Source organism: Falco peregrinus, chromosome 3, assembly GCF_023634155.1.
Source record: "Falco peregrinus isolate bFalPer1 chromosome 3, bFalPer1.pri, whole genome shotgun sequence".
Classification (NCBI taxonomy): domain Eukaryota; kingdom Metazoa; phylum Chordata; class Aves; order Falconiformes; family Falconidae; genus Falco; species Falco peregrinus.
Genome location: NC_073723.1, coordinates 7,590,703 through 7,879,060, shown reverse-complemented (window position 1 = coordinate 7,879,060; position 288,358 = coordinate 7,590,703).

Below are 288,358 nucleotides of genomic sequence, written 5' to 3'. Positions count from 1 at the left end.
AGGAAATGTGCATCTGGAAAATGTATCATTGCATGCCTACTTGATGCTACTGGAAGTATGGGGGCAATTTAAATATTTTTTTGCCTAGTGAGGCTGCATACAGCATCAGTTTACATTATACACAGAAGCTGCTGGAGATTTAAATGTGATTATCTTTCTAAATACATTATCACCTAATTGTCCAAATATACTATTAATTAGGAGTGTTAATGACTGCATTAAGATTTCTATTTTTGATGGAACGTGCTTTCTTTGCTCATAATTTTACATTCTGTCCTGTTAAAAGGATTCAGTCAGAAGAGAGTGAGACAGCTGGCTTGCTTCTGTAAATCATCCTTGCAGGCTGAGCAAGACTCTTCTGCAAGAAGCCTGGTCACCTTGAAGACATTTCTACAGTGCATGGCACCATTGCACATGAGTACAGCCTGAGCATAGCCAACTTACATGGTCTGAAAGGTTTTCTGAGGGACTGGTTGCAGAAAGTAATGCTCAAGAGCAATGTGTGGGAAGCTGTGTGCATCTCACATGAGGAAGCAAGAATATAATATGAGTAGCAATCTTGACTTCTGGAGGAGCAGTGAGCTCTGCAGATACAAGCATTGATATAGAAATTGAGGCAGTCTGGTTGTTGTCTGCATTCTTTATAAATAGATAACTATTAATGAATACTTTGCACTATGAAAAAGACTTAATTTCCCATTTCCCCAAGTCTACATTTAAAAAATATCTTCCCACTATTCTGGCAAGAGGGCAGCAATATATTCGTTTGCCACCAGAGCACCTTCCTTTAAGTGCATGTATTCTTGGCAATAAAACTGCTTAACCTGATAAAACACTATAACATATTAAAAATCACCTAACATAATACAGTAAGGTTTTTGTACTTTAAAGGCTCATTAGTATTTTGGCTTGTTTCAACAATTCTCATTTAAGGAAGAATTTGGGGTTTGCTTTCAGGAAAGAGGATCACTTGCGAGCTAAAGAGAAAGTACTATCACTGTCTCAGAACATTACATATGTTGTTGATATTTTTCCTCACTGAACTAAAGTTATTTTACTGGTATAAAGTCCATTCTAGTGCCTGTTTACAAAAAAGAAAAATCCAGTTTGTTAATGTTGCATGCTGGTCCAAGACAGGAGCAAGGTTCTTCTTGTATGCTCATGAACAGAATTAAGGCTTACAATGGAGTCAAGAGCCAAGGCACTTTATTTGCCCAACAACAGGTTAGCAAATGCAAAGGAGAGAGAGAGAGAGAGAGAGAGAAAGAAAGAAAGGAAGGAAAGAAAGGAGGATAGAATTAAATAGTTCACAGTAATAACTACCACCCCGGAGCTGCAGTGTCCCGACAGACCAATTTATTTCAAAGTCTGGTGGGGGAACATTCCCTCTGATGTTGGTTGGTTCCATTCTTTTATAGGGTTGTCATGAGCTGTTCTGCTTAACTACACCTTCCACCCGGCAGTGGCATGTGTGTCCAATACCTGCCAATGCAATGTGAAGACAAACATCTGCTGTGACGGTGGTGGTTCTCACTGATGCAATCTCTTACACTCAGTTGCAAGTCCTTATTGTATAGCTAATTTTGCTCTTCCCATTTAGTCTTTTCATATACTAAAGGATGATATAACATTTCCAAGAGTGTAAAGCAAATTTTAGACATGGCACCACTTAACATTAATATAAAATATTTTTTCACAGATATAAATTAAAACAGTAGAATTTCTGTACAAAAGGACACTTTTTGTATCACTTAAAATAACTTCAGTGCAGGTTTGCCTGAGAAAACCCTGTTTTTTCTCTCCAACTTGGACCACATGCAAAACAAGTAAGATACAATATTTATTCATAAAATGAAAGTAACTAACAATAGCACTTTGGAAAGGCAGCAGTTGTGTGTGGCAACAAAATGACATTAGATTAATACAGTTAGCTACTTCCATCAAACAGTAATGTAGATCTGACTATACCATCATGAAGATTTTTCATTAGCAAATTTGAAAGGGAAAAATATAATTTCACTTACTGTCCCTGCAAAAATTCATACTTTGATAGACCTTTTGTTATAGAAGTCTATTAACAGTTTTTGCACATGAACAACAACAAAATGGGAAAAAAGAATGTCAAGTATGTTACACAGTTCAGGTAATATTTAAATATACAAACTTAGTTAAATGGAAGAAATAATTTTGTGTTTTAGGAAGTAGATTCAATTATCTATATAATTGTCATATTTTTTACTAAGAATTTCAAATCATGTTTGACTTGGTAAACTGCCTGATTTATCTTTCTGAATCAGGAAGAAACAGCAGTTACTTCTAATAAAGTATCTATAAAACTTATAACTTCAAAAACCTGCAGCCTAGAATAGTCCATGATGTAGGCCAAAACAGACATAGATGGATTTCCCATGTAATTTTTTACAACTTTTGTTCAGGTTTATCAATAACTTACTTTCCCAGAGATTATGCAGTTTTCCATTATCTCTTCACATCATTCTCTTTACAGATGAACCATGTACACCTATTCATGAACACAGAAAACTATTATAAAAATTTACACATGCAACTGTTTCTTAGCTACTGAACTCCTATAGAATCACTTAGCAGGGAAAGGTTTGGCTTGTCCCAGGTATCCCTTTAAGTTGACAAAGAAAGTACTACTTGAAAACTAGCATAAACCACAAATCCAATCCAAATGTGCAAACTTAACTTTTACATTGAATTATGTACTCAAATTTTTTTTTTTTTGCTTTACAATAATACTTAAGTATGACTAATCTGGTGGCATACAGTAGGTATTCCCATCTATCAGCCTGAGATTTTTTCCCCTCAAAAATGAGCTCATGGTCCTAGTAGATATAGATCATAAATTATATTATTCTGTTGCTGTCACAAAAGGATTGGTTTAGGTCAGGTCACTTAAAGAATCACTAAAAAAGAGTTTGAGTGAAATAGGTTTAATATAAATTTGTGGAAATACAACTGCACAATATTTGACAGCAAGGTATGCTCTATGGAGTAAATGCAGAGATAAATCAAATTGAAATCAAGTCAGAATACAGTTGGAAACAGTTTATAAAGACCAAAGGCATAAGCAGGTAAAGGAGATCCTCCCATTGGGTTATGAGGTTTAAAGGGGATCCACCTGCTTTCTAAACTCTCACAGAATTTAGGTGCATCTGGATCTACTCCTAGTCTCAGACTTGGACAACAGATTACATCTAAGGAAACACTAACAGTAAGGGCAAGTCATGAGACTCAGAATAGGCCCCCTTGCTTTCTAAACCCTCATAGAGTTTAGGCATAGCTACATCCAATCTCAGCCTCAGACTTGAATAAGAGTTTGTATCTAAAGTGGACAGACATACAGAGAGCTTGCTCACAATTCAAGATTTTAGCAACAAAAGAAATCAATACAATTGTTCAAATCACAAAATAACTTGTTGCAGCACAAGCAAGCTATCAGGCTGCAACAAGGCTTTACCACCAATCAGATTCTACCGTCCATACTGTTTCTCCTTCCTCCAGGAGCCAGGCCGCACCACCCTGCACCACCCAACCACACAGCTCCTCCACTCCTCGGGGCTATTTCACCACTTAGCAGGAATGAGCTACACCTGCACATCATCCATGTCAATCAACCCACTGCCTTTGAAGCAAGGCCACAGCTGCATATTATTGATGTTAATTAACCCACTGCCTTCATTCCTCTACAATAACCTAAGTACTTCAAGCTTGCAATGCATATCATAATGAAGATATACCTGCTAAAAGTTCCCCTTGAGTCCAGTGAAATACTCATGTTTAATGCCTTTTGCATTTCTCAACAGGTGAAAGGCTGAGACCGAGAAGCAGGGATATCAGCCCAGGCCCCATTGCTGGCTTTCCATGATGCTTCCCCTAGTATTGTAGGCTTGGTGGTTTGTGAGCTCTGAGAGGCATCCTCTCGGGGAGAGAGATGCTGGTCACAGCCCACTGCGGTCCCAGAGAGCTCAAAAGGGTCTCACTTTAGGACTGCTGTTTATAAGGCTGCGAGATTGTTTGCTTTAGTCATCAGTAAATTTCCATCTTGACTGCAACCTGAGTCAGTAATTTTTCAAAAATTCCAAGAACAATGGCATGGTTCCACTCATGTTACCACTTGGGCAGGAGTGTTTGGGGGTTGTCAGAGAAAAAATGGTTGTCTCCCTTCTTGTTCCCTGCTTCAACCAGTCAATGGGAGTGCCAGTATGGACAGTGGTGCCATTCTCTGCCTTAGCCGAGTAAGAGGTACTGGTAAGGTCAAGGGGTGCTTAACTGCCCAACTCATTACACAAGGTGCTGAGGCCTTGTCAGCAACTCCCGGGGTCCTAGAACTAGGTCCTAAACTCCAGTCTCCTAGCCTGGAAAAGGGGGAGAAGCGCACCACGGCAGTTGCTTGTCACTGAGTCAGGTAGAGTGGCTTTTGTGTGAGAAGATACAATACCTGTGACATTTTAAAGTTATGTCAAAGACACTTCAGCACAGATAGGCATTCCTTCTATGTAAGGGTAAATCTAGCACATTTAACATTATTTAAAGCAGAACAAAATAAAATGTTTTCTTTTCCATATCTACCAAGATGTATTGTGATAATTTACGCTCTCATTTGTATTAAAACTCACCTTTACTGTGTTGAAAGGACATTATGAAGCTTTAGCTACTCTTGTATTTTTTCTATTTCCAATTGGTTAAAATGAGAAGTATTTTGTGGGAGTTATCAGTGATGTAATACACACAGGAACTTCTGGAATTGAACCTACATGAATATTTGGAATGAGAAGTAGAAAAGAAGTATCACAAAACTTTGACACCACAAAGCAGAGAAATACAATATAGAATAATGAAGCTGGATTAATTAGTATTGATAATATATAGCTGTGGGTTGGCTTCAGGGGCCGTGGGTTGGTTGATGTAGATAAGGTGCAGGTGTGGCTGGTTCCTGCTAAGTGGTTGAGAGCCAATGAAGAGAGAGCAGCTGAGGAAGAAGCAAAAGGAGAGAGAACACATGCTCTGGATGGGGTGAGGAGAAAGCAGCAGAGGGACTAGCATGAAGGGTGTGTTGGTATGAGATGGTAAAAGACATTGTTACAGTTTGATAGTCTGGAAAGTGCTGTGACACTGTAACTTATCCCGCTTACGCTAGACTTGTCTTATTTTTCATGACCTTGGATTATCTGTCAGGGGGTAGGTCATAATGCATTAGGCATATAAGTAACATTTGGTATTTCTTGCATCATTTTATATTCTTGTTATATGAAAAGCCTACTGATGGTCAAAACACTGATACTGGAAAAACGAATCTCTAGTCTTACTTCCCTCTCATTTTTCTTCTGTTATCATCTTTCACGTCACTGTATTTCCCATTTAAATTCTCTTTTTCCTGCTTTGTTCTCATTTCCAGTTTGTTGGCCCCTAACATATTGATGATGCTGTTGTGAAACTTCAAAATATTTGTAAAGACCAGTTGAAAGGAAAACAGATGTTCAATACCTCACTTATAAACAGACAATTAAGACAGCGTTCAAGATTGTTTCTCTATAATATTTGCCTCTGAGGCGTTTTTTTAATGTTGCAAACACCAGATCAATTATGAGGGTGATGTATCACAAACTCTTATGCAATCATCCACTAAAGATACACTATATTCATCCCAGACAAAATTCATCAAAATGTTTTCTTTGATGAAAACCCTGGAGAAACATCTTGAAGATATCAAAAGGGGAAGAAAATAATACTGAACACCCAAACATGTAAAACGGTTGTGGTGGAAATGCTAATTATGAGAAGTTGTAGAATGCTTGTTTCAGTACCCTAGCCAAACTGCAATTTGAGTGTTATGCCAGCTAAATCCATTGGTCACACAAATGAAAAACATGGCAAATAAAACTTGTTTAGAACTACAGTTTAAAACTTTAAAAGAAAGCATAAACAGATTTCCCCCCCTCTACTTTCAAACTGAACACTGACTTAGCTGCATATTATTGATAATAAGCCTCATCCTTTGACAGTGGAAAATGGCAGATGCTTTAGAAGATGAAACACAGCCCTTCAGCTCAATGTAAACAACACAAAACATAAAAAAAATGGGATTTTTTTCTTTTCTTCCTTGAGATGTAATTAGTGATATTTAGATATGCAATGTTATTGCTATTAAAATAAAACAAAAAAGCTGAAAATCGTACCTTTACTGCCCATACACATTAGGAGACAGACGTTTTTAAAACATACATTCTTCATCAGTTTTGACAAAAGTGGAAGTGACAACCCAAGTTCGTTTATTGTGGGGGGATATCTTACACCTGTGGAACTGCCCAGTCCATCTTAGCTCTTCCTAAACTAAATGGGACTTCTTTATTTGGAAGAACACTTCGTTATATAAGTAAAAAATGACAGCTAGCTGAACTGAGAATTAGAAATTTAGTACTACAAGACTATTTCTATTACTTGGCTGAAGGTGAAGTTATATATCCCTGGACTATATTTTTGTAAAAAACTTTTCTATTTTTCTGCACTCACATATTTTCTTTCATTCTGTACAGAGATAACAGAATTCATAACTCAAATATATACCCCAAAAAGTAGCTAAGAAGAAACCACACACTATTTTTTAAAAATTTTCTTGACATTATATCCACTTTTTTCTCAGCCTGCTTTAAAACCTGATACTAACTCCATTTTGTCATGTTTTTCTTATGTCCTCTGTTTAAAGGAGGGAGGGTAACATGGCTTTAAATTCCTCAAAGTATTTCCCTAGGTGATATTACTTAAAAATAAATGAAACCGTTGGGAATCTTTAGAGGCACAGTTACAAATAGTAGTCCCCATACAGCACAAACAAGCAAAGACAACACAGAAAAGAAACTGCAGACCAAGGGAAAGCCTAATCAAACAGAACTAGTGTCCCGGTTTTAGCTGGGATAGAGTTAATTTTTTTCTTGGTAGCTGGTGCAGTGTGTGTTTGGGACTTGGTATGAGAACAATGTTGATAGGTCACTCATGGTTTTAGTTGTTGCTGGATGATGTTTGTGCTAAATCAAGGACTTTTCAGTTTCTCAGGCCATGCCAGCCAGAGGGCTGGAGGGACATGGGGAAATGGGGAGGGGACGGGACACAGCCAGGAGAGCTGACCCGAACTGGCCAAAGGGATATTCCATACCACTGAACATTATGCTGAGTATATAAACTGGGGGGAGCTGGCTGGGGCAGGCCAATTGCTGCTCGGGGACTGGCTGAGCAGTGATCAGCAACTATATTGTGCACAATTTGGGGGGGAAGGGGGGTATTTGTTTTTCCCTTTGGGTTTTATTCCTCTCTCTTTCTCTCTCCTTTTCACTATTATTATTATATTTTAATTCAATTATTAAATTGTTCTTATCTCAACTCGCAAGCTTTACCTTTTCCCCTGATCTCTCCTCCCCTCCTGCTGTGGGGAAGAGGGAGGGTGAGCGAGCAGCTGTGTGGTTCTTAGTTACTGGCTGGGGTTAAACCATGACAACTAGCTAAGACTGCAGCTTAATTTTCGCAGGCTTTCCCTTTACTCCCTCCCCAGTAACACTAGCTGATGATTCTGTCCTAGCCACATCCCAGATTCTGTGCAGCCACAGCTGTGTGGTGAACCCTTGTCAGCTCACTAATCTGCTTCACCGTGGGGACTTACAGGAGTTGTACTGACATGACCAACCTGCTGATGGGAACAGGCAGTTGTGGTGCATTTGAAACAAAGCTTGTGACTTTATGGCCTAAAAGAATGACCAAATAATACCTATCCTACAATAAGAGGTTAAGTTAGCTGCCTCACAGCAATCTCAACTAAACTTACTGCAACAGACTCACTGACTCTTTGAAAACCTTATTAAAAACTACACACGCACACACAAATGTATGAAACTTACAGAAAAATAGTTCAACAGGACACATTTAGCAAGAAGAACCCAGAACAATGAATTACCAGAAATGAGAAGGAATTGGAGAAGGAGGAGGAAGAACAAAATTACATCTTAACTGTCCCTTTTTACAGCTGTTAGGCATATCTATTAATGGTAAAAAAGTTTCAATGGATTATTTCAGCAAAATTAGGTTCTTAAAAAAAATCAGAAAAAACCCCCAGGGTAGTAGGCAAGCTCTGTTACGGACTGCGACAGAGAAGCTTGCATACCTACTCTCCTTTTGTTGTTTATTATCTAATACATGGCGTATGGCCCTAAGAGAACAACATAGAGTAGGATTTATTAATATTTCCTTTAAAATTTTTATTAAGCAATCATTTAGATTTAAAAAATGATGGAAATGGACATAATGGTCCTTTTTTCCCTTAAGATAACTTATTTTTTTTGTCTTTTAACTCCCACAGGAAAATTTTCTGTTGATTTCAATAGGAATAGAAGTAAGCTACAAATCCATGATGGTACCCTGATTTTAGTCCCTTGGCACCAAACACTGACACAAGGACAAAAAAAAAAATAAATTCTTAAAGCAAGAAAGCATGCAGGAAATTATGTATTCTTTATCTCAACAGTAAACAAAAGTCAATCAAATAGTTTCATACTGCTGTAATCAGCTGAAATGAAAAGAAAAAGTTCAATGTATCAGTAAAAGTAATGCCCCCAAATCAAGTAGCAACACATTGCCTTTATCAAATGACAGGAAAAAATACTCAGTCAGAATATATTGTCCTGAGATATGACATGAACCCATGAGCTACTGCTCATGTTCTCTACCCCTACTGCATCACAGCTGACTGTAATAATTAAAGTCACAACAGAAACAATAGCAAGTGCGGTTATATAGCAGGAGAGTCATGAAGTAAGACAGGTGTTTTCTATTCTAAATCCTATTAAGTTAACACTTTTCCCTGTATGTGTAAATCTAATTTGTTTGTCTTGGGTAGACAGAAAAAAGTTTTATGAGCTACTTTATTTTACTTAATGGTGTAAGGCCTCACATGAGTCAGGTTCCTTCAGTTTTGTGTAGTATCTGAAAGGAGTTAGGTGCTTTAAAATAGCACCTCTAGAAATCCTTAGTTTGAACAGTGAACCACTTAGAGTAAGCAAAAGGAAAACTGTAAGCATAAAGCTGTATCAGCTTGTCTGATGGAGATTTTCTCTGAGGCTTAAGCAACTCTGTCAAGGATTTGGAAGCTTCTTCTATAACAGCTTTTTCAAAGAACTGTGGAAGGCTATTTTCTAGCAAAATACAATTTAGGAAGAAGCATCTGATATCTCAGTAATTAGGAATCTCAAGCAGACATCTTCTAATTTCTCTGCTGAAATGAAGCAATTCAAATCTCCATTCCCTAAAACTGTCTTTCTTAGTAGGTACTTTAGCTTGTCCAAAATGAAATCACTTTCTACCTTTGTTTATAAAGTAGTATAGGAAAAAACATAATTTCCTTGAGTAAGAGGAACAAAGAGAAAGAATGAATTATTTTGTACATATGTATGTGTATCTAACATCCGTATCCCAGAAGTTAACATCCACTCCAAAAAAAAGTGGCTTTTTTCCAGACATAAATGAATTTAAGATTTGCTTTTAATAGTAATAATAATACCAACAACAGCAATAACAACAATAGAAGCACTGGTACCCATACTAGCTCCTCATTTAGTTCCATTTTAAAAGAAAAATCTGCAACTCGCAGCCAGACTGGGTTTCTTAAGTCTTATACTTGTCTGTTAGATCAAGATTCTCTGAAGGTTTACATGAAAAATGCCTAGTTCCTGGATTCTGGGTTAGTCACAAATCAGAAAAAGAGCTGTCCAGTCTTGGCAGTCATGGCTGTATTCATCAGACAAACTTGTTTCCTAAGAGCTTGAAAGTAAATTATGACATTGCATAGTGAGACTGAAAAGAATTCTGAAAAGGGTTACATAATTTTATTTTTGGACTCAAGTGCCTCAGCTCTAATACTTATGTTCTGCTCTTTTTACTTTCATTCTGCTTAGTAAACATCAAGAGTTCAAGAGTCCTATTTTCCCTCATCATGTTCTGTCGTCATTATACTGCAATCCTGTCTTGCAGTCAGAATATCTGAACTGACATGAGTCTTGCCAGATCATTCTTGAAAGAAAACTTCATTTTAAATAAAAAAAATATTTACTTTTCAGGATGGGTTTTATTTTGATTTCTTCTCTGTGCTGAGAATATTAAAAACGCACTTGTTTTTTATTTATTTTCCTCAATAAATGTTCATGCAATCTGCTTTCCTCAAACAGTACTCCTGAGTATTTAAAATCTAATATTAAATTGGAATAGAAAGATACACATCTCCTTTCCTCTGATAAGTACATTTAGCAGCTCTGTAATACCCCTAATTTATTATTTTTTTTACTTTAAAAGTAATATTTTACCGTACAGTATATTTTTGAAGTGTTCTTATGCTGTAGGAGTGACTTATTTTCCTCAGGCACTTAAAGTTACCACTGTAGGCAAAATTATTGGAATTTTTTTTAAGTTTTGCATATTCTACTAATTTTTGAGCACTTGTTTTATCTACCTATATTTAGCCTATATATGCCTGTCATAAACACTTTGAAATGAACTGAAAAACCATGGGATAGTCTCTGCTCTTTGGAAGATCATTAGCCATAGTACATTTTGAACAATTCATAGTTAGAATGGCATGGAGCTGTCAAGATTTGTATTGCTGAAATGTATAAAATGTAGTCCTGTCAAAAACCCCAAAAGTAGCTGTGAAACTTAGTAAGCTAGCTTCCCTGTACAAGTAATTCTAATTTACACAAAATAAACTCTGTGTATTTTAGTTTAAATTTCTGCTGGCTATTGCTTGGGATAACCTTAATTATGTGCAGTGAGTGATAAAACCATCTGAAATTCATGAACATTGAACCTCTTGGCTACAGCACACAATGATTTAATATTTAAGCCATTATGACTGGCAGATAACTCCCAAAACTACATCAGGGAAAGGATTATAATATAATACAATACCAACTACATGAATAAAAGCCTTAAGTCTTTTCCATAGCACTGTACTTCAAATGTTCCTCATAGATGAGATTTTCCATTTTGCTGCTTGGAATCATTATTTTTTCTTTGAATTTTTTTTACAAGAACTGATAGTCATTAATCAGAAACTGGCCAGTAATGATGTACCACTAGCAAGACTCCTTTCTTTGCCTTCAGCAATCCCTCAAGTATCATACTTTTAAAGATTTATGATTCATTATACTTACTTTTCCTATAATAAGATATTTTACCAACATAAATGAAGTAATAATATGCAGACTTTTACATTTTAAGCAGAAATTTGACAGAATTCTCAGTTGTGACACAAATATCCTGTGCATTTCTGCTTTACATACAAAGTCTCTTATTATCTGTGCTACAAAATAATGACTGAAGGTTTGTTGTTTGTTTTTGGTTTGGTTTGGTTTTTTTTTTTTAAATTGAGAATATTGTATCTGGATTAGTCTTTAGATATGAAAACAAGAAGCAACATGGTACAGTGAACTCGTAGGTTTCCTCTGAGATAATAACATTGCTTTTCTTGTTTTGGAATCAAAATCATATCTATCAAAGATGCTCATATGTCAACATAAGCTGTTGTTCAACAACTATAGTTATACTACTAGTGCAAACTGTAAACGACTTTTAAGAAGTTATGACCCACAGAGAATTTACCTAAATCCAAACCTTACCACAAAAAATGTACAACTGTTCAGCTGTAATTTATAACTCTCTAAAATCACACTGCTTTTAGATACAAGACCACAGGAATGACTTGACAGTATGAATTCTGTATCAAATTAATTTTTTAATGCAATTTAATTAAATTACTATCAATTAATATTCATAATATGAGCAAGAACAAATAATATTGAACCATTAACATGACTCAAAAAAGGAATAAAAAGAAGAAAGAAGCATTGTGTAACATTGAGTCATCTCAGATATCCTCTGCATTCAATGAGATAGAATGAACTTTTACAGCTGGAATGTTAATGTACTTTAATATAATAGCATTTTCAATAAATGAAAAAATATTTTCTAAAATAAGGTTTTAGTCTTAGTCTAAATTTATCTCCCCTTTTTCTTCCATGGTATTTGACTATAAAAGCATACAAGAAATCAGATCCAATAAATAATGTATATGGACCAAAATAAAACCCAAATAAATCATATGACAGTATGTGAATTTTTCATTCGTATTCATATAGATAAATTCAATATTCAATGCACTGTAATGTGCCATCTTCAAGTAAATGCTCACAAAGTTCTCAGAGCGTACTGTCTTCCTTCAGTCCACTTGATTAATTCTTCACCATTTTGCTTTATGATGTTCACTTCAAAGAAAAAAAAAAGAGTTTTCTAGTAATATTATCCCTTGGCAACAAAACAAGAATCTCATATAAAATGCAGAGTCATGTCTATAAAACCGCTTATTCCCTATGCCACAGAAAACAATATTCTAGAAATATTTTAGCTTATTGTTGCCATTTGAATTTGTTTGTTTGCACTAAATGACCTTGCTGAGACTTTGCTTACTAATATGAAGAGGCTTATGTAACACTAATGTCATATGTGGAACCAATGCCTAGCTTTGTTCTTATATTGTGATTATATAACTGAACACAATTTAGAGAAAGATTTTATTATGACATGAGATCTGTAACAGCAAATGCTGCATATCCTGTTGGAAAATGTTCTAGTGATGGAAAGCTCCTGCTTCTGTTTTTGTAAAGCTGTAAGACATATAAACAACATCCCAGATCTGCATCTAAAGATCAGTTTTGCCTTTTATTGAATTTTGGATTAGTGATATAATATGGGGCTTAAATAAAAGGGGGTGGGTGGGGTGGGGCGGGGTTGGAACAAATTACTTAATGGCCTGAATTGATTCCTTATATAAGCACAAAAATATGGCAGCAATTTTGACAGACCAGTATGTTGGAGTATTAATGTCAATAGGTAAATCACTGAGTAGAGTACACAGGTGGCAAAAATTATTTTATGTGTTATACAATTTATATTTATAATATGTTTGATATTTTATATCAACAGTGCAGATTATTGTTAAGGTCTATAGTGTTCTTGTGGATACTAACATATGAGGGAAGTAGTGTGCACAAATGTAATACAACACCTAAACCTTTCTTTTTTAAATAAATCAAAAAGAGTTTCTGGCAATTGCTAATATGAAGTCATCATTAACTAGTATATTACAATAATCTGACACTCCTATTGTGTTTGAAGACTTCTTACGTACTTAATAATCCTGATAAACTACAGCTTTTGGTTTACTCTGAAGGGAAGTGTAAGAATTAAGTTGCTGTATCTGATTAACATACTGGTACACAGTAGATTATTTCATGATAAACCAGCAATCATTTCAAATGGAACAAATTTGTAAAATCTTCTTTCCTACAATATCCCAACATTTTTAAAGGTCCATTTCTATTTGGTTAGCTATTTTTATTGTTAAAGACACAGTTTTAAAGGAAAACAAAATTAGAGAGTGAACTTCAGCCAAATCCAATTGAACTAAGAGGAAGAAAAAATATAGTGCTTAAAATTCATGGTCCTTGATTAGGCTTGGAACACAAAATATAACCTTACATTAATGAACCAGGCTTTCAGAACATTCTATTAGATATTAGAAATCTGTTATTTTCTTTTTTATAGATCTGGGCTTATTTAAGGTTTTTATTTTTATTGTTTTGATAAACCAGGCCCAGAGGACATTCAGTTTTAGCAGAAGTAGGGAGATGAGATCATCAGTCTCTGCTCATTGGTAGCGCTAGTGTAATCCATAATATGAAGAATGATATGAATTCCTAACGAAATTGCAAGCACACCTAGTCGTGCACTATTAGTATATACTATTACAAATCAACATCAATTCAATACAAGCACTTTTGAAATTCAAGGGAAAAGTAAAATTACTATAAAAATCAAAGGTACTAATTTAGTAGTTACATGAACATAAAGTTATCTGATGTTAATGTTGTACTGCACGTAAGCTTAGGTTGAACTCTTTGAAAAGTAGATAGACTTTTTCAAATTGTTGCAGTCTTAGTGTAAGTAGTGAGGGGCACATGTAAATATTCAATTATTTCTTGTAGGCATCCAAGTACCTTATTTTACAAGTGAACTAAGGAAGTATAATTAGATCAGTAAATATGGTGTACACTCATCTTTGCAACCTATCACTATCATAATACTGCTCCTGACATACTCATTCCTTACATCAAGCCACAAATGTATTGTAACTTCCGATTTTCTTTTGCATTTTTGTCTGTGTTCCTGTAATATGTTTTCTGAACTTCTATTATCCAACTAGGATATCAGTTTCATTAAATATCAAGTTTTTCTATTTTACCATGGAGTCACTAATGGATTTTGGCTTTTAAATATTACTCTGGAGTTACAGATACTTGGCATATGCATTACCAATATTTTTAACACAAGGACACAAAGACCTAAAAATATATCATTATATTGCATTCTGGAAGAAAATATTTCTCAACTGGGGATGATTTATGATTAATACAAGACATTGTGTCACATCACTGAAAGGTTTTCCCTTTCAAAAAGGGAAATGCAGTTAGGAATTTTATCCACTGATTATAGTTCTGCATTTTGCTATTATTTTTTTTTTTCATGAAGTTGTGTTGGGTTTTTAGCAGTTCTTTTACCACTTTTTGCACCAGCCTGTCTTTTCCTAAAGAAATATTTATGACTAAAACCTGATAATACAAGAAAAATTAATTTTGTGATGACTACAGCTTGATATAACCTCGTTGAACTATACATGGAATTTCTATGCAGTAGTATTTACTCTCTTGTTTTATTGATTTCTTAATTGACTGTCAATTAAAATGTAAGTATAATAATCGGTTTAGTTATTACAGTGAATTTTACTGTGCATGAGACACACTTCACACTTTTGTCCTGATAGTTTAACCTTTACATATAGCATTTCTGCTTATGCAGAGCTTAAAATACATAATGTTATTTATTTAGAAAGTGTTTTATGCATAAAAAAGTTAGATAACCAAGGAGTATATACCCACCTTGACCCTGGATAAAAACAACTAACAAATCCCAGGCAATAAAAAGCATTGAAAAAAATTAAGGATCAAGTACTGTAGAGCAAAAGAATCACTGCAGTAGGTAGTGAATCTCATCACACCATGAGTAACTTGCTACAAGGAGCAGTAAGGAATATTAATCAGTGCAACCCAATTTACTGAAAACTATACAAAATGTCTCTCTTGTATTTGACATATGGCTTGACATGTCACTGGAAAAAAGAAACTTCCTGGTTCGTTGTAATTTATTTTGGTTTTTTTTTTTTTTTAATGTTACTTTATCAAGATTTTCTGAAGCTAAAGGAAAAAGAAAAACTAAATGCAATATTGTGACCATATACTTATCCAAAATGTTATTTTGGAGTTTATTAGACAATCAAATATTTTAACAAAGTATTTTATTGTAGTAAAAAAATAAAAAAAAACCCCAAAACCACCAACAAACCCACCAAATCCATTGTAACGTAAACTATCTTATGGCTCATATACTATTGATAAAAAGGCAGTGGAAATTTTTATTTTAATTATCAATTAAGGATAAGAATCTGTAATGATTTTGTAAGAATTCATTAATTGTATTTGTATCATTTAACAGAAACATAACAGATATGTTAATGAACAATTAAAGTTAAACATGTTCTAATTACAGCTACTGGGACTAACATTCAAGCTAATGAAAAACAATCCGTATACTGTGGAATTTTTCAATTAAAGCTATATAGTTTTTATTTTTTAGACTAACTACAACACAGTAAATTCCTGCATATTTTAATATTAGCCTATATATTATATATGAATGCATTAGAGGTCTGAATCTGATGGGTTATGCTTGTCATTCTTTTAATTTCTTTCATGAGAACTGAAATCTGACAATTTCATGTTCTGCTTCTGGTCACAGCATATGCCTGATTCCTGACCAATCTGGCAGACAATTAGAAGAGTATAAGAACTTTTCATCCTTGCACAGCCTGCTTAAAAGCCATGCATAGTCTGTTTTAAAATCTATGGACTTGTTATAGAATTGACTCTTACACAAAGGGTACACACGATGACCTGATGTAATTATTGCTATACCCTTCCTATAGGATATAGACTCAGAATATTTGAAGTACAAAGTGAACTGAGCACAGCACATACCATATTAACATTGCTAGTAACAGGCCACAGCCTTTGCACTGAGTTTGCAAAACAGGCTTGTCAGGCTTATCTTGTCTCAGCTTGCCCCTCCTAGATCTTTATTTTACTTCACTTAGCTTTAAGAATTTTTTTCCTGATGACAAGATAGCTACTTCTGATTTGGTTTACAATTTGTTTTATTTTTGTTTATTTTCCTATGATATAGCCATACTTTTATACAATAGTAGTAACAAGTACTGATTCTGTGCAGAATGAAGTATATACAACTCTAATATAGTGGCCTTGTGTAAAGGAATACAGCCCTGGTATAACAATGGGGGCCTTGAAAGTTGGAACACAGGGTGCCATGTAAAAGTGCAGGCATAAGGTGCAAAGAACGGGGGCAAAAGCAGGCATTGAAGACCCCAGGGCTATAAAGACTCAACAAATATCCATTAAAGAAAAGCAGACCTAGAGCTAAGACTAACCACTCTTGGGGTAAGGAAGCACAGGTATGTAAAATTTACCATGCACAGTAAATTCAGGTGTAACATGGACCTGCAAAAGTACATTTGCAAATATACAGAAGTGACCCAAACTGAATCCTAGGGTGAGGAAGAAGAAATCACCAGCATCATATCCCTCCTGACAGAGGACTTCAGATCCTGATAACTTGCTATACACGACAATGAAACTGAAACTATCTACCCAAGGATCCAGAAGGGCTGTGGAAGACTGGAAATAGCACCAGAAAGAGAGATGTATAATAGAAGTGTATGTATGTCTATTCTAACTATTATTAGCACTGAAATCTTCTGTAACAGTAGGATTCTTTAATTTCTTTTTTTCTTCTGTCATAATTAAATCTGGGCTAAAAAGAATCGATTATATTGTTGTTTTCTGCTATACCAGCAAAACATTATTGGCTCTACCTATAAAGTGTGTTTCCTTTTGCCCACAAGATTTTGTACATAACAGTCCTAGACCTCTGAAATAGTTACAGCACATTACTGAAGCTCCAGTCTAAATGAACTTTGGAAAACTGAGCCAATCTTTCCAATGCATGTGTTTTCTAAGTTGTATTTAGCTAGTAGCTCCATGTCTTAATGATTATTTTAAAAATGCCTTTCAGGTTTTCCCATCTTTGTTCCACCAGGTAAAAAAGATTTAACAGGGAGGAAGGAAAATGAGTTTACATGAACAGCAGTCACATCCATTTTAGCAGTGGATTACACTGATGAGGATGAAGAATTAACTACTGTGAAGTAAAAGTGAGCATAGGGATAACAAAACCCAGTAACTGCATACCCCAGATTCTTCAGTTGCATTTAAAAACTGAAAATAACTGTTATCCAGGAATTCACAAAACACATAAATACTCATGAATTTGGCCAGATGCACTCATTTTGCTAAAAGCTTTCTCCTATCCATAGTAGTAATATAGCAGGACTTGTATGTGGTGGTGGCAGCATGTTGGGAGGGGGGCTGAATGATACATTATAGTTTATTAGTCTTCTCCTACTGTATTTTTAGTTAATAAATCCTTTTTCCCCCAATCAATTAATTGTTACTTTTGCTGATAGTATAGGCTGTGACTCTTGTTTTTACCTTGATTCATCTCATCCAGAAATTAAAGATGCTAGCCTTAGGGACCAATACACATGGTATTCTCCCACTCTGCCACTTCTAAAATTTAGCTAAGAGCTTTAGGTGCACTACTGCTGCTTTTGCCTTTCCCTCTGGCTTTTTTAATTGCTCTTCCCTCTTGCACTACACAGTGAATAATAACACATGACCTTTTACTTGGTTCCGCTTCTACATTGTGTTTAGTGAAAGTTCTCCCAATTATGCAGACTTCTGCAGACAGATTGCAGTGCTGACATTTCTATGGAATACCATAACTTTTGCAACATTTTTGTTTCCAAAGGGAAAAAAATTAGTTGAGTGAACTTCCCCCCCTCCCTTTTTTGTTTCATAGCACTTTTTGTCATTTTTATCTAGCAAAACCAGAGAGGTATTAATCTGCTAACTTCACAGTACAATATCAAGCATTTTATCAGAAAGATTTGAAGCATATCCAAATTTAAGCTCGCGGACAAGGATACTAATTCAGAGAACTGTCACTTGCTGCTGCAGGCTATGACTTTGTTTGCATGACACCTTCTCTGTATGTTTATTACCATACAGCTAAGTTGTGTTCCAAGCATGAGCAGACATTTTTCCAGTTCATTGATTTCAGAACTGTATTCGAATGAAGATAATCCCTGGACTCTACAGTTTTCCTTTAGAATTTGATTAAATCACAGCACAACAACAATGGACCTGAGAGGAAGCAGTGATGTTAAAATGAAATTCAGTAATATATTTAAATGTTTTATTGTTGTTTTTCTACAATGTCATGTGCCAAAACAACTAAACATGTATCTCAAGGTATCCTTATGTAATATAAGTTTCAAGCAGCAAAAAATACTGAAATTAATGTGACAACAGAAATTATTTTAAGTAAAATGTCAAACAGGCTATTTGAGGTTGTGTTGTGTGAAACAGTAAAAGAAAAAAATAAACCGCATGCAGCAGAAAACTGTGAAGAACAATGAATTTTTGTCCATCCATAAAATATGCATGTCATACAACATAATCATGTGTCCTGGTTTCAGCTGGGATAGAGTTAATTTTTTTCTCAGGAGCTGGTGCAGGGCTGTGCTTTGGCTCTGATGTGAGAACAATGTTGATGGCACACTGATGGTTTTGGTTGTTGCTGGTGATGTTTATACTAAGTCAAGGACCAGTGAGGAGGCTAGAGGGGCACAAGAAATTGGGAAGGGACACAGCCAGGTCAGCTGACCCAAACTAACCAAAGGAATAATCCATAAGACAGGAAGTCTTGCTAAGTTTAAGATTAGGGGAAGTTGGTTGGGGCCTGCTGATCAGGCTTGGGGACTGTGGTGAGCAATTATATTGTGCATAATTTGTTTTATTTTCTCACTTCCCTTTGGATTTTATTCTGATATTTGGATATTATTCCTCTCCTTTTATCCCTTCTTCTCATTATAATTATTAGTATTAGTTTATTTCAATTATTAAATTATCTCAACCCTTGAGTTTTACGTTCCTCCCCCATCCTCCTCTCCATGCCCCTGGGCAGAGGGAGGGGCAGGGGGAGTGAGTGAGCAGCTGCATGGTACTTAGTTACTGGCTGGGGTTAAAGAATGACAACATGTCAAGGAATGCACATTGGTCATACCCATTTCTTTGATGAAACCAGATTGACTTTCTTCAGCACATTTGCAGATCATTCTTTCAATTCTGTCATAACTGAGAAGACAACTACTTAATGACACATTATTGTTTTCTTCTTAATATGAGTCTACATCATACTTAAGAACATATCTATTTGTTTAATATTTCACTAGGTTTCTAGAATAAGGTTCTACCCAACAGTAGCCTCTTAGCGAGATTCAAATCAAAATTACTGGGAAGTATAACCCATAAAGAGCGTGTGTTTCACCAACAATAAGTCATTAATGGCAGAAGGAATTCTATGCTCTTCTCCAGCTGTAAGAGATCAGGTTCATAACCACCTGAGGAACATGAACATGCGTAAGTCTATGGGACCTGATGACATGCATCCCAGAGTCCCAAGGGAACTGGCTGATGTAGCTGCCAAGCCACTTTCCATGATGTCTGAAAAGTCACGGCAGCTAGCTGAAGCCCCCAATGACTGGAAAAGGGGAAACATTGCACCATTTTTAAAAAGGGTGGAAAGGAGGACCCTGGGAACTACTGACCTGTTAGACTCACCCCTGTGCCTGGGAAGACCATGGAACAGATCCTCCTAGAAGCTATGCTGAGGCACATAGAAGACAGGGAGGTGATTTGAGACAGCCAGCACAGCTTCACCAAGGACAAGTCTTGCCTAACCAACCTAGTAGCCTTCTATGATGGATGGAGTGACTACATCAGTGGGCAAAGGAAGACACAGAGGTATCATCTATCTGGACTTCTGTAAGGCCTTCGACACAGTCCCCCAAAACATCCTTCTCTCTCAATTGGAGAGAGATGGATTTTATGGATGGACTCTTTGGTGCTGAAGAAATGGCTGGATGGTCGCATCCAGAGGGTAGTGGTCAATGGCTCGCTGTCCAGATGGAGATCAGTGACAAACGGTGCTCCTCAGGGGTCTGTATTCGGACCACTACTGTTTAAGATCTTCATCAATGACATAGTGGGATTGAGCGCACCCTCAGCAAGTTTGCAGACAGCACAAAGCTGAGCGGTGTGATCCACACACCTGAGGCACAGGATGCCCACCAGAGGACACGGAGAAGCTCCAGAAGTGGGCCCACAGAAACCCATGAATTTCAAAAATGCCAAGTGCAAGGTTCTGCACCTGGGTCATAAAGCATCAAAAGAAGTGTGTCCAGCAGGTTGAGGGAGGTGATTCTCCCCCTCTGCTCTGCTCTGGTGAGACTCTACCTGGAGTACTGCTTCCAGCTCTGGAGTCCTCAGCACAGGAAAGACATGAACCTGTTGGAGTGTGTCCAGGGAAAGAGCACAAAAATGATGGAGCACCTCTCCTATGAAAACAGGTTGAGAGACCTGGGGTTGTTCAGCCTGGAGAAGAGAAGGCTCTGGGGAGACCTTATTGCAGCCTTTTAGTACTTAAAGGGTGCTTATAAGAAAGATTTTTTAGTAGGGCCTCTTCAATTGGTTAGGGGGTAATGGTTTTCAACTAAAGAGGGTAGATTTAGACCAGATATAAGTAAGGATTTTTTTATGATGAGGGTAGTGAAACACTGGAACCAGTTGCCCAGAGAAGTGGTAGATGCCCTATCCCTGGAAATATTCAAGGTCAGGTTGGAGGGAGTCTCTGAGCAACCAGATCTAGCTGAAGATATCCCTGCTCATTGCTGGGGGTTGAACTAGATGACCTTTAAAGGCCCTTCCAACCCAAACTATTCTATAATTCCAATTCTGTGTTTCCTGTTACGGCCACACATTTAACTTAGGATATTGAACAAGGTAATTTCACTTCTCTGTTCTGCAGTTTAATCAACTGCAAATGAAGATGATACTTCATTTTCATATTTACAAGCTGTCCTAGATAATCAACACTTCTAAAACATTGTTGCTTGAATAAAAGTACTAGATAATCATATGTCATCTATGTGATGGAAATATCTCAGATCCAGAGAAAGAAGGAAAAAGTAGAAGTGAGGAAAGAAAAGACTGTTTATAGACATATGAGTGTAACCTGTACTTCTATGGAATTGAAGATTTTTGGCAGACTTCCTCAGGTAATATGCGTGAAATTACCATAGCACTTATTCTAATGTAGCTGAAGCATTACTTATTTTAATTACCGATGGACTTTCTTGTTTAAGGATGAAAGCAAGCATGGTCTTTTGTAAGATCAAGCTCATGAAATTATCTGGAAGAACTAGAATGTATCCCATTCTACTACTCTGTGTAAAGCATTTATCAGAATTCCTCAATATTATTGCACAGTTCATGTTCCCCAACTATCTGATACTGATTCAGTGTCACTTCTGAACACAATGTACCATACTGTACTATTCTGAATGACAAAAAGGTAAGGGCAGAGTGCGTGCCAGTAATAGGTACCTGCAGCTGGATATGTCACTTTCTCAGATCACAGAATTTCCTTAGAAAAGCAGTCCCAGATACAAAAAAAGGCCTTATGATCCTCCTTGTTGGACATCACAGTACCTAATTTTCAGACATCCTACTTCTGTAAGCAAATTCTTAGCATTATGTCTTCAAGAATCTTCTGAATCAGCACTAAAGGATCCTTAAAATTACCATATGAAGGATTAAATCACCTAAAGGGACACTACCATTACCATTTACTGATTTTTGCAGGATTTTTCTGCAGAGGTCATCATCACATGTACCCACTTTACAAAATCCATAACCTAACATCTTCCCTGTGAGATAAAAAATGTTGCATAACTATTAGGGAGAAACACTGAATTTACATAATTAGGGAGAATTACTGAATTTACAGAATGTGTACCTGCTTCATAGTTAGTGTTACAGAAAAGTAAAACAAAAAAGGTCTTACCACTGAATAAGAAGGCTCAAATAAAATCAGTTAGAATGCAACATAAACATATAAATACATGCGATATAGATATATTGCTGCAGTTGAAACATACATATACCACAAATTAGTGAAGCCCAGTGTATTTCACCAATTTTTTTGGCTTGTCAACAACACTGTTTAACAAATGTCTCTTCACCTTCAAGTGTAAAAGGACTACTAACAGAGTCATCAGGGCAAGTATTAACATCCTTAAGAGAAGAAAAATACACTGTATGACCAAATAAAATTTCATTCTGGTTCTGGTTCGTTTTAATCAAAGAGCCACTGAATTTTCAGTTTTAAAAAAAGGCAACTGTGGAAGAATCTACAAAATTAATACAGTTTATTTACCATAATCCAAGATACAGACAACTGTTAGCAGAACAAAATTACATCCCATTGTCTATTGTAAAAAAAACCAAACCCCAAAACCACAATAATAAACGCAGAAAACTGGAGATTTTGTTTTATTAAAACAACCAGGGCATCCCAGGTTGAATCCTTAACTTCCCATGCCCCATAATGCAATAAATGTATAGCTTTGGCCATTAACTCCCATTGTCTTTTACTTTTTCTACAAACTTCATATTGTTTATGCCCTCTAAATGTAGACCACAGTCAATGTATATGACATATTGCATTGTTGTTCTGTCATTGATGTTTTAACAAGTAAGAAACATGTCAGGTAAACCTTTGCAGTTGCTTTTGGATCTGTGTAGCAGAGGTTTAAGGTGTTAGATACAACCAGACATTTTGTTTGGAAATAACCATGGAATTAACTTTGGGACATATTCTTGCTCTACAGCATTAAAACATATGTCATTATTAGAATTCCTTATATAGTAAAACCCATCAGAAGTATATAAAACTTGATTAAAGTTTTGGGACACTGAATCTATATTTCTCAAATACCTCTGGCAAGAATCATTCTGCACATTCCCCAAAATGAAACAGACCATTGAGGCTTAACCCCAGCCAGCAGACAAGCACCACACAGCTGCTCACTCACTCTCCCCACAGTGGGATGGGGAAGAGGATCAGAAGAGTAAAAGTGAGAAAACTCATGGATTGATATAAAGACACTTTAATAGGGAAAGCAAAAGCTGCACATGCAAGCAAAGCAAAACAAGGAATTAATTCACTACTTCCCATGGGCAGGCAGGTGTCAGCCATCTCCCGGAAAGCACGGCTCTGTCACGCATAACAGTTACTTGGGAAGACAAATGCCATAACACCTTCCTTCTTCTTCCCTCAGCTCTTATATACTCAGCACGATGTCATATGGTATGGAATATCCCTTTGGCTAGCTCGGGTCAGCTGTCCTCACTGTGTCCCCTCCCCATTTCCCGTGTCCCTCCAGCCCTCTGGCTGGCAGGGCCCAAGAAACTGAAAAGCCCTTGACTGAGTATAAACATCACCCAGCAACAACCAAAATCATCAGTGTGCCATCAACATTGTTCTCACGCCAAATCCAAAACACAGCACTGCACCAGCTACTAAGAAGAAAATTAACTCTATCCCAGCTGAAAGCAGGACAGAGATATCATATAATTGAGAAATATATCTTATTTTAGCTAGAAACACCAACTTAGAATTTGATTACCATGTTAGAATGCCTGTTGCATTGTCCCATAGAATTAACATTTCTTTTGAAATTAAATGAATGTTAGAGGAAAAAATGCCACAGGACCATTTATTCACCTCACCACCCCTCTCTTTAGCATGATGAGCAGACAGCTAAAGTAATAGATAATTTAAAATATATACATACATTGCAAATATGTGGTGTGGAAGAGAAAGTAGTCCCCTTCTAAAATGTATTTGGTAGTCTATTTCAACCACCTTATTTCAAAGGGCAGTGCTCAGATCCTTTTGGAAATATAGTCTACTGCAAGTTAGTCGTTGATTGCTGAAAATTAAAGCATGCAACCATGTAGTTTCTTTTAAAAAGTCTCAGCTGGAGGATGTGTTAACAATTTATCCACTAAAATTCACAGTAATTTTACAGGGGATCACTTACGTTTCCTCTAAGCTTTGAATTTTCAATCTGCTAGCATTTGTCATAGTGTCAGGCAACTCTTGATTATTGTATGCAAATATTCACTCTCTGTAATATATTTTTAAAGAGTTTTATCTCTTTGTATTGTGTGTGTCATGATAAAACACATTTGAAATGTTACATTCAGGAACCAGCTACACAAGCTGGCCAGGAAGACAGAATCAGTCTTGCTGCACAGGGTCCCTCACTGAGCTTTTCATGGACTGCCACAGCGCCGAGTTCATGGGAAGGGGTTACAAAACTCACCCAGGTGTCACACCCTGATGTAGTTCAACCATGGCAGCACGCATTGCCGTATGGTACTGGGGTGTGTATGCGTGTTTCCTCGCCGCTGCCTACAGGCAATCTTTGATATAATTACATTTCCACCTCTGCCAGTATGTCATTTACTCTCTTTTCATCTGCTTGTTAAGATCTGCTTTTTCTGTTCCACTTCTCATGTCGGATACATGCTCGACTGCTGCTAGCCCTCGGGCTCTCGTGGGGAGCAGGCGAGCCACTGGCATTGCTTTGTGCCAGGAAGGCATGTTAGTGAAAGGAGCTAGGTAGATGGCTGCACACCCTTGAAGGGGCCAAGAAGTGAATCATTCTATGGTTCAAGTAGGATCACCATTTGGATCTGGGGGAAGACAGGGCAACAGGGCTGACCTGACTCCTGTAGGTCCCTGCTCCCTGCTCTTCTGTCCTCACAGGGTCACTGGGTTTGAGGAGAGAAGAGGTGCAGGTCCCCACTGTGCAAGAAAGGAAGGCTCCTGCCTCCTTCTCTTGGGGTCCACTGTGACAGGAACAGGAAAATATTAATTCTCATGTTGTTAACTACTGTGGGGAGTGCTGATCTCCACTCTGCTCTCCCATGGCTCTGTGTAGGTCAACCACTCTCATGTCCATGACCCCAGTTTTAGAAACCACATTTGCTCTGTGAGCTACTGACTCGTCATACAGGGACACAAGGTGGAAGTGAGACTCCAGCCTGCATTCTCTTCTTAAGGGTGTTGGGTCTGACAAGCCACTGCCAGTGCGGAGAGTACCAGTTGCATTCCTGCTGTGTGGCCTGGTGCTCCCCAAAGTGCTGTCTCCACATCAGCAGAAGTTGTGGTGGAAAGCAAAGAAAGGGGAAAGCAACCAGCTGAAAAGGCTCGGGGAGAGGTCACAGGTAACTCTATAACAAATGCTGTCACAATAATTGCATTTAAAACACTTGATCAAAACACAGCTTGATATTTTGGTTGATTTTGTTTCTAGCAGCCAAAAAAAATATTTATATTTATTAAACATTAGTCACCTGAGGACATATGTTTAAGCAGTTACAGAATGTCAATGGAATGACCTTAGTCTTTGTATTAGGGAAAAAAGAAAAAGAAATAGGAACTATGAAATTGCTGAGCTTTTACCACATACATAATTTGAGGAAAGTACCTCAGTACAGAAACCTCACTAATAGAATATAAATCTGTAGTGTACTTTTTTTTTAGTTGGGATTTTTAAGGAATAACAGGTAACAAGCTTGATCTGTATGCATTACTGAGACTGAATCACCACTGGTAGGTAAAAATATAAAAATTATAAAGGAAATAAGGTTGAAAATTTAAAACATGTTTCATGGTGAATCTGAGATACACATATTATATAAGAAATTTAATTGTTATACTAGTTTCATATATTATTTATTGCATTTTTATCAAAATAGTGGGGGGAAAAAAACAAAGCCACCAGCTAATCAAATGCTTGATTAGTAAATGCTTGTTTAGATGATTCACAATAGTAAGTTTTCAGTTGAAGAATAGTATAATTGTAATAGTATAATTGTAATAAAGTTTAGCTCTATGTGGCTATTGAAAGTACTGCACTTTGATTTAAGTTATAACAATTTCTATTACCTTATCTTTCTTCTCAGTTTACGATTCTTCAATTATATCATAATTTACTCCAGGTCTGGATGCTTATTTAGTGACCTTATTATATTTCCTCCTAACATTTAAATAACCAGTTTTTAACTTTTTATTTCTCAATTTCTTATGTCTTACAGACTTTTCCCAATGCAGTGGCTAATGTCAAGTTTGCTTTATGCTCACACTGCATCCCTTGCCTTGTTTTTCTCTTTATTTTCTACAATGGTTGATAAATTCAGAAGGTCAGATTGTCCCAACCATCTTGCAGGTGTAAAGAAAGGTTTACAGAGAATTTTTTCCTTCCCTTACATACAAGGTCCAAGATGCAAACCTCATCTCTGTTACGACAGAGAAACCGTCCTCTTTGGCTGGTGTTGGTTGCATGGGCTCCTTAAAGCCTGGCTATCCCTAAAAATGAAAGGTACTAAGACTGTGGTTTTAAAACATTTACACCCAGCAACACAATCATATGTCTGCTTTAGGGTACTGTCCTGGTTTCAGTTGAGATAAAGTTACTTTTCTTCTTAGTAGCTGGTGCAGTGCTGTGTTTTGGCTCTGATGTGAGAACAACGTTGATAGGACACTCATGGTTTTAGTTGTTGCTGGGTGATGTTTATACTAAATCAAGGACTCTTTGGTTTCTTGGGCCCTGCCAGCGAAAGTGCTGGAGGGGCACGGGAAATAGGGAGGGGACACAGCCAGGGCAGGTGACCTGAATTAGCCAAAGGGATATTCCATACCGTATGACATCATGCTGAGTATATAAGAGCTGAGGGAAGAAGAAGGAAGGGGGTGATGTTCAGTGTTATGGCATTTGTCTTCCCAAGTAACTGTTACACATGACGGAGCCCAGCTTCCCTGGGGATGGCTGAACACCTGCCTGCCCATGGGAAGTGGTGAATGAATCCCATGTTTTGCTTTACTTGCATGCGCAGCTTTTCCTTTCCCTATTAAATTGTTCTTATCTCAACGCCTGAGTTCTACATTCCTTTCTGATTCTCTTCCCCACCCCTCTGGGTGAGGGGGAGTGAGCAAGCAGCTGCTTGGGGCTTGGCTGCCGCCTGGGGTTAAATCATGGCAGGGACTCTCTCATTATAGTGCAATTTTGTCTCAACGTGTGGAAATTTAGTTTACATCAGTCAAAAATTTGCCAGTGTGGCAATAGTTACCAATCCTTATTAGCAATCCCAGTGCAAACCATTTTCTGCTTGTTGCTGTGCATGTGCCACACAGGTGGTCTGCACAGCTGTAGTAAGATCTGGTGTTCTAGACATAATGGAGTCACTGCATGTCATTTCTGGGAAACTTCAGAGGCATTATGTATGTGTTATGTAGTTAAAATGTCTGTATTTCTGCTTGGAACTTTCCAGGTGGAGCTGAAGTTATAATCCCAAATCCCATAATGTGATTAGTTAGCAAATTATTTTCATTTCCCCATTTTTGATTCAAAGTTGTGCACTCCCATGCTGAAGACACAAACGCTACGTCAGTCACAAAATATTATTTTCCTGTGGTATAAGTAGGGAATTCCTACACTGCATCTAGACTCATAAACCCCATCATATTCTAAAAGAAATGCCGTTAATATTTTGCTTTGCGCAATTCCATGGGGTTGCTTTTTCTAAACTTGTTCAGACGATCTAACATAGCATGTGTAACTGGTATAACCTTGCCTTCTCCCTGAGCTAATCTATTCATATTCTTTTTGAGACAGTCTGGTAATAAGCGTACTGTGAAACATGAAGAAAAGGGTAGGTATATAATACCTAAAATTAACTGAGTGCAAATTAATTGAATGCAAAATGCTGAAGACTGCTATTGGTTATTATTGTTAGCAGAACACACTGTCCATAACACAGGTTATTTCCTTGCTATTACTCCCCTTGATCCCATAGTACATCAAAGCCCCCATCATCCTTCAAAACTAGTCACAAACCTTCCTTAGATCAGGGTTTAACAAATACTCCCAATAAGAAGATTTTCCAAGAGAACAGAGAAGTTAAACCAACTTTGATGCCAAATTCCAGGCTGCATACATCCTGTGTACATCTGCAAGTACACCAGGCAGTGCAAATTCAGCAATATCAATCTGATAACAGCAAAATGCTATTTTATAAATCTTATAATATATAAATTGAGAGCAATAAAACTTCCTTCATAGCCAGGGGAAAGTTTCTATTTGTGAAGAGCAACAGAATACTTGTATTTGGTTTGTATGGCAAGGTTTTGGTAATGGGGGAACTAAAGAGGTGGCTTCTGTGAGAAGCTGCTAGAACCTTTCCTCGTGTTCAATGGGGCCAACGCCAGCCCTTTCCCAGATGCTGCTGGTCAAGACAGCTGATCAGCAACAGTGGTAGTACCTCTGGGATAACATTTAAAAATGGGGGTGGAGGGGGCAGGAGCTGCACAAGAGCAATTGCAACAGAGGAGAGAATATGTGAGAGAACTCTGCAGACACCAAGATCAGTGAAGAAGGAGGGGGAGGAGGTGTGCCAGGTGCTGGAGCAGAGATTCCTCTGCAGCCCATGGAAGTTAACAGTGGAGCTGATATCTATCTGCATTCTGGGGAGGGTCCCACACTGGAGCAGGTGAATGCCTGAAGGGGGCTGTGATCTGAGGAAAGCATATGCTGGAGCAGACTTCTGGCAGGACCTGTGGAGAGAGGTGCACATGGAGCAGGTTTGTTGGCAGGACTTGTGACCCTGTGGGAGGAGCCATGCTGGAGCAGTTCATGAAGAACTGCGGCCTGTAGGAAGGACCCATGTTGGAGAAGTTTGTGGAGGACTAACTCCCGTGGTAGGGACCCTACTCTGGAGCAGAGGAAGAGTGTGAAGAGTCCTCCCCTTGAGGAGGAAGGAGTGGCAGAAACAACATGGGATGAACTGACCACAACCTCCATTCCCCATCCCCCTGTGCTACTGGAAGGGAGGAGGTAAAGAAATCAGGAAGAAAGCTGAACCCAAGAAGGGAGGGGTGGGACGAAGGTATTTTAAGGTTTTGTTTCTCATTATCCTAGCCTGATTTGATTGGTAATGAATTAAACTGCTTTCCCCAAGTCAAGTCTGCTTTGCCTGTGACAGTAATTGCTGAGTGATCTCTCCCTGTCCTTATCTGGATCCATAAGCCTTTTGTTATGTTTTCTCTCCCCTGCCCAGCTGAAGAGGGACAGTGATAGAGCAGCTTTGGTGGGTGCCTGGCGCGAAGCCAGTATCAGCCCACCACAGAACTGTAAGTCAGCTATGTAATCGGTACCATTCTCGTTTCCAACATAGTAGGGTTGGCTGGAAATTTTTGAGTGTCACAGGCTGCATTCAGAAAAGGTTTAAATGATTTTGGAGTAGTGAGAGAAGAGTGAGAATACATTATTCATGCTGAACTTCTGATAAGACAGAGGCAGTTGGGGTTCCTGCCAGCCTTCATTGGAGCCTTGGCTCCTAACCCTCACAGATTTCTGGGCTTCCAGCTCACTTCTCATTTGCCTCCATAATGCTGTGCTACAGGACTAGAAACCCTGGGGCTCATGTCTGAGCTGTGAATTCAGTCTGTATTTTCACCCTCATTTTTATTTTTAAACTGTCTTTTTCACTTTTTTTTTGGTTTCTCTTTTGCAGACAATTTTTAAAATCTCATTTTTCTTTCCAAAATGTCACTAAATTATTTCAGATTTCCAAACTGTCTTTCCTGTGACAGATATCCTGGTTTCAAGAAGTTTGGCATCTCAAGTCGTAAGTTTTAATATTCATGATATCTCAGCAATCCCTTCAATAGACACCCAAGTACAAATCTGGGAACCTTTATGTCCATTTTAATTTATAGCATTACTAATTTGACTGGTATATGGCTGTCCCAGCCAGTCACAACAGTTCTGAAGAGGCAGCAAATGTTGGTGACTTATACATTGACTCTGTGCTAAAAGAAAAAAAAAAAAATCTGAAGTCTGTTTTTTAGTATAACTTGTTTTATTTATATTAGGCCTTCTGCAGCATTACGGATAGCTTACACATACACAGATTACGCATCGGGCCCTTCTTTGGGGAATCCTAACCACAATATATCCCTGAAGATATTACATTCAAAATATTGCAAATATTGTTCATCACCAAAGAGGAAGCAGACCTTATATATAAGAAGTAAAATCAAGTCATTATTGTTAAAGGAAAAAAGAAAGACAAGTAGTTCAGTTAAAGTTATAACAAGCACACACTTTAGTTTCTACACTTTTTCTTGGTGTTAATTTCTACTTCCCTTATTGTTCTGGGTGGTCAGTGGTCTTGCTCCAGTGGTGGTAGTGGTTGGGAGCTGCTGGATGAGTTTTCAGCATCTGGAGTCATTCTCCAGAAGGTACGTAATGTTCATGTTGACAGTTTCTTCTTCATCATTACAGAATCCACTTGGGGTCATTTATTTGTTTCCTAACATGCTTTTACACCTTTCTCCCTTGATTTACAGCTCCATGCTATATCCAAATGCCTTTTATGTATATTATCTATAATTTCTTAGTTCTCTTTGTTACCCTTAAGACCAGTTTTGACTAGATACAGGTCTACATTTCTTTAACTGACCACTGAAGAGCTGTTTATTGCTGTGGAGCTCTCCATTGCTGACCCTGTGCCCTGTCTCTTCCCACATCTGTGTTCCTCTGTACTTCATTGTGTGTCTATGCTCAAAGCCTTTGCTATTGTACCAGGTCAGTATTTCTCTATACTTCGTCATTAGTTTAGTCATAAACATGCCATTCTACATAGACTACCTGCTTGTTACAGCTATCTGTATAAAAGTATGGTCGTATCACAAAAAGATAAACAAAAGCAAACCAAATTGCCCTTAGATATCTGGTGAATTAGAAAAAAATTTCACAGCTACACTAAGTAAAACAAAGCTGCAGGAGGTTGAAGAAGACACCTTGATCTTGAGACCTTGCAAATTCCATACAAAGTTTATAGCCAGCTACTAGCAATTGCAATACTGTTCTACTGGGCTACATGGTTACAGCAAGCAGAGAAAACTTTTGCATTCAGAATTAAACCTAATCAGAGTGATTATGACAAAAAAACCCAAACAAAAATGTGTGCCTCTAACCACAGCTTTTTTTAAAAAAAAATCAGAGCCATGAACTATTTATTCAGAAATTTAACAATTTTCACACAGAGTAAAACATCTCATAAGATTTAGAAAATTTTACAAAGGTGTCAGCTACTGTAGGAAATATGATTCCTTCACACAAGCTATTAAGTTTGAGTCTCACCTACTTTTCTTTTTCTGTTTCTATTCAGCCATCTTTTCCACTTTTGTTATTTGACTGTTGTTTCTCTTATTTCTTAAAAAAAAAAATGCTCCTTATAGCAAGCATTGCACTGTACTCAATAAGGTTAAATAAGGAAAGGGAGGATGAAAATAGGCAGGGTAGACCCTAAGGTGGCAATGCTATACGCATAATTAGGACAGTAGGTACCATTTGGTAGACAGCAAGAAAAATGCTGTGACAAAGGACTTCTGCTTGTAAAACACATGCCTTACAAGAAAGACTTGCTTGAAGATTAAATTCATTAATAGTTTTATTAAGAGTCCATACGTTGGCACTCATAGGCCAATTGCTATATTGCTACAGCAGAGAGGTGCATTCCAAAACACAAACCCAGACTCAGTAGCTAGCGAGATACAGCCACTCCAAGCAGCAGCTAAGCAGTTATATTTAACTTCAGTGCTGGGCAGCAAAGAGCATGTTTTTATCTCTAGGCATTTCTTCTCCTTCAATACAGTTAACTTAAGGCACAATGGGTCCTTCCCTGACGAGCTGATGTTATTACAGGGGTTTTTTTTTGCTATAACTCCCATACTCATCTGAGTTCAGGCTTGTAGAAATGCATGACAGGAGACTTACTGGCTTGTTCACAGTTTACCATGTGTTTCCTATGTGACTGATCTTCCATTTAAAAAAAATGTGGCTGTTCACCTTGTCTTCGTAACTGCATTACAAAGCAGAGGCAATCTTCTGGAAGGAGGGATAAAGGGCATGCTCTTTCTCTGGGAACAACCAGATTTATTTCAGTGTACCCTGATCCTGTATTATGTGTCTGAGCTGAGATTCCTGAGATGAACAGGGAAGTTGCAGCCAGCAGGCATCAGAACAAAAGCCATACCTTAGAAGTGGTGAAAGCCCTAAGAATCAAAAGTTTGGTGTGTGTTTTTGTTTGTTTTCAGGGAGCTTGTTGCAACATGGGAAACAACTAACAATGAGTGCAGAAAGGAAGAATCACAGGAATAGTTCTGCTTCTGTGAGGACACAGTGGGCAGAGCAGAAATATTTTTCAAAGCTTTTTATGCTTTACCACAGCAAGTCTGCTGAAAAGGTTGACTTGTAGCGGGTTTTGTATTTGTGTTGTAACAAAACACAATTTAGGAGATTGGAAACTTTTGCTGTGTTTGTATGCTCACTTCAAGCAGTACCTCTTCAAAGATTTTAACTGTCTTGGTATCCTGACTCAAAAAAAAAAACCCCAACCCCCCCCCCAAAAAAACCCCAACAAAGTATTATTTAGTTTTAAAATTATCAGGAAGAAAATTTATCTTTTATATTCACTCTTAATGTGTCCAGTATGCAGATGGCTTTTGCTACCTATTGTCTGTCATTCCATTTTTACACTTGATCTTGTTTAATGCTGTTCTTTCAGTAGTCCCTTTATTATTTTGTGTTTCTTTGCCATTGTATTTTATTTGTTTTCACTTCTCCCTGGCTTTAGATTATTTTTTATTTCAATCTAGTTATTCTTTTTTTATGATAATCTGTTCTGGCTTTTGAAAACTGCATTGTAAATCAACTCTTTTGTTTTCTTTATTTCCTAACATTTTTTTTTAAATTTCAATTATCTCTTGCTTTTGTCATACCAGCATCTATAATTTCATCATTACAGATGAATTTGTTAATATAATCACTATTTAGAGTGATCTGTTGGTTTTCATGGAAATTGCTTCTTTTTAGTTGCAGATAACTATGCCAAATTGTAGTTACATAGACTGAAATTTAATTTGATAAATGTTCCATGTTGTTTCTAGTATGAATGTGTTTTACTATTACTAGTGAGTATGTGGACAGGAAGCGACATGTGATGTATCTCCACAAATACATTTCTGTAGTCTGTAGTCTGTAACATTATAACTAGTAATACAACAAAATTGGCCTGCAACTAATTCATTCTTAAGGAGATCTCTCTGAAGCACGGTTTTGGCAGATCAGAAGTCATATATGTTCTTTGCTGAATTCTTAATAGTCTACTGAAACTGTAAATATTTGTCTAATTCCTAAAACTGAACCATTGCAGTCCATATATGCCTAACAGAGACAAGTTAAGACCTTAGAAGATACCTTTTTAGTAACTTAATTTTTTTGAGGCAAGCCTATGTAACTTACATATGCAGATAGCTGACACATGCCACTTGCAGAATGACTGAGCATTATTCTTTTAAAACCTGCAAGAGCAGAGCAGGACTTACCTAGCAACTTCTGTTTGTAATGCAGCTGGAAGCAAAAGCTGGGAGACTGACAATGTAGAGCTACTTGTATCCTCCTCACTGAGACTATCTTCAGTTATGTATGGAAAAATATATACAGAATGAAAAAACCCCCAAGTTTATGTTTGTTGCAGAGAGGTGAATCAGAACAGAAAACTGATGCAGAATATTTTTATTAATTGAAATTCTTGCAGAACTCCTAAGTTGCGGTAATTTATATACATATCACATCATTAGCAAACCCAAGCCATGAAAAAAGAATTTATTATAAAAAGATTTTAGAGAAATCTACCCTTTTCTTCTTTCTAGCTTACATGAATACTGTGTACCACCTTTGGCTGTGGCTTGTAAGAAGTACAAGTTTATTTTTTTAATCAGTAACCTTTAAATGTTCAAAGGTAGTGTTCTTAGAGACTTAATGAGCTGAGACTGCACAAGTTTTAGTTTGTGAACAAAATATGGAAAGAACCATGAGGGAGCTGAATATAATTGATGGCATTACCATGCCATCAAAGCAAGAATTTGTTCTAGCATGGCACTTGCTGTGATTCATTTGATTATTTTCAAAGATATCAGACTGTAAAATAGAGTGACCAATATACAAACTTACGTGTTGTGCATCTTCATGTACGTCTTGTGTACATATCTACTAACACAAACACAAGAAACACTCTACTAACACAAACACATGAAACACAAACTACTGTATATTTTTATACTCCTTAAAAGATTTATTAAAATGACATCAGGGCAGAGGACATATATAAGCTAAGAATAAAAAGCCATTACAGAGATTATGTGATTAATCCCAAGAACAGGCTGGTAAAGAATTAATTTAATGTAGCGTGGCCAAATTGATGTATAGAAATGCACAACTAATCAATTTCAAAGTTTTATCCTGAGCTGTTGTGACTCCATTGGACAGTGTAAGCATTAGAACAAGCATATTTTATTGGTTTCAGTCCAATGATAGATTTCTTTATCTACCTCCTCTCTTTGTCCTTACCATTATCTTAACCTCATGGCATTCTTTGTGTATTTGAAAACATAAGTGGATATAGAGATTAAAATGATGAGTAGAAGGAAAATATAAGCTTATATGAATTTGTAGAAGGCATTTTAAATTGGGCAAACAGAAGGAGAATTTAATACTAATCTAGCATACTCAGCGTTTACCAGACTCTCTCAGGTTCACTTCTCTGCAACCAATACATTAAAAAGCATTCCTTTTACATAATAGAAGTATTACTGGTTGAACGACTTAAAGACTGCATAAAAGACTATTAAATGGATTTACAAGAATTAAAGGAAAGCCAGACTGCCCTTTAAGCAATATATCTTTTCCTGAATATTTCCAAAACACATTACATAAACTTGAGTTTTTTTTAAAAAATAAATCTTTCTGGTTTGAAAACAAAAGATATAACCACAAAAAAATTAAGGAGGAAAATAGGAGGAAAATAATTTTTTTTATTGAAACTTTCATTTAGGATTCATGTCAACCATGAAAAGGTCAGTCTCAACACAATCATGTAACATTAACTTCTATCAAAAACCTGGATGATTTTATGAAAAAATATTCCACAAAACACACATTGTACATTCAGTTATCTTGTCATCCAAAGAACAAATTTGTTAAAGCCCAAAAAGTTGAAAATAGAAATAGATCTTGTCACAATGAAAAGTTTGCTAGCCACAAAAGTATAAATTCTAGTAAAAAAACCCAAACGAACCAACAAAAAAACAAACCAAAATAAAACCCTAAAACAAACAAACAAAAAAACCCCTGCTCTAATCACAGTATTCAGGACTATTTCATCAGGAAAAAAAAAAAATATGTATAGCATCATTCTATATCATTGCTTATACTTTACAGTATGCAAAGTTTGTGGGATTTTAATTAAATTATCATTTATACCCAAAACAGAATTATCTGTTGAACTTCTACATAATAGATAGTGTTTGGATACCTACCTAAAGTATTTTATACCACATCAGACAATTTGGTTTGTTTTGCAGTAGGATACAATCAACTGAGCTCACACAATTGTTAAGGGGAAGCTGAAAAATGTGGCACTAATGAGTAGATAGAAGGAGGGAGGGACAAATGGATGGAAATAGTATTATTTCTTCCTACTGAGATGATAGCTTCTGGCATTCCGGTTTCAGGGCAGATTTGAGAGCTTTCTGGAATTTAGGATTAGAAAAGTCATAAGGAATTTTGATATCCAGATAGGCCATATGTTTTGGGGTTTTTTTCCTCTTCCCTCTTTGAGGGGTAGAGTTATCCTGCTGTTGAAGAGGAAAACCATTGGGTCATGTGGCTTTCTCCATTTCAGACCCTGCTGTTCTGTTACTACCAACACTGATGACTTTGTGTTGAACAGTAATTTAATTTGCTATTAACTGTGAACGTACCCTTGGAATAGGACTGTAGTATCTCTACTGGGACCAAGGCAGAGTAAATAGGGTGCAATCTCATAAGAATTTACAGCACGACTAGTTCTTTGGATTACTGATTTCCATGAACTTGTTCATAATTATACCTTTATATTAAGAAAATCAGAGAGTAATTATTTTCCCTTAAAAAAAAAAAGACTTTAAATTCTTTAGCTTGTGCTGATTAACTCTGTTATTGATGACTATTTCCCACTTTCTAGTAGGATTTAGAAAACCTGAGATGCTAAGATACAGCTTCTGGGAAAATATTCCTGAATTATGCTGCAATGGAAAAAAAATACAACATTTATTGCAGAATACATGGTATCATTTCAGTCAAAATCCTAATATAATATGAAAACTCACACAAGTAGTTGCATCAAAGTTGTGCTAGAAAAATTAGGCATTTTTGGTTTAGGTGGGAAAACCATTAACACAGTTGTCCTCTGGCTGGAATCAAAGCTGGGAATATGGCTTTCTCCTCTCTCCAGTTATTATATGATCATATATCTTGGAATAGAATTATCCGCAGCCAAGGGTTTTGGAGTTAAAAGGAAAAAGAGGGAAAGAGGTGAAGGTTACTCAGTTTCATCTATGCTCTTTATAGCCCTTGCACTTGTTGAACCACTTCAGGGGAGTATACTGCCCAGTATATTAGTGCCTTAATTACATTATTCCTTTTCAGAAAAATCGAAATGTTACAGCAAGTAATCTTACAGAGAATCCCATAAAAGTAGGAGTTCCTAGAACTGACAGATATAGTGAAAGGAAGACTCTTCTTTTTCCTGAAAAATGTTGCAGTATGTGACAGTATAAATCAACAGACCCCAAAAAAGATTAGTCTATAATATTATGCATCTTTGCTTGAAACAGGACTGAGAATAATGTTTTTGCAATAGCTCTTGATAGACTGTTTCTTACTTCATTCATTACTTATTACAAAACTAACAAGTTATTGCACAAGTTCAGAGTCATGGAAATGGATCAGACATGGTTTTGCTGCAATAGATCTAAAAGGTCATAAGATATTTATTTTACATGGCAATAGGAAAGATCACCCTCAGATATACTGAAGTCTCTCAGGACACAAGAAATTTATATTGCTCTTATTTTTCTCATTTCCTTACTTTCAGTAATTTTTGTCTTTGTAAGTTCTTTTAGGTTGATTTGCTCTATCTTTCATCTAACACTGCTGATGGCAGGGAGAGTGTAAAATGACTGAGTATTAAGGGAAATGTTATAGAATTGTATAGCAGTAGAGCTTAAAAGATACTAGTTTAAGATTCCCTGTGTAAAGCTTGGTTTCTTTCCTCTAGGCAACTCTGTGAGATGAATTATGTACTGTATTGATAGCAATAGTTTTTCTTCTGATGGAAAAAATAGGAATAAACAAATATCTGTATAGATTCACAGCAAAATTCAGAAAGGATAAACAACTAAATAACTAAGGAACACTGACACAAATATTTTACTTTAATGCTATAAAAGGAATAGGAAAACTGCAAGAAAAACAGTGGGGTAGAATAAATTAAAATAAGTTAGGTGCCACAGAGGTACCTTTATGTTTTGTTTAATTTAAACAAAATATGAAACTGTTATGGAAAGATTCTTATGTGATGAGGACCATCTGCTCTTATTTTGTTATATAATGATTTGCATAAAATCTATTAAGTTCGTTGTATTGCATGCTTCAGGAATTTAATAACCCAGAATTATGTATGATATACAGCACATGGCAATGAATTGTAATAAACAGGAATGGTACTTCTAACTGCATGTAGAAAAGAATGTGTGATTTTTAGGAAAATAAAGCTACTGCAACCTATTTTCTGTTGTACTTACTTAGTAATTAATGTGTTGGAATTCCTGTGAGATCACGTTCCACAATTCTATATACTTGACACAAGGGAGCACAAAATGATGCAAGATTTACTTGGTATTTTAATATTGCTATGTTTTTCACATATCTACTGTTCTTAGATGTTTACTAAGCTAATGTGGATTAATTTCTTAATTATGATTTCCATATACAAGGACTGATTCTAGTTTCAGTTATACCCATATAAGCAATGCCCAACTCCTGTGAAAATAACAGCTTTGCTACTGGTATAAAGAAACCATGAGAATAACAACTGCATTAATATGTTACGATAAACTATTCATTTTTGGTAGTACAAGAACGTCTACGACAAGGCTTTCCAGCTTCTGTGCGATAAATTGAAAAATACTGTAGAAAAAATATTTCTATATGAATGTTAGTCATTGCTAAACTTGCTTAGATATTTCCTATTGACACTATCAAACAAAACCACCTCTATACGAAACTGGATAGCTAGTTTCTCCTCTGGTTGTATCGAAGCACCTATGATCCCCATGTCACACATGACCCTGTGGTCAACCAAGGCTACTTCTGAACTTGACTGGGTGCCTTAAACCACTTTGGCTACCAAGATGCAAGCTCCCTGCTTTCTTAAAACTAGACCAGTGGTTGAATTCCAGCCCTCTAGACCAACATTTAAAATCAGAGAATGAGAAAGAAGAGATGAAATGTCAGCAAAAATAAGTTTGGAACATGATTAATTTTTTTTGTTTTGTGTTCAGTTTTGAGCTGTTCATGTGGAAGTCCATCAACCAAATAGCTGATATTCTGCTTTCCAAAGGCAGAGTTAAATTGTTTGCAATTAACACCCCTGGCTACCTTCCCTTATCTCTGTTCCACCTTTTACAGCTCATTAACTAACTGCTGTAGCACAGTTGAGACTCTGGGTCATGCATTAATTTGTATCAGCTGACTTTGGTCTCCCCAGCTGACTGGCATCTTCCCAGCTGAACTGGGGTCTCCTGCAGCTGATATTAGCCTGAGTTTAAGTTATTATACTCTCCCCTAAAATTTGTTCTTGATGCTTTCCCTGTGAAGAGTGCTATGGAGATATAAGTAGCAGTGGTGTATTTGGTTAGTAATTTTCTGCACTGAGGGGAGGCTTGCAGTTTAGTTTTACTCCTTTTGCACTACCACAACAGCATGAAAGAAATTGACTGGGACAAAGAACCTCTTCCAGAATAATTACAGCAGTATCTAGACTAACTGGGTATAGTGCAGTTTTGTAAGTTTAATTTAACAAATCTATATCTAACTGGGTACCTGTTTTGTGTAACTAAATAATGATGGTCTACCTACAGACTCTTTAGCTGCAAAACTGCACGGTGCCTGTGGAGCAACATCTGTAGACTGAACGCAGTCATGTTAGACTTACACCAGACATGAAGTCTGCTTATTAACATATCCCAGTCTTATCCAATACTTCAAGAACTAACAGTATGTACATACCTACACACTGAATATTGCTGGCACTTACAAATATTTTATATTAGAGCTTGGTTTTCTTAAAAAATGTAATAAATTAAAGAATACAAAAGGAAATTTATTGTAATTTATTCAAGTTTATCAAGAATATATATTTTACAATGCTACATCTGAATTTGTATGATCAAGTCTCAGAGAATACTGAATTTCAGAGATTGAAAAAAATATTACTGATATCTTAAGATAAACAATTGCAATATTATACTGTGTAAAAGGTTTGACTTTTATTAAAGAAGTCTCAATCAATGAAAAATGTTTTGGTATTAATTCACTTCATCTTATAGGCCTGTGTACTGGTAGTTTTTACTAGCTGATTTGTAACATAATGTCCTGAGAATATGCGTGTTTTCTTCTTAATAGCTTGTTTCTAGATTTTTTTTTTTTTTGGTTCATTTGCTTTTTTTAACTCTGATTTCCCACTCCACACCTTACCCCCCCCCCCCCCCCCCCCCCCCCCCCCTCCCATGTTGTAATGCCTAGCTTCTTTCACATCTTTTCTTTTGTCTGGAAAACAAGTTTAACACTGGGAAGAAATAAGATTTTTTCTCCCTTAACACTATGTTTGAACATTTGCCTCCTTCAGAACTCTGAAGATTAGCAAACCATGAAAAAAGCTATTCTTTTTCTTAAACTTTCCTCTGCATTAGCTGTGTTAGGCAGCTTTTCACTAGAATAACTAGAAGAGCTGGTGTCCTTTTTCCTTTTCTTTTTCCTTTTCTGTTTCCACTCTTAGTGTTGTGTCTAAACAAGGCCCTTAAAGTATTACTTATAATTCTCAAATGATTGTGTCCACCTCTGCAGGAAAAAAATACGTATGTTTAAATAAAAGCTTTATTCTGAACAGTATTAGAATGTCATGCTCCAGCTATGACCTTAGTACTGCCAAGTGCGACACAGTTTTATTCTATACTTTTCCAAATCTTTCCTGCAGCATTGCTGTTTCAGAAGTCTCCATTTTATATTGATTTCACCTTTGAAGTATAGTGTTTCCCATTTCTTTTCACTGAATGTAGCTTTATTTCCACACAGTATTTCTGAATTCAAATTAGTTTGAACTTGTGTCATTGTTGTCTAATGTGCTTGGCTCCAGCCTCATATAATCTCCAGAAGTGTCTGTTTCAAATTTTTAATATAATCTTCAACTTCAAATATTTATACCTTGCATATTTTCATCAACCATATTTCCGTATTTTATAAGAAAGTCACAAATAACTTTCTCAAAACCTTAAACAATTCACACACAGCTTTGGATTCATACTATTCACAAGATCTTCTGTCAAAAAAAGGAAACAGAAGGTTTATTTCATAGCAATGCAGTGACATCTTCCAGTGCTGGTGACCCCAAACGGTTGGTTTTTTTGCAAAAGATTCAGTGGTATGTAATATGCCTTTGGAGAGACTGGGAGCTATCTTTTTGATGAGAAAATATCACAAAGTAGCTCTGCAATTGTTTCTGATTTTTTTAAATTATTTTTTTACACAAAAAATATGTTGTTCCTCTAAACTAAGAGATTGTGTCGTTTTTGCAACAAAAAGAATGGAAAGGGGAAAATTAATAGCTATGACACAAAGAAATCCAAATGTTCAGAACAATGCAAGCTTGTAACAAAGAACAGAGTAAACAGCAATTGTTGACATAGTATCCTTGGTTTTTTCAGTTCTGGACTGTTCAATTCTCAGAAATATATCCCTTTCTGACCAAAAGCTACAAAAATATGTTCATATGGTAAATAAATACAGTAGCATTTACTTTCTTGAGACAACTGTGTTGTGTTTCATGAAACTGTAATTCATAGTGTGTGGCATACACTATGGATAAGGCACCTTTCATGTCTTTATTAGATACTCTAACTTCTGTGCAATGTTCACAATTTTTTCTTTGACAGAAATGTTATCCAAAGCATGTTGACTTTGGCTAATGGAAATGTTTTACTGGACAATGTGCTTGGTATTACATAAATTCTTTTCCTTTTCCCTATCATTTGAACTACAGAGCAACTGTAGATGAAAATGTGACATTCTTATGAAAATTTAACTTCAGTAACTTAAAACCTTACAGCCAATTAGACACACTCAGACACAAGTTAGCATAATAATACAAAACAGGTAAGCCATACACCAAATTCTTGGTGTTGGAGTGATTTGGGACCAACTCCACAACAGTTCATTAAGTTACTCAGGTGTACAACAGTTTAGTTTAAGATTTTAATACAGTTTTCTGCTTGTTATGAGGATGGAATTTATAACCAGAATGAAAAAAATAATTTTTTTCCTTGGTCTCTGGGGAAAGAAATTTCTGGGTCTTTTTAAAAAAAATCTTACTCTTCTTGGTATATGAATATCCTGTGTTCTGAGAAATTGACAGTAAAGTTCTAACTAATGGGATCATACCTTTTATTTCAGAAAGAGATTGAATCTACACAACCTTCATGATATAACATTGTCACATACAAATCAAATGAAAAAAATAGTTTAGACTGTGGAGACAGGTGTGAGAAGTGCCATGAATTACCAGCATGTAATTAAATTAATATCATATGGTCCAATAGCTGATGTAAGCAATTTTAAAATGAACTTTCTGTACTGTATTAAGAATGACAGAAGTTTGGATCACTGCAGTTAGCGTACTGAGGATGGTTAGAAGCTCCTGGGTTAGTAATAAGTGACTAAAAATCCTTTTTATGGGTGGAATTAAGAGACAGATAAACTAGCTACCGTTGCCTAAATTTGTTATATGTATATAACAACATGTGTAATTACATTTCTGCATGGTGAAAACAATACTTATGCAGCTGAAGCACATTCAGTATTTCATTATATATAACCAGGTTAAAAATTTACAATGAAAAAGCTAGTCTAGCAGTACTTTATTTGTACTTTCAAAATTTTTGCAATTTAAGATAAACTTTTCTCTGTTGAGATCAAACCCCATGACTTAGCTCTCCAGCACCATAATATTTCATATATAGTAAAGGCTTACATACAAAACCAAATTCCAAATTTCTTCCACTGTAAAAGTATGTTAATACTTGCTATATCACTTAAAATAGTCAAACAATATAAATGTGAATATTATAAACAAATAAACACAAAGGCTTAATAGAATATTTGTTTTAAATTTTAATGATTTGCAATAGAAAGGGATATCATATATTTTTGAAACTGTATGGCAACCAATTTAATTGGGATATTTTTTTCTTTATATTGTAGGACATATTTTGTAGTATAAGTTTTAAACACCTTTAAATGTACTGAACAAGCTGCCTCAGAGATTCTACATATATACATATGTAGGTATATATGTGTGCTCCCGTTTTTAGATATAAGTTTGTCCGTTCCTAAACAGATAAGAAAACATCAGTAGTTACATGTACTGTTAAGCTTCCAGTGTTGTTCCAATCCCCCTTTATATTTTAAAACTCAGAAAAATACTAGCAGTGAACATGTACAGCAATTGCCAGTAACATAAAAATTTACACTTCATATGAGACTATGCTCCTTTATTTGAGTAGCATTCTAAATATAAGGAGTTAAAAGGCAACATTAAAAAGGATATTTAATGCAACATGGAAAAGGACAAACTATTATATATGTCCAAGCCTATTTCCTTTTATAAATTAATATCTAGGCTAAGCATAATCATTAGAATGAGACCATAAACTGAAACATACAGAGACTAGTTGAAAATTAGAAAGGCTAAAAGCAAACTTAAAGAGTCATAAACATGGTTGTTTTTTGGAATTACCATGGTTTTTTTTTGTTTCTGGTACCAGTGGATTCCACATATTACCAAGAAGTATAGAAGCTAGTGAAGGAAGATAAAAGATATTACGCTTAATTCTCATGAGTTTTCAGCAGAAGGAAAATATGTGTCTCAAAATTTTTCCTTTTTAGTGCCAAATATGAAAATGTTAGAGGAAATCACAAGAATCTATGTGAGACCAAGATTACAAACATAAAAAAGTCACTGTTCCCAGATTGTAAGCTTCTGCATGTTCATAAGGATAATATAAATGAGTTTTAGCCAAAATGTTGATTCTTCATAAATCAGTTATTATATCAGCTGATTGGAAGGAGTAAATAATAAGCCATATCGGAAGAGAATAAGGCCTTTTGCAGAAGGCTGTGAGAAAATACAAATGTATTCTTTAGTTCTTATTAACTGACTAAGCATATATGTGTTGTCATCTGATTATGCTACTCAGATGCACTACTTGTTTGATTTTTGTTGGAATCTAAGCAAGCAAGACATACTGAAGCATGACAAAGCCAGGTTTGTCTTAGCATAGTTTATACTTTTAAAAGGAGGTCAATTATTCTCTTTATAACAGGTTCTCAATTTTAAAAAAGTATTTGGCATTTCCCTCCTCAGTACCTGGTATTAGTCTACTGCATGAACTCTTCATTTTTTTTGCAACTACTCCCTCTGCCCTGAGCTCTGGGGAGGAAATCTACATTGCAGACTGTGCAATCTTACTGAAAAGCAATGTAGATTAGTGTCAATGAAGTTTCATGCTGTTTCTGCAGTAGTTTTCCTTACCTAGGTTAACTTCATGAAAGATACTTAAGGGAGCTCTTAGGATGCTACACTCTGACTGCTGTCTGTGACAATAATAATGAACCCTGCTCCTGCCCACCCCCCAAAAAAAAGAAAAACAAAAAAACACGAAAGGCAAAAAACCCAACTTGGGATATTCCAGCTTTCCTAAATGGGATACAGTCTCACTTTTCTGTTCTCCCTTATCATCTGCAGTCTCAGAGTTTTGAGTCTTTGATGAGAATCCATAAGAGAAGCAGGACCCCTCATCTGATTATAGACAAGTAGGTCAGGCTGCAAATACTACCTGTTTACAAGCACAAGATAAGGGTTTGATTGCTGGGCAGTGCACGCTACCTGAATATTTATTTCTTACCTGTTCTGAGGAATAAGAGCTTGAAAGTTGCCAAATGCACACTTTATCTCTTGAGCCTATGATTGTAAATTTCATTTTGGTCATTTATTGATAGAAGTACTGGAAGGAACAGTTTATAAACAAGCCGTTCACTTCTATTGTGTTCATGACAGCAAATACTTCCAAGGAAGTATTTATGAAAAGGGAATGCTGAAGCAAAAGCGTGAGTTTACAATTCAACCAGATTATACAACTTCATTTGTTTAGACTGTTAGAAGAAAATATATTTAGCAGTAGTGTGTGATGGAAAGCTTGAAAATGTTAGCAAATAAACGCAAGACAAGGATACCACAATGACTGTCTAAAATGAGTATTTGTACGTGTGCATACAAATATAAAAACAAATACATAGTAAAAAAGATGAAATTTCACTAAATTTTAAATATCTCTTTAAATATGTACAGTTCAAAAAGTTTTGCTATAGGAAAAATCTTCAGAGCAATAATAAAAAGTCACATATTTATAGGGTTAATGTCACATAAGCTGATGAATCATGAATTAACTTCCATAGAGAACAAAGGATACAGTTTATGATCTGAAAACTTCAGTGGGTGTTGGTGCTTAGATTAAATCTGAGTGATCATGCAAACTTCTGGGCAATCCAGGGCCCAGCAGCAGTGAACATCACAATCTGACAGAATAAAATCGAGAGATAAACTTTAAACAAAAAAGAAAATCCTTGTTTATACACGCTTCTGCTTAAGTTTTGGTTCATTGCTCAGCACTTTTTGACAAATTCAACATTTACAGTCCACATGTATTGGAACAAAAGCACTTCATTGATGGAATTCTAAGTGTCTTTTTAAAATGAAGTTTACTTTCATTCCTAACAAAAAGGAGAAAAAAATTAATTATTGCTTCCTTTTAATTGCTAAGTATTTTAATTAAAGGTCATTGGCCAGAGCTTTGAGGGGAAATAATTCAGGTATTATCTCACGTTCTACTCTCTAATGACACTAAAACAAGACAAATTGAGAGGTCTCTATAGGATTTGATCATATGCCCACTACTCTCTCTGGGAGGCTTCTCAATCTTTTAAGAGTTTCATGATGATGACATGTAAATTTGTTATCTCTGGATGTTTAAAGTTGAATGGTTTGAAAGAATCATTCATTCCAAATCCCCAAATCCACATTATATCGGTTTACAAACTGCAGCCTTTTTTTAGATCTCTCCCTGTATCTACAGTTTAGAAAAGCCTTGCTTTGCTTAGTTGCTGCAAGTTGGCTTAATTGGATTCCTGCTCATGTCCTTTTCTTCATCTCTGCTGCCTATTACACAGATTTTTATATGCTCTTCCAATCACAGTAGTATCCAGCTGCTGAAGGTTTCATTACACAAAATATTTTTCTGGTGGTTTATTTGTGTTGGTATGTGCTCCAGAGTATGAACAACAGATAAGGATGCATTCTGAAACAGCTAATTTACTCCCACCCAAGTAGAAAATTAGTTATTTTAATATATAAAGAGTATTACTTGTAACCTTATCTGTTTACTTTCTCACATGTTCTTAATAATTGAATTATACATATATTGTAGAGCTGTTTATATACTCTCCTCCTCTCACAGCTTTTTCTTGAACTAGTATTTTTCTTAATTTGAATGAATATATATTCTCGTTTTATCTGAAGATTAATGATTTTGCTAACAAGTCTGTATTTAAAAGAAAATTCCCAATTTTTAGAAATGTTTACTGAGTAACTTTGTTTTATAAAAAGCCTATGGGATAACGTCCAAGTTGGTTTTCAAAGAACTTTAGGGTTTTTTTCAGCATGTTAAGACACTTACTTTGAAGTGAGATAGTATCCAAGAGCAGAGATGGTAACAAGAGTAAAAATAATATTCAATAGGTTGAGGTGCTAAAAGTTTTGTGGTATTGCTGTCTCATTTATTCATAGTAAATACATATTTTTGGTGCATTAACATGAACTCATCCTGTGATGGAATCGTGGCAGCCAGAGCTTTAAGAAGCAGTATTCTGGACCTTTTCCCTGAAGTGAGCACCCAGAGCACATCAACCATCTGGACCTTAAGAAAGTGCTAATTTGCTCAGAAACTAGAATCATACTTCTTTCAGAGTTCAAAAAGCAGAATAAGACCATCAGAAATAAAAGGGATTTTGAAAGATTTGCCCTGCTCACTGTGTCCTTGAAGGGTGGATACTTTCCTCCAGTTTCATTTTCAATGTCCAGCAATTTTCAGTGGCTTTATTGTGAAGACAAACTCCACAGTGCCCTGTCTAGGTTTCTTAGGAAAATTATTTCCTTTATTTGTCCTTGAGGAGTGGCTTGCTGTCCATATGTGCTGCAGTCTCCTTGCTACTGAGACACTCAAGCTTTTTTGTCTGTCTATCTCACTCTAGAAAGTGTGTCTAGCCTGAGATTCTTCTGTTAGAAGGATGTTGTTATAATTGCAGTAACAAGAACCTGAATGTTTGAAAATATAAAAATTAAAACTGGCCTATAATTGTACTTTATTCTACATCTGCAATTACTTCAGAATCAGCTGTTTCCTCCCCTCTCTCCTTTTGAATTCAATTAAGGTTTTCTTCTATGAGATAATGGCTGCCTGTTCAGTCCTCCTTATGTTGTTGCCAGGGTTGTTAACGGCATGATGCATAAGATAGAAGCAGAAGTAAATACTATTTGTGGTAACAATGTATGAGTGTACATTTCAAAAGGTGAAAGCTATCATGCTCTGATTGAAACACAGCTATCTGCAAAGGTACACTGCTGCCTTTGATCATAATTTTTTAAGCAACATTTTCCCCTTTAGCTAATATTTATTAACATTCCTTCTCTATTATTATTATTTAATTATGTCTGTAAATATGTTTACTTCTGTGAGCTTTAAGCCAGACTTGTGGCAAATGATCAGGAAAAATGTGTATTAGCTGTACAACTTCTGGTGTAAAGAAGCTTTTTGGAATTTTTTTTTTTTTGAAAATTGTATACACTTTAAATGAAAGAGTATTATATTATTGTACCAAGAAGTGAAATAAGGAATTTTTCATTTTTTTGGGTTTTTTTGTTAGATTACTACAGCATTTGTAGAACCATCTTTTCACTAACTTAAAAACAAGCTCAACAGATCATTAAAGAGATCTTTAAAGAGACTAGCATATGTGCCAAGTAGTTAGTAAGAGTAATAAATCTAGTTGTACAGAGATGTGCATTTATGCCAACTACAATAACAAGTAGCCTGAAAGAAAAGAACTCTGTAATCCACGATCACTCAACAAAGGTCAGCCATCACACCAAGGAAGCTGATTGAGGTGGTAATCCCTTGGTTGGTTATCTAGTTGCACAAGTCACCTGTCCTGCTGAAAATCTTGTCCTTGACAGACAGGCCATAGCAAACCTCTACTGAAATTAGTTTTGCATGCCAGATTCTTCTCGGGGGTTATAATTTCTAAACATTATCTAGAAATATTAGGGAAGCTGGAGACCCACACCACTGCAGCATCCCCAAAGTAAGGACTGAAGGCCCCAGGGGGCTGACTTGAGGTCCTGTGCCATAGGTAGGGTGGGGGATGAGAGGGGGTCCTGGCCTGTGGGCAGGGTAGGGGGAGCCCTAGGGACCCTGTAGGCACAGTCAGGTTGGAGATGCCCTCAGGGCTTTGGTATGCAAATTTCTAAGTATACAAATTTTAGATAAGTAGCTCTTGTCACTGGTGGTATGACAGACAGAAAACATGGGACTGCAAAATGAAACCGAAGCATGAAGGCTCCTGAGATGTGGTAAGTCCATTGTTCCTCTGTTTCCTTCTTTCTTGATCATCCTGTCTGGCTTCTCATTCATGTCCTTCTAACAAGCTTCTCCGGATTTTTGAGCTTCTAACAATTCTCCATATGGGAGCATGACTCCATTAAAAAACAATTAGAAATTGATTGTGACGAAGTCAACAGAGTTATTGGTGTTTAAAAATTATTTGAAGTAGGAAGGTTTTCCCTCCTTTGGCATAATGAACTTTAATTTCCCATTTCATGCTCCACATATGGAGCCTGACAGAGAACAAGAAGCTGGAAAATGCTCAGCCTAATGGCTGTTATAGATTGCCCAGGCTCACAACCATGCAAAAATATGCTTAAAACTCCTAACAGTTTCTTGATCCTATCATATGTGTTCTGAGATTTCCATTATTAGAATATTATTTTGTATAAACTAAATGAATAATAATAATAATAAAAGCCTGACATACAGTTATGTTTTGTGGTGGAAATATACCTTGTACATAAAAAAAAAAGTAAACCAAACTGGAATACAGTGCAAATCAATCATAATTTTGTGCAGTTTTTTTAGACAAAAGCTGCTATTATGTATATGGTTAGTAATGTTCTGCAGGTATTTTTACTCATGTCAAAGGAATCTGTGAAGCTCAGGCTAATTTCTTTACATGTCTCTGACATTAGTTCTCTATGGTTTGGAGAACTGCATATTGGTTGCATGCTAAAATGCACCACAGAACATGAAAAAACAAATAAAGAAATATGTAGAATATCTGGTAAGAGACTCTTTTTATGCCCATCACAAACTCTGCTTCATTGGAAACATCTGAGCTGAAAACCCATGATGACTGTGAACCTGGGAAATCTAACATGCAGTTAGCTAGCTAATAGGTGAAACATCTTACCTGCTGGAAGGAACAGAAGCAGAACTTTGTGCTAGACCATTAATTCAGGAGACACTTCTAAATCAGTTTATTACTTTCTGATTTGAATACCACACATGCAGCATTATTTATGATTTGGAAACTGTTACATAATTAGAGACATGATTATCTTTTGTAATTTGAAGATTTTTTTTTGAGTCCTACTGAAAGAATAATTTATTACACGTTAAAATTCATAGCCTCATACATTTCCTTACACTTGTACACTTGCAGGAATGTCACTCTATTATCTGTGAGAAATATCCTCCTCAAATTCATAAATTCTTAACAAAAAAATATATGCCAGACTGTATTCATTGTTTGATTCAAAACTGGGCATCAGTTCCTTTCCCATATTGGAACTGGAATTAATTTGCCAAATTCCCATTCAGATGAATTAGTTCTGCATAGGATATGATAAGATATCACTTAGATTAATGTATCTCCAGCACATTACCCATAATGATGGTCAAATTAATTCATTAAAACTTTGACCACCATTAGAAATAATGTCCTCAAGAAACATTAATCAAGTAGATACTTCATATAATGTTCTGTATAGCATTGAATGTAAATTACGTGAAGTAACTATATGAATTTCAAAACAATAATTGGTTCACATTATTTCTTAACTGAAAGTAATTCAATGTTATGCTATCATCATACTAATATTTTGTTACATAGAGGTGATTTCCTCTTTTACCGCTTATGGGAGGACATACCAAATACATATTGGTGTAGTAAAGCAGATTGTAAAGACCTTTAATATGAATACTTTTAAGGTTCTGGATGAAACCATTTGACCCTTCAGGAAACAAACAGAAAGAGATTTATAAAATGAAGTACAGGTCAATAAACTAATTCAGACCAGCATTAGAAATCAAAATATAACGTACCTCAGTTTGCAATCCTACAAGAAATATAGGATACATAAAATTTAACATCTCTGGATGTGACGTAGTCTGGTGTGGCAGTTACTATTTTCTTATTAACAGCTTTAAACAAATCAATAGAACTTCTTTCTCAAGGATTTTTTTTTTCACTTACTACACCTAAAAAAAATGTTTGAGGAAAACCAAATGGATATCTTTTCTTGTAAACTAAAACTACCTAAAATGGTACATCAGTCCAAAATCCTGTTAAATTTGCTTATGTAATGATGTATGTTCTTTTCACCTTTATCATAATTATGCTTTAGCCAGGAAGGAAAACTTTGATAATTGCCCACCTTTAAAAAGTAAGTTTCATCAAAGCCATTGATCACATCTTTCGTTTGTACTAAAGAAATGTTGACACTTGATATGAAAAGCCCTGTTCTATGACGACTAGAGTTTTGCAACATTTATTTGCATTGTACTTTTACCTACCCATGGGAAGTACTGATATGAAAATTCCAGACTCAAGAGCAACTGAAATCTAGCATCTTTCAAAACAAAGTTTTGTTTAACAGAACAACCATGAGATTTAGGAAACCAGTGCCAAAACTGCAGGAAATATTGCTCTGTCATTCCTCTTTTCTCCTGGGCAGATAGTGTCTTCACATTTACATGAAGGGATTGTAGCATTCATTTTTGCAGTCATCTCACAGCAGTGCTGGGAAGTTAGGAAGTGTGAGTTGCACTTTTTGCATGGTTTTGTAGCTTTCGGCAGCCTGTTAACCCTCTTCGGCTATTCCAATTATGCATGATAAGGCATACAGGGTATTAATCCAATCAGTAAACCCAATTAGCATGAAAGAGAAAAACAATTATTGTTTCTATCACATTCTATTGGACAAAAGCAATAAAAGAAGGACAGAAATAGTTCCCTATTTTATAGATAAGTAAGGTTTCAATAGTCTGCAAAACTGATATTTATCCCATTTAAACCAAGAGACCTACAATGTACTACTATTTTTGGATGGGAATCCAAGTCCTAATAATAATAATAATTTTGATACTTTCACATCATTGTATGATCGCTAAGAGTCAGGTTTTGGAGACACTCTTTTTCCAAAGGTTTTCAAATAAAGCATCCTATCCTCTCATATTCACTCAGTTTTGACAGAAGGATGTTAGGTTCTGAAAACTATCTATTCTATGAGGTCAAAGATGTTATTCTAGAGAAATACAAACCGAACATAGCAAGAAAAAGCTTATTTTTCCAGGAGTATTGAACTAGCAACATGACCCAAATATTAGAAAAGTGTTCATCTAGTATGACACATCCTACATGGAACTTATTTATACTTTTTTCCCAGTTTCAGATTAATCACAGGAAACTATTCAGCCGTTTCATCCTTGCCTTTCAAAGCAAGGTGAAAATTTCAGTTATTTCAACTCAAGTCTATCTTAATTCTTATAAGGTGCATAACCAATTTTTCTGGTCCACGCAGCAACTTTGTTAAACCACAGATCATGTCAGTGCTGCATCAGGTAACTGTCCTGTCCTTCTACTGACAATATGTTATTTTGTGATGAAATACCCTAACAAAGTTTTAAAAATAATTTCTCTGCACAACTTTCTTAAGCAGTTAATCTTCATTCAATAAAAATGGGTGGTAAATTTTTGGAAGAATTCTTTCAGAGGCTTGAGTTAGCCACTAACTATAGTAAATACATATGATTCTAGATTATGATTACTCTGGTGAATCAGATACTTTCTACTCTAAACTTTGACTTGAAAAGGCCTTTATTGAAAATATATTTGCTAATGTGAGGTATTTCTTTTATAAACCAAACACACAATTTAACAGAACAGGACAGCATTTTAAAGCCATTCCATAGTATTACACACATTTATAGACTATTTAAATTCTCAGAGCTATTTTAAAAATTCTGTAGATAATGTATCACTTTTCATTAGCTTCCACTGATAATTTATTCATTTTAATTATGGATTAATAAATTAGTAGTTGAAATTAATAAAAAGCATTAAATTATTTCAAGTTTTTTGGAATGCAATGGAAAGTTTGAAGAATTTAAACTACCATAATTTAGAAGTAAATCTAATCACTGGAGGGTATGGAATTACAGATAAAATTATCTTAATTCAGACGGAAAATGCAACATTTGATGATGAACCTAAGCCTGTATTGATATGTATATAATTGCTGAAATGCTATAACTGGAGTTGTTTTAACATAGTAGAAGTTGTACAAGATGACCTCCAAAGGTCCTTTGCAACCTCAACCGTTCTGTGATTCTGTGGTAATAAACACATTTAAAAACACTGGATGCAAGAAGCACTAGATTTTTTTGTTCAGGTTGTTAATGAGCATCCATGACAGTGGGTTTCACACAGGACAGTGGGAACTAACACTCTCAGTTATACTTTCACCTTTGCTAAACAGTCAATATAGAGTTAATGTTCCAAAAATAATCAACTTTGTCCTAAGCCTGTCCTTTCTGATCAGGAGTGCTAATGAAAAGCATTGTGGAGTGGCATGGAAAGGGAAGGGGATAGGAAAGGTTTTGGAAAACGTTAAGGCCTAAATTTGATTCAGTGTATCCTTTTCAGGTTCTCTTTTCCTTCTGCATATTAGAATGAATAGAGTTTTGAAAGTCACTTCATTAGGTTTTATCACAGGGGCTATCTGCTATCAGCTATTAAAAGGACAATTTCTAGATTAGGTGGTCAGAGATAGTATTGCAATCTATTTGACTAACAAACCTTTTACTCAGAAAAGGAGACAGACATCATCAAACATGCTCTGATGGCTTATTTTGATGTAATATAATTAACCCTATTTATGCAAGACCATAATAAAATTAAAAGTTAAGTAGTAACTACATGTAGTTGACACTCTGGAAAAAGACAAAACATATATTAACTGCTGTAAACAGAGATCAACATGTGTCAAGCTATTTGAAAGTTTCTATTACCAAATAAACTCATATTAAAGACATCATGGAGATATCCTGGACAGAATTCAGGTTACACATTTTCCACTTGAGTGTGCAAAATAACCTAACCACTTCTTTAGCTGTAGAATAAATAGCTGCGTTTCGGGTTTTTGCCATAAAATTCTAGCAATAAATGAATGAATGAAATACATTAAGTTATGTCCCTGTACTAAATTAAATAGTCTCATTATATGTCATGTATAAAAAAATAGACAGTAAATTCTGTGAAAGACTACTTAAACTGCTTTCATTTCTCCCACTACACTTTAATAAGTGTAATAGCCTTCAGTTCTTCCATTTAGACGTAAAGTCAATAGATACATGACCAGCTCTAATGTAATAATTCTGAACAGCACAAACACATATTGCAACCACTGTCTCACAGGGGGACAAATAATTGGAGAACCCTGAAATATGTGTAGACATGACTTTAATTATGTCTTTGATTAAAAGAACTTAATGGAGCTGGCAAAGAATTTCAGTTCTAGTAAGTTTCAAATGTAAGTCCATAACTTTTCATAAGGCCAGCTTTGGCTCTAAGTTGACGCCACAGGCATATAAAAGCATTACTGCACCATCTGTGAGTTACTTCGACATAAACATAGTGAGGAAACCAGAGGTGAATTTCAAAAATCAAACCCTAGTCTGAAGCCTGACTCAAAGAACCTATGATTTTAGTAATTGCCAAGGAAAACATAGACTTGGGCAGATGGTTCTTTTTACTTCTTTCAGGAAACTGCACTGATCTTTTCAGAGAGCTTTGATCTGTGCTACATTCACATTATGATAAGGAGGAGAAACAAGAAAGCTGGATTTCTGCTTGGAATTGAATAAAAAGCTTAGGTGACCTTATATTCCGTTAAAAGTGCAGCAGTCCAGCTTGACTTTAGACTATGAAGCTCATGCATTATAATACAGTTGTAGAATATCTTTTATATGTTGTAGTGTTTTGCTACATTAATTATTTTTTCCTATTCATAGATCTGTATATTTACTTTCCACGAAAGACCAAACAGCAGAAATGTTTTCTGGTGGTTTTTTTGTGTTTTCTTTTTTTTTATTATTTAATCTTTTCCATCTTTTCTGAGCATATCAGGCAGCACCATGTCTGTTTGAGGCTGTTGCAGGTATTAAGCAATTATAATTCTTCAAATGATTAATAAGAATACTATACTTTTTTTGAAATTTCATCATATTGTACAGACCAAAATTAACATCCATATAAAGTGAAAGCTGCAGCTTCAGTAGTTGAGTACCCTAAATTCTATTGTATTGTGTTGTATTGTGTTATACTTTATATGTAATGTTACACGATTTTACGTTATTCTTTTCTTTTCTTTTCTTTTCTTTTCTTTTCTTTTCTTTTCTTTTCTTTTCTTTTCTTTTCTTTTCTTTTCTTTTCTTTTCTTTTCTTTTCTTTTCTTTTCTTCCTTCATGGCCTACTACCAAAACAAACTGTTATTTTTTTGGCCCCTTACATATAAATCAGATTCTTAAGGTGATTGTTATTAACTGTAATGTAACTATAGCTATTTGACAGATACAATAATACATGTATATGCATCTCATTCACACAATACATGAAATATTTTCCCTTAAGACTATGTATTTCCCATATGTTACCCCTGGTTCCAAGTAAAGCTTTTAAGAGAAGAGATATGATATTTTCATGGTTTCCTGATAATTTAAGTCAAAGGTAGCTGAAGACTCCAAAAACATTTGTGATGGGTTGGGAGACAGACAGTAACCACACTGCCTGGAAAGAATATAGCTGGTGAAGGCTGACTTCTTATTTTGATAGGGGTGTGTGACTTATGAATAAGAAGTACTGTTGCATTTTGCTTGACATGAGCAGAAACAGAATAAACCTTCTATATGCAGTAAAAAATTTTTTAGCAAATCTAATCAATCTAATAAAAATAATGAAGTTATCAGCAATCTAGTTGCAATAGCACTAATAATCATACACAAAACTAATATAGAAGAGACATAATAGTAGCCTTAAAATTATTAAACCAGACACTTTACTAACATCTATGTCTTTTCCCAGGTGTTATGCTCACCCCTTGGGCATCTGGGTCCTCAGGTGGACAGTTTCACTCTCCCTCAGAACAGGAGGGTTACAAACTTTCAGCATCCTCAGGGCTTCACTGAGAGGAATCTGATACTCATGGAGGAGTTTTCTTCCTCCTCAGCCTTGGACCCTGTAGTGGATTTGCATGGCAAAGTTTTGGTAGTGGGGCAGTGTCCTGGTTTCAGCTGGGATAGAGTTAATTTTCTTCTTAGTAGTTAGTACAGTGCTGTGCTTTGGCTCTGATGTGAGAACAATGTTGATAGGACACTCATGGTTTTCGTTGTTGCTGGGTGATGTTTATACTAACTAAATCAAGGACTTTTCAGTTTCTTGGGCCCTGCCAGCGAGAGGGCTGGAGGGGCACAGGAAATTGGGAGGGGACACAGTAAGGACAGCTGACCTGAACCAGCCAGAGAGATATTCCATACCATATGACATCATGGTGAGTATATAAACTGGGGGAAGAAGAAGGACAGGGCGAACATTCAGTGTTTGTCTTCCTAAGTAATCGTTACACGTGCTGGAGCCCTGCTTTCCTGGGGATGGCCGAACACCTGCCTGCCCATGGGGAGTGGTGAATGAATTCCTTGTTTTGCTTTGCTTGCGTGTGTGGCTTTTGCTTTACTTATTGTTCTTATCTCAACCCTTGAGTTTTACATTCCTTTCCAATTCTCCTTCCCATCCCTTTGGGTGAAGGAGGAGTTGGTGAGCTGCTGCGTGGTATTTGGTTGCCAGCCAGGGTTAAACTGCAACAGGGGGCTAAAGGCGTAGCTTCTGTGAGAAGATGCCAGAAGCTTCCCCTGTGTCCAGTGGAGCCAATCCCAGCTGGCTTCAAGAGAGACCCACTGCAGGGCAAGACTGAACTAATCGGCAATGGTGGTAGTACCTCTGTGGTAACATACTTAGAAAGGGGTGTGTGTGGAAATCTGCACAAAAACACTGCAGTGGAAGAGAGGAGTGAGAATATGGAACAGCAATAATTCTGCAGACACCAAGGTGAGTGAAGAAGGAGGGGCAGGGGCTGCTTCAGGCACCAGAGCAGAGACTTCCCTACAGCCCATGGTGAAGCCCATGGTGAGGCAGGCTGTGCCCCTGCAGCCCATGGAGGGTAACGGTGGAGCAGATACCCACCTGTAGACTGTGGAGAACCCCATGCTGGAGCAGGTGGATGCCTGAAGGAAGGTGTGACCTGAGGGAAGACCGTGCAGGAGCAGGTTTGCTGGCAGGACTTGTGGACCTGTGGGGGACTGTGGGAAAATCACCTTGAGGGGGGGAATTAGAGAAAATTGAGACCTAATAGAAACATAGTATTAGACAAAGCCTGTTTTAGGGTAAAACACAGCCGTGGCTTTCAGGATGTTTGGCATGCACAGAATCTACATCACCACAGTTCCCTAAGCAACACGTCCTGCCATCTCAGCACATGTTGATAGGAGTGACAGAGAGTGGAGCAGAGTGGAGACACTGAGGCCAGGTTCTGTTGTGCTTCCTGAAGGAACAGGAGCTTGATGGTACCACACAGCTGATAAGATACATAGCAGTTGTTGCATAAAGAATCTATGAGATATCCATGGCTGAGCCAACCATTGTGGTGAAATGACTTTCCTCAGGTGAAATAATCTCATTGTAATATTAGTGCACACCTCCACTGCAATGTTACCTGCCTCCAAGGTACTACTACACCTCACTGGGCACAAGATAACAGTCTGTAACAACAATATGTATGACTAGAGTCACTCAAGCTCCAGATAAATGTGATAGAAATGGACTACTCCTGGACTGAAATAAATCCATGTGGAGGGGAATGTTGTCTAAACTCCCAATTACCCAACTCTGATTCAGTGTTCACAAAGCTAGGTCAAGCTGACTCACTCTAAAGTTGTTATGAGACTTCTAATCGAAGCAGTCAGCCTTGGGGAGGATGAGAAACAAAGAACAGATAGTGAAAAGAACATCATTATCTAAGATACACAGAAATAAACCTTTAAGTGAGGAAAGTTCTAGCTACAAGAGGAAACTGATAAGTTGTTGCAATCCACTGACATCAACAGAAAATGAGTTGAAAATAAGATAATTGCAGTAGTGGGAGATCAACACCTCCAGCTCAAATAGCCCCCCGAAAGAGGGCAAAAGCCCACTTGAGGAGCATGTGTAGTTGGTAGAGAACTTCAGTAGTGTTATCTGAGGATGTGTACTAATTTACGTTAGACGTGAGAAACTTGTAACCAATCCTGTGTATGACGAATGGATATGCAACATACTATAATGTATAAAAAGTGGACAGATGAGGGGAGAAGTGAGGGAAGACTCCATTGTAACTTCTGGGATCAGTTGACTGGCTGAACCTGTCTTTTTCCCCATAGGGATGCCTATTGGGTAAGAACTTTATCTTATGCGTGCTAAATAACTAACACTAGCTGTTGTTAGTGATTATAGTTTGGTTGTATGTAGTTTGGTTGTGTGTCACTTAAAGATTGTTTTTGCAGACAGTCTCTATCACAGGCAATCACAAACCTTAATATTGTCAAGATTTTATATTAATAAAGAGTGTTATTCCGTAAACTGTTAGTGTTAATCCACTGTGGAAGCTACCATTCACCTGCAGCGGCAACACATTCAAATACAGTTGGAAGACCTGCTGAGGGGTCCCCTGATGCTGTTGGCACATTTCCCTGAACAAGTCAGTCAAATTACCTTCCGATGCAGCAGGACTGTTCAGTGAAGGGTCCCCTGTAATGGGGTGCTGGCAGACTGGTCAGGCACAAGGGTCTTGGCTTTCCTGGGGTGCTGATAGACAGATCAAACACTAGGGGTTGAGAAAATCTCCCCTCCTTCCTGCATGTGACAGGGACCCATGCCAAAGCAATCAGTTCCTGAAGGACTGCACCCCGTGGAAGGGACTGATATATGAAGAACTGCAGCCTGTGGGAAGGAATCCTGTTGGAGAAGTTCATGGAGGACTGTCTCCCATATCGGGGGGGCCCATGCTGGAGCAGAGGAAGAGTGTGAGGAGGAAGGAGCGGCAGAAACAAGGTGTGATGAACAAACTGTAACCCCCATTCCTCATTCCCCTGACTGCTTGGCAGGAAGGAGGCATAGAAATGGGGAATTAAGTTAAGCCCGGGAAGAAGGGAGGGGTGGGGTGAAGGTGGTTTTTTTTCTGATTTGAATGGTAATAAATTAAGCTAATTTTCCCCAAGCTGAGTCTGTTTTGCCTGTGACAGTAACTGCTGAGTCATCTCCGCACCCTTATCTTGGCCCATGAGCCTTTCATTATATTTTCTCTCCGCTGTCTCTTTGAGGAAGGAGTGATAGAGTGGCTTTGGTGGGCACCTGGTATTCAGCCATGGTCAAACCTCCACAGGCCCACTTAGGTGTATTTCTGTACATTTCCTCAGCACAGGCTGCACCACTGATGGTATCGCACAGCCTCAGTGTACCCTGTGGAGGCAAGAGCCACCCACTCCCAGGCAGCCAGGGTAGTGCACTGAGCAGACCAGGCCCAGGTCCCAGGCCCTGCACCCCCAGAGCACTGCAGGGCCAGGGGATTTCTGTTAGTGATGGCAACATCTTATTTACTGGGCTACAACATTTTTGTCATGGGATGGTAGGACATAGTGAAAAGATATTCAAACAAATGCTGGATCTCATTTAAAGAAATGCAGTAAATTCTTGACCATGTTGGATACGCATTTTTTCTCTCAGTTGTGAATTTTGAGGAGAAGGAAAGTTGCACAGTCAATAACTGATTCACTGGCAGTCTTGAACTGCCACAGAAACAAACAGTTGCAACTAGTTTTAACAGCCGTTCCTCAAAGACTGACCAAATACAGGAAAGAAATGTTATCCAAATGCTAAAATTACAGTTGCTGTTAATCATAATAAATACACACAGCAGTACAGTACAGAACGAGAATGACCAGTTTTAAAGCCTGTTCCTCTTGAGTTTGGATCTGCATTGGTCAGTTGGTCATAATCAGTGTTTCTAGCCCAAGGACCTCAGATTTCATCCAGATCTTACACTCCCAAGGCTTCTGCTATAATTCTGTTGTAGAGGAATGAGGGCAGTGGGTTGATCAGCATTGATAACATGCAGCTGTGGCCTTGCCGCAAAGGCAGTGGGTTGATTGACATGGATGATGTGCAGGTGTAGCTGGTTCCCACTAAGTAGTTAAGTAGCACTGAGGACTGTGGAAGAGTGGTCAGAAGTAGTGTGGTTTGATTTCTGGGGGAAGGAGCTACAGCATGCACAGTAGGATCTGGTTGATGGTAAAAGCCTTGTTGCAGCCTACTAGTTTGTTCGTGCTGCAACATCATGTGATTATTCATTTGATATTCTTGAGGACATAGATGTTTAATAAGTCTTCCCATATGTAGTTTCCTGACAGCCACAATATGTTTTAGTCCTATGTGGTATAGGTACTGTTACAGGATCATCAGAAAGTTGTTATGTAGTAATGGTAAAAAATACTTATAAATGTACTTCTATCTATATTTAATAGTATCTATTTACTTATAGTAATGTTATGTGTAAAGGTTTGATTTGATTCTTTTCAAATTATAACAGGACTCAGGTAAAGCCACCAGAAACGCTTGAGATAAAGTAAAGCATGGATTGTTTTTACAGTGGTTCTCTCACCTCTGGATGGTGTGGTTTATCAGAAGCGCCACCTGCCTAGTTTGTTGCAAAGTCTGGCAAGGTTTTGAGAGAAACTTGTGAAAACATGATTAATTTAAATCCAGACTATTTTGGAATATGATAATAGCACTTCTTAGAACAGAGTAGATTAAAGAACACTCAAAACAATTCAAAATGACAAAAAAATATTTATTGATAATACTCTAAGACAATCTCATCAACACTGTTGAGTAGCTTTGGTGATTTGCACCTAAATACAATGCAAAGACACTTCAGAATATGTTTAAACATTTGAAGCAGAAAGAGCAAAGACTGATGATCGGAACAAAGGCGTTTCATGTGTTCATATTTCATTTGGGAACAGTAAAGCCAGTACTTGCACAAGAGTTTATTGAGAAATGTTGGACAAGAAAAAGTAAGGACAGGATATGAGAAGAAAGTCTCATATCCATTAGAGTAGTGAGGTTCTAAAACACACCTACAGTGAAAATATGGGAAAACGCAGTGTAATATTTTTTTATAGTGAAATGTATGAATGGAAATATACCTAGGTTTGCTGACCTATGCTCTAATCTTCTAAACTTTGACATAAAAATTTAGGTTTCATCCTGTAATTTTTCAGGCCTAGTTTTAATGCCTGAAATGTTGGCATCTCTGTCTAAGCAAATAATCAGAACTACTTTTTCAGGCAATGAATAAAACCAGGCACTTTCAAAATACATTTAATCTGATTAATTTTAAATGTCTGTGGTATGAATAATGAAACTAAATCTGAAAAGTAGTGCTTGTTCTGTTACTAATCTGTTAATTAAAAAAAAAAGGCCTTTAACATAAGATACATAGCAATAAAATGTTTGCCCTTACATTGCAGTAACAGAGTAATGTCATAAATACAAGGTAAGCTTTAATTGTGTTTCAAGCTGACAGAGAGGCCACTTTTAAAAGGGCTTTTTCAATCAGCATCACATCAAGCTTTTGAGATTCACTTTGTCATTTCATATTTTGTAACCTTCAACATTTCTTTTTTGCTTCTTCTCTGTATGCATTTCTTATTCAAACAAATGCATCACATTAATATTTTCATTATAATGCATATGTATCTTGCAGGAAAGCATGTTTTAATTTGCAAATTATTTGCAAGGAACCTTTTGTAACAAAAACCTGAACAGCCTTTTTAGCAAGAGTTTGTGCAGTTTTCGGTTTTCTTTAAAATTAATATCTAGATGATGAATAACCCGTAAAGCCTTAATATGCACTCTAAATTTTTGGATGTAATGTGTTTTGATTGGTTGACCATCTTCTCTTTTATCCTCAGAGGCTGTAAGAGCTGTGAAAGCAGGGTACATGAGCACCCATTAAAACAGGTCACTGAAAAGGTCAAAGTGGCACTATGCTGTTCGCTTTTTACTACAGTGTTTGTTGAATTAAAAATCTCATTCTTGCAGTAATGGGTATTGCTGGACAAAAAAAAGCACAAGTAACACAATCTAAAAAATTCCAATCCTTATGAGGTACAGTTAGTACAGTTTCAAACAAAAGAAATAACACCGTTACTGACTTAATTTCTTTTTTTATGTTTTTTCTTAAGAAAATCTTATTTGCATTTAAGTAAAATTGATTTACGTTGTAATAACAAAACACAAACATGAAAGAAGTGGTTGCAAAAAGGTTTCTTACAAATATAGAACCTTAAACTTCATAACTGAGTAGTAATTCCATTTTTATATGTTTGGTTAAACAACATTGTGTTTCTAAAACATTCCTGAATATTTGTGTTGATTTACATGTTTTTATGCTTCTGCATACTGAAAGAGTATAGTATGTTTCCCGCCCTTATATAACAAAGATCTAATAAGGCTTTGCTAGCATTTTTCTATTATTTGGACTTTCTACTAGCTATGAGAAAATGTATGTAATAGTAGTAGTATAGGAGAACTCCTGATTCTAGGAAGAGCAGATCTTTCTATACTTAATATTGACTTCTCAAATGGTAGGGAAAGCTCAGTCTTTTTATTCATTTATTTATTTATTTTATTCCTATATGTGCTTCAGTTCCACACAGAGGAAGACAGAATCTACCCCTAAATAATTTTGATGGATTGTCAGCTGACAAAGATGGAACTTAAGTTATCACTATCAGTGGCTCAGGTTTTATATGAAGAATGTTCAGTTCATTCTATTTAGCAGTATTTCAGCTGCAATGTATTTTGTCCTGGCCTGAAGCCAAGAAACATTTAAACGTATGAGCAAGATAATCAGAACATTTCAAAATCTGTCATTTTAGAATCATAATACCTGTGGATTAAACTGACCAGTTTTTTTCTGACCTATAGCAACACTTCACATTATGCTATGAGAACAGAACTGTAGCAACGCTATTTTTTTACTTGCCAAGGTTCTAATGAGACATTAATTTCAGAATATATTTTAGTACGTTTTCAAAAACAGAAGATGAAATGGGAAAAAAATGACATTTGTTGGAGTAAACAGTAAGCTATCACAGAAAAGTGCAATATGCCCAGTTTCAAAGCATGAAAATAGTTTTGTTATGAATAAATAAACAAGCTGTCCTCTTTGCCAGTAGTTCCACTCAGCATCATTAGACAATTATGAAATAACTGCATAAGTAAAAGTGTCAGGCCCTTGGAGTTTTTTGTCTATGAGCATATAGAAAAACAAATCATGCAGAAAAATTGAAAGTGTGAACATTTCTGAATCTCAGCAAGCCTTCAACAACAACAAAAAAAATCAAGTACAAAGCTGAAACCCCATTTCTAATGTTCAATTTTGAGATTGGTGTGGACAGTAATATCATTAATAGTTCACTTCTGGTCTGCTCATGATGGGATGTTATCATGGGGCACAGCCTTGGCCTCTGACATTCCAAGTCAGCTTTCTGAAATGACAGTGCAGTCCCATGTGGAGATATATTAAAGCTTTGTAGAAGATTTTGCTAGAAATAAAAGCTACAGGGTAATTTCCCCTACAAGTAACAGCTGTTTGTCACTCACTGCTTTTGGGCTTAGAATAATTGCCATGCTAACAGATTGCTGATGATTTCTGGAGTTCAGAGGCTATGCAGAAAGAGATGGCCATTACTAGCAAATGTGTAGCCAACAAAGGGAAGAAAAAAGGATTTCAGATTGCACTGTGTACACTGGAATTGTTGCAGTTAGTAACTGGGTATTTTGTACAGATTATTGCTACTCATTGCCGTTCAATATTGTAAAACTGTCTTAGCAAGCAGGAAGGTGTGTTTATTATAGTTTTCTGGAGAGCTGTTGCCTGATGCACAGCCTGATGCACAAAATTTTAACTGCATATCAAGTATTTACTAAAACTTCATATATTATTTAAACTATTACAGGACGTTTGCAACCTGAGAAGCCATTTCACAACTTGCAAAATGGAAGGAAAAACATTGATAAGGTTGAGAAATCACTTTTATTCCAGGTGAGCATGAAAGAAAGCAAGGTAAACTCTCAGCACTAGTGGCCTGTCCAGAGAGCGAGGTGTTCTAAAACAGCCTAGCCTTAGGCTATAGCTTTCACGCTGGCGCTGAGCCTGCTGCAGAAAGACCTGTGTCAGTTCTCTCTCCCACTGCTAACATTAAAGTTTTTGGAGGGCTATTAAAGGGCACCCATGCCAAGTTTTAAGGATTAACGGTGCTGATGGGAAACAGATTTGTTCAAACTCACAGTTCTCTCTAGAGCTGAAGAATAAAAGCTATGAAATGTAAACAAATTATTTAGCTATTAAACAAGCAGCTGCAGGAAGTAACCACAGCACACATTATGGATGATAATCAATAGTGGAATTATTAAAAAATCACAATATGGGTTCACAAGGTGTTGTAGCTCACTGTGAGCCTGTATGTTCTTTCACTTACATGCACTTGCTGTGTTCTATAACGTAGGTCTAGTCTGTAAGTGGTGACACCTAGAGCCCATATAATTAGAACTACTTCCATTTCTGGAATTTTTTTCCTGCCCTCCATCTAATGAAGGTGTCTTCTGTTTCTGTGCAGCTTTCAAACAAGAGCTTACAAATGGCATTGGATATGATCTCATATAGGGTGGTGTGTTAAACCAGAATATTTTGCTTAAACTTCTGTCTCAATAAACATGCCAGAAGCACATGCAAACTGCCACCACAGACAGTCTTCCTAGGTTTCTCACTTACTGTCTGTTCACTGACTTCTCAGTGCATCTATGTCCTTTCCATTTTTTAAGCACATTTCAAACTTTAAGAGGCCAAGACACTCTCAGTTCAGTTTTTAAACTGAAATGCAAGTTACATTTATATTACAAATAATAAAATATAGAGTATAATTTAGGAAACATTGAGAAGTATTTTTGACATCTTGTTTAACTTGTAATTAGCAAATAATTCTCTACTTTTGTTTCAGAGAGCATTACAAGCCAGATCTTTTTGTTTTTTAACTCTACATAGTATTTAATCATTTATTTCAGTGCTCTCAGCTAGTATCAATTAGCTGACTAACTTCAAGTATATTACATTGAATTATATGCTATAAAATCAATAATTAATGTCACTAAACTTATTTAATACCAAGTACAAGAATTCATTATACTTCATCAAAGGCGCTTATTCAGTATGAGTATCGAAGAGCACTGTGAAATAGCCTGAAAGCCCTGCTAGCATTAAGACTCAACCAGTTAAGAACCAACCCAAAGTTGTTATAATTTTTCTACTATCAGGATATTAGAATAACATATCAACAAGCATTTTCCAAATATTAAATAGACTATTAGCATCGGTCTCTGTTTAACTTAATGAAAAAAATCTTTCTATATTAGTAAATTAGAAAGAAGAATCATGTCAAATGTAAAAGAAATAGGGTTCCTGTCAGCAAATGTGTGAGATTTAATGTTTCCTTCCAATTTGTAAGGCTGAATTGTGATTCTGAATCTTATTGATGCAAGAATACAAATCTAAGGTGAAAATGCGGGTAACAGGCAGGCTTTTAGAATGATAATCTAAAAAATGCTGGTAGATTTCCCTATATAAATTTTCCTCCCCAAAATGACTTGTGATTTACTCTCACTGTCTTGTTTGAATTTAAATTTAGATCTTTTTTTCATTTTTGGTTTTATAATTTCCCAGTCTTTTTACTAATTTAATTTCCATGGGTAGGTTAAAGGATTTTTCAAAGCTAGTGAAACTTAGACTGAAATGCAAAGAAAGTTGCAATTAATCATTTTTGCAACAGAATGTCTGTGAAAAGACAAAACTTATAATCATTTATGCTTGCAGATTGACAAAGCATCACCATAGCTGTGATAGGTTCAATCTAACAAAAGAAGTGTAAAATCAGGAGAAGCTGAGATATTTTTTTTTTTCCCAGAAAACAATCCACAAAAAGAGTTGTTTTCGCTGTGAAGCAGAAGGAACAGAAAAAGCCATGTCTTTCCCAAAGAACACACAGCTTGAATGAAATGCAGTTTCTGTCTGAAATCAGATGACAACAGCTACTGTACTGGGATGACCAATCTTACTGAGAAAGAATAATATGTCCAATCTGAAAACACTAAAGAAAAGTATTGCAACATCTTCACCTATGATATGCCTTTTCAACTTTCTCGTCAAATCAACTTGAAAATAAAGCAGAAACAGCTGGAGGGGGGAAGGTTGGGGGGGGGGGGGGGCGGCGGGGGGAGGAATATAAGAAGTAATAAGAGATCATTAAAATCAGTAAAAACCCCAAAAGTCTGGAAACATTCACAGGCAATTCAGAAGCACAAACAGAATTTCAATGAGCCAGCAATGCTTACAGCTTAGTGATTTCACCTATGTCCAATGCTGAGTTTGAATAGTTTTACAGTTCAAGTTGCACCATTTCTAAAGCTTTCACCGAGACTTAAAATATGACTAAGGTAATTTACCTCCCAATATGACATTAAATTTAACAGTTCTTAATGATCACATATAATCCACTTAATTCTGGTGAACTGCAGCAGTGTAAGTGAAAATTGATGGAAGACTGATATAATTATACCCTACTAGTAACCAGATTATTTTAAGAGGCTGTCAAAAAGATTTAAAATGTAAAGATTCTCTAAAGCCATCTTGGAATAGTATTTAATAGGGATCTTTCTTTGTTCAAAGAAAGTTGCATTTTGGGTTGTGGGTTTTTTTTTTTTTGTTTCTTTTCATAGATGAAAGATAAAATTAAATAACCATAAAGAGCTAAATTTTATTAAGTAACAAAGTATTACCTATCTAAACAACATAGACTCATAGAATAGTTTGGGTTGGAAAAGACCTTTGAAGATCACCTAATCCAAGCCCCCAAAAATGAGCAGGGATGTCTTCAAATAGATCTGATTGCTCAGAGCCCACTCCAATGTGACCTTGAATGCTGAGGGATGCGGCGTCTACCACTTGTTTGGGTAACCTGTTCAGTGTTTCAGCACCCTCATAAAAAAAAAAAAATAATCTTATATCTAGTCTGAATCTACCCTCTTTTAGTTTAAAAACATCATCGCTTGTCCTATTCCTAAAGAACCTATTACAATGTTTGTTCCCATTTGATAAGCCTGCTTCTCTTGTCCAGGCTGAACAACGCCACGTCTCTCAGCCTGTTTTCATAGGAGAGGTGCTCCAGCCCTCTGATCATTTTTGTGCTCTTTCCCTGGACACACTCCAACAGGTTCATGTCTTTCCTGTGCTGAGGACTCCAGAGCTGGAAGCAGTACTCCAGGTAGAGTCTCACCAGAGCAGAGCAGAGGGGGAGAATCACCTCCCTCAACCTGCTGGACACACTTCTTTTGATGCTTTATGACCCAGGTGCAGAACCTTGCACTTGGCATTTTTGAAATTCATGGGTTTCTGTGGGCCCACTTCTGGAGCTTCTCCGTGTCCTCTGGTGGGCATCCTGTGCCTCAGGTGTGTGGATCACACCGCTCAGCTTTGTGCTGTCTGCAAACTTGCTGAGGGTGCGCTCAATCCCACTATGTCATTGATGAAGATCTTAAACAGTAGTGGTCCGAATACAGACCCCTGAGGAGCACCGTTTGTCACTGATCTCCATCTGGACAGCGAGCCATTGACCACTACCCTCTGGATGCGACCATCCAGCCATTTCTTCAGCACCAAAGAGTCCATCCATAAAATCCATCTCTCTCCAATTGAGAGAGAAGGATGTTTTGGGGGACTGTGTCGAAGGCCTTACAGAAGTCCAGATAGATGATACCTCTGTGTCTTCCTTTGCCCACTGATGTAGTCACTCCATCCATCATAGAAGGCTACTAGGTTGGTTAGGCAAGACTTGTCCTTGGTGAAGCTGTGCTGGCTGTCTCAAATCACCTCCCTGTCTTCTATGTGCCTCAGCATAGCTTCTAGGAGGATCTGTTCCATGGTCTTCCCAGGCACAGGGGTGAGTCTAACAGGTCAGTAGTTCCCAGGGTCCTCCTTTCCACCCTTTTTAAAAATGGTGCAATGTTTCCCCTTTTCCAGTCATTGGGGGCTTCAGCTAGCTGCCGTGACTTTTCAGACATCATGGAAAGTGGCTTGGCAGCTACATCAGCCAGTTCCCTTGGGACTCTGGGATGCATGTCATCAGGTCCCATAGACTTATGCATGTTCATGTTCCTCAGGTGGACACAAATCTGATCTTCCCTTACACTGGGAGTAACTGTAAGTCCTTGCCTTAAGGTCCATCTACTTGAGAGGTGTGAGAAGAGAGGTTGCTAGGTGAAGACTGAGGCAAAAATAGTTCCTGAGTACCTTAGCCTTCTCCTCATCTGTTATTACCAGTTTGCCAGTCATGTTCATCAGGGGTACACTTCCTTTGACCTACCTTTTCTGGCTGATATCCCTGTAGAAGCCCTTCTTATCGTTCTTTGTGTCCCTTGCCAAGGTCAGCTCCAGCTGCCTCTTGGCTTTCCTGACCCCATCCCTACATGCAACCAGGCAATGTCCGTGTAGTCTTCCCAGCATACTTGTCTCTGCTTCCACTCTGGACCAATATTATTTTAATTCTATTTTGTACAATGTCATGAATGAGGAAAAGAAGAGGAACAGGAAAAGAGAAAGGATACAAATGTGGAAAGAGGAAAAGAATGAAAGGAGAAAGGAAAACTGGGACGTAAAGATTTATACTGTTTAGCTGATTTCTGCAGGACTGTATTTTCCTTGAAATATTAAACTGGAGCTTGGCATTCATTATAGCACAGTGTTACACTTACACATTGGTATATATTGATCTTTTTGTAACTTTTTGTACTGTGTGCAGGTGCCCAGGTGCTCTAAACAGCAGCAGCAGCATTGGAGGAAGCAGTTGTAGCCCCCATGAGGTGGTGCCAGGGCTGCCCCGTGCCGGGCACAGCCGGTCACAGCCGGTTCCAGGCGGCTCCACCGGTCCCAGCGCAGGGCACAGCTGAGCCCCGCAGCCACGGGCGGGCGCCTCGGGGAAAGCCGGGCTGAGAAAGGGCAAAACGGTGCCCGGCAGCCAGGGCTGAGGGCAACGGGGTGAGAAACAGCCCGGCCAGCCCCGAGGGGGGAGCGGGAGGGGGCAGGGGGCTCCGGGCGCCCCCGCACAGACGCCCCCGCGGGCCCGGGGCAGCCCCCGGCGGGCGGGTGGTTCCCTGCGGCCCCTGGGAAGGGCCCAGCCGGAGCAGGTATCCGTTGGAACAAGTGGATATTCCCTGAAGGACTCCAGCCCAAGGGAAGGTTCCACAGTGGAGCAGGGAAAAGTGTGAGGAGCAAGGACTGGCAGAGAGCAGCTGGTATGGACCATCTGCAGCGCCCATTCCCCATCCCCCTGTGCTGCTTGTTAGGGAAGGAGGTGGTAGAAGAGTCAGGAGTGAAGATGAGCCTGGGAAAAAGGGGAAGGGAAGAAGGCTGGTGTTTGTTTCTTAACTTCCTACTCTATTTTTTGTTGATAATACGTTTAATTACTTTTCCCTGAGTTGAGTCTGTTGTGCCCTGAATGGTACCTAGTAAATGATTTCCCTGTCTTTATCTTGGCACATGAGATTTTTATCTTCTTTTCTCCCCCTGTCCTAGCTGAGGAGGCAGAGTGAGAGTGCTGTTGGGTGGGCATCTGGCAGTCAGCCAAGGCACCATGCTTCTTAAAAATAAAGAGTTTATTTACTGTATTGTAAGTATGTGATGAAACATGTTGGAAAAGATTGAATGGCCCAAAACTGCCTTTGTTTTTCATGGTATTTTGGATGGGTGTAAGTAAGGATGTTAGAAAGCAAAATACCTGTACATTTTTTGGTGAGGACTGGTGAAATAAATAGCTAGAAATTTTGGGGGGATTTATTATAACAGATAATAAATGGTCATGAGCTAGAAGACAGCAGTTTTATAAACAGCATAGTGACCCATCTAAGCTTGAGTCGGCTCATATGTCAGGAAGTATTGCATTCAAACAGGGACCTTCTGTACCCAGTAGAGAATAATATATCATGGATTCCAGTATTTTCTAATATTTAATACTTATTTTAAGTGTTGTAACATTGCAGTGCAATGCTACTTACATAAACTTAAAAATCAAGTTTTTAAGCTGGCATTATGTACTTCAACTGTATCAATTATTGGTCACTTCTTTCCTAAAATTAAATCCAGACTGCTGTTCTTCAGAGTACCTCGATTTTCAGTTATGCATAGTAACAAAGTCTATTTCAGTTGCATTTTAGCAAACTTCTGGGAAAAAATTGTAACTGTTACTGTAGCTGCTGATTTTTCAGGGGAAAAACATGCCCTCATTATATTAATGATATAGCAGTAGACTAAAACGCTAGGCAATACTGAAAAAAACTTACAGTCCAGCCAGAAACAATTATGTACAAGCTAGTGGGGAAAAAAAAAATATTTGGAAAGTAAAACCAGATTTCAAGTGGTCAGGAATCCCTTATGCTGAGCCTGATCATTGTGCTTAAAGGCATCTCCTGGCACCAACACCGCAGAACCTAATACAAACATAGAAACAACAGGGGCCCTGACTCTGTTATCCATGTTTCCTAAGGGTAATTTCCTCACCCTACCCTGTTATCCATGTTTCCTAAGGGTAATTTCCTCACCCTACCCTGTTATCCATGTTTCCTAAGGGTAATTTCCTCATTCTACCCTACAATGCCAGCCTGTGGCTGTGCTGCATACAGAGAAAAGGTAGTTTCTCTTGGGAAAAAAAAAAAACAACCACCAGTGTGTGAACTAGATGAAGATTTAACCAGTTCTGGTGTCCGGTAGAGTCACAAGTTAGATTTCACATCAAATCTTTGCTCAAGGAAAATATCAGCCTGTTTAACTGTAGCTGACAGAGTGAATATGTAAATACATATAGAAATTACTAGAATCCTGAATTTTATTGATGCTATGCCCACTGGCTTAAAGAACTAAAAAATAAGAATGAATAGATCATAGTCATATAAAAGGCATATTTCTTTTATAAAATCAAGGACTAAATATTTTAATTCCTTAGTACCACACAGATGCTAAATACTGAATGAGTTATCAGAACATTTCTAGTGCCATTCAACTTCTAGTGCAAGCTGTCCCTGCCCATGGCAAGGGTGTTGGAACTAGATGATCATTGTCTCTCCAAACCCAAACTATTCTATGAACATTTTAAAATAGCTAAAAATGCCTGTACAGCTGCAAAATTATGAAACAGTTCTAAGAAATAAAACTGGACACAGGAACTAAAAGTGAAAAAGATTTATTAATACATTAGAAATATGCCTTATCCTTCAGCTACTAAGGTGTGTTGACTTACAGCATTTAAATGAAATATCATAAACCACAATTACTTAGATCACTGTTGCCAATTACTCTAGAGCAAATATAACTGATGAGAAAGAATGAAAGATCTAACTGTAAATCTTTATTTATAATTGCTTTTCAAGCTACTGTGATATAATTTCAGCTCCTCAGATGACAGGGAAGGAGAGGAACAAAGATACCAATTCTTTTTAAAAATTCAGATACTATCATGGCTTAGACCCAGATTACTCTCATAGCTAAAGACTACCTCTTGCAAATTGGTTATAATAATGAGTAATGTGTAAAACTTACAAACTTTGGGGTTTTTACTACACATTCTTTCAGGTGTTGTGCATTATGAAGTGTAGACAACTTCAAATTGCAAACACATACAGAGAAAATTACAGTAGGCTGTGTAGTGATTTGTGTAAGAATGGGTCACATTCCACTTAAAAAAGGGAACATGGTGTTTCCTTAAACTGCATCTAGGATAACTTATGCGGATGATAATGACTAGTGAAGGTATTGGCCATCACTAAATTAAGAACTAGGTAAATGTCAAATCTCAACAACTGTCAGCTGAAGAAAACAATAATCAAATGAGAGTATTTCAAACAGGTTCAACAAGGCCTGAACCAGTCCTATTTAATATTTTTAATTTGTGATCTGGAAACAAATATGAAAGTCATCACTGGGAAGATTGATGTGTGTCATAAAAGTTAGTGGAATGAAATGTAATGGAGAGAACACAGTCAAACAAAACTGCCTGGATTACTTGATGAGTGATACACTTAAATAGGATTTATTCTGTAGGGCCATATGTACAATTATAGCTCTGGAAACAAGGAATGCAGGCCATACCTGTTTAATGAATGTTTCTTGTATGAAGTATTTGTTGTCTTAGGAGATTTTGGAAAAATAGTTGATGCAGTTTGGTGGGTTTATTGCCCTATAGCCCATCTGCAGAGTAAAATGTTGCATTAATGTGACACTAAATCATGATCTGTTAGAGGCTGGAACAGCAGGATGGACTAGAACAAGCTCAGTGCATGCAAGAACATGTAATCCACATTTATGAGGTACTTGTTTATTGGATCTGGAATCATCTTAGTGGCCATGCATTTTTTTTCCTTTCCTTGTCTCATGTGATATTTGTCACTCATGACAAGGAGGCTTAACTAATTTACACACTTACCTTGTGGACAGTCTTAGAGCCTGTGCAAAGAACCTGTTTCTGGCGTTCTTTTGTCATTAATTTTTTTATGGGCTGCTTTGGTAGCAAGACCTTTGGCTAGTGGCAAATTTCTGTAAGAAACCTCAGTATGACTCATCCTGAGAATAAAATGCAGAGTAATATTACAATGCTTGGGCATGCAGTGACAGCAATTCTGAAAAAAATGTGGAGGTCATAATAAACAAACCTGAATAGGACATACTAAAGACTTTGTGTTATACTGTGATAGAAAAAAATGATGTAAAAGTTATCTTTATGAAAAGGGGAGTATTGACCTACCATTGATCCACACAGGTGTGCTGTTTAAATGGATTTTGGAACATTGTACTTTTATGGTGTCCTTATTTTAAAAAGGTGTTGAAAAAAGGGGATGTATAAAAAAGGCATGAAAACAAGTGTCTAGGTGAAGAAACTTTTCATTCAAGGTCAAATGCAAAACAGTCTACTTAGCTTTGAAAGAAGAACTTATTTGCAGTGTACTAACATCTGTGTACTAATATCTGTGAAGAAAGTGTCCTAGAGAGTGCTGGGATATTTCATTTGTCAGAAAAAAAATGTAACAGGAATGAGTGGCTTGAGCCTGAAATGAAGTAAACTGGAAATGTCATTTATCCTTTTGACCAAGAGGGTGGTAAAACCTGGACAAAGGAAGCTGTGAAGGGGAATGCACTCTCTGTCTAATAATATTTTAATTAAAATTGTATGCCTTTTTGCATAATAATCTTTAACTAAACAAAAGTTACTAGCCTCCATCAAAGATTCCTGGGGAACTCCAAGAATGTCCGTAGAAATGAAAATGTATAGGGATGTTTCTGTATGAGGAAGATGAAAGCAACATTACCTTTTCCAGAATGTGTATAAATATACATAAATGTATCAACATAAGTGTACACACATGAAATACATGCCTTTATCAATTTATCAATTTATATCAATACTACTATGTATTTGTAGTACAAAATCAATTGAAAATTACTTTGCTACTCACTTGTTTCATAAATGTTGAGAAATCCTGCTCATTTGCCAATTTTTCAGAAATCCTGATACTTATACTGTATTTGCTTGTCTCCTGCCCTGAGAAGAAGAGAGGCCATACATTTTTGGGACCATGCTTATGTCTAGGATTACTAGATCACCTGGTCTTTGCCCTTCTTGTCTCATTAATCTTAGGGAAATGTAAGGACTCATCCTTTATTTCTTGAGTGGGTGCAGGGTCTCAGGGTCTGGTGTTATGTAGTCTTTCGCCATCAGCTCATTGTTCACTGTTTTTAAGCAACATTATAAGCATTTTAGGTGTCACAATACTAATTTTATTAACTTTCTTTCCAGGATAGTGCCTTTTCAGTTTCTGAAAGAATTCCCTAGTGGCAGATAAGAGAGTTACTCCTTTGTTTTGAAGAAAAGCTGATTAGAAGACTTTCCTAAGAAAATAAAGTTATTATTTTATTGTGTATGTGGCAGCATGGGCAACAAACAGGAGGATCTGGAAGTTATTGTACAGCAGGAAAACTACGATATATTTGCCACTGTACCATGGATACATGGTATGATAACTTGCACAACTGGAGTGCTACAATGGATGGCTATAAACTCTTCAGAAGGGATACGCAATGAAGGAGGGGTAGTGGCGTAGCCCTATATGTTAGGGAGTTGTTTGACTGTCTAGACCTTGATGATGGTGACAATAAGGTTGAGTGTTTATGGGTAAAAATCAGGGGGAAGGCCAACAAGGCAGATATTATGGTGTGAGTCTGTTATAGACCACCCAACCAGGAAGAAGACACAGGTGAAATATTCTATTAGCAGCTGGAAGAAGTCCCACTATCACTAGCCCTTGGTCTCATGGGGGGGATTCAACTTACCAGACATCTGCTGGAAGTACAGTATAGCAGAGACAAAACAGTCTGGGAGGTTCCTGGAGTGTGTGGAAGGTAACTTCCTGATACAGCTGGTCAGTGAGGCAATTAGGAAGACTGGACCTGTTGTTTGTGAACAGAGAAGGACTTCTGACTTAAGTGATAGCTGGAGACTATCTTGGGAGTAGTGATCACAAGATGATAGAGTTTTTGATTCCTGAAGAAGTAAGGAAGGGGGTCAGCAGAACTGCTACCTTAGACATATAGAGGGAAGATTTTGACCTCTTTAGGAGCCTGATTGACAGAGTCCCTTGGCAGATAGTTCTGAAGGGCAAAGGAGTCCAGGAAGGCTGGAAATTCTTCAAGAAGGAAGTCTTAAAAGCACAGGAGCAGGCTGTCTCTGTGTGCCAAAAGATGATCCGGCAGGGATGAAGATCAGCCTGGCTGAACAGAGAGCTTTGGCTGGGACTCAGGAAAAAAGGGAGATTTTCTGACCTTTGGAAGAAGGGGCAGGCAACTCAGGACTACAAGGATGTTGTAAGGCTATGCAGGGAGAAAATTAGGAGAGCTAAAGCCCAGCTAGAACTTAATTTGGCTACTGCTGTAAAAGATAAAAAATGTTTCTGTAACACAGCAACAAAAGGAGGGCTAAGGAGAACCTCCATTCTTTATTGGATGCAGAGGCAAATATGATGATGAAGGCTGAGGAAAAGGCTGAAGCACTTAAGGCCTTCTTTGCCTCAGTCTTTAATACTAAGACCAGTTGTTCTTGGGGTACCCTGTGAGCTGGAAGACAGGGACAAGGACCAGAATGAAGCCCCAATAATCCAGGGGGAAATGGCCAGTGACCTGCTACACCACTTAGACACACGCAAGTCTATAGGGCCAGATGGAATCCACCCAAGGCTACTGTGGGAGCTGGTGGAAGTGCTCACTGAGCCACTTTCAATCCTTTATCAGAAGTCCTGGCTAACCAGGGATGTACTAGTTGACTGGAGGTTAGTCAATGTGATGCCTATCTACAAAAAGGGCAGGAGGGAGGCTCCAAGAAACTACAGGCCTATCTGTCTGACCTTATAGCTGGGTGAAGTTATGGAGTAGATCATCCTGAGTTCTATCACACAAAATGTACAGGGTGACAAGTTGATCGGGCACAGTCAATGGGGGTTTATGAAAGGCAGGTCCTGCTTGACTAAGCTGATCTCCTTCTTTGGCAAGGAGAACTGCTTAATGGATGAGGGAAAGGCTGTGGATGTTGTCCACCTAGACTTTAGTAAAAATTTTAACACCATTTGCCACAACATTCTCATGGAGAAACTGACTGCTTATGGCTTGGATAGATGTACTGTTCACTGGGTAAAAAACTGGCTGGATGGCGGGGCCCAGGATTTGTGGTGAATGGAGTTAAATCCAGTTGGTGACCAGTCACAAGTGGTGTTCCCCAAGGCTCAGTATTGGGGCCAGTTCTGTTTAATATCTTTGTCAATGGTCTGCATGAGGGGATCGAGTGCATCCTCAGTCAGTTTGCAGGCAACAGCAAGCTGGGCAGCAGTGTTGATGTGCTTGAGGGAAAGAAGGCTTTACAGAGGGATCTGGACAGGCTGGATCAATGGGCCAAGGCCAGCTCTATGAGGTTCATCGAGGACAAGTGACAGGTCCTGCACGTGGGTCACAACAACCCCATTCAACTCTACAGACTTGGGGAAGAGTGGCTGGAAAGCTGCCCCGCGGAAAAGGAACCAAGGGTGTTGCTCAACAGCAGGCTGGATAGGAGCCAGCAGTGTGCCCAGGTGGCCAAGGAGGACAATAGCATCCTGGCTTGTATCAGAAATAGTGTGGCCAGCAGGACAAGGGAAGTGATTGTCTCTCTGTACTTGGCACTGGTGAGGCCCCAGTTCAAATATTGTGTTCAGTTTTGGGCCCCTCACTACAGGAAAGACATGGAGGTGCTGGTGCATGTCCAGAGAAGGGCAATGAAGGTGGTGAAGAACTTCTTAAGTGAACAAATCTTAAGAGAATTTGCTGAGGGAACTGTGGTTGTTCAGCCTGGAGTAAAGGAGGATGAGGGGAGACCTTACAGCTCTTCACAGCTACCTGAAAGGAGGTTGTAGCAAGGTGGGTATCGGTCTCTTCTCCCACATAGCAAGCGATAGGAGAGGAAATGGCCTCAAATTGCTCCAGGAAAGGTTTAGACTGGACATTAGGAAAAATTTCTTCACTGAGAGGGTTGTCAAGAACTGGTACAGGCTGCCCAGGGAAGTGGTTGAGTCACCATCCCGGGAGGTGTTTAAAAGACATGTAGATGTGGTGCTTAGGGACATGGTTTAGTGGTGGACTTGGAAGTGGTAGTTGGACTCTATGATCTTAAAGGCCTAAACAGTTCTATGAGTCTATGTATGCCAGGTGCATACATTGCAAATTTATTAATAACATTAAGCATAAATAGAACTATAATTTATCCAGAAATGTGGGTGTTAGAGAACAGAAAAGAGAAAAGGAAATGTGATAAACCCATCATACATTGCAAGTATTTGAAACCTCCATTTTTATGTTTGTTTGTGATCTCTGTAAGTAGTCAAATGCTTTTTTCATGTTTTGGAATGACTACCTCTCAGATGACAGAATGTCATGGACATTAATAAGATAGTTTCGTTACACATTTATATCTATGTGCATTAATGACTGGAGTGAATGTCATTTTTCCATTAGACCAACATGAGCAGATGTGTGAAAAGTCTTATGACTGAACAACAGCATTTCTAAACCTTGTTTTCAAAACTGTGTATTTGCGCTGTTGCATTATTTTGCCCAAATAATAAATCTTGTTTGAAGGTTGTCTGTCTACCACCTCCTGTATAGACATGACCTCAGCACTTTGTTTTAAAATGCTGTAGAGTTTAAATGCTGAAAACTATGTAAATGCTGTAAAATGCTGTTTTAAAAGGTGCCCCACCCATGTTATTTAAGAAAGGTAGATTGCTAGGGCAAGACTTGTGTTATGTGTGGACTTTGGTTTATTCTGAATCTGGGCTGTACTTCAAAACAGGAACATGGTAGTCACTTAATCAGCCTTTAAAAGCACTGACTCTTCACTGAAATAAATGTACTATTTCTGGACATATTGTGCATACAGAAAAATTCTCTCTCAAGTAGGCATCACTTCCAGTAATACCAAAGTGTTACCATGTTGCCACTTATTGTAGAAGTGATATCTAAAAGTCATTGGTCATTCATTTTGGGTGAATTCACATGGGCAAGCTATTTTTTTGTTGTTGTTGTTTTGTTTTTAACATCCATCTGTTCACATAGATTCCACAGATTGTGCTTGTGGTTCTGACTGTCAGAGAACAAGAGGGGTTAGCAAATATATCTAATATACTTTAAAAGTAGTTTGGAAACAATTTAAGAACATGGAGAGATGTGTAGGCTCCAGGCAATCTAGTACCTTAGAGAATGTACCCATCCCAGAGCTGTAAACTCCAATAAATCATATTGTGAACATACTGTAAACATTTTCATTGTTCCAGCTGGCAAAATGTTTTTTCATGCACGCAACGTAGGTTGTGTTTCTAGCACAGTTTTTGCTTTTGACCAAAAGGACACAATTACTTTTTTAAACAGTGTTTAGGTTCTGTTGCATTTTTTGCATTCCCTTAAAATATGATGCTCCCTCACAGAGAAGCTGAAGAACAAACAATGAGTAACTGGAACCAATGTGTACAAACGGACAGTTAAAATACAATACAAACCAAAAATAAAAACCTGTTCCAAATTAAGTTAATCAGATCTAGTTAGTAGTGGTATGAATATAAATGGAAAAAAAGTATTTCTCCAAAGTTTCATTGAATCTTGCCCATGGAAAGGTCCTAAGAGAACTCTTCTTATAGTCCATGCTGGAGAGGTTCTTTCTTCATTAATAGCAGGTAAGCAACATGGAACTGTATAACTACTATTGTCTCTTGGACTAAAATTTAATTGGGGAATGACTTTCAATTTTGATTTATTATTTGTAGATGCTGACACACATTTATAAGTTAGTCATGTATGTTGGAAACACGACAAAAGATGAAATGAACAACCAGTAGAAATAAGAACTTCATAGTGAAAACAAAGAGAAAATAAAGCACAGATACAGAATACTATTTCATCTTGGTGCATAGAGCAGACTGAGAGAACACCTCAGGGACTTGAGAACACTGTTAACTCTTGCTGTCCCTGCCTGGCAAAGGACTCCATTTCAGCACCCCTGGGGCCATCAGTCCCTGATACCATCACAGCAGGCAACCACATTGGTCAGTCTTGGTTTACCCTTGGTAAATCCATATTGACTGTTCCCATTTACTTTATTGTTCTCCTTGTGTTCATAAATGTGTTCCCAGAGGACTCATCCTGTGATTTTCCCAGGGGCCAAAGTGAGGCTGAATGGCATGTAGTTCCTTGGATTTTTGATGTCACATTTGCCTTTCTCCAAACACTAAGGGCACCATCCACTTCTCCGTGATCTTTCAAAGATGATAGAAAGCAGACTTCCTAAGACATCTACCTGCTCTCTCCGTACCCTCAGATGTAGCCCACCTGGCCCCATGAACATGTACAGATTGAGTTTTTGCAAATAATCTCTCCCTCAATCCTAATCTTTGAGTGGAAGTTCCCTTCTTTGAACCCTGTGTCTAAGTAGAAAGGTCTACAATGGTGATACCTAAGCTGTCTCCAATTCAGAGTTCATAACTCTCCCAGACCACCAGTCCATTAATTCTGCTGCAGAGCTTCTCCCAGTCCAGTTAATCATTTGTATGACTTTCCTTACTCCAGAGAACCGAGCTCTCACATCAAAACATCCCACCGTTCTCTACCTGAGCTCCCTGTTTATGCTACTTTTCTGTGGAGGCTAGTTCTGCAAAAACCTCCTGATAATCCACGTTCATTACCTCCATATTCCATGGCATCTCACCTTTATCCTTCAGGGAAAATATTTTAATCAACAGTGGAGCAAAGGCTACACTAGAAAAGTGTGATTCCTGAAAAATCCTGCATGGGGCCGACATCTAGGAACCACCTGTCTAAATTCATTCCCATGTATTTTGAGCTTCCAGATGTGGCTCATGGTCTGATGGACATTGTGATGGAACACACAGACTAAGGAGGTAGGAGAAGCACAGCAGAGAACTGCCAGGCATCCAGAAATCTTACTTTGTGTCACAGGACACCAACCTGCTCAGGAGATTAGAGCAGCTTGTCTTGGATCACAGGAAGCAAACATCGGCAAGGTGGGATGCAAATGACAGTGTGAGAAACAATGTAAATTACTTCCTTCAGCCTCTGTCTTGTCACAATTAGTGCAATCCCACACAGAACTTCCTCTCCACCTTAATAGCACAGCCCCCAAGAACTATTGTGGCTTCATCCTGCCACTCTCACTTCTGCCTGGTTATTTAGGCCATGACCTTAGCCTTTCTTTTAGTTGTCAGTATCCTATACTGCCTTCTCATGAACTGTCATATCCAACTGAGCTTATGTCCTTAGATGAACTTTACCTCTTAATTGGCCAGCACTGGAAAAGATTACCACCTTGTAGATCTGACCAGATTTCACAAAGCTGGATACAGCTGTTTTTTGTGAAAAGCTAACCCTGATGAAAATAGGCACACAAGAATACACATCCATTAAAAATTACATACGTATATGAGAGAATATTCTGGAGGGAATATTCTGAAAAATGAGTATCTGTTGAAGAGGTATAAACAGAATACTCTGAAGACAGTGTATTGCTATTCATGTAATGTTTAGCAGAAATGACTTGTGGTCCTTAGTAAATATAATTTCATTAATCACCATCAACCCTCGATCCAAATAACATGTCACTGTCTTCACTCAGGGATTCAATAGTAAATCAGAGGAACAGTTTTCAAAACTAAATATATAAACTCCATCTTTCTGTGATTTTCTTGTCCTTTCTCTTCAGTGAGTCATATCAGTTCAATTCTATGTCAATTCTATGATATCCGTAAGAATCTAATCCCCAAAAGATTTGCTTCTTCATGCACCTACTGCAAGACACTAGTTTGTCAATGTTTGTACTAAGCTTTAAAATATAACAGCCAACTAATATAAGGTATGAGGCCATTAGAAATAATCGTGTTTGAGAACCAGTTTAATGTAAATGTTATCTCCTTATTTTCACTTTAATCTAAATAATGTTAAATATGCAAATCATTTTTGCTAAAAAAAGTCATCTAAAGATTTTAAAGTATGTGCTTAAAAGTTAAGCTCATACATATTTAATTGTAAAGCATTATATGTTGTGCCTACTTACTGAAAGAATATTTTAAGTCTGTTTTTTCAAAGTGCTCAGCACTTGTAACTCATTTTTCTTCAATTCAAATTTCACATGCTCAGCAGTTTCGTACAAGAGGATGTATTTAGTGGCTTGTAGATATAAATATCAACACAGAACCCTAACTTTAGGCAGTCAGGTTTCAAAGTTTCTTGGTATGTTGTATTAATTTTTTTTAGAAATATTCATTGGCCATCTGTGAACCCACAAGTGTACTATATCTCATATGGTAAGAAAATCTGTAGCTTTTTTCTGTGTAGCTAAGAATCATTACTTGCATGTCACTTTAAATTTAAACATGGATGGCAGAGAAAGTGTTTTGAAACTCTGTGATAACCTGCTGCTAAAATACTGTTTACAGTGACTATTTAATAAAGTGGAAAAATGCTTCTTTTCTATTTAGTAAAATTTAGGACCACATCCAAATGTGAATTGCTTCCACGCTAGATATCACAAAAACTGTCAGGCAATGGGTTATATAGCGCTGCCAGTGAAATGATATTTTGAAAAGTAATACTTTTTTGCCAACAGATAATTGGACACTCCGCATAGGTTACCTCTCAAGGAGAAAATTTTTTATCCTATATATTAAAAAAATAAAATAAAATACTGAACCTTGCTAATTTTATTAATCTTGAGGACATTCTTAGTGGTTATCAAGCGTGGGTACTTTTCTAAGCAACATTACATCTGAGGATTGAGTTATTCTTTAAGTGTTTGAAAAGCAGAAGAGGTAAAATAAGCTTAAATGGAATAGAGTTAAAACGAGCAAGTTTCTCCCTTGCCAGTGTGTTTTTCTGATGTCACACAGAGAAGCATATAATATGCATGATGCCTTGTCCAAAAGTGCATCTTTTCAATACTAATGGAAAGCCAGCCATAAAGGTGTGTTTCCCATTTAAACTCTTAAACTGAACTATCAGGCAATCATAGCAGGGAATGTAAGTCAACCTATTATTTTTATTTTTTTTTAAAATAGTTGCCAGGTAATCACCAGCAACCCAAATAAATTAAAATGAAAAATTTAGTTAATTAGAGAGAAGGAACGTAGCCTTTGCTGTCTCCAGCACCAATGATCACATGACGATTGCACTCTGTCCTGCCTGTTGGCATATGGTTTGATGAGATTTTCCCACAGCACTCAAGGGGCTTTAAATTTTAATTAGAAGATTTCTGGTTCCTTCCTCATGATGTCACAGAAGTGAGCTCTCCTGAACAGCTGAACACTTATCAAACAATAGCAGAATATGAGGCATGGCAGTATATGAGAGAATATTCTGGGGAATATTCTGAATCGCTAAATTGTCTTAACTGAATTCTAGTTATTGATACTCACCAAATTCCATTTTTGATTCAGGAATTGTCGCTGATTACTGTGCACTCCTCATCTGTTCAAAAAATTGAATGCAGAAGGACTGCTGTTAATATCACCTGTGTTGGGGCTGAGGTTGATATAACGACCTGGCTAGGAGTTAGCTGACATGCCATGGCCATGGCAGTTCCCAAAACCAAGGTCTTGTATGTGCAAAGCTACTTTTGACATGTTTGGATCTTTTTTTTCCAATCTCAATAATTTCAACACAAGCTTTACATTAAGATTTCATACATATCTATGAATGAAATTGTACAATATGATTACAGAAGATATAGAAGGAAATGTATATTATATATGCTAAATATAATATAGAATACAATGGAAATTATCAACAATTTGCACATGACATCCAACTGAAATGTAAACCGAAAAGAAAGAGCACAATTAATTAACTTTTTTATTTCAGAGAATTTATATTACTTGTGTTAGATTGTATATCAGTCCAGATATGGCAAATTTTTATGATCTAAAGAAGTCACTTCCAGCCTTTTCCAATGTTCATTAAATTATCAGTATAAAAATGAAAAATGTTGTGGTAATCTCAATGTTTCTTCAAATATTTACTATTTTCACGCATTTTTTTTTAATGTAATAGTTACAGAACAGTATTACTTCATATTATATTTTTTCCCCAGGTAATCTGAATTCTAGATAAAGTAGCTAATCTTTCTGCACACATTATTTTCTTTTAGTTTCTTTACTTTAATCCTACTGTTTTCTTGAAGTTAGATTCTGTGTGTATTGTTGACTTTATTATAAGACCCACTCCTTGAAAGGAAATGATTTAATATGTTTTCTCACCTCTGGCATTTGAAAATATGCCTTACATATGTTAGATTTTAATAAAATTATAATTTTACATCTTTCCAAGCATAACTTTCTCTTTTTTTAAAATATTTTGATAATGTCCAGTGATGCAGTTAAATATGTGTCTTATTGTAGAAAAACCCTTGCTACCTGCATGATTTGTGACTTTAAAAGTAGTATTCATTCATATGAGTGAGACACTGTTAGGACACTGCAAATTTGATAGAAGTCCTTATAAGTCAGTGAGCTTCTTCAAATTTTAAGTTCCCCAAAAGACATTACAGTATCATAGGATATAATGTAACACAAATTTAAATCATTGCAATTACATTTTGAAGAATAAAATTATGTAGATTTTTTGCAGATTTTACACCTTGGAAACTTTGATTGTCATGAGCTGATAGCTAGAGAAAGGTTCAACAATTTACTAGTCAATTTGGTTTGGTGTTATTTTTGTACTTAATGGAGATGCTAAATTTTTTTGTCACTTTGTCATATACTTGGATCTCTCAGCTGACAGCCACAAGAGAGCCTACAAGCTGGCTAACTGCTGAAAACACTTGAACAGTACATTTTAAACATTTCCAAAACAACACTCACTATCTTCAGGGCATCATTTCATTTTTTCCCATTAGGTAACAAAGGAGATGCCTCAGCTGCATAGGAGACATGATCACTTGTGTGTGTGTGTTGGGGGGGGATCAGCTTTTCAATAACTTTCCATTTGTATTTGTTCTGTTGATATTTCATAAATAGCTTGCCATAGTAATATTGCAAATTTTAATTGCATCCACAAAGTTAATGGAGATAGACCTGCAGCCTACACAGTGTCTCAGTAGTTGACACTAAAAAGAAATTGATGATATTTGATATATTTATTCCATTGTCATATATTTGATACATAGCAAGGAATAAGAAAAAGACTGAAAAATAAAGAAATTATCATTTTAAGGCTTTTTTAAAAAACGTTATATTCCATTTTCAGGTGCTAACTCAAATTATGTGGAAAGTTCACCTTTATTTTTTTAGGATATCATCAAATATGTAAATGCCAGAAGAAGGCATATTTGTTTTTGAACACAGGCAATTCATAGATAAGTTGAGAGGTAAAGTTTTTAAAAAATCACTTTTTCAATATTTTATAGACATAAATATATGGGTTATTTATTTTTGGTTTATTATAATGTGGATGTACTGACTAATTTTCAGGTATCTTTAACTTTTGGGGTTGCAGTAGAGTCAATAAAAATATTTATATTTTCCTTCTGACAAACGGTACTATTTGTTGGTCCCTCATGTTGGTTTCCTACTTAGGGCAAACTGCATCAAATGAAATCCTGGTATTTTTTTAATTATAACTTATGAGGTCCCTGTAGTCATAGAACAGGGTTGACCATGATGGTATTCAGACAAGCTTACCCTGCTTTAGGGAGCAGCTGGCCCTGGTTCCACGCTGACACAAATAGTACCAAGGTTCTGCTGAGTGAATTGAAGCTCCTCTATTTTGTTATGAATGTTAAGCTAAATATTTTTTTCTATAAATTGGAATGTGCATTTTTTCATTTCAGTCTCTACTTATTATAATAAAAGTATTTCCTGAATAATCATGACAACCCTATCTGCCTGGTAGTTATGCTTATTTGACCCAGCAGTTCATGGAACATAAGCAAAATCTGGCAGACTGTCATGGACATTTAAGAAACCCTCAATGCTGGGAGTCTGACACTTGTCTTGACTTCTATTTTAAAGTGAACATGGAGCTGACTGCTGAGTTTCAGAGTGGTAAGAAACTTGTTCTGTCTTATTTAGGCCTTCTATATGGATATTGTGCCTCTGGTGGCAATAAGGGTAGATTTTACTTTAATTTTCTTTGGAATTAACAATAGAATTCCAAGTTAATTCAGTGGATTTATTCACTTTCTGATGAACTGTCTACAGCCTCACAACTTCAGATACTGGTTGCATTATTTGCATTCTTACAAATAATAGATTGTGAAGAACATGAACTTATAAATTCTCTTTAAGCAACAAAGAGGCCAAAACTTAAAACCTGCACTGAGAGGAAGAAATTCCTGGGATGTTGATTTTAAGTAGAATAAATAATGATATGTTAATAGACAGTTGCAAGACATGTCTGTTCTCCCCTTTATACCTTTAGCTAGTGAATGCCAGCTGGTACACAGTGCACAGATTAGACCTGGATGAAAAACACTGTTCACAAAGATTCCAGTCTCCCATGTTTCTAGTATATGTAGAGTTCATTGAGGAGTCACTTAAAGAATAATTACAAATTTAGAAAGAGAAAAATCTTGCAACTTTATGCTTTTGTAAGTAGTCATGACAGTACATTTAGTAAAAGAATCATGCTGATACATCAATGACTAGGCAGAAAAGTAGCTTCAGTGTAAAGGGTACTTGCAAATTCACAAAATTGTACAGGTTGTAGAAAAAAAGACTTTATCATCAGAACCTGTAGCTTTCATGAGACAGTTGTGCAATGTGTGTAAGGCATACTATAACATCAACATTGGAGACATAAATCCCTATATTTACTATATTGTTGAACATAATTTGCCTGTCCATGGAGTTTATGTCTTGCCAAAACAACTCCTCCACTCTTTGTTGCCTGAAAGAAATTACATCTGGCTCTGGGTGCCAGTTGAATTGAGTGTCATAGACCAATGAGTTAAAAAAAGCACCCTTGCAATATTCAGAAGCAGACTCCGTTCACTCAGCTAAGGAGCCTGAGAGAGTTAATTACAAAGCAGGTGATCAACTACTATGCATACTGATCTTTAATCAACATATACTCAAAGCTAGAAACACATAGTACAAGAAAATGATCAGTTAATTTAATAACTAAAGGAAAGTCAAATGGGAATATGTTAACAGCAGCCTGACAGTTTATTACTGTGCTAGCATTTTGTGTCAGCAAAACCACCATTTTTTTGGAACCTACATGATAATTTTACCAAAACCAAAACAAATTTTTAACAAGATCAGAATGTCAGTCACCAGCTGGAGACATTCTAAATAATTCACCATCTGAATTTTCACTTTATGAGCTACTTTTTCCCTGCCTTTTCATGAAGATTAATTTAGAAACACAAAATAATTAAATGTTAACCTTAAAGAACCATGGGATAGGTGATGCTATGACAATGTACCTCCATCAAATGGATTTTTCCCTAATATACACCAGCTTGAGAAAGGACGAAGTCAGGTCTGTTTTGGATAATAATAAAAATTGACAAGTCATAGAAAAATGTGACAGATTTCAACATTTCCCTGAGTTCTTTCCCTTATAGACAACAAGGTAAACCACCCAGATCTGCTCTGATCACATTGTAACTGTATGAATAGGTTTGCATATTAATCCATATTAACTATGGTTACTATATCAACTAGATACTTTCTCTTTCCAGGCAAAGGTGGATTTCCCCTTTGTAAACATAGCTAGGTCCACGAATAGCAGTACTTGTTCCAATATGTATGCAGGAAAAGTAGAAGCTGAATGCCATTTGTTGTGTGTGAAATCTTTTACATAGATTCTTCATTCCATTGATGATTGCTGAAACAAGTTACAACAATAATGGCAAAAGTTTAAAAGAACTATAGAAGTTAGCAAAGGAAATTATCAAACCTACAAAATGAAGGTTGAAAGGAATTTCTGCTTTTAATCAGCTGCAGAATTTTACACATTTACATTACGGCTTCAGAAGTATATTGCATTTTTTTATCCCATTTGTTGTCTGTTCAGATTGTCTTAGCTTTTCATTTCACGTTATCAAGTGACTGAGTCACAATGAATAACAGCACTTGTGAGAGTACTCTACCTTTATGTACTTGGAAATATTATAAATACTTTTTTTAAAAATAAAAGAACAACACCTGGGAAGCAACATACTACATATATATGGTTATATATGAAAAAGTTTGAGATTTATCAGAAGACCACTTGAAATGCTTAATGCAACATTTTTTCATAAACGTATAACTTTTGGCTATATATGGTTATAATACCTTACACTGGCTTCAATATAGTGCTGTTGTAACATTTAAATAAAAGGAGTAGGAAATTATGAGTGTAGTATGTTTACACCTGGTAAAGTCCTTCACTTTAGTCAGCACTTAAGGTAGTGTTTGGTTACTGTTCTGAAAAGTCTTTTTTTCCCCTTGTCCCCTTGAGTCCCAGGAAGAATGTGTGCAGGCCATGATGTAAGTAGTTACTTTCATGACTGTAGCCTGATAATTCTGATTCCCTCCTGTCTTCTGTGGGAAGTCAAGCACTCCAGGGGGGATCAAAACCTGCCTGGTGAGATTCTGATTTGGTACTTACTGGATCCACCACCAAATGAGCAAAGAGCTCATGTAATAACTTTCCACTGGTACAAAACATTGCTTTAAACATTACATACACTTCTTTTTATTATTTTATTTATGTGTGTCAGCTGTCTTTCTCCCCCTCGCTCTGCCCTGCTCCCCCCACACCCACATATTCTTGTCTATGGATTTTGACAAAGTGAAGAGCAACAGCAGAAGCTCTCAGCAGATCTGTATGAAAATGAGTCTGCTGAGTTTTAAACACTGAGTTTGTTGGAAAGAAAAGTAGTTATGGTGGAGGTGGCTGGTACAAAAAATGTAACAGAAAGTCTATATGAAACAAGACAGGAGAAAATTATACAGAGAAAAAGCAATATATTTCAATAAAAAGGAACTGTGCAGTATAAGCAGCTAAATGATAGATTACTGTGAGTAAATGTAAATATACATTTCTGCATTCAGTCATTGAGCTGGCTTGAGCAAATAGATACCTCTTGTAACCTCCATGCAGAAACTGGGTTCTGCATGAGCAATGACCCCACATTAGTGGGCAGTATTTTAAACATTATTCTCAATAAAAATACACCCATTTTACTCAAGGAATACATGTCTGACGGGGTGGCTTCCCAGGCTGAATTAATTTGTATATAATTTTTTGCTATTTAACATAATTTTCTTTCAGTCCATCCCTTCCAAATGCCAAATTAACTTTCAGAAATATTTTGTTCTGTAATGTGATATTAAGGGACAACCTGATATTCTACCATATATTGATGCATTTAATAATAGCTTCCACTGCTAACTGGGTTTATGAGTTCCTTAAATGCACTTTGAGGTCCCAATTCAACAAGGTACTTAAAGCAAGCCTAAATTTGAGCATGAGTGCTAAAATCAATGGGACAACTTAGGCACTTACAGTGTCAGTTCAATCATCTTGCTGATTTGAAACATGCAAGTGAATTAGAAGCAGATGGTATCACATTTCTCATTTGGTGGTGAACAGGGAAGGAAGCATGTAAGCTGCATACCAGATCTAAGATTTCAGACAACCTGAATAGTGTGGACAGGCTGGAAAATGGGTTGCCTTGCAAATTTTGCTTGCGATTTAAGTTGAAGTACATCCCCTTACCGAATCTCTAGGTGGGCTCCTGCATTACGGAATTCCATCTATCTAAATCTGTCTGGTGTATGTATGTCCTCACATAACTTAAAATTTCAGTTTTGGAGGAGAACCATAAAATAGCTTTTCTGCTCCTTCTCCTATATCTGGTGTTTCATGCTACATTTGCCTGGAGAGATGTGAATTCATACAAGGGATCCTTATGTTCCTTATTGGAAATAGAATATGTATTTATATTTAAGAACAACAAAAAAAAAAAGACAAATTACAGTGTCTCAATAAATGCAGGAACTTTTAATTAAAAGTAAGATTTAGAATAATTGAAAAGCTACTTAAATGTGCATTAAGAAAAATGTTGGTAATGGTTTGTTGCTTTTTACCCTCCTTTCCTTCTTTGGAGTGCTACAAGATTAATGCTTTTGATTTTTGCTTTCCCTTGTATTAGAATACTGCTTCTTCTGGCATAGTTAATATTGCTCTGTTCTGTTTTTCCTCCATCTTCTCTGTGATGCTTTACTTTTTCTATCACCTATCTCAACATGCAGTAAACTTGAGAAAGCTTTACCTGAATGTGCTTATGAACACCGGTTCCTTTCAGCTATTAACATGTGTTGTATATGTTCCCAAAGCAGGGGGTGGGGGGGTGGGCGGTGGGGGGAGTGCTTGTAGATAAAGGAGCTTACAACCAGCGGGAAAGGGCAGTGAACTTTTTGATTCACAAGCCCCTTTGGCTGTTTTGCTTTACTTCTAGTCACCATATGATTCAGTCAGGAGAAGTTAGGTGAAATATAAATGAAATATTTCTTAGTGATATTATTTTGGATAATGGGATCTGATTTCAGGAATAACTTTAGTTTTTTCTTGTCCAGAAATGCCATGCTTTTCACTGTGCAGTTTTAGCAGAGCCATCCCTGCTTGCTCAAAAAGAGTAATTATTGGACAGCTATTGCCCGAGCACTGTAGAGGTCTCTCTTTTTTTTTAATACCTGTGGGTTTTTTAAAGTAGATTGAAACAAGAAAGAGAGAGGACCTAACACTAAAAGAGTGTTTTGTCTTTTTTTGTTTTAAATTATATAGAAAATCTGAATACACATTGCCAATATTCAGTTCTTAATAGCTATCAATCATTATCACTACCTTTGCAAAACAATGGGTCAGTAGAAATTTACCCTAAATTATCTGTCAGTCTACAATACCATGGAACACAAGAAGTATAGCTGGAACTGGTGGCTGTGTCCTTCATTGCAAAGGTGAAGAGGATCAGGCTTGAAAGTTTGTTGATAAGGGAAGCCAGAACTGAAATGAGCCTGTTCCTTTTTTTGCTGTCATTGCTCTTTCATCATTGTGGTGCCAGCCCCATGCCCAAAAGAAAATCATAGAATTACAAAATCATTCAGTCAGAAGAGACCTTTCAAACCATCAAATCCAACCATTAACCTGGGACTGCCAAGTTCACCACTAAACCATGTCCCTAAGCACCACATCTACATGTCTTTTAAACACCTCCCAGGATGGTGACTCAACCACTTCCCTGGGCAGCCTGTACCAGTTCTTGACAACCCTCTCAGTGAAGAAATTTTTCCTAATGTCCAGTCTAAACCTTTCCTGGAGCAATTTGAGGCCATTTCCTCTCCTATCGCTTGCTATGTGGGAGAAGAGACCGATACCCACCTTGCTACAACCTCCTTTCAGGTAGCTGTGAAGAGCTGTAAGGTCTCCCCTCATCCTCCTTTACTCCAGGCTGAACAACCACAGTTCCCTCAGCAAATTCTCTTAAGATTTGTTCACTTAAGAAGTTCTTCACCACCTTCATTGCCCTTCTCTGGACATGCACCAGCACCTCCATGTCTTTCTTGAAGTGAGGGGCCCAAAACTGAACACAATATTTGAACTGGGGCCTCACCAGTGCCAAGTACAGAGAGACAATCACTTCCCTTGTCCTGCTGGCCACACTATTTCTGATACAAGCCAGGATGCTATTGTCCTCCTTGGCCACCTGGGCACACTGCTGGCTCCTATCCAGCCTGCTGTTGAACAACACCCTTGGTTCCTTTTCCGCGGGGCAGCTTTCCAGCCACTCTTCCCCAAGTCTGTAGAGTTGAATGGGGTTGTTGTGACCCACGTGCAGGACCTGTCACTTGTCCTCGATGAACCTCATAGAGCTGGCCTTGGCCCATTGATCCAGCCTGTCCAGATCCCTCTGTAAAGCCTTCTTTCCCTCAAGCACATCAACACTGCTGCCCAGCTTGCTGTTGCCTGCAAACTGACTGAGGATGCACTCGATCCCCTCATGCAGATCATTGACAAAGATATTAAACAGAACTGGCCCCAATACTGAGCCTTGGGGAACAAAAGGGGTGTTTTAATCTGATTTTGACATGCTAATTTTGGGATCAAAATTGTTTCATGTTTCTTTTATTCTGCAGTATTTTTTTGATTCCATCAGAATTTGAGGGAATAGCAGCTAGTCGTGGGTGGAATCCCTTCAAGCTTTGATACTATTCAATGTCTTTGTAAAGGGTCTGGATGACATGGTTTAGAGTATCCCACTCAAAGAAAATTAGGAGTTAATATAGATACAGTAGAAAGAATGGCCACCATTCAAAGAGAGCTAAATGAGCAGGAAGATTAGGTCAGTAAGAGCTGAATAAAGTTTGAGAAAGATGGGAAAATCTCAAGAAACTGTACACACCAGGGTCTGACTGCCTGTGGTGCACCTATAGAAAAAGTCTTGAGGATCTGGCAGACAAGAAATTGAATATGTGCCATAAAAGCACCCTTGCAGCAATCAAGGCAAGCTATATCCTGGGATGCATTAACAAGAATATAGCCTGCAGATCAAGGGATATGGTTACCCGATACTTTTCGACTATAGCTGGGATGCTATATCTGGTTTTTGTCTTTGCTGTTCAAGAGACATTAAAAAAATGGAGGGGTTCAGGAGCCACCAAGTGCACTATGAAGATATGGAGATGGCAGGAGGGTTGGAGAACTTTAAATATGAGGGAAAGTATGTTCAGCCTAGCAAAGAGAAGTGTGTAAGTGGGGGAAGTTATCACAGCCTTCCAGTATTTAAAAGGTAGACACAGAGAAGGTGGATGTGTTCTCTCCACAAGGATGAGGTGACAGGACAAGAGGATATGGGCACAAGGTGCTTCAGGGGAAATTTTTTCTGAATACAAGACAAAAAGAATCTTAATTGTGGGAAGAGTTAAACAATGGTTGCCCAGAAAAGTTGTGGTGTTTTTCTTGTTGGAAATGTTTAATACTTACTTTGACAGGTCCTTGCATAAATTGATCTAAGATTCTGGTTTCACCACAAAGTTGGATCAGATGATCTTCAGAGGACTATTCCTACCTAGACTTACCTGTGCTTGTAAGATGCTGTAGTCTTTCCTGCTTCTTCTACAGGATCATTCTACTGTACATCCTTCCTGCTTGTTCTCCAGAATTATGTTAGTTTTCCAAGCCATCTTTCCGGCCTGCAGATTTTATGTCTTGCATGTATTTTCCTTCACTCCACTTGTGCAACTGTACCACAAGTCTCTGCTGGCCTCTTTGCAGTTGTGTCTCAGCTGTGTTACAAAATGCTGTTGGTGGTGTTTAAATGTCATAAAATACTTACACGCTGTCACCAATTATTGTTTTGTGCACTTCTATCTGGGTTCAAGCTAGCAAATATTAACTGTATCATGCTTAGTATGTATCTGTCTTCTTCATGCAACAGGCCTGCGTTGGCCACACCACATAACATGCCTGTATTCATTATAGGACAAAAAGATTTAAGAGTTGCATAAGTAATTATCCCAGACTAAGGTGTTCTGAAATGCTGCAGCAAATGTTAAGATGAGAAGCAAGTTTTTTGGGGGTTGACAACCCAAAAGGTACATTAGTTGTAGGGTAAACGCAAAATCAGTTTGTAATGAAATAATACAACTTACCTGAATTTTCCAGGGACTAATGGTGTGGGGTTTTATTAGGAAGTGAATATAATTTTTGCGTATTTTTTTAGGGAAACCACTAACAACAAAATTCATTGGACTGTTAGATAGAAATTAACAATCTGGAAGTGCCTTGTGATGACAGGCATTCATATGAAAACGTTACTTGACTGGTGGACAAAGGCAACTTATGACAATCTCTTGGCCAGATAGAAACAAAAATGAATCATGACCTGAAATGTGAAAGTTATTGCCAAATAGCTCTCAGATGAATTAAAACACCGAAACCTAATTAAACCACAATCCTTTTATCTTGTCTTTCTCTCTGCATGTCTAGGACAAGTAGAAGTCTTCATATATCTGAAATATTATAGATCAATTAATATGCACACAAGCTGCATATTCTGTAATGGGAATAGAGTTAATCTAACATAATTTTTTTTTTTTTTTTTTTTTTTTTGCAAACTCAGAGTAACATTAAAATATTTGTCCCAACTCTGGTCCTACTTGTGCTTATTTCTCAGCAATATAATATTACTGATTTCAGTGGTACAAACTGAGCAAAGTTTTTGCTTGTTGTCCCCAACATTTAATGTACGTGGACTTCATTATTCTTCTCCATTAGTTAATGGAAATTTAATGTGCAAAGCTGGGATAAGTAGAACGAGTGATTAATTCTACACAGAATTCTATCACTTTACACAGAATTCTTCTATTGAGCTTTTTATAGACCACATAGTTTAACATTGTATTGCTCCCCATGTTTTTGTCTCATTAGTTACTTGACCATTGTATTAGCCTGGACACTCACAGTTTGGGAAAAAAAAACATAATTCTGTAAATTCAGACATGCAAAAAGACACAGACTAGAAGAGTGCCTGTAAGAACCGTACTTTGAATACATTTCCAATTATTCTAGAATGCTTATTATGGTACTATAATTTTTATTACAGGGCATGTTAAATTCTTGATTGTAAGATTGAACAAAGAGTGGTATAGCTCAGATCCATGTCTGCCAAACCAACTATCTTGTCTCTTACGGATGCTGTCTGCAGCAGATGCTTAGCTAAGAGTAAGAGAACAGCAGCAGAGAGTACAAATAAGCAGACTCTTTCATTAATTTATAGCTCATTGAATTTCTGATTTCCAAATGGTGCCTTTTATTTCTAGGCTAAGCAGTTTGCTTTTATTCCCATGAATTTGAATCATGGAGCCAATAACTTCTAGAACCATTATTGATTTTTAGTATCCACAATGTCTCCCAGAAATTGTGCCCTCTGAAGAACAACCTACTTTTTCTTTATTTTGAAACTTTGACCAATTTCACCTGACGTTTCCTCATTCTTGTACTAGATGTGCATCCCAGTAAATGTTTTTCTTGCCGGTATTAACAGAAGCCCTCCAGCTCCACAGTACCCTGTGGGAGGTGTCTGGGCCCTGTGGGGTTGCCTCTGTCCTGGTCGTTGTCGAGGTGGCATTGGCTGACCTGGCTGCCTGGGGGTCAGTGGCTCTCATCTCCCCAGGGTGCACTAGGAATGCATGATACTGTTGGTGGTGTGGTGTGGGCCATGCTGAGGAAGGGTGTAAAAATAAAGCTAAATGGCCCCAAAATTCCTTTCCTCCTCCATGAACATCAGAGTCCTCTCATGGAAGCCCATAAGGTGCTAAAAGCTTGTAATCCTCTTTTTCTTCTGAGGGAGAGTGAAACTGTCCACCTGAACATCCAGAGTTGCCCAAGGGGTGAGTATTAACACCAGGGAGGAGGGGCAACAGCAGGACATTGAGGATTTTTTTGCCTTCACAATTTTAACTTTTATTAGCAAGGCGTGTCTGTATCAATTAACTGTTTTGGCCTAATAGACTTAAAAATTAATTTGGATTACCAATACATTCTTAGGTTCAACTATATGTTCTGCTCCTTTTTGCCTGTATTAAGATATAAAATATTGCACATGGTTTGATGATGACTAACTTTGTACAAGCCACTTTGGACCAGTTTTCTGTTCTGTAAGTTTGGAAAACTTTAATAGCATGTTTCATAAGGGGCAGAGACTTGTGTGAAGTTTTAGAAATACATTAATGAAAGCTTGGGTTTCTAATTCACTTGCAATATTGAAAATCCCATCTCTAAATCAAGGGACTTTTCAAGCATGTCAAAATCTTCCTCTAACATTCAGTACTGTTTAATGGATTTTAAAATTTCTCTTGTTAAGTGAACTATGAAATAGTTTTTACAAATGTACAGAATGATGTCAAAGACCTAAGCAAAAATTTCCTATAAATTTATTTTAAAAAAAAGAAACAAACAAAAACCCAAACATCCAACAAAAACCCCTCAAAAGAAACCACCATGGTTTATTACTTATGAAAACACATGTTCTTCTATAAGATAATGCTATATATGTTTTATTTTCTTAAACGGACCAACACAAATATAGAAATATGCTATATCCTGTTCCAACTACCTTAGATTTTATATTTCTGCATTGCATTGAATATATTTTATTTTTGTCTGATGGGTTTGTGGAAAATCTTTGTACCTTCAGATTAAGATTCTGAAAGATTTGTGTTATTCATTTCACAGTGCAAAAGTGAAATTATTTCCTTTACTTTCACTTTCCCCTTAGTTTTCTACAGAATAATTCTTTTTTTCAGACCTTTTTGTGCTTATAGATGTGACTGCTACGGAGGGCAACCACTACATAAGAGTGATACAACCAGTCTAGATGAGGAGAGTATCCTGCATGGTAAAAGTCTGAGCAACATTCAATATTCCTGCAGTTTTTCAAAAACATAATGGAAAAGGTGAGTAGGACCAAACAGATGGAGGTCATTTCATGTCATCATATCTAGAACTAAGACTGTGTTGTGAACACCTCAGGAGCTGTAATAAGTAATTTGTCTGTCATTGTCTATCTTTTCCCCTCCTATCAACATCCAAAAGTTTTTAGCCTGTGAATGCACTCTCCTCTATCAGTCACTAAAGCAGTAAAATGGAAGCATCACAGGAATGGCAAACTGTACATGTCCAGGATCCTTTTTGCTTTCTCTTGTTGCAAAATTACTATTGGGCATGTTAGTGAAATACAATTACTTAGAGTATTCTCTCCAAAGTGGATAACAGACTGCTTTTTCTTTGTTTTTAATGTTCAGCTTTCCTTTGTTTTTTAGTGGAGAAAATGTGCCGTGTTTTATTATGAGTACGGTATGGAATGACTTTTAATCAATTTTACATAGATAATTACAGGAAAAGGTATCACCAGAATAATGATCTATATAAATCAGAGAACCATACAAACATCTTTTTAGCTTTGTTACAGGTTAAGTTGATTTGGTTCAACCAGCACCACTTCTTTAACAGATTTCAAAAAGACCACATTTTATAATAGGGTCATCCAAGAATATGGGGCAGCTGGTGAAAGGATTTAATCTCCCATTTTTGTTACCATGTAAGAGCTTATACATCATTTGCATTTCTAACATGCCATTTCAATTTCTTTCTAAATACTCTAGCACTGTCGTATGCAGATAAGGAGGTGGAAAGAGGCTGCAGTGTTGTGCTTCCCTGACAATAAGAATGTCCTTAGTGCAGCTAAGTTATGGAACTATTGAGAAATATCGTCCATCCACTTAAACTAATTTTACACATAACAGAGAGATAGATCTAGGAGCACATAAACGTATACGCAGGGATGTAAACCCATGGCAAGAAGATCACCACTGCAGCAACAGGTAGTTTACTGTGGGGATACAAACCTGAAAGATATGGGGCGCCCCCTCCTTTTTGGGTCTGCTGAGCTGTGTAGCTGTTTAGCTAGTTCTGGTACCAGGCACACAGAATTTGGTGAACCAAACAGGTCCATGCTTCAACCTGCAGAGCAGTGTACAACTGAGTCCATGATGTTGAAGTTTGAGTGTGTGCTGTATGTGCTGATTCATGTTGCAAAGCGAAGACAGCAGAAAAGAGTCTGCTGTTTGTCACTGTCCTGAAGTCTTTAGCAGCTGCAAATGATCTCTGTGCTGAATAGATGCCTAATAGAACAAATATTTTAGTTAAACTTGTATTCTGAATGAGTAATGAGAAAATAATCTAATCTTTTGCTTGCTGCCAAGTTTAAATATATACTTCAAAATGATTGTTCCATTTCAGTTCCAAATTGAGGAAGAATTGTTTCAGTTCAGCTTAGAAGCAATAATTGTTCCCATTTTTTGTTTAATAAAATCTTCTATTAATGGAATTTAAAGGGAAGGATTCAGAAATTTTAATTTCCATTTAAAATAAATTGTATTTTAATTCAATCAGTGCAACTCAGAGATTGTGATTACCTGTTTTCTCTATATGAAATGCTTTAATCTAAATTTGTTGTCAGGTTTAGTCTTTATTCCACCTACAAAAAAGCATTATCAAAACTTATAAAAAGACTAGTCCAAGCCGGAGGGCATTTCACCCTTTCTTGCTGCTTGGTTTTATACTGGTGGCGTTTTTTTTTTCTAACAACTTCCTTTTGGAATTTCATGTTACTTGCACTGGGATTACCTTTATTTGAAAACCCACTGTGACAAGTTTACTGGGCACAAAGTATTCACAAGCAATATTGGGATCACGGTGACGAAACTAGCTTTCCACTAACAGAAAACAAACAAACAAAAAAACCAACCCGGTTGAATATAATTTTGTTTTAAAGAAATTCACATTCCTTCTACTGTTTTAGGAGCAGCTTTGCCATCTCTAACAAGAAGTATCCTGGGGTGTAAAGCAGATTTTTGCTTCCCATCAGCCCTAACTCCCATTCCCAGACAGCCCAGGGAAAGCTGCTTTTCCCTGGGCTCAGCTGGGAGCTAAGCAATCCTAAGCAGCACAGTCTCATAGCGTCTGCTTAACTCATAGTTCGGAGGGAGCTCAGGTGGGCAACTCAGCCTTTCACAAAGGCAAGTGTGTCTAGGAAGAAAAAGCAGACTGTGTAGTTAAGGTAGTTCATGACTGCTCCAAAGACCTGGACTTCTGTATACACCACTGTCAATGAGTCTGTGTGACATTCTGTATCACAAAGGCAATTATTAGTTGTGTATTTCTCATTTGCTGGCTGCTCAGTTTGGAGGAATTGATAACTGCAACAGTAATTAATCCATTTTAAATACACGTGGCTACAAAATGCAAATCAAGCTGGAAAGTCAGATTCTGTATCTCTTATATTAGTTATGTGAATATAGTAAATTATTTGATTCTATAGTCTCTGTCCACTTTTTGTATAGCCACCCTAATATACCACTCACAATTACCAATGGTGTTACAAATCTAAATTTATTAAATGCACTTCTATTGTATTTATGATCCTTGTAGAAAAGCTCATGACAAAGCTAATAATTCTGTGTTCAGAGCAGGGGTTAAATAATGTGCAGTAACTGATCCTGCATGTAAAAATGGAGCTGAATGTGATTAACTGTTCATGATCCAAGCACAGCCCTTGCTCTGTAGAAATGTTGTATGGTAATATGGAATAAAATAGTGTGTGATTGTATATCTAAAGAATTATCGTAATGATACACACATGGAGATTAAATTATTTCTCTGCAGACAATCCATATTCTAGAATTCCCTAAATGATGCCTTGATATGGTGTGATAAAATCTTGGTGGGAGGAAGTACTAGATGATATGGTAAACTACCTATATTAAACAAACTTTTTTATGTATTTACTTCTTCTGAAGAAAGGTCAGTGTATATTTACATTATCAAGACTTTATTAGAAGTTCCCAATTGCCAGCATGGCATTTTTTCTTCAGAGGGAGAGAGAGGAGGGAAAGTCATGAAAATTAAAGTTAGGGAAACAAGCACAAGTTTAAAGTAACCATTTTACACTTTTCTGATGCTGATCTCATTGCTCTCCTTTTTACTTAGTTAATATTAAGCTTCTTGAGCATTACTTTAGTCTTAATGTTCTTCAAAAAGTAAACTTTTGGAAAGATTTTTTAGGGAAAATATTTTTACTTGAAAATTCAGGAGAAATGTTTTGCATGACACACATACTTAAAACAACATGCACTCTGGAAGAAGACAGTCTTGAGATCTGTTCTTCAGAACAGGTCTTCTTTCAATTACTTAGTATACTTTATTTCTGAAAGCAACATTGTCTTGTGTTTAGTAGGAGAATGAGGAGAGAGTTTAAGTTAAAAACTGAAGAGAAAAATCCATCTGGTATGACAGCCTTTCACCTGCAAGTTTGTGATGCAGCCTGCTGTCACTGGACAATAAAGGTAATAACTGGGTTCTTCTGGGTGCAGGTGTCTTATCTTAATGACTTAAAATGCGTTTAAATGATCCTGCCACTATGGTAAGAGAGTAAATCTGTCTGATAGGGGAAGTGTGAGAATTACTCTTTCTCAAGCTATATGGAAGGATAAATGGTTTCTTACTCTGCTGGGACCTCTGGATTGGCCTGAGGAAGAAGGGTTGTATCTGTGATTTGGTTTTAGGAGAGGAGGGGTCCTGGTGCATCACTTCGAGGCCAGATCTTTACACAATTAAGACAGGACCATGTCTATGGTATAGTTAGAAGCATGTATCTTCTGTAGTTTGGAAACAGCCCAGTGGCTGTGGGCCTGATTGTCTTGTTTCTTCTCCTTTTCTCAACACAAAGGTGACAAGACAGGAAAAAGAGTCCAACCTCTTCCTCCTTGCATGTTGTTCTCGTAAACCAATCACCAAACCAAAAATCTGCCAGCTCTATGCTCAGGGACTCAGTTCAACAGAAAAGGGTAGCGGTGGCAAAACTGGTAAATAAAGTTCTAATTCCTTCTCTTTTGCCTGGAAGAATTTGCATGAAAGTGCACACAACAGAAGGAGCAGGGAATTGATGTTCACAGAAAAATTTAGCTGCTGAGATACTTATGAGGTTTGACAGTAAGAAAGCTTTGTTCTGGAGAAACAAACAGAACCAGTCAGGAAGGATATGAGCTTAGCTAGACAGATGAACCATGCGTAAATTTGGCTAGCACTCTGGGTCATCCCAGCTGTGCAAGCTGAGGAACAAGTTTGTACTGGTTCCTGCCACTGTGCTTCAGATCCTGATTTGGTAAGCTTCCTCTTTCTTAGAATGAGGGAGAAATGTTTAATTTTAGCTGCTTTTTATTGAGTCTTTAACATTGCATTTTATGAGTCTTTTACATTATAGTTATGTTCATCGTATAGGAGGTCTTATCAAACTGAGGAGTGAGCAACAGTAGTCTCTTCATTGTACTCCCCAAGTTTCCTCCATGTAGTTGTTTTTTTTATTTGGATATTTTATCAAAATCTAGATTGGAAGGAAAAAGATGTCAGGAGAGATGAGAATGGAAAAAGTCACAACCCAAAGGAAAGCAAATGGCATAAGAAGATACTTTCAGTTGAGAGAAAAAAAGACTAATGAAGGTTGTAATATATGACACAGTGGGAATCAAGAAAGGATTATAAAAAGACTGGTTTTCTGTCATCCAAAGCTCTCTTTTTAAAGTTTTTGGGTTTTTTTAGTTGATAGATTTATTTATTTTGGAGGGAAAATTGAGGTGTTCATAGCAATATGGTTATCTCTGTTTACCTTAGTGTTCATTTTCATCTGTATTACAGAAGAAATACAAAGAAAAATGTTTGAATAATTCCTGATTTTTTCTATTCCTACAGTCATATTGTATCACTTCAGAAATATTACTCAAAAGTTCCTGTTTATCCTCTCTGACTTCAGAATAAAATCCTTGTTCTAAATTGTAATTTTCTATGGGAGGTATATTACTTGCACATTGAAAAATATATTTCTGCTTGCTACACTGCTGAAGAATTATGGAGTTGATCACAGAACAGGTGAGGGGATGGAGCTAATTCCCTTGATGTATTTGAGATTTATTGTTCCTAGACTATGACTGACAATAACTCATGATTCTCAAATATGCTTTGGGAAAGAAAAAATAAGAAAATCAATCTTTCTGCCTTTTGATAAATACTATCTGGAACTGGAAATAAACCATGAACACCATGAGTTTTCTGGAAATGCTTATTTATTTTTCGTAAACATACAACTCAAATCACCCTCAGCTCTAAAACCTGTTGAAAGAGTGGATCTATCCTGCAGAGAAAATGCATAGATGCATGAAGAAGCAGAAGTAGGGGGATACTGTCGAAGAACTAGAGTGGAGAGATGTTCCCTATACTGTCAAAGAATTAAGACTGATCCTGTGTATATGTGGGTGCATGTGTGCATTTGTATAGAGAGTTTTAGTGTGAAATTATGAAATGTCAATCCATGAAGATTTCCCATAAATACTTCTTAAGTCAGTCTGGAATGCAGTGTTTCTTCTTTGGGAACACAACAGTGCTTTTACAATAGATGTAAAAAATTATAAACAAATCAAACAAGTCTTGTTCCTTTGTTTCATGCATCTCTTGATTTAGTACCATATAGCACAGTCATACGTTCCTAGATGAAGTCATCTGGCAAGTGCAACAGCTGTACAATAGGTGTCCACCAGAATAACTACACCCAAGAACAAACACCAAGCACAAAATTGGCTGTCCTTTGGTTTCTCAGAGGAACCAGGGGATAATCTCCTAGCATGGACTGCAGATGGCCATTTTGGGATGGAGCCTAGGAATTGCAGGGGAGTGGTAGGCTTTTATTCATGCTGATAATATAAGCTTTTGATTCATAACTACCCACACCAACTCATAGAAATTGAAAGGAATGAATTAACAGAAGAAAGAAAGAAAGGGAGCTTTGAACACTCACATGCTCCTTTTTGCCTACTTTAGAGACAGTCTTGCACAAGTTTAGAGTTGATTCTATTTTTAATGTCTTTTAAAAGTGCTTTGATTCCAACTAAGCATTTTTCATAATGTCATTCTAAACAAAGTTATTATTCAGATGACTCTCTCATGCACGAACAAAGTAGTTGAAATGGCTTGTAAATATATTAGCAGGGCAAATATGTATTAACTTGCTGCCTTAGGTTATAAGCTTTCTTTTAAAGGAAGATAATATTTGTGTAGAATGAATAGCTTTATTGAATTATAACTTATAATGCAGCATTACAGGCTGTCAATAAATGATATCATGTTTCTGTAATGGTTGTATTTGAAGAGAGTCACCATAATCACAGAAAAGCAGCTACTTAGAGTAGAAGATCTGGAAACTTTATCAAATCTGTTTGGTTGTGGGCTTTGTTGTTTGGGTTTTTTTTTTTTTTGTTGTTGTTGTTTGTTGTTTTTTTTTTTTTTTTCTCAAGTAAAGACGGGAAACAGAACTCCTTTTTACAAACAGTTCTAGTAACCTGACTTACAGTAAAGCCAGACACAAAAATCTAAGAAATACATTATACTTTCAGATATTAATCATGTCCTTTTCTATTCTCTTGTATACTAAAAAGATGAACAGAAAGGCTCTGTGTCCATCATTTGTTACCAAAGAATAAGTTAACATTTCCTTTTAGTCCAGACTTTTCAGACTAACAGTTCTGATCATGAGTTTACAATATCAACTTGATTAATTTCAACTTTTGTACCCAAATGCTTACAAGTTAGCAATAAAAAGAGTGGAAGCTGCACAAAGCATCTTGGCCAAAACTCATGGTGCATTAAAAATATAAACTTACACTTAAGTTTCTTCAGTGTGTGGATCTCTTCAGAAAACTCAGGTCTACAATGGTGAGCACAATTAATTTGTCTTCCTGGGATACAACAATAAAGTTGATGAGCTCTTTCTAAATTTTCCATATTAACTACACTTATTTAAAAGGGAGAAAGAAAAACAAACATTCCCCATGTATTTTGAGATCTGTTGAGAGATGTTGCCATTTGATTTCACAGGTTCTACAGAATATATATATTAGATAAACAGGCCAACAGTCTGACGTTTCCACATATGGCACTTTTGACAGTACTGCAACGCTGTAGGGTTGGCAGATGGAGCAATTATATATTTTCTAGCTAGGAAGTAACCTTTAAAGTAAGATTCTAATGTAACATAGAATATGCTATGATTTAAGACATTTGTGCTTGAGTTCTCACTGGGTAATAACTTTCAGTATTATATCTGTTGGACTATTGAGATTAGTTTCCTCTAATTAATATATCTATACAGCAATCCTTTGACATTCAACTCCTACATATGGGAATATATCTGAGTTGAGTTGTTTGCTGAACAACAAATTAAGAGGGTTGGTTTTTTTGATTAATACAGTATACGACTTCATTTTGTCATTGAAGAATTAGAAAAAATATGAAAGAAATGTCAGCAAAACCATTTTAGAAAAGCCAATTTTGTAAAGATATTTCCTAAAAATTAACTTCAAAGGGGTTTTTGTGTTATCTTTGCATAATTTTTGTTTTTTCTAAGTACATTCTTAGTAACAGTAAAAACATACATAACATAAAAATGATATTCGGAACATATTCAAGCTATGTTGAAATACCTGCTTTGCAGATGACCTATTTTTTCATATTCTACCCTGTGACTTACAGAATTCTTTCACTAAGAGTTTTGTTTACTAAGATGTTCACAATACGCTGGAGCTTTGCCCTTCATTGAATGTACTTCAGCCTTCAACTTAATAGCTTGAGCTTCTCTCTTTAATGACAAAGTTCAGCCTGACAAAAGCAAAGAATGCTACTGTGAATACATTAATGTAAATTGATTTTTATGTAACATTTTACATTTTCATTTAACTTGTAGTTATCAGGAGATTACAAATAAAGTATTCATCAAATTTATACTCAAGATATGCCTCATTGCCTATTCAATCATGACATACAGGTATGTATAGCTAACATTGAATATATGCCACTATTCAAAGTTTAGCTTATGCATAAATAAACTGTCCTTGGACAACACACTTGACTTAAAAATAAGAAGATACAAGTTATTCATTGACTCAAACATTCATGTTATTTTCCTTACCATTTTGTAAGGTAGACCTTTGGTAGCAAGAGACTAGCAGCATAGCTTCTTGAAACTCATAGTTAGCTTAACATATATATTGGCAATGAGTACAGCTATTCCTCTGCATGAAAACAGCAATAAGGGTTTAATCAGACCTTAGTCTTGTACATCATACATAATAAACCTTTTTTTAATTTCAAATTTCATGATAAAAACATTGATAAAATAAGGAGGGGAAGTGGAAAAAAAATAAGGGATAAAGGATTGGTTTCAATAACCAAAAAATGAGCTTCAGAATCTATGAAAGCTGTGTCCTGCCATCTAAGTAGAATTTAGAAATGTGCTAGAAAAAAAAATGCAGGAATTCCTTTCACAATGTATTAGGGAGAAACCAGGCAGCCTCTCACTTCTAATGGTGACCCATAGATTCTGATCACTTTTATCCTGTGTTGTAATTGTATATTTTTATTCTCTGATTTAATCTGACGACAGTGATACATGGCAGAAATTTTTATTCTTCACACACTTTCTAATCTTTTAAACTATGTGAATTAGAGGAAGGGCTGACAAATACTGATAGAGAATGTAGATAACATCAGTGACGGTATCTACTTCCAGTATCCCTCTTACTACCTTTCCTTGTTTGCTTTTCTTGGCTATGTGAATTGGCATAGAGAGGGTAGGTGGCCTTTTCTGGCTGTCAGCTTTATATTCTGCCCTTAGTTTTGAAAAGAGGGGGTGGTGCCATCTGGGCTTCTTCATGTAGAGAACAAATCACTGTTAGTAATAAGAACGAGTTTATCCCTCTGCGGGGGCTAGAAGCATAACAGTCTCTAACAATCTATTCTGGAACCTGAACAGTAAGTATTGAAAAGTTTGTGGTTTGTTTTCCAAAACAATCAGTTCCCACCCTGCTTTTTCTTACCACTCTCACCTTTCTTGTTTAAGCATCAGACAGTACAATTCAGTGCCTCTTTGCTGGGAGTTTCTTCATGGTTTTTTTTCTTGTCGATTTCTCTCATCTCCTGTATTTTCTCCCAGTTTTACTTTCCCTGCCCCATTTTTCCCTCCTTTTTTAAAATCTTTTCTCTCTTAGTTTCTTCCTTTTCCTCCTTTTTCTACCACAATATGACTAGAATATCAGAGATTCAGAAATTCCTGCTATGTTGCATATAAACAAAGTAGTGATGATTATTTTTAGTATTGACTTCCCCTAAACTATTTCATAGAATCACAGAAATCTTGAGTTTGAAAGGGACCTTTTGAGATCATCTTGTTCAACATTCTCCTACTTGAGCAGGGTCAGCTACAGCATATTGTCATGGACTGTGTTCAATTGGGTTTTGGATATCTCCAAGGATGGAGACTCCACAACCTCTCTGGGCAAACTGTACCAGTGTTTGACTACCCTCACAGTAAAAAGGAGCATTTTAGTGTTCACATGGAATGTCATGTTCTTCAATTTCTGCCCACATCCTCTTGTCCAGTCACTGGGCACCACTGTAAAGAGTCTGGTTCCCTCATCTTCATCCTTTCTTATCAGGTATTTGTAGTCATCAGTAAGATGCTCATAAGCACTCTTTCTTCCAGCCTGAACAGTCCCAGTTGTCTGTGTCCCTGACTGTGCAAAGATACAAGAAGATGCAATAGCTGGACTCCTCTGAGCTGGGTACATTCAAATGGAGTTAAAGCACACACTTATGACAGTGACAATAATTAACCAACTGGAACAATTTCCAGTGTTGAAGAATGTGTTTTAAATCAATGAATTTGTTCTGAAAAAGGACTTGGTTACTCATAAGATAGATGGGAGAATTAATATGTTAATTTTAGCATGTGCAACTTTTAATGCTTTGCTCAAGCCAAATTTTCTATAGCTGTTAAAAACTGGTTTTCTGAGAATTGGCCACTTGCACTTTCTAAGTGTGAGCATGAAAAAAAACATAGCAAAAATTATAGCCAAATCCCCAAAATCTCAGCCCAAGCAACATTAGTTTTATACTCATTTTATTTCTTCTCTTCCCACTCTCTGCATCATTCTCCTTTAAGTCTCTTCCCATGTGTTCTTCCTATACTACTTTATCCATGCCCCAGAGAGGCATTTCATTTGATATTTATAAGATTGTCATGAGAAGTTCTTTCATGATTCTTTTAAAAATATTTATTGAGACATTTAGCAATAATGAGCTTTGACATCACACTGATGTCTCTATGACATCAGAGGCAGCACATCCACTTCCATATTGTGTGTCAAAAAATGTGTCTGGCCAGTACACTGTGAAGACTTCCATGACTAACAGAACTGTACTTGCAGAAGATCCCATAGACTGCAAGGGGCTACAGGGATGGCTAGTGAGTGGGAAAGGGTGCTTGCTGTCCAACCACAGCAGATACTGTGAATCTTTGGTAAGTAAGTAGTAAAACGATCCCATGCAGTAGGCACACCAACAGATGTTTTCCTTCTTATTTTCAGAATAACTAATAAGTAAAGTGAAAACAAAAAAAAAATTATTGGAAGATTGGGGTTTGGGTATGTTAGGTACTTTACAGCTGAAAGCTGTACATGCTTGTTGGGGTTTGCAGCTCCTAATAAGCACTACAAGTGATTCTCCACAATTTTGTTACTTTTACATTACATTGTTCATAGTTAATATATATTCTTGTTCGGATTACTGTTTATTTCAAAGACAGGTGGAAGAAAGTACACGCATTTAAATTCAGAACCTTCACTTTTCTTTGAGTCATTGCTCACTCAACAAATATTCTATGCAACGCTTTAATAAGATTTTAGCTATTCCACTATATATTTCCATGGGGGTGATAGAATTGCATCAGATTAGCTCACACAGCTCCTGTGTTATCAGAAATTTCTGCAAGATACTTAACTTTTTAACTGCATCATTTCAGAAAATGGCAGAGTATCATATAAATGGCATCTCTTAGGAAACCATAATTACATCGTTGAATTAAATTCAGACATCTTAAGTACCGCGTGCATTTTCTTATGCTGATAGACTTAAAAAAATACAGAATGGAGGAAGAAGGCAACAGTAAGAAAGAGTTTATTTCCTAGTCTTTCAGGTTTTTGTTGCTTCCCCATTACAAGTAAGCTTAAAGAAGCAGAAAATATTCTTTTAAAGGTATCGTATAGAGAGCTCATCTGTTAAGTTAGAAAAGCCCTTATTAATGTGGTGGCTCCATAGCCCGGGTGCATACATATGTCATATCATATGACAGGGCATTGTTTGCTGTACAGCCTTCTGGGTTCAGACATATGCCGTTTCATATAACCAAACACACAGGGCTAGTTCAAACAATGCCTTCTGACAATAGGTATGCGTAGGGAGATAGCTATTAACATAGTCCACAAATACTGTTACATTTGTGTCTGCTGTCTATAAAGGGATAATGTTTTACCTGTAATATTTGCATAGCTCCTTTGAAATGTGTCATATTTTTACCTCTGGTCATTGAGAAGTGTTATTAGGATATGCTGGGATACATTATGTCTTTAGAGAAGTAGTAAATTGCCAGCTTAGAGTGCTATCTGGGAGTGGGTGAGTGGAAGAGGTACTAGAAGTGATTTTATTATTTCCCATTTCAATTCAATGAGACAAAACCCCAAACATTTTTCCCTTGACCCTCAGGCAGTACTGAGGTTTAATTCTTGCTTATGTTCTATTGGATATGTGTATCTATCATATTCCTGTCTTCAATTTTGTTGATATGACACCTGGAGTAAGATGATGCAATGTTTTTGGTTTTAATTTTATTTTTTTCCTGAAGCTTCACATTCACACAGAATGACACATTGTTAATTGTTGATAACTGCTCTTTATTTTCAGTTTTCTTGTTTGTTTGGTCGTTCATTTGTTTGTTTTTCTCCACATGCTACTACTGTTTCATAGAAAGGGAAGGTTTGGTTTTATCTCAAGAAAAAATGTATTATCTGGTTTGGGGCCCTTTTGCATAAGATATCTGTGAATCTTATGCAGCTGTTTGTTTTTTATTTTAGCCACAGATCCTCCTTACTTTCTCTTATTTTGAAAGGATTTTGTTTATGATGTATTTCAGATTTTTGGAACACAACCTTTATTCTCTTATTTCTTTACCTGGTGAGTAAAAAAAAAAATAAAAATTTCCTAGCTTTATGGAAAGCTATTGTGAACTGTCATACAGATATGTGTAAATTGTTTCTTCAGTCCAAAATTGTTGATAAAAGTACAGTTAAGATATGTAAGACTTTAAAGTGATACTTAGACTGAAGAAGTAACACAAATTTTAATTAAATTTCTATTATTACAAATGGCATTTAGGATTACTGTTAGTACAAGGAGTTTAAATATAAAATTTAATTGCTGTTACTGTATTCCTTTTTTGCAGTCAATATAATATTATCTACATATAAATGCATCATGTTCCTTATAAACAGCTATTTAACCATTTTCTCTTATTTGATTTTAAACAACAGTGGCAGAAAAGAAACATTCTAAAAATCATTAGAATATGAAAAAAGGGGAGGAATCTACAGTACACAAATGATGCTACTTCTAACCTGAGAAAGCGGCAGCACTATCTGAGCGAGTGTACCTAAAACTGAAACTAAGCAGAACATAAAACAATCAGTTTGGTGAATAAGACAATAATATATGAGGAATTACATTGCAAGTCTGTAGGAAACACAAAAGGAAAATTTGAATAAACATTTTTATATATTCCATCCTAAATTAGACATGGAACATTAACTTCTGTATCATTAGACTAAAAATAAAAAATGTAATTAAACTTAAACTTTTTTTAATATTAACGTTTCTTTGCTGTTTATGAGCCTTTGCTAGTATTTGAATAACTGAAAAGAATGTTGCTGTATTCAAAGAGAAAAGGTTAAATGTGTTCTCACTTCAATTTATATATACAGGCAAAGACATATAAAATAAAGGAAATTTGTTTATTTCCAACAAATCTTAATATTTTTACTGGACTTGTGTCCTACTGAAGCAACTATTAAGATATAAAGATACTGATATTTAAATAGTAAAATCTTAATGAATTAATAGGTAGAAATAACATATTACTGAAAAACAAACAAAACTTTCACAAAATCACTGAATGGTTGGGGCTTAGAAGAGACCTCTGGAAACCATCCTGTCCAACCCCCCTGCTAAAGCAGTTTCACCTAGAGCAGCTTGCACAGGATTGCATCCAAGCAGGTTTGGAAGATCTCCAGAGAAGGAGACTCCACGACATCTCTCAGCGGCCTGTCCCAGTGCTCTGTCACCCTCAAACTGAAGAAGTTTTTCCTCATATTCACATGGAACTTCCTATGCTGCAGTTTGTGCCCATTGTCCCTTACCCTGTTACTGGGCACCGCTGAGAAGAGCCTGGTCCGGTCATCTTGAGATCTGCCCTGAAGATATACATAGACATTAATGAGACCCACTCTCAGTCTTCTCTTCTCCAGGCCAAACAGGCCCGGTTGTCTCAGGCTTTCCTCTTAAGGGAGATGCTCCAGTCCCCCAGTCATCTTCACAGACCTGCCTTGCTGGACCCTCTCCAGCAGGTCCCTGTCTGCCTTGAACTGGGGAGCCCAGCACTGGACACAGCACTCCAGATGCAGCTTCACCAGGGCAGAGCAGAGGGGCAGGATAACCTCCCTGGACCTGCTGGCCACACTCCTCCTCATGCACCCCAGGATACCATTGGCCTTCTTGGCCACCAGGGCACACTGCTGGCTCAGGGGCAACTTGGTGTCCTCCAGAACTCCCAGGTCCCTCTCTGTAGAGTTGCCTTCCAGCGGGTCAACCCCCAGACTGTGCTGGTGCATGGGGTTGTTCCTCCCTAGGTGCAGGAACTTATATTACACTTGCCTTGGTTGAACTTCACTAGGTTCCTCTCCACCCAACTCTCTGGCCTGCCCAGCTCTCGCTGAATGGCAGTGCAGCCTTCTGGTCTGTCAGCCGCTCCTCCCGGTTTTGTATCATCAGCAAACCTGCTGAGGGTACACTCCGTCCCTTCATCCAGGTCATTGATAAGTAAGTTGAACCAGACTGGACCCAGTACTGACCCCTGGGGAACACCGACAGTTACAGGCCTCTAGTTACACTCTGCACGGCTGATCACAGCCCTCTGAGCTCTGCCATTCAGCCAGCTCTCAATCCACCTCACCGTCCACTCATCTAACCCAAACGTCCTGAGCTTACCTTGAAGGATGTTATGGGAGACAGCGTCAAAAGCCTTGCTGAGGTCAAGGTAGGCAACACGCACTGCTCTCCCTTCATCTACCCAGCCAGACATTCCATCATAGAAGGCTATCAGGTTGGTTAGGCATGATTTCCCCTGGTGAATCTGTTTTGACTACTCCTGATAACCTTCTTTTCTTCCACATACTTCGAGATGACCTCCAGGATGAGCTGTTCCATCACTTTTCCACGGATGGAGGTGAGGCTGACTGGCCTGTAGTTTGCTGAGTCCTCCTGCTTGCCCTTCTTGAGGGCTGGAGTGACAATGTCTTTCCTCCAGTCTTCAGGCACCTCTCCTGTCCTCCACGTCCTTTCAATCATGATGGAGAGTGGCTTGGCAACAACATCTGCCAGCTCCCTAGCACTCAGGGGTGCAACCCATTGGGACCCATGTATGTTGAGAATCTGGTCGTGACTACTTCTAAATTAATTGTTTTAAAAATTATTTTTTGTGAGAAATAAAATTAATAAATCAAATACAATATTAAACATATTTTTAGATTTAAGTGTATATGCTCACAGAGGTTTATAATTACAAGAGGTTTCCCATTTATGGGTGTTTATTAGCCTCAGTACGCACAATTTTTTCCTTTTAGTACAATGCTCAGAATTTCATTAGTTTCTGTAGCTGTTTAGTCCAAGTATGCTTTACAGCTTTCTTAGTAAGATAATTAGCTATACATGTACTAGAACACACTGTCTTTCTTTATATGTCACGACTGTAATTTTTCTGTTGATATCACTTTACTGCAATTCCTTTATCCTCATGGAGCTGTATGCTTTCATTCAAAATTACAACTCGACTAGATAGCAAAGAAAAAACTCTCCCCTGTTTATCAGTTAAAATTATATCTAAATTACCCTCTTGCTCTCTTCTTTTGGTAAGTTGGTTACTTGTCTTTTCCTTTCAAAATATGTTATTTCTTTATTGAACATGATTTATCTTTTCATTCAGGGAATCACTTCTTCAGGCCATTTAAAAATAGAGACTCAAAACACAAATATTGAAAGCATTTTGTTTTACAAATGCTCTGTCAAAAGAATGAATGTTGTTACTCTGATTATTTTGGATGGGTTTTGTATCTGGTAGTGGTTTGGGGGAAATTAAGGGGAAAGGGGAATATATTCTGAGTAACAACAGAACAACTGTTTATTGTAACTGACGTTAAAGTTTGGGTTTATTCTGTTGTTCTACAAAGGTTCAAGTCATGCAACAGGGACCTTAACTTTTAAGACATTTTTTAGAGGAAGACAGTGTAAGATATACTTTAATAAGAAAGACAGGGAAAGACAATAGAATACAGAGATAATTACACATTAGATGGACTTGCAATATTTTGACATACAAATTTGCATGGGGGAAAATTATTCTTTGAAATGTTAAACTTTAATAATACTTTTTTTTTTTTTTTACACAATCAATTACAGTTATTTTCTTGCCACCAATGAAAAGCAAATGATCTAATTATCTTAGACTTCGGTGTTGGGTTTTTTTTTTTTTATTTTCCACTGTATGTAGCTCAAATTCCCTTATTGTCAAAAGAGGGGGTTATGTTCTTCACCTGAAAGTTGTGCTTCCTCTTCCTTCCTCTTCCTGTCATTAAATCTTCAGAAATTAGAAAAATCCTTGTGGGTACTTGAGAAAATTCTATTCCAGTATATATTTATGTGTTTATTTTTGTCAAGAACATTGTAGGTAACTTGCTTTAATCATTAAAAGAAATTTGTCTTCAGTGGAGTTTACCAGCTGTAACCAGGAGAAACTATGTAAAATAAACTGGTGAGAATTCATATAGGACAATTAACTTATCCAGTAGTGGAATTTCTGAAGCTGAAGCTGTACTTTTAAAGAACATCACAGAAAGTCATGGTAATATATGAAGGTTATAACTCTACAAATATTTCCTGTTGAATTTATACTATCTTATTATTTTCATAACTTTTAAATGAAGAAAATAAAACACTGTTGTTTTAATGACGTCATGTGGACTTTAAAATATTTATTTAAGGAAACTTTGACATTTCAGTACAGAGGAAAAACAAGAATCTGTTTCTCAATTATCAGATGTGGATGCTGGACTTGCCACTACCTCTGACTTAAATTGGGCTGACTCGTTCAAAATTTTCTGAAAACCTGTGTTTTAAACACCTACTCTATCACTGGAAATCAAGCAAACTGGAAAAGACAGTTCAGAAACATGCATGGGAGCAGATGTACAACACAATTACCCATGATTAGCCTGAACTACTGCTAAATTTAACCTTCACTTCACAGAAATATGAGTTAAGTAAACAGCTTTTCTCTACAGATGAACTAGAACTAAAGCACTTCCTACCTTCTGCTCTGTTGCCTGCAGGTGTTTCCAAAAGGAGCTGGTATATAAATACCAGTGTCATCATGCCTGTGCCAATGAAAACAAGGATGAGGTACAATGTTGAACCAGTGTCATCTACATTTCTTATCTATGTATGGTTAATATCTGAAATTTACCTCTTTTATATGCAGACAAGATATGAACCGAAGTTGTTGATGGTGGAAGTCTAATTTGGATTTATTTTATTGCAGAGTGTTTTGGGGTGTCCATTCATATTTTTAGACTTAAATGCCCCTGTAGACTAAATAAAGTGAAGAGTATGATGGCAGAAAAAGTGGACAGAAGAAGGGTTTTGTAAAAGTCAGTGGAAAGTGAAAAAAAAGAAAGGTCACAGAAATTGGGAGCAATACATTGATGTTGCTTCCCTCCCTCCCAAACCCCAATACATCCTTCTGTGGTGGTGCATCTCACCCCTTCCCTGGGCTGCTGTATGATCTCAGCAATCCCCAGTCATGGCACCTTCCTGCTCTTACTTTGCTATTTTGTCATATTTCAAAGATGTATCTGCAATATCAGAGTTTATTATTGTTATCATAACTGACATTTTAGCTTGAATTGTAAAAGTGAATTATGTTTGTGGAAGGGTAAGAAGATTATGGCACTCTCTCAGAACTCTCACTGCATGGAGTGCATAGATACTGGAGAAGCAGAACAGCAGGAAGACAATATTGCCACAAGAATAAGTAAATATAAACTGGTCACAAATAAGTGAGAAATATAAAATAGTATTCTTCAGCGAAGATCACAAGTGTATTAAAATTTATTAGAGGAGTTACATGAAATGGATGCTTATGAGATCGGGGGACTGAATAGATTGTTTTGTGATGTCATTTTCAGTTCTTATGAAAGCCTGAGATAGGGAACTTTTGGTTTAATGATAAAATATTTTCAGGAAGGCTATTTAACATATCTAATAGTCACAAACTCCTTTTTACATAAGGTCTATGACTACTGCATTAATATTTTTTTCCACAGTTATATAATTTGTTCATAAAACTTATGGCCAGATTATATGAGATTTAACTACAATAGCCATCTTTTTTTCAAGCTGTGAAACATAAAGGCATCTTTGCAAATGAAAATGCAGTTATGTGGAGATATATTTGACCCGCCTCTGAATGAGCTTATTGTGAAAATGTAATGAGTGTTATCACAGCACTTGCTTGGGAAAACCAAGACAGATGTAGCAGCATGTTATTTAAAACCATCTTTTTTGTGGGATCAGTATTTTTGACACCACTGTCCTGTACTGTATAAGGAGACCAGTTCCAGTATCCCATGCTAGACTGCAGTCCCTGTATTGCATTAAGCAATGGAAGAACACAAGCCAGCATACAGAAACTACCAGGAGAAGGCATAATGCAAAAGCTTAATCTGGTAGAAAAATGGAGTAGAAAAGTATTATTTTAAACAGAAAAACTATGCAGTTAGTTTTCAGAAACAGCTAAATGCTTTGCTGTTAAAAAAAACCTCCAGTGTCATTGAAAACTTGTATTGTCTGAAATGCTGGGTATCCCAACGAATACTTCCAAAACTTGTAGGTTAGGGAAGTTAAGGCACTGAAAAATGCTATGAACATAAATGTTATGCAATATTATATGTAGGTTATTCTAATTCAGACCACCTTCTCCCACTTACAAATTTAAATAATCCAGAATGTAGGTACTTTTTTTTTTTTAGTGTTCTTTCTTTCGCGTACCTGACTTTTACTTTTTTTGAGGCAGGCTGGCTTGGCTTGTGTATTCAGAGAATTGGACTTCATCTTTCAGATCCGGTTGTGTAGCTGTGGTGAAAATCATGCTAAGCATGAAAATAGTAAATGCCACTTGAAGCCTTCATAGCCTTACTTCAGCTTTGTAAGGCTTTGCAGCTGCCAGAACAGTGAGGGCTCATGTCTGTCTGATGATCATGCATTCTCATTTCTTCCAGGACGTCGTCAGAGTCATTAAGCAATATCTGCCTCTGTGTCAATAGGACTGCACCCAAGGTGACACCTATTTAGATTCTGAGATGTTGATCACTACTATTTGAACCTCATGGTCAAAAAACTTTTTCACTAGCCTTGTAGTCCACTATTAGTTCATATTTCCACAAATTTGCTCCAAGTTAGTTCAATTGCAACACTGCAAAACTGTGTTAACAGAATTCAGGTATCATGCTTTTAAGTCATTGACGTTATTTCAGGTTCTTTTTTTTAGACAGCTCTGGAAATAAATCGCAGTGCCACTGTGTGAGTTTGTCAGGGTTGTTGTCAAATACATAATTAATGTTTAAAAACTTTTAAAAAAATTATGCTTATAATAAGCATAATCACACCATATGAATAAAAGTTTACCCATCTTTCTCTTGCTGTATCACTGTCATATCATTTTGTCTCTTTAGTAAAAAGAAAAAAGTAGAATGCTTGAGGGGAAAAAGACTAACTTTGAGGGGAAATAATTGATCTGTTTTGTTAGTGTATCTTGGAATTTTTTATACACTGGGCATAATTCCTTTTAATCACTCATGTTTTCAGCTAAATCTTGTATCCAGCTGGTAAAAGGCTTTTACACTTTGATATTCATCAAAGCCCTGTAGAGAACGATAAAACATCAGGTAGACCTTTAACTGTTGCTCTGATAAGTTCACTTGCGTGCATGAAGGAGGGAAAAGGGGAGAGAGGTATTTGTGGTCTTATTTTTGTAGTATTCTAGCTTTTCTTCAAGAGCGATTTTTTAAAAAAATTCTTAGAAGAGTTTGCATTGTGAGTAGACATGCAATTGTATCGATGGCATAGAACTTTTTGAATTTTGACTGAAAAAAGACTTGTTTTCCTTACTTAATGTGGAATAAATCTTCAGGGTTTTTTGAGTTTTGATTTTACTCTGCAACCATGTTCATCCTACAGAACCATTCTTTGCTACAGATCAGATTGGTAACAAAAAGTTTTCATAAATGAAACACTACAACCCAATGGAAACACTCAGATGAATCAATAAAACCACATCAGAAGAGGCCATGGGACTGAAAAGAAATTATGAAATTGAAGTTACAGTTTTCCTCAAATTGTGTAACACAACTTTCTACAAATTTTCCTATAAGCTTACTGAGATAGCTGCTACATCATGAGTTAAACATGCAGTCTTTCAGGTAATCCAGTTAAATGTAACGTGCTAAGGTCATTTGTCTAGTCAATGAAGTGGTCCATGCAGTTCACTGATTTGCAGCTTCACAGTGGAAAACCATGAGCAGTACAGATGCCACAGATACGAGATTTCAGAAATAATCACTAGGTATGGCAGACTCTGTGTGGTACGTGGTATGTATTTTTTGTCACAGAATTATACAAACTGGTGTTTTTGGGGTTTTTTTTTGGTTTGCTGTTTTTTGTTGGGTTCTTGTTTGTTTTTTTCTAAAGGGAGCTAAGGATTCCATATGTCTTTATATTCACTGGAATTAGCCACTGTCTTTAGATGCTGTTGAAAATCCAGTCTAACATTGCTCATTTTTGTGTAATATAAACAAGCTTCAGGAATATTATAGTGGGATAAAGGTATGTGTTCAGTAATACACAGCTATTTTCTTCTTATTTGATGGGATACCCTAGTAATATTTTGTCTGAACCTTTCTTGCTTGAAAAGAGTCCTAATAAAAATTAATAATCTCTGCTTTTGTACTGGGCCTGCCTCAGATATGGTTTTCAAAATTTCTGAGTGATGCTTTGAAAATCCTTAAAGAACAGTTGCTTATGAAAGAGAAGTATTTCTTGAACATGTCACTTTCCCTGTGTATTCATCTTCATTTGCATCATCATTCACTTCTCATTTGCAGGAGGTTAAGGCTGTGTATGCAGGAGACAAGAAGTAGCATAACCAGGACTTCTTACACATACCTCATAATAGAAATTTGTATTATTAGTTGAGGATTTCAAAACTTGTTGGCAATTTGGAACTGATGGCAGTTCCCTGAAGAACCACAGCTCCTATCTGGCAGTCATTTGGTAGCCATTTCAAATATTTGCCATTGTTCTCACAGATACAATTCTTGATAACTGCAAGGCACGATCCTTAAAAGATTGTGAGACATGTAAAAATTTTATCAGTTAGATAACGGAATTCTGCATTTCCAGATTCAGAAAACAAGTCTAACCCACAATATTATTAATATTTAGAAAACTTTGCAACAAAATATTTGACGTGTTGGTAATGTGCGAATTATTTCACATTGTCATCTAACATTTTGTGATTTTGTATATAGGAGAATTGTCATCCAGGCTGGAATCTTTTATAGAGCAAAACCAGACCAGCTGTATGATATTTCTGTGATAGTCTGTTGCCAGATAAGCTGAACATAGGCCACAAGGAATGAAGAAAACAAACACTTAAGTCTTTAAAGTCAAACATATAAGTGAAATAGGAATTGCCAAAGTTACAATGAATTAAAATTTGCAAAACATATTAGCAGTTTTCAAGTAGTCATTAACTACAAAAATGATATTTAAAAAAAAACAACCAGACAAGGCAAGAGAAGGAGGGGTTATTCTAGTAGAAATGGAAATAAGAAGAAACTAGTTTTGTGTACAAAGCAAGGTAAATGTTTTCTGTGAGTCTTTGTTAAGGACTCTGAAACTTTCTGTGTGAGCAAAAGCAAAGTGGAGAATGGAAGTGAAAGCATGAACATGGAAAGTTCCATGTTTGAAGTGGATGAAACATTCAGGAAGCTTCACTTTTGGATGCAGTTTCAGCCCATGTACAATTATGCCTCACAGCTTGTGTACTGCTGCCTAACCAGGATTAAGTGCAGTAAGTCTGTCTTTATCATGTAATCTAACAAGGGAAGCATGTGAAGTATAGGAATGGGGTAGGAAAACACTCAAGGACTTTCATTCTCCCTGAGAATGTGCCTGCCTTTCCCTTAATGCACTCAAATTGGGATGATTATATCATCTGTGTGCCAGAAGGAACTGGCACATGAAATTGCAGGTCTCTTGAGAATATTCATACATCAAGTCAAACATCAGGCCATAGGAATGATTAATAATAAATATAGTACCTGCATTTTAAAAAGACTAGGCAGAACAGAGTTGTTCAACAATAAGCATTTGTTTCACCTCAAGAGATTTTAGAGGAAAGCATAATATAGAGGTGTTGGAAGTGAATAGAAAATGCTATAAAATTCATCACTAAAGGCAAGGTTCATGTCAGAAGAACTTGACAGAATAACCCACTTTCTAAGAAAACAAACCCAGGATAGTTCTTGATATGGTGTTACACAATAAACTATTTTAACAGAGGAAATGGATTAATAAGAGTGAATTGCAAGGAGATGGAAATTAATTAAGGAGATGACAACAAGTATTACTGAAAGAAAAATCCTGGAGAGATGTTACAAAAGTAACTTATTACAAGAGTAATAGAAAAGGGAAGAAGTGTAAAAAAAAATAAAATCAAGAACATGTTTTTGGGCACTAAACAAAAAAAAATTGGCTATATGCTTGGAAAAGACCATAGATTGATTAATTGATTATTGGAAAATTACAAAATAACAATTTGATGCAGCTATGAAAAAGGAAATGCATCAGTATGACTATTTCTATTTGAAACAGTATCAGTGACTGTAGAGAAGCCTAATGAAATCCTGTACAATATAATTCTGGCTACTCATTTGTAGAAAGATGTTATGAAACTGAAGCAGACACAGAGCAATTCAGAGTATAACAATATAAAAAGGAACAAGAGAGAAAAAAGATAAAATCATTAATAAATTTAGAATAGGAGTCTCTAATAAGTTCTATAATAATCACAAATGAGAGAAATATAGCCAAAAAACCCCGACCCGCTTCTAAGATATGTTTTGTTAGAATTGTGATGGGCATAGTGATCTGTGGTTTTCTACAGCCTGTGAAGAATGTTGGTCCAGAAAATCTGAAAATTTTTAGCAGCTGCTTAGGAGGTCTGAGTGATATATCAGAAAGTAGTTAGGTAGTCTGACTGCTCTTCAGTCTCAAGGTTTGTGTGTTTCTGTTGTGAATTGACTAGATGTTGTCATTCACATCTGTACTGTTCAGTGCTCTGGATGTGGTAAAAATATTACACATACAAACATGAGATCTAAAACTTAGTGTGAAACAGTATTACCAAAATTCAGGCAGAAAATATATTGTTCATTTGACATTCAAATATTCTCTTTGAAAAGTATGCTGAGCAAAATAGGAAGAAAATTTGATTGGCCTTTTCCAACTTTATAAATATTGAAAACAGCAAAAATTAAAAGATAAGAAAGATTCCATGGCTAAAGCTTGCGGTCATTATCCATACCATGAATACATACCTGTGAGTAAATGCTATCAATAATCATATGAAACTAGAATTAGGATAACCTTACTAACCTGTTTTTACTACTCAATTATCATTATTATTATTATAGATGATGGTGATGATGATGATTATAACCTTATTATATAACATTATTATTCACACTAAACAATCAGAAATGGAAAAGTTTTTCTCCATAAACCTGGGGCACAGGTCTGAAGCGGCAATGCCCACACCATTGCATCCAACTGGGGAATAAGTCAGGCCATCCACAGCAATGACATATATCCTTTAGCTGTCTCCCTACTAAGTAGCAGAAGGCCAACCACTTCAAGGGTGTGTGTGGCTATGGTGGATCATCTTGCATCCCTTGTGGGAAACCTGCATGCTTGGTTACCCCTCTGAATTGCCTGTACACAAATGCACGCAGCATGGGGAATAAACAGGAAGAACTGCAGATCTGTGTGCAGACACACGGCTACGGTGTTACTGCAATTACAGAGATGTGGTGGGATAGCTCACGTGACTGGAATGTTGTCATGGATAGCTACATACATTTTAGGAAAGACAGGCCAGCAACACAAGGTGGTGGAGTTGCTCTTTATGTGAAGGAGCAACTGGAATGTATCAAGCTCTCCCTTGGGGAGGTTGATGAAAGAGATGAGAGCTTATGGGTAAGGATTAAGGAGCAGGCTAACATGGGTAACACTGTTCTGGATGTTTACTACAGGCAAGAGCAAGTCAATGAGGTCTTCTACACACAGCTGGAAGTAGCTTCATGACCACAGGCTCTGGTCCTTATGAAGGACTTCAAACCCCCTGATATCTGCTGGCAAGTCAACACAGGCATACAGTGCAGGAGGTTCCTGCGGTGTACTGTTGAAAACTTTTTGACACAGGTGATGGAGGAGCCAATGAGGCAAGGTGCACTGTTGGACCTTGCACTAACAAAGAAGGACTGGTTGGGGATATGAAATTTGGGGGCAGCCTTGGCTCCAGTGACCATGAGATGGTGGACTTCAGGATCCTGCTTGGAGGAAGCAGGGCAATGAGTTGGACTGCGACCTTTGCAACTTCGGCCTTTTCAAGGACCTACTTGGAGGAATCCCATGGATTAGAGCTTTAGATGGTAGGGGCTTAAGAGAGCTGTCTGATAGTCAAGCATTGCTTCCTCCAAGCTCAGGATAGGTACATCCATATGAGCAAGAAATCAAGCAAAGGGGGCAAGAGGCATGCATAGATGAGCAAGGAGTTTCTGGTAAAATTCAAACATAAGAAGGAACTTTACAAAACGTAGAAAAAGGGACAGGCCACTTGGGAGGAATACAGGGATGTTGACTGAGTATGCAGGGATGACACGAGGAAGGCTAAGGTCCATTTAGAATTAAGCTGTTGAGGGAGGTCAAGGATGATAAAAAAGGGCTTCTTCAAGTACATCAGTAGGAAAAGGATGACTTGGGAAAATGTTGGCCTGTTGCAGAATGAAGTGGGTGCCCCACTGATGAAGAATACAGAGAAGCGGAGTTACTGAATAATTTCTTTTCTTTAGTCTTTACTGCAAAGTCCAGGCTTCAGGAATCCCAGACCCTAGGGGCAAGAGAGGAAGACTGGAGAAAGGAAGACTTTCCTTTGGTTGAGAAGGATCACATTAGAGATCATTTAATCAAAACTGACATCCACAAATCCATGGGTCCCAATGGGTTGCACCCCTGAGTGCTAGGGAGCTGGCAGATGTTGTTGCCAAGCCACTCTCCATCATGATTGAAAGGACGTGGAGGACAGGAGAGGTGCCTGAAGACTGGAGGAAAGACATTGTCACTCCAGCCCTCAAGAAGGGCAAGCAGGAGGACTCAGCAAACTACAGGCCAGTCAGCCTCACCTCCATCCGTGGAAAAGTGATGGAACAGCTCATCCTGGAGGTCATCTCGAAGTATGTGGAAGAAAAGAAGGTTATCAGGAGTAGTCAAAACAGATTCACCAGGGGAAATCATGCCTAACCAACCTGATAGCCTTCTATGATGGAATGTCTGGCTGGGTAGATGAAGGGAGAGCAGTGCGTGTTGCCTACCTTGACCTCAGCAAGGCTTTTGACGCTGTCTCCCATAACATCCTTCAAGGTAAGCTCAGGACGTTTGGGTTAGATGAGTGGACGGTGAGGTGGATTGAGAGCTGGCTGAATGGCAGAGCTCAGAGGGCTGTGATCAGCCGTGCAGAGTGTAACTAGAGGCCTGTAACTGTCGGTGTTCCCCAGGGGTCAGTACTGGGTCCAGTCTGGTTCAACTTACTTATCAATGACCTGGATGAAGGGACGGAGTGTACCCTCAGCAGGTTTGCTGATGATACAAAACCGGGAGGAGCGGCTGACAGACCAGAAGGCTGCACTGCCATTCAGCGAGAGCTGGGCAGGCCAGAGAGTTGGGTGGAGAGGAACCTAGTGAAGTTCAACCAAGGCAAGTGTAATATAAGTTCCTGCACCTAGGGAGGAACAACCCCATGCACCAGCACAGTCTGGGGGTTGACCCGCTGGAAGGCAACTCTACAGAGAGGGACCTGGGAGTTCTGGAGGACACCAAGTTGCCCCTGAGCCAGCAGTGTGCCCTGGTGGCCAAGAAGGCCAATGGTATCCTGGGGTGCATGAGGAGGAGTGTGGCCAGCAGGTCCAGGGAGGTTATCCTGCCCCTCTGCTCTGCCCTGGTGAAGCTGCATCTGGAGTGCTGTGTCCAGTGCTGGGCTCCCCAGTTCAAGGCAGACAGGGACCTGCTGGAGAGGGTCCAGCAAGGCAGGTCTGTGAAGATGACTGGGGGACTGGAGCATCTCCCTTAAGAGGAAAGCCTGAGACAACCGGGCCTGTTTGGCCTGGAGAAGAGAAGACTGAGAGTGGGTCTCATTAATGTCTATGTATATCTTCAGGGCAGATCTCAAGATGACCGGACCAGGCTCTTCTCAGCGGTGCCCAGTAACAGGGTAAGGGACAATGGGCACAAACTGCAGCATAGGAAGTTCCATGTGAATATGAGGAAAAACTTCTTCAGTTTGAGGGTGACAGAGCACTGGGACAGGTTGCTGAGAGATGTTGTGGAGTCTCCTTCTCTGGAGATCTTCCAAACCTGCTTGGATGCAATCCTGTGCAAGCTGCTCTAGGTGAAACTGCTTTAGCAGGGGGGTTGGACAGGATGGTTTCCAGAGGTCTCTTCTAAGCCCCAACCATTCAGTGATTCTGGGATTCTGTCATTACTAATGTTAAATGTCTCAATATTTTGGAGGCAATTAACCATTTAGACAGCAATTTACAATTATTTTTTAAAACAGAAAGAAACGTGAGTAACAAAGATCAAGTATTATTCCAGTAAGATAGTGTACAACATATTGTGAATTTTTCTTTTAGTACAATGCTTCTCAACTTTAAATACTGCTGTCTTTCATCTTCCGTATATTTATTTATCCCTAATACAGTTAAATCACCTTCATTATTTTCATAGAAACACTGATAATTCTAACTGAAATATTGAAACTTAAAAATCTATTAACAAAGAGAAGGAAGTATTAATAAGCATTCTAGTTAGGTCATAATTTGAGGCTGCTTCTTTTGGGATCAGAGTAAAACCTAATGATGCTGTCTTCCAGATACTAGCCTCTACTCCCATTTGACCATGAAAACTCATCCCTTCTTCATATTTGCATTTGCAGTGTCTATAAGTGCAATGTCTATAATTCTGCACCTGAAGAAGTGAGACCAAGCCCTAGTTGTAAGTAAAATGGGATGAAAATTTTCCACTAAAAAGTATTTTGAGAGGAAATTATGTTTGTAACAAAACAAGGCTTTTTCATTCAGGCTCTCTGCAGAGATCGAAATGACACTATTTGCCAGTGTTTGTTACTTTTTAGATTTTTCTGTGTAGTGTAGTACTGTCTTTTCAAAATTTGCTGTCAGTCTTGCAACTTTAAAGTTTATAATGTCTTGAATTTTTTTGTTTAAAAGCATTAGGTCATTCCCTACAGCTTCATACTAAATCTCATGTGAGTAGTTAGAGGTATGTGAAAACAGATTTTTGCCTTATGGCTTGCAGTACGCCCAGTTTTTAATGCATATCTTTATGTTGTCAATAAGTAAGTTTTTCCAATTAGCAATATTCAGGTTTAGTGTTTTGTTTTCTCAAATTTCCTGGTCATCGTATAAAGTAAAAGAACACTAATTTTATCACTGTGCCATTTTGCTCAGCGTTGCTAAAGTTCCAGATATTCAAGAATAGGCTTAATTATTTTTTCAGGTGCTTTTAAGTTAAATCCCAGAAAAGAATGCAATGCTGACCAAATAGAAAATAATAGATTCAAAATTAAACTAAGCATTTCTACAAATAAATGTTATAACATTTAACTTGAAATAGAATGAAAGATGCATAAAAATTATACAGCTCCAGTGATATCCAGAGAATCATTCAAGATGCTTTAAATTACCTTTATTTTTTTTTTGTCCTTGCAAATATATTCCCTCTACTTAGACAAGAACACTTAGAAGTTTACATCCAAAGACTACATGGAAAGGGGCTTTAAAGTCTAATCTGTTGATAACGAAGCTGCCTATTTTTAAATCTAGATATGGGGCTATCAAGAATCACAAACACCATGTTATGCAAAAGGATTCATCTGTAAAGCCAAAGCTCAACTGGAATGTCTTGATTGCTGTGCAGTCTGGGACTGTTTTGTGTAACTGAAAGGTGTTAAACAGGAATTTCACTGGTAATTAGACAATTTTATACCTCAGTGGAGACCTCTTCATTTTTTTGTTCCCTACTGAAGAAAGAAAGGTTATAAGAACTTGGAGATCAAAGGATCGGTGGCAAGTGAAAGACCTGTTAACTCCTACCAGGTTTTCTCTATTCTCAGCCAGCAGCTGGCTGTACCACAGTCCTTCAAACATCTATATCCAATTTTCTGTGCAAACTCCTGTCCTTCAGAAGCTGCATGCCTTATTCCTGTGAAGTCACTTTACACTCAATTTGCCACGGTGGCACTTCCATATAAGCAAACATCAGTATAACAATAGTAAGTAGGCATTCAGAACTACCTCTGCTTAGAGGGTAAAGTAATGTATGCACAAAGTCATACATAAAATGAACTGGAGCTCAACGAACATGATAAGGTTCAGAGCAGTTGTCTAAAGGCGTAAGTGCATCTGGAGGAGAGTGACTGACTTTCTAGAGATTGCCTCTGTACCAGTTCTGATATATGGCATCAGCTTTTCCACCAGTGTTATTGTATTTTAAGACTTCCAGAACTATCTGCTAGAAAAGTAATCTGAATATACATTGTTTTCAGGATTGGGTAGGTGACCCCTTCAGATCATTTGCTCTCCTCCTTTCTGAGATTTCAATAGCTATTCTAATCTAGCAGACTCCGTATTTTTTTTTCAGGATTGCCTTTCTTTTCTCACACAATAACTGCTCTCTTGTGATTAAAAGAAGACTTTGTGAAATGGCTGATATAGTGCAAGCAATGACAATGCAGTGATCACAATGGTTTCTGTTTGAAGTGTCTTGTGAAAATAGCTTAGTGTGAAAACAGACTGCTTAAAATAAAAAAAACGCATAAAAATGCTATAAATGAAGTTACAGAAAGTGTTGTATGTGTTATTGATGCATTTTCTCTTGTAATCACTTCATCATTCCAGCTGTTACAGATTTTCCCCTTATAAGTACTAAGTAGCCCCTAATGTCAATGTCAGAAAATGCTGTATATGACAGATGTTTGCTTATGATTTTGTTAAAGAATTTTCATAATCACTTGTGTATGCTTAAGTACTTCCTATCAAATTTACAGATGAAAAAATTACTTTTTTTTTTTTAAAAAAAACCACAACAACAAACCCACAGACTTCTGAGTAGTTGCAAAATATTTTAAAATCTACTCTTTATTCTTAAAAAAAATTATGGAACACATTAACATTACCCTACCCTGTGCAATATAGTTGAATGATGGCAGGTCTTTATACTTTTGTAGCCTGAAAATTCAGTAATTACCTGAGAAAAAGGATGGTACAGCCAACAGAGTTAATTAATTATTCTTAATAACATTTATATTAAAGAAATTCAAGCTGTGCAGTTAAGCTTTGAGAAGAAAGGATATGAGGACAATTCCGGTTTCTACAAAGATGTCTGGAAAGCTTTGTTGCACTGGGCGAATAAAATCCAACTTCCAGCATGACTGAAATTCTCCTCTTTCATTGCTTTTTTTCAATGTGTATGTTTACTATTCCTATCCACCAGAATACAAATAATGTCCACAATATACTAATGAAAAAGTACCACTAAAATTTTCACAGAATATCTCTCCATTATCTTACTAGATGCAAGTCTTAAAATCCATGTTTTATGACATTTTCATTGTTACACCAGAGAAGTTTTGTGCTTACTGTGATTCTATTTCTTCCTGTAGTAATAGTGACAAAGAGGGTCATTCACAAATGTAGTTACTGAAAACAGCAGCTACTAGAGAGATACATAGATTACAGCCCTCAAAATGCATTCCCTCTTACAATATAAAACTCATCATTTTTAAGTTTGTTTTATGTCTTTTCTGCCTTTTTCCACTGTTATATATTTCCCACAAACTTGGGCAGTAGAACTTTGTATCATGCAATCTCTTGAGTTATTAAAAATATGATAGGAGTGTTCTGCAGGTTTTTTGTATATCTGTAGTTTGTGAGTACAGAAGTATTCAAATTTGTCATCATGATTCCCTTATCCCTAGTTCATGAGTTTTACTTTATATTCCTGTACATGGTTGCAATTTCAATGATATAAAGCCAAATTCTTACTGATGTCATAATAGGAAATCTCTGTGTTTGAACATAAAGCAAACATAGCTCATTAATGCTTATGCAGCTGGAGTAATCCATTTTTCAAAATTGCCTTTTTCGATTGTAAAACAGATGACTGGGCACTGGAAGAGAAGTGTTTCCTCAGAGTGTGAGGCTTAACTGGGTAGAATAGACTGTGGTAAGTATCTAGAAAATTTGCAGAGTAATAAAAAGCAAGGACAAATTGTTCAGTTTCATCATCATGTTGCATCTGTCCATAGCAGTCTGGCCCTGCTGCATTACATTAAGATTACATATTTGAATGCAATACAGATTAAAGCATATTGACAAGCACGTTGCTGCTATTTAGCTTATTTCCTACCCTTTTTTTTTGTTAGGAATAATTCCTGAATTGTTTAATTTGAAGTTTGGGACAGGATTTGCCTTCTGTATTTTTGGAATAATTAATAAAGGTAAAAAAAATAAATGTCTATTTGTTAAACATGTAAAGAAATTATCAGCTTTTTATTACCCTTTATAAAGAAAAAATTACCTCACCATAGCAATCTTTTTTGCCAGATCTCTCTGAGATTCAAAGGTAGGTTGTTGGGAGAGGGATGGAGCAGGATGACTGTTCCAGAGATAAGTGAAAGTGAATTATTTTTAGATGAACACTTACTATTTTAATAGCAACAAATGGTGAATTAAGCACCAACATTTAAAAAACGGGAAGGTTAGGTGACTTGCCAGGACCATGCTTTCTCTTGATACCAATGACTTAAGTAAACCTCTGCAGCTGCTGTGTCACAGATTCCCTTTGCTTCAACGCATTTAGCCTCACCTACGTTCCTGTTCCTCACCCCAATGAGGAGTCCTGCCCCTAGGGCTTCTCATCTTAAACTCAGAAACTATTTTTTTCTGTAATTCTATTGCTCCTTTAGAATGGTTTGCTTTCCCTTCATTTATCATTTCTTGTCTGTTTTCTTGGCTGTGCAGTTGCATTCTCCTCAACTGCTAGCTCAAGGTTCCCTCAGTGAGACAGGCTAAGCTAATTTGCATTACATTCTGTTTTCTGTGACTAATGGGCAGTTGCCATGGATTATTTTAGGTGCAAATCTTAATCTCAAAATGTCTGTTTTAGCTATTAAACTTCTGATGTTGAAAAAGCTTGCAGAAAAATTATGTTGGAGAAGTCATATAGTCATTGCGTTTTTTCACCTGAATGAAATAAGATTTTGAATGGGAGGGGAGCGGGGGGGTGGCAGTTTGTGTTCCTTTAGTTTTCTGATTAAATATCTACATCTTACTCCTAAACTTATATTGTCAATCAAAAATTAAGTTGGGGCACCAACTAGCAGACGTATGACTGTGTCTCCATTACACAGTAAGGATTATAAACACAAGGTGGGATCTTTGGATTTGTCTGAATTGCATAAAGGAGGATACTAAGGATGGATCAGACATCTAATTTAGGAATCTACTGATCAATAGAATAATTTTTTGTTTAATCAGCTGTTGTATTGCCCAGGCAGACAGACAAGTGATAGTCACGTCTTGAAGGTGAAATGGTTACTCCTAGCTTCCTAATTAAGCTGTGCTGCATTATTTTTTTTAGTGCTATGTCTATATGTACATGTGCTTCATCCTGAAATAAAGTGTAATATATTTTACTGAGTATTTTCATGTATTATGTGTGTACAATGGCAGAAAATGAATGTTTATGTTATATTTCAGATCAGTAGCGCAGAAAAAAAAGAATCTTCATCTGTGTAGCCCAATCTTCAAAACAATCTTTTGCTCCCACTGCTGCTCCCTTGTTTTTACCTCTATTTCAGTTTTACTATCACTACATCATATTCATTTTATTATTAATAAATGTAGTGGTTCTCTACCTGGTTCTGTAAAATGCCTTCAGGTGTATGAATTAATCAACATGCCAGTAAGATATCTTACAAATAGTCTTTTTATTTTATAGATGAGAATTCTGAATAGCAGAGGAACAAATTTCATTAAAAAAATACTCATGAAGCTGGGAAAAAAAGTTACATGAATCCCTACATTGCTGATCTTCCAGTCCAGCAGTGTAGCTGACAGGTATGCTGTATTCTCCTTCCATTTTTACTTTACCTTATTTTACCCAAACCTCTTAAGTCATCCCTTCAGTCATAGAATCACAGAATGGTTAGAAGGGGCTTTTCAAGGTCATCTTGTTCAGCTCCCTCTGCTCAAGTAAGGCCACCTAGAGTCAGTTGCCTGGGACCATGTCCAGATGGTTTTTGAATATCTCTACAACTTCTCTGGGCAACCTGTGCCAGTGCTCAGTCACCCTCACAGTAAAAAGATTTTTCTTTATGTTCGGATGGAACCTCCTGTGTTTCAGTTCTTGTCCATTACCTCTGGTCCTGACAGAGGCCAGAACATTCTTGTTGTGTTTACAAACCATAGAGTAAATATCACAAATATAGATTAATTTCAGCTGCAATGAAAGTACACATAAATTCCAGTGAGGTCGTATTTTCTTATGGCTGGTCTAAATTTGATCCAATATCGCCAGGAGAATCCTTTTCCTCCCTTACAATCAACTCTAGATAAGCTAGTCGCTCTACTAAGGGATTCAGATATCAAAGGAAAGGAATGCTTAAAATTACTGTTTAACAAATCTTCCTTAAATTAATTCCATGGACTGTAACAAAAACGATTCCTTTTGTTGTCTATAGTTCATTTACAAACATAAAGTAATAAGTAAATTTAATACACATACATATTACAGTACCTAAAATAAGTGTCAATGCATTTGAAAAATACTCAGGAAGAAAAATCCATCTTCATTGATGTTACAGCAGATGGGTTTCTGCAAAAGATAAGAAGAGCTCAGTTGGAAGTAGACCAGAGGCTATTTTTGACATCCTTGTTAGAGGGACAGATGATGCCACAGTAACTTTTTAACTAAAATTCACTTAGCCTTGAGTGATGTTTAGTAAAAATCAATGTAGAGTTCAAATGAGTTCAATGAATGTATTTTAAGTATGCGTTCAAGGTTAGAATTCTAGCTTTTCCTTTTACTTTGTGAATTTCCTATTATCATGTGTATAATTCAGTAGTGACGAATTTAATGCTTGTGGTGGTGCATATTGACCCTTGTACAAATATTTACCAGAAAAAATGAAGTGTACTGGCTTAATATCAACATTACTAGCTTTCATGAAAAATTATTCAGAAATAAATCTAAACTTATGCCTTATCCCCATTTCTCTCCCAATCTTCCTAGGTTTGCTATGGTCATGTTTCATTCTTAATAGACATGTTTCTTAAGAGGAGTTTTTATTTGTATCAAAAAGAGGGATCAGCAAGCAAGTATGGAAACCTTTTTAATCTGTTATGGCTGTCTCATCAGCTTTATTGAGGGTATTAAATCTAAATTATGTAGGTTTACAGGTTATTTGAGTTCTGAATATGCAAAAAGCTTTGATAACTGATTATTTTCTGAGCTATGGAAGTGTCTATTTTCTTATAGATAAGATAATAGATTCATCACATTAAAGTTTCAAATATTTGAGATTATAGTGCTATTCAATGTTATTCATTGATTAAAGACTCTATGGCAGTATAATGTTTTCTTTTTCACCTCTAACTTCAGAAGAGTATGTAAAGGAAGAAGATGAGTAGAGGCCACTAGTTTTCATCCACAACAATTAAGATATGATATAAAAGCTGTTGATAGTCTAGAGATTTTGGTGTAATGCTAGAAGTTTTGAGGAAAAGGAAAAAAGTAATCTTTTCCTTCAAGTTATTTCAAGTCAGTGAAGCTTTGCATATGAACCCACAGACAATTGTTTGAGTTTTTTAGTTGATTTTGACTGCTCTCTTCCAATTCTTTTTGCTATTCACTTTGCAGATGAGCAAGTTTACAAACAGAAGTATTCCCCTAAACAGTATATCTCAAGCTGTTGTTCTATAGAAAAAAGGTGTAATGAGTATTCACAGAAGAATTCTTCAAAATTAGTAGTTATCATCTTAAGACAAAAAAATGAACTATCTGACCAGGGTCATCAGAATAAAAGACGCTAACTGTAGCCATTATCCATCTGACCTCTTTTCTCCATTACTTATTCTATGTAGTGATTATGCTATAGATCTAATGTGATTAGCTCCTTTTATGTTAAACACAATTTTAGTGCTTTAGCCTCTTATTATATGTTTGTATGAATCTCTTAGAGGTTGTAGAATGACAAATGAGACACTGTTCTGAAGCCTCAGAAACCACTATACATTTAGTAAGCCTTGAAGTTTTTCTTAGTTTAAACATGCAATCACCTGTTTGCAATCTGGGTGCATGCAAATATCTTTGTATAGAGCTGAAGAGTGGGTTAATTTATTTTAGCTGTATAAATATAATGATGTACATATATTCATGACCTGTCTTTCTCTTTTTTTTCTTTTTTTTCCCCATTTTTTTTCATATGACAGTGTATGAGCTCTGGAAGCAAGGGCAGGCTTTCCAGGAAGATAGTAGAGCTGTGGTTTGTATATGCAGGGTGAAGATATGAAAGGCCAAAGCTCAGAGTTGAAACTGGCCAGTGTTGTTTCAGAAACAAGGAGGGCTTTTTAAAGTATGTAAATAGGAAGAGGAGATCTAAAGAAAACATTGGGCTCATACTTGTTGAAGATGGTCATCTGACTAATAGGGATGAAGAAAAGGCAGAGACAATCAACACATGTTTTGCCTCAGTCTTTAATAATACTGATAGATCTTGGGCTGCCAGGTCCCCTGAGTCAGAGGACCACAAGCGTGGGAACAGTGAGTTTCCATTTGTGGACACTGAAACTGTAAGGGACCAGCTGTATCAGCTGAATGTTCACAAGTCCATGGGGCCTGATGGCATTCATCGCAGAGCTAGTGGATGTTATGGCAGGACCCCTCTTGATCATCTAGCAAAGGTCCTGGGAGTCTGGGGAGGTCCCCACTGACTGGAAGCTAGCCCCTGCTAATCTAATCTACAAAAAGGACGTAAGGGAAGACCTAGAAAACTACAGACCTGTCAGTCTAACCTCAATTCCTGGAAAAATTGAGAAGATTATACTGGGTACTACTGAAAGGCATTTAAAGAATAGTCTTACCATCAGGAACAGTCAACATGGGTTCACAAAAGGAAGACCCTGTTTAACTAATTTGATATCCTTTTCTGACAGGATCACCTGCCTAGTGGATGAAGAGAAGGTGGTGGATGTGGTTTTTTTCTGGATTTTAGGAAAGCTTTTGATATTGTCCCTCACATCATCCTTCTGGACAAGTTATCCAGCTGTGGGATGAGTGGAATTATGGTGCACTGGTTGAAGAACTAGCTGAAGGGCAAGGCTCAAAGGATTGTAGTGAATGGGGCTACATCTGGCTGGTGACCAGTCACCAGTGGTGTTTCTCAGGGTTCAATTCCAGGGCCAGTCCTGTTCAATATATTTATCAACAATCTGGATGTAGAATGTTGAATGCACCATTAGCAAGTTTGCTGATGATACCAAACTGGGCGGTGCTGTTGACTCCCTTGAGGGACAAGAGGCCTTGCAGAGGGATCTAGATAGATTAGAGCACTGGAGAATGATTAATGGGATGAACTTCAACAAGTCCAAAGACCGGATTCTGCACCTAGGATGGAGTAATGCCAGGCACAAGTATAAAGAGAGGAGTGGCTGGAGACAGCCCTGCAGAGAAGGATCTGGGGATGCTGGTGGACGGTGGGCTCAATATGAGTTGGTACTGTGCCCTGGCAGCCAAGAAGGCGACCCACATCCTGGGGTGCATCAAGAACCGTGTAACCAGCTGATCAAAAGAGGTGATTATCCCACTGTATTCGGTGTTGGAGAGGCCTCACCTTGAATGCTGTGTGCAGTTCTGGGCCCCACAACTTAAGGAGGATATCAAGGTCCTTGAATGCATTCAGAGGAGGATGACAGCAAAGCTGGTGGAAGGGTTAGAAGGAATGTCCTGTCATGAGAACTTTGGGCTTGTCTAGTTTAGAGAAAAGGAGGCTGAAGGGTGACCTCACTGCTCTATACAGCTTCCTGAGGAGGAGAAGGGGAGACAGAGATGATGATCTCTTCTTCATGGTATTCAGTGATAGGATGCTTGGGAATGGTTCAAAACTGCACCAGTGGAGGTTTTGATTGGACATTAGGAAACATTTCTTTACTGGGAGTGTGGTCAAACAGTGGAACAGGCTTCCTAGAAAGGTGGTCAATGCCCCAAGCCTGTCAGTGTTAAAGAGGCATTTGGACAATGCCCTTCATGCTTTAACTTTTGCTTAGCTCTGAATTGGTCAGGCAGTTGGACTAGATGATCATTGTATGTCCCTTCTAACCCAAATTTCTATTCTATTCTATTCTATTCTATTCTATTCTATTCTATTCTATTCTATTCTATTCTATTCTATTCTATTCTATTCTATTCTATTCTATTCTATTCTATTCTATTCTATTCTATTCTATTCTATTCTATTCTATTCTATTCTATTCTATTCTATTCTATTCTAATTCTGTTCTATTCTATTCTATTCTATTCTATTCTAATTCTAATTCTATTCTATCCTATCCTATCCTATCCTATCCTACTCTATTAATATTGTTAATAGAGACACTGAAGGTGATCTGACACATTCCAAGTCTAAAACAATTGAAAAAAAATTGTTTTATTTTATTTGCATTCCTTAGCTCTAGAAACAAACCCTGCATTAGTTGAGTGTTTGATGTAGTAAGCTATCAGATTTCATCTAGTTAAAGTAAGATGCATTTTCAGTTTTTTAAAATAATGTCTTATAGTTTATTTTGTCTCAGGAACAGTCCCTTTGGAGCCATGATGTAGTAATAGAAATATCATCCGCTCTACTATTTTTTATCTAGGTTTGTGATGGAGCACAGACGTAGATGCTTGTATTTTCAGTCACCTGAATTTTCAGTATTTTTCTGAGAAAGTTCAAGTATTAGCAGATCATAGGCACATTGGGTTTCATTTCTATTAAAAGACAAATCTTCAGTATCTTGCAATTAATTGTGTGCTGTTCTTGTCTTGTTTCCAATCATTCAGTAAAAGAAAGCCAGTGAGAAAATAGTGTATGATCAACATTTTCATCAGTCTGCTTATCTCTTGATTTTTATTTTTAATTATGGGAAATTCTCAGCACAGAAGCTACTTGTGATCATGCGTATTGGTAGATGTTACTCAGATACATGTTAGCTTCCACTCAGCTGGTAGATATCAGACGGATAACTGTAATGCTTTTTAAGGCCTCCTTTATGTCTAGTCTCAAAAATCATAAATGTAATAAACATGCACATATTAAATATTCAGACTGAAATGAACAGAATCTGGCCTCCAGAAGAAAGGGGGCACTGTTCTTTGAAATGTGATATGCCATTAGGCGTGTCCAAGTAGATGACTAATCATGATCTGTAGGGAGCCACCACATAAATTTGGGACTCAAAATGGGGACAGAATGCAGGGGTTTCCATCCCCTGAGGCCATTTTTGTGCCCATTTGACCACAACAGCAGCGAACTGTAGATGTAATCATAGAATCTAAAGCACAAACTGCCAACCACTGGATCTGATTCTTCTATAAGCATGTTTTTCCCCAAAGTAGGTTAAATCCTATTTTATTTCAAAGGTGAATTATTTCCACTACTACATCTACAGAAGAAATAATTACTTGTTCATGTAGGTTATATTAGTAACCAATGTGTTAATTATTAATTAATATTTTAATCTCGTTTTGTAAAGTTATTATTAAAGTATTATTAAGTCAACCCATATAAGTTTATTTCCTTCAAAGAAAGATGAAGAATCTTGGTAAAAGAATACTTCTAATTACTCATATAGGCTGGTTTTCTTCCTGTTTCTATACAGGTTTCTTTGATATGTGGGATCAGTTAATCTCTTAATATCTTTAATCTTTGCAGGCTTTTCTCTATTGCTTGATATTACCTTTCATATTTGATATTTGATTTCCATTTCATTTATATTTAATTGTATATTACCTAAGTAAAAAAATGGTTGGTTTGGGTTTTTTTTCAGCTGAGCCTGATGAAGAAATACAATTCTTTTATCTTGATTATAAACATCAGCAAGAATACAGTGATGTTAACCCAGAACAGCAATCAGAATTTTGAACTTGCTGCAAAATGCATGTACATATATTTTAGGGGAAAATATTTAGGCTTTTTTTTTTTTTTTTTTTCATAGCTGCCTTCAATTTAAAGCATCAATTTACTATACTAGGTTCTGTAGGATGCTGAGGCAGGAGGGACATAAACATTGGTTGAGATATCTGAGTTCAAAATAAACACTTTGCTTACCTGTCTTAGAGGTGGAACTCTTGGAAGCTGCTATCAAAATAATCCTAGTGGGAAGCCAGGCACTTATGGTACTAATTCCCTACGCATTAGGAAACTTACCTGTTTCAGAGAGGTAATGCTACTTTAATTGTGTTGAAAAAAAATTATTTTAGAGAAGTCATACTTGTTTAACTGCCAGCTGCAATGTATTCCTTAAGGTCACAGGCCTGTGCACTGTCAAAGGACAGATTTCCTGACTACAGTAATAATTTCCATTTCTGGAACCTCAGGACTGTGGTAAACCCTTCTAATTCCTGGATTCCTGAATGAAAAATATTGTACTGGATGATTTATTAATGTATTGTTGTAATTACACAACTACTAAATGGCTAAAATTACTGATCCTTGTCACATCAAGTAGCCTGTCTACTTGGTAGTAGTAATGAGTGCCAGAGACTGCAGGCCCAGAATTTTGGAATCACTTGGAATCAATCATAACATAGCATGATACAGCATCCAGAGCTGAATTGCGTCATTATGCATACGGTTCCAGGGACAGTTTGGGTCTGGATCTCTGGGCCATTCCATAGTAGGACACGAGAAAAACAGGCAAATTTTTTATTTGTAATTTATTTGTAATTTTAACATGAGGGAAACAGTCACCATCTAGACTGAACCCATTATCAGAAAAAACATAATCATGAAATGTGACTCTTTAGTTAGTTACTAGTAACCACTTTCTACATTTTTTCTGATAATCATAGCTATAATTGTTGCTACCCTGTAATATATGAATTGCTAAATTTTAGTAAGGAAAATATTGTATGGCTTTCAAAAGCACCAACTGTTTTGTTTTTTGAAGTATTTCATTTGCAAAGTGTAAAGGAAAATTTTCCCCATGGAATTTGTAGCATCCTGCATCAGGCTGTTCTTTTGGTTTCTGTTTGGTTTTGGGGGGGTGTTGTTTGTTGGTTCTTCTGTTTTTTTCCTAAATTGATCTCATTAATTTTATTTTCAGATATGTTAATGTTATCTTGAAGCTCACATAGCTAAAACCTGTAAAGTTTTCTCAGTATTGGCAATATTAGTTCTGTTTCTATCACTGTTGGTAGCAATATCTTGCTCTAAGTTTTCATTCTATAAAGTCTTATTCTGATTTTAAAGACACACTGAAATGTACTTGAAACAATGAATCTAATTTTCTGCATGAAACAATAGCACTTTTTCTTTAAGCATGTTTTTGATTTCAAAATATACTAAAAGGAATCAAGTACATTGTAGCTCACATTTGATTTCTGGAAAGTATATGTTTTCCTTCTAGTACATAGAGGTCTTAAGGTTGAAAAGACACCCTGTTGTACTGCAAGTTCTGAGCAGGAAAAATTATTAGAACATCTAAGTAGGAGTAATTAAAAAAAAATAAAAATTGAGCAACCAGCTGTCTACCACTCTTTGTGTCTGTGCACACTCAAAAGTATTGCAGGGCAATGGGAGTGGAGCTATTGACTGAACCATTGGTACTGAGAACCCAGTGTCCCCAGTATGATGATTTTGGAGGGTTATCATCTGGACTAGATCCAGTTTGGATGAACAGACTGAATGTCTGTTAGTGTTTGGTGACCTGGTGCACTCCTGATTCATCTCCTGCATTAGTTTATTTCAAAAGGATCCAGTTTGTATGCTCCAATTTAGGTCTCTGATGTGACCAAAATGCAGTAAAATAATCACTTTAATAAGCCAAACTAAAATGCCAATACAGCTGCAACCTTTACAAATAAAATTACATGTAATACACTTTCCATATCCATGTGATTAAAACTATTGCACATACAGACCAGAACTGTCACAGTTTTGGGATTAATTTTGAAAATATATCCATTAATATCCATTTATGGAATTGCCCTGTAACAGAGATATGTGGAGTTAGTGATGTTTCTGGAATCTTTCTGTAGCGTCTTGCCTATTCTTATTTTAAATTAATTATGAAATTTCACCATTTTAATGTTGTTCCTTTTATCCTTATTACATTCATCAACAACACCTTAATTTGAGTTTCACAATATTTGTAGAGTGTATAATTTTTGTTTGATGTTCCATATTCACACTCCTAAACTTTGTTTACAGTTTTCATAATGTGTTGTGTTTTAGTGAGAATCTGATTTTGTTGTATTACTTTTTTGATAATTTTATAGGCAAAGTTCACTTATTTTTGATCCTGTAGCAATGAAAACATAAGAAAATGTTTACTTTTTCATCTCTGCAAGAGAAAAAAAAAATGTTATTACTTTACACACTGCCAATGTGATTTTTATTTCTTTTTCAGTTCTCAGTTCCAACTTTTAAGACACTTGAGCCATGGTTTTCATATGCAGGAAACGGTGTAAAGAATAGGGCCTTGAATATTTTGAGACTAATACATCTTCCACCATCTTGAATCACTTCCACCTAGTTTGAACATAGTCACATTCTGAATCCTCAGTCTTTTCTCACAAAAATACTAGCTTTTTGATTTGTCATACTCTAAATTTTGATGAATATAGATCTTCTAAGCAAAAGCCTTTAATCAAAATATCTCCAACTGATAATATTAATTATAACAACTGTAAGTTATTATCTAATGAGTAAAATATTAATGCCACTTTACAGGATAACTTTAAAGAAAAGAAAAAACCCAAGATTTTTAAATCAGGAAGGTTTTCTGTTCCTTTTTAATAATATTAAAGTACAAAAAAGAAACAAAATTAGTGTTCTGGATGGAATTTTTTACATCACAAAGAGGACCAGTATATAGAGCTGTTAAATGTTCATGCTGCATTAACCTGTACTTGTTAAGAAGGTGCTTTTTTGTTATTTTTTAATGTACACATTTATGTAAGGATAATTTTTAAACTTCATACGGATTCTGCACATTCAGGGTATCTGGATTGTGATTTCAGGAATCATATTTTAAGTGATAAGCCAGTCAAAGTCTACATACTCATGAAAATAAAAGCTTTTAAAAAATCTTCATAGGTGTTTCAATGCAGATGGAAAAATAAACTACAAAGGATTTGGTTGGCTTTGGATATACACACACGCACACACACATACACATGGTTAATTTAAAGTAATTAATAGTACTGGAATTACATGACTTCCACTTGAGTGCACCAAGTCAGAGTTTATGCTCAAAGGATCCTTTTCACACTGATATAAAGGGATGAGTCATGTAAGACTTTTTCTTACATACTTGAGAAGAAATGTAGTCAGTGCTTCCATGAGTAGCAGCTAAACTTAAAGATAGATAGCACCACTGATAGACGATTAGAATGCTTTTTCGTGGTACTTCAGACATAAATCTCAAAGAACTTCGTCAATTTCAAGGAACTGTACATCCAACTGCTGACTTCCAACATAGCATCATCTTTCCATTCTCATCATATTTCTTTGTCTGCAGAAAAACAGTCTCTAATATCTACCTTAGGTATTTCACAGAATTTTGTAAGAAAGACTGATATCACTTCCATTTACATTTGCAGAAGCTGGAAATACATTCTCAAAACACTATGTATCGTTACAGTTTCTCAAGTGATTTAAACTTGCTAAAAGAATCTTACAACACTAATATATTTTGTCTGTCCATTAAATAAATCTGGCAGAGATGGTAACAAATGCTAGCTTTTATTAAATTATCAATTGTATGTTTACATTTGACTGTTGTTGACCCTAACTAATTTATATGTCTAAATACTTTTAATTTTTTAATATTTTTCCCCCCAACAACATTTCATATTACAGGAGTCTATTATTTCTTTCATCAGGAGTTCTTCAAAGACAACTACTGTGGAGATCAGTTCAGAAGGTAACATAGAGATTCAGGTGTGCACAGCCTAAAACAACGGTTTCATGTCACTGTTGTCTGAGAATACATACGACACCTAATTGTGAATTCAAACCAGAAAACAGGTATTTTATGTAGAACTATATGTCAGGTTGCTGTGGGGGCCAGGCACCAGGAGCATATACCTCAGGGCAAGGCCTGACAGCCAGGGCTTCTCCCACCACACTTCATCAGCAATCGGCACCTGGGCAGCCCCAGCCCCAGGTATTGGGTACCTCCTTGGGAATGGGGACATGCCAAGGCCAGGCTGGGATGTAGACCTCTGGACAGACCTAGCAGGGAAGGGCTGTGGGATCTGCATACTGGCCCTTCTAGGGAGTAGCTGGAGCAGGGACTGACAGCCCCCAGCAGCCACAAATTGTGTCCTAGGCTGTGGGCAGGGTGGGGACCCTCAGAGGGCTGGACAAGGGCAGTCAGGACTAACAGTGGCCTCGGGGCTATGGCACTGCATTTAGTAAGAAAGTTCTAGGTAAAATAAATTACAGCATACAAGCTGTACATTTACACCATGCTGCTCTACCATTCAAGGTTGGTGTAAGATGTAATGAATTTTTATGACTGAATTTTGTAGTAAGAATATTCTTGAAATCTTATATTGCGCTAGCAATAGCATAACTTCCCTTAGTTCCTTTAAAAGTTGGAGGGTTGTTTCATTAAATTTTGTGTAAAAAGAACTCTAAGTTTTAAGCTTTATTAAGTAATAGCTTTGATATAGTTTTTCACATCTTGTATGTACTTTTTTTTGTGCTAGGATAGCTGGAAAGTGAAATATGACAGTATGTGCTATCTCTGTTAGCTATAGTTGACACACTTTCATAAAATGTTACATAAGAAATTACAGGAACGTACTGCTCTAAGCTACAGATCAGCTGCTCTAGGAAAAACTGTTTTGTAAGTTCTAATAACTAATAAAAAAGTAATGTGAAATGTCTTTATAAAAATCCATCAAATATAATTGATGTAATTTGTGTAAAAGTTGCTTGGAATAAGTGTAGTATAAATCTGTAAATCAAATAAGTGAATTACAAACTGGGCTCATAATGACAGAAATTTACAAGGTAAATACAGGAGAACAAGCAGAGGCCATTTACTTTTACAGTTAAAATTAAAAAAAAAAAAAAAAAAAGAAAAAAGAAAAAGAAGAAGTGAAAATATCAGCATCATTTCCAGGACTCCCAGTTTCAGAATGCTGCATTACTGATAATATCTTTTACCTGGCAAAAGCATTTTTGAAAAAAGTAAATGAGCTCAGAGATGGTCATTCGTGTTTTTTGTTGGGTTTTTTTTTTGTTTTGTTTTGGGTTTTTTTTTTGTTTTGTTTTGTTTTGTTTTTCCTGGTAAATTTTATTTGGTATTCACTTCTTTACCAAAATTTCATTAATTCTGAATTATACATATCCAGTATTCATCCCATTTTTCCTTGCAGATATTATGGAAAAAAACATGTGAAGAAGAAAATAAACTTGCGTACTAAGAGACTTACTCCAGTATTTTTTATACTATTTACCTGTGATAATAAAATACATATTGTTTGTTTATTACATGCAGATTAACATAAGTAAACACCATGTAAAATTCCTTGAGTGATATTTTGACTTACATATGGACAGCAAAGCTGTCTAAGGGAAGAGAGGCCTGAAGCCATATTCGTTGAGGTGGCAAGCAAGTAAAATCAAGACAACTTTGTGAAAACTTACATAAATAGCTGTTTTTCTGTATTTAACAAGTAACACCCAAAATCCTAACACTCACAGTGAGGTTCACTGCAGTAAATAACTGAAAAAAGCAACAAAACTATTAAAGGACTCCAGAGATATATAGCAGTAACCTGATCAATTGTATAAGTTAACCTTATTAAATGAAGTTGAGTTTTTGAGGTAAACTAAAGCTTAAGAAAACTGTAAATGGAAGACAAGGGTTTTTAAATAAAAAGATCTCCATCAAGGACCACAGACCTGTGTTTCTTACATAAGAAACCATAATTTCAGAAGCAGCGGTACAAACAAAAGTAGTAAGAAAATAAGTGAAATGGAAGAAAACGCTCATTAATTCAACTGGTAACTGAATCAGGTAAACATGTTTAAGAACAGTATTTGCTACACATGCAATTCACACTTTTATTGACAGCAAACATTAAGTTTATGCGCCATTTACATTGCAAATAATCCTTCAAATAAAAGGTTTAGCTTGGAGACCAGTGCCACATAACAGAGCTGGGTCAGTTTCATTCTAACAAATATTTGGACAACTAATAGTATTCACAAAATACTTTCAAATCTGGAATACTAAAAACATGTACTGCAGGTACATTTCTACCTGTTAGTATGCACTTTTACAGATTATTCACCTATTATTCTTTTCCAAAACGCTCATCCAATTTGGAGATCCAACAGAATGTCTATTAACAAACTACACACATATTTCAATACAAACTGGTGCTGAATAACTGCAGCATTCATCAAAGCTAGTTGTTGAATGTTATAGTGGGTGTGTTTCCACAAACCAGGGGAAATCTGCAAATATAGCTTCAAATACAGTTGATAAACCTATCCTAGTTTTTTGCATTTTATATGAGTTCACTTTTCTCTATGTTTATTTTGTTGTGTCTTTTCTGACTGTTGTGCAACTGACCATTTAAATTTTCAAATCTTTTCTCTCCTATGGAAAAGAAAATAAATAAACCTGTTTCTAAAAATCAGTTGTCCCTAAACTGGAAATTCATTTTATGTGTTCCACTGACATCTGCACGCTCTTGTATTCTCAGAAATTCAACCTGAAACACTGAAGCATTGTCTGGCATTACGGACTCTACTTTTGAACACTTGATTAATTCAGTCATCACTCTGTGCCCTGCTTACACTGCAGGTACTTACATGTCTTATATGATTAGCGTAATAAGGACTTCAACATAAAACTTTTCTTCTACAATGTCTACACATTCAATTTCATAACCTAATGTCAAGACTAGCTAGTCTGCATAAAATCTGGCAATTTAGAATATAAGACAGACCTTTCTATAAGTTCATTGAGGCTGGAGGGGGGGGTGTTGTGTTGGTGGGTTGGTTGTTTTTTTTCTACTTAGACATATGTAATTATAGAATATTTCAAGTTTAAATTAATAACTGGGGGTCATCTTGCCCTGCCTCCTGCTAAAACCTTCCCTAGGTAATGAAGATGGTTGAAACATTATCAGAAAATGTTAATACATTCACGTTCATTTGCTTCAGTATTCTGTCCAATAGCGAATATTTAAGTAGGGACCATAAGAAAAATAAATTTACAATATTTCTGCATGTAATTATGATGAAGTCTCCTTTTTGCAGACTACATCTTCAATCAGTAAATGCTTTCCATAATTCTGAATTTTTTACTGAATAAGAGAAACAGTAGATATTTTCTGACCATAGCCAATCAGAATGTATTTTTGCAACTGTCTGTTCTGTTTACACTTCTGTTTCAAAGTCCATAGGAACAGTTCCTTACAGATACTAACATAACTCTACAAAGCAGGTACAGATATTTCAGCATTTCAACAGTACATGGTCTTAAAATTTGTCTTATTGTGTCACACTCCTAATGCTACATATTTGAAAATAAAAGCATTTTCACTTTGAGTTCTGCTGAGACAAGATGCATGTATAATGTTATGGAAGTCTGTGCACACCCAGAAGAAAATAATAGGCCAAAATCTATTTTTGCACACAAGCAGACACCAGTTCATGACCCATTAAGATTCCAGCAGAGACAGGTCAAGTAAATGGAAGAGAAATCTGTGGAAGTAATGACATATATATGGAACTATATTCTGCTCAGAAAGTCCCCTGAGCTGAAAATAGCTGGAGTTTGGAGTACTAAGGAGGGGGTGGGGGCACTATCCTTTTATGATTGCCCTTTTTTTATAGCACCTCAAGCTCTGTTTTTTCCTCCACTGGAGGGGTAGTGTTCCACAGGATATTGAGCAACATGCACCTTTATCCTGTCCCTGTCTGGCTGTTCTTATGCTGTTATTACAAAGTAGGAGTACATTATGTGAAAATTATGTGAATTAGACATGGCTGGTTTAGTTTATCATAGTAGAGCACTAGTTCTTTTATGATTGAGATAATTTTGTTTTAAGATAAGAAATGTTCCAGATGCTTCAAAACCCACAGGGAGTTATGGTTGTCTTGAAATGCATTCTGCATTGAAGTCATTTGAGAAGTGTGATAGGCAAGGCTGAGGACAGCTCAGCATCATTCAGGAGAATGAGTGTTTAGAGTGGTGGCTGATCCCTGTTCCACTAGTAACCAGTGCCCTCTGTTTCTGCTTGTTGAACTCAGCAGTCACTTCTTACTCTTCTGCCTCTCCCTGTTTCTGCTGCTGACCACTAAGCATGAGAACAAAGATTTCAAGGACCAGTCATGAAAAGAGAAGAGTAGGCAGGGAGAAAAAGTAGGGGTGCTCACCAAACTTAGCAGCTGGAAACAGATTAAGAGTCCCTTTTGGGATGATTCGTTCTTCTGCCCATACTGCCTCCTGGACATTTTTGCCCTTTTGTTGAACTCATCTAGAACTTATTTCTCCATTGCTCTTACCAGCAATTTACTTGCTGAGACATAGTACTGTCTACTTTTCTGGAGTGGAAGGAAATCTGCTCATGCTCCCTGTCTCTCTGCTCACGTGGTCTATCCTCAGATTTAACTGATATCTGAAGATTAGATAAAAGCTTTCTAAAATGCAGTTAAGCATGCAGGCTTCACATTGCAAACCCAAGATATTTACTGCCAAAAATCCAAAATGAAAGAGGATGTAGAGGAAAATAGACTGATGTTCTAAGACTCATATAACAATGAAAGAGTAAGACTACATGTTTGAATAAACAAGTTATTGTGAGTGTCTGTCAATATTTTAGATGTTACCCAGTTTGAAAGCTGGGTCCTTAATGATGCACAGAAATGCAGGAAAAGAAAACACATGTTATGTTGAACACATCTGAATATGTCTTTTGAAAATTGCATTGCCAGAGAGAAAAATCCACTAAGATGTACTTTTATTAGGTCATCATGGTTGCACATTCCTTTGTTTTTATGGATAACTACCTTGAGAAGCTAAAGTCATTCTTGCTTAAGTGCTCAAAACTTGCAAATGGCTACTGAACAAAACAGCAGCTATGATCTGAAGAAATAAAATGACAAGCTACAGAATGTACACTGATGTTCAAGTAGTCTCAAAATGGTTATATAAATTTAATGGATACTGTTCAGAGAGAAGTAGTATGGTGAGTTGACCTCGCCTGGCTGCTAGGTGGTCACCCAGCTGCTCTCTCAACCCCTCTTCCTCAGCAGGGGAGGGGGACAGGGGAGAAAATAAGATGGAAAAGCTCATGAGTTGAGACATGGGGAAAATTAATTTTCCTCGGCCCTGGCTGCCGGGCACCGTTTTGCCCTTTCTCAGCCCGGCTTTCCCCGAGGCGCCCGCCCGTGGCTGCGGGGCTCAGCTGTGCCCTGCGCTGGGGCCAGTGGAGCCGCCTGGAACCGGCTGGAACCGGCTGTGCCCGGCACGGGGCAGCCCCAGCACTGCCTCACGGGGGCTGTGTGCTGCTGCTGCTACCACTGCCACCAGTAGCACCTGAACACCTGAACGCAATGTAAGGGAGAAATACTACAAATTCATTATGGGACTTGCTGCATGTGAGCTTAAAGCTGAACAGCTGTACAGTTCTACAAACTTCTGAGATCCCTTTAAATATACAAATTTAAGTCATCTGGTAAGTTGAGTTAAAGGTGTAAATTTGTGTAGTGTAAGAAGTCAGTGCTAAGCTTTTCCTCCAAGAAAACAGATGGGTCTGCCTAAATATTGCTAATGTTTCTTCTTTTCATAGGAAAAAATACACTAGGCAAAGAGACAAATTCAAAACCAAATAGATTTTTGAAATCATTAACAATAAAGTGCAGACATATCAGAGATGAACAACATGCTTTCTGATTCTTCAGGAAACACGGTAACATTTCTTTGTTTTGTTTTGTTTTGTTTTGTTTTGTTTGTTCTTTCTTTTCCTGCATGTTTCCAGTTATCATTTGGTCTATTTGATGTACTTTGTGATTTTGAAAATAAGAAAGAAAACTGTGCCAGAGGTTTTGTTGTGAAAGAGGTGTTCCTGACCACAAGACCAGAATAAAGTCTAAATACAGTCCAGAATTTCACTAACAGTTACCTTCTTGAAAAAATATTTGGGTAAAAATAAGCTACTTGCTTGACAGTCCATTAAGACTTTACTTTCTGACAAATGATAGATAAAATATTTGGTCATTGGCTTCCAAACCCATCCTACCTGTTGGTGTGAGTTCTGTTGACACAAGTTGTGAAAGGTTTTTGCCTGCCTGGTTCTTAGCTTCCCACAAAGAGGAGAGGTAACAGCACACTGACCTCTCATAGAATATGAAAACATTAAAATGTTTCTTATCACTTTATTCTTTTTGTGATTATACAGAAAAGCCGTGCAGAAATTAGTAACTCTTAACTTGAAGCAGGGTTGAAATAGTGCATAGTAAGTCCAGGAGGCACACACTGAAAGGGAGAAAACAAACTCCTTCTTGCAAGAGAGTAAAGAATAGTAGCAGATGAATTATAGACTTTACATAGTCTGCCTTCCAGTGGCCTTGAAAGCTATTTTAAGCTGAAATAGGTGTTGTGCACACAAAAGGTTCTCTCTGGTCTTCCTGACATAATAAGTGTTAGGTCAATAGACTATTCATAATTATGAGAGAAATCTCGGTGTCTCTGATACCGGAGAAATTTTACCAGTGTGCGTAACTGTAAATATTGCAACTATGTATCCATGACATGGCCAAGCTGTACAACACTGTTTTACGTAGTTTAGCTACTAGTAGAATGCTGCATTGTATGGTTTAGCTATGAAATAGATAAGAACCAGTCCAAAACCAAGACATGAGCCAAGAGTGTTGAAACAGGGCCAGAAGAAGGGAAGGTCATGAAAAGGACGAGAAGAAGAGGAAGACGACGAGAGGATGAAGAAAGGATGAAGATGTCCCAAATGATAACCAGAAAAACCCTGGCACATTAGGGCACACATGCATAGTAAGAATGTAGATATGATAAGTAGTTCATGGAACTATAATGACTATGCTAATAGTTTCTCAGAAATGTCATTAATAGGTATAGATCAGCCATATAAAGATAAACAGAGAACAAAGTCAGTAAGCATGTTGGGCAAAACTTATTCCCTGTGCATCTGGTGCTGAAAATAAAGAGTGCCTGCTTTCTAAAACTCCAAACTGAGTATTAGAGATTTTTGTGTCCAATTTTTTGGTAGTATCTCCATAATTTGAATATGGAAATAAGTCTTGGATTCTTAGCAGGAAAGAAAATTCTGTCATATTGCTCATAGGAAGCAAAATAGGCAAACTCTCCTGACTTATTTTAGAGTTTCTGAATTGTATGCACAAAGATGAAAATGGTGAGATTGTGTCAAAATTCTGTTATGTTGTTCTGAGGTCAGATGGAGTTTTTTACAATTATTTTTTACTCATTTTGAATGAATTAATTTTTTTTCTTATATGCTATATGTTACTGAAAGTAAAGTATGAATGATATCCCTTTGAAAATAATGGTTTAAATGAGAATGAGACTGATTAATCAGAAATACTTCTTTCTGAAGTCTTTGTTTCTCATGGCATAGTACAACTGTGTATTAGCAGATAACTTGTAAAAATAACATTAAAATAAAGAGACAAGCATCTGCATTTACTTACAAATTGTTTCCAGAAGAACAAATGAGATATAGATCTTGCTTGTTGTACTAATGTGGTGCAACAACAACTTTAATACATCAAATTATTTCCAACACATTAAGCAAACAAATCATTTATATAGACTAAAGCAAGTAAATTATTTATATATTTATTGTACACAGTGCAGCAGTAAACTGTGCCTAAGAGCCCTGTAGCGAAAAGTACATCATATTGTCTAAATGCATAAAATGCTACTTGCAGGTTGAACATAATATATAAAGATTTAAGATGTGTTATGAATCACATCTTAAAAAAGAAGGAGAAAATCCAGCCTCACATAAAAGAAAAGGCACTGGGGAACCCAGTGACTTATATAGTAATTTGTTGTTTCACATAGTTTAAAAGGGAGAGATTTAATGTAAAAACATAGTCTGTTATTTATTTCACAATGAAAAAAGGGCTAAAGCCTTGTGAATTAAACAGTAGTAAACTTTTATAAACTCAACAACTTGATAAGGAGAGAATGGAAGAGAAGACTCACCTCTCATTTAGACAATATAACATTTCCTTCTGTTAAACAAAACAGTGAACTTACACTACTTTGGGTTCCCCAAAAAAAAGCCCATTGTGGACACATCTGCCAGCTTGGAGAAAGTAACAATTTCTTTATAAAACAGGAGCTTCAAGGCTGCTATAATCGTAGAGGGAGTACCTTGTGAAGCAGCCAACCTTAAGGTGGTTTTTGCCTTCTACACCCGTGTCAGCTCTGGTCACCTTATGCTTTTAGTAGAGGAGGATATAAATAACACAAATTACTGATAAAAGACTTGTCTTAACTGTCTGTCCAACACTACATTACCAGAATACCAATATAACCCCAGGCTTTTTCTTCCTTTTTCTCAGAGTGTGGGTAAGCTAGTGGTCCATACTATCTCTCCTCATACTATTTTCCCTATTATATCTATTTTGAGATTCTCTGTTCAGAAACTGTAAATCTACCTTCTGATTTCCACAGGATTACTAAAATATTTTTTAATAAAGGAATCAATTTCTCTTGACAGTGGTAAATTTTCCAAAGTCAAAGCTGAATGTGTATGTTAGGAAAACACCTTCTATCTTATCTGAGGGAAATTTTTTTAACTGCTCTTGTCCTTGTAAATACTCAACATTTTTATAGTATCAGTAATCTTCTTTTCATTATTCTCATGCTTCCTAAAAAGGACTTTGCTTTCAGTTAACGAGGGTTAAAAAGAATCTTTAATAGACTGAAATGTAAGCAGCAATATATCTTGAACTTCTTCAAAACCTCTCAAAAGAAAGATTTCAGGGATAATGGAAGAAACACGCTACTATGAATGAAACCAAGCTCTGAAATGTGGAAACCTTCCATAAAATAAATTTACTTTTTTACTGCTCAGCTCCAATTAAGGCTGCTTCCCATGATAAAAAGCAATGATTTGAACATTGTCCATACTGTGCTTTGTAATTCAATATTTTGCTGCAGAAATTATACATGGTGTTGAAATATTTTGCTGTCCTTTACTAGTTGGTATTGTCACTGCTAACATAGTTCTAATGAATGAGGTGAAAACAGATCGGGCTAGAGTTAAAGTAGTTTTTGATTTCTTCATTTTGCACTTTACACACAAACTAGTCCATACATGTATCATTAAAAATATCCTTCAATATTCTGTTAGTTTAAAAAAATGTATCTGGAGATGCAGAAATTTTTTCAATTTCTTCTTTATTCCAATAATCAAATTAATAGTTTATATTCTTTCATTCCTTTGTCAGGAAGAGCAGATGGCCACTGGTACAATTCTATGACAAACTTGGGTGGAATAGGTACTAAAGTCTTCTAAAATGTTTATTAGAGCAAGTCACGTAAGTAGAAGTATACACTGAATCTATGTGTTTTGCTGTATTTGCACAGACTTTTAGATGTTGCTTGAAAGCCTAAACCAAAAATTAAACTGAAGAAACTTCACCACACCTCACCTTGCTTCATGTTTTTTAATCATAATTATTTCTTAACGAATGTAAAATAGTCCAAAGTCCTATGTCCCCAGGTTTAAACTCTGCCTGTAGAAATTAAATCTAAATCTGTGTGACTCAGAGTCTGTTTGTACACTTCTAATGAGGCTGTGGTGTGCCTTGTCAAGCTAATATATATCTGTGAAATATAAGTTAAGAAGCTGTGGCATTGACTTCAGTATCTGTTGTACAGGCCAATGGAATACTTCATAGAGAAAGAGGCCTGACTTGAATAATGTCATTAGCATTTCTATCTAGATTTCTATCTAGATTAGTGTTTCAGATATACTTCACACCTTTCTTTACAGTTCAGGTATACTTGCAAGCAGAACATAGCAGCTTTATATTTCACTTTATTACCCAAGTCAAACCCCAAGGTATGTCTACAATGTTAAGTTTCAATTTATTTTCTTCAGTTGATTTCACCTGTCTGGGGAATTCTCTTTGGAATTTAAAATGAGCCCAGAGGGTTGCCTTATTGAAAGATCATAAGAAGGCAGAAAGTCCATATGTTGACCAATAATTGTCATTTACTATTTCAACACATAACAATATAGTAAAGGAACATGATAAAGGGTCTCTAAGTAGCAGCAGAGATTTCACAGAATTTTAGAGAAATATGTTATTATTTTGTATTTTTAAAGTTGCTGACTTTTTTTTTTTTAAGGCCTAATGGTTTTTGACAAGTGCAAGGCAGAAGTTCTCCATTAATGTGGGAGTAGGCAGAAGTGCTATTTCAACAGTTAAAAAGCATTTTCTGATCTCTCAGGATATTAAAACCATACCCTAAGAGAGATTATCTTGGCTGAGCTACCTTTTCTGGTCATTTTACCACCTCAGAGTCCTCTGGCAATCCTAGCAACTGATGCATGAAAAGCTCTTATTCAAAATGTCTTTAGTACGTTTTGTTTTCTTTGCCTATAATTTACTTTAAAACAAGGAGAAATGCAAGACTCGTAAAGTCTCTAGCTGTACATAAGTGTTATGGACTACCATTTAAAAATCTCTACATACAATGGTCCTCGAACTTCATTAACTCATTCTGTTCTGAAAAATAATACAAACTTCTGAAAGGTTTAGTATCCTCTCAAAGCACCATGAGAAACAGAACTGTCCCTTCACATCAACACCCATAGTACTGATGTTTCTCCAAATGCACACACCAAGAAAAAAATATCCCTTTTCTAGTATTTTTTCAGGAAAGCTGGATGTACTACACTTTCTTGTTATAATTCAGTATAAATATAGTAAAAAGAGTTCTGCTATTGTATTTGCTAAACATCTTTGTCAATCTTAGCACTACTTTCTATCCATACATGAATAGTTACAGTTATTCGTATTAAACATAAAACCCTCTTATTTTTAAGAAATTACTTTATAATTTTGCTTAGTATTCTGGACAGAATATAATTGACACAATACTATTTCTAGAATTCTTAATTGAAGGTGTGATGGGAGATCAGATAGAAGCAGCTGAATAGGAAGATTAATTTAGTTGCAACATGTTATTCTCAAAAGCAAAAAATATCCACAGTGCTTGCATTAATAAGTCTATGAAAGGGCAAGGGATGGATGGTGGAGAAAAAGTATGCTGACAAAAGTTCATATTTTTTCTTTAAACAGAACTAAATATTTGATACTTGTTATAAAAAGAACTTGCTTAGACTGATGCTTTAGAGATTCTCAGCATATATAGCTCATAGTAGGACTGCTGCCCAAAAGATGCTTTCGAACAAAATTTAAGGCAATTACTTTCTTTAGTATTTTGTGGGCAGGAAAGTGTATTTTAGAGATTGCTAAAAGCTAATTAAATTAAATGTTAGTAGCATTATCAAGAAACAAAATACATTAATAATGATGTATTTTTCTATTTATTAATTCTAAACTATCTGGATTTTATTTATAATAAAAATTACAAATACAATATATGTATTAAAGTAATGTACACTGATCACCAGTGTCTTCACATGCAGTCTTTGAAGCTAATTTATAGAACTGTGACAGCAAAATTACAGTAATGATTTATTAGAACCAAAAAGCTGTTGTTTGCCAGTGACCTTTGGTCTCTTCAATAGAATGAACAAAGTTTTACAGAGCCAAAAGATGGAAAAAATTTAGACACATGTTGAAATATGTGTCAAAAAGGTAAATGGTAAAAAATGCTTGTATCTGTGAAGTCTCATTGGGAAGGACTATGTTTGTTCTAGTGTTTTGCATATGGTATATCATTGGTAGCAGATATTCTCCACAAATTTAAGTTTATATTAAGAGGCAAAATCTTTCTATACGCCAAAAATCTGGTTCTTGTAGACACACACTTTGTCATCTTGTTCTTTGTGAGATGTCTTCAAAGGGTTGACACATGAATATTTTTGTTCCTTGTGGGAAATGTGTTGGATATTGTGTTCAGCTTGTAATGAGATAAAGAAGGTACCAGAAATGAGACAAAGGAAAAAAGACAGGAAAGTAAGAAATAAAGAAAAAGAAAACAAAGGAAAAAAAAAGAGAAAACAAAAAATCGAAACTGATGTGCAGTATGAAAGAGACAGGGTTTTTACACAGTATGACATAGAAATTATTTCAGATGTACATCACAAAAGGAATGAGATTGCTTCCTGTTATGTTAGCCCAGGGGTTCTTAAACTTTTTAACTAGGGGGCCGGCGCACGGATGAAGTGGCAGGCAGTCATCTGCGGCTGCTTGGTTCCCCCCCCCAACCCCGGGTGTGTGTGTGTCTGTAAATACTGGGGGCTGGATTGAGGACCCTGGGGGGCCGTATCCAGCCTGCAGGCTGTAGTTTGAGGACCTCTGCCTCAGCCCCTTAGAAGGCTGCAGTCTGAGAGTCACACCATCCTAGAACTGATTACTTCAGGTGGCTGGCATATAAAGACATCATAGGATGAATAATCACTTACAGTGGTAAACTTGTTCTTACTGTCTTATGATTCTTGAACAGACAAGGTAAGATATTTTATACTTAGTATATATATGAAAATAAGTTAGAGAAGCTAATGTTCGTATTGTATTGGTGAGACTGAAATTGTGTTATACATAGAAATTACCCCTGAATTCATTGTGATATACTCATCTATGCTATAAGCATATGTATGAAACAAGGATGCTACATAATATCTATAATACTTAAGAATCAATTAATAATATTTATTTTTGTTTATATAGTAGCCATAGTCCATGTCTGTAACATAAATTAGTAAAATGTATATAAAATAAAGACCAGAGTAAATTGTTGTCCACTGTCGGAGTCCAACTACAGAAAAATAACCATTATGTTTCACGCAATATAATTCATTTTTCTACTGTTTCTATTTCTCTGATCTTCGGTTTCAGTATTTAATGGCAGCTTCAAAATATTGTAGAGAAACTATTGGTTCATGGTATTTCAGTCTTAAACGTATACATTCTGAAAACCTTATGTATTCACACTCACAGAGATACATACACACAAGGTAGTTTCCATCCATTTTCCTAAATCAATGATATTTAGTCATTGAGTGGAGTTCACCTGAGTAGATATAAACTGAATCTTTATACTTGGTGATGGCTTCTCACCAGTAGACAAAGCTGGGTAATAGAAACAACTTTTTTAGAACCAAAGGGTAACTCAGCCTGGAAGGGACCCAGGGAGACCTCTTGTCCAGCCTTCTCTTTAAAGCAGGGTCAGCTATGTGGTGAGAAAAGGTTGCTTGGGGCTTTGTCCAGCTGGGTTTTGAAAATCTGGAAAAGGATAGAGACTGCATGACCTGTGTGGGCAACAGCCTCCAACATATCATTGTCCATGGCATGATTTTTTTTTTCGTCTTTATCAACTCAGAACCACTTTTGTTTGATTTATGCCTCTTAATTCCTCATATCTCAGAACTGTAACATTTCTGAAGTGGTATTTTTTAAAGGACACACTCTAAATATGTTGATGTGTTACTGCTGCCAGCATTTGACTCAACAGCAACATATGCACATTCCTCAAACTAAGGATTTTTTTTCCAGTTTCCCTGGCATCTGTATATGTTTATAATGAAATGCTAGTAAATGATTAATATTTTAATGGAATAGAAAAATAATTGATTTGAATTTGTATTTATGAAACTCTCCACTCCAGATGTGCTCATATTTCAGGTAAACACAGGAAAACTGTATATAAAAAAATGTTTTAGATTTTTTGAGGTTATTAAGAAATAAAGAATGAAAAGTACTCTTGGGACCTTGAACATATTAGAAAAGATGTTATTTTGTTTGGAACACATTATCAAAATGGGATATTTATAATGGATATTTAAATTTATTCATGTATTTTTCGTTTAGTAACTTGCACAATGAAAAGCATCAGATAACGTAGTCACTTCTTTACACGGGAGGCTAATCTAAAGGTCATCTGTTATGGAACAGAATTTGTGAAGGTCAAATCCAGTATGAGAGAGGATTCCAAATAACGTGAACCTTAGGCAAATATAAATACTTCCTTGGACATTTATTAAAGAATGTTAATAAAATCAGAAACCAAATACTGAGCAACCTTTGGGGTTAGACTTTAACTGGCATAAGAATTTTACTATTCTCAAAAAAAGTTTGGGGAACTTGTCTTGAAGATAATCAGAGCTTTGCCATTTGATTTAAATTTACAAGGAAATCCAGGATTTACTGGTGTCCTAACTGGTGATCTAACATCTCTCTGTCAGGCAGGACAGTTCACATTCACCGCTTCTGTCTCAGGGGAGTCTCCAATGATGTAATCATTTGTGGTTAGAAATATGCCTTCAGTTGTACGTGTTAGCACTTAAGCATAAGGGAAGGAAGGAGAGATACTGGTGACTACATTAGAGATTTCCCAAAAGGAAGAATAGGGTCCTGAAAGAAATGGTTTTTATCTCTACCACTAAGAAGAATAAGTCATTCTCAATAAAGTAACTGTTCTTAGGATGTCATTTCCCATAATGTCATCTCATTAATGGAGAAAATAGTCAGAAAATGTAAGTATTGCTGGGATTGCTAAATGACATTAAAGCCAGACATAAATGTTAATTATCTTGTGAAACCTAAGTCTCTGGAACAATTCACTCAACGGGTTGGTTTCACAAATTCAGAAACATCTAGTAATTTGTATTTCCTATATTAACAAATGCAATGGCTTAGAAGTAGTACATAAGCTTTAGAGCTATCACCATTAAGTTATTTAAGGCAGCTCACATTTATTTCATTGCACCCTTGTGGATCACTTTCTTTTCAGGTGTTTCATGTCAGTTTTCAAAATGGCTGTCTACTTCATGCATTCACATTAAACTTTTGTGCAATAAATGTTTCACTTATTTTGTGAATATTTTTATATGTATAGCATGTTTTAATAGTTTATTGTTATTATTCTTGTAAGAAATAGGCTTTGCACCCACAGAAAAAAACCTGATTTTTAAAAAGCTATGTTGTTGGCAATTATCAGTTATATGCTACCATACTTTCTTCTAGCTAATGGTCATTTCTTTGTGCTTGCTTTAATAACTAATATTGTTGAACAGAAGTTCCCTAAGAGTTTAATCCAAGTTTTACCTACCAGAGAGTGACTTGATCTTTGTTTATATAGTCTACCTAGGGGAGATTTAACCTTGTTTAGAATGAACTCTTTAATAATACCAATTTACAGTGAGAAATAGAGATTACACCTAGTGGTCACTATTTGGAAGTAATATTTACCATAATGATGTTATAGTAATTTTATAGAAATTGTTCCTGGAAGTTGACTCTGTGTTCAAAAACAGTGAACTCTTGCAGTATGTTGCTCTATTTTCTGTATTGCAGTGTAGCTGTAATACCATAGTAGCACAGAGTGCTTAAATTCCCTGCTCCAGCCTTTATTGCAGTTTCAGGGCACCTTGGAAATCAGTGCCAGTATGTGCAAGGCATAGGTGGTGGATTTCCACAGGTATGCAAGGAGGGATCTGAATTAACTACTGAAAATACCATTACATGGTGCTGTTGGGCATAAGTATCTGCTCCATTTGCCTCCCTTTTCAACGAGCACTGACTCCAGCCTGACTTGTCACATACAGAGTTCTGCAAAGATGCAGCTGAGCATAAGGTTTCATTTTTACCAGGAAGTGACATCTACCAGAGGCAGAAATGTGCTCTGTGGCAGGGTGAGGCATAGGCAGGCAGTGCTATATTAACTCTCAGCAAAACCAGAAGCTTAAGCAAATAAAAAATGGGTATGGCAACCACTCAAAGCAACATGTTATGGGACGGCAAAGACAGAAATGATAGTGACAAGAAAACAATTCATCCGAGACCATGTTCACTGCTAGAAAGGTAATTAATGCCTAGTGAAATGCCAGCCCAGCATTAGCATCCAGGTTTTAGCTAACTATACAGACTCCTGTAGACGGGGTTATTTGTTAGTGGTGGCTCGATCTGATTATGCTAACTGCATTTCCCTGCTCTTGAAGTTCAGCTGCCATAGCAGCGACCAGATGCTGAATTTCAGGAGTTATCTATTTTTGCCCAGTCATGTCACTTTTTTTTTCACCTTCTTTGGTACGCTCCAGTACTAGTTAGAGCACAGCATCTCTGAGTTTGGAGCTAGTATATCCCCAGTGCTAACTGATAGTTATTTTGAAGCTTCCTTGTAAAACACAGCATGAATGTTTTCCATTTCCATTTTCTCTGTGCTCTTCTTTCCCACAGGCAACTGTGCTTTATGTCAAACTGTTCTGCACTAGATCAGAAGAGTATGTCTAACCTTACTTTAAAATGCCTTTTAAACAAAATGTCTTCTAGGACCATTCTGTCAGTGACAACATTTCTGTGTTCAGCCCAGACGTTGTTAAACCTAAAGTTGGGACTGGCATCTGAATACTTTTCATTTTGAAATCTACAGCAGATTAATGCTACTTGCAGTAGAACTAAAACAAGAGACTAGAAAAATATTCAAAAAGATTGATCAGGCCCTGTTTTGAATTGTGAGAAAAGTAGATATAGTCTTAAATCAGAACACTTTAACCCTAGCTAAAGCTGACTTTCATTCTTTTCTGCTACATACTTGCACTGTAAGCCAAGCTGCCTAAGATTTTGAGCTCAGCTTTCTTACAGGACATAGTTTGTTCCAGTTCTTTGTCTTGCATAAAATTAAAATTAACAAACATACTTCCAGTTAGAGGAAAGGCTCGGTCATAGTGCTCAACTGGCCTGCCTTGACTATTTGCTGTCTGAAACAACTACAATTTTATTAGTGTTTGCTTCTTTTCTCTACTTTGTTGCCTTTTATCACATTGCCTTTATTTCTTTTTTCCTCCATTTTTCTGTCCGTTTAACTTAAGCTGTGTTTGTGTTAGCCACTTAACTTTTCTTTTCTCAGCTTTATCCATCACCATTGTCTCTTGTGCTTTGTTTTGCACTTTTGTAGCATCTGTTCTTCACACTGGACCTAGCACTCTTGATTTTATAGTCCTTTTTCTGTACTTTTGCTCTTGGCTTTCTTTTATTTTAGAATATTATAACACTGTATTGACTCACTATACGCACTACAGCCAACAGATTAAAACCCTGATTCTTCCTTTTCAATACTTTCCCCTTCTACTTTCTAACACAAAACAATAGTGGTGGCATTTTGTGTTTTTTACTCCAGGGGCAGAAAGAAGACCCGGGGGGGGGGGGGGGGGGGGCAGGCAGGGCTTGGCTTGTTTTTTAGTTCATCTAAAGCCCCATCAGTGTCTGGTGAAGAAAAGAACAGAAAATGGATTATACAAGGTACAAGGTAGAAAAATGAAATTAATAGCTCAGAAGCGATTCCTAGGGAGCTGACAAACAACCTTTCTGTACCTGTTGGCTAGCAGAAGTAATTGCAAGCCATTTGGGCCGTAAATTGCTCCTTGACTCTTTCTTTTGAAGCTTCTTTCAGCTATTATTGACATTCATCTTACCATTACAAACCCTCAGCTCTTCTTCGAGGTCAGCAGAATCAATTGAGGAAATGTGCTTTTTTCACACATCTCTTGCTCTACTTTTGCTGTAGCTCTGGCAAATAGTTATTCACAGTAGGAAAAAGTAGAAACTGTTTATTATTTTCTAAACATATCAGGAATTAGAAATAAACCAGAACCTGAAGGTGAGCTTTCCCATTGGATTAATTTGATCTAAAAATTTCCTTGAACACAACTCTATGCACATACAGGAAAAAATTACCAGTAACTGTACCTTGCTCACATAAACCATCTAACTAAATGTTCTTTAGGGAGGAATAACTAGAGATTTTTTTATGATATAAAAAAGAACAATAGTTTTGAAGTAAAACACAGAAGTATTCATTTATATGCACTCTGGAACAAAAAGAAACAAATACTATTGTCACATTGCCTGAAATAGGTCATGATTTGCACATGTTGGCTGATTTTGCCCAAAGCATCAGTGTATGTGACAGTATGTAAAAGCAACTTTTTATGTATCTCACCTTTCTCAGTAGTTACATACCTTGCCTTAAATGAGTGATTGATTGGTTATTACCCAGTCATTAGGACTTTATTATAGAGAACTGATATTTTCCTTTGCATTTTAGCTGAAATGTAGTATATGTTACAGTCTGTTGAAAGCAATACTGCCTATGTATTTGGACTGATTTGTTTCATTTCTCTTTTTCTTCATGTTTTTCAAAAAAATTGTGATTGAAAAGCCCACTTGAGCATGCTTTTTAGAAAGATATAGGCTATATAGGTCTTTTTTTATTCACTACTTTCTTCTACATTATCATAGAATCATAGAATTGTTTAGGTTGGAAAGGACCTTTAAGATCATCAAGTCCAACTGTTAACCCAGGACTGCCAAGTTCACCACTAAACCATGTCCCTAAGCACCACATCTACACATTATTTATACACCTCCAGGGATGGTGATTCCACCACGTCCCTTGGCAGCCTGTTCCAGTGCCTGACAAACCTTTCCATGAAGAAATTTTTCCTAATGTCCAGTCTAAACCTTTCCTGGAACAACTTGAGGCCATTTCCTCTCCTATCGCTTGCTATATGGGAGAAGAGACCGATACCCACCTTGCTACAACCTCCTTTCAGGTAGCTGTGAAGAGCTGTAAGGTCTCCCCTCATCCTCCTTTACTCCAGGCTGAACAACCACAGTTCCCTCAGCAAATTCTCTTAAGATTTGTGCTCTAGGTTCTTCACCACCTTCATTGCCCTTCTCTTGACATGCACCAGCACCTCCATGTCTTTCCTGTAGTGAGAGGCCCAAAACTGAACACAATATTTGAACTGGGGCCTCACCAGCGCCAAGTACAGAGAGACAATCACTTCCCTTGTCCTTCTGGTCACACATTTATGGATACAAGCCAGGATGCTATGGGCCTTTTTGGCCACCTGGGCACACTGCTGGCTCCTGTTCACTCAGCTGTCGACCAGCACCCCCAGGTCATTTTCTGCCAGGCAGCTTTCCAGCAACTCTTCCCCAAGCCTGTAGAGTTGGATGGGGTTGTTGTGACACAAGTGCAGGACACATAACTTTCCCTTGATGAACCTCATACAATTGACCTCAGCCCATTGATCCAGCCTGTCCAGATTCCTGTGTAGAGCCTTCCTACACTGAAGCAGACCAACACTCCCACCCGACCTGGTGTCATCTGCAAACTTACTGAGGGTGCACTCTGTCCCCTAATCCAAATCATCAATTGCCCTCACATTTCTTGTTTGGATTTCATTGCTGCCCAATTTGAAAACCAGTAAAGGATAATAATCATAAGGCTATATTGGACAAGACGGTTGTCTAATAACATCCCTTACCTGGGCCCCAGGAAGGCAGTAGACTTCCCTAGGCATTGGGTCCAGTCAGCATATTGGGCCCTCTGTTCCTCTCAGAGTGGAGTCACCGATGACAACCACCTTTCTTTTTTTCTTAGCAGAGCTGGTTGTGATGTGTGGGGTTGATGGACTCTCCCTAGGCAACTCCTCCAACCTAGACGGGCCTTCCTTCACATCATCATTTTCCTGGTCCTCAGGTTCCAAAGCCTCATACCTATTGTAAAGGGGTACCTGAGAGGGTGAAGTAGGTTGGGAGGTGATTCACTTGCTGCCCTGAGCAGAGTACAGTTTCCATTCCTCCTCATCTCTCAGGTCCCCTCTTTATGCCTGGTGCAAGAGGGTAGGGTGTCCTGCACTTCTTGTGATGTGTCCATCCAGTGCATTTACCTCATTGGTGCGGAGTGGCTCCGCAAGTCTATCTCCCTCTCACAATCCCTGATACTCCTTAACTTTTCTACTTCCTCTGTCAGCTCTGCCACCAGGCTGAGCAGATCATCCACCTGGTTGCACCTCACGCAGTTATCTCTGCTGCCCTCCAGTAGCAGTGACAGGCTCAGAGACTCCCTGCAGCCCTTGACCTGGACAACTGCATGTTTACATGGGAGCTCTGCCTGGGTCACCACACGCCTTCTGGTGATGGCTTTTGGCTGAGCGGAGACCACAACTAAATTTCTCCTGGGAGGGTGTGACCACTACTTGAGCTCCCCTTTTTGAGCCTTAGGGTGATGGGCCCTCCCTGCACGAATGGCCGTGCCATGCCCTGTTGGTGCGCTCTGGTCGCTTCCAGGCTGGGGGCTGCTTTTGTATGTGTGGGGGTTTGGCCGCCCTCACTCCTGGCCCTGTCTCTGCTGAGTCAGAGCTGCCACTTGGCAGGGTCTCAACACTTCCCACTCTAAGGCGGCAGGTGGTAGTGGGGGACTGAGGGCTTGGGCCGGAGGCATCCTCTCTCTCTCTCTGTCCTCATTTCGCAGTTTTGCTGGTTCACAGAAAGCTCCGTATGGTCCTTTGGTGCGATCCTCCACTCCAGAGCAAGGCTGCCAGAGTAGCATGATTTTATGTCGTGCATAAAAAAATTTTGAGTGTGCACCTTACATTTCCACAGTCTGTTAGTGAATTTTAGAGTAACTGTTATATATGTAGCTCCATAAATGCACTCTAGGGATGATACTAAACTCTTTTCTTGTATATGTCAGGCTAATCCAAAATGGAATCTGAAATCATTGGGAAATAAGGTTTCTTAACACATTTAAAATCCATGTTGTGCCTAAATATATAGTCTTATCACTTTCATGCACACAGATATAAAAACATAAGAAGAAGTATAGTTACCCTATAGTCACAGAAGTCCCTATATGGTTGTCATATTGTTTTAATCCACCATACTGACCATAATTTTGAGCATTTTTTTCTTGAAACAGACTATGTTCTCTCCAGGGATCAATGTCCTGCTCAGATATTAACTTGCTTTGTTATTTTTAAAAAAGATATTATCCAGTTATTAAAAGTATTTATTTTTGAGTGCTGACATGTATTTTTGACACAATCAGGCCTCAGTCATTCAGATGCTGATTTCCAGACTGCAATGTTCTCTAGCGCAATTACTATAGGAGGGTGTAGTTTTACATTTTAATAGGCGGAACAGAATTGTTGACAATGCAAATTCCTTTCCAGAGATACTGAATTTGTAAGTAATATAAATATAGTCCATTGGACACAAGAAGGTATATAAGCAACAGTTTGAGTACTACTTATAAATAAAAGAATCAATAATCATTTTTCAATTAGTTCATCTCAGCTGGCCTATGATTTCATACTTGGATCAGCAATTTAAGCTAAACAGGTTACAGAGGTAGATCTTGGACACTATAGCTTATTTATGACTGAATGTAATGACTAAAATGGGTAGATTCTTAAATAATTCTTAAATTCTTAAATAATCCCACCGCATACTCTTGGTAATTTGAGGAAAGAGTTGTCTCTGCTTCTTGGATTTAAATGAACAATATATGATGTATTTGATCTGCTCTTTCTAATGTCTGTTTAAAATGTTCTTGTAACTGAAGTGTTAATTCCAAAAAGTAATTAGCAGAAGTCATTTGTGGAGGAAGCATAGGGAGGAGTTCAGATTACTGTGATGAACTGTTTATAATTCCATGTTCAAAAAATTGATTATTTTGATTTAATTTGGCCTTGGCTGTTCTTGCAGAATATGTAGGATCACGTGACTGTGGAAATGTTATTATTCTGCTGTATATGAGGCTGAAAACGATTGACCAAATTGGGGAATTAAAGAACCCAATATAATTTGGAGGCTAATTTTTGAAAAAACCTTGTCTATTAACTTGCAAAAAAGGGCTGAAGAAGGACTTGGTTTTTTTCTTTTCTAATCTATGTGTATCTTCCCTGTCAAGAAATCCCATTTAGCTCACCCCACTATAGTTAACAGAACATACCTTACAACCAAAATGATTCTTGACCAACAACAAACCTTGCCTAAGTTAAAAAATTAATGAAAAAGATAATTTACATAACAGCTTTATGTTGTCTAAGCTGCTAACTCATATGCTTTTTAATGAACACATTTTGGATAAGATTATAATTTGTTAAGTATTACAAAAAATATGGAATTTATTATTTAAAGGGTTCTAAAAATAAAACATGAGTTGAAAAGCGATTTTGCAAAGCATAAACATTTTATTGAGAACACATTTTTTGGTGGGATGGAATAATTTACTTGCCAATTTGATTTTTCTCAGCTGTCCACCTTGTACTGCAATATTTCTTGTAGTAATTTAGAATTGCAAGTGTTATATTTATTTTCCCAGATTAAAATATATCAATTTCGCTCCTCCATAGCATTCTTTTATGACTCTTATACATACTTACACATATCAATAACACAAAGTCACAAAACATTTTTTATTATATGACTCAAACCTGTCTCCAAGAATGACAGTTAGAGTCAGTTATTGTATACTAACTGGCAAATTTTGCATGTGCATTTCTTACCATAATTACATCAAAATATGAATCATCTCTCAAAAAAATTACAGTAAATAGTTATTCTGCATGAGGTTGGGATTGACTTTTAATATACAGAACTGCTACATAAAGCACTTTCATTTTATTTGGATTGGTTCTGAATGAAATTCTGAATATTCCAAAAGTTATCCATGATTATTGCTGGATTTGGTTTTATTTTCATCAAATTCATAGAATTACTCATGTTGGAAGAGACCTCTAGAGGTCATGTAGTCCAGCTCTCACAGTAAAAAAGCTTTTTTTCATTTAAATGTAATCTCTGGTGTTTCAGTTTGTGACCATTGCCTCTTGCCCTGTCACTGGGCATAACAGAGAAGCACCTGGCTCCATCTTTACTCCACCCCAGGAGGTATTTTATAGACATTGATAAGATCCCCCTGAGCCTTATCTTCTCTAGGCTAAACAATCCCAGTTCTCTCAGCCTTTACTTGTATGACACATGCTCCAGTTTCTCAGTGATCTTTATGGCCTTTTGCTGGACTTGCTCTAGTATGTCCACATCTGCCTTGTACTGGAGAACCCAAATCTCCACTCATGTACTTTGCCTTTCTCTTGTCTTTTTCCGATTCTTTTCCTTTGAAAACTCAGGTACAGTAATTGTGTAAGTCACAAGTTTTGGTACAACAGAGGAAAGGGAATCGCTGTAAACACCTGCAGTGTAATTAAGTAGGTATTTGGAATTTCAGGAAGGAGTCCAAAATGACTAAAAGGTCATGTCTCCATTGCTGACTATTCCTCTGAAATTCTTTGTGCAGCTATATAGCTTTTATATACCACAGTGGGAAAGGGGTGTGTGTGTGTAAAAAACTGGTAGTTTCATAACCAAATAATAGCATTTTCCTTGAACCACAACAGCAAAACCCATTGTATGCCAGAGTATTTCAGGAAAAATTGGTTTCAAATTGTTAGTACAGGATGGAATATAGAATATTATCAATGCATAGGAATTTATATGATTCTTGACCAGTGTTCACTCACCCAGTAATCCATTAAATTCCTATTTACCTGTATTGTTGCTGATTAGACTTTATAGCAAAGCAGCATTAGAGTATGGCTGGAAAAGAAAATTAATTTGGCTTAGATACTAAAAAGAATAATCTTAAGTGTTCATTGAAGTATTATATAATTGCTGAGTTTTTTTGTCATGAGTAGTACTGTATCACCAGCTACATCCACTGTCATTTCCATCTGTTCAATTGTTCTTCACATGCTACCAGGTTCAGACAGTACTGAAAGGAATTAACCTTCCTTACAAATATCCTTAAAACATTTCATAGCAATATTTTCCCCCTCACACAACATGCAGGGGTAATAGTAGCCACTCTGGTGTTTTTTATGATACAAGATTAAGGAGTCATCACTGAATGACAAAATCAACCAAAAAAAAAAAAAAAGCTGTCTTTATGCTATCTTGTGTATTCCTTAAATATAAATATTTAGTCAACATCTAACACTATATCAGAAGTTTATCAACATCACTACTTTATATTTTCTTGTTAAGGGACAACACTGATACTTCAAATTGTTAGTGGTTCATGAAATACTCAAATTAGTAGTCTATACTTCAAAATCTAATGGAATTACTGTCTTCATGATAATATAGCAACAGTACATACCAAAAGATGTAGCTGCTCATTTATATGATATTTATATAGAACATGAACATAGTTGTATAAAAAGCATTCAAAAAATTTAGGCTTTATGAATGTGAGCTGTAAAGATCAACAAATCAGTAGCCTAAAAAAAAATACTTGTGTTCAGATATGATCTGCTGAAATAGTTAATTTTCTCCATTTTCATAATACCTTCCTTTACAGCGCAGAAAACCAGTGCTATATGTATCCCAAACCTGAAAAAGAACATTCACATGCAAAGTTCTAACCACTACCCCAGACTGGGTACATTATATCACCTGCAAACATGAGAACTGTAAATTATGTGATGTTCTATACTTTCATAGAGACAAGATGAAAATGGAGTTTCTTTTGTGATCTTTCTCCGGAAGACTGTCATCCCAACACTTTTGTCATTTTCTTGTGGCAAAATTTATGTTTCTCTACAACCCTGAATACTTTTTTCTGACTTGGATTTCTTTGCTGAACTGTCTAAACCTCAGTAAGAAATTTCTAACATTTCAGGAAAAAAAAAATAATATCAAGCAAACTATTAAGCAGAGACAAAATAAGGAAAGTTGCAACCAGAGACAAGGATGCTTATTTGTGTAGTTTCTAGCAGCTGCAACAGGGGCACCTGAACGTATTATCTCAATGCAAAAGATAATAAACCAAAAATATGGTCTTTGCTGAAGGCTATAAAAATATATTTTGAAAAAAACACTATCCATATGTAACCATGGATTTAATCCAAATATTTGAAAGGAATTAGAGATGAGTGCTTAACTGCATATCTAAATCAGCCTTAACTAACCTACAGAACAGCTGTGGTGCCTTTGTGAGATAGAGCTGTGTCAATACATCATGTAAAACGGCAGGCTGATTGCACTTGTTTTGTGTGAGTAATATTTATCAGTGTAAATGACCTTGTTCTTTGTATTTTTTTTGGTGGAGAGTTATAATTTTAGGGAGAGTTATAAATTGCTAAACACACCTGAAATTTAGCATGTCAGAAAAGATCTCCAGAGAATTTTTCTCATGAAGTATTGTTGAATGATGTTTGCAGTTCTGGGGTGCTTTTTTATTTCATTTGTACAACTGTGAGGGATCTGCTAACCTGCTATATTAAATACCCATGAAGATTCGGGCCCAGGCAGAAAAATCCACTTGGAGCAGTCATAGAGGAAGAGCTTTCATCCTGAAATAACCCATATACATGCACACTTATGCATACGCAGGAGTGCACTCCACTCCCTACAGTTTCAGGATGCAAGTTGTGCTGCTCTGGCTCTAACTGGTGAAGAAAAATGAGTGTGCGCCACAGTAGACTAATCCCACACTGTTTCCCAGACACAACACATTTCTCATTCTCTCCCTGGGCTAGCGAGTCCCTGTACTACCAGCTATAACTTTTATTCTGGTAGCTTGGCTATGAAGGATTCATGCTAATTCATATCCTACTGATGTATTAAAAACAAGGTGAAGATGGATTACTTATTGCATTTTTCTATTTTTAAATTCTGGTGAATTTGAAAATCATGCAGTATTCCTCTTCTGAAAAGCAACTGCTCATATATTAAGAAATGCTACATTTACACTGTGATTGACCTTAATTTACCCCTCCCTCTTGTGTGTATCTGTATGCACTGATATTAACAAACTACTGCATTCTGCATTCATTTTTTTTTTAATGGCCTTGTTTTGCACAGCAAGAAATAACTTTCATAGGAAATTATAAAACTGTTGTATAATTTTCATTTTTCTGTCTATGATGCTATTCATCTAGCAAGATCAAGAAACTTTGGAATGCAAATATTACCTCACACCATTTCTCCCTGTTTCTTTGGAAAATTAATTTATATTGTTTGAATTGGGTTTCCAAAATAGAACATAGTTCACAAAGGTGCTAAACAGATTTAGTAACATCCTAATAATCTTAAAGATAAAAACTGAAAAATGCTAACAGTACATCTGTGTTTTATAAAAATATTTGAAGTTGTGTACAGAGGCTTTTGACCATAAGCAGAAGCATAGCACTGAAAATACACGATAAGGGACATGCATTGAGGATGTGAATCTGATAACCTCAAAATTAGGCTAAACATAAGTGTAACTACAGCAGAGGGAAATATTCATTAACCCCAGCTTTGTTTGTTTAGAATTTTGCTGGTTTTGCTTTTATGTATGAAGTATATTACAGAGGTTGAATTGACAGCCAACTGTGAAATATATCCAGGAACACCATTTGAATAGACATGTAGATTGCTTTTTCAGGGAATAATCTAAAACTGCAACTTATTGTGAAGAAATAAGAATGCAGGGAAAATATAAGTAGCCACAAGTACACATCTCACCATTTCAAATTCTCTTGCAAGACTCTCTTATGCATATGCTATGGGATAAATTAGAGTTTTACAGATTTTATTGAACTGCTTTACCTTCTAATGCAAACAATGCCATCATTGCCAATATTACATTTGGAATAGGATTTTTAAGCCCTCTGGTAAGCATAAAGAATATGACAGATTTTATTTGCCAGATGGAATTTACAAACTTCAATGCAAATTTATTGTTGTAACATTCAAAATATTAAGGGAAAAAGGAGGTACACTTTATCAATACATAATTAAAGCCAACAAATTACTGTTAGTATAATCTTAATAGTCTAAATACAACTATTACAGAAAAAAAAGGATACTAATGAAGGTACTCTACATACAGAAAAAGTTGCAAGAGGAGCATTAATACAGTTAAAATTGTAACTCACTTCCGAGTTTCTAGAGTTTCTCTGGATGTTATGCTTACCCTTTCTTTGCTCCTCTAGGTGCTGAAGTCAGTAGTTTCACCCTAGTGTTAGTGGTAGAGTTAGCTACTATTAGTTGCCAGCATCCAGAGTCCTTCACTGGGAAGTTCATGTTGATGGTTTCTTCTCTTCCTGTCTTCTGTCTTCCCTCTTCCTGCCCCCTTCCCCCGCCCCCACTTCCCTTTTTCTTCTATTTAGGGTCATTTTCAAATGTTTGCTAAAATGCCTTTATACCTTTCTCTCTCTTTGGGTTTACAGTTCCATGTTACATCCATTTTTACTATATATGGTGGATTTTACATGTCAGATACTATTCCCATGTTCTCTTTGTTATCCCTAACACCAGGTATGCCCATCCCTGGGCCACATTTCTTTAACTGAACACCGGGGATTTGTTAGTTGTGAGATCTCTAGTGCCAGGGAAGTGTCCCCTCTCCTCATCCCATGAGACTCCAGTACACCCCACCTTGTGCTTCCATTTCCTCGAGGCCTCTGTTGTTTTACCAGGCCTGTATTTCTTGGTACTACATCATTACGTTAGAGTGGTAAATATCTCATTCTAGATAACATACCTTCTTGTTACTGTAATCTAACACTACAAACGTAGCATACAAAGATAACCAAAAGTAAAGCAAATTAGCCAGACACTTGGTGAATTAGAGAAATTGCCGTCACAGCTAAAACAAGTAAAACAAAGCTACTGGCAAATCAAGCGAAGTTCAGACACAGCAGGTCTGACAAGCCTTTGTATGGAGGCCTTACAAGCTCAATACAAAGCTTATGGCCTGCTACTAGCAGTGTCAGCACTGTATGATTGGGCTACATGATTACATAGTGAAGGGCATGACCAAGCTTGTACCCTCACTGTATTCCAGGTGAATAAAGTCACTGAAGTTATTATGACCAGTCAGTGCAACAGCTGAGATTCAGACCCTTGGTGCCCATTTTGTTGTGTAACACTACAGGTATAATACTCTGAGTGGATGAAGGCAATTAAAAGGTACACTGGAGTTTGCCTAAAATAACAGTAATTGCTACTGCTACGGAACTTACAACATACAGCCAAAGCTACATCAGTGGGGAGAAATAAGCACTTTTGAAGAAGATGGATGTCTTGATGGAAGGACAGAAATACTAAATAAAGTAACACATTATGTGCTTCTTCATGACTGCCTGATAAAATGAAATAGAAATTGTGATTATGAACACTTTGTTTATAATATTTACTATTAGATTTTTTTAGAATGATAATTAAAAAAAAAACAAACCCACATTATAGTTAAGATTCTAACCGGACTAAATTATTTGATGGTGATGATTTTATTAAGAAATTAGCTGGCAAGCCAAATTAAAAGAGGGACCTCCTGAAGCCAACACAGAAAATAAATAAATATTTTTTTAAAGTTACAAAAATAGAATAAGGGGATGAATAAACCTACCATAGAATAAATTCACTACGTATTCTCCATAGAATGCTTGGCATTTATTATGAAAATAATTGGTAGCTATTTCTATAATTTTTCCCTTTAAAATATTGACTGCTTTTCATGTGCATTTTGAAGCTTTGTTAAATAATCACACTTGAAAGTCACTATAAGAAAATCACCGATAAGGTTTCATCAGCTCACTGAGTCAAACATCTATAGATCAAACAGATAATTTTTTTTCTTTTTTAAGGCAGAGCTGAGGAATGATGTTCAGCTGATTAATTCAACTAAAGCAAGCAGCATCTTGCTAGGGTGATCAATGTTATATACCACATTGTCATTCTAGCCTAAAAGAAGCCTCCAGGAACACTCAAGCTAAAAAGAAAAAAAAAAGCGTGATATTAACTAGAAATAAATTAAAATAGCATATTTAGGTGGGAAAACCATTACTACTTGGTTTTAAAAGTCTGGAGTGCATTCTGACTGCATTATATTAATCTGTCATCTTGTTAATAATGTGTTCACAAATTAGGAAGTTGGGTAGAACTTCAGGCTGTGTGACTGTGCATATAAGCACAGGCAACTAATTTTGCAAACAGAGGGGCTTCCTCAGTAATTTCAAGATGTGTCTCCTGTCTCCTATGTGACTGCTGACCCTCTTTGGTCCCCTCCACAAACAACAATGCATACTTCTTTCATTTCTAAATGGATGGGTTCAATAAATTGCTTTCATACGTTTTTTTTACATCTGTACACAGATCATACTGCTTCAGTTTCTACTCCATCCACTTCATCTGAAAATCCTTTTATGACACCTTCTAACACTTATTTCTGGCTGAGTGTTTTAGTCTGTATTTCACCACATGACCTGAAGCCTTTCTATTGATTTATTTCATCAGCAATGAAAGTCATCTTCTCCTAGACATCCATGATTTTATAACAGTATTTGCAAGCCTGATATATCTTGATTCTCCTCCTACATTTTTGAGTAATTGCCAGGAATCTGCATTGGTGGTTTCATCCCTGTTTACCTAAATACTCAGGATAGCCATGTTCCCACTCTTTTCTTCTGGCCTCACTCTTTGCATGCCCTTAACTTCTTTTTTACTTCCATATTGTCATGAGCTCTCAGATCCCATCGTGATTTGGGCTCATGACATATCCATTTCCATATCCTAAATTATCACTTTTTCAGTGGTCTCCCATTCTTCTGTCAGATCACTGCCTTGATGATCTCTTGTCCTCCTATATCCCTGCTGCTGGTGGACTGTTGAATTGGTTGAAAAGCTTTGATGATAGCTCAACAGCACAGTAGCAAATGAGACAAATGAGAGGACTGCACACTTTTTACTCCTTTGCTGAGCCTCTCGGCGATCTACTGGAGATCTATTTGTTATGCTGTTGGATAAAAAAAAGGCAACGAAGTAGCTTGTTGCTTTTTTTTTTTTTTCATTCCAAGAGTTTTGTAAAAGGAGTCTGCAACTGTAGATGTTGGCACATGATCTTATGGCAGGTGATGCCATTTGCCATATAAAGCAAGAGTCATCTAATTCTTTTGCATTTGATAGCTTCAGCACTGCTACCAGGGCTGCAGTCCAGCAAGGTACTAAGCAGCTTCTGCAAAATGCTCGAACCAGCACGTACAGGAGTATAGTAGTCTCTGAATGTGTGCATGTGTGTTTGTGTATGTGTATGTTTATACCTTATGTTAGTGTTCATTGCTCTAAAAAGGTACTTACTGCCTTCCAAGATCTGGCCTGGCTTTAAGTAACATTGCTTTTCATGGAGCCTAAGCACTTGCACTGATTTTTATTACTTGTCAGTTTTCTGTCAGACCTCTGCCTTATTAAGTGTAATCTATATTTCTTTGTACATTAAGTGAGGCAAATAACATGTTAAGCTCCATATACAAGGTCTGTGCAAATCCTCATAAATTGCATGTACATTTCCTCTCTGTGCCACCCTTTGAAAATGAAGTGCTTTCATTACTCTGTCATAGGAATAGGCAATCTCTTGTCATTTTCTTGTCAGTTTATGTCTCTCTGTGTATTTTTTTATAGTTTAAAAGGAAAGAAAAAAAATGAGCATTGTATCTTGCAATGTATTTCCAAATGTTTGAAAACACTTTCTGATTAAAAGAATGAGGACTATAAGTAATTGCTTGGTTAAAAATGCATACAAATTCCGTCAATGATACTGCCCATGCCAAACTAATGGATTTTATAAAAAGTGTATGTTTATAAAAATATTCAGGTCAAGAAATTCACAGAACTGATGAATAGTCTGTTCCTTTAACTTGAAATCGGTATAGCTGAACCCCTCACTTCTCAGAATTCTGCTCTGCCTGGCAGGAAACAAAGCCTCACTTGTATTCATCTGTAACAGGTCCTTTAAATCTTGGTCTAGCACATGTTGCCATAGTTAAATGGACCAAAACCGGCTGAGAGCTGTAGCTCACTGTATTCAATTAAATGATCAAACAAAAATAGGACACAGAACTAAGTAATAAACAAAAATTAGATCCAATGAGACATCAACCAAAATTTAACTTAAATATGTTTCCCTGTATTACTTTTTCCTTTTTATAAAGCTTTCCAAATAGCTTTCCAGTTTACTGTCACTATTTTCCTCACTGCCTTATTTGGTTACTCATTCACATTTCGTAGTGTCACATACATGTTAATGACTTATTTTTAAGTACTTTGATTATTTTAAAGTGAACCCTCTATTTAGAGAACTACTAGTTTTATGATTCATTTATTATTATGATGGTGAAATATCTGTGATCAAATCATAGAATAATAAACAGGTCTAGATAAAGATGTTTTAAACGTTCAAGCCCTTTAAACCAGAGATTATAGTATTCTGTAACATTGGAGTGGTTAATCATTAACTACTATTTTTTCTTTAGTTTTAAGAAGTGAAACTTTTTAAAAATGTAGAACATAATAAACACTATAAATTAATTATTATAATTAGAAAAGAAATAATTGTAAATATTATGTTCATGTAACTTGAAATATTTCATATGTTCTGAAGGAGATGAAAGCATACTTATGGAAAAACCTTGATTTGATTGCTACTTTATGTATATTTTGGATAGTTGATAAATTTTGATTTATTGTTGATCTATATGTAGGTTACTTCACCATGTTAAACATTAAGGAGATTTAATAGTGATAGTGATGAAAAACCTATATTTATTGTACATTAAGCAGACTATCACTTTTCACAACTAAAATGCAGTCTGTATTTGAAGCTTCTTGGAAAAATGTATGTATTTGTGTATAAACTTCCTGGGTTTAAATTTTTTTGTTGAACTGAAAATGTAGGAGGAATTTCAAGAGGGCAAAGTTAACTATTATTCATATTGAAATATTTATGGCAAAAAGGGATATGGGTTGTTTTTTAAATCACCTCTTATCAGGGGTAATGTGGATTTGTTTCAGGCATAAATCCATTGGCAACTACAATGTTTAACCAAGAAAAAGTCATCATATTTTTCAAGCTGATCTGAACATGGAGAGGCCTATCCATGGGTCATAAAGCTATCAGTTTTCAACACAAATAAAAGTAATTTACTTTTCAGCTTTTTCACACTAAATGTAACTATGGGTTGTAAAATTACCTAAGTCGGCTTTTACTATAAAAACTGTTGCAGCTGAAGGTCCCTGCACTCAAGAGATAATGCTCTTGAAACCTGTAGGACTATGCTAAATTTTAAGAAAACTGCCCATGAAAAATCAAAGCTGTCTTCGTAATGGTTGGTTGTAGGGAAAAAAAAAAAAAAAAAAAAAAAAAAGCCCAAAGGATGATTTTTAGAATAGTAACTATATTAAAACAAAACAAAACAAAAGAATCTTTTCAGTACTATCTACATATTCTTTTCATGTTGCTTGTTCTTTTTGCTTTTTATTTCCAGGTATGGAAGTCAGAAAAAAAGAAACACAGCAAATCAGTCACAACTGAGCTTGTCTTATACAGAAGAGACAGCTAGAAAAGATGCATTTGATAATTTTGATGCATGAAATAAAGCAGCTGCCATGGAAGGTTATTTAATGATTAAGAAAATGATTAAGCAATCATCAGTAATTCCATATTTTCAAAGCAGGCTGGAGTACTGAGAAGGTAGGATAGAATTTTGTCCTGTCTTTTTGAAATAAAATTATAAAATGTAGATGAATCTGAGATTGGACAAGATTATTAAATAATACGGTAAACATCCCCATTGGGACCATTGAAATGTTAGAATTGGTGATGGTAAAACAAAGTTGGGGAGAAATTGAGGGCACTTGAAAGGAAATAAATAAAAGGAAAGGTCAGTTATCCTGGGTGTCTGACATAAATTCCACCTAGACCATTTAAAAAAAAAAAAAAATTATTCTGGAATCTCTTTAAGAAAATTAAATTATAAAAATTTAATTACTTTTGAACTTTTGATGTTATGCTACATAAGTCCTGTCCAACTGGATTTTCTACTTTGACTTTGAACACTTGGCATATAAAAAAACCTGATCAAATGTAATAAATGAGCTTTTTAATATATATGACTTTGAACAGCATAATATGCTAATTAAGCCAAAAATAAAACATCGCCAAACAAGAAACACATCTCCAGAATTTAGTATTGTATAGGACCTAGCCAGCTGCCAGACGAAAGAAAGATTCAACAGAGAACTCTTAGCAGAGATATATTTTATAGTAGTATTACAAGGTGCTGGCTTGTTACAAATTTAGGTGATATGTTAAGAGGATGACTTGATTCTAATTTAATATTTCAATTAATCTAATTAGTCATAGAGTCATAAAAGATTATTTTGAGGCAGAATAAACTGGAAGTAATTCCTATAAAATAAAGATCGCAAATGTTGTGGGGATTTTATTTTCTCTACTTCCATTCCTGTCATAACAACAGCTGAACCCACGCACTTTTTCTTCTCTAGATAAGTGTTGGGACAGGAATTGAATTACTTAACCACCTATCTCACCCATCCAAACACTGACGGAAGAACTCACCTGTATTTTAAACCTTCAGCATCCAGTAAATAACAACCCTGAACCCAAAGACATATTATTTGTTCTTTGATTTAATCTTCTGTTACTCTGATTAGGCAGGGTAGGTGAGTGTACGGATTTGGACCACCCAGTAGCTGTGAGATGAACACCTAAGTGTCAGTCATTACAATGTCAGTAGCTCTTTCTGGGTTAAAAATATTGCTTTTAAAAAGATTGCTATCACATAAGATGAACAGCCACGCTTGGGTTCAGTGTGAGACCATATTCTGTATACCTATGTAAATGGAAGGAAAATAAGCAAACATAAAGTACTCTAATGTGGGAAAGGGCAACCTAGATTCTTACAGTATAGACAAGATACAATTATGACTGCCTTAAGCAAACTAGAATGGTGTTAACCCCAAAAAAACAAGTGACACTGGCAATCTGTAGATAATTTTGCCTGTCCTTACCTAAACCAGTAGGTCACATTAGATAATAACACTGGCTGGGATATAAACTGAAAGAAGACCTCTTTATATTTCCCCAAGTTGAGCCTACAATGTAATCATCTCTTCTAGTGTCATAACTTATTTTGCTTATCTGTTGTAGTACTTTAGGTGATGGAATAATTGAAAACAATTGAGCTAATCTTAATTTCAACCTTAATTTAATCATCACAATTTTCTCTCTTTTCTTAGTGACATCTTTACTGAAGGTTATGCTTGCTTGTTTCCCCTTTAAAATAAAATCCATGAGAGTTATCTGGAACTGATTTAGTTCAAAGAGTATTTTATGAATTTTACCTGACACAAGCATTAGATAAAATACTTAAATTTTAGCAGTAATTAATCAGTAATAATAAATCAGAGGGTACCAGGAAATATTCCTGGGCACTGAAGTCTATCATCTGTTTTGATAAATTGATAGAGCAATCCTTGGCCAAGGCTTGACTCAAGACAACTGACACTTCCAAGGCACTGTCTGAGAGCTAGAAGAGGACGGGGTGATTTACATGCGAGTGACAGCATGTAGTAATATGAATACAGTGCATACCTTGCCATTTTATCTCAGTGTCAAGGAGTTCCAGGTATATCTAATTTATTGGGCATAGTCAGAGTTGGTAGAGCTGGGTCTGGAAAAGCATCTCCTTTTTACCTCCCACATAAGCACCTTAATTGCTAGGCTGAAAACCTAATTACTCCCACTCTCAATTGTGTTCTAATGAATCTTTGCCTTCTCATGTCATACATCCATGCATAAACTTAGAACAGCATTGTAGTACAGCATTAACTGCTAGAGGAAGGATGCCTAGCCAGCTGAGAATGTAGCTGTGGAAAAGCTAAGGATAGGAACTCCATACAAGAATACATCCCTTTACATTGGCCGACAAAGGATGATTTCTTCCCCCATCCTAGGTAAATAATCTAAGCATGTGACTGCAAAACAAGGAAAGGAATGATAGTATTACTATAATGGCCAGTTTCTTTGTTCATTTTTCATATTTCAGAAATAGATACCTTTTTTATTTTTTCTTTTATCATTCTTCAATGTTATGGTCCTTGACATAAAGGATGTACTTGACTTTACACAGAAAAGTGCTAATCTAAGTTGTGGGCAGGATAAATTTAAGATATAGTCCTGTCCTTGAATTATCTTAGCATATAACTGCTTCCTACTCAATATGCTGGCTGTTGTACTTCATGGTTTGAAGTTTAACTTTTCTCAAACAGTGTGTTGGGGAATTTCTGTACCTAATCTAGGTTTAGGGATTTTTCTCAGGTTTCTGTGTTAGCTTTGCAGTTCAGCATTGAGATACTAAACCCTTTATTGGATCTGCTCCTGTTTTCCTCATGCTGCTCAGTGAACAAGTAAAATAAATATGAAGAATGTTTAAGTGGAAAAAAAAATCGCTTGGTCTACATGCAAAAATGTATTTTGTGGGACAGTAAGTGCTATCAGAGGAGAGTGTTAGCCTCTGCATCAGGCCTATATGATGTGAAACATACAATCCACATGTTATCAACACTCGTTTAAGCCTTTGCCAGCCTGACTTTTCTTACTTCAAAAAAAGATCAGTTATCTGCAAATCAATCAGAGAGCTAGGAGAATAGGTTTCATTCTGTTTCAACAGTTCAGCTGTGAATATGTGATGGGGTAAGCCATCTAACTCACTGGTTAGAAAACTGAGATGCAGCAGAGATTCAGTTACTAATCCTGCACTTACAAATAGCTGGCAATCTCAGGAAAGACTTTAGGTATGTATAGTTCTCCTGAAGCAAGCAAAAGGGGGTAAGTAATGTGCATGGGAGGAAGGGTTCTTGGGAGTAGGAGTATTTTAAGGAAGATGAGAAGGGGTTTAAGACAGTGCATTGCACAGAAATTATGCTGACGGAGAGGGAAGGAGTGTGAGTAAGGAAGGAAGAATAATTTTGTAAAAGGGGATGGAAACACACAAGACAAGAGGTGGTCAGACTTTTAGGGCAGCCAGTAAAAAAGCTCCTTTCTAGCTCAAGTTTACTATGCAGCATAAGTAATCCTATACATACTATGAGCACTTACCAATCTGAAGCTGGTATTATGGAAGAAGTACCTCGAGAGAAGAGTGCTGTAAGGGGAAGGTTAGATTAAGTACCCTCACCTCTCAAAATAGAATTTATAGTGAGAGTGCTGGCTAGGTGGAGGATATAAAGATCTCAGAATGGAGGTTTAGTGATGGAGGAAGATGTCTTAATTGGGCTGTGAGTCCCTGTACTACATATTAAAAAGGTATGCAAAAAAGGTATCAGTAGACAAATCTAGGTTGCTCAGTTCGGGACAATGTAACACTGTCAATAGGATTTTACTTGAGCTGTAGAAGCAGTCATATTAAGGCTCACTTCCCCATTTGATGATTCAGGGTTTATGTAAAGCCTCTATACTTTAATCTCAGCCCAGCAACAGAAGCCCAAGCAAACAATAAGAAATAGATCTTTCGGTATTTGGATGCTGAAATATAGCTACATAAAATTGATGCTAATCAATGTTTCCATTTAAAAGCACCTTTTATGCTTTAAAAATGTGTTACAATCACTTGTCTATATGTAATTTGTATTTTAAACCATTACATATTCTGCAATATATGGAATAAAATTAATAACTTCAGTCAAAGTTGATTAAGGGGGGAAAAGATTGAAATCTAGTCAATTAAAGTAGCAAGAGATGTAAAAAGTTTAATAACAGATGCATGGTCACACTGAGATCTCTGAGAGTTTAATTTCAGCCTGTGTATAAGAAAAATGTCACCAAGATTATGACTCAAACTGAAAAAAAAATTCTGATTCTATGCCTATTTTGCTTAATTGTTGTATCATTAGAATGCAGAGAGAGAGAGAACTCTATGCGCTTATCTGTAGAAGGCAGAAAAATCAGAACCATCGTAGTTACCATCGAGTTGTAAAGGAAAAGGAGAAACTCCAGTGACTTCCCTGTCACGCATCTCTCACCATAGGAAATGGTAGCCATAAAGCTTGTACTCAGAGCTTAAGCCTCCTTTAATGGATTTAGTACCATGTAAAAATGCTCTGAATAAATAAGGATGAGTAACAGGGCAGATGTTGCCCCACATGTACTTTTGAGAAAAGTCTTCATTAAGAGAGGGGAAAGAGCTTACATCATCATTGCATCATCTTCTCTTGAGGTTTCTGTCTCATTAAGAAGAGACTTCCTTGAAGAAGCTGACTGGAAGATGCATATTTTTTTCACTTGACCAGGTCAAGTGTTTCCACCAGGTCATCATCTTTTAGACATACTCAAGGTGTATGTGCATGCATGTTATTTTTTCTCTTTTTCACCTGTAGCTGTTGCAAAATTCAATTTCTTTTTTGAAATGTCATGTTCATACAAATAAATTGATTCATGATTCCTGTTAAAGTAAGTTATTCCAGACAAGACAATAGATCAAAGTCAGAGCTTAAAACCTGAAATAACATCATAGTTTACTGCTTGTTGTTGCTTCTCCCCCTCCCTTTAATTATCAAAGTATTTCATCCCTCTTCCTTTTCTTGGCACTTACAACCTAGTTTTTATGCCACTTCGTAACTTACTGTGAGTACTTACTACATATTTCTTTCCATAATCTTTCATCTTGGGGTTATAGAGGGGACTTCTGAGACTTTGGGGATTTTCCATAGTCAGTCTACAATAATGAGAACACATTTCCTATTATCTGAGACCAATAAAGATCTGGGATTCCTTTGCAGTTGGTTGCAGAGCATACATGAGTGTATAGAGTAAGCATAATGTCAACTGTAGGACACACAAAGTGATTAATGTGTACAAATGAAGTCATATTTCAATACTTATCCATCTCTTCTGTTGTTTAATGTACAAAAAACTGCCAGTTGAATACCAAAATGACATATCTTGAAGAAAGAATAAAATACTTTAAAAGTAGTTCTGGGCACTTCTGTCTAGAATATTTCAGACAACTGTAATAGAAGATAGAAGATTTTCATCAAATATCCTCATTTGGAAAACTCAGTGGCAGGTTGTTACCATTTGCAGAAGATGCCATAGGACAGCAGCTGTTGCCAAGTATGCTCATGCTAGTTCCTGGTGCTGAGCAGTCTTTAGAAGCCCTCAGTTCTATGACAAAGCTGTCCAGGTGTATCTGAAGGATGCATATCATGATAGGAAGATAAGCCAGAGCAATTTAAGATAAGATCTGTGCCACAACAGGTGGTAAGTTTGTAAGAGAGCTGTAATATTAATCTTTCTCCTGCTTTTGTCTGAGTCTCAGAGCCTGGCTTCCAACTGGGTTTATTATTGAACTGGTATTTTAACAGTTCTAAGAAATGTGCAAAACTAGCATCATATATGTATCATATATGAAAGTTAAGTTAAAGCACAATATAGTCTAGCAAGAAAGAACATCTCATTTCACAAAGCAGTGAAAGAACCTGATACCTCCTCAGCCTCTCGGTCCCTGGGAAAAACTGTATTTCTCTGTTCCAAGTTTAAGGATATGGAACATTTGGGAAACAGAGTTTTACTGCAGTTGCTGGTGCTATCCATTACTTTTCAACATACCTAGATAGGATATATATGGGTGGGATTGTCTGGGTATAGAATGAGTAACAAATGCATCTATATTATCCATGGCTTTGAAAAGCTTTAATTTTAATTTAAAAATGTAACTGCTTCCCTGCCTTCCTCCCCACCCCCCACCCCCACTAACATGCTAACAATTCAGGCCTTGTAGTCTACCTCTGAAGATTACATAAAAAACAAACAACTCATAAATTATTGATTTCTTTCTGTTTGGAGATACGCATGATTGTACATGCTTACATACTCATGCTTTATGAAATTATGAATACTATATAGCAACAGTACCATTTTCACTCAAATAATGCTTATTAAGATTTGGAAAGAAAAAAAAGTTAAAGAGTCCATTAAGCCCATCTCATTTTCTTGGACGAAATTTGCAAAATTCTGCTAAGCAGGATTTAGAAACCCTAAAAATGATAGCTTTAAAATATAAAGAGTATTAATTTTAACCTCTGTTGACATTAAAAGTATACTATTTTGAATAGAAGACATTTCTGTGAAGCTCTTTAATGCTTTGCAGCTTATGACCACATACATGTACAGAAATCTGTGCAAAATTTTAAGCTACATTACATTTTTCACAATTTTTGCTACTGTTTTAAACACAATACTTAATCTTGAAATGAGGTTCAATTCAGTTAGTATGCTACAGTATACTACAGAATTTTAAAGACATTGGTGGAAAGAAATGATATGGATGTGTCTTTGGAATGCAAACTCAAAAAGGTAAGTGTACAGAACTTCAATTACAGTAATTTCTGTTACTGAGTATGATTATTTGGAAATAAGAGTAGACAGTGAATTTTTGTTCAAGGAGAAAAATACAGGGAAAACCCTCTCTTCTGCAGAAATAGTGAAATAACTTTGTATAAAAGTCTACATGTAATCAATAAATGAAATAATGGAAAGAATTTTTGTAGTTGATGCTAGGCTAAAAGGTAGACTGGATTGCTTAAAATTATTTGAGGGGTGGAGGGAAAATCACTCAGTTGAGAAAATTATACTTCCAAGTATCTTCCTGGATGTTCACAGGAAATGCTGCCATTCTGGAGAATTTCTTGTTAGTGTTTTCTGGAAGAGGTGTTGGGTAGTTACTTTGATAGATCTGATTGGGTTTTCTTGCTAATCAGAATGTCATTTTGCTTCATAACAATCAGACCCAGTGAGTGAGCACTTCATTTTGTCTTTCTCCTTTATTGAAGACGGAAAGATGACTCACCCAGGTTCTGTGACAATCAACTGATTATTTTGTCTCCCTTCCCAGGGCATGTCTGTTAATTTGCTTAGATCATTGGTATACCCCTTCTGAAAGCTGTGACTGTTCATTGTACTTTATCAGTGCAGCAATTCAAACACCATGTTGCATTTAATGTACTCGGTTTCTTTCAGGTGGTAGTTCAAACACAGATCTGAATTAAAGTGTATGCACATTCATTATAACTTGTTTCCACATCTTCAAATGAAAGCATCCCATTTTTAAATAGAGGTGGTTATAAGTTTTAACACATTTACATGTTTTTCTATTAAAATAATTTTTCTGAGGTTTAGAAAAATATAACTACAATTTTTCCTTTATCATGACTACTCACTTTTCCAGTTGTGTTTCTTGTTTAAATACATGTGTTTACACATAGGAAAAGCTCTTCCGACTCTATTCTCATCTTGGTAAATGAGAGAAAGGGAATATGGAGGCAATATAGAGAGTTCACTTGCCATTTTTTCTTCCAGTGTGTGTGTGGGTTATAAAATTGGGTAACATTCCTTACTGTTGTGTACACTTGATATGACAATCATTGTTACTCTATAATTATATTTGATATTAAAGATCCTTCTTATGGCATGGTAAACCAGGCACAGACCAGGAACTGAATTGTACTGGAAAGATGTCAGAAGAAAGAGGGACTTGTTTTGATGGATCACTGGATTGTCATTCAGTGTCTGGGTTATACGGTGCTTCACTTAAACAACAAAGTCCCCTTAAATAAAAACTGACAAGGCTCATTAGACAGGCTTTGAGCAGGTAGGATAAAATATAGAAGAATCTTCTCCTAGGCTGAAATGTAACACATACCTCAGTCAGAGATGTTCTACTATAAAATGACAAATAAGAAATGCATAATGTCTTGTGGAATGGATCATCAGTGCTTATCATTGAAGCCAAGATCTTGTTAGGATTTGAAAAAAAGATTAGACATTTATATGGATGAGTACAACTAATGTCTTTTAGTTAAAAAATAGAAAGAGCTATAATCCCTTATGCTTCAAAGAAATGCCATGCTCTAATTGGGGAAGAAAAAAATCTTTGTTTAAGATCAGATGATCTTACTTACCACTGTTCTAATTCTGTATTTCTCTGAGGGTGGGGTCCTGGCTGTTCTCAGAGAGAAGGTGCCAGACTAGAGATATTTATGATTACATGTGCACATACTGGCAATTTTACAAGTGTATAGGAGTCACATGAGATTTGAAATAAATAGCATGTGACACAAAAAATAAAAAAACACCCAAGAATAAATCAAATCATAGCACCGGAGTATCAGTATGATGGTGTATCATGTAAGCAAACAGTTTAAAGATTAGATACCTTCAACACAGTTAGATGAATAATATTTAGTTCTGAAGTTTCTTGGCCATTTCCATCAATTTAAGAGTTTAGGGGGTATTATTTACTTTGCACTCACACTGTTAAGGAGAATGTGACACAATGAAAAACACTGAATGTTCTCCTGGAACCTGTTAATAGAAAATTATACCTTAAAATCACACCACACAGTTTAAAACAATCATAAAAGGACATAATTTTGAATGAACATTTGTTTAGAATGTTCTAACTCCATTCATAATAAGTTCAGAAATAGAGATAATATAATTTCAAGTTCTTGTAATACTGGTGTAAAGTTGCACTATAAATTTCTAACTTTATCCTGTATTTATAAATGCCCTCTGCGTCATGCTGTAACATAATATAAGTGCACAACTTCTTCATTTATATTACTCTTCTTTGACCTCAATATACATTAATATCATGGTAAGAATATAATTGGTCACAGGAGATACTTTAGAAATATTTTTAGTGTTTACTTTGTGCTTTCAGACATGTGGAGAGGAATCCATGGGGCTGGGGCTACAAAGAGAAATTGACAATAGAGAGTGTGCTAGTTAAATCTGCAAACAATACCAAGCTAAGAGACAGAGCAAGTATATTGAAGGACAAGAACACAATTCAAAATTATTTTGACAAATTAAAGCAATGGACTAAAAAAACCTGATATGAAATTCAAGAGAGAAAAGTACAAAATACTACATTAGTATGATTAATCAGCTGCATAAATATAGAAGAGAGCTCAACTATTAAGTAGCAGCCAGGAGCTACAGGGGATCTCAATCTAAACAACAGTCATATGATAACTAAAAAGACAAACACCACACTGGAAAGTATAAAGCAGGCTTCTAGACACGCTTAAATTTTAGAAAAAATAGCAGTTGCTTTGGCAGAGTCCAGTGGACAGCAACTAGAAAGTACAGAAAATATGGTTGGTTTGCCCAGAAGACTGAAAAAGATAGTCAGAAGTGAATATTTGTGGGATCAAGGGAATGAGAATAGGTTTAAGATCTGCAAGACTATTTCCTTGGTATGCATGGCAGATGACAGATGTGCAGAGGGAGTATTTAGGTTAGACATCTGGAAAATCTTTTCAGCAGTAAGAACAGGCTTACACAAATATCTGTCAGAATTCACTAGTCTGCAGTTGTTCACGTCTTGAGACAGTGGGATGAGCAAGACAATCCTTTGAGACTCGTTCCAGGATTCCAGGATCCATTTCTGAACTGACAAGCTAGCAAGAACCAACCTTTCAGACCCTCTTTACATGGAAAGAGCCATAAGTGTTCTGTGGAAACAGTGTTTTTTTCCCACAGTTTCTGTGGAAAAAAAATAGTACATGAGAAGGGAGGACAAGGGAGGAGCGGCAGCAACTTAGGAGAATGTTCACAAAGGCAACCAAATACTGATCCCAAAGACTGAGGTAAGTTCAGGATCTCCAAATGTTTATTGGTTGAATCCAAACTGTAATTCCTGCATAAAACATCTGGAAAATTTGAATAAGTTGCAAATATTAGAAGAAATCAGTTTAAAAATACTTGGCTGAAAATCAAAATAAATATTCATATTGTTCCCCCAGTTTTTCCATTCATTCATGATTTTTGCAGTCATAGTGCTTTATTCTTTTATGTTCATGTCAGTTATACTGTTTTACAATTTGCCTATAACAGAAAAAAAGACTCTCTGTTGCAGAGACTTATCCAGTAAGTACTGATAAAAAGAACAGCAGGGACCAGCACTTAGGACTGCTCCTTCCTGAAAGATTCTAGCTAGTCACAAATAAGTCTGGCAACTAAAAAATCTAAACAGTCATACTCCCTCACAGGTATGGCTGATGATACCACAGCACTCACCTTTATGACCTGGTAATAAATATTTCAATTAGAATGGAGATACCTTGCATACATATCTAATACGGAAGATGGATTCAGAATAAGAGAATTTCTTGTCCGTTATGTTCTACCTAGGTCAGGAGACCTAAACAGTTTGGAAAATGTGCTAATTTTTTAAAGGTAGTAAAAATTAAGTACTTACACTCTGTTTTATAGAGAACAATCCCTTGCATATATTTAGATACTAAAAATAGCCTTATTTTCAGCTTTATGCAGTATTTAATCTAACTAATGCTACACAGATGGTAGTACAGGAATACAAATACATTCACTCTGTTTGAGGAAATACGCAAGTCAATTTATATTTTGGTGAATATTTCAGTAATTGCCACATAGCTCAAATGTCTCTGTTGTTAAATACAGATGTAGAAATGTAGATGATTAGAATTCAGGAAATTAGAATTCAGGAATAAATATTGGGTATATTATGCCATCACTGTTGCTCACAGAATTAATCTTACTGAGGTTCACACACTGTTAAACTTCAGTCATACCTACAAGTCCAGCTCTAACTGAACAACAGGCAGTGGATGGGGATTCTTGATCATCAAATCCCCAGTTCTTCACTGTAAGAAAATTGAGGCATGAAAATTATATAACTCATAATAATTAATCTCTTTTTTCTGGATTGCATCCAGAAAATCTCCTGAATTCACACAATCTCAGTATTAAACATTTTAATAAAGAACAAAAGGGAGGAAATAGTCTGCAGAAGAATGAAAGGAGTCAATAGGAAAAAGGAGGCATTACAGTAAGCAGAAGATGTCAAAAGATAAATGAAGCTAGAAATGAAAAATAAGGAGAGACAAGAAAACAAGAGTATAGAGTCCATTAAAAGCTTGCAAACAAAAGACAAATAAAGGTCACAAAACAAATGAAATTATTTGCAGTCAAAGGCCTTAGTGGTAACGTGATGGGTTTTTACAACTATATCAAGGAGAAAAAAGGCTAGATACAATGTCTTAAACTGACAGAGGCCTGAGACAATGACATAGTGGGTTTGGCTGGACTTCATGAAAGTCTTGTGTTCAAGGCACAATGATCCTAGGTTTTAGTGGATTCCAAGCTACAAAAGCCATTTAGTAGAAAAACAAACCAGAGCCCAATCCATTCACCTTAATTAAAATAAAAGAAAAAAAACAGCAAATAGTCTAGCCCAGTATCATTCACAGAATAAATCTACCCACTACAATTAAAGTAATTCTTGATCAGCAAAGATCAGTCAGAAAATGCCAAGCATGCAGCACAGAAAGCAAAACATATGCTGTTGCTGACTGACTATATGTCCCACTGCAGCCTCCTTTACAAGGAGCTACTTCCTGTAGCTGAGGAAGTTACATGAACTGTGAGGACCATGACAAGATTTGTCTGCTTGTTGTAAGGATATCAGATCTCACAACATGCTTACTCTACTCTTTGTCAATGTATTGCACTAAGCCAAATCTAAAAAGGTACCTATAAATCTAGTGATATTTAGAGACATCTAATAAAGTTGCAAAGATGACAAAGAAATCAGATGCCATGTATATTGCAGTTGTAGCCTGCATCTTAAAAAAGTACATTTCAAGACACAGATATACCTTTAGAAGCAAGGACACATTTGTAAAGCTCAGTCATGATCCAAAATGTGGGAGAGATGATAAAGAGGTCATGTTTTACACTGTTGTTCTTTCTAGGAAGCCCCTGATGGAATGGCCCATATGAACTGAAATAAGAGACATTCTCCTGTATTCCATATTGTCTGTGCTTTGCTGGCATTTTCTTTAGTGAGCGCATACAAGAATGTTATCATGCTCTAGATGGGAAAAACAAAGGAGGATCTGTTCAGTTAAACTGTTAAGAAAGCAGATCAAGTGTCTATTGATAGAAAGCTCTAATGCTTGTCTTCATGTCACCACAATGTATCACATCCGTTCGTTACAAACTGATGCAAACTGGCAGGCAAAATTAACAGATGTCAAATCTGTCTTCACTCTGAGGACTAATAGGCATCCTAGGGTCTTTTTTACTATTATATGTCTTGCTAAGAGGCTGCTACTGTCACCAATGAAAGGGATATTCTTTTAGTGGAAGTAATCCTGGGCCCAGAACACACTGCAGTGCTCAGAAAACCCCACAGGCTAATCAACTGTGTGAAGATATTGTACTGTAAATGACAAACACAAGCTCCCAGTCATTCAACTCCTGAAAAGCATGATACGTATTTTTAGAGTACAGGAGGAACAGGATGAATGCCCAGAGCAAACCATCTAAGCATATAGGAAAAAAAGGTATGTGAAAGCTGAGGGGTTTGAGGGCCATATTTGTTCACTCTTCTAGGCCCTGGGAAACTGGGGAAACCCATGAGTATACATGTTGAGTCTAGTTCAGAAAAAAAGTACTATTCAATTTGTGTAAGTTATCTTACACAAATTAACTGCCATTCAATGACCATACAGGGACTCTACATATATCTGTGCACGGCTTATATACTGCAGTAATAGAAACAAGTTCACAGCAATAGAATTTTTGAAATACGGACACTAACAACTTGCAACGGAGAGTTGTCTCATTAATTTAAATGTTTTAATTTTCCATCATGTTTCTATGATTAGCTACCTGGAAAGCAGAGAAGGTTGATCTTACTCTGAAGAAGACTGGCACCTATTCAAGAGGAGATTTTGGAGGCTGTAGGGCAAACAAGAATGACACTGCTCCTCACTTTTAACAAGAAAATATTCTACTGCTTAATTTTCTCACACTGTTGATATTATGTAACATTTTTAAACTTTTTTTTTTTTTCCCCCCAAAGAATTCTTGTGATTAAATACAGTGGTACTGAAGTTTGTGGAAAATACACAAGCAATAAAGAACAGTCCTTTATGGGCTAGCAAAAACTGCAGGAAAATTGGCTACTATGTCAAAACACATTTGCCTGTCTACACATGATTTTTAACAGTGACTGATATTAAATATTAATAAAATATTAATAAAGCATGTGGAAGAAAGAAGGGAGAGAAAAGCAGAGTAAACCAAAAGGACTCTGAGTGGCGTATATTTAATCTTTGCCACAACTGGAAAACAGTTGGGAAGTCATCTAAAAGAGAAACATGTAGTAATATTTTCTGGAAGAAACTGAAAGATAGAAAGAAAAAATCTTGGTTTACATAATAATTGCTCTTTTGAATAGAACAGAAATTACTAATGATTATAGGAAACAGCTGTAAGATGATGAGATAAATTCATGAAGTAATCTGGATCAAATATGAAAAATAAAAGGAGGGCAATTTTTTTGGGGTAATGAACAAAGACCTTTGAGGGCAAAAGTATATATAGGTTAGTTGCTGTACATAATGTTTAGAATAAAATACATATTGATTAATGATTTTAGCTATTTTAAGATATAGAACTTCTCCAACAGTATCTATATTTTTTCTGGCATATGTAGACCATGCATTTCTAGCCAGTATAGTATATGGTCCTAATTATGTGATCTTCTTCAAAGATTAACTAACGAAGAAAATGTGTGCCCATATATATCATCAAAAAAACCCAAATTAATTCTATGTAATTAATGGTCACATACAAACTTATTGACTGGCAAAAGTTTCAGAAAATATTCCACAATTAGTGTGAATATTCACAATGTTATGACTCAATTAAGTAAGCTTTTCTTCATAAAAGGGAAAATATTTTTGATGCAAGTAAAAGTAAAAAATACTTCCAAGAAGGTGTATTGTTTTCCTAGAAAAAAATGCTTTTGACAATTTCCTTTGTTATTGAAATTTACAAATATGCCATTAATTATTTTGTTGCTAGGAATGGAAAGATTTGTCCTCCCAAACAGCCTGATAAGTGATACTTATCTTTCAGAAAGCTCTACGTGCAACTGTTCACAAAGTTGAAAAGAAATCACATAACATTTTAATAGACCTGACTATTAAGTAGTCTTCTCAGACTTTGTAGTATAATCCTATTTGTATAAAACCATGTTTCCCCACCATCCCAGCCTCTGCCATCCCCAACTATCCATTTATTGTTTATATTCTCTTCCCTCTCTTCCCAAGTATACAATACAGTAGAGAATTGTGCTGGATTAAGTTGAAGATATGCATTTTATGTTCCATAAATGATTTGCATATCCTATGAAAATTGTATCATTTACAGTCCTGTAGCATAAAGTGCTAGGCAGAGAAAATTTGAATGTTTTTTAAAACATGATTCTCAACATATTGAGAGGCAGGAGTAACTACATTAAATACATTTATGCAGGTATAAGCAGGAATACAGCTGGGCTATGGGAAAAATTAAGAACAAAAATCAGGAACCAGACAGTGAAGTGAATTGCATTTTGAGCCATGTTGTGACAGCTACAGTCAGAAATCCACTAGAATTGTATAGATTCATCCACCAACCAATGAGAATGTGCCATTTTTTACTGATGTCAGCTTCGAATATGACAGAGCTCACAGTGAAACAGAACTGAGCAAGTGAGTAGGTGTAAAACTGCAACTGTTATAAAACCTGAATTCGAGGCATGTCAAATATTCAAATAATCTTCTCTGAGCTCTTTCACCTAACTTTAGACTAATGGGGAGCCTAAACTGTAAGAATTATTTCAGATAAAATGGATCAGATCATGTAGTTTAATGCCTTAATACAAATGCCTTAAAATGCATACTTTTAGTCTGAAACTTGACATAGTTTGCCTGTTCCAGTCATGACCACTGACCTGTATATCTTGTGTTAACAGTGCAGTCATTACATATGTCAATGATATGGAGACATCCAACACATACAATGAAATCTTTCCACTTAAATAATAGTACCATCTGTTATTACAATATCACTGATGAAATTGTAATGCTCAGCATTACCCAGCAGTTTAATTTGTGTCCATCACTTTGACAAAATCATAATTAAAACGTTAAAACAGATTTTCATGAGTGATGATTCACTAAGTTAAAATGTAAAGAATACTGCTCCAGACTATATCCTGTCTAAAATTTAGTATATACTGCACAAGCGTTGTTAGCATGAAATGCAAGAAGTATAAAGTCATCAATCAGTTTCTTACTCCAACCATCCAGCTGGTTGGTATCAACCACCCAATTTTTTCAGCAGATCAAAATTATAATGTAGAAGTCCAGCTTTCATCATATTTCAAATATTTATTTCACATATCCTCTAAAAAATATAGCTTTAAAATTACTTTTAAAGATTATAGTGTACATGATATCTTCATTCTTCAAGAAATTAAATTTAAATGAAATGGCCAAAATGCTGTCATCAAAGAAATGGAGAGAAAAGACAAAATTAAATCCAGTAATATTTTTAGAGGAACCTTAAAACACTTTTCACTCATTATGCACAAGTAAATAATTTCATGTGAAAAAGATACTTAATGTTTTTCCAACGAAGGATACTAAGAGTGAGATTCCAAGCTCCAAAGCTATGGATGTGTGAAAAGATGAGTTTACATGAGGGTTTTCTGCTGTATAGATGGAAAGTACATTACAGTGGCATATGTATCATGAATATTTACTGACTTGAGTTAAACTTTATTTTTCCTGCTCACAGATAGTAATATCATGAAATTACACAAATCCTCCCAAGGCTGTCAATATTACTTATATACAGCTATGTAACATCAGATATTCTAATATGTGAAATTTTCACCTGTAGTTAAGAAAATCTTTATAAAAACAATGCTGATAAAAAATATCTAACTTTCCATCTATAAAGTCATACTCCATGAAACTGTATTATATTGAAAGAGGTTATATTGGCTTCATGAAAAAAGAAGACATTAGTGTCCATTAATGCAACCTTTATTATCAGCAAGATAATGACAAGGAAAAAGAAAATATGATCTTACATAACCAACATAATGGATTTGAAACACAATAATTACAGGCTCTCTAGGGCACTATAACAGTACTGTGCGCATTGTGCTGGGGAGCTGAAATGTACCCTTTTCCATTTGTACAAACACTTATTTGCAGCTTTGTTCAGGAAAAATAGTGTATCTTAAAATTGGTGTTAGAAAACTGAACACTGTTTATGTCTACAATCATAGAGCTTTTTATTACAAATATGAAGGAGAGTATGGCAATTTTGGATAGATCAGTTGTGGTTTACAAGCATATGAGGGCAATTTATCACATTGTTTCCCTCAAACTGAAAATGCTTCGATTACCTGAACAAGAACATAAGGACAGAGAATTTCTGGTACTAAGTATATGAATGTAGACAAAATTTTCTAGATTGAATATTAATGTGAGATCCATTAAACAATGCTGTTCCCACCTTGTTCTTTTAAGTACTGCTACAAATCTCTAGTTTGTTTCCTGATTGCAAGTCTTTCATAAATGTGGTCTAGAACATATATGTCCTCATACAAGATGTCATGAACAAATGCTTAAAATGCTGATTTCTAAAGGATTGTCTCCACAGCCTTGCATAACAGAGAAAAAACAGAAATTAAAAGGCTTAAATGTGAAATGCTAAAATTAAGTCATTCATTCCAGAGAGCAACGTGGCTCTTTAAAGCAAATTTTGGTATTAAACTGTCAGATTTGCCTAATGATCTAGTAATGGGCTCGTATGTCAAGGTTATCATTCTATGAGGCATTTGCTTGTTAGAACTTCCTGTTTTCCCCATTTAAGAAAATAAAATGTCCATTACTTTTTCATTGTACCTCTGAAGAAGACTTTCAGTTAATTTCAATGTGTTTAGAACAGATTCATGTTTCCTCACAATTTTTTACTTAAAGTTTTCAGTATGATGGATACTGTATCTCTGTTCTGGAAGGTGCAGGTTTAGATTTTACGTTCAAACTGAGTGACTAAGTTACTGTCAGTGGCTGTTTATGGGGGATAGAAAGCAATGTAGATGTTTTGTCCTACATGTCAAGGAATCCATTTGTCAACAAAAGATCATCATAAAAATTGGCCTATGTTCTGTCTCACCATGAAAGCCATACAATGAGTAGACACAGACACTCAGTTTCCTTCTTGCTCAAAGAATTATTCCAGAGGTTAAAATTTGGGAACAGTAGCTGTATATCATATAGGAGATCAGCTGAATTAGCAATATATATCAAGTCCATAGATAATATTAAGGATTTTAGCTGCCACGTAAGTTCTTTCAGCACTAAAAATCCATGTAGCATATTTACATTCCTGCCTCACTTCCTTGCCCTTCAGTCATGGTACTCCTTCTTTCTTAGATATCCCACTGAATGTATTTAAATCTGTACCAGGAATACTCAAAGTGAAATTTTACAGTCCTTGAACTGAAACTAATTATGTTCTTGTTTACCTAGGAGTTTCATGGGGTTTTTTGTCAGATTTTCATTGAAAATATAACTTCAATGAATATTTTTTTTCTTCTCTAGCCACCAAATATATAAAACATCATGTACCCATTGTGTAATTGCTGATATTTGACATTTAGTCTTCTTATTGAAATACATGGTAGGATAAAACTTCAGTTACAGAGTACATTGATATTTCATTCCTGCTTTGTGTTTCAATGATGCAAATCCCATATTTGTGTACACAGGTATATCAATGAAAATGGCAGAGACAGAAGGGATGGGAAAAGTGAAGGAAATATTTTATTCATATATATATTAAAAATATAAGAAATAGGAAAAAAAGACAATTTTGAAAGGGAGGAGGAAGGAACAGATCATTGTAGGTCAACTGTGTTTAGACCTTTAACGCAGTTCTTTATTTGTCCTTATAGTTTACTATTATAACTGTTATTTATGGCTTAGGCCAGGTTTTTAGTGTAAGGTATTTTCCATTTGAATATTTAATTACTGTCTGGAATGTGATAATGTTAACATGCAATTTATTATTCTATTATTATATATTCTATATAAATTCTACTAGGTTAATACACAAACAATTTTTACTAGCAAGTTATGTGAATTGGGAAGTCACAAGAAAGGTTATGTTTGGTGGGTTGGTATCAGCCAACTATTAAACACCCACCCAGGTGCTTGTTCCCCCTCACTCTGAGAGGAGTCAGGAGAGCGAAAGTGAGAAAAACTCATGGGTCAAGACAAAAACTGCCAACTGACCAATGCCCAGCCAGTCCCTCAGCAGCTTCCCCCCCTGCCAACCTCCTCCCCAGTTTTACTGCTGACCATGACATCATATGGTATGGAATATCCCTCTGGTCAGCTGAGGTCAGCTGTCTCAGCTGTGTCCCCTCCCAACCTTTTGTGCACCCCCAGCCTACTTGCTGTCAGGGCAGTGTGGGGAGCTGAAAAGGCCTTGATGCTGTGCAAGTACAGCCCAGCAATGACTAAAACACTCTTTCTTACAACTACAATGCTCTTTTCGGCAGAAATCCAAAATATAGCCCCATACTAGCTATTATGAAGAAATGTAACTCTATCCCAGCCAAGACCGGTACATGCACTTAAGATTCAGGTCAACTCTATGATCACATCATTCAAATACATACTAAGACTGCGTTGCGTCTTATGTCAGTGGAAAACTGATTTTCCTTAAAGCCTGAAGTAAAGTCATCAGCTTTACATATTACCTGAATATCGATGGAGTTCTCCATTGCATGTCTAAACTAGATTCTGTCTCTCTTCTTTGACTGGAAGACACAGAGTATGTTATGAATTAAAGTGACACTGGTTATCAAGTATCTCTTGCATTGCTCAGAAGTAATCTCTACCACCCAGAAAGACGTTTGAAGCTAGTAAGAGAACCTTGGAATCAAAAGAAATGTCAGCTTGCTCACATTAGGCAGGCATTGTGCTGTCAGACGATGACATCATATTTCCACTGTATAACTACAGCTACTGTATTAATAAAGGAAACCATCACTCCCACCATCTTTACAAATGTAGAGCTTGTTGAACTGTAGAAATAAGTGAGCAGTAGTCACTGAAGAAAATACATCAACACTGGAAAGAAAAAAGAAAGGATTAAATAACTGGTGTGGTCAATCTTGATTTCAAAAGAAATAGTAACCTCTAAGTATGTTTCTATGAGTTTCTGGCCATGAACTCTTACAAAAGGGAGAGGCAATTTATCAAAGATAATTGATTTTGTCTTTATAGGACAATGGATAATCTAATATCCTCTGACTTTTTTGACAGTTACTATGTCATCTCTGTGACCTGTGATACCTATTTCATCAACCAGTCACAAAATGCAATTTCCTTGCTCTTTTCAATGGTGATGGATAAAAAACCTTGGGTTCATACTGTCATCACTTTCATTCTTAGTTTACTCCTTAAGGTTTCTAGGGTGAAGGGACACCTAACATGGTATTTCAGATTCTGATTATGCCTCAAAGCCTGACTAGCCAGGCTGTAGAAGTTCTGAATGCTTTCCTAAGCATATTTCAAAACCCACTGCAATTAGTAGTTTATATGTCAAAAAACATATCTGAGTAGAACGGTTATGATTTTTCTCTTTCCTGGTTAAAACAAAACAAAAAACCCGAAAAAACCAACCACACATTTTTTTTCATTTACATGATAAGATTATTTGGGTATAATAATAATAAAAAAAGAAATATTTCATTGTGTGTCACTCCAACCTGTCTAAGTATATTCTGTCTTTGGATGGAACCAAGATATTTCTTCTTCTAAAATTTAACCACAATGCTAAACTCTACTTTCTATTTTATTTTCTGTTGCCTCATGGGAGTTGTAGTTTCTTTCTCATCAAGAAACATGCAAATCTGCTAGCCAGGAATTGAATGCAAATTTCACAGCCAGGAACCCTAATGCTGTTTTCCAGAAAAGGACACTTAGCTATTGTTGTAAACAATAGGACTGATTTCTTTCTCCCCATAACAATAAGTAGAAATCCAAGATGCAAATGCGAAATACAATGACAAATGAAAGCAGGAGGAAAGCAGTAGGAATATTACAAAGAAAGCAAATATTGCATAGAGATTTGGGGCTTGGGTTTTATATTTTCTTTGTCTTAAAATAGAAATACACAAGTATCTTCTTTCCAATGGGGAATTATTTAAAAGGTTTTCTTTCTTATGCATCTAAATCTTTAACTGGCATTTTAATAAATCTGTATTGTTAGTCTTTTTGCATAAATGATGCCTCCTATTATTGTATTCTGCACTTTCATGTTTTCCTCTGATTTTCCCTTAATTTTTAAATAAAAAAGAAAAATACTTTCTTACTTGTGTTCTCTAAAGCATAACAATTCTAAAAGCAGGTCACACCTGCTATAGCAACCTTTGTTTACCATAGCTGCTCAGCGTGAGTCTTGACTTTTACTGATCTTCAGTTCTTTAAAAGGCATCAGAATTCCATTTTTTTTGTATCTAATGTGAATTTTGGACTGCAAGAGGTTATTTTTATCTCATATTTAAAGAAATACATGTTAGTTGGGAAAATTATCTTCTAATTATTTTAATAAGAATATAAAATCAACAAGATAGAATCTTTTCCATTGAGGAAATGCTTTCAAAACATTTAAATGGGAAGAAACAGCAGTTATGTGAAACAAAAAAAATACATAAAATATTTAATATTTATGAGAATGCACCTTTAAACCTCCTGTCTGAGTGTCAGTGCAGTTCTTATTTTTCTCTCTAGTTTAGAAGAAAAGACTTGAAATTTTATTGAAGATTTCTGCAGACCTATGCAATACATAAATATTTGCATTTTGTAACTGTTTCTTCAGTGGAATATTAGAAACAATGAATCTTGACAAAGAAGACTCTTTTGATTATGTAAAGACCAAAATTTTAACACATAGATGCAAGAAGTAGGAAACACTCTTACCTCTCTGAAAATATGCTTGCAGGAAGAAAATATTCCTGACATAAGCTTAGTGGTGTGTTTTATCCTGCAACTGCTGTGACCTGTCAGTTTCCTTGGAATCAGTTGCAGGTGAGTACAGTCTTTGCATTACTTTGATGATAAGATTAAATTAATCACAGTTATGAATTAATATTCAGGTCAATGTTGCAAAGAATGTTGTGTAGAAAAGGCTTAAAAAAGTATTAGCACGTGTGTATATATACATATGTGTGTGTATGTGTGTAGTTGTATACATATAAATATTCGTTAGATATTACTTGGATTTCCCAAGCACAGCAACCATAGAAATACGTATTTTATGTGCTTCAGGTAAGATTAAGTGTTGGAGAAGGCTGTTTCAGAAACAAATAAGAATATAGAATACAGAAGCTCATGACTTCTCTCTCCTCTTCCCTGGCACTTGCAGAAGAGGAGTTTTGCTTCAAGACATTTCTTGGCCCTGTGTTTCCTTTCCTGTCCCACTTTGGACAACAGTAGAAACCTGAGTATCCACTACAATATCAATGGCAGAGAACAAGGTTTCCTGCAACAGTTTTCCTTTAAAAATATAATGCCATACAGAATATATCATAGTCTGGAATTAAACAATTGTTACATTCTCTGATTTGCCTGATGTGAAGCACCATTCAAGAGTAAGTAAATCCACCTCAGACTCTGCCAGTAAATGAGAACACTTTTACAGCCTCTGAGTCTTTAAGTCTGCACTTATTGACTGCCTTCTTTAACTGCTGAGTGCTTTGAACAGTTAAGAGGAAGCAAGGCAGGCAGACAAGGGGCAGGCATAAAGGAGGCTTTATAAGCTATTTTTAAGACCTTCAATTCAGATGCTGCACTGTGCCCCAAATGTTTCAGCTAAAAGCTATTTCCATTTTCTGCAGACAGCCCTAAGAGACCATCAAAAGCAGAGTTGTTTGGCAACTTCTTCCTTCTGAAGGTCCTAATTATATAGACCTTTGTGCTACCAGGCTGCAGCAAGACTACCCCTTGATCCTCTGCTATTAAAAAAAAAAAAATATATACACTGCAAGAGAACAGATGTAGGGGGTGAAGTAGCAGCCAGCATTCTAACTGGGTTTTGGAGAGTAAGAGGGAGCATACTCTCAACTTTTTTTCATTATTTGTATGCTTTAGGCAGCGACTTTTGTCTCAAAGTACAAACTTTACATTGCATTTTAACATGTGAATTTAAAAATGCTACTCAGGGACATTAGTCAGTCTAGTAAAAAAAAATAAATAAATCCATGTAAAGCATAGCCAATATTTCCTACTTGATTCAGTCTTTTGAATCATAGCAGATGTTAAGCAATAATAAGAGACTGCTTTATCAAAATCGTGAATATATCTTTGCACCCTTTCAATGAAATCATGAAACTGTTCTTGTTACTCTTGTTAGTAAAACTCCCAAACAGAATGGCTAAAACCAGATTTTTTCCCACAATTCTTAAGGGTTTTGTGTGTACTCAAATATATATTACATAATATAGTTTACCTAATTTACAGGCAATTTCAACTGTGTAACATTTAATTTGTCCTTCTTGAAAACAATTTTATTTAAACCCTTTAACTTGCAAATTAGCTTCATATACCTTTGAATTCATTAACATTTAATTTGAAATAAATTTTAAATGCCAAAATTTATTAGCTAGAACTATGCTTCTGCAAAATATTACAAAATGCTTTAGATTCTTCTCTAAAAAATATCACTTGTTAGCAAGAATTAAAATCTTTTTCATTAATTCATATCAATATTTTGCACTGTGTGGCCACAGAAATGTGGGTGCTTTGTATGCTACCTATACACATACACACACATTTATATACACACACATATACATAAAAATATAACCATTTACTTGCAGAAGGTAAATATCATAAAAGAGCCATTAGACTCCTACGGAAGGAAATGGTTTGGAATTTTGTTTGTTTCTGCTTTGTTTTTCTGGAACCGGCACAGCCATCAATAGCTTTTCTACTTTTAGAAAACTTGTTCTTTGCTGACAGTTGGGCTATAACTATATTTCATAAACCCTAAAGCTCCCAAATTGCTGGAAATAAATTGATTTTGTGAAAATATGCGACACACAGGTTTTCAATATGGGTCCTGAACAGCCTGTCCCTAAAGTAGTTATTTCCATTTACACCCCTGACCTGCTGGTGTCTTCAGTAGTGCTGTAGTTTTTCACATACTTCAAAAGCCAGAGATCTGTTTCCATCCTTCTTAATTTAATATAAACTGCACATGCTTCTATCAGTAAGGACTTTCATTTTTATACTTCTTCGATTTCATGACACCAATGGTTCTATATTTCACAGTGTAGGGAGCAGAATGAAATTACACTGCTCTCAGACTTCAGCAATATCTGGTTTATGTGATTCAGGACCTGAACACAAAGAAGAGGTCACTCTCAATATTTCTGTAAATGGCTCTTACTGGAGGAACATATACAGTAAGTCTGACAAAGTGTGATTTGTTTGTTGTGTATAAAGTGGGGCAAAAGCCCTGCACCTTTCTGTGATAGCAGTAAAAGAGAGCTGCATAATCCAACACCCAATTATTTTGTTTTGACATAATTTGACAGTGGTCAGAAAGATTTAAATAAGTGTTCCTAATATTTTTTGCCGTCAGCTGTCTTGTATCTCACTATTGCAGTCTCTGCCAGCAGGATTTCAGCTTTAAAGGGCCTCCTCCTTTTACACTTGAGAGCAGAACCTGGCCTTATGTCTATATATGTTCCAGTAAATGACTGTTGCTATACAGAATGTGAACTATCAGATCAAATATATAAAACTGTTTTTGTGTACCTAAGGAAATTGATATTTGTACTGAATATTTTAAATACTTCTTCAATGTGTACATTCTCAGCTCTGGTAATACCTCAAGAGTCTTTATTGTAATAAGTTCACTACAGAACCGTGACTTCTATTGTTTCAATGCCTGCAATTCTCCAGCCATCGAACCATTGTAATTCTGACAAATGACTTATTTCTCTCAGTAGACTGACTCGTGATGATTCTTCCACTACAGTGACAAAATAAACAGAGAACAGAATACACAATAAGAAAAATATTGTAACAAATAGTGGTAGGAAACAATTTGAAGGAGCGGTCATTATACTCTCTTCTGGGTGATGGGATGTATAACTAGAGGGTCAGGTCTATCAGCAAGTGTAGCTAAAGGTAGAGGTTAACAGAGTTTCTTCAAACAATATTAGTTTTATCACATTATTGACAACAATTTTAAAAGAATCACTATGTATTTCTCTGGCTGCAAGACTGAAATAACAAGAATAAAAATTAGTGGCTACTTGTCACTTTAATAGGATGATGACCTCTAGCAAAATGACAAGCAGAAGAACTACAGCTCACCTGGCCTTTTGAAAATCTCCATCATGTAGCTTATGTTTCGTATTTATGCATCTGCATTTCTTCCTGGATATTTTAATATTGTGTAGGACAGAGTATCACATTTGGCTAGTGGACAGTTAGAAGATTCAATAGCCAATGATACTCTTTCTCAAATTATAAAAACTTGGTCATAGAATTTTTATTAGAGTGAAAATCAGGCCTTTGAGTAGTTTTGGTGGCTGAAAAATAAAAAAGTGTGTTGTGTAGTGAAACATAGAAAATTTCCAGTGTCTTGAAACAATATGAGTGCTTCATAAAACAGATTAGCTACTACACATTTAAGAGAAATTCTGAAATTGTTTCTGCCATTTTGTGACCAACATTCTGGTTGTACACACATGTAAAGGGAGGCAGAGAAATATAATTAAAAGGAATTAGTTTAAAGGGTTAACAATCTGAGATGTTGACAAATATTAAAAATATTTTTATTTTTTTTAACTTTTTAAGGTTTTAGGTTTTTATTTCAAATGTTAAAGCAGATATGTCAGTAACTCAGGTGTAAATTGCATATTGTTATTTCCTGAAGACAGCAAAATGATTACCTTTGGAATGCAAAAATATATCAAGCTAGCAAGTAAACAGAATACTAAAGCATGCAATCAGCTAAATTTGTTACACATAATAAAGTATCAGCTCTTCAGTACAGTGAATTGTCTTTATGAGCTTTATTGTTTTAAAACAATCCATCAATTCTAAGATTTCTATAATGAGTTGAAAACCCAGCTGTAGCAAAATGTATTACTCTTATGGTTATATTTGTACAGTTCTGGGACTTTGTTTTGCAGAATGAGTGCGTAGATACTAAAGCCCTTTCTGGTTTACTTTCAGAAAGAATTCAGTTATCATCAACTATTACTATGTTTTTCTCATATAAATAAGATACTATTTGATTTTAAAGGAATACATGAGTTCGTTGTTTTCAGTTTTTCATGGAACTTTATTGTAAAACTTGTTCTTACCCAGCAAAACCCTTTTCATTTCGGTGTGGCTTAACTCTCATAAGACCTAAATGCATGCTTAACCATGAAAGGATGTCCGCAAACAGGTGATTTCACAAAGCTCAGCACTTTGTGGAACTGGAGAACAAGGGAACATTTAGTATCTTGAACCATAACTATTTTTTTGTTAACTTCCAAAGGAGATCAGTATTTGCTGTAACTATATCTCATTTTCTTAAACAAATCAATTCTGTCTACCTATCCCATTTTACCTTCCACTGGTACAACTTCCTCATACTGAACACAATTGCCTTTCCTCTTATCACTTGTGTGCTCTCAGTCATACTACTGTTTGCTACAGTTTGACATTGGAAATGTCATAGTGAAGAACTTGGATTAGCTGAATTAGAAAAAACAGAATCTGCTGTAGAATGTAGTTTCATGATTTTGCATTTAAATGAGCAGTAAACACACTTCTGAGAAAAAAACTGTTAAACAAATCAGTTCTCTATATAGATTTTTAATATTCTATAATTCAGTTAGTAGCAAACACAAGGTATATCTTCATATCTACATGAAGAACCTTCTGCTCCGGAATAATAGAAGACATTTACTTCTCTGTTATTGATGGACCCTTTTTCTTTTTCTTTTTTTTTTTTTTTTCATGACAGCTTCTTTGTTAAGAAAACAAAACTGCTGACCTTAATCATGCTTTAAAGTTTAGGTGTCTTTCCAGCAAGGTGTGATTGACATAAACACAATGCCTATTGAGATACTGATCATCTTCATCATGTTTCATTTTTTTTTAATCCATAGTACTATGGTAAAACTGAAGATTCAGTTGCCACACTTACTTTGTGTTATATCAATATCTGTATCTGTAAAAGTATTTAGTTAAGGAAAAATCTAACCAAACATGATGAAGATAACTGAAATTTAAAGGTACTGAGAAAATGTACTGTACTGGTGGACATTTGTTTTAAGTCTAATTATCTGATTTCATTTAGGTTCAGAAAGAACTAAAGACAGTAAAATATGGTTTTGTTATCAACCAGAAAAAAGGCCTTCAAACAATCAGATTTCTTCAAAATTTTTAGAGACAGTGAATAAATAAGCCTGGTTTTATTGCATATAGCAACTTTCTTTTTTTATGAACAAATTTAAAACTCCCTTGTTTGTTGCCTCAACTTTCATGTAAAGCAGAAAAACTTTATTGTGTTTATTTGAAAAAATTCCGAAGTGAGTCATTGCCTAAGCAGAGTCAAAGAGTTCAGGGCAGAAGCAGAAAGATCCATCTCAAATTCACCTACTGTAATCATCAGGACATATCTCTGCCAGGCTTTGTACAGGCTCCTATATTTTCCATCCCAATTTCTTGTTTCTCATATCAAGGTACATACACAGCAAAATTAGTAATACAACAAATTTGTATGGGATTCAGCTGTTCTGTAATTCTATAGTCTTCTGTTGAAAACAAACCTGTAAACTCTTAACACTAATGATGTATTCCCTGAAAGAGTTATGAATTTTAATGAAAGGAGACTAAATTATAATTAACTTTTTACTAACTGAAGTGAAGTTGGAAAGACTGAACTGAACATTGTGATGTGGAAATCTTTCTCCTTTGTTACACTCTGTTCTGATCATTCCTGCTGCTGGATAAGAGTCATGAGGAAGGGAAGTGAGGCACCAGTTCCAATTGTTCCTCAAAATCTTGTATTATTAAAATTTCAATATGAAGTGTTAATAAAGGATAAATTATTGTTTTGGTTGTAGCTGAAGGACTTACAGGTGAAGAAACATTTGAGTCTCCTGGATCTTTTTATTTTGTCCTTTAGGGTTTGAAAATTCTTAATGATGATATTTACTTAGCTTTCATATCAATATGTCTTCCTCTTGATAATGCTTCACTTGACTGATAGTGTCTCAATGCAAAGAGTTGTATTGAGGTTTGCTAGGGGTTAGGCTATAGCCCTTGGGACTGCAGGCTTAGATTTCAGGTTTAGTACCATAAATCTCTCTTTTGGTTATTGAATGTCTATTGAAGAAAACTTATAAGAAATTGCACCTGTTAAGAATGAATTCATGAAATAGCTGTTGCTTTATCTGTCAGAATGTGCAATACAATACCTAGCAGTTGGCTGTAATGTTCACATTTTGTGGTTAGAATGTAACAGCTTGTCATTATCTCAGAAAAAACCTACTCAGTTCACATAATTTAAACAAAATCAGGATAGAAGTGCTTTGTTGATTTATTAACAACACATAATTAACTGGCAATCACTGAACTATACATTCAGGATGAGTATCAATAATTCAATAAACAGCCATTTACAAAATGTTAGTACAGGATTTCTAAGCATAGTTCTATATCTAACCCCAAACCGTTCCAATCCCACACATACTCATACATTTGCACAACTAGCATGGCCTCTTTTCTAGGGGATAGTGCAGCTTCCCTACGTGCACACCCCTTTTACAAGATATGTGGGTGCTCCACCTCTGCATTCCCCTGCTGCTTCCTACCATCTGCTCACCAGCAAGTACTCCACAAATCTCCACATGCATGCCAAGGTGTGGGTCCCTGATTTCTATGTCCCACACTCGCTGTCCTAGCTGGCTGCAGGCTGCTCCCAGTGAGCCTCAGGAGGCTACAGGATCAGCCTCAGGCAGAGATTGAGTTGCTTGTAGGGTGACTGCCAGCAGTGTCAAACCAGGGCTTGATGGCTTCTGTTTTCACTCTGAGATCTCACTGTTTCCAATTTCTTTGCTTCTATGCTTCTTTTTTTGGGCTGACTCCTTTGTTTCAAAAGTCCCTTTGTAATTACCTGATTACTGTTCAAACAAGCTGATGATCATCTTCCTCTTAATAGGCCTTTTAGAAAGGTTTAGGCCTGTGATCATCCCCATACTCATCCTTAGAAGCTTTAGACTGAACTTGTTGTATAAGAAATTAGACTGTCAAAGCAGCATAATTATCCAGCTATGCAAACAATTATAATCTTTGAATTCACCTGAAATTCAACAGGAAAGGATGAGCAATAAAGGAGCCTCATGAGCCCAAATCCTTCAAAGGCATACTGAGCATTTCATCTAAGGAACTGCTGGTCAATAGAGAACTCATTTGGTTCATTATACTATTAGCTATACAGACATCAAGCATGTTCTGTTAAACCCCAATAAACCTTGGGACAGCAGTATTTTGATCTTTCTTGAAACTGCAAGGATTACTTAAATGTCTAATTAGAGATAGCAACATATTAAGGCTCCATTTAAGGCTCTTCAGAGGGATCTGGACAGGCTGGATCAATGGGCTGAGGCCAGTTATATGAGGTTCAACAAAAAGTGCTGGGTCCTGCACTTGGGTCACAACAACCCCATGCAATGCTACAGGCTTGGAGAAGAGTGGCTGGAAAGCTGCCTGGCAGAAAATGACCTGGGGGTGCTGGTCGACAGCTGAGTGAACAGGAGCCAGCAGTGTGCCCAGGGTGGCCAAAAAGGCCCATAGCATCCTGGCTTGTATCCATAACTGTGTGGCCAGAAAGACTAGGGACTTAAGTGACTATTCCCCCTGTAGTCAGCACTGGTAAGGCCACAGCTCTAATGCTGTGTTAAGTTTGGGGCCTCTCACTTCTTTGAAGGGACATTGAGGTGCTGGGGTGTGTCCGGAGAAGGGCAATCATTGCCCAGGTGGTGAAGGCTCTGGAACACAAGTGTTATGAGGAGCACCTGAGGGAACTGGGGTTGTTGAGCCTGGAGAGGAGGAGGCTTAAGGTGGACCTTATTGCTCTCTACAAATACCTGAAAGAGGTTGCAAATAAGTAGGGGTAGGTCTCTTTTCCCAGATAACAAGCCATAGGGCAAGAGGAAATGGTCTCAAGTTGTGCCAGGAGAGGTTTAGATTGGATATTAGGAAAAATTTCTTCATGGAAAGGTTTGTCAAGCACTGGAACAGGCTGCCAAGGGATGTGGTGGAATAACCATCCCTGGAAGTGTTTAAAAAATGTGTTGATGTAGTGCTTAGGGACATGGATTAGTGATGGACTTGGCAGTCCTGGGTTAACAGTTGGACTTGATGATCTTAAAGGTCCTTTCCAACCTAAATGATTCTATGCTTCTACGATTAAAAGAAATTTTGCTTAGATTGAAATTCTGCTCTATGTGCAAAATCTGAAATGAAGTAGTAGTATTTCTCTGAAATGAAGTAATATTATAACAAGTAGTGTTGTGAGAGGACATAATCCTCCTTATTTTTTTCCCCAAGCCTTTCTTAAAATGCCTTTGCCCAGACAGTTCAATGAAGTATTTCCAGGCACATTGCTGCTTCTGTCATTTGTCTATTTGTTAATTTCCTATGTTCATTTAATGATCCCAATGCTTACAATCACCTGTTTGTACTTTTGGCACTTAGCCATTTTTCTATTACTTCTGCTATCCTGCTTACAGAAGCTCAGTTGATACTTTCAGAGATAGGGTCTTTTTGTGGCCAAGATGGCTTCTTGGAATATCACCATTACATTTTTGTCTGGATTTTTTATCTGGATAGTAAAATTCTGTTTTGATTTGTTTTGTACTTCTGTAGCTTAACACAGATTATGATCAAGCTCTTGTTCACTATTTTCATTCAAACTGATATAACCACTATTTTCTGAAAGCTATTAGCATTTGATTGAGTTTTGTAGTGACCAGAATGTGGTAGATAGGTATGTAAATGTCTAGGGACTTGCAGAATAAGCAGCAATATCTCATATAGTAACTTCATTTCTTCTCTTGGTTCTGGCCAATACTGAAAAGATTAAATGCACACAGGCTTATGTCATAGGTTTCTGGAAACCCACATGGTGGATTCATGGAGTGATTAGTGGGGTCCAGAAGAAGCTACCTCTCTCCATTGCCAGTAGAAACAATTGAAAAATTAAAAATAAAGAAGGTAGAAATAAGGATGGCTTCCAAGGTCATGAAGGATGTTAGCACTCTGAAAGGAAAAAAAAAAAATATTTTTCATCTTAATAACATGTTCTGGATAAGCGAAGTGAGCAAACAAAACATAATGAAGAAATACAATATTCATAATATAAGTGTATGTCACTGTTGCAAAAAGCAACCAGTTTTCTCAACACTCATAAAGAAAGTCCTACTTCATATTTCAATTGAGGTTTTTTTAATAGTTGAACTCAGAAATTTTGAATCTAATAATGAGAATTTATTTTGGTCATGTTTAGTACACTTCATGTAATGTAACTCCTCCTCCTTGATGAAACAATAGATGCATCAAAATAAATGGAAGAATTATTTGGGGCATACTCTCTTGTCATGAAAATTATTATTTTTAATCTGGTGCAAGAGTTACAGGAGCAGCTGTGCTCTCCAGTAAAATGAAGGAAATTGTCTTTCATTTCATTATGTTCCAAAGCAGCAAATTATCCAGGAAGATCTTGTTGCTTACATTAAAGCTTATTTATGTAATGATGATCTTGGTGACAGGCTTAGGATATCTCCTCAAGGTATAATTTGGAAAATATTCTATTAGTAAAATCATTCCTTTTAAATTTATCTTCTATTAATTAAAGAAATTATTAATTAATTGAATGTAATCAATCTTCCCCATTAGTTCTATTTCAAAAATATCCCACATGAACATTTCTACCACATTTATTTAATGGGTTACTTGTTCCATTAATAGGTAATGTGGGGTCCCTATAGAAATCAAAATACACTGAAATGCAGACCATCAGAAATGGTGTTATATATACTTTGTAAAATTTCTATGTTGCAATTTTTTACAGAACCATGGAAAGGGTTGTATTTTAATTCATGCTACTAGAGAAGAAAGGATCAACAAAACAAAAAAAAAAACCTTTCAGGGTTCTGAAAGGCTTCTAAAGTGTGCGTGTTTGTAAAATGTTATGGAATTAATTTATGACTACAATTCAGTTTCATGAGAGAAGACATAAAGAAAGGAAAAATAACTGGCATTTCAGGGTCCCTCTAATCTTCTGAGTTACCTATCCTGAAATAAGTTTATAAGAGTATTCTCTTGGCAGTCTCCACTAAAATGAAGGTCAGCATATGAAGTAATTTACTAAGGTGGTAGGTAAATAAGAGAGAAAGTATGTATCAGTTTCTATTTTGAATCTTCAAAGGCTGTTATGATGTCTTGATATTTGTAACTATTGATATTCCACTTGCATTATATAATACAGCCAATAAAACCTGAGGCTAAATAAGTATTGTGACTAAACCAAGGAGAAGTTCTCTAAAGCTTGTTTACATTGGAAAGAATGCAACCTACACAACAGTTTCAGCTGGAGGGTGAAGAACTTGAGAGAGAAGTTGCTGACTGACAGCTCAGAACAGAATGCAGTTTGCAGTAAAAATTAATGCCTTTGATTTTGCTGTTAATATTATACAAATACTGCAATAGAATGCTTATATGTGTTTTTAATTCTTATTCCTAAATCTTTCCTATATGTGAAATCTCTGTATAAATGAACAAGTGCTGGACATTGCTTTTCTGAGAACAAGATTTTCACATCAGTAGTATACTCAGACATCATCTTGAACTGTTAGGTATTCTAGTACTATGGACTGAGATTTCATCCTCATGATATTTTGGGGATTAACAGCCACAAATTTGGAGAATAATGTATTTTGGCAACTTGACAACCGGAAACCAGTGTCTAGAACATGCTCATGAATTCACCACAAGCACATTTGTAGAAACTTTCTATGCCTTAATATGGAAGCACATTATTTCAGTTGAGAGAGAGAGAGATGCCTTGCAAAAAACTTGCCATTTTATGTTCACAGTTAAATTTTAAAAAAGCTGATTCTACTGATATTGAAATTAACAGCAAAATTCCTGCTTATTTCAAAGACAGCTGGATTGGTCTATAAATGTCCCTTTGTTATGGTTATTCTGCCGTGCATAGTATGTTTTCCTTTAACAACATTCTGTAATTAACAACAATTTGACAGACTGAAAGATCCCACTGTTTCATACTTGTTATTGCTGCACACAAAGCTGAATTGTGGGTTTTGTTGATAGAGGGAAATTGCAGTTAAGTGAAATGTTCTCTCTTTCCCACAAAATAGCTCTTTCAGTATAACTGTATGATGCTCATACTAAATAACAGCTTTCTGATTATAAACTCATAAGATTACCATGCTGAAGACTTTTTACTATGTAAACACAAGAGTATATAGAATTTGCTGAAACTGGCTAATTCTGACTTAACTATGCATTAAGAAAAACTTAGCTTCCCTTCCTCTATCTGAGCTTGATCATTTGTTCTCATTACATGCTTTTTCTACGTGTTAAATTAAACCCATTCTTGGGATAAGTCTTCTATTTTGTCTACCTGGCAGGTGAGATTGCCATTTTTCCAATTAGAATTATTTGGACAGTTAATGGTTTAAAAAGTTAATTTAATATCTTCATATTTCATTTCTTTAAGAGATCAAGGCATTGCTTTCAAAGCATTGACTTTGTTTGCAGAGTGTGCTCAAGGGTGTTAAAAGGAAACAACAGACAAGGATTTGTTCTTATGTCTTCCATCATTTACCTCCTACTTTTAAATATATTTTGCTGTATTTAATTAAAAAAGCTAACAAAGGCAATTTTCTTTCATAATATATTTGCTTGCAGAGCAAGTAAATTACATTCATTCACTCATATTTAAACACATCTAAAACTACTTTGATGTTAAAATGTTTAAGAGAAGTTGAGCACTTGTGTGCTTTTTATTTCATATGAACAAAGGCTTAAATATCAATATATAAATTTTGAAACATCAGCTATTTGATTAGATTAATTCATACAGATGAAAATTAGTTTAGACATCAACTGTCAAGCAATCCCCCTTTATATATATTTCTTCTATAGTAGCTCTTGAACCTATTATCCAGTTTCAAAACCAGCAGAACATAAAGGTTAATAAGTACTCATGTATTTTATGAAAATACTCAGGAATATGAGAGATTTTTATGAGTATTGAAAATATGAAAAAAATTGCACTGTAAATCTGCACATCCGAGGATTTGGCCTTAATTGATATAATATGGGATCCAACACTAATAATGTTAGTCACTAATAATGTCACCTCTTTAGCCACACTCTTCCATACTGCCCTTTTAATCAGCCCTATACCCTTTCAGTTAGCAGAGGGAACAATTCACAAAGTTATGTGGCTAAAACATGTCACCTATTTTTAAAGCATCTTTCCAAGGGCCAATATGGTCAATATGAAGTCACATATATGCTGTTGATGGAGCAGGAGAGAAAGGGAATATGTAAGGTGGTATGACATGACAGTGCAAACTACAGCAACAGTCTGGATTTAAAGTAGCTTCTGTTGTTGAGCTTCACCATTAAACACCAGAGATTCCACCTACATAACAAACATTGATTATATGGAAATGTCTACCTCAAATACAGAAACTCCAATAGCTAATAAGCCAGACATTAGGCAGTTCCACTCCTGGAACAAAAGTCATTAAACAACAGCTTCCTTGTTCCAGATGACAAAAATAAAAATAATTTTAAAAAAAATTAAAAATCCTAATTGTATCAGAAGACTAATTTTCTCTTGTACAGTAAAGTATGACAGTGAAAAGCTTTGGTTTTGGAAATAAACCTCTAATCTCTTTAAGTTTAATCCTCATGGATAAGGTAAGATAAGAATTTTGGAAAACACCAAGAATGCTAAGTCAGTCTATAATATTGATTCAAGCCGCTGCTCAATAAAGCAACATTTAGGTTAAGCACATGCTTCAACTTATTTAGGTACATTTTAGTCCATAACAGTGTTTCACTCAAGGTTCTGTTTGGATCTGTAGAGGTGTCACATTTTGTTTCTGCAGACCAAACTGCAATTGTGTAGCTACAGAGCTCTGTAAAATTCTGTTGAAATGCTAATGAGACTAAAATTAAGCCTTTCTTCTGAGAAAATGTTAACATTTAATAACTATCAAACAATGAGAAATCTTTCCTCTTACACCATTTTTAGAATTACAAGGATATTTTACCATATCTAGTGCATATATTTGTCTTTTTGTGTCTTGTTACTCAAATGTTCTTTTCATCTATCTTCTGACTTTATTCTCTGGCAGAGCAGATAGTGCCTAGATATTTTGGTTCCAACCATAAGTATTTAAGACCTCTAAGACATGAATTTTGTAAGAAACAATACACAGCCTTTATAATTTCAGAGATGTAGGTATGTATAGTTCATGTTTATGGCTAAAGTGCAAAGCTCAGCAACTTTATGGAGTTTTGTGCAAATATTCAGATGTGGGAAACTACAGGCCAGTCAGCCTGACCTTGATCTTTGAGAAGGTGATGGAGAAAATCCTTTTCAAAACAAAAACCATTTTAGGCTTTGACTAAGAGTAGTCACTATGGATTTATGAAGGGAAAATCACGCTTAAACAGCCTGGTAGCCTCCTATAATGAAATTACTGGCTTGGTGGACAAGGATAGGGGCAGTGGGTATTGTTTATCTTGAATTTATCCTGCCCCTCTGCTTTGCCCTGGTGAGGCCACATCTGGAGTGCTGTGTCCCGTTCTGGGCTCCCCAGTTCAAGAGAGACAGGGAACTGCTGGAGAGGGCCCAGTGAAGAAGGGCTACAAAGATGATTAGGAAGCTGGAGCATCTCCATTCTGGAGAAAAGCTGAGACGGCTGGACCTGTTTAGTCTGGAGAAGAAAAGACTGAAAGGGGTTCTTACCAATGCATACAAATATCTTCAGGGCAGGTGTCAAGGTGACCAGACCAGGCTCTTTTCAGTGATGCCCAATGATAGGATAAGGAGCAACGGGCACAAACTGCAACATAGGAAATTCCATCTGAATGTGAGGAAAAAATTCTTTACTTTGAGGATGACAGAGCACTGGAACAGGCAGCCCAGAGAGGTTGGGGATTCTTTTCTGTAGACATTCAAAACCCACCTTGATGCGACTCTGTGGTCTAGGTGGACCAGCTTTAGCAGGGGGTTGGACTAGATGAGATCATCTAATTGGAGGTCCCTTCCAACCCTGACCATTCTGTGATTCCATGTAATTCCAAAAAGTTTTTAATGTTGTTTCCCATGAGGACTTCACAGACAAACTGATGAGGTATGAACCAGATAAATAGACACAGAGGTGGAAAGAAAACTGTTTGAACTGCCAGGTTCAAATATTTGTGATCAGTGCACAACCGGAGGCCAGTTGGAGTCCAGTCCAGTGAAGTCCAGTCACTAGTGGAGTACCCCAGAGGTCTTTACTGGGGCAAATACTGTTCAACATCTTCATTACTGACCTATACAATGGGGTAGAATGCACACTCAGAAAATGACATAAAACTGTGAGGAGTGGGTGATACGCCATACAGATGTGCTATCATTCAGAGGGAACTCAATAAGCTGGAGAAATGGTCTGGCAAGAACTTCATTGGTTTTAACAAAAGGAAATGCCAAGTCTTACGCCTGAAGAATAATAACCCCAGGTACCCAAACATTCTGGGGGATTGCCATCTGTAAAGTAGCCTGGCAGAAAGAGATCTGGGGTCTTGGTGGGCAAGCTGAACACCAGGCAGCAATGTGGCCTTGTGGCAGAGAAGGGAAACAACATCTCAGGCTGTATTTGGAAGACCAGACCGTTGCCAGCAGGTCAAGGGAGGTGATCCTTTCCCTCCGCTTGGACCTACTGAGAAATATCTGTAGTGCTTGGTCCAATTCTAGGCTCCCCAGTACAAAAAAGACATGGGACATACTGGAGCAAACCCAGTGCAGGGCCATGAAGATACTTGAGCGACAAACATTTTTCATATGAGGAGAGGATGAGAAAACTAACTGTTTCATCTTGAGAAAAAAAGACTCTGGGGGGCGTGTGGTTACTGTGTCTAAATCATAGCATCATAGAATATCTCGAGTTGGAAGGGATCCATAAGGGTCATCAAGTCCAATTCCCTGCTCCTCACAAGCCTACCTAAAACTAAACTGTATGACTAAGATCAGTGTCCAGATGTTCCTTGAACAGGCTTGGTGTCGTGACCGCTTCCCTGGGAAGCCTGTTCCATTGACTGACCACCCTCTCCATGAAGAATGTTTTTCCATTGTTTAATCTGAACATCCCCTGATGCAGCTTCATTCCGTTTCCTCGCATCCTATCACTGGTTACCAGAGGCAGGAGATCAGCACCTCCACCTTCACCGCCCCTTTTGAGGAGGTTGTAGACAGCAATGAGGTCACCCCTCAGCCTTCTCTTCTCTAAGCTGAGCAAACCAAGTGACACCAATGTTCCCCATAAGTCTTGCCCTTGAGACCTTTCACCATCTTCATTGCCCTCCCTGGACACACTATAATAGTTTCATGTCTTATATTGAGGTGTCCAAAACTGCACAGTGTACTTGAGGGTGGTCAAATACTGAAACAGGTTACTCAGACAGGCTGTAGAGCCTCCACTCTGGAAGATCCTAAAAAACTGACTAATCATGGTCCTGGACAAGCTGCTTTAGCTGACCCTGCTTTGATCAAAGGAGTTTGACTAGCTGGTTGCCAGAGATCCCTTCCAACCCTCATGGTTCTGTGATTCTGATCTACAGGTCACTGTTACATATTCATTTTGAACAAACCGCAGATTTCAAGGAAGTTCATCTAGATTTCACTGTTTGTTTTGTGACAAATGGCAAGATTTATATGCATCTAGATTTGACTCTCAGATTCAGAAATTTAATACAGGACCAAAAGCATGACTGTTCTGGGGCAGACCAAAGGTCTATCTCATTTATTGACTGCTACCTGACGGTGAGTAGGGTCAAAGGCTAAGCAGAAAAGTACAAGAACAGTCATTCCTAAAGTAACACTCCCCTTGGTATGCTTCTTCACACCGATTTGCTATATTGTCTTTTTCTTGACTTCCAAGGCCCCTTTATAGATGCTAGATAGGACTTTGAAGCCCACAGACAGAAGCATACAGGTGAAAAAGAGATTGAAAAGAAGTGAGGTGTAATTCCTCTGCTGAATTCCTCCCTTACAAGGCAGCATATAATCAAAAGACTTAAGATGACATATGCTTTGAAACAGTGGTAATTCAAACTATTGCATTCTGTGTTCTTCGATGGTGGTTTTCCATTGTCTGAACTGCACAGCTGTGGGATGGAGTTTACTGAGCCTCAGGTGAGTATCCTAGGAAGTCAGTCTCTGCATGAGAAAGGCAATCCTTTTCTTTTGGATGCTGGAGTCTGGAAGTACCACTTCTTCCAAAGAACATTGTCCTTTATTCCCTATCGGCATGATAAGTCTACATTTTTAAAATGGAAGAATTATTATATGATACCAGATTTGGGGAGTTCAGTTACAGGTTTTAAATTCTTACGATATAATGAAATTCTAACAGGTTTAAAATTCTTACAATATAATGGAATTCTAATTCATAAGTTCCAAATTTGTTTCCTGACTTTTCCACTCATTTCCAGAAGCCTTATTCTACAGTGACCACTTTATGTGCAGGCTTTCTTTTTTGTAGATAAAAGACAGACAGGGCCTGCTAATTTTAGCAACAACCAGTTTCTCTATAAAAGTGTAATAAACTCAAGTTACTGTAACAGTCTGTGTGCATAGTACCAAAATGCTTCCCATTCAACTCCAGTTATAGCTCAAGGGAAAAGAAAAGCAAATCTGTAAGTGAAATCTTTGATCCTCACTGTCAGAGATCATAAAAATTTCTCAGTTAAATGATTTATTTTGTCTAAGTTAAGGGAATAGGATTGAAGCTAATTGCTAAGCGTATAATTCCATTTCTATATGCAGCAATACCATATAGCACCGTGTGTTCAATAATCTCAGCACTGAATCAGTGCTGATCTCTGAAAATTGTTCAAGCTAGGCAGGTTGGGAGATGTTAATCCTTTTTCTGAAGGCAGAATGATGATGCTTAGGCATATAACTGTTTATGTGGCACAAGGATGAATGCAGAAAAACTTAGGCATAAAATCCTAGGCAAAAAGTTATGATTTTGGATCATAATCATAAGCCACTGTGAGTGATGATGGAAGCACTGTTTTTATAACGTACATCCACTTCTCCTTTCTCTGTAGAAGACATCTAAAAGATATTAGAACTGTGTCTTGCCATATGGGAGTACCTTTTTTGGTCTGCTGTGCATCATTAACACCTTCATGAAGTTGCTTTTATGCAATTAATTATGTAATTACAAATTAATATTGAAAAGATTGGTATCACAAAGGAAAGCAAGTATCTTTGTTTACTGTCAGACAGTATAATAAAGATGACACACATTTCTAAACTTAAAGGGTTTTATCCTAACATAAATCTTTTTAGTACAAATATTTTCCAAAGACCCTTTTAATATAAAAATATTAAAATATCTTCTAGTAAATTCATATTCACTCTGAAAAAGCACATATTATTATAAAAAGTTTTGAAGTTTTACATCAGTGTTGTTAACAGATTTGTCTGCAAGCTGATTTCCTTCCCATCCTCCTGAAGGGCAGTGTAGCTGATTACATACAAATGGAATTATTTCTGAGTAGAATCACAAAGCTCATGGCAATGTGTACTTAACATGGTATATGAATGCCTCAGGCATTACACTGCTGCTGCCCTGAGGCACTGATATCAGTTCTACTATAGCCCTGCTAGTAACAGAAAGCAATGTGGTACCCTTCCATAACTTGATCCTTTAAAGTCTGGCTTTAAGGGTTTTCAGCATGACAGATTTTCACTAAAACAACTGGGCAGCTCAAAAACCTTAGAATAATCTGAGCTGCAAGCAAAAGATGAAGATGTGAAAGAAGGTGTGATTCCCTTCTTTGTACATATTGTGAAACATCCTTGCAAAACACAAACTTTCCAGCAAAAAAGCCATGTTCCTTTTAAACCCAAATTGTTACTCTGTCAGGGAAGTCAGTTTCAATCCTCTCAGCAGAAACTCCAGAAGGAAAAGAATACATAAACAGAAGAAAAAGCATTACACTTAGTTTTCTTTCCCAACCATGCTTCATGCATTACAGTTTAATAACACCCAAATATGAAAATATATACACAGTCTCTTATTTACTCTAAATTTTAAACTCCCAGTTCCTGGTGACCTTAAGAAGAGGCAATATATCTGCATTAACATGAATACCCCAAAATATTCCCCTAAACTGTTTCATCCTCCTAGTATGTGCACCACAGTACCCTTAGTGATTTCTGAGGAGTTGCTATAAATTGAGGGATGAGACCTACAGACTGCAAACAACACTTTTCTCTTTAGGGAAAAAAAACCAAAACCATGTGCATCTAGCACCTAATAGCAGCATAGTACCTGCTCAAAAATTTCAGCAGATTTTTTTCTTTCCAGGACTCTGGATGCAGTTATTACTTTTGCCTATTGCATACATCAGTAATCTGAACATGCACAGACAGATACACAATTACAATATCTGCATTTTCTTCATGATTGAGAAAGAACTCAAAAGACTAGTGGTTTTAATGTGAGAACTGCACAGCAGTTGGAGCAGGGTGTTGAGACTGATGCTGGCTGGTGTCCTGCTAGCTTTGACAGTAAGCTAAATTATCATGGAACTGACTCCAAAAACATCTATGCAGAATAACTGTAATTTAATATTTTGGATGAGAAAATACAAAGAGACGTTTCACAGGCATCATTTTCACTTCTATCAGAGAATTAATGAGTTCTCCTGGGATGGATTGGGGCAGAAGAGTGGGAGAAAAAGAACTGAGTAAAAAGGGGAAAAAACAAGTCCTGGTCTCCTTGATTACATGCCACTGTCCGGGAAAAAGACAAAGATCATAGAAACATTACTGTGGGAAATTCTTAGTAAAATGAGGATATGTAGTCATAGTTTGGTTTGGTGCTGTGGTAGCCCCTATTGCTCTATGGAGAGTTCTTGTTCCCCTAAAGAGTAAGCCAAATGCCTTCATAATTCAAGATCCATTGACATCTGCGGTTGACTGACAGGCTGGTGGAGCACTGAAAAGCCAGCTGTTGAACGACTTGAGAAGTGTTAGAGCTGATATTTGACATATCGGGACAAATCTGCCTCAAAGCAGCCTGCAAGTGTCCATCATGGTATTAATCTTTAGTTTAAATTTCTACTTGAGAGGTCCAGGAAGGTGAGTATATATGGTCCAACAATGCAGGTGGTCTCTTGCCAGACGCACTTTCTTAGATCCTCCAAACAATGAGTGCTGTGCACAAGCAGTGAGTTTATTCATTTGCTTTACTGTCCTGCCTTCATACTGCCTGACATTTTGTTTGCTCCCTCTACCTCTCCCCCCACTTAGTTCAGAATATATCCTTAACTCCTGTTCTTGCTCATTCACTAGCAACTCACCTATACTGTATAAAATGTTCAGTTAGTTGTACTGCTTTCGTTATTTAGTCTCTCCTATCAGGTACTGATGTTGACCTGTGAAAATATTGTTCTTGCTACCCTTCTGCTTTTTGTTAACCTCACTACCATGATGAACATACAGGAGCTGAGTTTTGTAGTTTGGTGGTCAAGCCTCACTTTTGAGTTGTCCAGGAAAGTAGATATGACCTGGTCATATTTAAAAAAGAAAATATTAGGTAAGAGAGGATCAGGAGAAAGTGTGGTCATGTATGTGAGAAAGGCACCTAAAAATGTTTCCCTTTCAAACATCTAACAGCATCTAGCAGTACACCTCAGGTGGATGATGGGCCTGGGCAAGATTTTACACTCAAAAACTTGTGATGTGCAAAAGGGAACCCATCACATATAGAGTTAAGAACTTGTGAGTCCAATGGATGCTTTAACAATGTAATACTTCAATGTGTATAATCAACAGAGAAATACATAATACCTGATAGATGTTATGCAAAAGCGTACTAGTCTCAACTCCTTTTTTTTTTTTTTTTTTTTTGGTATTAAATACACTCTTCCAGTGCTCCTTTGGGTTCTAAAGTCCACAGTTTTATTCTTCCTCAAGATGTGGGGAGCACATTTTGAACAGTCATAGGCATCCTGGAGTCTCTATGGGAGAAATGTGGTGTTCCTGGTGGGGACCTATTCTGCTTACCTCTGGTGTACACAAGGAGCTAGGTTTATGGACGTCCTTATGGCACCTGCATCCATCTCTGGGCAGGCAGGGCAGCATGGCTGGCACTCACTGGCCATCCCTAGTCCTTGGGACACCCAAGGCTGGAATTTGTTATTCAGCAATGATCACAGCTGATCATGTTGTTACCACAGATGTTACCTCACAGCCCCAGCATACCCTGGGGAGGTAAGAGTCACTCATCCCCAGACAGACAGGTAACTAGTGCCACCAAGACCAGGACCAGATGCTACACTCCAGGGCACCACAGGGCTGAGGGCTTCTGCTAGTGATAGCAAAAATCACATTTACCATGTTACTGTCAGTGTCCTCAGTGAACTGATAGGCCTTGTGCTCACACACAGCCCTGCCCAGTTCATCCTGGCCAGGCACCACAGCAGGACCCTGGCTACAGCTGCTGGGCAGGAGCCAGGTGAAAGGGAGCTGGGAGACCCTCAGCAGAACCCTCTTCCTGTGCTCAGGCGCTGCCTCGGGAGCCCTCATCCTTGGCCTTGCTCAGCTCACTGGGGTGCAGTGGCACTGTGCCCATCAGCGAAGGGAGGTCACAGCACCACTGGCCTGTAGGCTCCTGCTGGCCCACCTGGCCTATGCTGACCTCAACAGCTACAAGGAATACAAGTGACTGATGCCATATAGACAGCATAATAGCCCTAAACACCCACTGGGAGAGGGAACTATCATAACAATTCCTACCATTTCACATTCAATGTCCTAGTAAAACTAATAATTGTAGCAGGAGAAGGTAAGCCACAGAGAAAGAATTGTGGGCTGCTACTGCTTATTGATGCCAGTTTTGAGTGGAGCTAGATGAGGTGATGTTAAGAGGCTTCCAACTGTCAGATATTCTCTATGCAAAGCTGAGGCTTTTTATCTTGACCTGAGATATATCAGGGAGGAGGTTGTTTGTAAGAGAATATAAAGTTCATATTCCATTGCTCTAAATCATAAGTTTGCAAATGTATTCCCTTTCTGTGGGTTGACCTTGGCTGGCTGCCAGACCCCACCCAGCCACACTCTCACTCCCCCTTCTCTACAGGACGGGAATGAAAATAATTTTAAAAAGCTCATGGGCTGAGATAAAGACAGTGGCATCACTTACTAATTACCATCATGGGCAAAATAGTCTTGACATGGGGAAAATTAATCTAACTTATTGTCATTTAAAAGATGTTTGAGTAGTGAAAATCAAAACTAAAACCCTAAAACAACACTTTCCTTCCCCACCTTTTCCCAGATGCAGCTTCACCCCTTTATTCCTGACTCCTCTACCTCACCCTGCTCCAAGCAGTGCAGGGCGATGAGGAATGGGGGCCGGTCCATACCAGCTGCTCTCTGCCAGTCCTTGCTCCTTGCCCTTTTCTCTGCTCCACTGTGGAACCTTCCCTTGGGCTGGAGTCCTTCAGGGAATATCCACTTGTTCCAACGGATACCTGCTCCGGCTGGGCCCTTCCCAGGGGCCGCAGGGAACCACCCGCCCGCCGGGGGCTGCCCCGGGCCCGCGGGGGCGTCTGTGCGGGGGCGCCCGGAGCCCCCTGCCCCCTCCCGCTCCCCCCTCGGGGCTGGCCGGGCTGTTTCTCACCCCGTTGCCCTCAGCCCTGGCTGCCGGGCACCGTTTTGCCCTTTCTCAGCCCGGCTTTCCCCGAGGCGCCCGCCCGTGGCTGCGGGGCTCAGCTGTGCCCTGCGCTGGGGCCGGTGGAGCCGCCTGGAACTGGCTGGAACTGGCTGTGCCCGGCTGGAACCGGCTGTGCCCGGCACGGGGCAGCCCCGGCACCGCCTCACTGGGGCAGCTGCCACAGCCCCCTCACTACCCAAATCTTGACACCTACACCCAAGAAACGCATTTATCTTTATAAAGATGTTCTTGATTATATTTAGTCTTACAATTCTAATTTTGTTTGCTGAGAGCATAGCTGTGAGCGTGCGCAGTGCAGGATCAAGCATGCTTTTCCCACCGTATTCCTGAACTAGTTTAGCTGCATGTTGAATCCCAGACATACTAAGCCCAATACTACTTGTTGCCATTAACTGTTGGATGGAATGGCAATATACTGCACTAATTTTTTAGTTTTTCATGGCAGTCATGTCAGTAATTTGGTAGCAATGTTCCATTTATAGGAATATGCCTTTTAAGATGCCAGTTCAAGGAATAGAAACTGGGTCAGGTTGTAGAACGTATGGGATAGCTAGCTCTGCCCAGACTTTACTGTCAGTAATCAACTGCCAGCTGGGAATTTCCTTCATGTTAAGATGAGAATTAGCAATGGCAGAAAGATAGATGAAGTAGCCCTGTTGCAATGAGTTGTGGCTCTGGAGAGCTCAGAGGTGGACAGAGGTGCAGGATGTATAACCCGCTCTCTATCTGCTGCCATTGAACTGTTAGCAGGATCACAGGAAAACAAAAACAGTGAACAGGATGGTGCCTGGGTTTAGCTAATTTGTAGCAGTTGAGAATGATTCTTTCTCATCATTGCTGATTGCTAATCTGCATTAAGACACTTGTCCTTCCTGATTCAGCCTTACTTAGTTTGTCACATACTTTAGTTGTATCTTCGTGTTTGGGACTGTTTTGTTTGTTTTGCTCCCCAGATTAAGGGAGCATCATGCCTTTTATTATGTCCACTGCTGTCATATTCAATGTACTAAAAATTATGGATACGCACCGCATGCCTTAAAAAGCTTAATCCTCAAATAAAAATATTTTCTTTTCATTAATTCATCATGCAAAGGGTAGGGCTCTTAAAATCTTTAGTTCAGTTATTAAATTAGATATGTATGGGAAAATTACACAAAGAATTCAATAAATGCAATAAAGAAAACTAAGCCTATAACACAAAAGTTCCATCTTTCTACTGTACTTTTGAAGGCTACTAAAAATGTAACTATGGAGTTAAGTCAGCAACGAAAAAGTCAGTTTTCTGCACTAAACCATGGGGTTTTTTTTGCCAGTTAACAGCTTACAGAGATTTCAAATACAGTTAGATTCCTTTTTTATGCCAGTGGAAATACTGTGCCACACATTATCTTCTGAGTTATGTTATCAGAAATATGCTGGCAAACCTACTACCTCGAATGGACTTTACAGGAGCTGATCGGAACTTTCAGGCAGGTCTATTGGTAAGGAGGAAATACAGTACTGCAGTTGTTCTCTTTCAGCTGTGTTGACTGGGAAAAACAGGACTAAAAATTGTGCAGATATATTTTTGCTCCTGAAATCATCAAACAGTTCTGAGTAGAAAGAAAGACAAGGTGTATCATCCAAATAAAACAGTGTCGGTTTACCAGCTATTGTTTCTTGATGGGATAGCATTTTAAATCACAGAAGATTAAAAAAAAATAAAGGTAAGAATGTTTGAGATTAATATCATGTCCCTTTACTGCTTTAATCTTGAATGTTCTCTTAATTGCAATATTACAATTTATTTCCTTACTTTTTATTTTAAGTCTTTCATATTAGTCAACCAAATATGTGTGGCATTCCATTCCAAGAACAGAAAAGTTCCATATATATTCAGGCAAATTCTTAAAGACATTGTACTTATAAGAGGGAAAAAAATATGCATTTAATGAAATTGATTATGTGTTTATCCATTTATACACATTTTAAACTATAAAGATGTATGAATTTATTCTTAGAAAATGAAATGTAAACTTATTTATTTCTAAATAAACAGAAAATTAATTTATTTTAGTCATGTCATGTGAAAGTTTATTTGCTTACTTGAATCTTAGTGTTCCTTGAGTCCTCAGCACATTAATTTATTTGTTTCAGTCTAATGGGTTTTTTTCTGCATGGATTAAAGCTACGACCCTACACAGAAAAGAATAACTTTACTTACAGTAGTAGTCAAATTTAATATAGTTGGAGTACTTTCAATGATAATTGCCCAGCAGCCAATGATTTTTACAAATACAAATGTTAACAGTATTACGCAAATTGGCAAATAATTTTTAGGCATTCATAAATACATAAGAATGTTCAGAATTTGCCAAATGATGTGTGGATAGTTATGAATATAGAAAATTCTACATTTAATTCTATTTGCAAATATTTGTTTCTGCAATGAAAAATAGTTTTACCTGAAAGTAAAGAAAAAAGATTGAAATAATTGAGAAAGAAAGGTAAAATAATTATTTCTGTAACAAGCATGCTTTGGGTTTTTAGATTATATATGGAAAAGCAATCCAAAAGGAAAAAACATCATAGATATTAAAATATATTTACTTCCTTTTCACAGAAGCTTAGGATAACTTGGTCTGTAGGGGAGAAAAGCCTTAGTGGAGTAGATGTTAACAAATCCTTCCCATCCACACGAGTCATTTCACCATAAAATGCAGTAAGATTGGTCAAACATACTTTTTCCTCGGTAAACCCACATAAAATCTTCCTAATTACCTTCTTTTGCTTCACATGCCTGGAAATGAATTCCAGGACAAGGTACTATGTGATTTTCCCATGGGCTGAGACAAAGCTGACTGGCTGACAGGTCCCTGGATCATCCCTTTTGTATTACTTAAGTATAGGTGAGTCCAATATCATCATCTTTCTAGTTATGTGTGACGCTCCTCACTTGCTATGAATTTTTTCTTAGATACCAAGCAGAGGCCTCACAATCACATAAGAAAACTTCTCCAGCACTTTCAGTTGAATTCCATCTGATCCCATAGTTCTGAACATATCCCTAAGGTGTTGCTTCTAACTTCTGTGATCAGGCTTCATCTATGAAAACAGAAGCAAAAAAGGCACGGAGTAGTTTAGCCTTTTCCGCCTTGTCCACCACTAGCTTCTCTCTCCTGTTTAGCAACAGATTTTGCTGTTCCCTGAATTATTTTTCCCTATGCCTACCTTGAAGATTTTATCCTTGTTACACTTCATGATGTTACCTCATTTTAACTTCAGTGAGTCTTTTTTTTTTCCTGATTCCATGCATAAGTGTCCAAGCAGTAGTTCTATGCTCCTTCCTTGTTGCCTGTCCTTGTTTCCAGTTCCTGGTTGTATTTTAGTTCTTCATGAAGGTCTTTATATAGCAGGGTGGGCCTTCTAGTGAGATCCTTGGTCTTCCTGACCACTGAAATAGTTTGCTTATAAACTCAGTCTCTCTCTTTAAAAATTAAATAAGCCATGTGTCATAAGCACCTTTATCCTTCATGGCAGTTTGTCAGGATATTCTACTTGGCAGTTCCTTAAGTAAACTGAAGGCTGCTCTCTGGAATAAGTCCAGAGTCTGAATTACACTGCTTAACTTCCCATATCCTTCCTCTAAATTCTGAACTCAAGTAGTTCATAGCTATGAAGTCCCTATTTGTAAGCACCAGGACAAGTAGAGCATTAAAGTAGTGGACTCCTCTAGCAGTCTCCCTGGAAAATAATGACTAGCATAACCCAGGAACCTCTTCAATTGTTTGCATAATACTGTGTTTTCTTCCCAGCAGATGACTCTGTGTTTGAAAATGCCTATAAGAACCACATGCTGAGGTCATGAGACTTCTAACAGTTGTGTACAAAAAGCCTCATCCACTCCCTGCTCTTGAGGAGTTTTGTGATGGATCCTCACCACAACACTGCATTGCTACTTACCCTCTGATCTTGACTCACAAACTCTCAGATCTCATGTTTCACAACAGGCCACTTGACTGTCAAGGAGCTGCTTTAGTCTCCCTCTTATAATTCCCTACGTGTCCTTCCTAAAAATCCTGACAAATTTATTTTTTTCTTGATAAAAGACTTTTTTCCCCTTTCTCTCTTCATGTCCTTAAAGTGAAACTAATTATGTTTTGAAGTACAGATTCTGACAGCAACTTAATGAAAGACAACATAAAAAATTAACTTAATTATCTTGTTAGTTCTTGATGAGTTAATGTCCTGTTATTCGTGCAAATAATGTACCTGTAGTTATTAAATTTTGTAAATTTCCCCATCTCAGTGTCTGATACATGTTTTGGCAATTCTTTTACTATATTTTTGAGACAATAATATCTAAATTACTAGGACTAACCTCTATGCAAGAAAAATGGTAGAGCTTAGCAAAAACGACCTTTTGCTTTGGATTCTTCAGATTTCACAGAACTTCCCATTCTTTTTATCCTTTGTGTTTCCTCTCCTAGTAGACCACAACAATATAATTTTAATAACTGCTTGTGCTAATATCCTATTAACATAAATGTAGCTGATTTACTGAATCTCCATAAGCAATGGCAGAACAGAATATAACCATGGAAACACCCAAGACCTCCCTCAGATATGCTTAGAAGCAATATAGATTTCCTTGCTCATTTAGCTTTTCTTAGTATTCCCTTGTCAGTCAGTTCTTTGCAGCTTTATTTATATTACAGTACAAGTAGAGAGAATTGATAATGGGTAGAGAGATTTCAGATAGAATATTTGTCATTTGTGATTGAAGACCAAGGAATTAGATAATGAAAAATGCTATTTATATATTACTTTATTCATTATATAATTTAGAAATCTATCTGATTTCATTATCATAAAATAATCTCAAAGATTTGAGTCCCTGTATAACAAAGCTTTAAACTTCAGGAAGAATAAAAGCACTGGGTTGTGCTGCTGTCTTTAAATCTGTCATTCTTCAGCGTACCATTGATAAAGCAACCTATTTAAATCTCAGAAGCTTTCTATTGTAAAACAAACTTTACAATACATACTGACATGGATATTACACTTTCTTCCTGGTAGGTTGTTGCTGTGTTGGGTTTTTTCACTGAAGAAAGTCCTGGTGTTTTCGTACATCTTTACACTTTTCTTTCTGTTCAGCATTGTTTGACTTTTATTGAAGATAGTTCTTACTATTACTCTAAATCCTGGAATTTCTAAAGCACTGTCCAAATGCTTAGTACATTCCTATCAGATAGATAAATAATATTATTTCTATTTTTTAAATCAACAGATTGCAAAACAAATGTTATCTCTTTCAGGTCCTAATAAAAATGACCTGTCTTTGTCCTCAGTCAATTTTCAAAGTAGCTGACTACGGATCCTGAATGCCAAGATGTGTTCAAGGCAATAAATCCCAGGAAACGGGCAACATTTATTCCTGCTTGGGCTATCACCATTATTAGTTTGTTTTAACAGGAAAATTCCAAATGTCTTTTTAACTTAAATTTACTGATCATATTACTATTGGTTTTGCAGACTAGCTTAATCTAGTTTAATGTTCTCCTTTGCCACCTTTGTGATTATAATCAGAGAATTCAGTCATTTTGAAGCTTCTTATCTTACTATTGATTAGTTTTGTACTATGCAGGAATAATTCTTTCTGTTTTCGGTACTTGCACCATGCTACAATTGCATTTTTACAAGTTTGATCTGCCTTGCCATCTGCATTATTCCCCTGACATGTATGTTCAGATATTAGGTACAAACCTTCGGAATTTTTTTTTGCATAAGAACTGAGTAAGTGCAAAATATTTTGTCGGGGTTTTTTACCATATTATCAGCCTTCTATGGTATTTTCAGGCTTTTACCTCTTCAAAAAATCAATACAGTTTTGCCTCGCATTTTTATTTGTATGAATTGTGTACTACATTTTTTCCTAATGAATGAATCAGCATAGATTGGACACAATTGACCAATCATTTTCATTTACTTCAGAAAATTTTATAACTATGTTCATATGTGAAAGATGTCTCATTTTAAAGACTCATAATGATATCTTAGACAGAGATGAGAAAAGCTTTGCAACTGATTTAAGTACATAATACAAATATTTTTCCAGTATCTGCAGAAACAGGAAGTGTGGGAAATGCATTTTTCAATTGAAGATTAGAGTTCATGACCAGAAGAGGGGATAAGAATGAAGAAACCCCTTATTTAACAGTAGATCTAAATACATTGTTTCTGAGAAAGTGAAATAAGTCGAGAATAAAAAATAATAATTAAAAAAAAAATAGGGACTGAACTGAAACGCCACATCAGAAAAAGAAGGAAGAATTTTTGGGGGAGACAGGCTGAAAGTACTACTAAAAGAGATCTATTAAAAGAAAACCATATTCGACCTCAAATTCTATTTGACTTGTGTAGGAAAGATTCCGTTTAGGGTGATACCAGTCACATGGTACTTGTATGAGGTGGTGGCAATACTGTTAATACAAAATTCCATAAATATATTTCTTTTTTATAATCTTATCTTTTATCAGAGAACAGAATAATGTTATTCACTTTCCCTGCCATTAGAATGAATAATTTACTTTATAGCAAGTTGGAGGAAAACCAGTCTTGCCAGAGAGCAGGAAAGTGAGCTGTTGCTAAAGCTTCCAGAGGATCACGCTGCTTTCTTCACTTCAGGAGCAAATTTAAGAAGCTCAGTTGCCAATATCAATTCTCACTTGTCAATGGTTGGCATGCCTGGGTCTTCACCAGCAAACTACTGGGACTGGAAGAGATATAAGACAAAAGTGGTATAAGGCTACCATTTCTTTTAAAACAAACAGGAACCTGTTTCAAAATTGCTCTTTTAATAAAAAAACAGGGAGTTTGCAAATATATAGAGGAGAATCATATTACTATAAAAGGCTCATGTAAGGCACTGATGGGTACTGTAACTTCTGCATGTGCCTGTGTATAACACTGAACAAACAGAATGAAATGATTAAAAAATCATGGATCTGGTATTGTCTACACTACAATCAGCTTTTCTTTTCTTTTCTGGAAATAACTTCAGAGTGAATGAGCTTCCAAGTTACTGTAAACTAGCATAAAGCTCTTCACTGGCTCTTATTCATGAATCCTGGGAAACAGCTGAAGAATAAAAAAACAAACAAACAAAAAAAACCTTTACAAGTAGCCATGCAAATTCCCAAGCTGTAAGGTTCTTTTCTGTTGGTTCAGAGCAACATAACAAAGTCCTTATCCACAGTAAAAAGGATTTACTAGTCCAGAGAACTCTAGTATCTTCTCATACAACTTTCCTGAAGATTGCCAGCTTGAAGGAACATTTTGCTAATACTTTATGCTTTGCATTCAGAGATTCATGGTTTTGACTGGAATACAGTTAATTTTCTTCACAGTAGCTAGTATGGTGCTATGTTTTTGACTTGTGCTGGAAACAGTGTTGATAACACACTGATTTTTTAGCTATTGCTGAGTAGTACTTAACACCGTGTTAAGGCTTTTTCTGCTTCTCAGATGGCCTTGCCAGTGAGTTGGCTGGAGGTGCACAAGAAGATGGGAGGGGACACAGCTGGGACAGCTGACCCCAACTGACCAGGGGGGTATTCCACACCATATGACATTGTGCTCAGCAATAAAAGCTGGGGGAAGTAGGGGGTGGGGGACATGGACGTTAGTAGTTATGGCATTTGTCTTCCCACGTAACAGTTATGCGTGATGAAGCTCTGCTTCCCTGGGGATGGCTGAACACCTGCCTGCCCATGGGAAGCAACGAATTAATTCCTTGTTTTGCTTTGTTTGTATAAATAGCTTTTGCTTTACATATTAAACTATCTTTATCTCAACCCATGAGTTTTCTCGCTTTTACCCTTCCTATTCTCTCCCCCATCCCACAGCAGTGGGACTGAATGGGTGGCTGTGTGGGGTTTAGCTGCTTACCAGTGTTTAACCACAACAAAGGTTCATGTAATTCACATACATAATCAAGAAAGATGCCCATCAGGCCTATGCAAAGTTGTTTTTCTCCTGTTCCTTTTGGTCTCAAGCCATTTTAAATCCTATCTTGTTCAGTCCCAAATTGACCAAGTGATTTATTTTGTGTACTAGCCTGGAATGAGAAGGGGAAAAAAATCCAGTATGAGTATCACTAGGGACACTGTCAGGTGCTCTATTACTTGGCTTTAATTGATGGAAAGGTAGGAGATGGAAAAAAACTTCCTCTTACTAATGTTTTTTTTCTGAGAAACAAAGTGGAGTTTTGATTGAACAATTTTAATGGAAAATTGGAAGCTCACAAAAAGAAACAGAAACCCTCCACAACAAAACATTAAAATGAGGTTTTATAAAAGTAAATTATTTTATTATCAACACTTTCCTATTTAAATAACAATAACCGCAAATCCCTCTAAATGAAAAAAAATCAAAAAGAAAAGCAAAAGAATTCTAACAACACAAAGTATGCTTTTCTGCAAAATACTTGTTTTTGGAAGAGATAATAGATATCTTGAACCCTTTTAAGTAAAATACTTCAGGAAATTGCTTTTGAATTGCTATGATAGGTGATATAAATAAAACAATTTCTTCAGCAATAGCACTTTCAGTATGTGAAGTAGCATATGTAAAGAGGTACTTGCCTGACAGCACTGTGGTAAATTAACCAGTCCAATTAACAGCGTAGGGCACCTCCAGGATTAATTGAAAATCATTAGTTTATTTCTTGGGTTGGTTTTAAGTATTTGAAAGTGTATGCTGTATTAATGTTAGATTCCTTTAAGTGATACTGTAACTAAATGGTAATAAGTTTTTTGTTTTGTTTTGCTTTCTTTCCTGGAAGGTAAGTTGTTGACATGGGGCCTGTGCTTTTAATTGCTATGCTCCCTAAAGAGTCTGTATAGCTCTTATGTTTTGTACAGCTGTTGTAATAGGGAACATAGTAAAACAAGTCTCTCTTAAAGGTTTTGCATGGAATGATCAGTGAATGCCACAAAAGTATAGTCAGTATAGCTACAAAAGTTCTATTTATATATGCATGGGAACAGACACATACACAAATATTGATGTGATGATAAAGACGTTTAGGTAGCTTATACATATATATATATATATGCACATACACATACAGCTTATACATAAATATGTAATTCCTTCATTCAACATGATAAACCATATACATATAATGGACAGAAAAAGTCTAAAATACCAAGAGGCACTGACATTTGAAATCCTGAGATTTTTTTGACATGCAGATATAACTATGCAGTAACATGGGGAGATGTGGTCAGTTTTGGAATGTGTCCCACTACCTAATCATAGTAACATAAGCTGGGATTGTACTAAGAGCATCTACTTAATTGTAACCAAAATTTAAACTTTTGTAAGAAAGGACAGTCCCATCTTCCTCCTTCTGCTTATGGCTTGGTATTTCTTGCATTCCTGTGTCTCAGCACCAGGAATTTATGCAGCTTCTCAAATCATGGAACTGACCCCTCTCATAATTAATAATTTAGCTTCCTGGTTTTTCACATGTGGTAAGTGCTTATAGAGAAACAACAGCTATCTAGGTTCAAGACCACTCCTTGCAACAGCAGCCCATACTTCACAGCTCACAGCCAGCATGAAATGAATAAGGAATTTCAATATGAAATGTTACCCAGCCTAACCAGAATGGTAAATCTGATGATAGTTAAGAATCCTCATAATTACAAGCATAGTTTAAAAGCAATGAAAATAGGGAATTAGTATGTCTGAGCTATGAACTGATAGTGCAATGTATTGCAATGTATTTGTTGTGCTGTTATGGATTAAATAAGTATGAAAAGCAGATGTACAATACAAATTTAATAACTAGGAATTCTAGAAGCTATATAGGAAGCAGGAATAGCTCAAAGTTACGACACCATGTGGCTTCAAAGTATGGTTATAAACACCTAGCAGTGTCCATAATATTCCTGTGAAAATAATGTGCCCAGAAATTTGCTTTAAATGCTAAGGTATAACATATCTGCCCACAGCCAAAGTTAGGATTCAGGAGATCTTGGATATCCGATTTGTTTTCAGGCTTTAGAACAGCCAATCCATTAAAGCAAAAATTGAGATTAATATTGCTACAGGGCTATAGAATTCAGAAAAACAAACCATTAAACAGATCACACAGGTTGGTCTTTTGCATTTGTTCTGGCAATGTAAATATGTGCAGATAGTATAGAAGAAAAAAAGACTGGTTTTGAGTAAACTAACATGGATTTTCAGCATTCCTGGTCTTGGAATTATGAAGGCAGTGTGGCACACATGAACCTAACCACCCTGTAGTCACATGGCAAAACACTGAGTAGTCATCTATCAGAAAGACCTCTATTAAGCGAGAAGCACTTATTCATTTGAAAAATGCTAGCCTTAAGACATTTTTTATCCAGCACAATGCTGTACTCCAGCACAATTCCGTACTACTCCTATACATCAGTGCCTATATTCGAAATACAGAAATGTACACCAGCCTATCCACAAATTAAGTACTTACACTGTTTAAAAAAAAACCACAGAAATATCTGAAATCATGTGTAAAGATATACATCTAAATTATCTGTCCATATTTTAATCTTGTCTTCCACTTTTAAACCTCTTTCCTCCTTTTCCTGTGTATTGTAAAAAGCACCCTCTTCTGTGGAAATTGTAATACCATGAAAATTGTAGTAACACTATGAAAAAAGAAGTAATGGTTAAAAAGACTTACTATTTACGTATGGAAACACCTAAAAGAGGACTGGTCTGTTTTTTCCACAGGTAGTAAAACAGCCTATGAAAAATACCAAAGAAGCTAAAATAGATGAAAAAAATATTTAATGTACACCTACTATTTGAATGTCCAGAAACATGACAAAGGAAGAAGACTACTGCAGTAGCTGGTGATGATGATGGTCACATAAAAATGAACAGGACTCTCAGAACACAGGCTGATATATCAAAACTGTGGTGAACTGTTGGGCAGGGGTTTAAGTTAGTCTGCAAGGTCATTTACTTGGGTGAAATAACTTCTAATATGGCACTTGGTGTCCCAAGTTAGCATTGACATAGCTTTCTGAACTCAATGTTAGAGAATATGAACTGCAAAGTTAAAATAGTTGACCATTGTTAAATTCATGTGGAGAACTTTCCACATGTTTTTAACTTGAAAAATCCACTGCAGAATCTCTGTTTGAATGAGGAAATCTTAGGAATGCAGGGCTGACAAGGATCACCTAGATCACTGAATCCAACCTTGATAGTTACCAGCATAAAATATCTTTCCTCCAAATGGGTCGAAAAAGTGTCTGCTTTATCTGGCTTTCATTTAAAAGTTGAACATCCAAGCACCACTACTGTCACCTAAATTTAAGCACCAAAAGTTTCAGGATTACATTTGACACATGAAAAAAGCAGGATTTCTTAAGGCCTTCCCTAGATCATAGTTTCCTGAAATATGAAGCAATAAAGTTATAAGAAAATTTGCATATATTCTATACCAGCTGTAGCTTCCTTTCAGTAAATTACAAAACCCAAATAAAGAGAAACTAAAGATTTATGATAGTCATTAATGGGGAGAGAAAATATTGGTGTTAAAATATAATAGTTAAATTACATTAAAGCTGACATTAAATAAAGTGAAAGCTGGAAATCAGTTTGGGAAGCATGAGTTTCCTAGATTGTGAAACATGCATACACAAAAATGTATTTGACAGCTCTACTATGAAACCAATAAACTGACATTACCTAAACATCTGGACTGGGCATCATTCAATAAATCCTCTTAGATTGCCATGCTCAGTTCCCTTAGCAGCAAAACCAATCCTGGAAGTCTAATAGTAGATAAATACTGTTTCCACGCATAGTGTGACACACTATGTCATTCTGCTTTCGTGCAAGTTCTGTTATCAACTCGGCTAATTTTTGTCATAATTTAAAAATATGATACAGATTGATATTTTATGTTATTTGGTGAAGTACCTATGGTACTGTAAAAATTTGAATCTCTTTAAGTAGGAATTATATATTCACAGATCTAGATACACTTGTAGGGAATCTGGAGGTGTGACCAAATACAGATTTTTGTGCAATGACATGAGATTTATTGTGTGTAAACCATGAGAAATTCCATTGGCATATTTTTTGGCTGGAAAGTAGACAAAAAATTCAATAATTTTATCTTAACTTCTTTTTTTTTTTCTTTTAGGATTCTTCAAGCTAGAATAAAAATGGCTTTTTAAAATTTCAGTGAATAAAAATAGCTTTCATTGTTTTACAGCATCTAGTTCAGAGAACACTGGTGAAGGATTCATGCTAGTTCACTTGAGCCGAAACAACATTGTGAAAGAAATAAGCACTGATGTTTACCAATATTTACAAACACTGATCAAAACTGCTGCTAATTAGAACCACAAAACTGCAGCTAAAATACTCTTTGATTGTTCTTTTTTTGGTTTGGGGTTTATTTGTGGGTGGGTTTTTTTGGTTTTGTTTTGGTTTTTTGTTTGGGGTTTTTTTGCATAATTGCCACATTGCTAAGAATTCTGTGAGTGAATTAGAAGACAACAAATGAGCACCTAAATTACCAGTTTTGTGCAGGTGAGAGTAGCTACTATTTTAGAGAATGCAGGCAATTACAGCATAGCCCCATGGCAGCTACATTTTGCTTCACAAAAGTGAGGATGTTGTACATCAGTTCTGGCATCCAGTGAGGGAAAGTTCACTTGCCTCAGGTGTCCTAAAGGTTGTTCATCATTTAGATCACTCTGGAGGTTGGTTAATTCACTACTCACTTTCCAAAGGCCTTCAAGGAGCTATAACCTCAGGGGAAAATTAACCCCTCTTAAATTCTTTATGAAAACAAAATCAGTGAGGATGGACATCTTGGAAGATTTAAAAATTACCATTTATGAAGTACATTTTATAAAGAAATTAGATTTCTGAGAAGCCTCTCTTTGCATCCCACCATGTAAGTGTAATAAACTTTCTTTTATGATGGCCTTGGGAGAAAATACTTCACTAATGAAAAGTCACGATTTGTGTATTCTGTGTTGCCTTAAGGACTTGTCCAATGCTGTTAACATTAGTAGCCCCCACAGAGTTCGGATATCATTATTCTTGATTTATATGTACCATAAATTAACACTGACTTGGTCTTCAGAGACATTATTTGATATAATCGGAACAGCATTCCATACCACTTCACTTCTCTAGGCATTTCACCACTTAAAAACTTCAGTCAATTTGTGCATGAAAGAAAGAGAAAAGGTAAGAGAAATGAAGACTGGGTAGCAAAGAGCTTCCTATGTTATGATATTAGCACATTTGCATGTCTGCTTTATCATAATTTGTGTTCTACATAACCTTTTTCTTTAACATTCACTGAAGATTTAAATTTTGCAGTTTTATTCTTTCTTATAATATTCTGCTTTATAGCCCTAGTGGGATAAATCTTTAGCTGAACTGTTTATATTTCCAACAGACAGACATGAATGAAGCTGCATGTCTGTTGATTCTTGAAGAAGGTGGACTTATTAGCTCTAGTCTAGTTAACAGAGGAGACAAACGTAGACTCTAGAGACAGACAACTTCAAATATTAAAAAAAAAAAAAAAAGAGAGAGAGAGAGAAATCCACTACTCTGAAATTGTATTAATACCTAGAAATAGACTTACTCACTTGTAGAAGTGCTCTCATCCTCTTGGGCCATTTGTAGCAGTCTTTATAGGTACTTAGCATGGCATACTTTTAATTGCTTTCTTCCTCTTCAAGTCCACAACAAATCTCACTGGCTCCCTCCCCATCCTCTAGAAGTGCAACCTTTGTTCTAAGAATCACTGACCGAATAAAAGGTTTCAGCCTGGACCTCAAGAATATTGCCTTCACCCGACATTGCCTGATACAATCTCTTTCCACAAGTAACCTGTTATCTGGACAGAATTTTATCTGAACAGAGCTAGGTCGTGCAAAATCCACCTTCAATTTCCAACTTCCAGATAACCCATTTCCATCATGTGCCAAGAATACAATGGTTAATATTACACTGTTCTATACATTCTGGCCAGTAAACAAATATTTATAAATATTGGTTGATTTCAGGACTGTTGTTAACTTCCAGCTGTAAAGTAGGTTTCTAGCTTATGATATTAGCTCTCCTATCTGCTATATTCCTTTGAACAAAACTTGTCCTGCCTTGTAGCAGCTCATCCCTTACATAGTAAATGAGGAAATCTCCTGTAAATATTGCTGATTATGATAAGATCATGACTAGATTATGACCTAATCAATTTTCTGCAATACCAAACTCCTCCAGTCCTTGGTTGGAACCCCTGAATCATGAAAATACTGTAATTTGTTGACAAAGTTTCATATCATTCTTTCAAAATCTGAATTAAAGTTAGGTAGAAAACATTCTTCTACCTAATATTTCTTCCATCTTTATGCATGTTCAGCCTTTGCTTTTCCCATGGCAGATCTGTATTGTTAGAATCAACAAACATTTGTTCCATTAAAATATTGTTTTTTAGTCATTTGCTTATGCTTCATCACTTCTGGGTTTTGCTGCAGTGAGAAGCAAGGGGGAATGTTCTAATCTGAGACAATAAAAAAATTTTGCAAAGATTTCTTTCAAAGTGTATTGCAGAGACTTTGTTTTTATTCAAGAGTACGCTGCATAACAGTAGGATAAATATGTACATCCAAGGAAAAAAAACCAAACCAACAATTCTAAGTTCCTTAAATATATGTAATTCCTTTAAGATTGATGGGGACTCTGTGTGCATAAGCACTACATGAGCAGACCCTTAAAGCACACTGAGAAGGAGGCTGTGTAGTCATTTAAAATTCAAACACAGCTTCATCTTGGCCATTAGTCAAGATCAGGCATCTTGGGAGGCTTCCCATTTCACAAAGTAACCCCTGTGAAAGTCCTTTCAAGCAACTCTGCCTTAGAAAAGATCCAAACAAGTGATGCTCTGATCCATAAATCATCAGAGAAAGTGAAGAATAGCAAGCTTAGCTTTACACTTAACAATAGTCTCTGATCTGAAAAACCATGTTGGGGTGAATTCAGAAAACCATCTGTTCTGACTCAAGATGTGGCCTTTTGAAATACCTATTTTAGCATCTGAACAAAAAAGATCAGTTTAAAATAAACACAGCATAAATATTGAACTATTATAAATAAAGAAAAATAACTTCTGATTGTGTCTCAGAATTCTCTTTAAATTCTTCTAAAATTCTAGTATGCTTCAAATTTTGAACAATTTCCCATGAAAATAAAAATTAGTGTTAAGGCTGTAGTTTGTAACACATTTTCTGGTTTTGTGAAAGACTGGTTAGTCCCACACAGTAGTGCTATGGTGAAAAGTGGATCAAAGGAATTCCTCCTATGCCTCATACCTGTGTACTTTTCCTACAAGTCTTCAGACAAACCTCTGTAAGAACTGATCTTCTTTCCACATTTGTGGATGCTACTGAGAAAGGTACACAGCTTTGACATTGCTCCTCACTGTGGTCATGGCAGTCTTCTGCAGTTTTTCAGTGTTACAAAAAAGGACCTGTGCAATGTACTTTTCCCCAGACTACTGCAAAATTGCATTCCTCTTGCCTGTGGCCTTAACTGCTAACTGATCATCTGACTGTGAATCCTGATTCCCCTCTTTTCATTAAAAATAGTGACCCAGAAGATTTATCGTGCTGTTATTCAAGATGGTAGAGCAGAGGAACTGCTGTTGGATATATAAGCTAAATCTGACAGTTCAGAGGTCTATGAAGTCACCTAAGAGCTCTGCACATATTACACATCTGAAATATAGTTCTTCCTGTAGCTCAGCACATCTGTTTGTCACTCATCCAAAGTTTTTTTCATTGAGAGAGGAGGATGGAGTGACCAGTATACTATCCACCAGAATAACCCACATAGCCAAAACAAGTTTTGTATCTCTATGTGGCAAGCTCTTGCTCATCAGATAGAAAAGAGTGACTGACACGTTGTGTGAATTTTTCTGGTGTGTTATATTTAGGGTAGTGGTGAAACTGCTCTCCTCTTTCCTAGGAGCAATGTCCTGAGTACAATCAAGCATTTTATAGTCTCTAAAACCACATGAGAATTTAGTTCATAAAGGAATAGGCACCTGAACACTTTACTAATCCAGAAAGTCCATTAAAACATGTATAAAATAATCCTGCTGAGAACTCAGCTTGCGTTTCATGTCTCCTATTAATACTAATCTTTTTCATGCTGGGTGGCTGAGGAAACTATAGTCATTTCTCAGTTGAATGGTATAAGTTTGTGATATATATTTTCTTCCAAAACCTGTATTTAGAGAAATGCACTTTTAAAATAGCATATGGGGGAAAAAAGAGTTAAAGTACAGCCTCAAATCTCTCACATGTTTAAATGTATGCCCTAATACATCTTTTGGAAAGTTTTATAGAACACAATACTGTCAGCTCCCAGCTGTGCAAAATAATTTCCTGGACTTCACTGTGGAGAAACTCTTCATAACATCTCTCTCACCTTCTTAGTGCCATCTGTGGAAGCAAGGGTAAAACAAATTAATGTATAAATTGAACCTATGTCTTCTGCTGCAAACAGACAACATACAGTAAGTTGTGCAGCAGGCACCAAGAGGTAAGGAACTAACTCATGTGGCAGTTTGACAGCTGGACTTTCAGTCAAGATCCATCTCTAAGGAATTTAGCAGCAGAGTGAAAATCCAAAGCAGAGATGGTCATTCCCTTTCAATCCTTATGTCCTGATTTATTTCCTATTTAAAGGAAGCTTTTGAGTGGTCCTATGGCCTTCCTAAATTCATTGAAGTAATTTTAGCCCTACTTCAAGTAAATCATCCAGAAGCAGATTTTAGCCTCTTACACACTTCTGGACAGCAAAGAACTCAGGAACCCCAGAAAGAGACGGGAAGTGTCTTCTAAATGTACCATGTAATCTGCTGTGAGCTACTTCATTCCCCTTGCTGTAATCCTGTGTGTGTGACAGCTATGGGTAAAGGGACCTCTCTGCACTGTAAGACTGGGCCCATTTTCACATAAAAAAATTATTATCCAATTTACCAAAATTATTACAGAAATTCATAATGTCTCCTCAGAAAACTTCCTTTCAGCTCTGCTGGGTGACAATATACCCCGTCTCCCTGTGTTAGACCTGCAAATGTAATATGAATGCTGAGCTTACTGCTGTTTTGTGCACCAAACTAATGGTCTCTTTGCGACTTCTTTCCAAACAGGTAAGACTGGAAAACACACAGATGTCGTGTAAGTGGCCTGCTGCTTTCTGTTTATTGGCAGAGGCAGAAATTCAGGCTTTTTTTTGCTGATGCTTTGAAGGAGCATGTTATGATGCAGCTATAAATATGATAGGATCCAATTCCATCCCATTCACCTCTAGTCCTCAGTCAAGGCAGGTGGAAAGTATTGAAGTCTCCTTGTAGCTAGACCGTGCAGGTGTGCCCAGCAGCATACTAAATTACCATGCATGTGTGGACCGAAAAACCTGCTGCAGCTATTTCCAAACCAATCCTTTCAAATTTGATATCAGAACAGCATAGAAGTCTGATTTAAATGTGACCATAAGATTGCTTTAACCATATGCTCTACAAGTACCCCATTGCTTTTTAATCTGGTAATTATTTTTATTTTTCTTTCCTAGTAAGTGTCACAAATGTCATTCTGGGTATAATTTTAAGTGGACAACAGCAGCATCATTTACAATATTCTCTCCACATATATTGAACCCATATACTTCTGGTGGAAAAAAAAGTCCAGTGAGCTATGTGGGACATGACAGTGATTTTTTCCTTTACATAAAATAAAGATTGTGTGTCATATAGAAGGTTGCTGTAAAACTGACATAGAGATGCCAAAATATTATTTTAGAGTTTTATTTTTAAGCATTGAACCTTCTATAACTAATAAAGAGCAGGTAAATTCAGGAACAAGTGAGAAGTAAGATTTAGAAGAAATGTTGACAATTAATATTGAAATAGCTGGATGTGAATTTTACTTGCTGCTCAACACCTTGTTTCCTTTACTTGTCTCAGATAAAAAAAAGGCCATGGGAATACTAAAAATAATAATAATAATAATAATAATAAACCAAAACAACAAAAAAACCCCAAGGATTGTAGATAAATATAAAAAAACCCAACAAGCAAAACCCAAAAAAAGAGAAAAAAAAAAAATCAAAACCCCAGTCATTTCTTTTCTTGTGGTATGAAATTTAAACTGCACAACTATAAGAAAACCTTAAATAAAATCTTTTCTTCATTCTCTCAAAAGCCACTACACTAATTTTTATTTTTTTAATTGTTCATATATTTTCAAGTTTGGGTGGAGAAATACTTCTCACAAACAAAACCTAACTGCAGACATTACATAGCCCCTCTTCCCTGCCCATCCAATACCATATTTAAACATTGTGTAATATCCTATGCAGACTGGTGGTTCCATATCATATTGATTTTATAAGTTTTAAGGCATACCCATTGATGCAAGAGTCAAGCAGACTCAAAATTTCAAAGCACAGCTTCTTTGAAAGAATTGTTTCAAATAGTTCTTAGTCAAGAAATAATTAATTTTAAAATCTTTCCTGCTTGTTTGCTTTCATGTCACTCCCAAGTTTGTGTGATTTTCAGGTTCACCCAGTCCCCAGTAATCATGAATATGCAAAATTACACTCCACTTCTAACATCTGCTGAAATCAACAACCTCATAAAGTCATACAGTTACATAAATTTTGAGGGGGGAAGGGAAGTAGTTTAGGGGATCTTCTTGCCTGTGCTTATATTCTGTGGGTGAACTGTATTGACATTATTGCTGACAGATGAACAGCTAACTCTTTTCAAAAGTATCTCTGATAAGAGAGAGTCTAGCCTTCAAAGTAATCTGTTCCAGTGTGTTTTCTCTAACCTGAATCCTTCTTGTTGAAATTTAAGACTATTTCTTTTCTTCTCCATATCTGCAATGGAGAACAGAATATTTCTGATGAGCACTTACAGGAACAGGACAGATGGTATCTTTGTATCTTCTTGTTTTGCACGTTGCGCTCCTTTCAGGAAAGGGATTTACTCAGATACTTATATGGAGGAGAGACATGTTTCTTCCCAGGAAGCATCTGAATCTGGCAGAGAGCAGGGCTTATGGAAACTGCATGCTGTGGCAAGCAGAAGAAGGGAGTGAGAAAGTCACTTGGAATATGTAGAAGTCTGCAGGTGGAGGAGAACCTGAGCTGCTAAGAAGTATCACGGAGCAGACGGGATATGTTCAGAAGCATTGGAGAGGGAGCACAGGGAACTGGGCTCGATTTGCTGTGGCTTAGTCACGGACAAGCTGGAAGTAAAGAAGCAGTGGGCTGGGAGCGACAGCACTGCATAAAAATCCTTTATATTTCTAATCCGTCTGTATTTAAAAAGACAGGAATTCTAGTTAATAGTTTAATAATCCCTGGCTTTTGTGACTCTAAGAACAGTTTGTTCTTCTTTGGGGATTTCACTATAAAGAAAAAACTAGGCAGAGACTCATTCCAAAAGCCTGACTGACTTACGGTCCTGCCTGAGGAGCTGCTTTAATTTGTATGATATTTGCTGCTGTCAGATTTTTCACAAAAAATACACAACTTTCCTGAAGTGAAACATGTAAAACTGAATACACTATTCCAGCTGAGGCCTTACCAATGTACATCAAGTAGGAGGATGTATAAACATCTGAATTATTACACTGATATGAGTAATGTGATCAGTAGCCCAAGTCTGTTTATAAATTTTTGAGAGATGTTTCTTTTTATTCTAAAGTATAATGTCAGTACACTGACAGCTAGTCATCTGCCAAAACCCCCAGATCCTTTCTTGGAAATGTATCAAGTTCTAGATGTTTTATATCTTATATGAGTATAGCTGGTTATATCTGTTCAGTGGTAGTGTTTTGTACTTCCACTATTTCATCTATTCCTATTTCTGTATTTCTATTTATTCCAGCATCCAGGTAAATCATGATAATCCAGAAATTAATGAGAGTCAAGGCAGACTCCTTTTTTCCAACAGACCAGCTCTACTCAGGAAAATTGACCAGTCAGGTTTGCATATTACAGTGATTTTGTCTATACTCTTTTTCTGTGTTTTGTTCATGGGTTTGTCATATGAAATAACATCTAAAGCTGCCATGATGTCATAAATTGCCAGTTCTTCTATGAATTTGAGGCTACAAAATGTCACCGACCAGTTGGTGCCAATGACACATCTCAGCCACCCTGGCACTTTGGAAACTCCTGAACTCTAGTTATAGGCTTTTATAATTTTCAGCCATCCAGGGTGTTACTAGCCTCAGTTGTTTGCTTCAAAATCTGTTCCCAATATACTCCTTTCAGGGAACAATTTGCCTAGCCACATATGATTTCCCATTTCAAGTATTCAGTTACTCCTATAATTTTGTATCTTGTGTTATTCTGCTGGCTTTTGTTGTTTCACTTATGTCTGACATGAATTTCTTAATTTGCTCAAACCTATATTCACCCACCAACATGCAGCCAATCATTAATAATATCAGGTAAACATAATCTATAACCTCGGATTATCCTATATGATATTGACAAAATTTTTGTGTCCAATATTGTGTCCAAAATATCCAAATGTTTCTTGGCCATACTCAGCTGCTTGATTTTATTACTCACTTCATCACACAAATGTGAGGATTTCAGCAGGTAAATAAAATAGCTCTTAAGTAATACATATACCTCATACTTAGCTTTCTTCTGCATAACAAATAAATCATAAAACACACTAATTCCTGTTTTTCAAGCTGTTATGTGTAATGTAGCACTGTAAGCTCCAGATTTGGCCTGTATAGCATTGCTTCACCCTTGTTTCCTAGTTTACACGTGACATCTATTAATACTCTCCTTTTCAATGTCCTGTTACCCTGTCAGAAGAGGAAAACAGATTGGTTAGATAAGATTTTTTCTTGACAACCCTACTTAGGCTCTCATTCATTTCCTTACTGACTTCACACTGTTTACAAATAGTTTAGTGGGTTTTGATTTAAAAAAAAATATCTTTTTTTATTCTGAGAAATGAAGTCACACTAACTGCTGTATAGTTCCCCAGCTTCTTCTTTTCTCTTACGTACAGGCTGGTTTTTTTCAAATCATGTGGTACTGTAGCTATCTTTCAAGAGTTCTCAAAGAAAACTGCTAAGAGTTTTTTGATTGCATCAGCCAGTATCCTAGCATGAAGTTCATTAGATCACATTGATTTAACTTATCTAAGTGCTTTGCAACTCATGTCTTTCCTATTCCATGTTGAGATCTTCCCTTTTTGTTGCTAATATTAATTATGCTAGACACTTCTCCTTAATAGATGCTTTTACTGCAGATTGATGCAAAAAATGTCATTAAAAGCTTCAGCATTCTCTGTGTTATCTGTGCATATCTTTCCTTCTTGATTAGTAGCAGAACAATGCTTTCTTAGGTCTTCCTTTTATACTTAGAAACTGATTTCTTGTCATTCTTACGCCTTTTGCTAATTGCATCTCATTTGTGTCTTGACCTTTCAATTTTTTTCTTCTATGCCTGGGCTCCCCCCCCCCCCCAGTAATCTGTCCTAATTTTTAGTTCCTAAATGCTTCCTTCTTCTATTTGAGACCTAGGAAGAACTCGTAGTTTAACCAAGCTAACTCCTGCTAAACTTTCTATATTTTTCTGACTATACTTATGTTCTCAGTATTATTTCTCTGAAGAATTGACAACTTTTCCCAAATTTCCTTCTTCCTTAGTCTTATCTACTAAAAGAATTACTGACTACTGAATTTGAAAGCTTATTGAAGTTTACCTTTATGAGTAGATCACTCTTCACAATCCAAGGTCACTCAGGAAGAGTACTGGGTAACCATTCGTGACCCAGTAACATTTACATTATGTTTTATTACTTGACAATGAAAATATTAAAAATAACAGTCTTTAAATGTCTTGCATCCATTAAAGCTTGACATTTTTACAATGCTTTTCTTTTTTATTCCAGCTATTTTTACTGCCATCATTTTATTCTCTATCTATGAAGTACCAAAACCATTAAATAAACTTCTGGTCTTTAAAGAGGATGTCACCAACTAGGACAATCCATACTGTTTTCTAAGTTCTTTTTCATAAGGAATATGAACAAATATACTGCCGTGGAGAGACCCATTTTGACATCAGTTGTGAGGACAGAGATGTGTTATTACAAAAAAAAAAAAAAAAAGAACCGAAAAAACCCCACAAACAAACCAAAAAAAAACCAAAACAACCCCCAAAAAACAACCAAAAACCAACTAAACAAAAAAGCCTTCGGTTCCTTTTAGAATTTCTTAATTATGTTTGCTCTATAAAGGTCTACATTCATTTCCAGACACAGATATCTGAGACAATAATTGCCCAACCAATAGTTTGTGATCAGCTTTATTAGAAGGCTGACATATATTTGTAATGGAAATACATTACACATAAATATATCCAAATTTGTGGTATTAATTTCTTGAGTCTGTGCTGTATGTTTCTGCATATCCTGCCCTGTTTTGTAAATGGGGTATACTAGGCTCAGAAAGGAATTAAAAATCAGGAAGTGCAGAACTTTTTCAACACACTGTAGTGAGAAGAAAGGACCAACAGAGTACATATGATTTTAAGGTCATTCTTGTCTAGGTGGCAAAATAAGTTCCTTTTCCTTTGATACTGGGCTATCTTGTATGCTCAGAAATCCCAGAACTGGAAATTTCTGTTGGAAATGATACAAAAAACCCCCATAAAGTATTTTTTTTCATGTTAGATGCTCACTTTACTATAACTGATGTATGCTACAGCTACAATGGTAGAACTTTACAGTGAATCTGTTGAGAAATTTTCCTTATTGCTACCTCCCAAAAGAAGGCATGAAATATATAATCTATACTTAAAAGCTGAGGTTATATTAAGATAGAAACTACCACACTTAATATTTTAAATATTCAAATCAGAACAGCCTTTAACTCCAGGCTCGGTTTCTTACTGCCTTTTTTGAGTTACAAGAAACTTTATCCAGTTGCTACTGGTCCCCATGAAGAATTCTGTCCATTCCCTCAGAGGGCTGGTTGTGGCTGTTGCCCGTTTCCCACCGCACTCCCTCTACTTGTGTTGCAAGCTCACAGCTTTGACTCTCGCACTGTTCCTTTTGCACAGTCTGCACTCTGGAGCCTTCTCCCACTGACTCAGCTGTTTACTGGGAAAGAAATCTCTCTTCGAAGGGTCAGTCTAACTCGTTTATTTTTCTAACAGGATATAGCAGGCAAACTGAGATCAAACCAGCCAAACAATCTGTCACATTACCCGAACTCTTTCCATCTCATTTAGAAATTATTAAGTCCTTACCAGTACCATATATCCTGATTCTTGTCTGATTATACAGTATAAATGCCTACATGATATTGCTTGCAAGAGGAGAAAAAATCTAGAATGAAAACATTCATTTTAGTGGATCGCTTATGTTGCCATACATAGAAAGAGATTAGGCTGACTTAGAAAATCCTAGGAAACATTAAGTACTCAAGGTATCATATTTGTTTGTATATGCTTACCACCTACTCTTGAAAGCAGATGCCTGGGTGAAAACAAGGGTACATAGAGGATGGTCAGTAGCACAGGAGCTACATTTGTCTTATACAAGATCTGAGTCAATCGAAGAAAAGAGGGAAGAGAAAGAAACGTATAAATACAGGGGATGGAATTAGGGCTGGGTAAGCAGCAGTTAAATATTTTGATATAAGGCATGTGGTGCTTTTCAAAGCTCTTGAGAAAACAATGAATACTTAACTACTGGTTTAACTTATTTAAATATTTTGTTTGTGAAGACTTTTGTGTGCAAAAGGGGATTATAGGAGGCTGAGAACACAGATATACTGTTATTTCCTCAAGCCTTGGAAACTCCAGGTGAAATCTAAATGCTTGGGTACAATGTGACCTTTCTCTGGAAACTGAGGAAATCACCCCTAGGAGGAACGGGCAGCCATCACCATGGTTTCACTTAGAAAATAGCACAAACAGTAGTTAGAGCATTTTCTGAGTTTTGTACAAGAGCAGTGACGGCAAGGGCAATAATTGCTACCTTCATCCAAGAGGACAGGTGAAAGAAGAGTGTGATGGTTCTTGGCAACGGGGCGTTCAGCTGAGGAAGGAAAGATATCCTTACAGCAGGACTGGGTTTTTTTAAACAACATTTAACCTGAGAAAAATGGGAATGTTTTGTCAGGGGACTAGACTTGATGTTACGTAAGGCTCATTTAACAGAGATATAAGGAGCCTCAGCATCTACTGCCTCAATCTACCAGTCTTCTCCCTTTATACCAAATAACTTGATAATGCAGGTGTAATCCTAAAGACAGCAATATCTGAGGGGAAGCGGGGGGGCTGCAAGGGTACAGAGCAGTGGTAGACTGAGAGACCTAATGTTGTCAGCCACCACAACTGCACTCAGGAATCCTCATTTATCCATTCTTAATTACATCTAAAATTAGTTGGATATCTGATATACATTTTACTGTTCAGAAAGTGCAGGTAGCTGCGTGAGATATTCCCATTCACACAGCTACAGCAACTGATTGAAGGAAATGTGTAGTACTTGTTTTTGAGGCCTCAGGGATTATCCAAATTGACACATCTGAATCATTTTAGCTTTTGTGTCAATTAGAATCAATTAACACCTCTTCCACTTCGTCACAGAGCACAGCTCCACGTCAAGTGTTGCAGACCTTGTTTTTCAGTTGTGTATGGAAAATAAAATAAGAACTGACTGGCTAAAGTAATATATTGTTCTGCCTTGAGACATGAAAGCAGTGCTGAATATATTCATATTAGCAAGAAGAATATTTTAGGGGAAATCTGATGAGCTGTCTGTAAGAAAGATCTTATCTGAAGCTTTTTTCCTTCAATAGGAATTTTTTTAATGTTTAATTACAATGTAGTAAGTGACAGTTAAAAATTAAAGCTGCTTATTTTTAACAGCACTAGGATAAAGAAATAGCATTCCTAAATTAAAAATTTAAACTCATATTAGTGTTGAGAAAAGAATATTTCAAATAGCTGAAAACAGGCATGTATCAGTGTCAAAAAGGAAACAAATGCTGTAGTACACTTCTATTGACTAATTTATAATTTATAAATTTAGTTTTAAACAGAAAAAGAAAAATAAGCCTCTTATTATCTGCCACTAAAAACTGTTGTTGCTCCTCTTAGTTCTTGTGGCTTACTGGGGAATGTTTCCAAACAGTGAATAGAATGAACGTTAGCTTTGCATAAATGTTTTAATATATCTTCATCCTCAAAATTTCATAGGTTTGTAGAATATAAACAAAACCACTGACATACTAAACAAAATACTTTTCCCATTTAATTGCAATGAGACACTTCAGTACAATAGTCATTGAGTCTTTCAGGTATGATGTTCTAATCGATAAGTAATTCTAATATATTGCTTCCTATCATTGCTAGTTTTGCTCTACAGGAGTGAAGCACAACATTTAGTAATGCACAGTGGAGTTAAAAATTGTGTTACATTGTTACATTCTTTTGTACTAAAAAAAAACCCTCCTTACCTTCACTGCTTAGCTATTATGAGTTTTAACTTTTTTATTTTGTGGAAGATACCTGTGTTGTATATTTTTGGCTAAACATTAATGCAGATTTCATGTCAGTTCTCAACCTGATTTTGCAATTCTAGGAGTAGTGTTATATGGTGCAAAATACGTATATATGACATAGTGAAAACAGCTTTGCATTACAAAAATAAAAATAGCTAGCACATGATAAATAACCTTATTCAATACCTTTCTACTAAATCCTGTTACTCTGAAAATAGGTTACAATCACACTGAATTTGTTCACAAATCTTACCATACCCCCTCCAAAAAAGATTTGGTTTCAAGGTACAAGGTTGGATTGTAAAACCAGGCTTTGTTCGTAGGGTGTGGTTCGTTCTTGCCTCCCCTACCAACAACTATCTTCCAGAAAAAACAAGTACACATCAACCAGCAGTCTCACATGTACCTGATAATTCTCTTTGTGTGTGTGAGTAACAGGCTTTTTTTTAAGGATTAAGAACAGTAAAATTTTATTTTAGTCATATGAAGAGACTGTTAAGTTCTGCCTAAGAACATTGCATGTTTTACTGTGTGGGGTTTTTTTATTATTATTAGCTCAATGACATCATAACAAAGTTTGAATCTATTGTGTTTATCAAAATCAGAGGTTACATTGTGTTTGAGAAGGCATTACTGAAGACAAGATTTTTTTCCTCATTGCTGACATAGCTAGTAGGGTCACAGCAACAACGACTACAGGTTGAGTCAGGATAGCATATTTGCTACACTTGTATAATCAAGGTGTGTTTGTTCTATGGCAATTTCCCTGATAAATCTCCTGTGCATACCAGCCCTTGCAAAATGTGACCAACATAGCTTTTTTCTCGGACATAAAGTAGGGCTCATTAAACAGGAAAAAAATGAGAAGATCTGACTCTTCAGCAGCCATCTAAGATTTTTTCACTCTAAAAAAATATTTCTGTTCAGAAATATGTATTATGATTATCAATACTTTTCTAGTTATTACAGGGTTCATCTTGTGTCCCACTTCTTTTCTAGCAGCTGGGCTCATGGAATTAAATCTCCTGTGATAAACTGTTCCTTTCTGAACATTGTGAACTGATCATTTGTGCGCTGTAGGTTCTACTGTCTTCAGAAAAATTGAAAAATACAACCTGTATGACAAATTCATAGGGAGAAAAAAGGAGGCTGAAGCAAATGTATGTGATACCTGAATGGTTTTTTTTAATGCATTTTCTTTGTGTTTTTCATTATTTTTTCTTGTGTTCATGTTTCTGATGAAATAGACATTTTTCATGAGAAAAACTTGCTGTAAATTAGGTTGGAGAGGGTGTGAAGAGCAACAACTGCTAAAAATCCTGGATTTTCAGAAAAAAAGCATTTGATAGAAAAACCTTGGAAATACCCCTAACTTTTTCTTGGAAAGCAATTGCTTGGCATGGAAATAAGACAAAATCAGTCTTTGAAATGCTTTTACAAAATAAGGTCTTATAAAAGAAAAACTGACATTTAATATGATGAATTATGAGTAATTCTGGCTAAGATGGAAATATTCTGTTTTCTCCTCATATTCTCAGTTCTAGAGTTTATTACATTTATCTGTATTGTAAATAATGTTCACAAAAGTATGTTTTGAAAAGTTTTCTATTTATCTTTTTTCTTTTGATGAGTAATGATTTCATCGTTTCTCAATCTTTAGTTGTCACCAGACCGTGCTTACATCATTATAATTTAAGTATGGAAAATGAAGGTTTTGCTCTTCCTGAGCTTCAGGGTCCATTGATAAATCAATTGCTGATTGCCTCAGCTTTGGCTGGTCTCTCCTGGGTTACCTGCTGGAACTGGTTCTGCCCAGCATGAGGGCAGCTTCTGGCATCTTCTCACAGAAGCCATCCTTTCATGTTCCCACCCCCCTGCTACCAAAACCTTTGCACATAAACCCAATACAATAATTTAATTTAAATAAATGCTTTCTTTCTCAGTGGTCAGGACCTCCCATATACCTTCCTTTGCATGCACTAATATGATTGTTATACAATTGTTTGTCACAAAATACTGTGTTTTTTCTACCAATGCAATCTTCATAGCAAATCAGCACGTAGCAGGAAATCCATGTTCAAATGTAAATATCCATTTGATGAGAAATTTACTTTTGAATCTGAGCCATTGCATTTAAAAATTTTAAAGTTCCTGACTTTAATTTTTGCAACTATTGTAGTCATTTAAGTCTCTTTCTGCTTTGTGTCACTGGTGGCTATTAATAGCATGCCAAACACATTTATGGATGTCACTTAAAACTGACAATCTCTGTTCCGCAAAAGAGAACCTGATGACTGTTATTTATAACACATGAATTTAAGAGTTAATAAATTAATATAGCACAAAATGTAATTTTTGCCTCTCCCAGAAGGAAAACATATTTTCCATGTGTATTTATAACTTTAATATTGTTGTAATATTGCTGTTTCTATACAAGTGTTCTCCTCTAGACTTTATTGACAATGTTATAAATCATTCCATCTGTGATCCGTCTTCGTTAGACTACCATTCCATTAATTACTAGTAACTTACAGGTATAGTAAGTTAAAACATATTGCCACAGGAAAAGGTAAGCAGTGCTATCTGACATAACCTTTTCTTTGTGTTTTCTGAAAATTTTTTTCACCCTATAGAAGTTGTGTTTTAGTTTGCTGAATATATTGTACATACATATTGTAGATTCAGTCTTTCTGTCAGTTGCTCAGGTATAATTGACAGCTGAAAAGTACCATAAACAGACCTTAAAATACTTTGTAGTGTAAGTTATGTTTCTAAGATGCAGGTATTTTAAGTGGAAGCCGTGATAACTCTAGGACAGCCAAGTTCATCCATTCTTTTTTTATTTTTTTGGTTCTGCTTCATTATTTCTATTCTCCCAATTATAGGTGTTACAGCTTATTTTTAGAACTAGTCCATGGCTATTTCTCTGTATGTCTGATTGTGAGATGAAATAGCATTCAATCTACGTATTTTCTTTGTCATGATGGCTATGGTTGAGAAGGCACTCATCAGCTGTTAGTTTCAAACGCTTATAACTCTTGAAGGAGTTACCCTGTGGCTTGACATTTTATGCACTCATTGTTAGCTCCTAGGTAAGGCTGTTCAAAACTGTGATGAGTTAGATTACCTTTTTGCTTAATATTTCATTAGCTTACACACTTTAAAGCCTTTCTTTCTTTTAAGCTCATATACACGAGCACATGAAAGGTAGTAAATAGCCTCTGATAAAGAGGTATTTTTCCTACACATAGAGATACTAGACTTAAAGTAGAGGGGATGGTTCTAATGCACTTTATTGGATGAATGATTATAATTGAATGGGAAAAAAATAAGGTTTCAAATAAAATTGCAGGAAAGAGGAGAAAAAACACTACTTACTTGTGCAGGAATGTCAAAATATAGAACAGAAACTTCCTGCTGCTGAGGTTATATGGACTAAGAAAAAGCAGGCTGACAATACAGCCATTTTAAATACTGCCCTGACCAGTCAGTTGGATGTTGGATGATCAACTGGGCATGCACAGACTGCATCATTATGTTTTGTAAAAGATGTGAGGAAGGAAAGCAGAAGTGTGAAGGCAAGAAGGCCAATGGGAGACTTCATTTGCTGAGTTAAATCACATGACTCCTGCTACTTTGCATTCATGCTCCCTCTCATTAACTTTAATGTGTATATTTTGGAAAAAGTAATATGAGCTAGAAAGTAGTGACAACTCCATTTTAAATTTGGGGAATAAGTCAGAAAAAGGTAAGTAACCTGAGCTTTCTGAATTCTGCCTGAATCTGAGAAACTCCTTTAAAGTCATTGTCTCATCCCATAAGCATTTAATGTATAAGCTTTTACCAAAAATCTTCCTGAATGCCTAAGTGGCCTTCTTCTTTATTGAAAAAATGCAAGGTCTTGGCAGTGGAAATCAGCACACTTCCTTTTTTTCTTAAACAGGCCAGTACAATCATCATTCAAAAAATGTAAGAGAAAGGCAGAAAAGTGTAGCCTATAGCCATGTTAACCAAGATGCTGTTCACTGAGGGGGAAGATGAAGTCATGAATCCTCACAGGTTTAGAGCAGGGCTGAGTCTATATTTGAGGAGAGAAGTTTAACAAACTGTTTCCAAGCTTTAAAGAAATGAATACTCCTTGAAAAAGGTTATCAGTACTTAAAACTGGGACCAGATTTTGGAATATGAATCTGAAGTGGAGTTAGAGCACTGACCTTTGTGAAGAGGTAATTATGGAGACATTTTTCCCTTCTACACTTTTTCTTATTTTAATGCACTGTATTCTAGAACTGTTGAATACCTCTGAGTGATCTAAGTCTTGCCAGTCACTACACAGAGTTTTTATTATCTGTTCAGAACATTGACTAGTCTTTTGGCCAAAGCCTTATAGTTTGTTACTGATACATTTGGAATGAAAGTGTATGTTCTGGATATACTTCTGGATACTCTTTTAGAAAGAAGTTTGTTTCAAGACAAAGTATACAATCCAAATCCAGTTTTATGATTTCTTTTGAATTTCTAGAAATGGACTTCATCTAGCACTCCATTACTTGTATGTAAAGAAGCATCATTAGGAACTGGTGCCTGAAAGTAAGACTTCATTTATCTTCAGTCTGACCCTGAATTTAGATTGTTTTTCTCACAATCATAACTGCAATCAGACCTTTGTTTAAAAGGTGTTCTAACCGATACAGTTGACTCTGTCTTAACTTAGCTAGACTCCATCTGATTCCTTCTGTCATTTCTAATGTCTCACTGAAATCCCCTGCAAGATGAAGGAAACAGCCGAGTGACAGCAATATCTGTGACAGTCAGTAGCCTGAAAACAGATGTCAGGTGAAACCTCTTCACTGTGTTCGCAGAAACTTCTAGCTGTGAAATGCATCTTCTGACTAAGCTCTTCCAATTCATGGTAACAGAAACTGTTCAAGGTTAAAAGGTACATATCTATAAGTCACAGTTTGTTCTTGGCTTTGGCTCTGTACAAGAGGCAAATACCAGATGCTACAGCCTTATGATGCTGCACATGAAAAGCTAGCATGGCATGATAAGCAACAGTAAAAGGTAATTCACACGGCTGCATCCAGAACAAAACCACCTTTGTATCACTGACAACTACAGCATCTGTTTCTTAGGTCAGCATTCAATTTCATGTTTACTTTTTGACACTGAACAAACACTTTTGTATATGTAAGAGACCTTTTTTTTTTTTTGAAACAGCTTTTTTAAAACTCATCTAAAGCTAAAATTTAATGCAACTAAAGAAAGGACTGGTTACGTCCTAGAACTTAGCAACTATCACCAAATTTACACTCCACCATCCTAGGCAATATGCCCACAAAGTCTCATGATTTAGAATTAGTTTTAGCTGATAAAGACAAAGTAGGGAAGACACTTCAGTTTGCACTAGTCAATGTCTATCACAATTTAGTTGTTGCACAAAGTCCTTCAAGAAACATTACCAAATGTTGGTTTCAAGCTTCAGACACTGTTGATAGTAATTTCTGCCTGCTTGGCATAAATTTAAAGGTGTCTGATGGCTGGTATTGCCTAACAAACCAACCACTTGTCATTCTGTTTCAACATGGCCTTGAATGTCAAACTGTATCTTAGTTTTGTTTGTTAATGTGGAAATTCTTTCTCTGTTAATGTCACATGAACAAAGAATGTTTAATAATCCCTCACTGTACTGATAAATGCTTTCCTTTATTGTGGCATCTGCCAAGTTTGTCATGTATGGACTTCATATTTCAACACTGGAAAGACTGGGAATGGCATCCCCACAAAATCTTTGTATCATCAGACATATTTGGCAATGTATTTTTTAATGTTTTGAAGTACCATAAATCTATCTTCTTTTACTATACGTTCAAATGTCATGTATTACTAACTTTGATTGCAGGTATTCTCTATGTTTGCGTACTATATCAAAACGAACCATTCAGTGAAAAAGGGGGAGGAGATCTGGAACACTGAAGGTGCTGTTTGCTTGTAGTTTTTAATTCTGTTCACTTGCATTTTATCAATTTTATAAATATAGCTGGATGTTATTCTGCTATGTTTATCTACAGTCACAAGCTCTATCACTGATTCTCTTTTATCAAATGTATTTTTCTGTGTGATGCACAGAATTGTAATAAAAATGTAAAATTTACTCTGCATAGAGACTGGAAGGGAATGTCTGGTTGTAGAAACAGCAGAAAAAAAAGGGAAAAAAGAGAGAGAAAAATTCAAATTACTCTGAAAGGTATGACAGGATGGAAAGAAGACCATGACCACTGTGAACACCTCATGGGTATATCGAAACACAGTGCAATAGCCGTCCTGAGAAGAAACTACAAGAGACAAGCTGAACTGTGGTGGTCTACAACTGTGGCATTGCCAGGCATTCCAGACAGAGCTCTTGGAGGTGGGTGTATTGGTGCTTGTGACCCTAGGCAAGTGAGTGTGAAGGGAATCATTCCTCTTTTTAAGATCCAGTTCCCTTCTATAGGGTCATTTTCCTGAATTTTTTGGCAGCAAATGTGAGACGTAGAGAAGTGCATAGTAGAGTTTGATGAGTGCTTTCAAGGATAAAACCCATTTGACTCCTTACAGATTCTTAGCTTTTGTTCGGAACAGCAGTGGGACCTACAAGCTAAGGGCTGCTCCCAGCTGGAAGACACAAATGTATGATACAAAGACAGAACAGTATTTTGAATAATCTCTATGTTCACCTTAAACATCAGCAAAGACAGACCCCTTGAAATATAGCAAAGACATTGTAATTTGCATTAGTCTCTTTGCTTCTTTTTTAAACTGAAGACTTTGTTTTATAAATTGCTCAGGTACTACTGTGAGAAGACCAATTTAGTTAGCAACTTCTGACTCTTTTTAGAGGTTAACTGTTTGAAAAGAAAGCAGCTTGACTATCCTTTTTTAATGGTTATCCCACTAAAAAACTGTGCAGGAGTTGGTAACCTACTGAGAAAAATCTAGTGCTGATATCCTCAGCACCTCAGTGTCTAGTTGTCAGTTTTGCACTTTTCTTACAGTTACCATTTTATTCACAATCACTACACTTCAAATTTTTTCTGTCTTCTTGCATTTTATCTCTTGTAAATTTCTTTATTAATTTTTATCTTTCATCTTCAGAACTTCATGCTTTATTTCTCCGTTTCTCAGTAATATTCTGCCGTTGCCACACCATGTAGTCATTTATTCTTTACTATAAATAACCTTCCAATTTCATTGTGGCTGGCCTGTGGAGATGCATCCCTTGCAATTATGCATTTCTTGTAGAGACCCCTCTCAGGCAAAATGTACTAAAAATTCTAATGTAAATAGAATTAGATACACATCTTGATTTGTCTTTAAGCTCAACAGGGGCTTTTATCCCACATCCTTTAAATAAAAAGCAATGGTACCAGACAGTTTAATCAGTTATAAAAGATGGTAGCCTGGCATGCATACTTATTTCAGGCTAGGCAGTTGAATGCTAGTAAGCAGCACAAGAGTAGGATGGGCATGGTTACTGAGTGTTATTTGGTATTTTGCTTGATGCACTTTCAAAGAATATTGATACTAATCTCTCAGGGCCTGTAGCTTCCTTCCCTTCAGTGAAATCATACCTTTTGCCTTGAGCTCACTCCAGATTAGGCACCAGGGAGCATCAAGCACCTTTTCAAACCATGCTAGGAAGACAGGCAGACCCGAGCACAGCTCTGAGTGCAAATAACTGAATTCATACCAAAGGGAAGCAGACATTCTGCTGAAGATGGTGGAACTGCTTAGCAATGATGGTGCCCACACCATAGGGTTGTGGAGCAACTATCTTGGCACAGCAAAGGCCTGAACCCAGAGCAGGTCCAGAGGGAGCATGCAGATCCCCAGATCTGGGACTGCAGGGAGTGCCCAGGGCCCCTCTGCATGGATGGAGGAAGCAGCGAAGGTGTCCCTGCCTGCAGAAGATGTATGCTGGCTGAGGGTCTGTTACTAGGTGAAGGGGTTGTGGGTGGAGGTGAACAGACTGTGAAGCGTGACAGAAGGTGAAAGATTGACAGGATCTTCACTGCAGTCCTACATAGACAAGACAGAAACCCCAGCTGCACAGATGGAGTTAGCAGCCAATGATTCTGCTCAACTGAGTGCCAAGTTGTGAGGCTGGGGCTTGTGACTTGTGACACCAAGAAGACATCTCCTTTGCATCAAATCTGCAGATTTGAAACTGCAGAACATGTACAGCATCCCGGTAGCAGGCAAGGGGCAGAAAGGAATGTCTGGGGATGTATCAGAGCCAGCTGTGAGCTTGAACCATGGGTCTGCACCAAGAGGAAGCAGCAGGAGGTAGCAGTGGGGAAACTCCTTGTAAGGGACAGAAGTTCGTGTCTACTGAGCTGACTTCCCCAAAGGGGTTTGCTGTTTGCCAGGGACTCAGATGTGTGATGTTGCAGAGACTGAGGCTTGACTGGTACTTGTTATTCCAGTTCACATGGACATCAAGGATGTTGTTAGGATATCTTGGGTGTATCAAGAGTGCCTCTGCTGCTCTGTGAGAGTCAAGGACATCAGGAACCCTTGTGGTACTTCATGATCCTGTGAGTTTGGGAAGGAACAGATGGATCCTGTGAGTCACCATCTATTTTTTACAGTTGTAGTGAACAGGGTTCTGCCTCTTTGGGGATCCAGGACTGCTGGGGAGTGACAAGATTCACTTGTTAAAGTGGGGCAAGAGTGTCTTTGTCAGCAGGATGACCAGCCTGGTGAGGATTGCTTCAAACAAGGAATGATGACAAAGGGTGAATACAAGAAGTTAAGTGTAGTAGCAATGAATGGAATAGCAAGCAGATTAACAGGAACCAGAGACACCTAAGGAAAGGAAGGGTGATAGGATACCAGCCTTAGGTGTGTACAAAAAATGGATACAGCCTGAGAAACAAGTGGGAGGAGCAAAAGCTCCATGTGTGGTCACAGAACTACAGTGTTTGTTGGAATAACTGAGATGTGTGATGAAAGCTTGCACAAATGAAGTACTTCAATGAGCAGAAACAAACTCTTCAGGAAAAACAAGGAAGATGAGTGGGAAGGTTGCCCTCTATGGTAAAGAGCAACTTGGATGTATGAACAGTGGGATGGACAATGAACTCATTAACAGCTTGTGGTTCAGGAACCAAGGAGAGGCCAGTGAAGGCAATAGCATGACAGGACTGCATTTCAGACCACCAGATCAGAGTGAAGAAGTGGGCAAAGACTTCTTCAAATGACTTGAGGAGGTCTTAGGATCACAGATTGATGCTCTTGGAGGGCTTGAACCTCCCTGACATCTGCTAGAAGGGAAACACAGTGGCAAATTCTGGAGGGTGCTGGGAATAACTTGATACAGGTAATGAACAGGTAATGCACAGCTAGGTCTGCTATTCGCTAGCGAGGGAAAAACTGGCTGGATAGGGCAATCAATCACAGCTTTTTCTGTAGTGATTATGCAACTGAAGTGACTGTGATGCTGAAGATACTGAGAGAGTAGCAGAACATATACCCTGGCTATTAGACAAACAGATTGCAGCTTCTTAAAGGAATACATAGAGCTGCACTGGAGGTAGATCTAAGGGGTAAAAATTAAGGAAGCTGGTAGCTCTTCAAGGATAGCCCCCTTCATGAGTAAAAATGGTCCATTTTTACAGTCAAAAAGACAAGCAGATATATCAGAAGACTAGTCTGGCTAAGCATACCAGGCTCATGAAGAGACTTCTGGGCCAAAAGACTGTATATGCAGGAAGTAGAAATAGGGCCAGAAGATAAAGGAGGAATTTAGAAACCTTGTCAGAGTATGTAGGAATAGTGTCAGTAAAGGCAAAGCTCCCAAAGAGCTGACACTTGTAAGTGACTTCAAGGGCAACAAATTAAGCATCATCTACATTAACAGTAAAAGGCTGAGCAAGAAAAATATATGCCCATTGTTCAATTGGAAGGGTTATTTAGCAAGCAACAAAAGGCAGATAACGCTGAGGTACACAATGCTTTCTTTGCTTCAGGGTTGAACAACAGATATAGATCATGACTAACCAACCTGATTGCCTTCTACAATAAAACAACTGGATTTATGGATGAAGGATAACATCACACAATCATCATAGAACAGCCCAGGTTGGAAGGGACCTCGAAAGATCATCCAGTCCAAGCTTCTCGAAAGATCATCCAGTCCAAGCTTTTGTGGGAAAGGGAGACTAGATGAGTTTATCTGGAGTATGAAACAGATTATCTAGTAGACAACAACGAATGTCATCTACTTCAGTTTCAGAAAGGCTTTTAACAATGACTCTTACTGTCTCTGAATGGGCAGACAACTAGCCAGCTAAAAACTAGATCCATAGTTGGGCTGTGGTTAATGGGCCCTAATCAACCTGGAGACCTACTACAAGTGGTGGTGATCTGTGCAAAAGAATGCTGCAGGGGTCTGAAATGGGACCTGACCTGTTTAACCTCTTTATCAGTGATCTGGAGGAGATAATGGAGGATGGTTCCAACCAATTTGTAGATGATAGTACTTCAGCAGGGTGGGTCAATGCCCAGGAAATCAAAGCTGCCATCCAGAGGGACCTAGTCAGTCTGGAGGAATGGGCTGACAAGTCTCATGAAATACAGCAATGACAAATACCAAGTGCTGCTCATGCAGGGAGCCCCAGTGCAAGGACACAGAACGGGGCCTGGCTGATTAGGAGTACCTCTTGCAGGAAAAGACCTGGGGGCCTTGGCAGACACAAGCTGAGCATAAGAAAGCAGTGTGCCCTATCTGCAGAGATGGCCAGCAGCACTCTGTGAGGTATTCACGGGGTGGGGGTGGTGGGTACAGACAGTACCTCAGAGAATGTCCTCATTGAAGGGAGGGGCTATCACACTCTGCTCAGCACTCATGAGATCCCATCTGGACACCTTGCTCAGTTTTGGGGCCCTCTAGTACAGGAAAGACACTGACCAACTGCAGCAAGACCAGTGGAGGGACAAACCGGTCAGAACTGGAGGACTTGCCCTGTGAGAAGAAGCTGAGAGAATGGGCTGGTTCAGCGAGGAAAGAACCTGCCTCAGGGCAACCTAGCAAAGCCTACCCCTACCTGAGAAGATGTAAGCAAGAAGATGAAAACAGGCTCTTTTAGCACTGCATGGTGGGAGGATGAGCCAATGAATGTTAAACTGAAACATTAGTATATAAGGAAAACTTTCTCACCTTGAGGACAGCCAAGCAACAGAAGGGGCTGCCCAGAGGCTGTGCAGTTTCCATCCTTTGAGATTTTCAGAAGGCAATTAGATAAAGCCCTGAGCAACCTGGTCTGACCTCTTGTTTTGAGCAGGAAGCTGAACTACAGAACTTCTGGGGTCCATTTCAGCCTGAACTATTCTGTGATTCAAATTATTCTACCCAGTGAACTGGAGCTGCTGGATGGCTTTTCCTGTCATCTGTGTTCTGCCAGCAGACATCACCAGCAGAGCAGTGATCACCATTTTGCTGTTTCTAAGATTGTTTTGCATTAGGGATGTGATGACTCTATTTTATTTGAATGATCAAAAGAGATACTGAAAAGCTATTCTTTGACAAATATGTGTATGAATAATTAATATTCCCAGGATGTTTAGTTGTGCTGCAGCAGGGAGATTTGGCAGTCAGCTAGCAAGGTGTAATGGCTAATGCTGCCGACTTGGTAGCCAGAACAATGACCTGTGATAAATGCAGGCACTAACAATACATTTGCCTGGCAGCTAATGAAATACTTTCAATTACTACATTGACATATGAAGAACTGTTAATTGTTCTTTTTCACCTTTAAATTTCAACTCAGATTTCATTGCAAGTCTTGCTGTATTTAAGGATTTACTTAGTTTTCCCTTTTGGAAACAGCTATGTAATGAGCAAACAACCCCCCCCCTTTTGTATCTGCTTTCATTTTAACAGAAGTACATACTGTGGCTTATGGATAAAGTACACTGGTATTTACAATGCTTACTGATTACAAAGCTAAACAAGACAAAGGCAAATCTGTCTTTACACTGTCTTGCAAACTGCTGTTTTTGAAAATTTATGGTGGATATTCACAACTAGAACATTTTCTCTTTAAAAAGACATGGAGGAGAGTAAGGAAAATCAGTACTGCATTCTTTTCCAGAAAATCAGAAGTGGAGTCTTAACACTTCTCTAGACCATGGGTATGTTGCTTGTTATCATCCTCCACAGCTTCTAAGATTTAAATTATAAACCATAATTCATTTTCTTCCTTTCTGAGGCACCAGCATTTACGTTAGCAAGCTTTTCTTTGAACTCATAAATTCTTTTAAAAGTCAGAGATGAGAATCACCAGGACTTGAAAAAAAGCACAGAATACCATGAGATTTCAAATAGAACTGATATTGGCAGCACTGATTTTCATATTGTAGGCATGTTTACATTTCAATACTGATCTAAGGAGTTGAATAAGTGCACAAAATTATTTATGAAATATTATTGATTGAAAAGACTTAAATTTGTGTGAAAACCAGAGCCAGCTCTGTTCAAATTAAAGGATGTATTGATGTCTTAAGCTTCAAAATAGGAATCTGAAACTTGTGGATTGTTTACACCTTGTAATGAAAACTTACACAGGTCTTAAGGTTTTCACATTTCTATTTATACTTTCATTGAATATACTCTTAAAAACTAGAATGTTTTACTCCACCATGTTATCAAATGAAGAGTCATGCATAAGTAAAGTGTAGTAAACTAAACTCAAGATTGTCAATTGACTAGTCATTTGATGTATCTTTCTGTTTCAGATTTTTAATTTGACAGGTTGGGGGGTTTTTGAGACAGATTTTCTTTACTGACACTTTCTTTACCAACATCTAGCAAATACTCTTATTGATTTCTGAAATTTCTACTACATTATTGGTGTTATATTGCTGTTCTCTTATCTAATGCAAAAGAGATTGCATTCGTTTCAGGTGTGGAATTAAAAATGGCTTGCTTACTTACACCCATTTTGTGCAGATTTAAGTACTCTTAAAGGCAATTTTCCAGCTGTCCCAGAATTAGTTCAGTTACTGCAATACCTTTAGTATTTCTTTTTGGAAATCTATATCATTCCATTTTAAAAGAATTTTAATTCCATAAACAATTACTTAAAATGTAGATAGATTTATAAAACCAGATATGCATTAGCGCAGTTGAGTTTCAACTTGCTGTAACTCAGTAGTCAATGTACAGGCTGTTCCGCAGTTAGCATGCACATTTTCAAGATTGCCAGATATGCGAATTGGCAACATGTTCAGCCCTAGCTTTAACATTTAGAAGAAGTATTGCATGACTAATGAGAATAGGGGAACAGTGCTAAAAGTAGAAATTAGCACCAAGGGAGACAGAGGAGAACTGTTTCTTGGCAACAAAACTGGAATCAGTGGTATGTTAACTGGAATTTCTGCAGATGAAAGTTCCTAAGTACACTTTCAGCTGTCTGTTGAAGGGAAAACAAGATTTATTTGTATTTTGTAGCTAAGCTATTAGCAATTTCAGCATGTTTTACAACTTTAATTCTTTCTCAGTTGGAAATCAGTCCTACAAAACCATGGAATTTCTATAATTCATCAAAAGAGGAATAATAGTATGGACACAACCTACTCAAATAACTGATGTCACTGAAATGTGGCTGAATGCTGTTTGTTGTCTTTCTAGTCCTTATGGCATATGAACATATTTGAAATGGTGGAGATTGTATATTTAGTCTATAAATATAAGGAGGATTAGTTCTGTGCTCTTTGTTCTTTTCTCCAGAAAATCTTTTTTGACTGATGAACTAATAGCATTAAAACATTACACTTTTTGAGTGCCAGTCCAGCACTAGGAAGTTTGTTGAACACATCTAGCTTCCCAAAGATTACAGGGAAAGCTACAAAACCTGGATTAAATACTGCATTTTCATGCCAGGAAAAACATCAGAACAAAACCAATCATCAGAGATCTGATAAATGCAGATGTAAGCTTTTTTTCAAAATCCTAAAATTCAGAAAAGATGTCTGAGTTGGTAAGAAAAGTTGTTTTTGAGAAAAAAAAAACATTAAGATATTTATCAACTCCTCTGTTTTTGTAGAACCTGTAACACCTGAGCATCCTTTCATACTTAAGATTCCTATAACAATCGAATGGTGGCAAGACCAAGCAAAATAAAACTTTTCTAATATTTCAGAAACAGAAAAGGAGTGGGAGGAAATACTCCTAGAATTGGTGTTAAATAAGCCCCAACCTCTTCAGCTTCTTTTTTATATAGAACAGCATAAAGGAGCCTCTTCAGATATCAATCCTTTAGAGAAGTACCTAGAAATGAGCAAAGAAAAATCAAAATTAGTTGATGTTGCCATTACAGCTCTGAAAACTGATTCAATTCACACTACTTGCAAGAAAATGTGTGCCAAATTAGTATGTAACCATTCGCAATTTGAATCAATTTAATCAATCTCTCAAGATAACAATTCTGCTTAAAAATCAGTTTCACCTGCTAAGGTCATTAATGAGGTGAATCTCATCACTATTCATTAGATATGATTCACCGTATTCCATAAGAACTCTTATAACATTAAATGGGTGATTAGATTCCAGTGGATGATATTACCTGTGGAGGAATCATTATGATTCATTTCCCTTTCTCTCTCTTCATTATGCCTCCTGTCCACTAAGATATCTGTGAGGCTACCCTCCTTGTTAATTTCTTTTTACATGGTACAGTACATACAGTATGCTGAAAGGAACGCTACTCCAAACCAGTGAAAGGACAATAAAAGCTTTCCCTCTTCATTAGCCAAGACTAAAAAAAAAAACCCTCACACAAAGAACCAAACGCATCTTCCTTCCCAATACCTCCAAAACTCAAGCACCCTTTGTTCAACTACCACAAGCCTAATCATATATCCAATGTCAAGGGACATATCTAACGTCAGTGATTCTCCGATAACTTTAACTGTTTTGAAAATACTATAATGAAACAGATATTGAGACATAATGAGGCTTTCTGAGTTATCTTTTGTGCCTTTAATACTTTACCTAACGCTCATGAAAGACCAGTTGTAGAGCCACACAGAAGTAATAATTCAGCACTCTAAAAAAGTCACCTGCTCTTAGACATAAAACAGGTAGTACGGTTGAAGGATTATCCCATGTGTTAAGTAAATATTCCCAAGTATTTATATAGAAAGTCAATGCTGCAATCAATGGAACTTTTAAAGCACTCCAGCTTTTCATTTTTGCATTCGGACTGTTTCCAAAACAAACAAGGTCCACATACTGATCACAGCATACAAATACCTGATCTCTGTATTCAGCAGTAACATCTACTGTTGCATTTTTATTGTGATGCTTAAAAAAAAAAAAGAGAAAAAAAAAAAGCTCTAAATAAATATATTCTTAATTTGCGGAACAGAAATATTTATAAAGCATCAAGGTGTTATGGTTACTTGACGAAATGATGGCAGAGACAAAAAGATGGTTTAGTTCATTCACCTTTGAACTTCGAAGCAAAGCATTTCTTAGATTGTATGTGTAACAACATTAGTGGGGAGATTATTCTGGAAACTAATTGTGGTACTTCTAGCATTTTTTTCTATCACAGATTTTATCTTACATATTGTTTGGATTGAATATGCTGAAAAAACAAGGGAAGCAAAGATCCAATTTGCATTTTGACACCAAAGCCATTGATGTAATTAATAATACTTCAGTTTCAAATTTCAGGGCTTCATGTGTAAACAAACATATCTTAAGAGTGCTGAAACCTATTTGGAGTATTACAGTTTGATTTGCTCTTGTTTTGATCTTACCTAGATTTGAATATATCTGCAAGATTCAAATATATCAGTGTAAAATAGTTACTGATAAATCATGTGAGCGATTGAAGGGCTTCATCCATATCTTTTCAGAGGCCCACATGAAATGAAACATTAGTTTCAGTTCAGTAAGAGTAGAATTCTGTATCATGGGATCATTAGTACCATGGTAACTGTCACAGTAATAACTGAATGCATACTAAAAACTAAAACAGTTGTTCCATTTCTGAAATCAGATTAAAAGCAGTTTGAGATTTTTATTTATTGCACATACTACAATTCTTCAATGAGTAAATACAACATATCACTGGAACTATCAATATAATTAGAAAATAGTCTTGTGAAAAAATTTAATAAAACATTCTGGCCAATGAAAGTCCATTTTCAGGTGTTTCAGCTGTTTGCTGAAGTGGCGAAAATCATCATCTGAATGCTGCATCATGACTGCACAATATTCTTTACAAAAACCAGTGATTATGTCTCCTTACAGGAATTTTATCTGCTTGTGTATTTTCTTGCATTTCCTCATGCAGCAAATCGGTTTGGAAACTCAACATGATTATTGGACTAGCAGACAGGGATTTTAAAAGGCTGTTACTGTTTTGACTTGGACTTGTTTTAAAACTTCATAATGTTTTCCTTAGCCCCACACTTTCAGATCTCAAAAGATCTCTAACGGGATTTTCCCCATGTGTTGGGGTGAGTGCTGCTGGGTGAAAACAGAAACAAAGCAACAATGTTGCTTCTGAGCACCCTGATTATAACTAGATAATTGACTGAATCGGCAGACTTTGCTGTAGCTTGTATCTCATAGAGGGTTTTTTGTTTGTTTTGTTTTGGTTGTTTGTTTGGTTTGGGTTTAGGGTTTTTGTTTTGTTTTTTAATCTTAGATTAAACCTCTTGATTAAGATTCTGGTGGTCTACACAGAAGGAATCAACTATTGAAATTGTTTTTGAATGCAAAACCAACGAAGGCTTGAGTTGTACAAAATATCTAGTTAGGTTCCATTGAGTTTGGTGAGCCTCCTTTGTTTTCTAGTCAATGAAGAGCTAATAGATTTCAGGCAATACACGCCTTTTTGGCAACATTTAAAAAAGTATTTTAATTATATTAAATTATTATTTTTTGTTAAAAAACCTTAAAGAAACAGGAAAAAATACTCCCTAATTTGGAATCAGAATAGTGAATAAACATGGAAATCAACCATGAGAGGAATGTTTGTTTGGTTTTTTTTTTTTTCCCAGTAACCATTTTTTCTACACAGATAAGGAGGAAGGAATAGAAAGAGCAGGAACTGTAGCGAGTTTTTTCCTTAATTTGTCAAACATATTTAAGTAGTAGCTCACATTTCTGAAAATGCACAAATCACAATTGTTTCATTTTATTTTTTTTTTTGTAAATTGAGAAAGTTAATCTCGTCCTGTTAACAGAAAGCTGTTGGACATGAAAAAACAAAAGATTATGTACCATTGTACATATGATCATATGTACCATTACATATGATTCTCTCACCTAAAATAAACAGGAAGAGGTCCAAATCAGCAGCCCTGTGTGAATCTTTTCTTCTCCTCTGATACAGCACAGAAAGAGAAACCATGTAACACAGCACTGCCAGTGTTGGTAACAGCCTGCAAAGTCTGTGTTGAATCTGCAAGGCCTCAGGACCAAGGCTTATCCACCTTGCTCTGTCTGAACCTTGTCTGGCCTGTCTGTAGCTTTGTTTTACTTGATTTAGCTGTGGCAGCAATTTCTTTAATTTACTTTTTTTGTCTATGGCAGATTTATTTCACTTTTTTTTTTTTTTTTTTAAATTTTATATGCTACAACCACAGTTTTAGACAGAATACCTGCTTGTTACTGCTATCTATCCAGATTAAGATTTTTACAACTCTAACACAATAATGTAGTGTGGAGAAATGCAGGTCTGGTATGACTGTAGAGGCCCTCAGAAGTGGAGACACAGGGTACAATGTAAAGGAATAAGGGATTGGATGAGAAGAGAGGAGACATAGGCTTGGCATTGGAGACCCCACAGCTACCAACAACTCTCCAGTGGTCAGTTACAGAAATGCAGACCTAGGGATAGGCATACCTGGTGTTAGGGATAACAAAGAGAACACAGAAATAGTATCTGACATCTAAAATCCACCATATATATTAAATTTGGATGTAACATGGTGCTGTAAAACAATGAAGAAAGAAATAACAAGAGTATGTTAAAAAAATGTCTTTCAGCACTCTGCAGCTACCAATATCAAGACTCAGAGGAGCAGAGGAAGAATAAGCAGAACACCAGAAAACAAGTACAGAAAAGGAAATTGTGTATTATAATTTTAACTGTATTACTATTGATATTGAAATTCTTTCACCTTAGAAGTATTGTAACTGTCTTATTTTTCTTTGCTCCTGTAATAGATTTTGATCAATAATTTTGAAACATTTTAAATGTATTGAGGATAAATAGATATAGTTGTGCTTTCTCTTTGCCTGTAAACAGAACCTTCAGCAAAAAAAAAAGGGAATCATTATCTTAGTAAATTCTGTCCTTTTCAGATCTCTTTTTTGTTAGCAGTCCCCTTACAGAGGGTTGCAGTTATTGCATAAGGACATAAGGTGGGTCATAAGGAAGTTAATTGTTTGCTGAAAATTGTTTTCCAATAATTTGCAAAGGTCTGTAGCACAGACTTAAGGATTATAGACAGCACTGCTTTTCTGAATGCGGGCTAATCCAAAGGATTTCTTTCATAATGTATTTCAGATTAATATTTTATTTTTTTCAATGAGTACTTGTATTAAGCTATTCTGTACAAAGCTTGTGTCATATGTATATAAAATGTGCTATATCTAATCTATAACCTGGGAAACAGATATTGTTTTCATGTTTAAACTGTGGGAAACATGCAAAAGCAACTGGGAAATCTTGAAGGTGTTTGTTTCAAAAGGTATTTGAAATGTGAATGCTGGCTGCCAAAGCAGTTGTCAATACATGCAGAAAAGTCACTCTACTCAGTGCAGAGCAAATGCAGCGCAAATGCAAGAGCTCTGCTTTGCTCTGTTTAGGCCATTTCATATCAACCTGCATGTCTAACCGCAGGTGCTCAATTGAATCTGTGAAAAGTCGTCTAGTTTTCTCTTTATCTCTTATTACACAAAAAATCTGCATAAATACTCTTACTAACTTCTCAGCTGCTCCAGTGGAAATTGAAGTTTTCTGAATACTGCTTTATGGTCCAAATCTGACACTGAACAAAAAATTAACTGCCATTTGGACTCCCCATTGACTCAGTAGATACATCCAGCACTTCTACATGTGATATCACTAGTTTTACACAGAAGATCTGTTATCTTCAGTCAAAACAGCAAAGAAGTATAAATAGAAGTCAGGCATAGCTGAAACACTGATATTTCATTTTCTTTTCTAACATTTTTTTCTTGCCTATGAATAGGTAATATGTATATATGTCTCATAAAACACATATATCACCAGTAAGTCCCACAGACAGAGCAACTAAGTCAGTAATCCAGAATTTGTATTTGTGTATACTATTTTGTTATTCAATTATATAACACCATTCCTTTATTATCCCAGTAAGCATTTCTCTTTAAGAAATTGTTTCTTCTCGCTCTTCAACATGTGCCATGTCATTGTTCCTTAAACCATGCTGTTCAGTGTTGCTTAGCAAAGGAATCTTTGCTGTCACTGTTGTATTGTAAGTAATTGTGTCTGTCTTTCCATGTAGATGTTGAAAAGTGTAATTCCTCGTACTTCAGAATTGTTCCCACCTTTTCTAATTAGCAAATGCCCTTATCCAAAAAACCCTTGGTTTTTTTCATATTTAAAGGTAGTGTAACTGTAAAGGTGTACTGTAGGATTGGCAGATTTCTAGGTGTTCAGTGTGAATGAATTAATCCACAAACAACACCTTCTATTACATTGCTTGCATTTTTAAACTGTTGGATATAATTTGGTGTGTTAAAAAATTCCATCAACTTTCCAATCTGTGTTTTGATTGCATGTTCTGCTTTTTGGACATGCCAGTTGCTATCCTCATGGTGTTGTGGCCCAGATGAACAATTCATTTGCTTCTTTCCCTTCAACTGCAACTTCAACATAGTGTGAGAGATGGAGGCTGACTCCTTGGACATATTAGAAAAAAAGAATGGAAGATGATTTGAGGGTCAGGAGGAACTGTATAGGCATGCATATTATACAATCTGATTTATTTTTAGCTTTAGATTGTATTAACTATATTTTTTGTCTGACTCTCCAAAACCATTTTTTCCCCTCATTTTACATGAGTTACATATGAAGTTAATATTTTTCAGATATACCCAGGTAATCTAAGTCCTTGTTTATAAAAATATAGTTGTTCTTCAGTGCAGTGTTGTGACCCTCTCTACATGCATTTGCCTATTTCTTTGTGGGATCGGAGTTGTACTCACTTAAGGCATCTGATGCCTTAATCTTGAAATGGCATCTGGAAATACACTGTGGTCTCATGATATTGGGCATTACCTGGCAATATTTCTGATATCATCCAGGTGCTTTTTTGATCCTTTTTTTTTTCTCTTGCTTTGACTTTGTTCACCTATCATGCTAGTCACTGTCAAATAAACTGGAAAAAATAACATAACTGTGCATATGCAGTCCTAATTATGAAGGTCTTCTTCAGGATTTACAGTATTTGCGTCAGTTTTAGACCGTTGTTTAGGGGGCAAGCACAAGTTTTGTTCTGTGATGTAAATAACTGATATAAATAAAAAAGAAAGAAAATCTACTTTGTTTAAGTATGACAGTCTCTTTTTCAGCTTTCACTATTTGTTATGGACCTTTACATAAAGTAATTGGAGAATGTATGTACATTAATTGAGAATGGTGTGATGGCATGTAATGCAGCACCTAAGAAAGGTAAAAATGACCAAAAGACCACACCCGCAAATATAAAGTCCAAAACAGCATTCTACTGATTCTTTCCCATGTGCCTTCCCTTTTCCAACATCATGTACAAAGGTGTTGAACCACAGATTTGTAGGAACAGAAGAAACAAAGGTCTTGCCAAAACCCCTTGATTATGTCTAACGCATATTTCTCTAACATGGACTTTATTATGATATCTTTATTGTTGTACCTGATAGTACCAGCATGGTGTAATTATTGTATCATGTCATTTTGATAGCAGATAACTACAACAATCTGATTAAAAAAATATTATCCTTTATCAAAGCAGGAAAATGATGGCAATAATAGACTACTTTCCACCTAACTGTATTTTTGGCACCAAAAAATTTTTTTGAAATTAAAGTGAAACAAAATTTTTAGTCCTCATGTGGAAGATCGGTGAATGTGGAATAAAAATTTAGTTTCTAGTCTAATTCCATATTAAAATGCTTCCTTTGCTTTTCCAGTTCTTACTATAGGAAAAGAGTATTATCTGCATGCTGATAGTGGTGCTGGTGTGTAACATCTTTGAAAAGTGAAGCACATTAAAACATGATTCTTTTTTTTAAATGAAAGGCACAAATTGGTTTTCCTGGTTTTAGGAAAAGATTAAAATGTCTTTTGGATGTATGTTTTAAAATGACCAAAAAACTGAGATCAAGCTCTCCATTAGAAACTTGATATTAATACACATTTTCTGACTGCTGTTAATAAATTATTTCTTCTCAGAAATAGAGTGCTTTTATAGAGGAAAATAAATTTCATTAAAGACAAAGAACATAGATAAGAATGCCATCAAGATGAATTCAGATAAATGAGTACCTACACCATTATTCTGATGTTTAACAGTTCTCTTATTTTCCAGGATATCCTGCTCCATGGTGGCTGAAATAGCAGAACAAATGTATGGGTGTAAATCTGTGTTCACTGAAGTCTCCCAGGCCTCTAAACACAGAGATGCCTCCCAGTAGCCTTCAGCTGTTACATAGTTTTGTGATTGCGATACATCTCGAAGGTCAGCTTTAGGGTCATATGAAATGTCTGATTTTTCTGGCTTTTAATTGAATAATTGGAACTTTCCACTTCTATAATGTTTCTTTCTGGTGTCAGGCCAAACTCAACACAGTCACTTTAGCTGTAGTGATGGTGAGAAGAAATTAATTTCTGGCACAAGTTTATTTGGTTTTATCCATCTATTGGAAATGATTCAGTGAGAAGTAGGACTCTTGAACAGAAGTTATTCTGCCAAAGATTTGCTCCTTTTCCATCATGCAAGTACCTCTTTCTGACCTCCTTTAATTTTTGGTATGACTAAGGTTCAAGTAATACTTTTCTTAGTGTTTTTTTGGTTGTTTTTTTGTTTTTGGTTTTTTGTTTTGTTTTGTTTTTTTAATCATTTGTATGAATACAGATCAAGGGATTCAGGGGTGGATTGCAGAAAAAAGCTTCAGCTTTCTCTGCTTCTTCCTTATGCTCATTAAAGGATAGAATGTCTCTAGTGCCACCTCCATGATTTTAGGAAAGCTGAGGTGGACATTGCCTCTCACATTTTCCATGTAAGATTTTACCTCTGCTAGAGCTTTCTGTCAGCAAATGTATCTTAAAGCAGTATTTGGGCTGCTTTGTTCTGTAATGAAAGGATAATCAGGGCTTGAGCACATAGCCTGTTTTTACCTTTGCTCTGGTTTGTGAATCCTGGAAATATTTGCTCCTGTGGGTGAACATTGGGATTACTGTCACTGCACTGAGTATCTGGTCATGTCATGACATCAGTCTCTGCTGTCTTCTTTATTTTCCTTTTCTGTGAGTAAAAACAGATTAATGTAATTACTCCTGTGTTGGCTGTAGGCTCATTTCCCTCTCCTCAAACCTAAAAAAAAATAAATCTCTATTGTAGGTCTCAGACTTAAGTTTGATACTGTGAAATTTTTTTAATTACATAAGCTAACATATAACTGAGGAGAAAAAAAAAACATTATATAAATTGTTGGAAAAGGTTACCTATATTTTACAGCCAGAAGGTTTAATCAATTGATTTTACCCCTTAGAGAGAATAAAGTGTAGATCTCAGAAGTATTGTATGCCATGCACAGACTTTATAAATTGGAAGTATATATATTTGTTTGAATGGCTCCTGATTTACAGTCTTGTACAGAAGATCATGATAAAGATGTATGTTATTTTCTAATTCTGTTGCAATGGAAAGAAGAGCTGAGAGACGCTTGCTTGAGAGCTTAGCTTGCAATAAATTGATTTATAGCATTGTTACATTAACATGACATGGCAGACACTGGCAGGATTTTTTGTTGACACAACTTACTTCAAATTGCCTAAAGGAGCATCTCTGAAAGTTTTATTTATAAACACTGTAAGAGAAACTTTTTTGTTTTCTGTAGTGTTACTTTTAGGTGTGTGCTTACCGGCATTCATTCTTTCTATTTCATCTGTATGTATTTGATGGTAGATGGTACATCAGGTAATCTGTGTCTGTGACCTATACAAAGTTCTATTCTTGTCTTTCTTTCATTGGGATTACTCTGAGTTGATAGATTCAAAATGGTTTTCCTAAAAATGGTAATAAAATTTATAAATTATCTGGATTATCTTTTTTTTGCTTCGTACACTCAAGGTATGTTACACAGATTTCAAAACAGCATTTTCTAATATGCATTTATAACAATTTTAACTGTATTATTATTTTTTTTATGGAGCATATGCCATGCTCTAATCCTTCAATCACCTTTGCTGCCCTGATATTTTATTTCCTGATACTATTTATTTTATGAAATCTCAGCGTTTTGAACATTATTTGACACTATGTCTTTTAGAAAGGTTTGGATAGAAAACATTAGTAAAAAAAATTGGAAATCAACTAGTACACTTTAAAAATGTGTTACAGTAGAATTTTGTTTTACATGGTAATTAAGGGTGAATGTTGTAACTTGGGCAAGTCACGAGTCAAAAATATGATGGCTTGATCCTATCATTATAGTTTCAGGCATTCTAATACCCATTTTATAAATGCACTGCTGTGTTTTGCTTTTAATCGCAATCTTCCTTCATCTGAATGTAATACTTTGCAGAAGCTTTGCTCTTTCCACTCACCTGCTCGGGCAACCATTATTAAGTTTACAATGTAACAAATTCTTTTTTTTTTGGCCTGTTCTTCTCCCTCCATCACAGAAAAGTCTGGAGTGCAAAAGCCATCATTTATTTCCTGTCCTTTGGTAACATAATTAACAAAAGGTGGTTTGTGCCTCTTAATGCCTCAAGCAAGTGTTTATCCACTCTAACTACAAAGTTTTCTAACTTGTAATAGCTGCTTCCAACTGTTTCATTCAAATCACTAACGTCTCTGTTTCATTTTCTCTTAAGTCAAAAGTTGCCTTCTCCATTCCTTTTATAGTCTCTTCTACGCTTTAGATGTCAAGCTGAAATTTTGAAACGTCATTCTAGCCTGTTGTTTCATTCCCTACTGGAAAATGCTCTTTTTAAAAAAAACAAACAACCCCCCCCCCAAAAAAAAACCCTACCAAACCACAACACATCACTTGTGGTTTTTAATAGATTACAGACTAAAATATTATCATAGAAAAAACTCCTGAAATGTAATATTGTATTGAAGTACAGAATTCTACATTTATAAGGTAAAATTTCAGTTGGGATTCAAGCTCTCAAAGGTAATAATCTGTTTTTCTTATGAAACACGCTGCAACTTGCCGATCTTACTAATACTTTTAATGAATTTGATTTATTTCTGAAGCTAGATTTAAATATTACATCTTTAGCCACTTTTCAGTTTGTGCCATCATATAGTGAGGAATAAAATGGTCTCTCAAATGTTTCATTTGGTTTCTGTGTAGCTATTTTAAGTCCCAATTTAACTATACAGAATCTGTTCTTGGGAGCATGTGTTATAGTTTAACCCCAGGTGGCAACTAAGCACCTCACAGCTGCTTGCTCCCCACTGCCTGCTCCTCCCCTCTCCCCATCCCTTCGTGGGGTGGGGGAGAAAATCAAGAGAGTAAAAGTGAGAAAACTCATGGGTTGAGATAAAGACAGTTTAACAGGTAAAGCAAAAGCTGCATGCATAAGCAAAGCAGAACAAGGAATTCATTCACCACTTCCCATGGGCCAGCAGGTGTTCAGCCACCTCCAGGAAAGCAGGGCTCCATTATGCGTAATGGTTACTTGGGAAGACAAATGCCTGTAACTACTAACGCCATCCCTGCCTCCTACTTCCCCCAGCTTTTATTGCTGAGCACAATGTCATGTGGCATGGAATACGCCTTTGGTCACTTGGCGTCAGCTGTCCCAGCTACATCCCTGAGCCTACTCCCTGGTGGGGTGGGATGAGAAGCAGAAAACACCATGACTCTGTGTAAGCACTGCTCAGCAATAATCAGCTATCCCTGTATTATCAACATTGTTTTTCCAGCACAAATCTAAAACAGCTTCATGCTAGCTACAAAGAAAATTAACTCTACCCCCTCCTAAACCAGCACAATATATAACTTTTACACATATGTAGTGATATACACAAATAATTGCAGGTACAGAAAGAAAAAAATAATTTTATAGGTAGTTTTGTGGAATGTTGCTTTTAACATATATTGTTAAACATAATTTATACATATTTTAAGTACTTTCTGTTTTAAGCATATTATTACAGAATAATTGTAAACTTGTTTAGCCTACTAAACAATAAAATACTGAGCGGTGTTACACATACAGTAAGCCAACATATTTCTAATATCTCAAATGAAAATTCACATTTAAATTCTTGATTGAAGATGTGTAATAGATTCCTTGTGCAGCATTCCTTATTTTTTGGTAAGATAAAGATCTGTAGAGAAAAAGTATTCTATTTTACATGAGTGACAAAATGTGCTATTAGCAGTGTTTTAAAGTGAACACTAAACTAGAAGAACTGGATAGATTCTAGAAAGGAAGATTTACAAGTTAGCATTTGAAATTACAATTTTTCTGTATAATAGAAATTACTAATTATAGAACAGCATTGGTCAATCATATTTGCTAATACCAAGTTTTATAAGTCTGTGGGCTTTTTCCATGTCTTTCCTGTGGTGCCCTTGAGTATTTAGTTGGATTCTTCTGCAGATGAATTAATTTTATTACAAAGACATTATGAAAGAAATTATTGCTAGAATTCCAATTTTTGCTCTTTTTAGAGAACTAAAAAATTGGTGTGTTATCTCACTTCCATAGTCTGTGTAACTGATTCAATAATACTATATAATTTTACAGTAAGCTTATATTAATTAACTGTTTTTTCTGTCACCTTATTAACACTTGCGTTTGAAGTTATGCAATGTTCAATTACAAAGCACCTTTGAAAAAAGATTTAACTTGATACTTCTGCTTTCATGGTGACAAATAAAGCAAGTAGAAGAAAAATAGAAAAATATTGTAATGTGGATCTTTAAAAATAAGTTTTATATTAATAGTATAAAAAGTTTAACATTAATATATGGTGGGTTAAACTTGGCTGACTGCCAGGTGCCTACCCAAGTGTTCTCATATTACATCTCCACACCAAAAGAGGGGAAGAAAAAAAGATTACAAAGGTCCTGAATCCAAATAAAGACAGGGAAATCTCTCACCACTTACCATGACAAGCAAAACAGCCAGGACTTAGGGAATTAGTTGGTTGCAAATTAAAAATAGAGTGGGATAGTGATATCCAAAGACAAAACTAAAGACATGTTGTACCCCAGCCCCCCAACCCCCTTCTTCCCAGGTTCAACTTAACTCCTTCATTCCGACTCTACCCCCTTGTCCCTCAAGTGACACAGGGAAACAGGGAGTTGTGGTCACTCTGTAACAGCACCTCTCTGTTCCTCCTTCCTCCTCATGTTTCCCTGCTCCAGCATGGGGCCTTCCCAAGGTCTGCTGTCCTTCAGGATGAAGATGCTCCAGTGCGGTTCCTCTCCACTGGCTGCAGTTCTTTCAGGAAATATCCACCCACCGGCCGGCCGGGGTCTGTCCCGGGGCCATCTGTGTGGGGGCGCCCAGAGCCCCCTGCCCCCTCCCGCTCCCCCCTCGGGGCTGGCCGGGCTGTTTCTCACCCCGTTGCCCTCAGCCCTGGCTGCCGGGCACCGTTTTGCCCTTTCTCAGCCCGGCTTTCCCCGAGGCGCCCGCCCGTGGCTGCGGGGCTCAGCTGTGCCCTGCGCTGGGGCCGGTGCAGCTGCCTGGAACCGGCTGGAACCGGCTGTGCCCGGCACGGGGCAGCCCCAGCACCGCCTCATGGGACCACCACTGCAGCCCACACCTTGCCATGTCAACTCAATGTCATATATTTTTCACCGTACCTACAGTGATACACTGAAAAATGAATTGTTACATCTCGATCCCTTAGATCTGATACTTTTTGCATTTGAGGGGTTTATTATACGTCTTGCATCATTACCTATTTTTCTGAAGTTCATGCTGGAGGAGAAAAAGAGGAAGGAAAAAATCCTCACTAGCTTAAATGCTCTGATAGTTGCATGTGAGCATTCAAGTTTTTACAAGATTATCCAAGTAGAGGTCACCTCTGATCCTTCAGAGGCACAGCATTAGCACCATCAAGAAGCTTGAACTGACATAAGTACACAAAAGCATTATAAAGGTATTTAAACACATGTTTATATACAAATGTAAGAGTATTAGAACTGGTTTGATGTGTTGCACTTTGTAAGTTACAGTATTTAGCACGAGTTCAGGAAAAGGGAAATTATGCAAGGCCCAGGAAGTATGACTGATGAAGAAAAATGGAATTGTAACTCCCAAGTGGAAGAAAAAAAACATTTAATACCTAGTGGATTTGTAAACAGGCATGAGGTATAGCCTGTTTTAGAATGACACATGAACTAATGGGCTTAAATTGCAGGAAGGAAGATTCAGATTCACTATTCGGAAAGCTTCCCACATAACGATAGCATTGCACTGGAATAGATTGTAAAAGGGGTTGTCCTCCATTACAAGTTTTTTTAAAAAATGAACTAAATAGTCATATGCCAGGAATGACAGAAATAATGATTCGCTTGGGAAAGGAATGGACTAATTGAATTTTAGGGCCTCCTCCAGCACTATTGTTTTACAGTTGTGTAAATAAATAATCATTATAAAGGGGAGATAAAAAGTTATCCTATAATACCAAAATATTTTCCAGGAAAGAAAATATTAATGTGTATAATTTGTAAGGCATAGGAAAGCCTGATTTGAATTTTAATTAGTATTTTCTTAGGGGGGAAATTATTTTATTTTAACATACTTATTTCTAAGGACAAAATAGTTTATTTTTCAGTGGTTGAAAAATGGAAATGCTTTCATATATGGAAATATGACTAACACATTTCTTCTTTTCATCCTTTACCTTCTCACAAAATTTAAACTTGAATTACTGCAACAGTAATAATTTTGCCTTTAGAGTTAGGACAAAACAGTAATAGATTTTTAAAACTTTGAATCAAATAGATTTATTAATTTCCACTTATTAAATTCTGAGATGGTCAGAAGAAAGTGTAAGTGATGCCTGTCAGACCAGAGAGATGAACCTGAACTGAACTTCTCTATTAAGTAACAACATGGGTTGACTAGATGAATTTACAGATGATGCCATGGAGAAGTCATCAGCTCAGCAGAGGCTTTGATCTGATTTATACATTTCTGTTTTATCTGTTGACATGTTATGAAGTTTTGCTGAAAATATATTTTGTATTCTTTGAAGCTGGAAAGACCAGAACCTTAATTCCTGGCATGTTTTGTCAGTATTTGGGGCTTTTTTGAGGTGTGTGTGTGCTTTTTAATTATTTTTTTTTGTTAACTTTGAGAAATGGAGTGTAATAAAGTGAATCTGCATTATGGCTCAGTTTTACAGACTGCCTATATAGTTCTTCTTTGTGTATTAAAGATTTTATTGCCACTTGAATGACACTGAAAAAGAAACCCTAACAGAAATTGTTAGGGGTTACATGTTGTACTCATAGGTACCATATGGACGTTAAAAAGGGTACAGTTTTTGTTCTAACTTTGTAATTCCATACAAAGAAAGCATGTGTATTTTAGACTCTGGTATTTTTTATTTATTGAAGATGATAAGCAATGTAAACAAAAGACAAAGCTTTATTAAATAACATCACCAACAATATTCAAAGCTTTATTATATATCTTTATATATGTATATTTTATTATATAAAATAACATCTGTGTGTGAGATACAGAATCATAGAATGTGGGTCTATCTGGCCTAAAGGACAAACTGTCAGCTCACACAGAATTTGACACAGATGCCTTTATTTGTTTAACAGAAAATCGTCACATTTATATACATGATTGTGTTCACTGACTTGTTTTACACACTTCAATGCAGCTGAAAGTATCTTATTAGGAAAGGCTTTTGCCTTATTCTCAGATTGTTTGCCTTTTGAATTACATCTGCTACATATTAGTATAGTATTTCATATCATATCATATCATTGTTGTATGTAGTTTGTGATGCTGCTGTGTCGTGACACTAACTTCTCATCCTCCCTGTTCTTCTTGGCATTGAGTAAAATCCCAGAGTTTTATTTTATACTTCATGCTTTGCTGTATTAAATTAAATATTTGCACTTCTGTCCATTCTAATAAAATGCATTTTTTAACCATAATGTAAAGATACATACTGTTGGAACTGCTGCATGTGCATGTATCCTTGAGATAGATTCTTGTATCATATTTAAAATATTCTAACCTTGCTTATTAAACTTATCAGGTAAGACTACTTGACTGCCTTCTCTGTACTGCAGAAATACATTCTGCTGTGTTCAGTATGCATTGTTCATCCTTATTACTCCTTACTATGTGCAGTGAACATAATCACAAACATCAGAAACAGTTGTAGTGAATGAGAATATTGAGTAATTTGAAATTATAGCCTTTTTAAAGGTCAATGTCCGGTAACAGAAATGACTTGGAACAAGCTTTATATATTGGTATCATCCACCCAATTCAGATTTGTTTTCTCTCTCTCTCTTTTTTTTTTTTTTTTTTTTTTTTACTGTACCTGAAGTAAACTAGTGTATCACAATAACCTCCAGCTCCATACTGATTCTCTGCTACAGTTGAACTCAACAGTCTTGCATATATATAAATATATAAATTATATTTCTATTTTTATCCATAAATCTTTCAGCTCCTTGAAGTTCTTAAGATCATCTTGTGGTAACCTAAACAAGGTAAAAGTCAGATAAATTATTTATAATCTGTAAAATATCTGCTGTGAAATAAGTAAGAAAAGTCAGAATTTGACAGTTCTCTGACCATGCTTGCCTTTACCTCTGTTCTCATGGAGGTAAGATTGAAAAAAAGGAGCAAATATGTCATTGTAATTGTGTTGAGGATAACCCTTTTATGCTTGGGATATTCCTCTGTAGCATCTGGCCTGGTTTAGATGTACTTTATACTTCGAGAACTATGGAAAAGGATTATAGAACAATACATAATATGGCCCAACACATCTGATCCTTCATCACCTTGTATCTTCTGAAGTTCTTTATCCGTGTAAAGTAAAAGGAAGGTACAGGTGTGATGGTGTCTGACTGCTGACTTAGTTCTGCAGTAACTGCATGAGGTGTAAAGTAACAAAGAACATGATGTGCTGTTGAACAGATGTAAAGGTGCCAGAAAGTATCTTCAACCGGAAGTACTGTTGAATAACTGATAATTCTAGTCCATGATGTTGAACATTATAGACTAGGAGAAACTGTGGAACTAGTATAGTCTCTGAAACTAAGAAAAGCTTGTCAATTTTTCTTTCCAGAGGTGATTAGTTTTTATTGTTTTTTAAGTTTAATCAATGGACTAAAACCCTAAATTTTGTTTAATAGATAGGGCACTTGAAATTAAACTGGATTTAGAAGTTAATGTACTAGTATATGCTCCTATTTTGTTTATATTTTCATATATCTCCATGTAAAGTCTTGTTCTCAGTAATATTTGGTTTGAAATATTTTTATACATTTATCTTCTTTCTCTTGGTCACATGAGATAGACAGGAATTGTCTTTAAGAAGTGGAATCTTCAGGACTAACTTGATACATGTGGTCAATTATGCTCCTTTTGCATTTGACAGTTACACGGATTTACACATAGTCATCCAAACCTGTAAATCCATCATGTCTGCTTTTTTGTAATATATCAGCTCATAGGAGTTTACAAGACACGGTTTCTTCCCCTCATTTTAATAATTTTGCTGAAATGTATTGCTGGGAGAAATGTGTTTCTTGGGAACCTGCATATAATTATTTGCTGTTAAACCAGCAGGCTTAGAATATCTTGAGAATTATCCTGCAGGAAAGTAATTGGCCCAAAAGGTTTTCCTTTTATGAAAGGGAGAGGGTGGGTTGGAGGAAAGAATATGATGCTTTCATTTGTAGACTTGTCAGGAGGGCAATGCTCTAAGCAAATTTCATTAAAATATGTCTTGAATGAAAATTATATTTTTTGGTACAAATCCTGAAGGACTTCCTAGGAACTGAAGCATCATTTTTGTAGAGCTACAGATGATTCTGTCACATTTAGAAAAGTAGTATATCAGACTAAAAATGATCAAAAGTTCTAAAGGTGTCTTAAAAGTTTTAAGAAACATGTCTGTGTTACTCACTTGAAACGGTCATACAGTCTTATGATGATGGCACAGCAGAGGATATGCCAATTTTGTGAAGTGAAACATTTCTACCTAAGCAGTGTATTTACTTTCTCTCTTTTGAGACCTTAACAGAAGATTAACTGAAAGATGAGTTGCAGCATGCTTCTCCTAGGAAGCTAAGTAATTGCATCTCATACCACTGGAGGGTTACCCATAGTCTAAGTTGAAGTCTCACAGAAGAAATTATATGCATGCTGTTAAAAAATTAAGGCCAAAGTCCATGGACTGTTGAGTAATCTGATATAAAAGAAAGGCAGGACATCTTTTGGATATATTCTTCTAAGGATGTCTCATTTCTAAAGTTTCGTACCCATTGCCTGGTTTGTAGGAAGAAGAAATGAAAGCAGATAAAAAGAAATGAATAGAACGGGAAATTTCCCAGGTCAAATGGCACCCAACTTTTCCCCTTTAGCTTTGTTGGTTTTTCAATATGTGTATTCATATGCATTTTCTTTTTGAGTATAAAAGCATTCCAGCTTATCAAGATGAAAAGTAGCATTTTTGATCAAAGTCTGGTAAGCAAGGGGAAAATATAAAAGGAATGTAAATGATTGCCTTTAATCAATCATTTAATATGGTGCTGTCACATAACATTTTATTTCTTTACAAAAACAAAGGTAGAAATTGTCTGAAACTTCATTTTTTGTGATGGTTAATGAGTAGATCTATTCCCACTTTTGTTCAAAAGTTTTGCAAATAAAAATATGTAAGTCCACTAGTCAAATAGTTATAAGCTGTTTCTAGATTTTGTTTCACACATGCTGATATTTACTCCATTAGTGCTTACTGTGATAGCACCATTCAGTTATTTGAAGGAAGACTGCAGCTTCAATACTTTCATAGTGTCATATTGGTCACTGAGATTCCTTCAACATGTCCAAAAGAGTTTAGAGCATCCTTTTGAGCAGTTGAAAAGTCAGCAGACATTTGAACAGGTGTGCTTTTGCCAGAGTAGCCGTACTTTGTCAAGTGGAAAACTATATTCAAAGGCATTAGAAAAGAAAAGCTTTGGCTGGTCAGAAAGAAACAATAAAATTTCTACTTCACAAAAAATATTCTAACTGTGGGGGAAAACCACCACCACCACCACCACAAAAAAAAACAAAAAACAAAACCAAAAAAAACACCAGAAAAAATCCTCTGAATTAAGACAATGTTTATAGTATATTTTGTTTTCTTTGTTATGCTTCTTTAAAACTTTAAACTTTAAAAGCAATTCAGTGTTCTCCACTATGTTCCTCTTCTCATATATACCATTCCTGCCCACGTGCGTCACGTGCTTCTTTCATTGCTGAAGTAACTTCAGTACAATAGTGATTAGGAATAAGTCATGTTTACATAGAAATAGTGGACTTCTGGTTTTGACCAACATAGCCTTTTAACTGTTAAATTTGGTTACAGATCTGGCAATTCTTGGTGTCATTCAGCATTGACTTAATATCTCCGTAGGGAAGGAATCAGTCAATAGCTGTCAGATTAGTGAACTTAAGTGACAAAGGAAAGGAAAATATGTCCCAGTTTGGATATATGTTATAGCTGCAATTGGTCAGACTTGTGTATGTGCATGTGTGTGTATGCATGCATGTGTACATGCATAAGATACATTGTGAAGAGACATTTCAGTTTAATTCTGTCAAGTGATCGTAACCTCATAACCTTTATATTTTAGTGAAGATAGAGGAATGTTTCAAGATCATTGTGTGGAATAGTATTCTGCCAAAAGTATATGGTCAAGTCACAAGTGGCAAAACTAATTTCTTCCTGTGTATACAAGTATTCTTTTGGATCACAGTTTGATTTTAGTTCTCCATGAATGCATCTTCTGCTTGCAAGTGCAGATTTTCCCCTGATTCATGTTTGGATGCGAAATATATGTGTATATAACTTGACAGTTAGATAACTGCTTCATAGAAAAAATACACTGTGATTCAACCTGCAACTTATATTCTTCTTAGGTGGACAGCTAAAAACTGTCATATACAAAAGCATGGACATATGTAAAGTTATTTTTCTTTTTACCTCTTTACTAATATGCACTTTTCAAGGCATAAAAATGTTTAGGTTTGGGGTTTGTTTAGGGGAAATAACACGCTAACATGAAAGGGGTTTGAGTTTGGGTTTTTTTCCAGGCAATACTTCCAAACCAGTTTAGTCATGAAGCTTATTTAGATTATTTAATTTTAGAAATTAATCTTTAAAGGCTGATGCATTAAAATCTGTTCTTTTACCAAATTCGCTCAATAAGCATCTCCTAATTTTAACATGTTTTAGGATTGCAAATGATAATTAATAATTACAGTCCTGATTAAAAAAACAATATTCATAGAATGGTTTGGATTGGAATAAATCTTTAAAGATCATCTAGTCCAGTGCCTCTCCCATGGGCAGGGACATGTTTTACTAGACCAGGTTGCTTAAAGCCCTGTTGAACCTCACTTGGAACATTTCTAATGATGGGGCATTAACAACTTCTCTGGACAACTTGTTCTTGTGTCTCACCATGCTCATCATAAAAAATATCTTCCTTATGTGCAACCTAAATCTACTCTCCTTCAGTTTAAAGCCACTGCTCATTGTCCTGTCACTACAGGCTTTGGTAAGAAGTCTTCCTCCATCTTTCTTGTAGGCCTCCTTTAAGTACTGAAAGACTGCAATAATGACTCCTTGGAGCCTTCTCTTCCCCAGAGCAACACCATCTCTCAGCTTTCCTTCATAAAACAGGTGTTCTAGCCCTCTGAAGATTTTTTTTTTGGCATTCTTCTGGACCCGCTTTAACAGGTCCATGTCTTTCTTGTACTGGGAATTCCAGATCTGAACACAGTACTCCAGGTGAGGTCTCATGAGCAGAATATAGAGGGAGAATTACCTCCCTTGACCTGCTGGCCACATTTCTTTTTATGCAGCCCAGGATACAGCTGGCTTTCTGGGCTGCAGATGCACATTGCTGACTCATGTCCAATTTTTCATCCACCGGTACCCTCAAGTCAATCCCAGCAGGGCTGTTCTCAATCCATTCATCCCTCAGTCTGTAGTGATACTGGGTATTGCCCTGAGGCAGGTGCAGGACTTTGCACTTGGCCTTGTTGAACTTCATGAGGTTTGCATGGGGCCACTCCTCAAACTTGTCAAGGTCCCTCTGAATGGCATTCCTTCCCTCTAGTGAATCAGCTGCACCACTCATATTGCTGTCATCTGCAAACTTGTTGAGGGTGCACTGTCTATGTTGTATTGATAGTATTGATAATAGCATTGGTCCCAGTACTGACCCCTGAGGGACACCATTCACTACTGATTCCCACTTGGACATTGAGCCATTGACTATAACGCTTTCAATGCAGCCATCCATCTAATTCCTAACAGTCCAACAAACCCATATCTCTCCAATAGAGCGGCAAGGATGCTGGGAGGAACAGTATCAAAAGCCTTACAGAAGTCTAGGTAGGTGATATCTGTAGCTCTTCCCTTGTACACTGGTACAGTCACTCCATTGCAGAAAGCCTCTAGATTAGTCAGGCACAATCAGGCTGAGGGGTGACCTCATTGTTCTCTACAGCTTCCTGAGGAGGGGAAGGGGAGAGGGAGAAGAATCCATCATAGAAGGCTATTAGGTTGGTCAGGCAGGACTTGCCTTTAGTAAAGCCATGTTGGCTGTCTCTACTCACCTCCCTGTCTTTCATATGTTTTGACATGTCTTCCAGGAGCATCTGCTCCATGTTGTTACTGGGCACAGAGGTGAGGTAATTCCTAGGGTCCTCCCTTCCACTCTTTTTAAAAATGGGTGCAGTGTTTCCCTTTTCCAGTCACTGGAGACTTTGCCTGATTGCCACAGCTTTTCAAATATGATGGAGAGTGGCTTGGCTACTGCACCAGCCAGTTCCCTCAGGATCCTTGGATGCCTCTCCGTGGGTCCCATGGACTTGTGCATGTTCAGGTTCCTCAGGTGGTCTCAAACCTGATCTTCTCCTACAGTGAAAGGGACTTGTTTCCTTTAGTCTCTTTTCGCCTGCACTTTGGCAGTTTAGCTAAATCTTGCCACCTTTTCCTATCTTTTTTGATCTGGAAAAACTTGTATCTTCAATCATGGCAGTCAGATTTATCTGATAGGCTTTGAGATCTTTCTCAGTTGTGAGTTATCTAGATTTTAAAGTTGTGGGATAAGATTTGTTTTTCTTGGTTCTTTTTCTTAGAGCTTGGGAGTGATTGGTCTGTTCTCTGTGCCTGTATTATAGAACGCCAGTTTCTTCCTTTAATTCCCATTCTAGCATCCAGCCTGTGACTTGATCTTCTGCTGATGTTTTTTCTCTGTTCCCTTGCTTTGTTTATCTTGTGTTCAGGATGATTGTGGAGTTACATCGGAAGGTCTCCAGCCTCATTGAGTTTCTGAAGCAGAAGTGGGCTCTCCATGAAGTGCGAATTGTATCCTTTTTCTGCGTAGTCTGTTCTGTATGCTGTGTCCTGGACGCAATTCCCTTCCTATTCTAAGTTCATTTTTGCATCAGAAATGTGAATCTACCTCATAAATTTAACAGCTCGTGGTTAGTAAAGGTACAGGTCAGTATCTTGTCATCACTAATGGAACCTTTCATGGGAAATACCACAATATTCCACTTTTACCTCAGCTTTTCTCTGCTATGAGTCTTGAGTTTCAGGGGCTTGAGAGATATGGGAAGAGATTGCCATTGAAAAATGATGCAAAATAAATTGGTGAATACCTCTGCCTTCTCCATGTCAGTTGTCACCAGCTCTCCAGTCTTATTTGCCAAGGAGGTACATTTTCTTCAATCTTCCTTTTCTGGCCAACATACCTGTAAAAGCCCTTATTATTATTCTTCACATCCCTTGCCAAGTTTGTCTCCAATTGCACCTTAGCTTTCCTAATCCCATCCCTACACATCTGGAAATGTTCCTATATTCCTCCCAGGATATATGTCCCTGGTTTCACTACCTATGCATTTCATTTTTACACTTTAGTTTGACCAGGAGGTCCTTACTGAGCCATGCTGGTGTTCTGCCTTCCTTGCCTGATTCCTTATGTATGGGAAACAAAAGCTCTTGCACTCTAAGAAAAATATCCTTTAAGAGCTGCCAGCTGTGCTCAGTTCTTTTGTCCCTGAGGGCAATTTCCCAGGGTGTCTCATCCATTAATTCCTTAACTGAAATGTTGTGTTATGTGCTATTGTTGATTTAAAATATTGGTAGATGGCTATATCTTCTAGGTATGAAAATTTCCTATTTTCAGAAGGGAAAATAGCCACACTTAAAAGCTGGCAGTGATCAAGTGAGACAGCCATCAACCCTCTCCTTTGGTTAGCCAAAAATTCTAAAACTAGGGGTGGAAAACAAGTAGTTCCTGAAAAAAAAAAATTGATCAGGAAATCAGCTCAAAAATTTCTTTAGAGTAAGTTGTTGGACAACTGTCCAACTCTCTTGAAAGTACTCACATGTCCACAAATCAGATAAGTCTTCCAGAAAATGTCTTGCATTTTTTTATAAAAAGAGTAAATGAAGACTTTGTCTTGAAGGAGCATTTTAAAGGTGGTTGAATTTCTTTTGGTGTGAAGAATTGACAGATGGAGATGTGCTTTTTGCAGTAAACTTTAACCTGAGACAGCCGTGAAGCTTTCTTTTCTTCACAGTTCTCTCTAGGTATTGTGCCTGAGGTAGCTCCCCATAGTGGAAATCTAATTTTGTTTTAGAGGGGTTTTGTTCATCCTGTAACATATGAGGTATGGCTCCCTAAATCCATTTATCCACTAGGGTTTTCTAAATTGTAACTTTTTTTTTTTTTTCTTTTTGGCATAATATCAATTGACCTCAGCAGGATTACATCAAGAAGAGATTTCATTGCAAGGGTTTTAATTTTGCTCAGCCCAATGGGTGAATCCCAGCACTCACCATTCCATACATGCCATACTTACTCTCACAGCAAAATATAGCCAGTCTTCCTGTATTTTGTCAGTTCAAATTTCATCAAGAAGACTGCAGTATGAGTCTTTGATTAATCATTAAATCCAGAAGACCTGAAGAAGTTAGCAGAGACTGAAAAAGTTATTGCTAACACATTGTTAGGACTCTGAAACTATGAAATGACTGTTCAGTTTTAAACATAATGGAGATTTTACTGCATAACAAAATGTGCTAATAAATGACTGGAGTCAGAATAAAAACCTCCACATGCACAGGTTTAATTATTGTACATAATGTCTTAGTGCACTGTCTGTTAGACATATATTTTAAGATGTGGCATTTCAAGTTTTTAACCAAAGCAAAGTATTGTTCATAATATAACTGCTATTGTTCATAACTACCATCCATCTTAAATTTTCAGCTATGCATGAGAACATGCATAAAATATGTTTTTTCTTTTTGTACAGCTTCTTGAATCATGACCAGAAACATTCAATAGGTTTCTTGAGGGTGAACTGAAAGAAAAAAAATGGAAATCGAGATAACCCAAATTCTTCCAATTACTATCGTGAATTAATTAGGATAGGGAGGGAAATGTAATACAGATTGAGCTAAGATATATTTAAAAAAGGAATATGAATGAATGCTTTCTAATCTAAAGCATGGTTTTCTAAAGATAGTCCTATTGCTCCATCAAGGTTATAGCTGGTATGAGGTGTAGTGTGTCTCTAAAACATTGGGCTGTCTTTATTACACCATGAGGTACCATTAAAATATCACTGAAGGCTAAGTCACTTTCAGGAAGTTTTATGAAATCTTATTTCCTCTTAGATGTTTCTTTTGAATCTGATTTTGGAATTTTGCAATGAAAACTGTAAACAGAGGTCCCTAATTTTTGTTGTGGCCTTCTTAGAGTGCTATTTTACTTTTAAAGTGATTTAAAGAAATAGTAAAAATTCTTCTGACTATAGACTTACTACTGTACACATTATTTGATGGAGAATATTTGGTTGGTTCTGGAGGTACCTTCTGATGAAGTAAACCAGGTAGCAAATGAGAATTATCTTGAAGGAATTTAAAATTGAGTTAGATGAAATAAGGCTTTCTATTCCTGTTTATTCTACATAAATCAATTATGTCGGTGTGAGTGAGGGAAAAAATACCTTCATTGTGTGAATAGCTAAATTAATCATAGATTATAGAAAGGCTTTTCCCATTGTTCATTCACAGCTTGTCTAAAGAAGACATGTTCAATTAGTAAATGTAAGAACAGCTATACAAAAAGTAAACTGTACATATGCAGAAGAGTAAAAAGGAAGCCTTATTCAGTACATTCCCTTTGAACACAATACTGGTAAATTGGAACTTTATATGTTGACAACTGTTTTTCTCACAACAGTTATTCTTTAAAACTTGAAATTAGAAGCATGGGACCTACCCCAAAATATGTCATTAACACCTCTTGAAATTAAAGCTTTTCTTCCCCTTACCACTTCCTTTTCTACTCTCCTGCTTGAATTTAATATCAACTGACTGTTAGTATCTTCCACTTTCTTTGGAAAGGAAAGGCATGATATTTGTTTAACCTCCAGTCTCACAGAGCTGACAGTAATATAAATTGTTTAGACATACTGTGTCCTTGTTTTAATGAGAGTATTTTGGCTTAATTTGAGACTCGGTGGACGCTATGGCAGAAAAGAGCATTCTTGTGGTCCTTTGACAATGGCAGAGTACAGAAAGGCTTGTGTCCTAGGGGCGCAGACTCCAAACACTGATTTTGGCATTGCCCTGATGTAATCCACAATTGTTTATTTTCAGCTATTTGTTCAGGAGCTGTGGCAACCTATTAAACTGATAGTGTGAATGGGGGAAAATGACATTCAGAAAGCTGGATATTTCTAATTATATCTATTAAATAGATATGTTGAATTTTTAACTTCTCCAGGAATTGCTGGGGGCTCCCCAGTGGATCAGGGCAAGGCCTGGCAGTGAGGGCCTGTCCCCCTGCCCCAGCCAGGAGCAGGGCAGCCCAGGGGACTGGGGCAGCCCTGGGCATAGGTCACCTCCCTGGGGATGAGGACAGAGCCAGGTACAAATCAGCAGGTAGGAGGCTGTTGTGGTTCTCATACTAAATCCAAACCACAGCACTGTACCCCCTACTAAGAAGAAAATTAACTCTATCCCAGCGAAAACATGGACAGAGATGCAAGGCCCAGCCAAGGCTGTGGCATGGTGGCAGCCACTGCTCAGGCCAGGCTCCTCAGCAGAGCATCAGCCAGGGCTGGAGGCTGGTCCTGGTGGCCACAGTACTGCTGGAGCCTCTCCCCACTGCCACCTGGGAAGTGGTCTGATGGAAGCCATATATATAGGTGTGTATATACATTTACATATATGTAATAATTCACATAACTACTCATATAAGCATATACATGTGTGTGTATGTATCTGAATAGTTATATGAATTTCACAGTACAATATCTGCTGTCAATGTGACAATCACCTTGTGATTTTGTGTATGGCTGATGCAGCTTCTTGCTTAAGGAGTTGTTCAGCCGAAGATTAAAATTCTTCTTTAAGTATGAGACAGAGGACAACTTCTCAAAACTGTGATACATATTGCTAGGTGGGAAATTGATTTTCTGATTAATTTTAGTTTAATCGTAACTATAAATCAGGATTTTCTGTAAATGTGCTCGGTGTCCTAAATTTGCTTTTTAAGTTTAAGTAAAAATTTTTGGTTTTTGCACTTTCTTTGTAATGAAAATACACTACAATTTTGCATGGGGTTTACAGACTACACTCAAAAACGTTTGAAATATACTTTTTTATCTTTTCAAAATATCTGGCATGCTTACTCTGACACGATTTTTCCAACATCGTGACATAATGCATTGTTTTTTGTGTGATCAGTATCACAGAGTATCAAGAGAGCTTTTTACTCCTAGACTGATACAGATTTCTAAATTGCGTGTTGCTTCTAATCTTTTGTTTCTTGAGCTGTTCTTCAGTTTCATCACCTTTCTGTGCATAGACACTAGGAGAAATACCTCATTAATTATACAAGAATTGTATACTATTGGTATATTTGCCTCAGAATTTGGATGCCAGGATCATTCATGTGGGAAATAAAACTTTTTTGGCCTTTCTCCTAGAGTATACTGTTTGATGCTTAGTTACAATGCATGGGAATTTTTAAAGGGAATAACTCCAATTAGGACTGTAGGCAGTAAGTGAAACAAATATTTAAAATCTATTCTGCTCTCTAAGTATTGATCTGACTAAAGGACACTTTCCTTAATAATAGAGACTTCCACATTTTTTTACCTCCTTTAATATAATGTTCAAGAATCTTTTCCACTAATATGACGCTTTCATAGACTAGTCTTCACTGTTCTTAACTATGCAAATTTAGCAATGTTTTGTATAAGGATGCTCTAGCCTGCTGAATTAATGGAGATCTCAGTCAACTAAGTTGTATCTTTTCTTCGATTTCCTTGCATCCTCGTATTACATGCTTTAGTATATAGAGAACTGTCACACTTCTATAGTTATATAGAACATACATCACCCTAAGCATTACCAGTGGGTTTGCAAACAGTGATCTACAGGCAATTATAATTCAAAGTTTTCTGTACCTTCATATAGGGCTTTTTATAAAATCAGTCAAAAAAATTAAAAAGTGCAGGCTTTCCTCTGATTCAAATGTAATTGCCCTACATTCTTTTGCAAGGGCATTTTCATCTTACAAGAATCTCAGCAAGATTTTCATCTTACAAGAATCTCAGCAAGTTACCACAGCTCTTTCTTGGTTTTTATAATTGCCAACTAGTTGCAATTTCAGAATAGTCATGAAGCATAACACTGGTTATTTATACTAGAATGTTACATGAAAACCTCATATCAGACCAAGTCTTACTGCTAAGTGCTATATCAAATTATAAAAGATTGGTTTTGATTTGCCATTTTGACCAAAAAAGAAAAAAAATGCAACACAGAATAGCAAGGTTGGGGTTTTTGTTGTGGGTGGGTTTTTTTGTTTGTTTGTTTGCTTTTTTGTTTGTTTTTGGATTTGTGGTTTTTTGCAAAGATACTCATCATGATCTTTTGCATGTTTTATTTATTGGAATGTTTTAGTTGTTTGTTTGTTTTTAATTTTGAAGAAAATGAGAATAATTTACTTCTAAGACTGTAATACTGCACCACAGCTGCCTATTTATATTTTGGGGAAGACTGAAACAAAATACAAGCAGTGCTCTGCTTCTATTTTTCCAACCACCTGTATTCCAGCCCTGTAACATGCACTTTGGAATCTTGTGTCCTGAGAGTACATTAGATAAAGGCCAGTAGTCATTGTCAAGAGCTAAATATCTATAAACAGCAGAAAACATTCTGCAATACCAACAAATCTAGAATAAATTTCCTTTAATGCAAAAGTACTCCCTCCAGATGCTTTCAGATTACAATAAACAAAATGCATTAGCTTAAAAAATGCAGACTTTGTTTCCTCTCTTGCTTTTGTAAATAATTGGGTTGTTCATGCAAATCTTGTAGAATGTTGTGTTATGTAACACTTTTTTTTTTTTTCATTAGATCAGTTATTATCTAGATTTAAAATTATCTTTTGGAAGCTTTATATGTTGTCTGTTTTCCTTTTAAAATGACACTAAGATCCTTGAAAGAAAGCAGGGTATTTGGTTTTTAAAGTTTCCTTTAGTCATGCTGTTTGCAGAGATCATAACCAAGACAAGATAATCCTCCATTTGGCATCCTAATAGTTTCCATTATAACTGACTGACAGAGCTTTACAGTGCTATGGAATACTGCTAAAATGAGGATCAAATTGTTTTCTCATGCTGAGAAAACAGTGCAAAAGAGAGGCAGATCTTCCTGAAAGTTTCATGCTATTGTGCGCTTCAGAAGGATAAGCTTCTAATAACTTCTCTAGGGAAATGCTTGTGAAAAATAAATCAGCATGTAACCCTTGGAAATGCTGGTAGTATAAGGAGAGATTTATTTTTCCCCTCCTCTCCCAAACATGTTTATATTACACTCATAAATCTAATGAAAAGAAGGTAATGAAAAGACTGTTATATTTTTGATTGTCTTTAGGTGTACACTTGCTACATGAAAGTTCGTGTTGTTATCACATCCTGTATTAAACACTCAGGTCAGCATGGAAATGGAAACACAAGTCAGTCGATTAATTTTTGCATACAGTTCATTTAACGATTGTGGCGCAGTGCAGACTTTTCCCTGTGTCTGTCTGTTCCTTAGACTCTGTTGAGTTGCTTAAACATGTTGAGATAGGAAAAATAACACTTGTTTGGAATTGTGAGGGTTTCGCTCTTCAAGTGGAGGAATGTGCTTTTTCTCTCTCTCAGTCGATTTCTGCATAATTTAGCCATGCCCAATTGAGAAAACTTTGTGTCTGCTGTTCAGAAGGACTTTTAGCCTGAGGTCATAAGGAGTTACGTTTCAAACATTTTGGTTAATTTCAGTCCTAGATTCAGCAAGATTCAGTTTTCAACTGCAAACTATTTTTAGAGTTCATGTGAGTTATTTTTGTGCCAACAATATTTATTGCCATAATTTTAATTTTTATTCTTTTTTTTTTTCCTGTTTAATAGTTGTTTCCTAGTTAGAGGCCTTGAAGCCAATACTACAAATGGAAACAGTAATGTAAGCAAATGCTTAAAGAAAATGTACATTAATGAAAATATTTAGCTGAAAATTAAATATGACCTCATACATGCTCATACAATAGAGTTTTATACAAACAAGAAATCACTTCCCCAACCCTCCAACCCCCCTGCCCCCCCTCCCTAACCCCCTCCAGGATTAATCAGTAAATTAGTATTGGAATGGGATTTTGTTGACTGTAAAGATGGTTGTAATCATTGAAGAGACTGAATGAGTTGAACATGTAAGGGTTCAGACTCAGAAAAAAATTGCTTTTAATTCCATTGCATTCCCTTCAACAAATTGCAGTAACTAATTTGTTTGAACATGGCTGTACTTGTACAGGGAAGAGTAAAAGGTCTTTATGCATCCTGAAGAAGGAACTACATAAACCATGATGTGAGAAAGGGTAAAATGCCCTGCCCAGCCTCAGCTAGGAGTCAGGTTAACAAACTATTGCTTTCCTGGAGACTAGACAGCTGTACAGAGAAGCCTGGCTAAGCGTGTGCTTACTAAGAGTGTGAACAGAAATAGGTGGTCTATTAACATACCAGGAATGATCTGGTAAATGTGACATGAAGTGAAGCCTGACCAGTTCATAGAGACGCCAGGAAAACAAATTTTCCTTATCTAACTGAGGAAAGTGTAGTTGGTCTTTTAACTCAACCTGTTCCTTTTAAAAATCAGCAAGATTAATGGATTAAATAGTCTTCCTTTTTGCCAATGACATATATTTATAATTCCTCCATGCCCCCCCTCCTGCTCATTAGAACATCCTGGATTATGTTGTTTTGGGGCCTATTACTGTCCATTATTGTTGACCACCTTGCTTAAATATGCATAGCTCAGATTCATTAATCTTGTACATAAGGCTTGAAGTAACAAAATTTTGCTCTGTAATATATGTGCTCTCATTTACTGTGTTATTAATAGAACAGAAAAGCATGCCAGCACATTAAGAGTACTTAAAGTAGTGCAAAGGCAAACTCTTGCCAGAAATATTTCAGCCCCAAAGTATGTTAACATGACTGTAAGTAGAAAAAAAAAAAAAAAAAAAAAAAAGTGGTAACTAGTCCTTTGCCAGTGTGAATACAAGCAGTCATTTTCCATTGCAAGTTGAATATGCTGTGCAAGGCTTTCGTTGTCAGTTACATCTTTTCTATCAGTGCTACTTCAAGAACAGAGAGTGTCTCCTTACAGAGGTTTCTCAATGCAGTTATCAGTCTTCTGTGCTTTTGTTGTAGAGGTCAGAAAAAGTCATACATGTACCCTTCCCGCCATTGCTACTGTACCTTCCCAGACAATCATATTGGAGCAGACACTCCTGAGCGCTCCTTCTAATTTAATGCTAGCGTATGTTATATGTGTGTCACTGCAAACATGAATGGTCTAATTTCTGATATATTTTTGAAAATGCATAATAAGTACAATTTTGCATGAAAACTTCTCAGTAGTTTATGCAAAAGACCTGGATTTGTTAACCAATTTTAAGAAAAATCTTCCAAATGGGAGCAATGGAAGGGTGGACAGGGAATACTGGCTTGAATTATGACCTGCTAATCTGGTTTTACTATTTCTCAAGAAAAAAATTAATCAGAAAGTGACCTTAGTAAGCGTTACTACTCTCAAATAGTCTCCTTTTAGCAGCCACTGCAGAGAAAAGACTCTGACATGACAGTATAAGTATTTTTGATGTTGCAGTCATGTTTCAAATGAAACCAATTACTGTATTGCAAATTAATTTTGACTTCATACAAATAAATAAGAGTGGGAATTTTCACCTGTTTTGATAAATTTTGATCTGCCATCAACTGACATGTTCCAGCTTAGCGTGTACCCCATAACGTGACCTTTAGTACACAGTTACACATAAATGTATCTGACCGTGAAAATATTTTACAAATCCATATATAATAGTGTAGGTATTAGTAGAATAAATCACCTATTATTTCTGTGGTGCTTGAGTTTATCAAACAAATTAGATTATGTACAATACCACAAATTATTTAACTACAGGTACCTCTATGTCAAAGCACATGCAAGAACTCTTTAAATACAAAAGTTGGCCTTGAAGAAAAGATCATAGTTTTTTCAAGGATCGATGCAAACCAACAGTGTTTAACTGAAGTTTATATACGCAGGAGTCATTAAGCTATGCTTATCATAGATTTATATGTGTATAGTCACATAATTGTAGTTAGTAGTGATTGGAGGTAAAAACCTACGGGCATTGTGAGAAGGACTGACTTTATATAGTACTTCTTTGTGCAAAATTATGTACATTGTACTTGTTTTCTGCAAGCATTTTTAGTTAATGCTCTGGAGATAATATAAAGGAGCAAGGTAAATGTAAAGCAAATCCAGGGTTTTGTGGGACAATGTTTGACAAGTTCTGTTCTCAGTGTAGATACTGTTGTTTTAACAGGTTTGTTAATTTCAACCTCACCAATTAATGTCCTTTGTCTGTTCTCTTGCACTTAAGCACAGGAGAATACTGCTCTGTATACTTTTTGCAGCTGAAGCTGTTCATTGGAACAGAAGGGGATTTGAATTTTAAGTCATAAATACGTGTATTTCCACATTGTAATGAATACCTTATATCACAGGGTTAAAAGAGGAGCTGTCATTCATAGTAAACATCTATTTCTTAAAAGAAAATTAAAATTAAATGTTTAAACAGAAATTAAATATTTAAATAGAAAGTTGGAGATTTAAAAACAAAATTAAAGTTGTCCAACAGAGAAAAGAAAAAAACTTAAGAAGGAAAAACTGAAACATAGCATCCAGTGGGCCCAATTTTTTACACTTACTCTAGGGAATGAAGTTAATAGTTTTATTTTTTATATATATATATATATATAAGAAGGACTGTGGAAGAAATAAACTGATAAACCCAAAGAATCCTAAAAGTGTATTTCAGTTGTGGATTTAACATTATGGAAATAAGTAGCTTCCTTAATATAATTGCTGTATTTATGGTATGAGCATATTTTGGTATTCAAGCTGATATTAATTACAGTAAGTATGGGTCTAGTGAGTAAATGAAAAGGAGATGGAATTGCTGTGAGACATCCTGGCCAGAAGCATATTAATCGGTTATGAAGATATATGTATTTGCATATATTTCAAATGCCTATGATGATTTATGAGCTAAGCTGATGAATATCATTGCAATGAATATAACTGAAGTTAGCAAGTATTTATATTGTTTGTCTTGAAATCATGACAGATATAGTGTTGTTGATAGTATTTCATATAAAAAGTGGCCTACAGACAAAACTCACAGGCAGGAAACTGTAGGATGTAAAAACGAATGGCTTGTAATTTATTGCCTAGATTGTTGCATTCATATAGTTAAAATTTCACCATATGGTTCTGCAAAGTCCTGTTTTAATTCACATTACTTTTACTTAAAAGTTTGAGCTAAAAAATAGTGTGTTACTCAAAAGGGTAAGAATATTTTTTCCCCCAAATTTCAAAACCCCATGCTTCTTAGAAAATTGAAAGCAAAGTCATTATAATTTTAAACTCTGACTGCATTTATTTTATTTGCCCTTGAGTTTTCTCTAGATGATAGATTAGTTTGGAAAAACATAGCACTTTGCAGTTAAGCAAATGTTAACAGTTTTGTTGGGTATTCACCTGATTCAACTCACATTACCGTTGTCAAGAAACATCATTAGGAGGGTAATAATTTTTAAGCTGCACAGAACCATAAGTTTACAACCCTTACACCATTTGGTAAGTAAAACAGAATTAAAATTGTCACAAGGAAATTAAGGATGACAATATGTTTAATTCAAATATTTATAATCTGATAAACTGATTATGGATTTTGTCTGGCCACCTATAACAATTTAAATTTATCCATACTGTATGGCTTGTACATACAGTTCCAGCACCAGTCCCCAGAAATGCTTGTACAGGCAGTATGTGAAGATCTGGAAATTAGATATGGCTGTAGAAAAAGGTTTTAATGAACTTTATCTGTTGCACTTGACTAGACAACTTGTTCAAATGTACATGTAGGGTATAACTTTCTCTCCAGTGCTTAACATTACTCTGTGTCTAGCATTCCATAAACTTGTTTTTGAAATTTATGGCTAAGATGCACACATTTAGTAAAATGTATAGCTGTTCTGATTTTAGAATCCAGTATATTTTCTGCTTCTGTGATCCTTAATTGTAGGGGTTTTTTTATTAAATATAAAAGCTAAGAATCCTCTAGTTGCACTTTGAAATGCAGTACAAAATCAGAATTTAACTCTTCAGTGTTGGAAAATATGAAAACCATGCTACCTTGCATAAAACTGCTGGCATCAAAGATAACAGTTTTGACACAGATGTAGTAGAAGGACTGATGCTGGGAGAAGCAGCTATCTTGTTATATGTAGAAGACTAGAAAACCCCTTGTCATTCAGTTGCTTCCAGTGTTTTAGTCATCTGTGGTTGCTTTTGTCTTGGTCTTCTGTGGGTCCGAGAAGCAAATACATTATGCTACCTTTTGTTTTTAGACTGGTATTTGATTTTTACAGCATGTTTTGATCACTCTGATTCCGGCATTAATCGTTGTATGTTAGTAAAATGGCAAAAACCCAGTATCCCAGAGAACAGAACTTGGTGTTCTCTTTTGCTAAAGACCGCCATTCTCTCTTTAGCTAAATTTTGCTGTTACTTGGCATTCTGTGAGATGACACACTAATTCAAATTATATGGACAGTGAAGAAGCTCTTCAGTTGTCTGTATTACAGGAGATACATTTAAAAGAAGATGATGATATCCAGAAAAACATACATTGTTTCATAACATATCCGAAATAGACTATGCATAGGATCAACAGGAAAAAATTAAGTAATGATTTTTCTCATTACTTTAATTTTTCCTGTTTATAGACTAAGCAATTTTGGTATTTGACCAGAACATTGAAAAAATTTTTATTGAGACAGCCTGTTGATCCTATCTATGACAGTAAGCCAACTGAGGCATGGTGTCAGCAATTCCAATGCATTCAATGCAAATATGATGCATTCTCTGTACTCTAAAGGACAAACAGTAAATCACTTTTTATTCTGTGCCAGTTTACTCCATTTAGTGGAGTACCATTGAAGAGGAGGTGAGATGCTTTTCATTTTCCTAACAGGAATAATATGTTTCTGCTGACTCCAAACCAAGACATTAGATTTTTTTTTTCATATCACTGTCAGATACTAAATAAACATAATATTTTACTGAGACAAGTTGGTAAATGGATGCATTTCCTTGAGGAAATCTTAGGCTATTAAAGAATTTGGGGAAAATATTCTATAATTTTTATATTGTATGTCAAGTGAATCTTTCCTTTTGATTTATTTCCCAAATATTTTGCCTTCTTTTGTAATGACCTCTCATACATCAGGTCAAATTATTATGAGGATGATAGTTTGAGTCCTATCACTAGAGCCCAATGTGATGTCCTGTAGCAATGTCTTCTGAGCATACTGAAGGACTCTGAAGGAGGAATGTGTGCATTCCCATATCTTTCCTCCTATTTTGGGACTTTGTGGTTTCTCATGCATCAGCCATTAAAAAAAAAAAAAAAAAAAGCCAATCAGTGTCATATAACTCATAGGATTATGGAAGTTAAAGGTGTAGTCCTAAGTATTAGATGGATTTCACTTTCTATATAAACTTTGAATCAAGACTCAGATATTTAAGTTAACTGGAAAGATGGTTGGATTTAGTTTTGAATTCACTTTTGTTGTCACCACTCACTTCCTGAAGTATTTTGGTGGTAATATGAAGAATTTTGTCAGTTTAGATAAAAATGAACAAAATGACATGAGAAATATGTGTTGAAAATTCAATGTCTCATCTACCTGTTTTAACAAAATTTGTGGAAAATTAATTTTGGATATTCTTAAAGTTGTTTTTAATAATCAAGCTGAACAGTTATGACATTGAGGTCTTAGTTGTTTTTATCACAACAGGATTTGGAAGGGGTCAGTGTGTTCAAAGTAGGTCTTGTAAGTTTGTGATTCCTTATGAAGAGGAAATATTTTGTGCACTTCAAGATTTCGATTTTCTATCAGCATTCCTGTCACAGTTTACCTATTTTATTATACCATTCCTATTTTTTACTCAAAATTGTTGTCAGTACAGTTTCATCATAAAGTTCCTTACTTTCAGTCTTTCATGTAATTAAATCTCTGGATTTGCTGCGGAGGAAATGGTCTTTGGTTTAGGAAGCTAGGTTATTTATGGTTCAAAACCTTTTGGTTTTACTGACTTGAAGTAATAATTCTGAATCTTTCACAGTTGTTTTTTTGTTTGTTTTTGGGGTTGTTTTTTTTTTTTTAATAGGATAAAAAAGGATTAAATATGAAAAAGTGGAATGAAAGCACAGATCAGATATCAAAGTGTAAATCATTGGTAATAACAGTAATAAAAATAGATAAAGCTCAACTAATTTATCTCACCTCTCTTAGATGATGACAGGAAATGGTTTATATTCCTAAATTTAGTATCCATGGCTTTTAGCTTTTCTATATTTTAAATTATTTTTCTGTTTCAGAGCCTACTGCAGTTCAGTCTTCTGTTATGATATAACTGAACCTTGGATAACAGCCTCTGTGCATTATTTTTCTCATTTTCTATCATATATGTTGTTAATTTTTTCTTTGTAAGTGTTTTCTGTGATGTACTAACATTTTTCCTTCAAAAACTTAAAAAATGCAATAGGACAAAAGTCATAAATACATTTTTTTCTGTTAGCCTTAAGCAATAGTAAAAATATGAATGGATATGTACACTTTTGAGAGGGTGAGCTAAAATAATGCAATATTATACTACTACTAATCTTCCCATGAGTGTAAGTTCAGATAAGCAACAATAGGATTGTTCAGCTTGAGGGTGATATGGTGATGAAGCCATACGTAATGAAAATATGAATCAAATAGTCAGTTCCTAATGCAATGAATTTTACCTTATAGACGAGGATTAGAGAAGAACTGGACATAGTGATGCCAAAATGGCACAGAGTAACTGCTCAGGGACAAATTTTGTCTTTAAGCAGCAAAGGTATTTATTTCGTGCAATGTTGGGGAGCTAGCTGATTCACACCAGACAAACTAGCTCCGAAGTTTTCAGTGAAAAGTTAGGTATTTTATACAGTTTTCATGAGAAGTTACAACATCTTTACATACATATTCATTTGATTTTGACACCAAATCATTCCATTCATAATAGGTGGGATCTAGGTGGAATAAACCTTGCATTTTTCTTTGTTCAATGATTTCCTGACTTATGGTCTCCTTATCTCCTTCAGGTGCCCATCTTATCTTTTCTAATTATTCAGAGCACATTCCTTTAACATTGTCAGTGGTATGTTCCTTTAACATTTTCAGTGGAAACTTTTCTTATTCAGAGTACTTTTCTTATTATTCAGAGTACATTCCTTTAACATTGTCAGTGGAACCTTTTCTAATTATTCAGATTATATTCCTTTCTCAACACAAAGAG